The 216,332-nt window shown below is 46.2% G+C and overlaps 30 protein-coding genes and 1 pseudogene across 57 annotated transcripts; 16 read left to right on the top strand and 15 right to left on the bottom strand.

The window, feature by feature from the left end:
* Positions 1-3,676: 3,676 nt before the first annotated feature.
* Positions 3,677-48,122, bottom strand: LOC120452362 (rho GTPase-activating protein 100F). 14 transcript variants are annotated; one of them, XM_039636540.2, is made up of 11 exons: positions 46,722-48,111; positions 32,714-33,034; positions 16,580-17,164; positions 16,247-16,523; positions 15,087-16,186; positions 13,910-15,020; positions 13,765-13,844; positions 13,399-13,708; positions 12,540-12,793; positions 10,310-10,445; positions 3,677-10,244 (listed from the first exon to the last, which is right to left on the bottom strand). In XM_039636540.2, exons 2-11 carry the CDS (start codon positions 32,798-32,800, stop codon positions 8,572-8,574), a joined length of 5,613 nt encoding a protein of 1,870 aa, XP_039492474.1. In that variant the 5' UTR covers positions 32,801-33,034; positions 46,722-48,111; the 3' UTR covers positions 3,677-8,571. The 14 variants fall into 14 exon arrangements, 9 of the variants coding, with proteins under 9 accessions (XP_039492474.1, XP_039492482.1, XP_039492477.1 ...); XM_039636548.2 differs by having other exon boundaries at positions 12,663-12,793; XM_039636543.2 differs by having other exon boundaries at positions 16,256-16,523.
* LOC120452368 lies at positions 40,922-42,647 on the top strand. The gene is made up of 2 exons (XM_039636558.2): positions 40,922-42,412; positions 42,468-42,647. Exons 1-2 carry the CDS (start codon positions 41,204-41,206, stop codon positions 42,477-42,479), a joined length of 1,221 nt encoding a protein of 406 aa, XP_039492492.1. The 5' UTR covers positions 40,922-41,203; the 3' UTR covers positions 42,480-42,647.
* Positions 48,123-48,260: 138 nt separating the features above from the next.
* On the top strand, positions 48,261-50,044 carry LOC120452369 (ferrochelatase, mitochondrial). Its single transcript, XM_039636560.1, has 5 exons — positions 48,261-48,398; positions 48,453-48,831; positions 49,020-49,121; positions 49,176-49,497; positions 49,556-50,044. The coding sequence occupies exons 1-5, from the start codon at positions 48,362-48,364 to the stop codon at positions 49,868-49,870; spliced, it is 1,155 nt and encodes a 384-aa protein (XP_039492494.1). The 5' UTR covers positions 48,261-48,361; the 3' UTR covers positions 49,871-50,044.
* A 241-nt stretch (positions 50,045-50,285) lies between these two features.
* On the top strand, positions 50,286-53,664 carry LOC120452367 (solute carrier family 52, riboflavin transporter, member 3-A). Its single transcript, XM_039636557.1, has 2 exons — positions 50,286-50,828; positions 52,019-53,664. The coding sequence occupies exons 1-2, from the start codon at positions 50,713-50,715 to the stop codon at positions 53,364-53,366; spliced, it is 1,464 nt and encodes a 487-aa protein (XP_039492491.1). The 5' UTR covers positions 50,286-50,712; the 3' UTR covers positions 53,367-53,664.
* A 2-nt stretch (positions 53,665-53,666) lies between these two features.
* On the bottom strand, positions 53,667-54,844 carry LOC120452370. Its single transcript, XM_039636561.2, has 2 exons — positions 54,672-54,844; positions 53,667-54,512 (listed from the first exon to the last, which is right to left on the bottom strand). Exons 1-2 carry the CDS (start codon positions 54,715-54,717, stop codon positions 53,791-53,793), a joined length of 768 nt encoding a protein of 255 aa, XP_039492495.1. The 5' UTR covers positions 54,718-54,844; the 3' UTR covers positions 53,667-53,790.
* A 145-nt stretch (positions 54,845-54,989) lies between these two features.
* LOC120452364 (DDB1- and CUL4-associated factor 5) lies at positions 54,990-60,522 on the top strand. Its single transcript, XM_039636553.2, has 7 exons — positions 54,990-55,594; positions 55,662-55,845; positions 55,999-56,265; positions 56,326-56,600; positions 56,664-56,794; positions 56,848-57,541; positions 59,755-60,522. The coding sequence occupies exons 1-7, from the start codon at positions 55,378-55,380 to the stop codon at positions 60,204-60,206; spliced, it is 2,220 nt and encodes a 739-aa protein (XP_039492487.1). The 5' UTR covers positions 54,990-55,377; the 3' UTR covers positions 60,207-60,522.
* On the bottom strand, positions 57,559-59,698 carry LOC120452366. The gene has a single exon (XM_039636556.1). It carries the CDS (start codon positions 59,619-59,621, stop codon positions 57,603-57,605), a length of 2,019 nt encoding a protein of 672 aa, XP_039492490.1. The 5' UTR covers positions 59,622-59,698; the 3' UTR covers positions 57,559-57,602.
* A 32-nt stretch (positions 60,523-60,554) lies between the features above and the next one.
* Positions 60,555-66,392, bottom strand: LOC120452363 (bromodomain adjacent to zinc finger domain protein 1A). The gene is made up of 6 exons (XM_039636552.1): positions 65,907-66,392; positions 64,136-65,375; positions 61,721-64,077; positions 61,486-61,661; positions 60,991-61,423; positions 60,555-60,925 (listed from the first exon to the last, which is right to left on the bottom strand). The coding sequence occupies exons 1-6, from the start codon at positions 66,026-66,028 to the stop codon at positions 60,826-60,828; spliced, it is 4,428 nt and encodes a 1,475-aa protein (XP_039492486.1). The 5' UTR covers positions 66,029-66,392; the 3' UTR covers positions 60,555-60,825.
* Positions 66,393-66,524: 132 nt separating this feature from the next.
* Positions 66,525-69,436, top strand: LOC120452365 (methylcrotonoyl-CoA carboxylase subunit alpha, mitochondrial). Of its 2 annotated transcripts, XM_039636555.2 has the most exons (8): positions 66,525-66,665; positions 66,765-66,810; positions 66,917-67,682; positions 67,738-68,244; positions 68,299-68,590; positions 68,647-68,834; positions 68,892-69,063; positions 69,124-69,436. In XM_039636555.2, the coding sequence occupies exons 2-8, from the start codon at positions 66,770-66,772 to the stop codon at positions 69,252-69,254; spliced, it is 2,097 nt and encodes a 698-aa protein (XP_039492489.1). In that variant the 5' UTR covers positions 66,525-66,665; positions 66,765-66,769; the 3' UTR covers positions 69,255-69,436. The 2 variants fall into 2 exon arrangements, with proteins under 2 accessions (XP_039492489.1, XP_039492488.1); XM_039636554.1 differs by lacking the exon at positions 66,525-66,665 and having other exon boundaries at positions 66,672-66,810.
* Positions 69,437-70,719: 1,283 nt separating this feature from the next.
* On the bottom strand, positions 70,720-83,582 carry LOC120452361 (probable ubiquitin carboxyl-terminal hydrolase FAF). Of its 4 annotated transcripts, none has more exons than XM_039636538.2 (19): positions 83,430-83,582; positions 81,820-82,430; positions 80,926-81,074; positions 79,658-80,871; positions 77,637-79,550; positions 76,175-77,540; positions 75,693-76,116; positions 75,310-75,625; positions 75,093-75,246; positions 74,880-75,030; positions 74,510-74,818; positions 74,336-74,447; positions 74,170-74,279; positions 73,759-74,110; positions 73,441-73,700; positions 72,732-73,323; positions 72,271-72,666; positions 71,673-71,808; positions 70,720-70,947 (listed from the first exon to the last, which is right to left on the bottom strand). In XM_039636538.2, the coding sequence occupies exons 2-19, from the start codon at positions 82,098-82,100 to the stop codon at positions 70,907-70,909; spliced, it is 8,277 nt and encodes a 2,758-aa protein (XP_039492472.1). In that variant the 5' UTR covers positions 82,101-82,430; positions 83,430-83,582; the 3' UTR covers positions 70,720-70,906. The 4 variants fall into 4 exon arrangements, with proteins under 4 accessions (XP_039492472.1, XP_039492470.1, XP_039492471.1 ...); XM_039636539.1 differs by having other exon boundaries at positions 70,813-70,947; positions 71,624-71,808; XM_039636536.2 differs by lacking the exon at positions 71,673-71,808.
* A 470-nt stretch (positions 83,583-84,052) lies between these two features.
* LOC120451293 (JNK1/MAPK8-associated membrane protein) lies at positions 84,053-86,103 on the top strand. Its single transcript, XM_039634846.2, has 6 exons — positions 84,053-84,244; positions 84,307-84,440; positions 84,499-84,711; positions 84,775-84,947; positions 85,002-85,136; positions 85,193-86,103. The coding sequence occupies exons 1-6, from the start codon at positions 84,137-84,139 to the stop codon at positions 85,342-85,344; spliced, it is 915 nt and encodes a 304-aa protein (XP_039490780.1). The 5' UTR covers positions 84,053-84,136; the 3' UTR covers positions 85,345-86,103.
* Positions 85,621-88,669, bottom strand: LOC120451291 (E3 ubiquitin-protein ligase HRD1). Of its 4 annotated transcripts, none has more exons than XM_039634842.1 (7): positions 88,525-88,669; positions 88,102-88,459; positions 87,983-88,039; positions 87,738-87,926; positions 86,836-87,682; positions 86,563-86,777; positions 85,621-86,502 (listed from the first exon to the last, which is right to left on the bottom strand). In XM_039634842.1, the coding sequence occupies exons 2-7, from the start codon at positions 88,225-88,227 to the stop codon at positions 86,059-86,061; spliced, it is 1,878 nt and encodes a 625-aa protein (XP_039490776.1). In that variant the 5' UTR covers positions 88,228-88,459; positions 88,525-88,669; the 3' UTR covers positions 85,621-86,058. The 4 variants fall into 4 exon arrangements, with proteins under 4 accessions (XP_039490776.1, XP_039490779.1, XP_039490778.1 ...); XM_039634845.1 differs by having other exon boundaries at positions 88,515-88,575; XM_039634844.1 differs by having other exon boundaries at positions 88,102-88,478; positions 88,525-88,542.
* Positions 88,670-88,886: 217 nt separating this feature from the next.
* Positions 88,887-91,352, top strand: LOC120451290 (beta-glucuronidase). Its single transcript, XM_039634841.2, has 5 exons — positions 88,887-90,145; positions 90,203-90,519; positions 90,570-90,831; positions 90,886-91,024; positions 91,084-91,352. Exons 1-5 carry the CDS (start codon positions 88,982-88,984, stop codon positions 91,257-91,259), a joined length of 2,058 nt encoding a protein of 685 aa, XP_039490775.1. The 5' UTR covers positions 88,887-88,981; the 3' UTR covers positions 91,260-91,352.
* A 4,716-nt stretch (positions 91,353-96,068) lies between these two features.
* LOC120452413 (acanthoscurrin-1) lies at positions 96,069-97,416 on the top strand. The gene is made up of 2 exons (XM_039636632.1): positions 96,069-96,167; positions 96,424-97,416. The coding sequence occupies exons 1-2, from the start codon at positions 96,150-96,152 to the stop codon at positions 96,964-96,966; spliced, it is 561 nt and encodes a 186-aa protein (XP_039492566.1). The 5' UTR covers positions 96,069-96,149; the 3' UTR covers positions 96,967-97,416.
* Positions 97,417-99,211: 1,795 nt separating this feature from the next.
* LOC120452127 (sodium-coupled monocarboxylate transporter 2) lies at positions 99,212-101,381 on the top strand. Its single transcript, XM_039636210.2, has 4 exons — positions 99,212-99,707; positions 99,769-99,886; positions 99,947-100,791; positions 100,849-101,381. Exons 1-4 carry the CDS (start codon positions 99,315-99,317, stop codon positions 101,266-101,268), a joined length of 1,776 nt encoding a protein of 591 aa, XP_039492144.1. The 5' UTR covers positions 99,212-99,314; the 3' UTR covers positions 101,269-101,381.
* An 812-nt stretch (positions 101,382-102,193) lies between these two features.
* On the top strand, positions 102,194-105,372 carry LOC120452126 (sodium-coupled monocarboxylate transporter 2). 2 transcript variants are annotated; one of them, XM_039636209.1, is made up of 8 exons: positions 102,194-102,477; positions 103,286-103,445; positions 103,506-103,623; positions 103,680-103,899; positions 103,953-104,093; positions 104,149-104,257; positions 104,328-104,860; positions 104,923-105,372. In XM_039636209.1, the coding sequence occupies exons 2-8, from the start codon at positions 103,308-103,310 to the stop codon at positions 105,278-105,280; spliced, it is 1,617 nt and encodes a 538-aa protein (XP_039492143.1). In that variant the 5' UTR covers positions 102,194-102,477; positions 103,286-103,307; the 3' UTR covers positions 105,281-105,372. The 2 variants fall into 2 exon arrangements, with proteins under 2 accessions (XP_039492143.1, XP_039492142.1); XM_039636208.1 differs by lacking the exon at positions 102,194-102,477 and adding an exon at positions 102,501-102,988.
* A 546-nt stretch (positions 105,373-105,918) lies between these two features.
* LOC120452731 (sodium-coupled monocarboxylate transporter 2) lies at positions 105,919-108,828 on the top strand. Its single transcript, XM_039637100.2, has 7 exons — positions 105,919-106,241; positions 106,636-106,795; positions 106,936-107,053; positions 107,122-107,341; positions 107,406-107,655; positions 107,714-108,246; positions 108,314-108,828. Exons 1-7 carry the CDS (start codon positions 106,006-106,008, stop codon positions 108,660-108,662), a joined length of 1,866 nt encoding a protein of 621 aa, XP_039493034.1. The 5' UTR covers positions 105,919-106,005; the 3' UTR covers positions 108,663-108,828.
* Positions 108,829-108,987: 159 nt separating this feature from the next.
* On the bottom strand, positions 108,988-113,021 carry LOC120452732 (neurofilament heavy polypeptide). Its single transcript, XM_039637101.2, has 4 exons — positions 112,572-113,021; positions 111,185-111,487; positions 110,125-111,127; positions 108,988-110,066 (listed from the first exon to the last, which is right to left on the bottom strand). The coding sequence occupies exons 1-4, from the start codon at positions 112,650-112,652 to the stop codon at positions 109,999-110,001; spliced, it is 1,455 nt and encodes a 484-aa protein (XP_039493035.1). The 5' UTR covers positions 112,653-113,021; the 3' UTR covers positions 108,988-109,998.
* Positions 113,022-113,134: 113 nt separating this feature from the next.
* Positions 113,135-114,699, top strand: LOC120452734 (deoxyhypusine hydroxylase). 4 transcript variants are annotated; one of them, XM_039637104.1, is made up of 2 exons: positions 113,135-114,123; positions 114,561-114,699. In XM_039637104.1, exons 1-2 carry the CDS (start codon positions 113,219-113,221, stop codon positions 114,592-114,594), a joined length of 939 nt encoding a protein of 312 aa, XP_039493038.1. In that variant the 5' UTR covers positions 113,135-113,218; the 3' UTR covers positions 114,595-114,699. The 4 variants fall into 4 exon arrangements, with proteins under 4 accessions (XP_039493038.1, XP_039493039.1, XP_039493040.1 ...); XM_039637105.1 differs by having other exon boundaries at positions 114,567-114,659; XM_039637106.2 differs by lacking the exon at positions 114,561-114,699 and adding an exon at positions 114,225-114,380.
* LOC120452737 (nucleoside diphosphate kinase) lies at positions 114,656-115,453 on the top strand. Its single transcript, XM_039637109.2, has 2 exons — positions 114,656-114,844; positions 115,038-115,453. Exons 1-2 carry the CDS (start codon positions 114,659-114,661, stop codon positions 115,368-115,370), a joined length of 519 nt encoding a protein of 172 aa, XP_039493043.1. The 5' UTR covers positions 114,656-114,658; the 3' UTR covers positions 115,371-115,453.
* On the bottom strand, positions 115,326-116,371 carry LOC120452736. Its single transcript, XM_039637107.2, has 2 exons — positions 115,709-116,371; positions 115,326-115,652 (listed from the first exon to the last, which is right to left on the bottom strand). The coding sequence occupies exons 1-2, from the start codon at positions 116,326-116,328 to the stop codon at positions 115,535-115,537; spliced, it is 738 nt and encodes a 245-aa protein (XP_039493041.1). The 5' UTR covers positions 116,329-116,371; the 3' UTR covers positions 115,326-115,534.
* A 90-nt stretch (positions 116,372-116,461) lies between these two features.
* On the bottom strand, positions 116,462-117,190 carry LOC120452738 (tubulin-specific chaperone A). Its single transcript, XM_039637110.2, has 2 exons — positions 116,829-117,190; positions 116,462-116,765 (listed from the first exon to the last, which is right to left on the bottom strand). Exons 1-2 carry the CDS (start codon positions 117,035-117,037, stop codon positions 116,642-116,644), a joined length of 333 nt encoding a protein of 110 aa, XP_039493044.1. The 5' UTR covers positions 117,038-117,190; the 3' UTR covers positions 116,462-116,641.
* Positions 117,191-117,350: 160 nt separating this feature from the next.
* LOC120452733 (elongation factor 1-alpha 2) lies at positions 117,351-122,251 on the bottom strand. Its single transcript, XM_039637102.2, has 5 exons — positions 122,167-122,251; positions 120,804-120,891; positions 119,507-120,356; positions 118,813-119,018; positions 117,351-118,750 (listed from the first exon to the last, which is right to left on the bottom strand). The coding sequence occupies exons 3-5, from the start codon at positions 120,327-120,329 to the stop codon at positions 118,391-118,393; spliced, it is 1,389 nt and encodes a 462-aa protein (XP_039493036.1). The 5' UTR covers positions 120,330-120,356; positions 120,804-120,891; positions 122,167-122,251; the 3' UTR covers positions 117,351-118,390.
* A 353-nt stretch (positions 122,252-122,604) lies between these two features.
* On the bottom strand, positions 122,605-123,575 carry LOC120454426 (nucleolar protein 16). Its single transcript, XM_039639715.1, has 3 exons — positions 123,366-123,575; positions 123,003-123,287; positions 122,605-122,944 (listed from the first exon to the last, which is right to left on the bottom strand). Exons 1-3 carry the CDS (start codon positions 123,461-123,463, stop codon positions 122,704-122,706), a joined length of 624 nt encoding a protein of 207 aa, XP_039495649.1. The 5' UTR covers positions 123,464-123,575; the 3' UTR covers positions 122,605-122,703.
* A 64-nt stretch (positions 123,576-123,639) lies between these two features.
* Positions 123,640-125,103, top strand: LOC120454425 (cleavage stimulation factor subunit 1). The gene is made up of 2 exons (XM_039639714.2): positions 123,640-124,662; positions 124,717-125,103. Exons 1-2 carry the CDS (start codon positions 123,727-123,729, stop codon positions 125,053-125,055), a joined length of 1,275 nt encoding a protein of 424 aa, XP_039495648.1. The 5' UTR covers positions 123,640-123,726; the 3' UTR covers positions 125,056-125,103.
* A 67-nt stretch (positions 125,104-125,170) lies between these two features.
* LOC120454424 (protein tramtrack, beta isoform) lies at positions 125,171-147,516 on the bottom strand. Of its 4 annotated transcripts, XM_039639709.2 has the most exons (6): positions 147,336-147,516; positions 146,949-147,236; positions 133,274-133,598; positions 132,461-133,093; positions 132,281-132,368; positions 125,171-127,696 (listed from the first exon to the last, which is right to left on the bottom strand). In XM_039639709.2, the coding sequence occupies exons 3-6, from the start codon at positions 133,415-133,417 to the stop codon at positions 126,120-126,122; spliced, it is 2,442 nt and encodes an 813-aa protein (XP_039495643.1). In that variant the 5' UTR covers positions 133,418-133,598; positions 146,949-147,236; positions 147,336-147,516; the 3' UTR covers positions 125,171-126,119. The 4 variants fall into 4 exon arrangements, with proteins under 4 accessions (XP_039495643.1, XP_039495644.1, XP_039495646.1 ...); XM_039639710.2 differs by lacking the exons at positions 146,949-147,236; positions 147,336-147,516 and adding an exon at positions 135,559-135,883; XM_039639712.2 differs by lacking the exons at positions 146,949-147,236; positions 147,336-147,516 and adding an exon at positions 134,995-135,498.
* Positions 147,517-153,434: 5,918 nt separating this feature from the next.
* Positions 153,435-153,977, top strand: LOC120452615. Its single transcript, XM_039636917.1, has 2 exons — positions 153,435-153,551; positions 153,615-153,977. Exons 1-2 carry the CDS (start codon positions 153,504-153,506, stop codon positions 153,960-153,962), a joined length of 396 nt encoding a protein of 131 aa, XP_039492851.1. The 5' UTR covers positions 153,435-153,503; the 3' UTR covers positions 153,963-153,977.
* Positions 153,978-177,862: 23,885 nt separating this feature from the next.
* Positions 177,863-179,717, top strand: LOC120451160 (alpha-tocopherol transfer protein-like). Its single transcript, XM_039634594.2, has 5 exons — positions 177,863-178,282; positions 178,371-178,478; positions 178,940-179,084; positions 179,138-179,354; positions 179,409-179,717. Exons 1-5 carry the CDS (start codon positions 178,008-178,010, stop codon positions 179,561-179,563), a joined length of 900 nt encoding a protein of 299 aa, XP_039490528.1. The 5' UTR covers positions 177,863-178,007; the 3' UTR covers positions 179,564-179,717.
* A 483-nt stretch (positions 179,718-180,200) lies between these two features.
* Positions 180,201-188,484, bottom strand: LOC120451159 (protein kinase C-binding protein 1). The gene is made up of 9 exons (XM_039634593.2): positions 188,283-188,484; positions 188,007-188,134; positions 186,183-187,214; positions 185,878-186,044; positions 185,733-185,814; positions 184,120-184,300; positions 181,582-184,040; positions 180,628-181,494; positions 180,201-180,559 (listed from the first exon to the last, which is right to left on the bottom strand). Exons 3-9 carry the CDS (start codon positions 187,197-187,199, stop codon positions 180,341-180,343), a joined length of 4,992 nt encoding a protein of 1,663 aa, XP_039490527.1. The 5' UTR covers positions 187,200-187,214; positions 188,007-188,134; positions 188,283-188,484; the 3' UTR covers positions 180,201-180,340.
* Positions 188,485-193,440: 4,956 nt separating this feature from the next.
* On the bottom strand, positions 193,441-199,227 carry LOC120454617. The gene is made up of 2 exons (XM_039640080.1): positions 199,099-199,227; positions 193,441-198,934 (listed from the first exon to the last, which is right to left on the bottom strand). The coding sequence occupies exons 1-2, from the start codon at positions 199,148-199,150 to the stop codon at positions 196,473-196,475; spliced, it is 2,514 nt and encodes an 837-aa protein (XP_039496014.1). The 5' UTR covers positions 199,151-199,227; the 3' UTR covers positions 193,441-196,472.
* Positions 199,228-202,829: 3,602 nt separating this feature from the next.
* LOC120454326 lies at positions 202,830-203,441 on the bottom strand (annotated as a pseudogene).
* Between the last annotated feature and the right edge of the window lie 12,891 nt (positions 203,442-216,332).

The following is a 216,332-nucleotide window of genomic DNA, read 5'->3' as shown; positions in this document are numbered from 1 at the left end:
AATGTAACTTACATGATATGGATTTAGTTCGTAAGCATGAGTAGAAGTGATCGTAATTTAAAATTAAAACAAACACAAAGGAAACAAGTAAATTACAATACAAAATTAACAAGAATGGAAAAATGAAATGAGTATATTTAAACGAAAACGTGTACGAAAAGCAACAGTAAAATATTGTATAATGTAAAATTTAATTTAACACTACATTTACAGTTATTAAACAAACGCGCAGGCAATACAGAAATATGACCGAAGTGGGCAAACGGATCACGTCTGAAAAACTTTGTTTGAATCAGCTCACAAGAAAAAGTTGACAATGACTACCTACATTTTTCATATAACACAGAACGCTTAGCAAACAATTTAAAGCCAACTCTAGCGTTTCATATGCATACTGCAACTAGCTATCCAAATAATCTTAACCTTTAACCTATTTATCTTACTTATATATGATCTATGTCTATCTCAACTATATTTATATATAAACAATTTACACGTTTTGTTGGCGCATCGAAGCAAGATGAAGCGAAATGATATAAATCTATATCAGACCCACGACTGCTAGAATTTCATACGAGAACTCTTGACAAATCAAAAATTCATAAAAGTATTTAGCGAACTTACTTCTACAACTGCATACAGCCGAAGCTACCCAGAATACGTTATACAATTCCAATTGGACCCTTTCACAACAAACACTTCTACTAAACAATCAGCACGGTTAAGGACGGGAATCAGATCGGTGTCCTTACTGACCGTTGGTATGCAGCGTTCAAAGAGTAATCAAATATTTAGCCCAACGATAATATAGATACAAAGGCGCTACTGCGTGTAAATGTTGATAGTAAACACGACACCGAGCAGCATACGAATTAATATAACTAATAGAGCATATAATAAATCAAATACCTATCATGAATATACATTGAATCCAGATACAGTAATGAAATGCGAAGGCGAAGGCGAGGCGAGAAGTCAGATGCGCAAAGTAGGCAATGCTAATTGACAAACAGTACACTAAAAGTATTACTTTACCATGTAGAGAAACGACTAACAATTAATTTACACTTAAATTGAAGTCCCGCATTGAAGAACCGATTATAAAATCAGATAAGAATCAAATAGATCGCAACCAAATGCATTGGCCGAAGTCAAAGTGTCGAAACCAATGTGATCTTGATCAGCCTAATCGCAGGAAGTAACATAATTCAAGAATTGGAAAGTTTAGTGATGGGGTCTTAGAAAAGCCAACAGTTTTATGTTGTACATTAATAGTTGCAAGAAGAAATTTTACCGTAATTCATAGTGAAACAAAAAGCGAAGACTAATCGAAAGTTACATATATACAAAAGGAGCACATGTTCGAATGTTGTGAGCCGTGTGTGCCATGTGTGTGTGGCATAACACACGCAGGCTTATCTATGTGCTACTTTAACAGTTAGATGAAAACAGATATATATGTGTATGTACTATATGTAATTGTAGGTATAACTATACATTAAAGTGTCGATGAGAACGCAGCACATTATTAGAGATATACCGATTGACTCAACATGGAATGCCAGAGTTAAAACTAATCACAAACTACAATCAAGTCAACGTAAAGATGGGAGATAAACAGTTTTGAGTTATGGGACTACATGCACAACATATTTGACATGAACAGAAACATATCAGCATTCTTTGACACATAAATAGTTTATTTAGACCCCCCAACTTTTTGTTGTAGTTCCCTTTGTTTATGTAATTTCCGCCTTGCTTGAGGCCGCTATTTTTCAGTATAGTCCAAATACACAAACAGGGTTGATAGAGTAAATTCAAGAGGGCAGCATTATAAAAGACGTGCTTGCTACAAATTGTTAGTTCGGCAAAAGTAAAAAAAAAATATTTATTTAAGAAGTAAGAAAACGCGGAAGTCATAGATGGAAGCATAGGGAAATTTTTCTGAATATTGGATGAGACAGACGATAATACAACATTAAGCAGAGATGTTTATATTAATTTGTACAGAAAACCAGTTTGTGTTGATTGTTTTCTTATACGGAGTAATTATGTTTTTGTCGCTCAGATTCAGTTGAGATATCCTTTGAAAGTGGAAAACATATGTGGTTTATGGCGAAATCAAATGACGCAAATCAAAAACGTTGTTACGTTTATGAGTTTATTTTTTTGGTTCGTAAAATAAGATCAACTTATTAAACGAATAAACTACACATTACCTTTACTTATAGTTAGCTAAATCTGTATGTGCTTCACATGATGCTTTTATCCTAATTGTTTTCCACAGAATTTTTTAGACCACTTAGTAAATCATAAAAGTTCACAACAGGCAGAAGTTCCTACTTTATAGTAAAAAGGTAAACGTTTAAAACATAACTAACAAAGCAAACTAGCATCAGTGAATTTAATACGGATACACATAAATCAATTACAGTTTTAATTTGATTTTCTTACCAACTGAAATTTTCCCCTTTCCCTTGCTTTTATTAAGGGTTTGATTTCCTTGGTCTGTCTAATGCGGTTTTTCATAGGTCAGGCATTACTGAAAAAATTATATAGGGGCCAAGTATAAAATATTAACAATTAAACAATTATCGATTGAATGACTAAAGTAAAGAATAGTGCCGGTAAAGACCAGCGAAATATTTGTTTTATTGGTACCCCAGTCTTGAAAAGAAATTTAAAAAAATGGCTATGCCAGTCACCGCACACTTTCACTACCAGGCATCAGCTTCCCAGAAAGTCTGGCAAGCAACCTCAACTCTTAACTGCTTAACTAACTCAACTGCGAACAGACACACGCGAAACAATCAAACATTTCTAAAATCAAACTTTTAGTATACACCAAGCAAGAACACCTTGAAACTTTTGCGCTCTCTAATTGTACAACTTAATGGTAATACGACAAAATAATCATTTTATGCTCTAAATGATAAAGTAAAACTAACGGCGATGTTTACGTAATGCAAGATTTTTCTCACCAAATTTTACTACAAATCTCTTATGTGTATTGTATATAAAAAAATCAAAAACTAAAGTGTATGGATATATTTAAAAGTTTGGTGATTGCGAAGAAAAGCAACACTAAAACCAAACCAGCGCATGAATCGTCAAAACGAATTAACATGACTCTTAAATAATTTTTTAAGTCCTAAGGTACATTTTCATATTGCAATTGAATTTGAAGGCACAAAGTGAAATGCAAGATAAAACTGTACGTAGGAATCGGTGCAGTAAGCTTAATAAGCTGAAGGTACTTAGAAGTAAAGAGCAAACTGAAGACACGTGGCAGTAACTAAGTGGAGGGGAGAGCGAATTTGCAGCCTGCGGCGATGTCACCGAAATATTCTATTACGCGCAGCATTGAGATTGCAATAATACGAGAAGAATATTTGTTATGTTACAAGCATTAATTAATTAATTATTATAATATTAATTATTATTGAAAATATTTGAGAAATAAAGATAAAATAAAAATGATTCGAATCATTAATGAAGAGTCTTTTCTTAGAGCTGACATCTATCAGTTTGACTGGAAAAACTGTTGCATCGCCCCAGGCGAACATTTGTAGGTATCGCCTCAGTGAAGTAGGTGGCTGTGGCCTTCGCAGGTTTCGAGCTTAAAAAAGCCCCCCGCAAATTAAGTTTAAATGATTCAACAAGTATTTTATTTATATGTATATATATTTTCATTAAATAATTTAACATCGCTTTATTCGTACGCAGGGAACGATTTATGTATTAGTTTGCATTTCGTTTTGCTTTCCGTAGTTATGCATAATTATTATTGTTATTTGTTTGTAATAAATTATAATGTTAAGTTTACTTGCTTTCTAGGCAATCACATACGCGCAGACGCTGCATGCCAGTCCGCCTTTGCGTTATGCAATGAACTTCCGCCATGGCTTTGTCAAATAAGATACTTTTTTTATTCCATTACGCAATAGCAAAGTATCTATATAATGTACCGGGTGTTTTATATCTATTTTAACGTTACAATTTACTTGTTTGCTTCTTTGTGGCAGTGGTAAATCAGAGTATTATCCGTTCTAACGAATCCTCGCTGTTTGCGATCCTGTCAGTTGGCTGGATCAGGTTTTGCTCCGACGTGGCTTAACTTCTTCGTGCGTCTGCGTTCAAGGTATGGAGATCCGCAATAAGATATTGAGATATATACATATTTTTGTTATTACGCTTAATTGTTTGTGTTTTGTTCATATGCCATATTAATAGGAGGTCCAAATAAGGAAGAAAGATTCGAAAAAATGAATTGGATGTCGATTTTGTAACATTGTTCGTTTATGCTTCCTTTAATGGTGGGTTTTTAAAAACGGTTTGATGTATTAAATATAATTAGTTATAATTTTGCACAACGACCTGGGAGAAGTGTGATATTTTTGCTATAGATCTATCCGGCATCGTTTATTTTTCTACATGAAAACTTTTCTCATTTCGTAAAGTTTTGAACTATTTGTTAGACTATTTCTTATTACATTTTTATATTAAACTTGCGTATTAAGTAGGTAGCAAACTGCTGGTGGTAATATTTGTATTGTTTTTGCTAATATTTTACTATTACTTTAATATTTGTTAAGTTACTTCGATAAAGTTCAATGACGGGCTGGAAAAGGAATACACCAAAACATTTCAATTGACCGCATAAACAAGGAAAACTCTGAGACTTTTTATACTGGGGATCTTCTTCAAAATACTAGTGTATGAATATTTTTGGTTTGGTGTCGATCTCTATGCAAAGGGAGTTGTATGTTCTTGGTTCACTTTTGTTTTGTCTTTCTTTTGTTTTATATGGTTTTCAGTCTTTTCAACAAATTGATTGCGTGAATTTTGTAAATTTGTTTGTTGGATTGTTCTTGTTGTGGCTGCTGTTGCTATTGTTAAGTTGCACCTGCAGCTAATGCTGGTGATGACAGATCTAAAGATTCAACTAAAATGTATCGCCTTAACGTTTGATGGAGTATGCTCATGATGTGTTGCACTTAGTTTTTAGGTGGGTCTCCCCTTGATTTCTTTGTTTTTTTTTTTGTATATTACGCCTACTATAACTTGCTAAAGCCCTGAGCATTTGGTCTCCATTTACTTATTAAGTTCGACAGAAGAAATCTTTTCCATAATTGCATTCCTTACAAACCTCAAAAAACCATAATAAAAATCCCCGTAAAGCGTCAAAGGGTTCTCAAAGTGGGTGAAAAAAAATATCAAAGGGTGCGGGCGGAAGGGTCTTTTTGGCATTAAATTAAAGGAAAGTATAGGCACATTTAATGCATACATAAACACACATATTTTTTACATATAATTAGGCGTATGCACTATCCAAATCATCGCAGTAGAACAGATCTTCCATCTCGCTACCCGAAAGTACCGCCGTGGAATCGGCCGATTTCACTTGGAGATTAGGTTTTGAACATTATCTGAATCTGAATCTGCATCCTGCATCCTGCCACCTTTGCCTATGTGTCCGATTCTATTCGTATGCATATTACCTGTAGTAGGCTTAGTTACTTTCTCTAATACGTTTAAGTGTTCGATATTGTGCAATACATTTTAATAAATTAGTTCGTTTCTGTTAATTCACTGATAACTAATTTAATGTCTAATGTGTTAGCATATTTATCAATTCATTTGCCATTTTCGTTTGCCAAAAGTTGGTTTGGTTTTCAGTATCAGATAATTAGTGTTTAGTTAGTTGTAGCTATTCTAGATTAAATGCATGTACAATTTGTAGTACTTGGTTTCGCGCCAATCGAGTTCTGGTTTAGTTTGGTATTTATCTATTTATATTATGTAGTTTCTGCTCGACTGCTATTAATTTAGGTTGTATACATACTTCGATACATGTTTGCGTTAACAATTTTCTCTCTTCCGCTACTTCGTTCAGCTCCAATCTGTTTTCGTTATTTGCTTTAAATGTACGATATGACACAGTGATATATATTCCATAGTGTATGCTTACGAGTTCTAAGTACAAGTACAAATAGATATCGAACAAGATCGGGCCCAGAAAAGCAGCTCCAAGCGGCAAACCACAAACCACAAACCACTAACCGACGCCACTGCAGTCGTTGCCCCCACTTCCTTCTTCCACCACCAACTGACAACGCTTGAATCTCCGCCAGGTTTTACATCTAGTGCTAACTAACTACGCCTATGAAGCCACAACAACTCGCAAATAAACCGAAGTGTGTCATGATATCTTCCACCAACTCCTACTATTTTATGGTATATAAGGAATATTTATAGAATTTGTAACCGTGTAATTCTGGTCGTTCAACGATTAAAGCTTTCGGGATAAACCAATTAAAAACCGGATTGCAGAGCTAATAGGGGTACTAGGGTCTTACTTGTGTTTAAAACGAAGGCGACAGCTTTAGTAACATTGATGTTTCTTGGTTATGTATGAAGTTAAAATCCTAAAATCAATAAAGTTGGGCAGCGATGGCGGCAAGCAAGTCGCGACCACCTTAAAATAACTCATCCGCCAGAACTTCTGATTCCTTTTTGCTTTTGTTAAAAATTCTACGTGCTATATGCAATAATTAACAATTCACTATATAAAAATCAATTTGCTCAACTATATGGTTGCCTATATTGTGGTTTTAAACTCTTTGGTTTGGTAATCATGTTTAACACTTTAAATGCTATCCATTCTTATAAAATAAATCTGGCAACAATTAACCGAATAATTTACTATTTAAAATCTTATTGTGTTTTGGGGCTCCCAATCGATCTCTATAAGCCGTACTAATTGTTAAAATCAAATAGTCCACAATATTGATTATAGTTTTGGGTTATATAATTTCGATTAGTTATGGAAACGAATGAATGAATTGTAATGTAATAAGTGAGGCTCTTTACTTTTATTGATTTTATTGAGTCGCTGAAGAAAGTTGTACTTGCATGAAGACGAATGATTATTCATTTTTGTTAGCTAACATAAATCTCTCTGAACCTCAGGGCTTTATTTGTTATTTTAGTTTCATCCTATTTTGTCTACCTTTATTTAAATAATAAGAGGTGTAGGCTGTTTGCCAAAGCCTATGACTATAACCAGCTTCATTTACTGAATAGTTGACTACGAGATTGGTAAATTCCTCTTTGGGTATTTACAGTTCCGCAACGTATGTATTCGAAAGTATTATGAATTTTAAGTTTTTATAAAATTGAGATCGTTATAGGGTCATTTAAATGTAATTTCCTATACAATTGGGGTTAAGCACAGTTGGTCATTAATACACTTTAAAAAGCTTTGAAAACATACCTGCTGTAAACTTCTTAATCGCAAAGCGTTCTTAACTTGCTATTTAGTAATATATATTAACATTACATATTTTTCTCATCGCTTGTATAATTATGATTAAATGTTTAGAAATATTATACTGTACCGTTGTATATTAGTGTATATATCAGACTTTGTTTCATACAAAAACTAAGCACATTGATTCGTTAATAAATTCATGTATTTGTAATTTGCATGTCAGTTTGCGAGTGGTGTCTGCTATGTGAAATCCTAATCGGGAGTTCGATCGTTACTTGATCACACATGCACATTTAAGATTTATAAAAGAGGCATTGGGAAACATTGCAGGAAAATATGTTGCTCAAAAAGTTGTCGAATAGTTAATTAGACAGGTTGTTATAGTCGTGTACATTGCTTTTGCAGATAAGAGAGTTGGTCACATCGAAACGCTCACAAAGGAGATAATGTGGGTAGATTATAAGAGCTTTTCTTATATACAGTATATACTGCGAAGGGGGAGTATGCAAAAATATATCAGTAACGAATCTTGTGTCTAGTAGAGGGGTGTAAGTTGATATAGGATTATTTTGAAAAATTAAATGCGCGTTCAACCTTTTGGGTAAGTCCTTCTATTTGTATTTTTTAAATGTAATTTATTGTATACGCTGTTGACTTTAATTTATGTTTTATTTTTTAGTTCATTTAGTTTTAGTTCATTAAAAAATACTGTTCGTAAATGTTATTGAATTCGGATTTATGTTAGCTAAACGGCAAGCCACTGTCAAGCGCTTCAAAACTTGTAACGCTACCAGGGATAAGCTTTCACAAGTATCTATAAACACATACACAGAGCTCGGCGACTATTTAATTTATGTATGTAGATTATGCTTGCTTTAGGCTCTAAAGTTTAGGGGGTTCTCATTGGGGCCTTTGTATGCAACTGTCGTTCGTACTTTGTAAATTTGTAAACTGTAAATACTTCAAAAGAACACTTTCAGCATTGTGTGGCATTAGTTTTGTTACGTAACTACGATTACACGCGCAATGCAATGGCGAATGAATGTATTGATGCTTGCCGATCAAACTCGTATGAGTTTAAAGTTTAAACCAGAGCATTAGATTGTATATCGTTGCCCAAAAGTATTTGGTATATGCAAACTATTTTTGCAGCTCGCAAAGGTGCAAGAAGGGAGCACGAAGGGTTAAACCAGGAAGACTAGCTTTTAGATTTCTTTACTTTCACCATTTGTACGCGTATAATCGTAGTTGTATCTGTATTCCTTTCTTCTAACCGCATCTATAGCCTTTTGCCTGCCTCACTTGATGTCATCGTACTCATCGCTACCGTTTTTCGAGTCTCCTGACGACTGAAAGGCCATTACGGCCGCCCTGTGGTGGCCCTTGTCCGCGCCTAGCTTCTCCTCCCCGTGGCTATTACCCCCGTTGCTGCCCGGCTTTTCGTCGAAGGCGTCCAGGAAGGGATTAGTGGCGGCGTACTGAGCCCTATAGGTTCCCAGAGTGTGGTAGTTGTTGCCTCCGTTGGCAAAGGGGCGCGAACTGCTCACACTGGAGCTTGTGCTCGTATAGAAGTCGTAGCTATTTGTGGAGCCCGTCATAGAGCTGACCCCACTACTGCTGGCGGTTCCGGCTCCACTGCCACTCGCCGAGGAGTGGTACGAGGAGCTGTTGGCCGAGCCGCCGAACAGAGCTGCCCCCGTGGAGGTTCCGTTTTTGGGCAAGGTGCCATACAGATGCATGGTGTTGTGGTTGCCGTTGCCGTTGGTGGTGGTGAAGGGACTTGGACTGGCGTTAGAGTGATTGTGGCTGCTGCCATTGCCGTTGCCTAAGCCACTGCTGCCGAATAGCGTACTGCCGAAGCTTCGATGCTCGGAGCCTGCTCCCGAAACCGCTCCCAACCCAGCTCCAGACCCCCCTCCTATTCCCGACTTACTGCTACTGGTGCCGGAGTTCTTGGTGTCGTTGGTGTAGGTGGTGGTGGTAACGACCCCACTGGCCGCAGTGGTGCCGCCTATGTAGGTCTTGGTCTCCGTTTCCGAGGACGATGAAGAGGCGAGGCTGTCGAACAAACGCCGACCTGTGGAAACCAAAGAGGTCGCGGCTGTCGTACTGCTGGCCGTTCCAGTCCTGCTATGGCTATCCTTGCTGTTGGACAATCGCGAGGGCGATGACAACTTCTGGCTGTTCGCACTTGTAGATGAATCCACTGAGCCGGTGGTGTACTTGCTTATAGCTCCAGTTGTGGCGCCCGGTTTGCTCGACGGTCCCGAGATAGGCGTAACCAGTTGGTAAGTACCCTTGGGCAGACCATCGCCGCTACCCGGTGGCGAGGGCGATTCCGGTGACTTCATTGGCGTAAACTGTACTCGTGGCTCCCGCTTGAGATACTTGGACATCAGCTGACTGGTGGTCATGGCTTGCGATTGGGCCAGCAAGGCATTTGTGGACGCCGATGACTTGTAGGAGACCAGATCATCCGAATCGTCTGAAGAAGTGGTCGGGGCTGACGTGGCCGTAGAACCAGCACTCAAAACGGTGGCCTGCGATGAACTGGAGCTGGAAGTAGCGCTCGACTTGTTACGCATCGCTTTGTAGTCCTCGCCGGCGGAAAGGCCACTGGCATTCGCCTTGCTGGGCGTGTAGGTACTGTTGCCAAGGCTGATCTTCTTAGTTTCCAAGGCGCTGTACTTGGAGCTGTAGCTGGGTTCCTCGTTCACAAAACTCTTGGCCTGCGCTCTATGCGTATCATAAAAGTCCACATTCCCCCTTCGAGACGATGTTCCATTGCTTTCTTTGCTTCCCAGGGTCGACTCTGCATCCGCCTGCGTGGTGGGTGTGGTGATTTCCACGGGCGCATCTTTTTGCAGCGGCGGCTTCTTCATCACAATGGAGTATGGACTGGATGGCTGGTCGACGATCTTGACTTGCTTAACGGATACAGGCGAAGCACCGCGCTTGATGGTATCCGTGCCTGCAGAGCAAATTACAAGAGCATTAGCCACGTAATCCCTTCTCAAGAGCAATTTAGCTACTTACTTTTACCCGATCCGGAGCCCGAGCCCGAGCCCGAACCCGTCGACGCTGAGCTACTGCCGGGGGAGGGTGTGCCTGGAAGTGGCAGTGGCGATGGGTCGGGAATTGCTGAGCCCACTGAGGCCCCCAATTGATAGGGCTGCAAGAGAGGAACGAGCAGAAAGGAGAGCAGGGAAAATCCCGCAGAGTTTGTTAAATGTTGGTTGAAAGTCAGTTAAGGCTGAAGTAGCTTCAAGGGAGACAATACGTGCTAATTCTTGGTTTTGGGTGGTGCAGAAAGAATTTGAAATTTTGAATCGGTTTGGGGCTTTGTGTTAAAGTGTTGATGGTTGTTTTCAAGTGGGTAATTGAGTGACACATACACGAGCACATTTATATTTATAGACAAAAGACAATTTCACAGCGTGCGCGGTGCGATTCTCATACAGGTGACGGCCAATTCGTTAACCAATTGCATGTTATTATTGGGATTCTGGTGAGTGGGCATTGAAAAAGTGATTGGCGTGTGTTAAGGCGTGAGTTGTATTTCATGCAAGCAGAGAAACATCTTTAAATAAATGGCAATGTTAACTAAAAATAAACAAGTGTATCTTTCAAAGGTCTTCAGTGGCCTTTATGTCAAACGTTGTGCGGTGAGTAAGAGCGGTTTTACTGGGCTGTGGGTTTAAGGTGATAGATTAATAAAACCAACTTAAGGAGTGTGAAAAGGATTCAACTGAACTTCAGAGAAAAATCAAATGCTTAGAAGTGTTTCCCCTCCGACTTTGAGATGTTCTACTCTATATAAGCTGTGCTTTCTGGAAAATTCTGGGTGAATCAATGCGACAAGGTGTCGGGGATTCGGGTTGTGGGCTGGAACCAACAAGAGGAGCTGATCTATTCCTGGGACGGGTGTGTAAGCAATTCCAATGAAACACAAGTTGGGTATGATTGATGAAGTTTTTACAATGGCAGTGGCACTGGAGGCTAATGAAGCTTTCATAAGATGTGTCTTTCATTTGGTATGTGTGGGCATACAAAGCTGTATGATTTACATATTGAATGGGAGTGGAATACATATGTAGGGGAGAAACTGTCATTACGAGTATGTTTATTTGTTACCAGTAGTGGGCCAATCATGCTTTGCACGCCGTTTACACCATCAACATCATTACCATCATTATTTCATACTGATGTATAGATTATGAATGTACGTATACATTTATGTATCACAATTACAACGTCTATCGATCAAGGATCACAGCAAATTATTGTTGACTTTACTATCATAATATATATATACTTTTATATATTATTTACGTAAAAAGCAAAAAATAAACTTATTACAGATAATGCTTCAGTATTGAATAGTTAATTAGACAGATATTTTTAAAATTATCATCTTTTGCAGAACGGTCAACAGGAAAAGAAGGAAGAAAATGTTTCAGAGTACGTGTGCCTGTGATCGTGTTGTTAAGGTTAGTGTTGAATGAATGATAAATATGGAAATGCCATTGTTACCCATCCTCTGGAAAAAAGTTCTGTTCTGTAAAGTTACTTCCTCAAAAGTATCTTCTATTTTTTTTCGATTTTTTTATAAAAAAATTATGCGTTTTTTTTCGATAGCAGTAAAAATAGTTAGACATAGTTAGCTATGTTTATTAGCAGCCCAAAACAGTCTTTATATTAGCTGTGCGGCCATTTTTGACCAAGTTATGGCGAAAACGCCGATTGAAAATATCAGATATTTTACCATTTTTTTTTCGATTTTTTTATAAAAAAAAAAAATGCGTTTCTTTTTTATAGCAGTAAAAATAGTTGTCCAAAAGTGGAATGCCATACCTCGTTGAACTCGTAAAAAAATTCCCTATCGATCCATGTACATACATTGAAATGCTAATTTGTTGCTATTTTTCGCAAATTTTGATGATGGTACCCCTTATCAAAAACGCAAAAATTGTCAAATTTTTTTTTACGAAAACCGAAAAAGTAGGGACAGACATAGTTAGCTATGTTTGTTAGCAGCCCAAAGTTATGGCGAAAACGACGATTGAAAATACATTCATAATTAAAATCCTTCAATCTTTTGCCCCATCACAGTGAAATATGGATGTTAGGAGTGCGGTGTGGGTTAATGGTGAATGATATGTTTGTATGCAAGTTTTTTTTTGTTATTGTCTCGTGTTGTTATCGATGTTCGCACCTTCGGCTGCTTTGTTGTGGTTGCTGTGTTGTGTGGATTCTGTTTGTTTACCTGTTGCACCGCTTGTTGCAAGGCTCGATGCGATTGAGCTAACTGACCCACTACTGATTGATACAGATGATTGTTGGCTGTGGCTGAGAGCTGAGGATGGCCTTGGGAGAGTATGTTGGTTACCGAAGTGGACGAGCGCAGAAGATTGCCCGCCGCCATGAGCTGCGCCTGCTGCTGCAGTAGAAGTTGCTGTCTGTCCGCTGGCAACGCACTGACTTTGCTTCCACGCTGCCCTGTTGACTCGCCGCGCCGACCTGTCTACATAGGACTCTGTATTAATCAATATTAATGTGGACGCGCTTGGAGGTGTTTTCAGTGGCTGAGGGGGTGAGGTGAGAGAGGCCTGCGGTTGCCACTTGATTGCTTCCACATCTTTGAAATCGTATTTTGTTTCAGATTCAGTCAAATCAATCAAAAACTAAAGGTTCTTCCACTTACAAAAAAGTGTGCACTGCACCGACTTTATTGGCATTAAGAATCAGAATCAATACTGTAACTGGCTTAAATATATGATTCAAAACCTAATTGAGCTGAATATAGCACTGGAAGTGGCAACCGCGGTGTTTGGGTGATTGGGACAGTGTGTACTTGTGTCTGTGAGTGGGTTGCATAACAGCTAAGAGAAAGAACGTTTTGTGACGCACTTTAAATTGAAAGGCGAGCAGGTGGCACAGTTTTGGACTTGGAACTGCTGCTGATGCAGTGATGCATCCAAAGCAGGAACGAATGGAGGAATCAAACTTGCAAGTGTGGTGGCAAAAATCGGTGGGAGTGTTGTTATGTGTTGGGACTTGGGGCCTGAGGCTTTGGTCTTTCTGGTAGCTCTGGGGTGGGGAATCGGACGCTGGGAGTACGTTACCTGAAGCAACACCGGCCATATTGCTCATGCTCCCGGCGGTGACCAAGCCGCCCATCATCGCCCCCGCAGCGCCGCCCATGTGCTGCGCCATCTGCTGATGCTGCGCCTGCGGCTGCGGCCAGATCTGCAGCAGATACTTAAGCACCGCGATCGGCTGAGCGTGATCGATATCAGCACCCGGCTGCGCACTCGCCGAATGCAGCATCAGCGGTGGGCCCATCACGGTGGCCAACGCCTGGGCGGACATCTTATTCCGCTCCGAGTTTGAAACGACCAGCGAGAGGTGATCAAGGAGGAATACCAGGGTGGCCTGCAAATACAAATTATATTTAAAGTGGTTTTAAATTAAGAAACGGCCGATCTTACCCTGTTTGCCCGCGGCAGGCAGTCGAGAATGCTAAGCATCAGTTTCGCATTGCCCTCCGGGTCATCTGGTAGGCAGACAGCTGATAGTGGATAAAAACATAACAATTGCTATTTGAAAAAGCGCGTTAGGAGGAAAGGTGCTTACCTAAGGCATCCACCGTCATCTGGAAAAGACAGCGCGTGAACAGCGGCTCGGGCAGTTCCCTGAGGTAATCCTTGAGGACGCCGGTGATGACGTTGATGTCAGGAACATGTTCCGGGGTCAATTCCACTGCACGGCTATTGCGCTCGAAGGCCTCGCGTAGCAATCGCTTCTTGGTAGCCGAGCCGCACAGTCGGTACAACCCGATTATATCCAGACCACGGCGCTCCACCTCCTCCACACAGCGCCTCAATACGATGGGAACGGGTGCACTTCCGGGAGCATTCTTAGACTCCCGATTGACCACCGTTTCCAGATCAGCGCCGAAGAGCGTGGGGTAACCTGCCCTCAGGCTTGGAAGTCCCCTCCTCTTGTAAAGAGCCAGTGGATCCGTGTGCCGCATGCGAATGTATATCGTCCCCCTTGGCTCAACCTTCAAGGCCAGTTGATGCAGTGGCGACTGACGGAGGATTGACGACAGCGAAATGGCGCCTCGGTAGCACAGCTTGTGTCTGTGCTGCGGATCCCATGAGTAGACTAGTACATCCAACTGCTTGTTGCCCACCAAGTCAAGCTCAAACGACTCGTCCCAGTCGAACTGCAGGTCACCCGATCGCACCACCGTCCGTGCCTTATGTACGCGATCGCACTCGATTACGCAGTACAGATCTCTGGTTTGGCCCTGTGGCGCCGCCCCTGCTGCTCCCTCTGGAGCGGTTCTAAGGCCGCGACCTGCCAGCAAGTGAATCCATAACATGCCGGAGATCCCTCCAATATCAACGATGGGCTTATCCAGCTTGTACTTGGCGAACTCCGCCGGGTTAATGTCGATCTGGCGGTGTGGGCGTGGCAAGGTGGCACTTGGTGTTGGTGCCGGACTCTGGTGACCACCGGTGCTCAGAATGCTGCCGCTCGGGCTGGCGGGACCTGCGGAGAGCTCCAGTAACTGCCGCATGCGCCGTATGCTCGGCGAACGAATGGAGCCCGCTCCTCCAATGTGCTGCGAGGACATGGAGCGCACGGGTAGCGCAGAAATTGGTCGGGTGAGACCCATGTTCCGATCCAGGGTGCCCGTGCCAAGGATATGGGTTCTACTGGAGTAGATGCTTTCCGTCTAAGAGAAATAAGAATGACATTATCAAAATAGCTTAAGGCTTTCATTGGCATTAAGTATACTCACATTTCGCAGTGCATCGTGGATGTTCTCAGCGCTACATGAGAATCTTTGGGCCCGTGGCTGGGCAAACATGTCCCGTGTCATTCGCATTTGCTCCGCAATTGCTGAACTGCTAGGTGCCCTTCTGAGCCAGGCGCGGTACTCATCCGCCGTGAATATCGACGGACTGGCGGTAATTCGCTGACGCAAATCCCTTCCCCTCCGTGCATCGAACTCGGGTGCCGAGGTATTACCGTCATTCTCGTCCACCAATCGATCTCCCATTCTGGAGCGAATGCCCTGCAATCTCGTGCCGGGGCGCTCTCGGGGCAATGAGTTGAATTTATTGAGATCCGCAGCTCCGGCCAGCAAGGCTGCCGTTGAAGCTGCGCCAACTCCGCCTGCTCCACCTGATCCCCTTGACATGCTGCCGATGGCAGGTCTGTTGTAGTAGTAGTAACTTGGCCTGGGCCCAATTGTGGCTTCCGTATCGCTGGAATAGTCCAAATTTGGTCTGGAACGACGGGTCAGCGATTGAGCTCCGCCAGATGGAGGGCCGTACTTGGATACACCGGCTCTCTGTTGATCATAGCGCCCGTACCGGCCAAGAGTGCCTCCCACTCCCACCTGCATGGGAGCTCCACCGGCCGTTCCAGGTTTTAAGCTTGATCGTAGAAGGGAATGGCGTCCCAGGGAATTGGAATAGTCCGCATATTCTACGCGAGGTAAATGCTGATCTGAGCCAGACCGCGGAAATCTGGCATGTTGCTGAGCGAGGCCAACGTTCCCAGTGCCCGTGGACATTCTTCTCGAGGGACCCACGGGCGGAGCACCAGGCTGTCCAGGATAGAATGCATGTACCTTCTCCGCCAGGCTTTCAAGAGTGCCCGCATTTTGGTAGTAGGCATGCGACGGCGCAAAAGCATGTGCCTTTGTGGGTTGCTCCGTAATCACGGATGACGGTGGCGGTGGTGGCTTATAGCCCCAGTTGGGCGGCTCGCCCATGGGTCCACCACCTCCGCCGCGGGTATTGTAGTACATGTCCAGCTGCTCGGACTGCGGACTGTAGTTGTTGAGGCCCAGACCTAGCCGAGATCGAGATTCCGTCATCTCGCGACCGTCTCCTGGAAGAAATAGAAGAGAAGCAAGCGATTAGACAGGTGAACATGGCGCCCATTTCAAACTACCTGTACGTCTGTCACGTGATGAGCGCGGCCTCGGCATCCGGTCCGTCTCGTCCAGATCCTCGTCCCGCAAATCTCGCTTGATGACCACAACCGGTGGGGGCTTCTGTTCTGGTCGGGAGAGCGTCGGCGGTCCAGGAGATCCTGTGCCTCTGTTGCCTCGCCGCTGACGTATCGCCAGCACCAAGCGGCGCGGAATTGACATAATAATGACGACATCGTCCAGGGACATGTGGGTCACGTCCACCAGATTCACCGCAAGGATTTCATCGCCCACCTAAAAGTATATGGCATTAGTTTGATGTCTTCCTATGAGTTTTTGAATTTACTCACCCGCAAGCAGCCGCTGTTGTAGACAGCCGACTCCAGGGCAATCCGCGAGATGAACACGCCATCGGTGCGGTCGGCCCCATTTCCCTCGCGGATGTACAAGCCCAGCGTCTGACCCGGCCGCTTGACAATCTCCACCAGCTGCACGGTGTGCCGTGCGTCCGCCTTGTTCATCAGCTTGTGGGCTGCGTCCACCGCCTGTTTGCTGCCCATGCAACGTGGCTCCAGGACGCGCACGATCATCTCACCGCGTCGCTCCACCGCCTCCAAGGCCGCGGCCGTGTTCGGGTCGTGGTCATTCTCGACGGCCTCTATCTGCCGGAAGATCTCCGAGCTGATGCCGCTGACTTTCCGGAAATCGCCCTGGAGCATCACCGGGTCCTTGACCCCGGCGGCGTTCGACAGACTTCCGCTCTGACCTCGATGGTTGCCGTGCTGATTGCCATGGTGTTGCTGCTGGTTTCCATGATGTTGCTGGTTGCCATGGTGCTGCTGGTTGCCCATCGAAGGCAGCTGGTTGGCGGGCAGCGGTCCGGGCGGGGCCCGACCCGGGCTTGCGGTGACATCAGGAACTGATCTTCCATTCTCCTGCAGAAAATAATGGTAAATGTATTTGTCATAGTCATCCTCGCCAAATGCAAATATCAAGTGCTTCGCGCTGCTGCATAATTTAAGCTAATTGTTGGACCAGCTGCAGCAGCTCCTGCAATTCCGGCTGCTTCTGCTTCTGCCTCTGCACTTTTGCTTTGCTAAAAGATTTAGCTTTGCATAAATTAGGCTAATTTGGCGCAGTTCAGCTTTGTAAACGGTTCCTTGGCATAAAGCTGCATAAAGTACTAAACTTTTCGCACTTAGTATTTAAAATATCGTCTGAGTTTTTAATTAGGAAATTGTTGTTTTAAAAACCAAATGCCATGCATTACATAAGTATGGCCATGCTCCCAGTTACCAACGAAATTTGTTACAACATTGTAATGCTGACGTAATTCTAACGACCTCTATGTGCTGCCAATCTCTAGGACCTCCATTCCCACGCTCGCCCCAGAAAGTATGCAATAATGAATTTGCCATTCTCTTTGTCATTTCAGTCATCGCCTTTTCAATCGGCTGCAGCGTCATGCAAAACTCCAGGACATAAAGATTCCAAGTCCTTTACGGGACTACCAAGACCGTAGCCCGCACGTGACGTTGACGTTTGCCGATGATGTCACTCGGTCAGCAGTTGATGAGAAAAATGGCCCTGCCCTCCACTTCCTCTTCCGGCGGAGAAGCCCAGAGGCTAGAGCAACAATGTAAATAGTGGGTCGTGTGGGGGTCGGCCATGAAATTGCTTTAAAATGAAGTGCCTGCCGCAAGCTAAGGGAAGTTATTAATGGATTACTACGAAGGAAAGGAAAGTGCGGGTGCGGGTGCACAAAGAGCGGTCAGCAGCAATGTTGCACTTGCCTCGCAACGGCAACATCTTAAGTGGCACTGTGCCCGACTCTGTGGTTGCTGGAAATCATCTTCGCAGCGGACAAAAACATTGCGAATGAAGAATCTTTGAAATTGCGAAACTTTGACATGTGTCGGTGACTGTCTGTCCCCAGTTTCCTCACTCCGATCCCAGCCTGATTCCGGATTCTTGTTGCTGCCGGATAACTTCGCCCAACTTGCAACACGAGCAGATGTCGTTAGGGAAAAGTTTGGCCCCTCGAATCTGCTCCGTCCATTTGCTGTTAGTCAAATGGGCATTATTATGTTCGTCAAAAATAGGAATTTCGCCATCTCGTGCCAAACTTTAGCCTATTTGGCTGCATCTCCGCCTAAATCGAGTGCCTTTTGGGCATTTGCTGGCCCACTGGCATTAAACTATTAAAGTGTGTTTACTATAATGGAATTTTAGTGTTTGTTTGTAGTTCACCAGCCGCAAATGCACGAGCAAATAAATAATTCAGGGGAAATAGCGAGCCACCATTAACGCTCAACCGCGAGGCACACAAATTCAATTTGTGAACTCCTCTTCTTTGAAAATGACCGCTTGTGCGCAGCCTTTTGAGTGTGGAAGAAGTGGGCGTGGTCTTGGCCGAACAACAGTATTCAATAAAGAGGACTTGCCAGGCGTCACAAAGCACAAGTAGGCGGCGCATTGTTGATGGCTCCACCGCGTTGGAGCTGCTCGCTAACGAGAAAGGCCCCACCGACTGCTGCACTAAAAACCATAAATATAGATGGTGTGCATCGCGTGCAGGTCTGCCTGGGCCAGAGGAGCTGGCAAGGAGAGCGGGCTCTAAATGGACACATGCAGTGCCAAGTGGCAAAGCAACGAAACACCCTCCGTCCGAGGATGTCAGCGGGGAATAAGTGCCCCCAACACAAGTAATATTGAAATGAAGTTCACAGAATTCAGTTGGCTCCATGCGTAACATTCATTCTCCTGGTGGTGGTCATTCCTAGTAGCTACCTCGTTGATTGATCTTCACTTCGGTAACTTATTAAAGCTGTGGCATGTGAGACATGTGTCGTTTCCTTCTCCTATACCACTTGGCTGTATAGCTGGAGGCGCTTTTCACTCTGTTTGCGGTCATAAGTTATTTACATCGAGGCGCGCACTTAATTAGTAAGTGCATACCTTATTAACCTGCCGGCAAATCCAATAAGTTAGGGGGAAGTGGGGAAATTGGCCTCCAAAGCCGAGGAGTGCTGCTGCGGCAAATGCAAATTACCAGGGCGGGTTTACATTAAGCGTCTTTGGTGAACGTCTGGCGCACATGTGACTCATGGCAGAACGAAGGCTGAACCCTCCGGGGCTGCCGGTTTAAACTCATTTCACCTTCATTATGTAGTTGCTGTAGCTGGCTGACTAAGCAGAGAGCCTACGGAAACCACCCTGCCACCCACCATCCACCACCCACAACCCACTTCTTTCATTCGGCTTCCCGCCGGGTGACGACAACTAATTGAAAATCCTCAAGACATCACATATTGAGAACTCAGAACTGACTTTGGCAGGCTTTTTTAATTATGGATGAATCTCCAGGCTGGCAGTTTCTGTTGGGGGGAAAACTAATTTGGACTGGACCTGCGGCAGAGGAGCGAGCGAGAGGCAGGAGCCATTAGAGGAAGTTGCGTGACAACACAAATCAATAAAACCATTTTAGTGCCTCTACAGCCAAATAAAAAATAAACACCCGCAAACGGAAACTGACTAAAATTGTAATTATGCCAGCGCAGACGCCATTAACTGTCGGAACCTATCCCTCTGATAGAAACGCTATAGAGATGGTGAACTGGAAACATTTATAAAACAAGGTAACAAGTTTTTCCTCAGTGTACGCGATGGGGCTAGGACTAATCACTCCGGAGGGTTCTGCTCCACCGAAAGCGGGGCAGTGCGTCATTTCCCGGCCAGGTTAATAATTGACTAGCCATAATTGTAATGACTGAGCCTCAGTGCGATTCCGGCAAGAACAGAATTTTCCCCCGAAGTTTTCCGGGCTCGTATTCTTGTGTCTGCCATCTGTTTGACCCCCGCCCTCCATCTGCCATCGGGTGATGGATTGGCCGACGCATTGATTGATTGACAGAGCGTGTGATTTGGCTTGATGTGCTCGCCTCGATCCCTTTGTCAATTCATGCAGACGATGCCCAGATTGCCCGAGCCAAAAGGAGAATTATTGCCTTGGCCATATTTGAATTAATGAAATTGATTTTGTTTTGCCAACGCCGAGTAATTAATAACTCGATGCGAAATAGCAAGTCATGTTATTTGTCTTATGGTGCTCAAACTGATCGAATTACGTGCCCAGCAGGGGGTAAGCCAAAATAAGGCCACCACCCTCGGAAAATTGGTTTCACCCAAACGATTTAGCCGACCTTTTCGTGCATCCAACTTCACCACTAAGTTTCCACACAACATCATTGTTAAATTCACGAGAAATCATTTTCAGAAAATTCACCACGAAGCACAGAAGTACTTCTGTAAACTGTTCGTGGCATAAATTGGTCTCGTAAACAAATTGTGTTCCGGCCAGCAAGTGAAGGAAGGATTTCTGCTCCGTTAGCTCGAACTTACATTCGTAACATACATTTGTTGGGCATTCGCATTCATAACGTTCTTTACACAAAGCCATTTCCCTGGACTAAACTATTCCGGGAAATTACATTTGGAAGCAGAGTGAAGCAAACCGAACGAATACCGAAACCGAAACCGTAACCAAATTCCACCTGAGCCGAAAACAAAGACCGAATAATTATAAATTTAAATCCACACTAAATTGCCCGGCAGCGCCTCCACGCCAATTACCAGTCACCCGGCTATCGTCCGGAATTCAGGAACTCTGGAATTCACCGAACCCACTGACAACAATTACAATTAAATGCCAAATGCACAGCGTTCCGCTCCCATGTTAATAATAGTTGTCAGTTGCAGCTGCGCTAATGTCAAAATATGTGGCACAAGAACAGAGAGTGGGGCACATTCACATTCCCCCAGTGGCAGAGGGGCAGCGGGGCAGGAGCTGTGGCTTGACTCCAATCAGATTGGATTGCTTTGGATTTGGCTGGTGCAGGGGCGCCAGTCGAGATAACCGCAAATTAAGGCAAACAACAAGGCAACAACCACGAGGACAACACAAGTGACACAAGCCGCATTGTGGCGGTGACTCCGACAGCCCAGGAGACGGCTGAGGGTCATGGTGCGGGAACGAGAATGGGAATGGGAATGAGAGTGCACACCCGGCGTATACGTGATTTATTGATTAAATTTAAATGTGCAAGCTCGCAAACAATGGAGCATATTAAGATGGCGGCGAAGGCGTTCCCAGCACCGCATTATGCAATTATATCCAGGACGCTCACCCACACGCGCACACTTGCAGCTAAGGCGAGTGCCAGGATATCGGGATATCATGCCATCGAGGTCCTTAGGCTTCCTAACATTCAGAAGTGTCGCTGCAGGATGAAGCGTGTGGAATTCCAGCCCGAAAAGCTGAGTGACAAGGAGTGCAGCACGAACCTTTCACTGGCTTCTTGCGCTCCCATCATCCAGAGGCACCAGGACACCAGGATGTAAGTGGGAAAAGAGTGCGAGATGAAGGAGGGCCGATTGAAACTTGCGAGAGAGAAAAGTCTACATATGCTTTTTACTCCTTGATCCTTCCTTATACATTCTCCATCTATACCTTGTGTTATTAACTTAGGAAGGATTAAACAAGAGTAAGCGAATTTGAAAAATAGTGTACGCCCTGAGAGCTTCTTTGGTATACATATGTACATACTGTCTACGATTGCAGGAGTTCCCACTCTTTTGCTTTAAGTTCCCCAAAAAATTTAATTACCCAGCCGAGTGGTAGAGTGGCGCAAACAGTTTCGTGCCCGCCATTATCTATGCAAATATTTTTAGCACCCGCTCCAAGGACCGCACACTTGATAGCATTTTATTTCAATATTTCAAGCACCCTTCGCCGTCGGCCAAAGTAGTTGAAAGTTGCAATCTGTGGCTGCCCGAATGTACGCGTGTGTAAATAAACAAAAAGCGATTATGACTTCAAGTGGGTTCCCATGGGCTGGCGGATTGCCCAGGGGCAACGGCCGGGTTGCGCCGACCTATCAACATCAACACAAGTTCAAAGTTGGTTTATTTATCCGTGGTTTTTGTTTCTTCGTAGCGTCGCTTGAACTAACCGATTCGAGAGGTTCGTTGGCCTCTGCTGCAAGCATCCATTAAATATGGAATATTATAAGCTTAACGCGTATTTATTTATTCATCCATCCGCATAAATGTACGCACACAAGAAAAAATGCTTTTCGGCAAAAAATAAATATTAAAATAAGAGTGAGTGGAATTGTTAATGAGAAACTAAGAGAAACTGAACAGGTCAATCAATAAGCCACCCACAACATTCAAAGGACACGGGACACACTCACCTTGCGATGGCTGCTTCTGGTCAGGAAACATCCCGTGGTTGCGCTATCACACATTAATTTTGTTGCAGCCACCTTGCTTGTTTCGCTCCCAATGAGGGATGTGGATATGGCTTTGGAATCGTTGGTCCAATTTGCGTGGACAATCGAGAGGATATGCTGATATGTTGGTTCCTTAATCGATAGTTGGGTTCGACTGGGTTCGATTCGAGTTGTGCTCTCTGTAAACCTAGTTCGCTGTATGCGTTATCCTTGCTCGTGGTTCGGTGGTTTCGTAACTGCTACTTAGGCTATAATTTGATACGTATTTTGTTGCTCCCTCACACGTACTAAGGCTTTGTTCCGTTTGTATCATGAATTCGTTCGTTTTGCTTCCCTCGCTTATGGCCTTATCCGCTTTCCATTTTCTAAGCACACAAGAGCCATGATAACTATATCTATAAGAGGGCCCTCTGACCCCTGACCCCTGACCCTCGTGCCAGTGTGTGCGTGTGTGTGTGTGTGGTGCCGTTTAGGCAGCTTTTTGTTGCCAAGCGAAATATTTATGCTTGCCTTTCACGCTGCTCCTCCAATGGCAAATTTCGAAGCACGCCACTCCATCTTCACCCTTCGCTGCCAAAACAGTTTTAAAATTTCTACTCGATTGATTTAAATGTATCTTTAAGTGCGGTTTCCACACCCACTACTAAATTCCATCGGGCAGAATGCCAGCCAAAAAAGGATGCGGTGCAATCGGACATCGCGTATTTCACTTTACGCCTCGAGCAAGGGAAGAATAATTTCGTCGGGCCGTGCAAAAATTTCATTAATTTCAGACATACTAAATTAAAACGATACACAGGCAGGAGACCAACAGCTCCAAGCAAAAGCTCCGCCTCTAACTTGCAGACAACACGGCAAGAATGTGGCCACGACAAGTGTTTCTTCTTTGAATTTAAGTTATTGCTTTGCTAACTCCTAATAAAGATTTTAGTCATAAGACGGAATATCCAAGAAGGATTTAAAATCGGGAAAAGCTAGTTATTAAAAAGATTTGTACAGTCTAACAAAATAAAAAGAGACCTTAGCTAAGTAAAAACTGAGATAAGAAATTTTATTTGGAATTTTAGTGGCACGAAGAGATTTAAAACATGATCCAATTTATAGAGGAATTCTATCCCATTCATATGTAAAAGGGTTTTTCAAGTGGGAGTTTCTCTCAGTGTAGATAAAGGCAATGCCACCAGCTCCAGTTTCATTTCCCGCGCGGCTGCTTTGGCCACATAAACCGGGCAAGGCGTGGTGTGTGGGTGTAGTACTGGTGGCGATGGCGATGGCGATGGGCTTACTCTGCAGACGTGCTAAGACCAAGGGCGGCAAGTAAATGCCAAAAATTACATTCTGCCACTTTTGCAGACAAAAGATGAAAGCTCCAAAAATCCCGAGAGTTTGGCAACTGGCAGCAGGCAACGCGGCGTATACGCAACGCGGGCCAAGCTACGTGGGTTAGCGTTGTCGAACATAATGGCTGCTTCATCCCTGCTCCCAGCTCCCTGCTCCCCGCTCCCCGCCTCTGTCTTCCCGCTCCGTTATCCTTGGCAGGCAATCGTCGGGCTGTTGAACCTTAAGTGTGTGCGTCTGCTCCAGAGCCAGGCCATGTGCCCATTTGTCTCTATGCGCGGGAGAGGTGGTGGGGTGGTGGGGATGTATCTGCCTTTCTGTGTGTGTGAGGGGGCGTGAGCGAACGCATTTGGCAACAAAAATGTTGTCTGTATATGGGACAGTGAACGGAAAAAACGAAAGAAACGGCAGTGAAGGCACACATAAATGAATGAGTCGTTGAAGAAATTGCGTTGTGTATACGCAGCGTTGTCTGGGCTTAATAAATTACTATTCGCTTGACAAACACACATTCCACACAGGGACACTGGGACACAGGGACACGTGCACTGGGCTCTGCCACACTTGATGGTGCTTGTTTACCCAGTGTAGATTTGCTTTCGCCTTGAAAAATAATATGTGTGTATTCCATAAGAGCGCTTTAATTGACTGACGTTTCTCTGTGACTTTCTCGTTCTTGCCTTTTTGGTATTGATCGGGCGAACGAGGCAATTTACCGCGACATTTAACTTTTATCGCCGCGCTTCGTTTCCTTTTGTGCAATACTTTTCAGAGTCCGCCCGCGGCGATGGCGAAAATGCCGTTCGACTCGCTTTCGAGGACCTCTGTTAAGCGCGCGTTTTTCCACCGCCGTTGGCCGCGTGCGTGAAATAGTATTGAATAAGTTGCTGTTTAATGAGTTTTACTACACGCCACGAACTCTGCGTCTGTGTGTGTGTGTGTATGTGGTCGGTTACTACTACGCACGCACGACGCTGCTGCTGTAACGGTGTCTCGACGAACGGACCACGACCACGAGTCAAACGTCCGGCGCGCTCAACTGAACCTTGCGTATTGAACACGCTGACCCGGCGAGCGCACTCCGAAGTCGGGAAACGGGAAAACGCGAGCCGAAGTTGCGGCGAAATTGGAGCAAAATACATTCACAGGCAGGAAAAGCAGCACACACACACAACACACACACAACACACGCACTCCCACCCACACTCTCTCCCGCAGTTGGAAAACTTTCTTGTGTAACGGGAGCGAAAGCTCGTTCTCGTGCTCCTGCTCGGAAAACTTCGGAAAACTTGGACACTGGTGTGCGTTTGCGCTCTGTGTGTGTATGTATTTGAATTATTCAACACGGAAAAATCGGCAGTCGGGATTTCGGGATTTCGGGCATTGAGTTTGCTACGCGCCAGGATGACGGGCTGCCAGTAACTCCTGCTTGCAACCGGACGGACGGCAGAACCCCTCTTGAACTTGTCCAGAATGCCCAGGACTTGGGTCTTGCATAATGGATTCTAATACGTCGAACATGACTGCAATTTTTCCAAATTACTAATATTTTTGGTGTTTATTTGGGCGATGATAAGATTTCTGGTCTAGTTAAAAAAAAGAATGTGGGGAATATTCACCAGATCTTGTACTCCCGATTTCCTTACCCAGGACTCTAGTCAAATCACAACGATTTGCAAAGCTTGTTTGGTATCGATTCACAAGCTTTGATAACTGAGCATCATCCTGTTGAGGGTCTTTCGGGGAGAAGGCTAAGTGAATCCCACTCAAATCCTTTCCACTCCACCACTTAAGCCTTCGATTGACTACCATGCACACTTGTACGAAAGTGCCCCTAATCCCGGCGTAGATAACAATTACAGGCACAGGACTATTTAAGGAAAGCGAGTGCCAGGCGAAAGGCCATGCCAACAAAGTGCCAATCATAGGAAATCGGTGGGCAGTGAACCCAACTCAAAGGCGCTGCGGGACCTGCTGCATGACAGTCAAACATTATGAATGATAAAGGTCCAACACAATGGCTGTTGTCTAAATGTTTGCATATCAAGCCGTTCGAATCAACGCAACGAAACAAAGCCAATTGGTTGGGAGGCGGGACGGGACGGGGCGGGGCGGGTCGGCATTATGAATATGTTTAATAGGCCCGTGCCGATGACACAAGCAGATAAGATGTTGCCATTAAAAACGCATTACAATTGATAGGGGAACGAGTGCAGAGATTGGGGCTAGCGTGTGTGAGTGTGAGTGTGTGTGTGAGTGTGGTGGCCACATCATTCACAAAAGCTGCTTCGCTCCCACACTCTCGCACACACAATCGACACCACCACTCTAATGTGGGTCAGTTTGGTCCGCCAATCCGACAGCCCACCGCTGACAGGCAATCAACTGTCAGGCCGGGCGGACATGCAAAGTGACTGCACTACGAAAAGTGTTTTCCAAGGCGCAGGCGACCCCGGGCATTCGCAGATGGGCAAACACACACGAGGAGGATATTTCCCCGAAATACAACACGTTACGTATACGCACCGTAGACGCCTGCGCGGATAAGATGCGCAAACAGTGGGCTCCACTCGGCACTTCGCTAGCCACTGTGCTGGGTCATTGAATCTATCCAGCGACTCTGGCAGCCGGATGCGAACGGCTAATAACAAACTTCCGGAGAGGAAAAATTCTTTGTCATTGAGATTTGTCGAGCGCTGCTTCTCGCCGCTTAAAACGAAATCGAATTCAAAAATATCTATAGCCATCCATGTAACAAATGCACTGCAAGAATTCAACAAACTAAGAACATATATCTAAATAGTATGTGATTAGCGCTCACCACATTGACCATACTTTGTCCTTAACCATAACTTATGAAATGAATATCCTATAATATGCGCAGGCAACACTAGAGTCTTAGAGTCTGCCTCCTTCACCCATCCTTTAACCTCTTAGCAAGTCCATGGGCAACACACACATTGATCCTCCACTTCTTGCATTTTTTCAGAGCTCCAAAGTTGGAGTAAGCCTTCTCAGAAGTTAGAGTGGTCAGGGAAGGACGAAAAAGGTGGGCTGAGAGTCCAAGTTTGATGCGGCTTTGATGCTGTTGCCCTCCAGTGATTTATGCAAAGTTTTTGCGCCGCCCTTTCGTGAGGCATAATCCGCTTAGAGACTGCGATTCGGGTTCAAAGGTAAGTTCCAGTTACGCGGTCGAAAGCGGGGAGTGGAGCGGCGGTGGAGGCCCACGCTAAATTGCCCTTTAAGTGCCTTCATTGGCAATTAATGCCGCCGGCGTTTGCCGTTTGCCTTGGCACTAGACTAATTGCAGTCGGCGTTAACAACTAATCGCAATTGGCGTAAAAATGCCACATCAACTATGCAAACGTTTCATGCCCTATCGAGTCCGCTTCTACCACTCCTTATCAATCACATTCGAAACACAACTGCCTGCAGAGCCTTGGCACAATTCTGGCCATCGCCTGGTCTTCGCCTGAATCCGCCAGTTACATGTCATGGCCCAAGGTCCGGCTTTGTTCTCGCCTGGCTAATTGATGTCGTTTGCTGTCTCTGGTTCGGTGTTGGACCTCCGCATAACTACTTAGCTTTGAAATGTCCGCACTGGAATATCATCTTCAGATTTGAATACTAAATATCAAGGAGCACAATCACTGTCATCCACAAGCATTTGGTAATCTAATGCTGCTATTGCAAGAAACTTGTAAGCCCTTTTATTTATTTACAAGATGAAGCTTTTGACGTGGTATGGATATTTATTTGGAATTATGTAGGTAAAGTCCTTTGACAGAAGAGCAATCTTAAGACTTTCTTAATAGGCCCCAAAAAACATTATATTTTAATGTATCCAAATGTATTTCGATCTTCACATTAAGGGCTTAATCTGTGCTTTTTATTTACCCCTTAAAGTCATTGCATACTTAATGTCGAACTACACGTGAAAAACTCGCCAATCTGAAAAATGTTCCACAAACTTTCCTTTACTCTGGCCACTCTGAGGAAGCTCAGCCGCAAGACCCACGGAATCTATCAGAAAAAGAAAATAAAACAGGGGGAATAAACAACAACGAAATGGTTCTTATTTCTCTACTACAAAAGCTCTGCGTTCGCCAGAGAGAAATTCGGCGAAAGAGAACTGGGATAGAAGAGCGAACGGAGAGAAAGGAGAAATGGCAAAGCCCACCCGCCAACCTTAACCCACCAACCCCTCTTCGGATCTGTGCCAACAAATGCAAAATACGAATACGTTTAAGGTACGAAAAGTAAAAGGGGGGGAATTCCGCCGAAACGTAGCGAAATCCACAGCAAAGCAAACAGAAAATTTGAGCAGCGCGGGGGAAGGTGGGGAAAGTGGGGAAAGTGGGGCGGTTGGGCGGCTGGGTGGTTGAGTTACTTGGAACACGCAAAGCCACGACCTATCCACACAACAATCGTGTGTGGGTGTTGAATCCAAACAGCCAAACACTTGGCAGGCAACTGGGTTTACATGTGAGTGGCATAAACCGCTTTTAGTGCGCACACAGATATCCACGCACACTAGCGCACCGGCGTCGAGATGTGAATGTGTGTGTGCGTGGATGCTGCCTTTTGTGGGACTGCAGGTCGTGGGTTAATTTCGTTTTAGCACTGCCATTTCTGCACCTGTCACGATTCGATCTCAGACTATGAAAATATTCAAATCTATTGAATTTTGGCATATCAAGTTGTATCCTTTGTTCAGCTCGACTTCAGAATAAGTACCTTTTGCATACCAACAAATTAAACCAAATGTTAGTTTACCTTAAATATTCCAGCTCAGCTGCACTGGGAGTGAGTTAACATATTTTCAGTTTTGGGCATCCAAATGTTTTCTTAGTGCATCCATCACTCTTTGGCAACTGTGTTTACTTGCAAAAAAGTGCCCTCAATACCTTTCACTACCCCGCACACACAGAGGACCGTAGTTCGGCGAGAAGCTGATGTTTTCATGGTGCAAAAATAAATTGTGTCATACGCAGTGTTGCCAGTTAAAAGCCAGAAAGTCAGCCAGCCAGGCCAAGAGCAGACAACACAAAAAGCAGAGCGGAGCTCAGCTCAGCTCAGCTCAACTCGGCTCAGCCGACGGGCAGCCCATTATCATTAGCTCCTGCAGGAGGCTGGGCTAATTCCCGCTCATCATTTTAATGGGCCGCCCGGCTGACGGAAATAATTAAAAATTAGTTAAGAGCCAAGCGAAGGTATGACCCCCGGGTCCTTGGTCCTTGCTCCTTCGATCCCGGCCATAAGTCAACTGTCAAGAGGAGGGAACACCGCTCGGCCAGCTGCAAAACATAAACACGTTCGACAGTCCCCCGAAGGGAAAGAGCGACCAGTGACAGGCAAATATTTTACGTGCACGCAACAAAGTCGAGCAAAGTCGACTCTTCGATGAAGACGGCAACATTTCAATACGTCGCCCGTCGACACTCACTACTGACGACTGTCTCCCGCAGTTGCGTAAGACTTTTGCAATTAGTTGCGCAAATGGAGGGCACGTAGCTGAAGTGAGTCGAGCAGAAGAAGGACGAACTGGATTTCGAGGCACGTAAGCATCCCTAACAAGGTAAGTAAAGTGCCGCCATGCGAACCCAGGAACAGGAACCCGTCCTTGATCCAGTTGGCAGGCGTTGTGCAGCGGGTCAAAAGCGGAAGAAAACTTAGCTCGTTCTCCCTTGAACGCGGCTGCAGCTCAGCTCACTGATTAATCAATTAGTTAATTGATTGTTGGTAAATACCATTTGCCTCTGTAAGCTGCTATGATCGTGTGGCACCAGAGAAAGGAGCCGAGCTCCCGAGCCATTTTACTCTATCAGAGCTCTTTCCAAGTCAATGCACCCAAAATTAAGATTATTAGCTCCGAGAGAGGAAAACTTTTTGCGCTGCGTTGGCAGCAATTAGAAAACCGCTACACCTGCGTTGCCAATTAATAGTTTCAGCTTGTTCTTTTTTCAAAATCATCCAACAACAAAAACAATAGAAAGCAATGAGGGATTCCAGGAGGTGCAGCAGGGCTGAAACGATTTTTCTGGTCGCAGTAGTCGAGCAAGCCAACAGCAGCGAAAAAGCAAAAGAAATCGCAGAAATATCGGGAGCAGTTGGCCGGAAGACAATGGGGAGAGAAATGCTGTGGCAGTGTTTGTCTTGGGCAAAACTTTCTACCTCTGAGAAGTATCTGTGTATCTGTGTATCTGTGCATCTGTGTATCTGTGACGATGGCGGCACTGTGAGAGCAAGGAACAGATTTCACTTCAGAACCCAAAGTAGTTTCTGAAAACTCCTTACAATTATTGAAAAAACAAAACCATTCAGTTGGACACTTTTCGCAGTGTGTGTGTGTATAGAACCAGCAACACCATCTCCATCTGCAATTCCAGCTGAGGCAATAGTCTTATCTGCATTGAGGCAAAACTCTGTGTTAGTCGTCGCTCCCAGTTTCCTGGCTGCGTCTTCCAATTGTTGTTGCCAACTCGGAAGGAACTCAAACAGCCGAAGAAAGACTCCAGACTGCGGCTGCCTAAATGCCCGCCATTTATTTGTGAATGGCACTCCACAAACTCCAGGCCTTCGAAGACAGGAGGCCCAGTTGCCAGGAGGGAACGCCATCGTTCTGCGCCATTTCAAAGCTCCAAACGTGCTGCTGCATGGCAAACCAGTTGGAGAAGTTTTCCACAAAGCCTCCAGCAGGCTCCTTATACATTAAGGGGCGCCGGCCACAGCCGCAACTATTTTCATAAACTCTCATTCAGCAGGCATCTAATCACTCAAACTCACTTAAAGGCCCTAGAGCAAGTTAAAGCATGCTTTGCCTAGTTAATATAAACTATGATATTACGATTATAATTATACGAAATAAGCCCCAGTAGCAAACGTATTTTGTTGCAAACGGATTGGGTAGCGAAATAATCAATCGCCATGTCGGCGTTTGTCAGTCAGATTTTCAATTAGGTTTCAAATGCAGCCAATGCACATTTACGGCTGCCACTTCACATCACTCATGCGTCGTTGCGAATAAATCAAAATAATTTACTGCCTCGTTGGCAGCGGAATTCGTTGAAATTCCGCCAAAAAGTGCTGCACTTCCAACTGGATGCTGCTCCATTTCAGAGGGCAAAACAATCCCATTGACTGGTTTCGATCCTAGCCGGGCTCGCCTTCCAATTTGTAATGCAATATGCTGATTTCTCCCCCCTCGACACGCCTCCAATCCCTGCAATCCCTGGTTGCCTGTTTGGCTGCCAGTCAACACTCGTGTGCCAATAGAAATGCCAATGCGTCTCACTTGACCAACTTTGCAGCTGTTTGCCGCTCCTCAAGTGCCAGGCAAACGGAAGCCGAGCAGTATTGGCATACAAGTTTGACATTCCGCCCGGCAGCGTCTTATTTCAATTAAAAATTGTTTAACAAATCAATTTACTGCGCCTGGCGCAAAACTGATTAAAGCAACGGCAGCCATAGAAGCCAAGAAATGCAATTTAAAAGTGGCGCCAGGCCGCACCGCGCCCGGAATACCCTTTCTGGCCCTCGTCAGTTCGCAGATCACAGATTTCTCGGCCCAGATGCACATTTCTGAACGGGATAAGGGCTCCCACTGCAAATTGAATTCCTCGCCAGCCCCGCGGGACGATTAAGAAGGCGGCTTCGGCGCGAGTGCAGAGGGTAAATTAATTTATTTGTTAAACTTTGCGATGTCAGGGAGCCAAAGTCAAAGTTTGCAGCGCGGCGAAAAGAAAAATAATCAACTATAACTAAAACAAACAGCCGGCAGAGTGAATGCAGGGCGTGGCTGCGTTCCAAATGCGTCGGCAACCGCATCTTCAAGGACTTATCCGCAAGGACTTTATCATAAAGTTTCTCCTGGTGGCTGGCAAAGTTCCTAGAAGGCGACCAGTGATGGCAACCTTGCTACGAAAAGAACCCTAAAATATTAGCTGTTCAGGTTGACGAGACGATTTATAAGGATTAGAGTGAACATAGCCAAGAAACCTGTATGAATTCACAAGTTCGAATTATTGATTAAAACTAATGCAAAAGTAGCACCCTTTCAGGTTGCTAGACATTTCAATTTCTTTGCCACTTTCTCCCGCTTCTCCATGCAAGTCAAACTGGAGCGGAGCACCTTGCTCAGTTAGGTGCCTAATGTACGGGCAAGCCGCAGGAGGATGAGGTGGTGCCGGGCTTGAGCAGGTGGGAGCAGTCGAGTAAACACTCTTATCCATTCCACTAAGCACGAATCGCAATCAAATTAAGTGCTGTCGGCCAGCAGATTAAACCCCTTTGTTCAGCCCAATTACTCGGCATTCAATCGGGAGTTCATTTCAAAAATTGCATTAAACAGTGCGGTAACTTTGATTAAAGTCCGATAGACGGCACACGTGTGGCTTGTAATTGAATTTGTCGCCATCTGTGTATCTGTGTATCGCTTGCATTAAGGAGGGAGAGAAACATGTTCGCACTTTGTGTGCAAACACCACCCTGAAAGGTGAACAGCCCCCCAAAAGTGGCATGCAACCATCCACATGTCCTCGCATCGTCTGCGGCGCCGCCAGCAGCATATAAATCAGATTTTGCAATTAAGTCTTCATTGAAATTCAGGCGTAAACTGAAAATTTATTATGGCAGCCACGATGATAATAAGTGAACCGTGGTCTACCCCTCAGTTGACTGGCAGGTTGTGCCACTTTCCCCACTTATCGCGCTTCAAAGGACGAATATGTGTAGCTGTGCTCTGTCGCAATCTAGGAACTTCTAAAGCACTTTTTATAATTATTCATGTTACTAGTGAAATACCCATATATAGTTCATAGTTAATGGCATTAAAAAGAAGCTCATTTGACTCACCTTTCTGCGTCCACAACAAAGCATTCTTCGCACACGCGAATTTCCAGTAGCTGCTTTCAATCGAGTAAACTTCTTCTTCCACTGCATTTATTAGTGGGGATCCGATTGGGAATATCGTCCTTCGTTCCTGTCCTTCCTCTTCCTTCGCCTTGGGTGGGGTTTCGTTTGAAGGCAACTTCTGTTAATTGCCGTATTTGCTTGCTCGTCCAACTAGAGCTGCTAGCGATGGCATTTGGTCAATGCTGAACACGTTCCTCTTGGTTCCTTACAAAAATGCGATATAAAAATGCCAGTTCCGGTTTCGTTGCGAGTGGAGTGTTCCTGCAATCGGAAAGCGGAGGCAGTAATGAGTTAAAGAACGAGCTCAGAGCCGCAAACAAGTATTTACTGTCATATGACTGTCAACAAGCTGGCACATCTACTCGCCACTAGGACGCCTGATGGCTCGAGGTACAGTGGGTCCCGACATTTATAGATTAACTGGTGCAACTCAAAATTTCTTAAAAGACAATCGGACAATCCTTCGTTATAAAATAGGAATAAGAATACTTAGTTACTGGAGAAGTCAACAAAAGTATATTATTGCATCGTTCTCTAACAAGCGTTACACTGTGCACCGCTTTGTGTGTTTGACAGTGTATCTCGTAATGCCTAACTTAATGAAGCTTCACACTTCGCGGGTCTGAAGCCACGAGCCTGACATGTGTCATATGCATTTGCTTGAAAGGCATTCGAGCACTTGGAGAGCTCTCCTCCCGCCTGCTCCACCGTATTATGCATATATCGGGCAGCTGTCTGTCCCTGATTTTATAGCGCTGATATTGCAATCCTTGGCTTTCGTCCTCCATAAATAATAAATAAAACTGTTCGCTAAGCAGTGGGACTAAGGATAATGGTACAAAGGGAAAGAGAGCAGCGGGGTCACTGTCCGCATGGCATGCTAAAGCTTTAAACATCAATTACATCTAACCACACACACACATTTTTGTAATATTTGATGATGATTTTTGAATATTGGCTGAAAATCGTTTTCCTGTTTTTTGCGACTATAAATATCAGTATTTTGATCATAACATTCGAAATATTGGTCCGAATATTGAATGGCATACCTCGCTGAGTTCGTAATTAAATTTCCAATCAAACTGTGTTTAAAAAAAAAAATACATTTTTTTTCACATTTTTTGTTATTTTTGATGATGATTTTTGAATATGGGCTGAAAATCGTTTTCCTGTTTTTTGCGACTATAAATATCAGTATTTTGATCATAACATTCGAAATATTGGTCCGAATATTGAATGCCATACCTCGTTGAGTTCGTAATTAAATTTCCAATTAAACTGTGTTTTCAAAAAAAAATTTATTTTTTTTCCAATTTGTTGTAATTTTTGATGATGTTACAAAAAAGCGAAAATTTGGCCAAAAATTTTTTTTAACATAGTCGTTCAAAAAGTGATTTGGTTGGTTAGTATTGGTAATTAGGAGTACAAAAATGTAATTCTTTGATCTTTCTGACCATTTTTAGTCAAGTTATACCAAAAATATCAATCGTAAATATTGCATTTTTGCTAAAAATCGTTTTCCCTTTTTAAATCTGCCGCGATAAGTGAGAGGTTTGGTTATATTAATTAAACGTTTAATTGCAATGTTATGATACTAGTACTGCATGAACGGATTCGTCGCTTTAATAAAACTAAATAAAGAAAAAAATGCTTATGCTAAAGCTTAAAACATCAATTAAATCTAACCAAGGACACATTTCTCGCATTGAGGATATTTTAACGAATGTGGGCCACTTCTGGTGCTGGTACATCCTTGGCAACTTGACAAAATGCGCGCTCGTTCGCATAGCTGTATATTTATGGTAATGAAGCGGACCAGCCTGGCCTTTGGGCTAATTGTGTTGGCCCAGTTTTCGTTAGGAAGCTGAACTTGCTTTTTGCTAGGCTCTTGCGAGGAACATTTCCATTCGGATCCTTAACAGCACTGGAAAAGCTTTTATACGTCAACATTATATTGCGATAAAGGCATAGTAAAAATGAAAGTTATGTTTTTTCTTTCAAGAGTAATGTAACTCTTATCTGAACATTTATTTCAATTCACTCTTTCATTAACGATCAATACCCAAGGACTTAACATTGAGAATACCATTTTCAGATAGATTAATCATCGTCATCATCAGGATGATCATTGTCATCGACATTAAAGTGAGACGTAAGGGAAAACCACCAGTAAAGCCTTGGCTGGCACATTGCCACCACTCTAGATTTTGTTCCATAAAGCAGCTTGCCTCCTGCGAACTCCTTCCTTGCACCCGCCGTAATTGCAATGAAAGATGTAACAGTCGTGCACAGGACATTCCAATGTACAAAGAAGAATGTGGAGCTATGTCCTCAGGAACATGTCGGGGGTCCAGCTGCGTCACTGACAACTGATTTCCTTGCCAGTTTTCAACGCTGGTTGCAGTGATGTCAAAGAACTTACGCAGAGTATACAGCTTTTAAGGTCAAGAAATTGTATTCCGAAATTTCGAAAAATCTCATATATATGAATGGTGTTTCACTTCTTATCCACATTCTACGTATTTATTTTTAAATACAATATAAAACATATTGAACGAGCAATTCTGGCAGGAACCAGATATTTAGCTAACAAAGCCTTAACGGCATCTCTGCCGGGAGTACTAGGTACGGAACGGAAAAAGTCTATTCATAATTCCTTTCGAGGCGGGTGCACTGCATCCGTGCGGGGGAGCTGCATGAGCTGAAACATGCAGATACAAGATACTTTGTGTCACACTGGCAGCAGCGACAGAGTACAGCAGTCAGACAGGAGAGATGTTGCCCGGGTGTTCACCAGCAGCAGCTACACCCATTACCACATCGAGAACAACTTTACCAGTCACCAGTCAGCAGTCGCCAGTCGCCGGGAATGTTGTCTAGGCACGCATAAAATGTATTATAATGACATCATAAATTGCGCTCGCTATGTGTGTGCATAAATGAGTGACATAGCATGCCCGTACTCCGCTCCAGCGGCAGAAATGGCAAATCATTTATCAAATAACAAAAAACGTAGAATTCTTGCAGCAAACTGTACAAAGCACAAGTACAAAAACGGATTGGCAATGCTAAGGAAAACTGTTGGGTTTTAGCTTCCCTGCAAAAAGCCAAATTTATAACGAAATGGTCATAAATAATAAAAACTTCATCTAAAAAGATATCTAGTAGAAATTTAAAAATAATACGATATTTTACACTTTACGAGTACTTTTGCTTAAGGCAGTGCCACAATGACGAAAGACAGATTTATCGATTTCCCGTTTTGGGCTCAGTTTTAACCCTATCATGGCAATATTTGGTATTGTTATTGCTGCGTTCAAGTTTATCCACAACGCCCTCCCCCATCAGTCCCCTGTCCACACATTGACTGGTTAGTAGCACCCGACAAAGGAACATACAGCGAAACAGCGACCCACCACTGGGGACCGTCGCACCCTCACCTTACCCCCATATCCACACACCCACCATCACACCCACTGGGCTTTGCCGCACGCTCATGCGACTGCACACCCACTGAGGCAAAAAAAGGATACTTCCCTCTAGAAATTATCATAATTTTTATCGGTTCATTGTATCGGTATGATTGTTAGATGGAGAAGCCAATAACTGAATCGCAGCCTTTGACAATTCATATTATGATCACTTACTTTTCCGATCGGTCATCATTAATATGAAAAAGCATTATTTGCAGTGCAGTCGCGTCGCGCCATGTGGTCCTCTCCGCCGGTGCTCAGCTGCCTCGCCAGGCGACCGTGCAACATGCCACCAGCAACCCGCAACCCGCAACTGGAACTCGCAACTCCGAATTTGGAGCTCACAGCTCGCCACTTGGACGACAGATACAAAGACATTATAATAACAAGATGCGTAACGGCCATACATTGGTTTTGCACTATGCAGCCACTTTTTTGGTGACGGCCGAAATTGCTCTCTTTTCGCTCGCCAAAAATTGAGAGCGTAAAAATCTAAAAATAGAATTGACTTGCTTGTGTGAGTAAAAACAATAAAGGAGATAGTGTGTATGTGTGCGTGCTTGTGCTAGAAGACGATTTTCGGGCCGAAATCAATTTTGATCTAAGAAACAAATTTGATTAATGTTTTGGTCAATTTCGATTCGTAACTATTATGGTTTGAAAGAATTTTTTTTAATATTCGTTTGATAAAAGCGCCGCTCGAATTAGCTACCGTTCACATATTTATATTTATATTGTTAATTAATAATATGTAATATATCTTATAATCGGTACCCAGGGAACACCACGGGGAGGCCATTACAATTGTAATGGGGTCTTATATTATATTTACATATATGACCTTCGAGTCGACTTGAAATGTTTAAATGTTCAACATTAAAACATTTCCATGTTCCCCAACTAAGCTAGTTTTCTAACTATTGCTTTTTATTATATATCGCCTCTTTTTTTAATTATATAATTTAATTTTTAAAGTCGTCAATTATTTGAATGTTTATATTTTTTTCACTTATGAGATAAAATGGTGAGTTTAGCTTGACTTTTTTGTCTATTAGCAATAACAGTCCACTTGCAATGCTTAAAAAGCAAAACTTTTATAAGTTTTTTTAAAAGATCTATTTTATGCTCATAACATTCATTTTCTACATGAAACCATAATGAGAAATCACTACTCTCATTTGTGCACTTAATGCATTGGTCTACAATAAATTTTTGTATACACATTTGTTTTTTATTATTTTTAAAAATATTTTCAAAAACTTTAATGTGTATTTTACAAATATTAAAAAATAGATCAGATGGTGCCTTTAGTTTTCCAAAGTCCGATTCTGTCGAGTAGTTTTTCTCATGTATAAAAAGCTCTGATGGAGCTGTTAAATGCTCGGTTTCTTTTAAAATTACCGATCTGCATTTATCGCAACTGGATCCCTTTGCAATATATCCAACAAAATATCTACTCGAAGTTAATTCAATGGGTATATCATTGCACAAAAAATTATCTATATTTTGGTCAAAGTACCTCTCATTGCCTTCTACAATTTCAGAAAATGATACAGAGTATTCTTGCTGCTGTATTTCTTTTTTTTCAATGCAAGGCTGATATATAATCGAATCGAACTCTATTGGCAACATTACATCATCATCTGATTCGCAATTAGAGTTTTGGGAAAATTTAAAAATGTGTAGGGATATAAGCTTGGCAATTATTACATTAAATTCATTAACTGAAGGATTTCTGCAGTTACCACCTTTTGCTCGAACGCACGCAAATATATTTTCAAGGGGATCCTGGTTAACTCTACTTGTTAAAAAGAAAAAGTGGTCCGTGTGGTCCTTAAATATATCTTTGACGAGTCCAAATATAGCTTCAGTAGTTTGGATCAAGCCATCAAGACAATATATATTATTACCGTGATATTTCACGCTCCTTAGGTATTCCTGCATTTCCTTCAGTTTATGCCAAACAGTATTGTTTACTTGAAGTGCGCATTTCATGGGGTTTTTGTCAGTTAATACTCTGCTATTCAGGCAATCAAAGTAATCATTAACTTTTTGGACAAATGCAGCAGTAGAAGCTGCAACTTCGGGACTATTTCGATTAAATTGCTTGTTTTGGTTACAAGCTTTAATTGCCGCTGCAACTGTGTGACTAAGTGTCTGAGTTGCCAAACATACCCGCATTAGCTCAAATCTAGTTGGATTAACGTGACTCCTTGTTAATTTAGTCATTCTCGTTACTGATCCCTGATCTAATTCATAAACCTCTCGGATGACATCAAAGTCAACTCGTCCGTCAGGGGTTTCAAAATTAGCTTTTAGAAAATTATTTCTAATAGATTTGAAAAGATGCGGAATGTCATAAAACATATAATATTTCTTACTATTTAAGGTAAAGTAAGGTTTCTCATTGGTGACTTCAAGTAATGAGGTACATTTTCTGTTGTTACCTCCTTGATCATAAACAACACCCCTTACTTTGAACCCAATATTTTCAGCAATATTAATGTTTTTATAAATAAGCTTTTTTAAGCAATCGCCTTTTATATTTGTTTCCGGCACGAAATAGTTCAATATAAATTTCCATTTCTTTAAAATACCCCGAATCACAAATACGCAAATGTGGCTTCCCATTTTATTAGAGCGATCAATTAAATGCTCTAGTCCATCTATTATATCAACTGATACATTATATGTTAAGTTTTTTTTTATTGCTACTTCATCACAAGTTAATATGCATTCTTTATCCGATTCATTCATTTCCTTAATGGTTTCTCTAAGGGCTGAGTACAAACATTCGTTGTCTCCCGGCTGTAATTTTTTAATGCACATATATTTCCGTACTTTAGCAATGCAACCAAACAACTTTAATTGATTGTAAACACAATTTTAAAGCGAAATTTAAAAAAAATCGAGGAGCTCTACGTATAGTCAGCTTTAAGCAAACGTATTAAGAGAAAAAGAAAACGTATTAAAAGGAAAAACAAAAAAATTGGCGCGCTTTTCTTCCCACCCATAATTGCGCGCTTTTTTAAAAACATCAAAACAAAATAAAAAAAAATAATTTATCTGAATCTTATTTTCATTTTAAATATTGAAAATTGGTAATTTTTATACTAGTAATTTGACTAAATAACTATAATAAATAATAAAAACATATACAAAGTAAATTTTAAAAACTACTGTAATTTAAAACAAAGAATTTAAAAGAAAGAAAAAAAAAGAAATTACATATAAAATATAAATATTTCATAAAAATAATTCATAAAGTAAAATATTATTTATAAAATAAATAAAAATATGGAATCTGTTTATTGCAAAATTGATTTCTTGAAGCACGAAGTGCGGACATAAGCACCGAAGAATCATTGTCTTCTTATATTTTTCACACGTCGCACGCTGAATACTCTAATGACAATTATTCTAATATAAAGTCATCTTTTAAAATTATTATGCATTTTTTTGTACATAGATTGTGCTATTATTATTTCTGTGTTAAATTTGAATAATTGTTATGTTAAGGCAATGGAAGACTAGAGTTTTTAAGTGGTGTCAATTTATAAAAAATAATATAGATTTAAAGTCTAAGAACTTCTAAGATGAAGGGCATATTTTGTCGTTTTTACAATGCATGTGCATACGTGTGCACCAATACAGTGGTCAGCTGTCGCTGTATGCGTACAAGAGAGCTGGTGGCTCTAGAGCTCTCCGCTCTCTGGCTTTTGAATACAATTTCGAGAGAGCGAAAAGCCACTTGAAAAGCCACCACGAAAAAATCGTGTGCAAAAAAATCGTATGGCGTTACGCATCTTGTTATTCTAATGTCTTTGACAGATAGAAGTCGCGTTAAAATGCCAAAAATATGCTCGAAACCATAGAAACTAGCAAAGTTGCGGGGAAACCCTGGGTTTTATCTAATTAGTGAGTGCAGAATCAAAAGGACGGAATTATGGCTGCTCAGCATGGGAGCCACTATCCCCACATTACATTAGAACTCGGCTTTATGCCACATAAGCGGACCACTCGAAATAGTATGAAATTTCGAGGGTAAACTTAATCTTTAAAGATTTTCTACAACTGAACTATACTGCATTAAAATTAACGTCCTTTTTCAAAGAGAAAATAAATCAAGCGAGGTAAATTGAATAAAACAAAAAGGGCAAAGCAATTTTAATGGTCTCTAGAAAAAGTGCATTTTTGGCTAACGTAGAAATCTTGCTAGCATTATTCTTATACAAGGGGTTTTTAAAGTTCTGACATAAAATTAAGATAGTTGTGTGGCTCGGCTTGAATTCGTTTTTTAAAATTATGTTTATGGAATGGGGCTCCACACAAAGTTCTCTGTTTGCTGGTAAATTGGACCAAAGCTTTTAACTGGGGGGTAGTTTGCTGGACTGAAGGGGCAATTCGGGGGGTGGGAGAAATGGTGGCTTTGAGCATAAAAAAGCGGACAAAAAAGATTTTTGATTGTTAATGTCGCGGTAAATGTTTTGCTTTCTGTATCCTCAATCCGCGTCGTATATACCTTGGAGTTTTTTCTTTTTGTATTTTAATATTTGTTGTACTTTTTTTATGTTTTTCCCTCTGTTGTGATATTAAAGTGCTATATACCTTGGAGTTTTTTCTTTTTGTACTTTTAATATTTGTTGTACTTTTTTTTATGTTTTGTAGTAGGCTGCTCCTTCTACCCTCTTCCGTTACTCTTAGTCATACATACCTAATTATACATAGCCAATCTAGTCATAAGCTTATACACTCATACACCCATCCTTAACATACCAATATTATCGAGAAACTTATCGACTAATCGACTCGCCACTCTGCAGAGAGCACGGCAGTCAGTCGCTGTTGAACCAAGCTAAAGGACAGATCAAAATAAAAGAGTCACGTGAAATTGTATTAGAATATTAACTTCTGTAAACGGCGGCTAAAATCTCAGAAGTGGGATTAATAATCCAAAATGGACGATAAAATCATCCTGAACGACTTTTCGCTGACAACCCTAAAAGATTGGCTACGTATTCTGGGCCAAAATACGGAGGGCACAAAAACCGAATTAATCGCGAGGCTGCAAGACATCCCAACGGCAGTTCGGGGCGATTGTCCACCGGAGCACCCCCAGAAAAACGCTCCACCAGGAAACGACATTTTTTCTTCACTGGATTTTCAGAATTGTGAAATTAACACCGATCACGTAAGTGTGAATGCAATGAACAGAAAAGAATCAACCGAAACTGGCAGTGAGAGGGAGACAAACATGTTCGAGCTACAGCAACTACGCGCAGAGCTAGCAGAAGCGAAGGCAATGCTTAACGGAACACGATCGAGCTCGCAGTTCCAAGAACAACAACAACCAGAGCAAAGCAAGGCTACAGTTAGTTCCGTTATCCAGACGGCGCAGTTTACGCAGGCTGGCGCCACAAAAGAGAACACAACATTTCACTCGCCGCAGCGATCCAACGAGAGAGCGGAGAGCCAGCGTTTTCCAGTTGATGCTCTCGCTCTCGCCAAAGAGACGATAACCGATTACGATGGGAAAACTTGCGCGCGTGCCTGGATAACAGTGGTCAAAAATATCGCACGCACTTTCAACATCGATGACAACCATTTACGCATCTTACTCATCACTAAACTTAAAGGAAACGCGCAAGTCTGGTTACATGCGCACCCTGCTCGATTGATCGAACCAATTGACAATTTGCTTGATCAACTGTCATTGACTTTTGGCGAGCAATCATCCAAGGCTGAGATCCGGCGAAAATTCGAGAGTCGCAAGTGGAAAACCGAGGAGAATTTCTGCAGTTATTACGACGAGAAGATGGCTCTCTCAAACGGGATAAACATCGACGACGACGAACTACTGGACCAGATGATAGAGGGCATACCGCTGCAAAATTTCCGTACCCAAGCACGGATTCAATGCTTCTCTACTCCGTCGGAGATGCTACGCGCATTTTCGAACATCCGTTTGCCAGCTCGGAGGGAGCCACCTGTACAGCCAACCGACTACAAAGATGCCATACGATGCGCAAACTGTAATTCAAGAGGACACAAAGCTGACATCTGCAAGAAGCCCAAACGTGAACCAGGTTCGTGCTACTCCTGTGGACAACTTGGACACCTGGTGGCACAATGTCCCACAAGGAAGAGCGTTTCAACTAATAATTATGTAAGATGGTTTAAAATTAATTTTTTTGAAAATGCTTATAAGCCTATAATTTCAGAATGCCTCATAGACTCTGGCAGTCCTATATCTATCATTAAAAAGTCACTTATTAACGAGACAATGAAGTTAGCCCTAGTTAATACTTGCTATTTTGGTTTAAACAACTGTATTCTCAAAACACATGGACAAACCACATGTTATGTATTGAAAGGATCAATAAAAATATATTTTCGTTTAATCATTGTTTGCGACCAGTCTATGAGGTATAATGTTATTCTCGGCAGAGATTTTTTAACTGCATGCAATTTAAATTTAGACCCCTACACCTTGGGAATGATTGCGTTGAGAAAACCCATGGAAATAAACAAAAGATCAATGTTTACTGAAAATGAAATTGTTAGTTCACAATCGTTAGAAAATGAAATTGTTAGTTCACAATCGTTAGAAAATGAAATTGTTAGTCCAAAATCGTCTAAAAATGCAATTATTAGTCCGAAATCGTTAGAAAATAAAATCGTTAATCAACAGCATAAAGAAACTGGTCCAATATCGTTAAGAGATGAAATAGATAATCAACAAAAGAATGTCAGTAAATCAAAATTATCAGAAGATGAAATTGTTAACACTTCAAAAGAAATCGTTAGTTTTAAATTGCCAAAAGATAAAAACGTTTACGAACAATTAAATCACAACTTTGATAAGGAAGTACTAAGAATATGTCATGTAACTGAAAGTGAGTTAGAATACAAAATAGGAGAAAATGTTAGCAATAGGTTACAACTAGAATTCGATAGGTTGTTTAGAAATTTTTATATAAATGCAAAAAGGCCGAATGAACCGACAGTTAGAAGTGAAATACAATTGTGTTTGAAAAACCCGAAACCGTTTAGCTGTTCTCCTAGGAGGCTTTCATACACAGAAAAAGACAAGTTACAAAAACTATTAGACGAATATTTGGAAAACGGATTTATACGACCAAGCGACTCGGAATATGCATCGCCTATTGTTTTAGTGAAAAAGAAAACTGGAGACTTACGTATGTGCGTCGACTTTAGAAAACTTAATAAAATGACAATGAAAGACAACTATCCTCTACCTCTTATAGATGACTTGTTAGATAGAATGAATGAGAAAACTGTTTTCACCAAACTCGATCTTAAAAACGGTTTTTTCCACGTGCATGTTAAAAAGAATCAATAAAATACACCTCTTTCGTTACACCATTAGGCCAATACGAGTGGCTGCGAATGCCATTTGGCCTCAAAAACGCCCCGTCTGTGTTCCAAAGATTTGTTAACAAAATTTTTGCTGATATGATTAGAGAAAACAAAGTAGTAATATATATGGACGACATTCTATTGGCAACCGAAAATATAAACGAACACTTAGAAACGTTGAAAGAAATTTTTAAAAGATTAGTTGAAAATAAACTTGAATTAAGAATAGACAAATGTGAGTTTATGCAATCGAGTATAAAATATCTTGGGTTCATAATAAATAAAGACGGCATAATGCCCAATGACAAAGGAATCGAGGCAATAAAAAATTTCCCAATACCTAACAATGTTCATACAGTACAAAGTTTTTTGGGATTATGCTCATATTTTCGACGGTTCATAAAAGATTTTTCTAGACTAGCTAAACCATTGCATGACATTCTAAAAAAAGATAAACCGTTCAAATTTGGTAGTGAAGAAATGTCTTGTTTTAATATGTTAAAAGATAAATTAATACAATCACCGGTCTTAGCTATATACAACCACAAACACGAAACAGAATTGCATTGTGATGCAAGTTCTTCTGGATTCGGTGCTGTACTTATGCAAAAGAAGGAGGACCAGAAATGGCACCCAGTTTCATTCTTTTCAAAACGGACAACAGATATTGAATCAAAATACCACAGTTTCGAGTTAGAAACTTTAGCCATTGTTTATTCGTTACGTAGATTTAGAGTTTATCTTCATTGGAGGACATTTAAAATAGTCACCGACTGCAACTCATTAATTTTGACCCTAAGCAAAAAAGAGCTAAACCCTAGGATAGCCAGGTGGGCTTTAGAATTCCAAGGTTATGATTTTGAAATTGTGCATAGGGCAGGTAGCCGCATGCAACATGTTGACGCACTGAGTAGGTGTACAAATATTATGGTAATACAAACAAACAGTTTCGAAGATAATCTAGTTATATGTCAAGGGAAAGATACAAAATTAAAAGAAATCAGGCAATTGTTAGAAAACACAGAAAATAAATTGTATGAGATGAGAAATGGTATAGTTTACAAAAAGACAAATGAAAATAGATTGCTGTTCTACGTTCCGATAGAAATGGAAGAACAAGTGTTATACAAATATCACAACGAACTTGGACACGTAGGAAGAGACAAAATGATAGAAGCTATAATGAAGAACTATTGGTTTCCAAATTTAAAACAGAAGTGTAGCACACATATCAGCAACTGTTTAAAATGTATTTCATTCAGTCCCAAAACAGGAAAAACAGAAGGATTTCTACACAACATACCTAAGGGAAACAAACCTTTTGAAATAATCCATATTGACCATTATGGTCCAGTAGACTTGGCTAGACCGAAGAAACATATTCTAGTGATAGTAGATGCATTCACAAAGTTTGTCAGACTATACGCAACAAAAACTACGAACACAAAAGAAGTCATACAATCGTTAAACGACTACTTCAGAGCATACAGTAGGCCTAAGTGTATCATATCAGATAGAGGAGCATGTTTCACGTCTGGCGATTTTGACTCATTTTTGAAAGAATGCAATGTTAAACACATAAAAATTGCAACAGGATCACCACAGGCCAACGGTCAAGTTGAACGTATAAACCGAAGTCTTGGTCCAATGATTAGCAAGTTAATTGAACCTGATCAAGGTCTACACTGGGACTTAGTCTTAGAAAAGGTCGAATATACCCTGAACAATACACAACACCGCAGCATTAAACAGTATCCTAGCATAATGTTATTTGGGTTACAACAAAAAGGACAAATTATGGATGAGTTAAAAGAAAAAATTGAGGAAATTGGAGAAACGATTGAAGAAAGAGATTTAGAAAGTATTAGAAATAAAGGCGAGGCAAGTCAGAAAATAGCACAAGCATACAATAAAGAATATGTTGACAAAAAACGAAAACGATCAGGAGTGTTCACAAAAGGCGACTACGTCATGGTTAAAAATTTTGACTCAACAACAGGCATAGCTAAGAAGTTAATTCCAAAGCATAAAGGACCCTATGTCATAAGCAAAGTTCTCAAAAATGATCGCTTCCTTCTGGAAGATGTTGATGGATTTCAAATTTCTCGCAATCCTTACCGGGGTGTATGGAGCATACAGAATATAAAACACTGGCAAAGAAAAATTAAGAGTCTACAAAATAGAAAGTATAATTTAAGAAACTCTGTACGAAATCGAATGTATAATTTAAGAAGCAATTGTAAAACAAAGAAAACAAACAAGAAGAAAAGAAAACCAAAAAAATGTTTAAGACCGTTCAAAAGTATCTCCACTGAGAAGAATAAAATAAGAAACAGGACCCTTAGCTTTAAGAAACGTTAATTGTTATAAAATCCTACGATCGGGAGATCTAGTTGTCAGGACGGCCGAGTTGTAGTAGGCTGCTCCTTCTACCCTCTTCCGTTACTCTTAGTCATACATACCTAATTATACATAGCCAATCTAGTCATAAGCTTATACACTCATACACCCATCCTTAACATACCAATATTATCGAGAAACTTATCGACTAATCGACTCGCCACTCTGCAGAGAGCACGGCAGTCAGTCGCTGTTGAACCAAGCTAAAGGACAGATCAAAATAAAAGAGTCACGTGAAATTGTATTAGAATATTAACTTCTGTAAACGGCGGCTAAAGTTTTTCCCTCTGTTGTGATATTAAAGTGCTTAAAATAATAGCCTCCGCTGGAAATCACACTTCTCATTTGATTGTATGGTTTTGACGAAATGCCACTTTCCAATGATTGGATTTATTATTCATTCCATAATAAATGCAAACTAGGTTAGTCCAAGCATTAGAAGTTCAAAACGCTAAAAAGAAGTTGGAGCTCGCTGAAGCTTAGTCAGAAAACAGGACATTTGCCAGAAGTAATCACTTATTCGAGTTGTGGCAGCATTATTCAGACAGCGACAAGGTCATTTCCATTGATGGACTTGTCCCTTATCAATTAGGTTTTTAATTAACTGAGAGCTGTCGACTTCATCGCCGCCCGTCAGTGCACGTTGCACGCCCGTTGAATGGTTGTCCGGATAGGCCCCCTTTTGGCACACTCACCTGCACTTTGGATCTGGGTACACCTCCTCACGTCCTGATGCTTGACGTTTTCCGTCTAATCCGTGCCAACGGCTGCTGCCCAAGTTATGAAAACATGAGATCACAAATTGCAAGGGACAACTGGGGCCGGGGTGAAGGGGGGCGGAGGTGTGGGAGTGGGCTAGTTGCAGTCACCGGTCGTGAATGTGTGCCGCGTTGTGAAAAGGATGCACTTGCTCTCTCTGGTAGCTCTCTCTTTCTCTTTATCTCTCTTCCTCTCTATCTATTTCTATCTCGTTCGCTCGCTAGCTCTGGCTTTTATTTCGGCTTCGATTTGTTTTAATTTCCGCTGAAGCTGCTTTTACTTCCGGGGGCAGTGAGAATGCAAAATGCAAACTGCGAAATGCAATTGGCTAGGTGCTGGTTTTGGATATCAGAGACGTATCGCTGGTTCGGTGGTCAATATCTTGCGATTCCGAGAAGCAGTACATCCTTGCAGCCTCTCTTAGCTCCTTTCTCCGCCGTTATTCGTTGCCTTTCGTTTCGTTTCACAGTTTCGTCGCTTTCACGTCTTTCACGGCTTTCCATGCAACTTTTTTGCTGCGGCATTTTTTGCGCAACTTGTGAGATAATTTCAACATGTTTTTGGTTCCCGGAAAAAGTGCAATTTACTTTTTTGCCTTTTCATTGATCTGTGCGCGAGGGTGCTTGCGGGCGCGTGTGTGTGGGTTCGCGGCGGGCGGGTGTGAGAGTGTGTGGGTGTGCGGGGAGCCCGTAGCGGAATGCGTCCGTGTGGCAGCGCGAAGCTTTCGCAACTATGCGAATTTGCTGCGTACGAATTTCAGTATAATAAAATATCCTGTTCCTCTTCTAAGTCGAGAAAGAGAGCAAGAGAGCGCGAGTTATCCTGCGCGTGCGCCACGAATTGGAGCAGTTTAATGCTGCTGGCGATAACACGGACGTGGACACAGCACCAATACTCGCGCACGTACACCCACCACCGCGATGGCGCTCCTTCCCTCTCACTCCCACTCACTCCAGAACTCCCTACTTTTTTTTTCACTTTGCTGCGGCGCTTGTCCTTTTGCTAATCACCGATGCTAAACGACACTTTCCGGTGTTTTTGGAGCTTTTTTAACTTTTGGGACCCTTGGTCGCTAGTTTTTTTGTGTTTTTGCGCAGCAATTGAGCCTGCATTCGGTGGAAAAACTACAAAATATTCTTTGATCGGAGGAAACGAAACACTCGCAGCAAGCGACGAGAGCGAAATGCAGCGTGCGTGAGCGAGACTGCACGACAGTTAGCTTTACCGTTGCACACAGCGTTGATGACGAGCGAAAGGAACAAGGACGCAGGCGCGAGAAATTCCAGTTGTGCCGTTTAAAAACAGTATATACTAAACATCGGTTTTGGTTTCAATAAGTACAATTAAATCAGAAAGTGTGTAAGGAAAGAAAATATTTAAAAAGTAATCACTACGACACAATGATAATACTTGTATTACTGCTGAGTAATAGCGGTTATCTTTTCTACATAGATGGCGTGACCGTTATTTCTTTACAGAGCTCTGTTACGTGCTCTGTTGGTATAAATAATATATTACCAACTGGTAACACTGTTCGTCACCGGTGCAATCAATTTGGGTCATTTTAAAAGAAACTATGTTTTTGCATAACACAAAGCTGTGCCGACTGGCAAGTGAGTATATGAGTGGATACTGTTTATACACCCAATCTACATATTCCCGCACAGGTGGTCTGGCAGGGGGCGTGCGCCACCTCAGCGGCCAGAAACCGAAGACCGCGATCCTAATGCTGAACATGGGCGGCCCAACGCACACGGACCAGGTGCATGACTACCTACTTCGTATCATGACCGACCGGGACATGATCCAGCTGCCGGTGCAGAGCCGTCTGGGTCCGTGGATCGCCCAGCGCAGGACCCCCGAGGTGCAGAAGAAGTACAAGGAGATCGGCGGTGGCTCCCCGATCCTTAAGTGGACCGAGCTGCAGGGCCAGCTCATGTGCGAGCAGCTGGACAGCATCTCGCCGGAGACAGCACCTCACAAGCACTACGTCGGTTTCCGCTACGTGAATCCCCTCACCGAGAACACGCTGGCCGAGATCGAAAAGTGAGTGGGGTCGGGAAGTAGAATAAGAGTGATGTAAATATCCCGGGGGTCTTGATATTGGACTTTAACATATGTTCGTTGTAGTAAATAAGTTTGTGTAGACTATAGCTGGAAACTAGTGACTATTTGGGCTCCTTGAAGAATACAACTTTTTGATATTTATATTGAAACTTTTAACTTAATTACAGCGACAAGCCAGAGCGCGTAGTTCTCTTCTCACAGTATCCACAGTACAGCTGCGCCACCTCAGGATCCAGCTTTAACTCCATATTCACCCACTACCGGAACAAGTGAGTTAGGAATGCACAAGTACAGCTGTATATTTGATCCCTTCTTTACTTTAGTAATCTGCCCTCGGATATCAAATGGAGCATTATCGACAGGTGGGGCACCCATCCACTTCTAATCAAAACGTTTGCCCAGCGAATTCGTGACGAACTGGCCAAGTTTGTGGAAACGAAACGTAACGACGTAGTCATACTTTTCACTGCCCACTCCCTTCCCCTTAAAGCTGTGAACCGGGGCGACGCGTATCCCTCGGAGATTGGTGCTAGCGTGCACATGGTGATGCAGGAACTCGGCCAGACGAATCCCTACAGCCTGGCTTGGCAATCCAAGGTGGGCCCGCTACCCTGGCTGGCGCCCGCTACCGATGATGCCATTAAGGTGTGACTTCAATACGGGATTTCAATGTCCCTCCACTAAATCAAGCCCATCTTTGCAGGGCTATGTTAAGCAAGGCCTGAAGAACTTCATCCTTGTGCCCATTGCCTTCGTGAACGAGCACATCGAGACGCTGCACGAGCTCGACATCGAGTACTGCGACGAATTGGCCAAGGAGGTCGGCGTGGAGGAAATCCGTCGAGCTGCAGCCCCCAACGATCACCCGCTGTTCATCGACGCTCTGACAAACGTTGTGGCCGACCATCTGAAGTCCCAGCAGTCGGTCAACCCCAAGTTCCTCATGCGTTGTCCTATGTGCTCCAATCCAAAGTGCAGGGAGAGCAAAAGCTGGTACCGGCAGCTCTGCTCAAACTAAGCCACCAAGGCAACTTGCCGGACTGGGAAGCACTGCGTGACAAGCGTTTCAAGTGCTGCAGCTGGAAGAGAACATTTATTCATTCATTTGGGTTTCTGGGGGATTGGTTTTCACGTACTGGTGTTCATTACTTTCCGCTTTAATTAAAGACACTGTTGAACAGTAAAAACATAACGCAGTTGGCTTTGGAGCATTAGCTGAGTTAAATACATCTGGAATGTTAAAATGTATCTTTTAGATGGCGAATGCCAAACGAGCCCGCAACCAATACACCCTTCTAGGAACTCAGTTTATGAGAAACCCATAACTAAACAGTTACGCTATATAAAGAGAGCAGTATTTTCAAATGTTCTCTTATCTTAGTAACGCTCTCTTTGTCGCACGTGCGATGGCTGCGGTATTTTTTCGCCGGACGAACAGCTGTTCGACTGTCAGTTTTATTCTAGCCTCCCGACCCGATGTTTATTAAATCAAATTCGACTTTTGAGTGCTCAAATGGCTGACAAAATTGGCGAAAGCTGGTCGTGCTCACCTCCAGTCGACTCCTGCTCCTGGACACTCTTGCATTTCACGTCCTGTCGCGCCGTCAATGGAACTTCCCGGAATATTGCATAATTGAGACTTCCCGGGCCTTCAAATTGGAACTTCGACTTTCAATTAATTGACGGCTCGCACGAAAATTAACCTGCCAATTGCCTTCGATATTCCGCATTACGCCAATTGAGCCGTTGATTTTTAATAACTAACCAAGGCGCTTTTGACCACAGTGGCCCGGATCGGGAAATCTAATCGTCGTCGCAGGGACCATAAAACCATTCGCAGAGCACACTCCGACTCCGAATATGAGCAGGTACCAACGGAACCGTGGAGCTGGCAGCCCCACGAATACAGCGGGGCCAGTCTACGGCGTGATCTCGACGTTGGACGACGCATCTCCGAGTCCCGCGGATTTCGCCAGGTAAGCGACTAATCGGGTTTTGTTTACGTCTCTTTCGCCTGAAGGGCAAAAACCAGTTTGGAATCGGGCTAAAATGCTGCGGGCGGGCTTTCATTCCATCTCTCTCTCCAATTTGGCTGGCATTATGTTCTACGACCGCATCGTGACACAGCAAGTTTAACTTTGAAAAACTGTGGTTACTCCAATTTCAAATTTTTCGTTCTTATTTCATTATTGTTGTTATCGCTTTCACTAGCAAGCACTGTAAATGTAAGTAAATTGAAACTTGGAGTTTTCAAATTGTATGAACTTGTAAACAAAACGATCTGTAGCGAAAACAACTTGTTGGGATCCACTAAAAGTGTTCAATTCATTTGTTTTGATATACTCCTTCTAAACTTGAGAAATCTGGTTAAAGATGAAATTAATGCCAGCTGAGTTTCGATTGTGATTCTTATCGTCTTCAGCCAGATACGTGCAGACATCGGCACTCCACTCGAATGGTCACAAATTAATTGAATTAGCAGATTAGATGGGGATCGTATGTGACCGACGGCACACAATTAATATCACCTGGAAGTAAGATTAGCGCAGAGATATATCCATTTTGGTAGATCCAAAACAAATCAAAGTATAACTTGGCACATTTAAATTTTGTTCACCTTTGGTCCATTTTGTGCACAGAATAAGATGAACCTTGTAGATGCAATGCATGTATTGATGGATGTACAATATGAGCTTATTCTAACTTTTAAAATGCTGGCGCTTTCGGATGATCTTATACACTGTGTGGTTTAAAATGTTTATATACACATATGTACATTCAGTCGTGTGGAACGTAACGTAAAGCCACTGAACCAGTGTAATCGCATTCACTTGGTTATGTCCAAAAGACAAACATAATGAACTGTAGATACCATATGCTTGATAATGACTTTTTAAGGCTTATCTGAACCATTGAGCAAAATAAACCCGTAATTCAGACTTGGGTGCCATAAACCTAGCAAATAGCAGCGTACAATGTAGCGTGTTATAAGATTTATTTATTAATTATTCTTAAGAACATTGAGTGTTTGATTACATTTAGGCATTCCAAATAATCTTATCAGAAAATGAAAGGTAACTGATTTTTGAATTATTGCTAGAAGTTTATCGCCAGATTTAGGTCTCAGATGTATACTATAGTATCTAATCTCCCATTCTTTTTACAGATGCTCCTCTCCCGAGGCCAAGAAAAGTGAGCTGAGCTTGTTCCTTAACTGGGGAGGCCCCCACAAAAATATGGAGATAAACCCCAAGCCAAGAAACCGCAGCTGGATCGTCGACGTGCTGGCCATCTTCTTCGGCATAGGCACCTGGCTGGGCGTCAATGGCACCTTCATTCAGCTGCCCCTGCTGGTGGACGAGGCACCGGAGGGCTGGAGTCTGCCCTCCTACCTTAGCGTTATGGTCCAGATCGGCAACTTGGGCCCACTGCTCTACACGGCCATCCAGAAGTACTCGCCGAAGAAACTAAACGATGGTTGGACCATTCACGGAGTGCTCCTGGTGGGAGCCATATCCTGCTTGCTGACGGCGTTCTTCTACAACAAAACCGCTTCGGTGGCTGGCACGGATCACAGCTTAGCACTCTTTTTGCTAACCTGCTTCACGGCGCTGAATGCCTGCACGAGCTCGGTGCTTTTTATGCCCTACATGGGACGCTTCAAGGAGCAGTACATGGTCACCTACTTCATTGGCGAGGGCCTGAGTGGTCTGCTGCCCAGCGTGACAGCTTTGATCCAGGGCATCGGCGAGAGTGGCGACTGTGTACTGGTCAACGTAACCGAGAGCGGAGAGGGGGTCTACGAGCTGCAGAAGACACCTCCGAGGTTCGATACCCGAGTCTTCTTCCTCATCCTTTTCGCGCTCATGGTGCTAGCCTATGTGGGGTATACACTTCTGAACTCTCTCCCCTTGGCCAGGAAGGAGTACGCCCAGGTGACCGTCAGTGAGGGCAACAAGTACGTTTACGGAGAGGCGGATAACCAGCCAAAAGCGGAGAAGCTGAGTAAAGGACAGTACACCTACCTGCTCCTGCTAATCGGTGCAATTTCGCTGTTCAGCAACGGAATGTTCGGCAGCATACAGTCCTACTCCAGTGCCCCGTACGGGAGCCAAGCGTACCACCTGTCAGCCACCCTCAGTGTGATAGCCAATCCGGTGGCCTGCTTCATGGCCATGTTCCTGCATTTCACCTCCCTGCGGATTATCACGGTGCTCTCTATCCTTGCGGGTCTGCTGACCAGCTATGTTTTTACCACGGCGGCCCTGAGTCCCCTACCTCCTCTTCACGATCAGACCGTGGGTGCCGTACTCGTGGTCACCGCCTGGACTTTGCTGGTCGGGATTGTGAGCTACACGAAACTGGGAATCACCACGGTCATGCGGGCGCAGGGTGGTCAATCGCTGGTCTGGGTCGGCGCCATCACGCAGCTGGGATCCGCTATTGGAGCAGTGGCCATCTTCTTTGCTATCAACTACTCGGACCTTTTCCAGGCCGCGCAGTCGAACTGCTAACCTCGCCGGAAACTCGACGGAGCCAGAATATCCAGGGATATCGTGATTTTATAAATGTTAGTTTAGTGTGATATTTTAATGTGTACGTGCACCTCCAGTCACAATGAAGACAATACCTAATTACCTGAACTCGCGCTTATTTTGTACAACCATTTGAGGTTGACTTGCAACAGTTCGTAGTTTTAAGCACAAAGTGGATGCCAACACAATGTATAAAACGAGAAGAAGACGAATGGTGGAACTAAGCTAGCTTTGGGAAGCTAAAGTTTTAATGAATTAAAGCATTTTAAACAGAATACGTGTGGATCTAATTTCATCTTTTCTTTTAATATAAAAATTCATCATACTCATGAGCATCAAAAGAAAATTCAAGTCGTTTGCACTTCTTGTTTTTTCAACTTTCTTTTTACCAGTACTTTTTTTATTAATCCACCTTCATATCCACTTCCACCTGCTCCACCTCGCTGTCTATGTCCCCCTCGTAGCCCGAATTGGTTTTCGAGGCAACAGGGAGCGGCTTGTGCCCGCTGGACTCGAAGGACTCCTCCAGACTGCAGCAGCTACAGAAGCACTCTTTGAAATGACGGCAGGTGTCCCCCAGCCTCTCGGGGGCGTCCTCCAGGACCTTGTTGAAGGCCTCGATCTTCTCGCGCAGGCTGCGGCTGGCACTGGGACACCCAAAGAGCTGACTTCCTGGTGGAGACGACCGTGGGGACTCGTTGCCAATCTTCTCTAGGGCGCCGAGAACCTTCTCCAGAGACTCTCGGGCACGTTTGAAGTTCACGAGGCTCTCCCGCAGAACTTGGCTCTCGTTGAGGTGCTCGAACTCCCCCAACAGACCATGAATCTCAGTCATGTCCGAAGGCAAACCTATGCCCGCCACGGCGGAGGTCTGCGGGGCGTTCACCGCATTAACCGTCTCGAAGCCCACGATCAGGCGCTGTATCTTGGTGGCCTGTTCCGGGTGGCCACATACGACGAGCTGCACCATGTTGTTCACATCGCCCACCTCCTTGAGCAGCTGCACCGACGACTGTAGAACCTTCTGGTGCTCCTGAATGCCCAGTCGCAAGCGGTCCTGCAGGTTGCGAAGGTACAGGCCGAGTTGACGCACCTGCTCCTTTTCATCGGCATTATGCAGAAGGACTGCGAGGAAATCAAAATGGAGTAAATCTACCTTTAAGAATACTCTTATATTGCAAGTACATGTTAAGTAGCTTCAATTTAATAATATTTAAATTCTAATAGGCAAACCTTGGGGGTTGATTTTTTATCAGAAACCACATTCTGAGTCAAAGACCTTACCAGGTATTATATTTTCGGTCTCTGGTGCTGAATTATTGTCGGCCATTGCAAAACGCTCAAGTCACCTAGGGTATTTCAAAAATTACTATAAATTTTGAAAAATTCTTACAAAACTTGATCTGAAACTTTAGTATTTCGAGTGACTTTAGTTCATTCCTATACCTAAGTAAATCTCTAAGGTGAAATGATTTGGAGATGTGAATCGTCTTGAGCCGCCGGTGCGCTTTTGCACCCGTTTTCGAGCGCCTTGGTCCCACTGTGGCTGACTGGGCGAACAGCTGTTCGGTGGTTTCTCGGTTTGTATACTTTCTGCCTTAGTTTTGATTAGGGAGCGATGCGAAGTGATGATAAACCCGTCAAAACGAGTAGTCGCAGCTCTCCATAAAATACATTTATGTGTTCGCTTTTCTGGCTGAATTTTACAAACTGCAACTAAATGGTTTTAACGTGCTTCTCTGGTCTTTAAAAGTGCGCAATTGAGGGATTGTTTCGCTGTGAAATAGCGCACTGCGGTTCCAGTTCGAAGCCCCATTTTTTACCAAAGAAAAAAGAACGACACCACCGCAGCGAGAGCGATATGCGTGGACCTAGACCGCTGCCCCGCTGGAGACCACATCAGAACCTGAATCCCAGTCCCAGCCACTGTGAGTGCGAGTGCAGCCTCTCGACCTCCGTGTGAAGAAGCCCAGTTGGCAGAGCCTGTAATATGAGCCTGTGGCGGAACCTGCGCTCCCTGGAGACCCGAAATCTGGACCTGGCCCTCAGCCAGCGGGAAAACCAATTGGTGGCTGGCCACCTGCCCTCGGCCATTTTCCGCGAGCGCCTGAGTGCGGCGCAGAATCTCTACCAGCGCAACCTAACCGGTCACTACGGATGTGTGAATGCCCTGGAGTTCAGCTCGGGTGGTCAGTTCCTGGCTTCAGGTGAGTGGTGAAACCTGTTGATAGCCTCCGGCCCTGCAAGCTAATCAGTGCCTTCCTCGACCACCAGGAGGCGACGACAAGAGGGTTCTGCTGTGGAATATTGACCGCGAGGTTGTGTCCAAGCTCGGGAAACCCCGCTCTATGAACGAGAAGCATGCCAGCAACATCTTCTGCCTGGGATTTGACACCCAAAACTCCTACATCTTCTCCGGGGGAAACGATGACTTGGTCATCCAGCATGACCTAGAAACGTGAGTTCCATAAATTCCAAACATTTTTGTACCCGTTACTCGTATAGTAATAGGGTATACTAGATTCGTTGAAAATAATCATATGCACCCCGCACCCCGCATGAATAATTTATGCTGTTCCTGGCTAACTGGTTATATCCTTTCTTTGTATAGAGGGAAAATCCTCAACCACTTTTCGCACGATGGACCTGTTTATGGTCTGAGTGTGGACAGGATCAGTGGCCACCTCCTAAGCGTGGCCACGGAGCACGGCGAGATCCTAGTGTACGACCTAAGGGCAGGGAAGTCCGAACCGCTGGCCCTCGCCAAATTCAAGACGCCCTTCAACGCCGTGGAGTTTCACCCACTGAATGGCCATTTTCTGGCCACCGCCAACGCGAAAAGGGGAGCCATGCTCTGGGATCTAAGACACCACCAGCAGTGAGTTTATCGTAATATATCATATCTTATTACCGTATTCACTATCTCCCTGTGAACCAGGCCGCTGTGTCAGTACAACTACATCCCGGAATCACCGAGCTGCATGAGCGTGCGCTTCAATTGCAACGGCACCCTTCTGCTCACCTTGCACCGCCGGCTACCGCCGATCCTGTACAGTCCGGGATCCCCGGAGCCGGTGGCCACTTTCTACCACGACGAATACTTCAACTCCTGCACCATGAAGAGCTGCACGTTTGCGGGGCCGCAGGACGAGCTGGTGGTCTCGGGCTCGGACAACTTCAACATGTTTATCTGGCGACTGGAAGGAGTGGACTGTGAGTTAGCTAGGCGATTCAGCTTGCACATTGCCCTCCTAAGTTTATTTTTTAATTTAACAGTGGATGAAAAGAACCAGTGGATGGAGACAACGCCCATAATCCTCGCTGGTCACCGCTCCATCGTAAACCAGGTGCGATACAATCGCGAGCGCTGCTTACTCGCCTCCTCTGGCGTGGAGAAGATCATTAAGGTAGGTTGGCTACGCCTGTATAACTCTTAATAATATTATAATCGAAAACATAGTTGTGGAGTCCTTTTGCCCAGCAGGGCTGGGAAGGATCCCTCACCCAAGCCGAAGCACTGCCCTACTGCACGCGCGCACTGCATCGCGAGTCATCGGATCATGTGTCCCAGGACTTCAGTGCCCGCAACACCGACGAGGACCAGGTGATGCTGGCCTTCTTCGACACTTTGGTGCAGCACGAGCTTGAGTCGTGGAGCACTATGGACAATCAGAACAGCTCCAAAAGCAGCACAGACACATCCACGTGTAGCGAGGTCAGCTCGCCAACTGAGGAGCAACCCAGCGACGAGGAGCGCGACTGGGATCAGGACCCTCAGACTGACCGGGACCAAAACGAGGAAAATGTGCAAGACCAGGACCTCGACACGCCCAACGTCAGCGAACTGAGCTGGCAGACTTATCCGAACCGAATCTTCTACCTAATCGCCAAGAAGCGCCGCGCCTTACTTCAGCTAGCGGTTAGGGGCACCACTCGACATCCGCGCAACGTGGACCAGTTGCTCCAGAGGCTCCTTGGCGAACAAAAGCAGGCTGCCACGCAGGCGCGGATCAGCGACTGGCTTGAGGAGACGCACCGTCTCTTTGGCGACGACGAGCTACCCACCACATCAGCGGAGGCCGCAGCCCGGGAGCAGCGACGACGAGATGGCGTTCTGCTCTGTCGAAACCGCAGGACACAAGAACTTAAAATAGGTGAGTCCGGGAGCGGGTTACTATGAGTAGACTGTAATAGAATTATTTTTATTTAATGGGGTTATTTAATCTTGTTTAATGCTGTTCGTTTGCGTCCCAACAAAATCTCCGACATGCAAACAACAGCTGAGAGTAGACATCCAATAGAGAGGGCGTAAAAGGCCAGCTGGACGTCGGACAGAGTGAGCACCTTCCACCGGCCTACGTCCAGCTCGGCCAAGTATTCGGGGAAGCGCTGGATGCTCCACTTGGCGCGCTCCTTCGCCTCCCCCGTCCATAAATTAACGATGCCGCCGGCAACGAGGCGCAGCACGATCCGGTTGACCTCCTCCAAATAAGGCGAGGGACGCGGCAGGACATAGGCAATGTGATAGTTCTTGGGGCACTCGGGGATTTTGTGCACTTTCTTAGTCATCATGTATCGAATGTCACTCAGCTGCAAGCTGGCGGATCGGGTGACGCCCGCGAATCCTCCCCTCTTGGACACCATCTCAATGAGGCGCTCCTCGCCCTCAGCCACCAGCTTCATCTTGGCATCCAATCGGCGATAGACCTGGGAGTCGTGACCATAGAAGAGATCATCCTTGAAGGCGGGATGTTTTATGTAAATGGGCTGGCCGGACTCGTCCAATTCCCTCAAAGTATTAGCATCTCGGTAGTAAAGAGGTCTTATGTAAACTGTGGCCAAGCTGGACTCAAGCAGGGCTCCGAAAATCACGCTCACCAGGCAAAGAGAAGCCACAAAGATGCGTTCCGAGTGAAAGGGGGGAAAACGACCCACATTCACCCGCACCCAAACGACCCATGTGTCGATGAAAATGCGTAGCGCTGCTCCGAAGTAACTGATCCCCGTAGTCCGTGAACCATCCGGTATGCGTTCAATGCATAGAACTAGATTTACAGCTCTCAGGATAAGCCAGACGAGGGTTCCCAGCAAGCCCACCAGCAGAAAGCATAGCCACACGTCCGTATGGACAGCGAAGAGGGGCAGAATGGATTGCGGAATTCTCTGGGCTTTTTTCACGTACAAGCAGAGGTCATCCATGTAGACGGCCGCACTGAACTGTATGTGTGTAGTGAGATAGTCCTTGATGAAGAATCCGGCGAAGATGATGTCCACCTCTCCGCGGTGAGCGCGGCCTACGCCGCCACTGTATTCTCCATTTGGCAGGCGCCCTCCAAAAAACTCGTCATCCGGCCACAGAAAATCAGCTGTGAAGTTCAGTTGCCTGGCCACTGTTTTGGCCAATTTCGCATCCGCTCCTGTTACACTTAGAACCTTGTTATTTTCGCCGTCTCCAATCACACTCGAATAAACTGAATCGAAAATGTATATTCTCAAAGGGTACCCCTCCAGATCCTTGTAGATTCTGGCATAGGTTTTGGAATCTCGAACCACCACTAAACTCTGCGTAAATGGATTATAGAGCAGTACGCTTTCCTTGCTTATTTGAACGTAGTAAATCCGACTATGTCCATGCTGAAGCCAAACATCGGCCCCGAAATCCTTTAGAGTTACATGATCCTCAGCTGAGTTCTTCTCTAAAGCCAATATGTAGAAGCCATCTGTGTTGACCAGGCTGGTCAGGATTTCCTGCATTTGATGTACGTCTTCAAAAATGAAAAAATTATGCCTCATCATCTCGGCTCCTGTCGGTATTTCCTCTTGTTCTACACTTATTTGAAGAGAGCTCTTTTCCTGCACCATCAAAAACTGAACAAGATCGTTGCCTCCGTCTTCGGAACTCCTTAGATGCAGTTTAAGGCCGCCCTTAAGCTCTTCCACAATTGAGGTCAGGAGCAGCTTGTAGTCCGTGTCATTGGCTTGAACGAGGGTTCCACCCACTAGAGCCAGCATAATTAGCTGCAAAGTCGTCGCCATGTCGGGAGTTACTGAACCGTCGACTGAGATTGTGGAGTACAATAGCATAGGTTCGGGATACAAGGGTGCAGGTCGACTGACATCCTGTTGGACAAGTGTTTGCATAGTGTCAGCGCCATTGACACCTGTGGGCGGACTGCTACCCACAATTATTGGCAAGTTCATGGGGTTTGTTGACACAACTTGACTTGGCCCCATGACTTGTCCATTTATGTGTGGACAATGAAATTCTCCTCTGCTACTGCAACCTCTCGGGATGTATTGATATGTAAATTATTCGGGTAAACCCTTTGAACATTTGAAATAAGAAAAAAATATTTCCCTTTTTTAGTTGAAACACCAAAATCCAGAATCGGTCAAAGAAAGCGAAAGCGAAAATCAAAGAGGCAGCCTTTTCAAGCCTCAAAACTTAGGAGAGCGACTGGTCGACCACGCACCACCGAGATGGACGAGAGCAGCGCTTCCAATGACACCGAGCTCAACTACGACTCCGATGAAGAGGAGCCCTCGTCAGGGGACAATAACAATAACAATGCCAATGAAAGGGAACGGGAAAACCTCCGAACCGACGATGATGGAGACAATTCCTCCACCACTTCGCTAACCTCAATGGAGGCCCAGTTTTCTGAGGCTCCCAGCACCGCCAGTTCTTTTCTTTTTCACCAACTGGAGACCAACAACAACAGCCAGCTGACGTCCAACCAAAATCACAAGGCAGTGAATGGACTAATTCCGGATATTTGTAATACTGAGTCAACAGCATCCACTTCATCGTCCATGTAGGTTGGCCCATATTGAAGCGAAGATTCCTGTTTTAAACATCTTACTAAGCTTAAATATGTTTTTATAAGAGAAAACACTATTCACTCTTACTTTTAATGTCCACTGAAACACGTACTAATGTGTAGCTTAGCTTTCATAGAAAGTAATAATCACAATGCAGCATCCACCACTTTGTTACTTGATTTAGAGAGAAAATAAGGTTTTTATAAAGCAATCGAATCATCTGTTTTAAAATCTGGATAAGTCCATTAAACCATTTTTTCTGCGCTTATAAGAAGCTCAACTATTCTGAAACTTGGAGTTCTTAAATGGTTTTCACCCAACATTGATTTATTAAATAAAATTTAATTTACTTATTTAAGATCGCTCACTTCATTTATTGATTGTGGAATTTGCGTAATGGCTACAATAATTTATAAATACATAATGTCTCATAAACCAACAGATAAGGATTTTTGCATATGCGTGTGCTGAACTTAGAACTGGCATGCACGGAAACAAAAGATGTTTAAATAGACTTAATATTTGTGCTTAAATATAGATTGTTTCCAAATACGGCTTAGAGGCTTAGAGTAGGCTAACTAATTTACACGATAGCTGGTGGAGATCAGCGTCCGGCTCAGCAAGCTTCGACTTCCCCGTTCATATCGCTAGGCCTAAACGGCAGCTGCATGTTCTTACATCGATCGATCACGAATCGCTCAAGTTGACAACCAGCGCTGGAATGGATTAAAGAAATAAGGGTTAAGGCCAGACCACTTACGTATTATCCTGATTTACTCACTCGTATATTTCGTTGCCTTCCACGTTGTACAAATCGCAGTTTCTAAACACCAGCTGAATATCGCTGAGCAGCTCCTCGTTCAGCTGGTAGGCGCCCATGTTCAGCTTGGACTTGATCTTAGCTAGATCCATGGGCGTCTTGATGATCTGATGGTAGTCGGGAACCTCCGACGTCAGCACTGGTCGCAGAAACGGCCAAGCGGCTTTGTGCTTCATGATCTGCTCTAGCAGATCGTACAAGGCGGCACTGTTCAACGGCAGGTTCTCGTTCGTCCGACGCCCGCTTCTGCGATGGTTGTTGTTATTGACGCTGCTGTTGTTATTGTTGTTGTTGCCGTTGCTCGCGCGGGCGGACTTGTCGATGGATAGGCGCAAAGAGTTACGGGGTCGCTTGGCTTTTGGCTCCTCCTCATCGCGGTCATCATCACCATTCACTTGGGGGATAGAAATCGCACTATAAGTGAGCTAGTCATTAAGCATATTTTTGTGGACTCACTGTTGCTGTGCCGGCGCCTGGGTCGTTGTGGCATCGGCTTGCATGTCTTGCAAACGTAATCTGTGCGCGGCGGCCGCTTCAGGTGGACGCATTCCAGGTGGAAGAATAGACGGCATTGCACGCATTTGATCTCACCGCCGTCGTAGAAACACTTCTGACACACCTTCTCCTCATCGCTGTGGATTTGCAATAGATTCATTACCTAATTTAAATTATATAGCCAGTTTGAACTTACGACTCGTCTTCGACCGTATCTTCATCGGCAGTTAAGGAAGCGTCATCGCTGACTCCCCCGCTTTCAACGTCTTCCTGAACCTGTTCTTCAATCTCTTTCGATGTAAGTCTCCTGCCTGCTGGCCGTGTGCGGGATCGCCGTAAAGTTCGACCATTGGCTTTAGCAGATGAGGGGGTAGAAGCCACACTTTCGTCCTCCTCAACGTCCTCATCGTTCTCCTGCTCCGCATCCTCATCCGTCATATTGCCATCCTCGTTTTCCTCCTCTTCTTCGTCTGTAGCTTCATTTTCCTCCTCCTCTTCCACAATAAACCGGCGTTTCTTCTTTGCCGTCTGCTTTTTATCCTTTTCGTTTTGACCATTGTTGAGACCTAGACTCTTCACGCAATCATTGCAATACCAGTTGCCCTGGGGTACTGACCTCAGTTTAGGCTTCAGGCAGAACATGTGCGTGCCAGCGTTGCATTCGTCGCAGAGCAGCATCTTCTCCGGATCGCTGCCACGCCGGCAGACCTTGCATAATGACTTATTGGTAGAACGCCTCCACTGAATGCAGTCGTGCAAGATGTTTAGGTGCAGAAAGACTTGAGCAAAGCTTGTACTTTCCATTAGCGAGACTTCCCACTGATGCAAACGCGAGTCGCAGGCAAGCTTTAAAGCCTCCTGCTTGGGGTCCCACTTCTTCATTCCATAGGGTTCCTTTAGGAACCGCTTCCCAATAGCCTGCTCCACTTGCAGAAGGGCCGAGGCCATGTTATGCACGGCGATGGGAATCGAGACGGCATTTGTAGGCTGACCTTCCTCATCCCCGCTTTCTGGTAGGGATTCCGTGTCTGCAGGAGCTGCCAAATACCACTCAGGATCGCGATACGGTTTCCTGGCATATTGACCTAGCAGAGCACCATCATCCTCCTCGTGACTTTCATGGGATTCGTTGTCAGAACCCGTCTCATCTTCCATTTTGCCGCCCGGACCCCACTGCAACTTGCACTGAGCCTCGTAATTGCCTCCAAGCAAGTCATCTCGCCACTTTTCCATATCCTTGACTTTTAGGCGTCCGAGATCACCAGTGTAAATGTCATTTTCGAATTGAATAATGCGATCCACCAAATGCAAGCGCATCACTTCGTTTAAATCGGTACCATTTGGTAGCCCAAAGTTGGCTTCTCCGTATTTACGGTGAGTTTCGGATTCCATCGTCGCGATAAACTTCTTGCGCATTGCTTCGTTTTCCAGGCTAAGCAAGTCTACTGGGCAGGTCTTAACATGCTGTTCGATTAAGGAACGCAGAACAGAAAGCTCTTGAAGGAGTTCAAATTCACGAAGACCATTGGGATTGAGAGTCTTAATTAATTCATCGATCTCCTCGGGTTTGTAAATATATGTCCAACGCTGCCTTTGCCCATTTCTTGAATCATGCACAATACAAGTTCGTTTGTCACCACTGCACATCAAAAGCTCGAAGTGAGTGGGAGCCTCTGGAGGATCAGACTCGACATCCATGGGTTCTGCACTGCCGTTAAGCCGATGCTCCTGGTTCTCCTTGTTCTCCAGAGAGTGCTTGGCCTTTTTCTTGGTCTTCTTATCGTCGTCTCCATAGAGTTTGAGTAGATACACCCTTAAGTCCTTGCGATTCTTTGGCAATGCAGCCTGCTGACGAATTTCCATTTGGGACTTGTTCGTTGGTGGTTGCTCCAAACAAGTGTCAAGGCTGTCCGGCGAGTGCTCGACAAAGATTCCAGGCATGGACTCCAAAACATAATATTTTCTGTAGCACCTATCCATGCCCAAGTAAACCAAGAAGTTGAACAGTTGCGAATGCAACTTCAGCATCTGCAACTCGTGCTTGCGATGTTGCTGATCGGACTGGGCGTGCAGCTCGGCGATACTCTTGTTCAATTTCTCGACTAACGCCTCCCTCTTCTCAGGCTCAACGCCATTCAGCTCGAGGTGGTGCGTGTGGGTTAGTTTCTTCCTGTTTATCTCTACGGCGGCTAAGCGCTTATTCTCTCCGACAACTAGAGCTCGCAGATCTTGCTTGGCCTTTGCTGTTTGCTCCATGCGCTCCTCAATCAAGTTAATCGTGCCCGAGTAGGTCAGAATTTGGGACATTAGGCAGCGAATCAGGATCATTATATCCTTAAACTTTAGCTGGTATACGGAATGCTTTTTAAGAATGCGCAGGATGTGCGAGTGTTGCAGACGTAGTTCCAGACCAGGATCTTCTTTTGACGAGTAGCCATTCCGGTACATGACCCTCCAGCGCTCCGCCTTTTCATTTACAATAGCTCCGGATCCAAGTAGATGCAGACGTAGCACTTCACTCAGGGTCAGTGCATCTAGTGGTAGTTGATTTACCTATTGGGAGAGTACAATTATTTCAAATTACACACGTTTGTGCAAACAAAGAACTAACCTTGAATGAAAAGTGCCTCTTGGCGTATTGGTGACTTTTGGCGGCCTGCGCCATACTCAAAAAGGGCTCATGTGTTTGGGCAACCCGGGCGAGGTAGGACACTGCACATTCCTCCTCCTCTTCCTTTTGCAGATCGAAAACAGTGCCAAGTAGCACGAGGAAGATGTCCGATAGTGGACCCGCAATCTCACGGGCAGTCAGCGCTCGTGTCATCTCGTAGAAGCTAAGGTTCTGACGGAACACCTCGATGCCGGACAGCAATCCTGTGTACGTGTGCATAAACTCGCGCATCATGAAGGCATCACCCAGGAGGTGCTCGGGCAGAAGAGTGACGATCTGTTTGTAGCGGGGCAGGACTTTCTGGTCGGTTCGTTCTAGATCGTCCGTCTTTTGAAGCAGCAAATTACATTCGTTTTCAACGCGTTCCATCAACTGTGCCTTCTTCTCCGCCTTTTGCTTCTCCAGCTCAACAAGCTTGGCCTCTTTTTCTCGCTTAACTCGCTCCATTTCCTCGGCCAGAGCTTTGGCATCAGACTTGGCCTTCGCCTTGGACTTGGCAGCCGTGGCTTCATCGGCGACAATATACTTGTTTAGAGTGGATTGCTTCTTCGCGTCTTTGGCATCCGGCTTTTTAATCTTAGCGGGTGAGTAGCGCGGCATTTTGCCAATGAAAATGGTGGAGAAGCTTACGCCAGGATCCGTCACGTACTGCTTGTATGCCTCTGGCTTGGGCCGCAGAAGTCCATCCACCCGCGATACATTGCTTTTGATGAACATATTCAGGTTTTCCAGGTTGAACTCAAGGCGCGAGCGGCGCAACTGCTTAAAAGGCAGCTCCAGCTCCGCACTGGGATCGCCCTTGTTCGGTCGAAGTCTGTAGAGCAGGTTGTCCGTGTCCTCGTAGATACCGTTGCCTGGTTCCGGCATATTTTTGTCCAACTTGACACCCACCACCGTGTAGGTGGCGTTCTTCTTCGCCTGCACCGACACCTCCTCGCCGATGAAGTAGCGCTTGCGCAGGAATTTTGCCACTATCATGTTCAAGGTGTTGAGCGCCGACTGGTGGGCGTGCTCCACAACCAGGAGGACGGGTGCCCGAAGGCTCTGTTTGAACTGCTCCATCTTCTTGCGGGCCGCCAGCTCACTTTTGACGGCCTCCTCGAAGGTGAGGTTCTCCTTGCCGGTGGCCTCGCACTGCCACACCGTCGAGTTGATCACCATTACGTGCCGGAAGTAGTTCCTGGATAAATAAAATTAGTCGATCAGTGTGATTGATAAGTGTTTTTATTTTTTGTTTATTTTGAAAAAAAAGCTTATGAAGCTTAGAAGACGGAATTCAACAAATTAAAACTTATGAAGCATGTTGGTTTTAGTTCTATTTTATAATAGAATCGAGTTACCCAGCGCCTTTAAAAACTTTTGATCTTAACAAGGTCTAAAAGGATTGCATGGATCGAATTGGGTCAACAAATTTTAAATTCGAGAGGGCGCGCTTTTTTTTGGCACCAGGTGGCAACTCCGCGGCGAGCAGCTGTGCGGCGGCAGCTGTAATTTCTTCCCGCCACCAAACAGCGTTTTTTGCCTTTGGCCCACGAGACTCGCACACTAATGCACCCCTGCGGACACACACACACGCTGAATGCTGATGTACGGTACATCACGTGCAAATGCTTTTGCAGCGTCGCTTTTGTTGTATACTTTAGCGCAGCGTCCCCCGAAAGGCAGGAAGAGGGGAGGGGAAGTTGCAGGAATGGTAGCAGGATGCACTTACTCATAGTCGCGAAAAATGCGCTTAGTAATGTAGCAGCAGAAGACCTGGTCGTTGTCGTGGAATGTTTCGTTCTTGCCCTCCTTTTGATTCAGGTCGAATCCTTCCCGCTTGCAAATGGGCATGTTTGCTGATTTTTTGCTGTTGAATGTCCCAAATTTTTAATGACAGTCCTTGGAAGCACACGCTTAACACTTCACAACAAAAAATAACCGCGGCGCGACTGATAAATTTTACAACGCCAAGCGACAAGCGCAAAAGGCGCCCAAATTTTCACGCCTTTCTCGAGGGGCTTTTGATGCAAACAGTTTTCCGGCGACACCCGCGTTGAGTTCCGACGCAATTTTACAAACTGTCGGCGAACAACACTACTCCGGCAATATCCACTATGTTTGTGACTGGCTTCCTCAACATCGACTCTTTAAATCCGTTTATTTTCCAGCGCACAAACTATTTTCACGCGCATATTTTGGGGCCTATCGCTCTTCGACACTAAACTATCGGCTATCGAGTTTTTGCGAACGATGTTACCGCACTTGACGAGCGCAAAAAACCGTAAGGACGCGGTCGTATGGATGCCGATAGTTCGATAATTAGTGGAAAATAAAATAACGGTAATATTTCAAAGGGTTAGGACTTTTTACCAGAAGCACACTCGAAATAATTTAAATTTTATACAAATTTATGATGAAATGAAGACAAATAAATAAAATTTTATTGGCCGGCAATGCTGTGAATCGCCCATCTCAATTGCGCGCTTGTGTGAGTGTGTTTGCGTGTGTTTCCAGCTGTGATAAGCGACGATCGGCCACTTGCTCTAAATAAACTATATTTTTTATTTACTCTTGCATTTAAATATAGTAAAAATGTACGCGAGACTGCTGCGAAACTTGGGCGCTAATGCCAGGTGAGGGAAATGATCGACAGTGGTTGTTAATGTCGCTAGATCAATAGACTTGTTTTCGTACCCGACGATTACATAAACCTTGCTAATTTGTTTTGGCTTGACGCAGGTGCTTCGCAACAGAAGCCAGTCCAAAAGTTCGGCCAATCAGCAAGATCCTCATTTCAAATCGTGGTGAGATCGCATGCAGGGTGATTCGAACCGCACGCAAGCTGGGAGTTCGTACCGTGGCCGTGTTCTCGGATCCGGACGAGGAGAGCCTGCACACGCAGCTGGCGGACGAGGCGTATCGCGTGGGAGAAGCTCCCTCCTCCGCTTCTTATCTTCGCGGTGAACGAATCCTGGACATAGCCAAGCGGTCGGGAGCCCAGGCCATCCATCCGGGCTATGGCTTCCTCTCTGAGTCCGTCGAGTTCGCCGAGTTGTGCCAGCGTGAGGGCATCATCTTCATGGGACCGCCCAGTTCCGCCATTCGGGACATGGGCATTAAGAGCACCAGCAAGGCCATAATGGCTGCTGCAGGAGTACCGATCATCAATGGATACCATGGCGAGGATCAGTCAGATGAGTGCTTGCAGCGAGAAGCCGACATAATTGGATTTCCCTTGATGATTAAGGCCGTCCGCGGTGGCGGAGGCAAGGGCATGAGAATCGCAGAAAAGCGGGACGACTTCCTCACCGCTCTCAACTCAGCTCGCACCGAGTCCGAGAAGTCGTTTGGCGACAGCTCCGTGCTACTTGAGCGGTACGTCCGATCTCCACGCCACGTGGAGGTTCAAGTATTTGCGGATCAGTATGGCGATGCTGTATATCTGTGGGAGAGAGACTGCTCCGTGCAAAGACGTCATCAAAAGATTATTGAAGAGGCGCCAGCTGTAAGTGCGCTATAGCTTCGGCTAGATTATAAAGTAATGCTTATGTATCCAACAGCCAGGTTTGTCGGAAGATTTGCGTCGTGAGCTGGGCGAGGCTGCTGTTCGTGCAGCGAAAGCTGTGGGTTACGTTGGAGCCGGCACTGTGGAGTTCATTCTAGACAAAGAGGACCTCTCGTTTCACTTCATGGAAATGAATACCCGCCTGCAGGTGGAGCATCCCATTACTGAAATGATCACGGGCACCGATTTGGTTGAATGGCAGATTCGCATTGCCGCGGGTGAGCCGTTACCGCTGACGCAATCTGAAATCACACGGCGTGGCCACGCATTTGAAGCTCGAATCTATGCGGAAAATCCTCGCGGAGGCTTCCTTCCCGGAGCCGGACCGCTTCGTTACTTGTCTACTCCTCAACCATCAGACAACGTTCGCGTGGAGACAGGTGTTCGGGAAGGTGATGAGGTGTCTGTGCACTACGACCCCATGATTGCCAAGCTAGTTGTTTGGGGGGAAAACCGCACGCAAGCGCTAAACTCCTTGGTTGCCCGCCTGGGTGAATATCATGTGAGTACATAGTGAAATTTCAAAAACATTTCTCTAAAGTTAAACCAATTTTAGATATCTGGTCTGGACACCAACATCAAATTCCTCATCGACCTTGCATCGCACCCTGAGTTCCAGCTGGCCAATGTGCACACTGGCTTTATCGATGAGCAGTTTGATACGCTATTTCCGCCAATTGTCATCAGTCCGCAGCAAGTCAGCCAAGCTGCATTGGCGCTGGTCTTCAACGAGTTGCAGGCAGCCTTCAGAAATGGAAACAAAGATCAGGATCCATTTGTCGCCACCCCTAACGCTCGTCTTAATTACTCTTTGGTTCGCAGATATCAGTTGAAAGCCAATGAGAAGGGTAAAAACATATTTACAAACTTAAAATCAAATTTGTGAGATGATCCAATCTTTCAGTCTATTCTGTGGCTGTTAAGTTCGATGGCGAAGATATACAAATCCAGGTGGATAATGGCGACTGGCAGGTGGTAAAGGCCGAAAGAGTGCAGGATGAAAGTCGCCTAAAAATTCGTGCCAATATCAATAGCAACATCACCACATACAATGCCAGTATTGATGGCACTGGTGTCTGTTTGTTTTTGGAAGTATGAATCGACGTTTCAATTAAAAGTATTTTGTATTTGATAAATTCCCTTTTACAGACTGGCAAGGTCGACTTTGAGCTGGCACAGCCGAAATTCTTAAGTGCACAGGCCGATCAACTTGGTGCAGCTGGTTCCCGCGTAGTGGCGCCCATGCCCGGGATTTTAGAGAAGGTGCTGGTGAAGCCCGGTGACCAGGTCAAGAAAGGAGAAAATTTGGCAGTGCTTATTGGTGAGAAAATATAGCTTGAGATTATACTTTTTCTTTTTGTTTAATTTTGTTTCATTTTAGCCATGAAAATGGAACACATTCTTAAAGCTCCCAGGGACGCCACTATCAAGTCTATCGGTGGAGCCGAGGGCGACAACGTGGCTAAGGGAGCGGCCGTGATTACATTCGTCGACGAGAGTGTTGCCGAGTAAAAGGATTTGATTCGAAACGTACCAGAGAGTTGTTGCATTTATAAACAAGATTATATTCTAAATATTGAAGAGCCTGCTTTTGCTTCAGGGATCACGAAGTGCATTTATTATCGTTAAGTAAAAAGTGTCCATCTAATGGAATTTCGTTATCTTTGACCCATTAAACGTCTTAAAACTGTTAACCAAGAATTCTTTTTACAGGCGAGTGAGATAGCCAAGGGTAATGGTTTTAAAAAGTGATTTATTTGTTTCATTTTCGCTGAATTTTAATGGATGTATACGGATTATTCAGTTTCTCAAACATTCATTTCCCAAATGTGATAAATCATTATGAATACATAATTTAAAATTGAGTTCCGTACAAAATCTTGCGACATATAAGTTTGACTTTGAGTTGGTTGCTGTCGGTGAACGGAAACGAAAACAGAAACTGAGAGAAGGCATGAATGACATTGCGTACTTTGCTTACACTTCGCATTTATTTCGCAACTTAGAACATAATAATTTAATAAATGTTTAACAAATTTCACTTAATACAAAACACTAATCATTTAAAATATATGTACTTATAACCATAATCAAGTTTTCTTTATGCTCGTGTTGCTTTAGTCCATTCTGCTCTTGAGTTTATACTGTTTTGTTTTGTTTTGATTTAGCATGCCATTAACTTGGTTTATGCTGTTGAAATATGATTATGGAAACAGTTTCAGAGGCGAGTACTGAGTACTAAAGATGCAATTTGGTTTCTTGCCCTAATTCTTACAATCAGCCGATTCGTTTCGATTAGTTTTTCCTAGTATCGTATCTATGCTTCCATCATTTTGATTTTTTTTCGGTTAGTATAGTAAGTGTTGCTCGGCTTCAATACGTAATACATCATTTATATACTATATAAATACAATTATATGGTACTGTAAACGTGCAACTTAACGCTTCTTATAGATTATGAGTGTGTTTCTTTGTCTGCGTCCGTTTCTGTGTAGTGTTGTGGGGAGTTTGTTTAAGGTGTCCTTTTTATTTTATTTTAGATTTCGACATTAAAAGGGATACGTTTACAATGAGGAGAATTAAACATATCACTTTTAATGATTAACAAAACAGAAAACAAAACAAAAAACTGGTGTATTTGTTTATTATTTAAGGTAATTATAAAGTTCGATAGCTACTAAACACCTCTGCTGGTTATGCCCTCATTATCTGCCATACAGACATTCGTTCTTTGACTCGCATCGCTCCAACCAAGTATCATTTGTTAATATCTACGGATTCTGCTCTACTTCGCATATTTACCCATTAAGTCTCGTTTTCGACGGCGGGAACCCCACTAGTAAACACCTGTCCACACCGTTCTCATTGTCAGGATGCTTTGGTTACTTTTACAATATGGATACTCATCATCAGCTGTCACTCGTGTTAGGTTGCGAATACATTTTATTGCAAAGAACTTTTCGTTTGTGGATTTTTCTCGGCTTTATATTAAGTTTTTCTCTGTCATCGTCGGGAGCTCACTCGTTCCGGATTCCGATCCTGTTCCCGTTGCTATAACTGCTGTTGTGGCAGGTGTTGAAGTTGCTGCCATTACGGCAGTCGCTGGCGATGTTGTGACCTCTGTGGTGGCCGCCGTGGTAGCAGTAGTCGCGTCTTCTTCGTCCTTACTTTCCACTAGCTTTCTTATTATCACCCTGCGGCACTTCTGCGAATGGTCAACAAAAAGATATCTGTTAGTGGAGGTTGACAATCGATGGACCAGTGCTACGGGTGCCAGCTAAGCAGTAATGCAATCTTGCTTCGAGTGTTTTCGGGTTTATTCACGCCTAAAAATGCCCTCATATCTTGTTATCTCAGACTTTCATTACAATTTTTAAAGATCCTTTATCCGGGACATCTTAAATTAAATACATATACTGACTTTTTCATTGTATATTTTCTTTGAAATAATTCGATGACCAATAACAGCAGTATTATGCCTTTGTAACTTTTCAATAAACATCCACTAAAACAATGATTTTTAAGTTGCATTACATTAGAAATCACTCTTAGTTTTTATTTTAAAAAACTTTTAATATACAAGTCCGAATTAAGAAGCTGAGCGATAGCATTTTAACTAGCTTTTGATTATTTCATTGGCATTCAAAGTTCAAATTCAAATTTGTTGGACCCCTGTGATCTTGTGTGTGTAGATTGATTGTGGCGTGCGTGGTTTGGCATGGGTGAGTAGAGGAAACTTGCAGAAAAAGAAAATGAAAAGCCAAAGGGTAGACAGATCCGGGGATGGCAAGTGCATCTCATTTGTGCCGGGACCGTGAAAACAACAAACACAAAGTAAGGCGGGCGTTTTGAGCTCAAACGAAACAACAACTCTAACTAACTTGGCGGCAAATCAAATTAAGCGGCTTGAGGAAATCTTGCTTATATCACCACGTAGTTGCTGCTGCTGCTGCTGTTGCTGCTGCTGTTGTTGCTGCTTCAGCTTAAGTTGTTGCTCGGACGGCAACTGGTGATGGTGAAACAGCACCGGCGGGAGCTTGCCTCCTTTGGAGCGACTTCGCACACCCTTTATGGTTACGATTTGCATACGACAAAGGATTAAACACCGAAACGCAGCAAGTGTAACCGAGGGTGTTGGTGTAGCAGGGTAGAAATATTAAAGTAGAGTTAAATAAAGAGGAGAGGTGGTCGATCTTCGAAAACCGAAGGGCGCATAGTCCTTGCGGACTTATAGATTTTTTTTAGTCACCGTTCTCGTTAAGGGCATAGTTAATTTCCATTTCCGTAAACATAAAGATAAATGGTTAGGAACGGTCGGGAGGACATGTTTTGTTCGACTATATATCTAGTAACCACGTGTTAAAGGAGACAGATAGAAAGATACAGATTGGAGTTCCAGTGTAAAATGTGTTTATTGTGTGTACTAGTTTTCTGGGACTGTTTTTAAGGCGTCTCGAAGACTTCCTTTGCGGCAACGGACACACTTTATAAAGGGACTATTGTCCTAGACATCGTTCGCCCCAGTTACCTTTTTGGCCGTTATCTCCATTTGGTCCAGGCTGTTTGTCAGACCGTTAATGGTCGTCTCGCCAGTTGTCTCCTGGGCGCTGCTTTCTGTTTCGCTGTTAGCCCCACTACCCGCCGTTGTCGCCAAGGCGGAAGTGGGCGCGGTAGTTCCACTAGTGGAGCCACTGCCAGTTGACGTGTAAGCCCCAAAGAGCTGACGCGAAAGCCGTGGAATGGCGTTGCTGTCCACGCGCACTGGCCAGGCGGCGGTAGACGGACTGCTTGTGGTAGGCGTCTTGTTTTCGGCCAACTGCTCCGTGCCGCCGGTAGATCCCTCATGCACGGCTCCCGGCTGAGCCACCGGTTCAGATTTGTTTTCATCCAGGTTCGCCTCCAAATCCGACTCATTGTTTTCATCCTATTCAAGTAAGAACGTTCATTAGAATAATGTATTCCTAAATATAATTGTTGAGTTTTAGGTACCGTTTTTTCGCTGACCTCATCTGGACAAAGCTCAAAAGCCATGGTCCACGTGTTCTTGGCAGACTGCGATCGCTCTAGCATGTAGCCATTGGTGTTGTCGTTGCTCTGCGCCGGAGGCGACCACGAGTATGAATTGTACTGGCAACCGATGCCCCGCTGCCGTTCCAGTTCGTCTTGCAGCCACTCGACTGCAATGCTCCAGTGCCGGGTTATGTTCGGGTTTGTGTGGAGCATCTGCAGCGCAATTGGCGACTTGTGGAACAGCTGCGTCAGGCACTTGATTATTTGGTACGCCCTCTTCTGGTAGTGCGTCTTCGCCCGCTGTATCGTCTCTAGCAGACCCTCGCGCTCCTCAGCCACTCCGTTGAGAGCATTGTGTATGCGATGGTGCTGCCATGAGTCGTCGATCAGCAGGATGTTCAGGAGCAGGTCAGTGTGGTGCCGCATGTCGTGGCAATAAGCAAAACCACACTGCCACAACAATTCAGTTAGTACTGCGCGTGAGAAATGTGGATTCTCCCAGCTGCAGTATTGCAACAGCTTCAGACCCTCGTCACCCACGTTTGTGTCTTCGATCACCTTCTTGATGTAGCTTTAAACATAAAAAAGACGATACCATAAGCAATCACTGGAAGTTTCTTTCATAAAAAACTGGCATGAAATTGTCTCTAAACGGATAACAATTATCAGTAAAATGCCTACACCTTACCCAGTGCGGTTAAAGAGCAAGTCCATGCACTCCGTAGACAGGGGCGTCAGCTCCTCGTGCGCTACGGTCGGATCTTTGAACGGATTCGGCAGTGGACGGGCGTTCTGGTTGGAGCTCTGGCATTTTTCGCTTACATCGCTGCAGCGTATTAGGTGCGAAACCACTTGGTGTAGCTTGCTGAACTCCGGGTACTGGTATTTTATTGCCGGACCGGGGCCATCGTCCAACGCCACCTGAATAAACTGCAGCGGCACATTGAGCTGCAAACGAACAAAATCGTTTATAATGGTAAGCAATATTATTGTAAATGGATCTCACCCTAAGCAGTTGCTGCTTTTCCCGTGTTCCCAGTCCCACGTACATACTGAAAAGGCTAAAATAGTGGGGCAGGTGTTTGCCATAGTCGGCTGCCTCGGATTTCAAGAGGCGCAGCACGCTGATGAGAACCTGCTCGCAAAGATTAGCTCCGTCGTAGCCAGTCAGAGGCTCATCGTTGATGGCGAAATGGCAGAAGAAAACCACCAACTTGACAAAGACGGTACGCACCTCCGGAGACGGAGCCATCAGAATGTACTCGCCCAAGCGCGATGGCGGCGAGAGGAGCGCATGATTGGCGAACCACTTGCGAACTAGTGCCGAGGAACGTATGTGGTGTGAGAGCGCGTCATACCTATCAATCAGAAAACGTATCCGGGTCATATTCGGGTCAATACCTCTTAAGCTACTCACCATTCAATGACGGGGCCACGCAGAGACTTTTTCGTGCGGAAGCCGGTGTGGAAAAGAAACTGCGATGCTAATTGCACGCCCAGCAGTGAAAGCTCCTCAGCAGCAGGAGTCTATTACAAAATACGTTAGAAAACCGTGAAATAAAATCACCTAAATACGAACTTACGATCTTATCGCTCCGTGCAGAGGGTATATTGCAGCTGACCAACTTTTTGATGAAGTTGAAGAACTCCACGGAGAAAGTGCTTCGAGAGTGTAGAAACCGAATGTTCTGGTGGCTGTAATCGGACAAAATAATTATAAAGCACCGGTAGAGAGTTCAATCAATATTTCGACTCACCGCACGCTGCGCTCAATGGGCTTTGGCAAGGGTAAAACCATGTTTCGACTTTCTGTGAGCGACAACTGCTCCACGCTGGGCTCATACTGCACGGGAGTTTGATCACAGCGGGTGTAGAACAACATGTAGGCATTCCACCAGCGCTTCTGCCGACGGTACTGCATGCGCTTAAGATTGTTGTCGTAGATTTCGCCCATGTAGTCGCCGCCGAAGCACTGCGCCTTCATTTCCTCATCCTCGTGCATTTTGCACTCGGTGACTTCACCGTCGTCAAATTTATACCACTGACACTTGCCGTTCGCTGGGTTTCTGAAGGAGAAATTATATTGAATTAGTCTACAGGAAGTCGCAATATTCTTATGGAACTCACTTGGAGAGTATGTAACTGAAGTAGTGACCGCCGGAGGCCTGTCCGCTGTGCACCACAATGCCGGTCAGTTCGTACTTTGTCATCTCAACGTTTGTTTGACAATTATCACCCACTTCCACCACCTCGCCCTCTAGCTTAGCTAGGCCAGACACTGAACATAGAGAAGAAGACACAATTAGGAAATATATAGGTATGGAATACGGTTGAACTCACCTGTGTATGGTTCCATATCCAAGATACGTGGAAATTCAAAATAATCATTAAATTTAATCGCACAGACGCGTTCGTAGTCGTATTCGAAGCGCTTTAGTTGAATGGCTAACACGGGTGGCAGCTTCTTAACGCACAGTCGCTTAACGGTAACTACCTGTTGGACACAAAAAATTTTATTAATAAAAACTTAAGTATACATTACATTACAATACATTACTTTTTTATCACATTTATCACAATGGTATGCATCGGCTCCCTCGAGCAGCTCTCCCTTGACATACTGCTCCAGAGATTCGGTTAATGAGCTATGATTCCTAATATCGACACTAAATACACTAAATGGTTCCTCTTTGGAGTAGCGATGGGGACACTCTTGGCAGATTTTCTGATCGCTGAACGAGCCACCCAGAGTGGCATTCATAAGCTGTGGCTGGCCAAGCGCTTTGAGTCCCTCATCGAGACTTTCAAACAAGGACATAAAGAACTCCACGGCATCTTGTTGCTCCCGAAGATTTACGGGCTCTCCCTGCAGTCTAGCAAAAAAAAAAAATCATAATAAATTAATATGATTGAGAACTACCAAAAAAAAGTTGTACTCACTTGAAATGCGTCCAGAGGCCACGGGGAACGTAAAACTGCAATGCACTGTGGCCCAGGTGGGCGAATATGGCCTGCACGTGCTTCAGGATCACAACGTGATAGTTCTTTCGCACATCTTGCGATCCGTCTTCGACAGTTGCCGACGACGAGGAGAGGGTGACTAGGGCAGAAGCGGGACCCGAAAATAGGGCCGGTCCAAGACCGCCTCCCGTCAAATCGGAATCGCCACTGAAATCCTCGCCATCGGTGGTTGCAGCGCCATGGGCTCGCAGGATACCCACGCGGACCGCTGGCACCATGTAAAGCTGTTGCAACACCGAATTCATGTAGCAAGTGGCACCGGCGTTCTTTAGTCCGCAGAAACCTTTGGTTGGCCTGGCGCCCACCGGCGGCAGGTAATCCCATTCGCGCAACGGATCAGTATCTGCCAAAAATTGAGGGAACATTAAATTAGGCGAGGATTAAGCGAGTTGAGTCCTTACCCGTGCAGACGAAGTCTATGAGTGTATTGGTGAGTAGCTTCATATTAGGAACACAGAGCTGGCACAAGGCAATGAGGAGATCGCAAGCAGCGGCGATTGTGTGCGGACTGCGACAAACTGGCGGCGGGACGGTGTCCTGCCGTAGACTGCCGTGACGCCGTAAATGCAGAAATTCGCGAGAGGCCGTGAAGAGGAAGTCGTCGATCAGTTCGTGGATGAGCTCGTTAAGCTGCGCCTTTGAATCGGCGGCAAGGAAAAACATTAGCTCTTTGGCTAGGCAGAGGTGGCCCTCAAGGAGCTCCTCATGCACTTGTGTGTCGCCGGTGGCATGGACGTTTTCCCGAATGCGTTGCAGCCACTTTATCTCATCGCCTAACAATCCCTCGCTAATCTGCAGCGGCCAGTTGTAGATGCATCCATAAGAAAGAGTCCGACACAGCACCGAAAAGAACTCAGCGCAAGTAGCCTCGTACTGGGGAACCAGCGTCTTCAAAGCGCCAACCAGCAAGTTAACCATGTAGACGAACGGTCGCCGATCACCGGCGCAGTAGGTAGAAGCCAGAAACAACTGCTCAGAGGCCACCTGCCGCACGTGGCGAAGAGGGTTCTTCAGAACAATGGAGGTGATGAACTTTGGCCAGTTTGGATCGCTGGTCAACGCCTCGTTGGCACTCGGATTGAGAATAAACGAAATGGTGAGAACCTCTAGCGCCTCCTTGCACATGCTAAAGTCTTGCCCGTCCGGCACGATCACCTCGTCCTCAAAGTCGCCGCTACTGCTGCCTAGAGCCTGAAGATTACCGCAAGACGAGGCCCAGGCCAATTGCACCACCGCCTTAATGGTTGAAATGTCGGGACATGACCACTGCAGTGTGGAGCTAAATAGCGTTCGGCACCGATCACCTTCTTGGCTGGCTGAAAGCATCTCGCGGGCAAGCATCACAGCCAGTTTCGCGGAGATCGCCCGCAATGTTCCCTGCGAGCTATTCGGCATCGTCGAAAAGTTCTGCTTCAGGATATCAACCTGGGAGCGGGATCCGTTGTCAAGGTCGCAGATCATGGGCTCATCGCCTACACGAGACAATACACTGCCAACTATGTACAGGAACAGCTTTGCCAACCTCAACACGCACTGGAAGGACGCACGCTTTGTGTGCATATCGGCGCTGGGCAGAAAATTGTTTTTGGTCAACAGTTCCAGCACGAAATGAGCGCAGCCTGAATGCATCCATGCAGACTGCACTAGTAGGGCACTTTCTCCTAGTGGATCCAGCGCGGGAATCAGCAGTCCGTGCAGCACACTAAGGTTGTACAGCACTTGAGCAGGTGTGGGGTGCAAAAACATCTGCTCCGGCGTGCAGTGCTCCTAAAAGAAAGAGTCAATATGAAATTAATGTAGGCGGTGCACATGACAAAATGCAAGTTTAAATTTCCAGAATGAATGTTTCGACTGTAATCTTACCTCTTCAGTTTCAGTACCCGTCTGCTCAGTGGGGTTAGGTTTCTCCTCCTCATCCTTGGCGATCTTCTCGCCAGCCACAGCCACCGTTAAGGCAGCCTTCGGCACCTTGCACATCATCTGCAGCTGGCGCATCGTCTGGCGGTCGCAGGGGAGCAAGTGCAGTAACACTTTTGCACTGTCTCGAAGGCGACCGTGCTCGAGATCACTGCCCAGCTGGTACAGTTTTAAAAAGAACTCTGTGTACTGGTAGTTTTGCGAGATGATCACGCCAGGCAGTGTGCTCTCTGACTCCACGCGCTGCATGTCAGGGCAGGGACGGGGAGGAGATCCTGTGCTCGAGTCGCTCGAGGAGTCGGGACTGCTGGCTAGACCTGTGCCCACGGGCGTGAGTTTTGCTGTAAGAATCATCTTATCCCGGATTGTGTACTGATAGAGTGGGTTAATTTCATCGGATACTTCGATCATCTCGCCATTAGTGTAGAAGAGATCAACCTTAATGTTGGTCGTCGAAGTGCCCTTGATTCGCTTAAGTAGACTTCTCTTAAAAGCGGCCATCGTCTCGTTGCTGTGTGTGACGATCTCCATGTCGTCGATGGGTCTGCCGGGGTTCTGGAAGCGGATATACAAGCTGGTGTTTTTGCCCCGTGTAACCCGGCTGAGTGGCAGGTGAACACGATCGCCGCTGAAGGATCGATCGCACTCCTTCACATATTCTTGCAGCACCTTTAAAATTCGGCACATCTTCTCCGCCTCGATGAAACGCATTTTTGAGTCTTTCGATTCGTCGTTGGCATTATCCGACTGATCGGGTGCATCCAACTCCTCCTGCAACTGCGTCTTGCCCAAAATAACGATGTTTCCATAGTGTGTGCGCAGGCGGGAGCAGCACTCACCAATGAACATCTCGTGAAACTCAGCGATATTCTCCTGCAGACGTGGACCCAATGCCGTGGACACTTCCTTAAACAGATCAATGGCCTTGCTGGCGATTTCCTCGCCTCCCGTTGTGATGACTCGCCACAAGTAGTCCTTGCCTATAAGATCCTCGTTGTCCAGTATGTAACCTCTATGTATCGCCTTCAGCTTGTCCTCTTTGGAGTTGACCGCCTTGAAGAAGCGCTCAAAGCACTTGATTCCACTTTCGGTAAGCAGATGCGGATCAAGTTGCAGAATGTTGTTTTCAAAGAAGTCTTTGTTGATGCCAGGATCCAAGTCAGGCTCCTCACCCATTAACTTGCCAAACCATCTAAAGCACTCCTCACGATCTGCCGGAAAGACGGCATTTACCGCCAGGCAATGCCAAATCTGCTTCGCTTGATCTGCGCACAGCCATAGCTGTCCGTCTTTCAGCAGGAACTTAAGAAACTCCAGCCGCTCTGCTATTTGCGCGTGGTGCGGAAATCTTCCGTCTATTAGGATTTTCGTTGCTTCCAAGCCCGGTGAATCGGTTACCATTTGGCGCACCCTTTCCATGTATGCAGTCAAACTATTGGTGACCAGAATGACCAGTGAATAATCATTCTGTAGTCGTTCAATCACCTGCTGACGATTCGTACCCGTTTGAGTGCGCGGGGCATGATTCGGCGTGGTATCATATAGGCAACAGATATCCCGGATTAGACGCAAGGCGGGCAGAACCCATCCATCACCTGACTTGAGTTCGCCAACGCACTTATCCAACCAAATGGTCTTTTGGGCATCCCGCTCCTGCGAGCAGCTGTAGTCCAAGATTTTAACGTGTGCGCCCAGCGCCTGATCGAGCACCTCTGGCGGCACCTCCTGACTGTGGGCCAGCGTCCAAAACAGCTTGAGCACCTTTTGGGCCATCACACCATTCTTGTCATCCTCAGCCAAGCGGCGTATCAGCTCAAGAAGTCTTTCCCGTTGCCGCTTATTGGCCGTGGTCATGCTGGCCTGAAATTACAATGAAAATGGTATGGGTATGGTCGGTTCATAGAAAATGTAAGAATCAAAATTGAAAACTATATGTACTTTATACATTTTAATAGCAGAAAACTCACCTGGAACGCCTCGAAGAGGTGGTCCAGTTGCTCGGGGGTAAAGTCCCACGCAAGTTTGGCCAGTAGGTCGTGCACGTTCTTCACGATGGCCTCGTGCTTGCCGGCCTGCGCTCTCCAAACTGCATCCAAATCATCCAACGTTAGTGCCTGCTCCTTTATGAGAAAGCGGATGATCTTCTCCAATTTTTCCACATACTGCGGTTGGTGAAGCGAGTCCTTGAGTACGATGCCCAAGACATCTGACGACTTTATCCATTGCGCCATGCGCTCCGCCGTCAGCCAGTCCATTTCGTCCTCGGGCATACAGTGGGGCAAGGGTTGGGATCGATGGGAGTAATATGCCACCGAGGAGAGCACCTTGTTGATCTCATTGAGGGCGTTCATCTTGCCGTTGAAACTGGACACTTGCAGCAGACGCAATATCATCTTCAGGCGAAACATCTCAAGATCCCGGATCAGCTCCTCCTGGCCAGACAATCGACTGGCCAGAAAGCGGGCTGACTTCACAATCCCATTGATGTAGTCATTGCGTCCCTCGGGTTTCACTTCTCGCTTCAACTCTTCGTCTGTGAAGCTGTCCAGAAGGTCTAGCACAACGTTCCAGGTGGGCATAAAGTACTTGGCGATAGTGGCGGGCGTTAGGAGCTCATAGCATTGACCAAATGGACGCAAGAGGCTGTGAATGAGGGCAAGGGTGAGGCGATTATCCTGAGCCCCATTTTCAACACTACCCTCGACACCAACATTCTTGCCAGTGCACTTGTTTTGGTTGCGCTTCAGCAGTTCCAGTCCGCTGTTAAACCGTTCCAGTAGATTGTCAAAGCCTCCCAACTGTCCGAAGCGGTTAATGAGATCCACAAGCCAGCCGCGCGCATTCTTGGGCTCCGCCGGCGGACGGGCGTACATTTTGTTGCTGTCCAACTGACCCCAGATGCAATCCGGTGCTGCAAAGCACTCCGGCTGACGGGCTGCGTTGAATGTGTTGAACTTGTTCTCCGGATCAAAAACAATAGCCAGCAAGTCAAGCAGGTAGGGATTGTCTCGCTGCATGTGGATGGCGATTAGATGCAGAAGCTTGCCGCAAGACACAAGGATACAGTGGTGGATGTTATTCTTCCACGAATTCACCGCCTCGTCGGTTAAAATCTTGGCAAATGAAGTGCTCAGTCCATTGCGATAAAACTCCACACATGGCTCGCAGTCGTGATCCACACCTGCAAATGGATTGGCTTTAGATGGTATCAAAATAAACACTTGGACACACTTACCAGCCTGGGTCAGCTCAATGGCTGCATTCAAAAGAACCTCCAATTCCTGCTCAGGCAGCACGGGCACCACCCAACGTGGATTGGATATCTTTTGGGTCAGTGATCTCAGTTTCGTTGTGGGAAACGAGGATATAAGCTTCTCTGGAGGCCTGCCGGATAAAATTAAAAATTAATTAATTTTAATCAATATCATGAATTAGGAAAAGTTAAGACCGTTTCTATATCAATTTAAAGGTACATTTTACAAGCCATAAATAAAACGTTTTTAAGGGATGCACATCCTTTAGCATAAAACAAATCATTATTAAATTAATTAATTAAACTAGTAATTTCTAAGAAAATAAATGCCAAAAACCATAGATAATTTTATTTTCGGAGCATTTTCAGTGTCAGCTAATCTTGATGGACAACCGATAAGATAAGGCGTGGACGGGCAATCCAAATGAGATAATAATAGCCTGGTAAGGTAACATTAACAAAGCTTGGTAAGTTCATTGGTTAAAGTGGAAAGCAACCAAGTGCACCTATCGAAGAAGATGAAAGATAACATTTATTGCCGCATTGTTGGCAGATATAACGTTTCTACACATACGTAAAACGCTTAATTCAGCTTTTTGGCTGCAATAGAACTGAGTAATACTAGTTTTCTTAAGCTGTGGTGAATACATTAGAATTCGTTCGAAATAGCTTGGCCAAAATCAGCTGAAACACAGTTGAATGAATTACGGCTATTGTGCAGGCCCAACCCTAGACAAACAAAGAATGCAGGTGGAGGAATTACTGCGCAAAAGTAAACACACGAACATCCGAGGTTGGGGATCTTTAGGGGTGGCGGTCTACTGGAGCTACGCACAAAACCCGGCTAATTGGGCGGAGTCATGCAAGTCCACTTACACTATTGTGATGGTGCTGTCCACGCTATTCGCTGACAAGGAAGCGGCTACGTCATCAGAGCTCTGACTGCCTGTCGCCGGCTGTTGCTCCTGGTTGCCGTCCAAGCTACCTGACCCTCCTCCTGGCAGACTCGAGGTGGAGACTGTTCCTGTTCCCGATCCTGATCCGGCACTCTGCGCCGGACTCGTTGTGGTGGTTGCTGTGCTGGTGGTGCTGCTGCTTGAGCTGGTCGCTGTGCTTCCCGGCTGTCCGGTGGTGTGCCTACGCGTGTCGAACGTCATGGTGGCGGGGTATCCTCTCCAGCCAACTCGTTCTGCGGAGCACCGGAAGCGGATGTTAATGCACGAGCTCTAGTGCCTGGCTAATCCTAATGCAGTCTGCACTGGGCGGCGTTTTTGGCTGGTGTCTTATGGCAGTTGTGAGGTATCCGGGTTTCCGCTTGTCCAGTTTGGGAGTTTCCCCGTTGATTTGCTGTTTCTTGAGGCACAGTTGGTCGGTTGGACTTCTTGCTCTGGGCTCTCTCTTATTGTCCTTTTTCCCAATAAGAACTGACTCCTTCGTTGCGTTTACATATTCCTGGTCAGCGGCCACAATTTGCAAAAATCTATAAACTGCAACGAAGCGAAAGAGGCAAGGAGAGGCGGATAAATACAGTGCAAAAAGAGAGACCGAAACGGAACACACACGGATGAACAAGAGCTTGGGTGTGTGAGTGGTCCTGCGTGTGTGTAAGAGAGCGCTGGGTTGGAATATGAAAAATCAATATTATTTAATAGACGGGGCAGCAAGCGCCAAATAATGCTCCAAAAGCACACAAATTACGCTCTCACCCACCCACACACACTCGCACGCTCACCCACAGAACGCTCTCTTTTCATGTGTGCGTTTGAATTTAATTTAAATTTGTTTTTGTTTTACGCCTCGCTCTTTATTCTTATTTATTTATTGTTATTTTTTGGGCAAACAAAGAACATTTTGCTGCCGAAAATTACATCACGTCCCCGTCTACGGATTTTCCACTCGCTCTCTACTCCTCTCCGCCCGGCTTCATCCTTAAGCGGAATGTCGGTCGGTGGGTGGGAGCAACTTGAGGAAAAAGGGGCGGGGAAAGGGTGTGAGCGAAGGGTGGTGAAAATAACTACGCATAAAGTCTTAAAAAGATGCCGAAATTAGCGGTTCAAAGGGTGTGTCGGGGGCGGTATATCTCTCACTTTCTTTCTATCACTTTGAGAGTTGTGAGAGATTAACGGAAGTCACCCAAGGACGGCAGCCAGTGCGGCTTTTTATTATTTTTCACTTTTTCACTGGCCCCTGACTCACACACACACGCACACACACTTCCTCACGCGCACGTACATTTATTTTTCGCAAATGGAATTGAACGAACTAACGACCGAGTCCCAACTTTTCGCAGACCCCAAAACTGGTGATTGCTCTTCCTTTCGCTTCTGCTCTGGACAACGGGGAGCCCTTAGTTGGCTGCGCACTCTAAACTAGTCGCGGTAACTATTTCGCGAATATTGAGCTTACAAATCAGCCGGCCAATAGACAAAATGGCGTCTGCCGTTGCTGTTGTTCTGCGGTCAACTCCAATTCCGATTGGTTTTTACCTGCCTGCCCGACGGCAAAGAACTGCGTATCCTGCGAGGGCGGCGGTTGCGACTGCCACAGCGTTTTTTTTTACCCGCTCGCTGTCCAATTCGCGTTAAATAAATTATATTTAAGCTATTTCTTTTGCTAGGGTTGTGCAGTTCGGGCGAACTAGTTTTGAACTGAACCGGTTCGCGCGGTTCATCTGGTGCTTTTTGCCAGAGTTACCAGGCCATGGAAAAATCTGGCCTATCGAACTGGTTCAGGGAGCCGTTCAGAGTAGAGTTTAATTTAAATTTTTTGTACTTGTGGATTTTAAATTAAATTATACTATTAAAATTTACTGTACAAAAAAAATTTCAATGTGCAGTTAATGTTTAATTGTAATTATAAAAATCTAAAAAAAAAAGTAGATTTGCTTATTAAATTGATGGAATAAGGAAGCACTCTTGAGGGCCACTCAAATATTTAGATAAGTTTTATTTTTATTATAAATAATGTGATGATTTTTTAAATTCTTCTGATTTCTTATCATTTTATAAATTATAATTCAAATTTGTATTACAAATAACGTGGTAAGTTTAGGAAGTACTTCTGATTTATTAGCATTTTCGATTTCGTATTCGATTTCAATGGTCTTACTGATAACGATAGGACCGATAACGATAGGAGACTTGTTTTCATTTGTTTAATGTAATATACAATACAAAGTAATTGTTTTGATTGCATGAGAATGTACGACGCGTTGGAACGCTGCCCAGGAGCCTACTGCGGACGATCACCGCTTGGAAATAACAGCTGGAGCAGCTGCGGGGTCTGTCCCCGGGGATCACGGGTTGGTGCTCCAGCATCCTTTAAAACGGCTTCTGGAATATAGTTTATTTGTATATTGTTCAGGTGAACCAAAGCTTCGCCTGCTCTCCATGCCGCGACGAGTTAACCACATACTCCTGGCTATACCTGGGATTCATGACCATGCTGCCGCTGATGATGCACTGCTTTTTTATAGACATGGACGCCAAGGATCGCAAGTGAGCAGAAATAAACTAAACCAACTAGAAGGAGAACTTACTTGGTGATTCCACATAGGTTTTCCCGCAAGCAACTGATCCTGACGGCCAGCGCTTTCGTTGAGGTGGCCATATCTGCTATCCTAGCCACTTTGTTGATGGAGCCCATGTGGGAGCTGCGACTCTACGCCTGTGATGTTCGGAAACTTACTGACTGGTACACATTGTTCTACAATCCCAGCCCAAATTATGAGGCACGAGTCTACTGCACCCAGGAGGCTGTTTACCCATTGTAAGACCCTCCCGTCCAAGCTTTCAGTTCTTTGTAGAACTAATTTTATTGTTGGTTTCCTAGGCAAACCATTGTGCTGGTTTTCTACTTTTTGTGTCTGGTAAACATGTTTCTTATACGACCGCTGGTCAGCAAAGTTATGGATGTGGGGGGCAGAAGCAAGGCGCCTATTTACTCGGCTCTTTACTTCCTGCCCCTGCTCACCTTTATCCATGCGTTGGGATGTGGGTTGATCTGTGAGTACTTAATAACTTGTTAATATAGTGGTGTTGACATGTATTCCTTTTCAGATTACTCATTTCCCTACCTTAGCGTGGCCATATCCATGGTAGCCAATGCCATCCACTATTCCCTCAAGCTGGATCAAACCCTGAAGGCATTGGTTCACTCCTCGGTGTGGGAGTTGAAAAACGTGGTCATTATAGGTAAGAAAAGTCCATATTCACCATACATAAACTATACCAGCAGCTTACTTTCCCAGCTGTGCACTGGATGTTGCTGGCCTACGGCCTCACCTCCCTGAATTACCACTATGCCTTTATGTGCTTGGTGCCCTTTCCCACACTGTTCTACATTTTGACCGTACGTTTCACGGATCCGGCGGAGTTCCGGGAGTTGGAGTCGAGAATTTGATGCGGCGACTTGCAGATGCAAATTTTCCACGCCCGGGAAACTCGTCGATCGACTGTTGTTATCTATGTGTAGTGTACGCGTCTTTTAATTTATTTACATTTAGTGCGTAGCTCAGACTCGGACCTGTTCCGAATATAAGGCATCTATCAGTGCAGCTCTGTAAAACACTTCAATTGATAATTCGAACCATAACAATGCAATCAAAAATCTTTTCAAAGATAAGTCAGGAGCAGGTCCTCTTAAGTGTATCGTCGCATAATCTTAATCCATTCATCGTTCTTTTTGTTTTAATTATATTTCATATTAATTATACACATATAGTAATATTAAATACAAATCATCAGTTTCCCATCTCTAAAATAGTTTTTACACAATACATATTGCTACATATTGGATTTTGATGCCGCATTTCGCGTTTCACGTTCAGATCCTTCGTTCCACATGCCGATTTTTCGCGGTCGTGTTTCAGTGTGTGAAGTCGGGGGCATCGTAGTCGTCATTGTCGTCTTCGTCGTAATATTCCCATATCGCAAGTCGTAGAAAAAACAGAAGTCAGGATGCAGCGGATGAACGTCGGAGTATAAATAAAATCAATACTAGCCAAGAGAATTAAAAATGTGATAAACGCAAGCACGTCCTGTTTATGTTTTTTTTTTGTGGGATGTGAGTTGTCGCTGCCGTTTCTGGGAGTGTTGACTTCAGTTTTTAAGGCGCCTATTCCGCTGACGTGCGCTCATTAGCGGCAACAGGCTTGTTCCGCTCCTCAAGGAACTTCAAACGGCGTTTCCTTAGTTCACCCAGCTCCGAGGAGTTCTCTTCGAAGTCAGCATCGGAGTTGGGAATGCTCACTGCCTCCGTGGCTGTCGATGGTATATCATCCTCGTCAGCGTCCGCTCCCAAATCCTCAATGGTTACCTTTTCTATAGGCATCGTTGGAGACGGTGCGCTTGTGGCTGCTGTGGGAGTAACCTGGTGAGCCTCCATCTGAGCCATGGCCGTGGCCGAGGTACTGGGCATGTCGTATACGCTAGAACCAGCAGATCCATTTGCCGCGGATGCTGGCGTCGCTGCAGTGAGCTGCAAGCGTGCTGCTAAACTTTGGTACTGGGACATCATTATCCCCGCGGAATCCAGCATAAGGTTTATGTTTTGCAGCAACTGAAAGGAGATGGATATTTGAATGAAAAATGTACAATAAGGAGATAGTCTATAACGCACCTTTAGACGCTGCACAATATGATCACGTTGATGACCCTCCATGGCCCGCAGTTCTTCGTCGGTAAAATTGGTCAGGTCCTGTGGCATCGGCGGCGGCGGCAGGGGCGTGAGGTAGCCAAAGTGGGGAGGCATCATAAAAGGCGAGAGCATGGGCATAACTGGCGGCGGAGGAATCTGCAAACCAGCCAGGTTAGGCAATCCATTGGGCAAACCGGCTAAAAGTGAAAGGCGACGATTATGATAGTGTCTTAAGGTATAAACTTCGAAACTCACTGGCATCGCCGAATAGATCCGCAAAGTTTGGAGGCAAGGCTTGACCTCCGGCTAGATTGCCATTGGCCCGTGCCTGGTTGCCGTCTACGGCCACTGGGGCTGGAGGAGGCACGCCACCAGCAGGTTGGGCACCTGCTGCAGCCGGAATGGGATTCCCAGCAGCTGCGGCCGCAGCCTCATCGGCTTGACGTGGCATCGCTGTGGAGTTGACGGTTGGAGTTCGAAGGATGTTCAGACGGCAGGTTGGACAGGTCTGCTGGCGCTGGAACCACGAGCGCAGGCATGTAGTGTGGAAGATGTGGCCGCAGGGCAGTTTCTTTGAGTGATTAACCATGTCCTCGCGACAGATGATGCATATGTTGTCTGACTGCCGCAACTCCTCAGGCGTGGCGTCGGGATACAGAGTATTCATGTTGCGTATGGCCCGCCGGGACATAATCACGTCATTCAGGGCCTTACGGAAGTTGCGTAAGGTAAAGAACATAGGCCTGAATACGAACATGGGCAGCGCGTATATCTTAGCCATTATCACCACAAACAGGAGATACAGCACCACCTTAATAAGTCCAATAACCAGCTCAGTGTAGAGCAGGAACACTGCCTTGTTCTCCCAGGGCGTGTCCGTGCGCATTTCCGCGGCGTGAAGAACGTACTTGATGGCCGTGCTGGCGATTACGGTCAGAAGGATGGCGTACTCGAAGCCGAAGACCATCTGCACGGTAGGTCCACGCACTAAGGTTGAGTTGTAGGCATGGATTAGGAGAACGTAATCTAGGATGCCCAGCACTGTGAGCAAGCTGCCCACGCGAATGTGAAAGAGCCAGCCGAGCACAGGGGAACGCTCCATCTACGGTAGATTAAGGATTACAAGAAATTGGCTATTTTCGTGAGGCTTAACTTACAAAGTCCACCCGCTCCTCAGCCAGCCAATGGAATGATTTGAGAAATAGAAGAACTGTAAACAAGGCCACAAAGCGCGGATTAAAGTCATCCCGGAACACGGTAAACGCCAAGCAGGTCTCCGTAAGGGCGTACCAAAAGCGCTCCAGCAGATGCTCAAACTCTGCGGCACGTAGCGTGCCCAGGAAGATCTGAGGGAATAACATTGTTAGTGCGGGTTTGCAAGGGAGTCTTATTGGTATGTCACCTTGCTTATCAGCTTGCCGAACATGAAGACAATCACAAAAAACTGTATGTAGATGACCTGGAAGCAAATGAAAGGTAAGTTTGGGCTTGGGACTGGATTGTTTGATAGGATTTACTCACCCCCATGGAGGCGTTCGACTTGGTGATGTAGACCACCGCAGGATAGAACTGCTGTTTTTGGTAGTAGGCAAATCCAATCACCGCGCTGGTCAGCGCCATGCAAACGGACGATAGCAGCAGCTGCATGATGCCGCTCGAGGTCGCCAGGGCCGCCAGCTGGCTGATGGACTCCAGGAATATGTTAATTTTGGCCGGGATCTCTGCCTGCCCCCACTCTACATATAAGGCTGTAGCTCTCGGAATCGGTATCACTTGGGGAGAAACCGAAAATATCGTCTATGCTCTCGTTGACGTTGGAATTTAGTCGGGTTTTGTTAGCCGAACGAAGTTGTTTGCATTGCCATCGAGATTTCCAACTCTGAAATTGGGGGTTGTCGCTATTAAGGCGTATTAATATTTTTATTTTTAACTACCGATAATTACACGTATGAACTTAGTCGTGCTACCAGATGGTGAAATATCTTATCGATATTATATGACAGCACCGATTTCTTTCTCGAAACAATCGATTGCTTTCACGGATTTCAATGTCACAAAAAATATTAGGCTTGGTATATACAAAGCTATCTGCTAATTATTACAACCTCTTAAGCAGATCGGTTAAACGAAGTTTTAGAAATATGATGTTTTATGGAAACACATTTTTTTTATTAAGAACGGAAGGCTAAACCTTACTATAAACTCTTCGATTACAATTTCAAGTTTGTGTAAACAATTTCATATATAAAAATTAACGGGTATGGCTTTAAGTTTATTTTCTTTGCGCTGGTCACACTTCAGCCGCTCTTATCAAAAGCCGGGCGAAAAAGAAGAAGACGGTTCTCAAATGTTTATGTAGTAGTTGTTATATTGTAATTGGACCGAAATATTCCGATTTGCGATGGGGAGGCTTTGGATCCCCGTCATCTTTTTACTGCTTAGCAGTCTCCAGCTTCTTTTGGGTGCCACCGAAGACGAATTCTTCGTAATCGACCATCCCGAAGAACCAACTGATTCCCTGTTTGAGTATGGTGATGTCAGAAAACCCACACCAACCAAGGGTTTATTGTATCCCAGGGAATCGGAGACCCGTGAAGTGCGGAGTTTGGATGGAATGTGGCAGCTAGTGAGGAGTGACCCATCTGACCCCTTGCAGGGAATCAGGGACAAGTGGTTTATGGATGCCCTCAGGAAGACCGGAAGGGAGATTATTTCGATGCCTGTGCCTGCCTCCTATAACGACATTACCACGGATAGCTTACGGGATCACGTTGGTACCGTGTGGTATGAGCGTACTTTTTTCGCACCACGCTCCTGGAAGACTACGCAACGCACTTGGCTGCGATTCAGCAGCGTTCACTATTCGGCCGTAGTTTGGATCAACGGAAAGAACGCCACAAGTCACTCCATTGGCCACCTACCCTTTGAGTCGGAGATCTCGGGACTGCTAACTTTCGGCGGTAATAACAGGATCACGGTGATGTGTGACAATCGCTTGAGCAACCGCACCATTCCTCAGGGTTCCGTTTACAACGCGGCTACGGACAACGGCTATGTGCCTGTCCAGAGTTACACCTTCGATTTTTTTAACTACGCGGGAATTCACAGGAGTGTTCACTTGTACACGACCCCTCTGCTCCACATCATTGACTTGGAGGTCAGCACCCAACTAACTAACGAAGGATTGGGCCGCATAGACTACCGTGTGTGGTTAGATGGGAGCAAGGAGGGCCTCCACATCCAGCCCAGCCATCTACTGGTGCAACTAAAAGACAAAGATGGTCATGTGGCCGCTCAGCAGATCAACAAAGCGGTCTACCATGGTACTCTGCTGGTGCCCAATGCAAATCCCTGGTGGCCCTACCTAATGCATTCCGATCCCGGCTACCTATATAATCTCCAATTTGAGCTATTTGTGGCCAGCAACGAGGAGGAGTCGGGAGCTCTGCAGGATACCTACCGCCTCCCAGTGGGCATACGCAGTTTAAGTTGGAGCAACGACAGCCTGCTTCTGAATGGCAAACTCCTCTATCTGCGGGGATTTGGACGGCACGAGGACTCCGATGTACGCTTGATTGCTAGGAAAATCAGGTCATTTACTCAGTCAAAATCCTTATTTTAGATCCGTGGAAAAGGATTGGATAATGCGCTTCTTGCTCGAGACTTCAATCTGCTGAAGTGGATTGGAGCCAATGCGTATCGCACCTCTCACTATCCATATTCCGAAGAGTCGATGCAGTTTGCCGATCAGCATGGGATCATGATCATTGACGAGTGCCCTGCTGTTAATATAGACATCTTCGAGCCGCAGCTACTGGAGCACCACATGTCCTCGTTGGAGCAACTGATCCACCGGGACAGGAACCATCCAAGTGTTATTGCATGGTCGGTAGCCAATGAACCGAGATCGAACAAGCAGGGAGCGCTTAAATACTTTCAGTCAGTAGAACGTAAAACTCATAAAACAAAATTAACGCAGGTCCTCTTAGATCCCTGGTAAACTATACAAGAGGCATTGCACACGGACGCCCTCTAACCGCGGCTATAAATGCCAACTCTTCCACTTGCCATTTGGCGCAGTTTCTGGACATCGTGGGCTTCAATCGCTATAACTCTTGGTATCAGAACGCGGGCCGTACTGACATGATAATCAACTTGTTGACGACAGAGGCCCAGAGTTGGCGGGATAAGTTTGGAAAGCCTGTCATCCAATTTGAGTACGGCGGCGACACTATGGAGGGCATGCATTCAGTAGGGTACCCCGTCCGGGTTTTTAATGGATGCTAATTCGATCTTTCCTTGCAGCTTCCCGCCTTCATTTGGTCGGAGGAATACCAGGTTGAGCTCTTTTCCCGCCACTTCCAGGCTTTCGACGAGCTACGTGGGAGAGGATGGTTTATTGGAGAGTTTGTTTGGAACTTCGCCGATTTTCGGACCGCGCAGAGTATGTATTTCGAAAGTTTTTGCACAAACGTTACAACTAATTAAAATAATTTACTGCAGCCATTACACGCGTGGGCGGTAACAAAAAGGGAGTCTTTACAAGGAACCGGCAACCCAAAGAAGTGGCTTACATTCTTAGGCAGCGGTACTTCGCTCTAGCCAACGAGTTGGATATGTCTGAGTTGCCTGAGGATCTCACTGTTTACATTTCCAAGCATATCCATAACGAGCTTTAAAGATATTGTTCGTACAGCCAGTATCGCACAAAGTGTTCTCATGAAGATCATGTTTGTATGATTTAAATGTATGATGATTTGTGCAACAAGTTATCAAAATTAGTATTTATCTATTCCTATTAAATCGCGATTTCTTATCAATTTTTACAACTCCATAAGTGATATTTTCCACAATATAAATATCTACTTTATATTTTCATTGCAATGGTGAAATATGACTACTCTCTTTTAAACACGGAGTCTTAGCTAATGATGAATAAAATGATTGCCAAAATAACTCAAAACCTTTAAGGTTGCACGGTTCATGTAGTACAAAATGTATCCATCCACCTACATATTACCCCATCTCTGATATCTTCATTGGCTTTGCCATGGCCAACTCGTGTTGGTTAAGACCTCTCGACGGCAAACCTAATTAACTCATTTAGACCCCCTCGTAAAACCATTTATGTTTCATACCTTGCCACTTCTCGCGTTTTGGCCAGAGAAACACAAAATAGCAAAATGAGGCGCGCAATGGGGCACCTCCATGGCCAAAAAGCAGATGAGTTGGCTGAACGAATTTGTGCCATAATTAAGAAGGCTAAATGAGCTAGGCGATCTTCGATCTGTGATTGCCATTCCTCTCCCGTTGGCTACGCAGTTTGACTTTTACTTTTACTCCGCCTCGAGAATGATGCACCTAGATGACCACATGGCGGGTGGATCAACCGGTCAGACTCTCCAGTGTCTGGGGTGTTGCACAAGGCACATCATCGCGAACTGGCTGAGGATGTGGAGTTTTGCATAAGCCAGCCGAGTGGTTAGCACCCAAAGGCTAAAGTTGGCTGCAGAATGCCAGCATGAATGTGTCTTTTTATGCGGAAAACAAACGTGGCGCTGAGACATGGACACCAGACCACCGCCGACTCAGACCGGTCACAGATCCCATCCCATCCCATCCCAGCGGACCAAGGCAAAAACGTGTCGCAGCAATTTCCCATTCAGCGGCCGCTTTTCCATGCACACCGTGCCATCTTTTCCCGGTTTCTGGAAAAACATTACGACTTTTCTTCCCAAAAATGAGTTCTCTGTGTTTCTGACTGTTAATGAGTGGATACTGGCATTGGTTTATTATAGCTCACCAATAAGTTACCATTAAATATCTGGTACGGTTAAAAGTACTTAATATTTTCTTTGAGTGTCTCCTGTTGCTGCTGCCCGTTTTGCCTTTTCGCATTGCACAGACACTGCATTTGCTCCACCACCTCCCACCTCCACCTCCACCTAGTCTGCGCATCTGCCCGCCAGCCGGCTCCATGCTCCGCGCTCCAAGTTCCCTGCTCCGTGCCCATGCTCCAACTCCATGACTGCGTCGTTGGTCGCCGCGCTTGACTTACATAAAGCGGGGAGCACCTCGCATGCCAAATCCAAAACCCGTTTCGGCCCGCGACGAGGAAACGACAGAAGCGTCACTTGGCCCAGGTGAAGTGGAGATGCGATGGAGTGGAGGAGGAGGTGGAGGTGGAGGAGGAGCGGAGACCACTCACCTCCAAGAGCTGCATGTTTGGCCATAGTGCGGCTACACAGTTATTGAAGTCCAATCCTAATGCCTAGAGAACATATTTTTACATTTTGAATACTTGGTGTTACGATACTAAATCTAGATTTAAACGAATTCTTTATTTTTTCGATACTTTATAACTATTTAAAATGTATTGCCATTTGAGTAAGACAACTTAAACTTAAATTCTTTAACTGTACGGCGTGCGGCAACAATAATTCAAAATCTCTACAGTTAACAATCTGCGCAGCTTTTATCAAATAAATTACTTCAATGCAATCGCATTGGGATAATCTTAGATCTTTTGGAGCTGCACACTTGAGGATATGTGAGCATATCAGTATATTTTTCCTGTGTAACAAACTGCTGCCGCTGCTGGGGGCTCGCTGGCTTATGTAACCTGTGCAGCCTGTCCAGGGGTTCATCGGCTTGGAGGGACCTGCAGAGACAGAGAATGAGCCACCAAAGACCGTCGGATGGGCAAACAATTCGCGGACTCATCTTCATCAGCATCGCGGTTACAACTTTGTCGCACGGCCATTCTCCCCCTGTCATCAATAGGCCGGAATAGTTGGTTTTTTGTCGCTCATCAGCCTCGTCTGCGACTGTGACAAATGACCCCTCCTATAGTCAATTAATTAGGCGGTTTTTGTCCACCTGTCCGTCGATTAGCGTTTTCCAAGCCGAAATGATGCACCTGAGTTGATCAGCGAAAACCAGAACGGTGCTGGTTGCGAGGTTGCGCATACGCCATGATGGCTCTTAAGTAGGAACATGGACGGCTATTTGCCAAGAGCAATTGTATCTATTTCTAGAATATAAATCTTGGATAACATTAAAGATAATAAGTTACACTAAAATGGCTTTAACTTGGAAATGGATGAGTGATGAGGGGGCGATGTCCCTCTGCAAAAGACGAATAGCAACCGAAATCTGGAAAGCAAACGAGGCGAATTCGTTTTGATAATTTAGGCGCGTCTGTCAGTTGGCAGCCTTTGCATTTGAGGGGATTTTGTTTGTGTTTCGGCTTTGTTTTGCTATTGCTGGCCCAATTATAGTGTCATAACAATTACGCACGCTCACACGGAGGCATAATCAGTTTTGGTTCGGGCCTGGCTAAGCCGACTGAGAAAAAGACTGGGACACGGAGCGAGCGGCGAAAACCAAGAGCCAAGAGCCAAGAGCCAAAGCCATCGCCATCGCCATCACTGTCCAAAGCTGACCTAGTGGAAGACGTGTTAATAATGGATATGTTCAGATAGGCCACGACGTATAAAAAGCGTTCATTAAAGTTGCAAAAAACCGAGGCAAAAACTAAAACAAGCGAAGCCAAAACAAAGGCAATACTAATGGAAAAGAAGTTATTTTTAAACTCCCACAACCATCTCAATAATGACCAAATGCTATTTAAAGGACCATCGCTTTGGAGATGATGATCCGCAGATAGAAATAATAGATTACACATTTAATAAGCAAGAGCTTAGTGCTTTGGCATTTTTCTGGCAAAGCAGCTGCGGCATGTGACCTTTTCCCGGTGCTCCAATTACTCGGCCGAAAGCGAAGTCCCACAAAGATGGAATTACGCCATCGATGGGTAAGAGACCTTCGCCGGAATCTCTCGACCACAATAAACCGAATTAACGACAGTGGTGGCAGACACAGCAGATCTAAACAGTTCCGAGCCACGAAAATGATTTAGCGCACTGTCATTGGGTCCGCTGCCTCCGCTGCCGCTGCTGCCTCCGCCATCGAGTGTGAAGTGTTGACTTTCATCTCATTGTTGCCCCCGAACCCAATCCCATGCCCAAGTCGAACCCGATCCCCATCCAAAGCGCCAGCCACCAATTGCAGATCGTGCCCCAACGCAGGGCGACACGCAACGCAGAGAGTCCTTCACTTTGGAGCGTGAAGGTTTCAGAAGAGCCCTCGGTACACTCAGAGAAAAGCTGACTCTGATGATTCAAACATAATAGTGAAGAAACGAAAGCACTACTGCATTATATCAAATCAAACACTCCTACGATCGCAGAATAATGCAATGTAGATAGCTCCTTACTTTTCTTAAGACTTTTGAAGTACATGAAGTTGTTGGGGGAAATGATTTCTCTGTATGGAGCAGAGCCAAAGTCATTGCCGGTTTTCGGCGTTTGCGAAAGTGAGTGTCGAGATGTAAATAAACCTCATTTAGTCCAATTTACGGCCAGGTTCACTTCCAGTTGTCCGATCCAATGCAGGCGTCTTCCCTTTCATTGTGTTTTTTACTGCACCTTCTGGTTGCCATCTGCGACTCCACTCCACAGGTGTTCATCCAACGACATGACATAATGGGCACATTGGGGACTTCTTTCACTTCTGGCAGAACGAGCGCAGATATGTGGTTTTCGGTCTCATTTCGAGGTCACTTGACAAGTGTTGCCAGCAACGTTTAACTCAACTCCATATAGTGTAAGTTATTGGGAGTTTCCCTAGTTTCTCTCGTTTTAAGACATAACTTCATACATTTCAAAGCGTAAAGTGCATATTTTCGGGCTCTGGCTATTGCAGCACCCATCTGTAAATGCACATATAATTTGGCTCCTTGGGAAACATTAATTATACGCCCCGTGGTGCCAGGGCCCTACTGCTCCACATCGAGAGCGTACGAATTCGCATTTCCCAGCCCATTTCGTAATCTTCGTGCCCATGTGACGCTGATGCTGATGGATGACGGGCCCAGGTTGCGACTTACCCACAATTGAAATGCAACTGCAGTTGGGCAACGGGAAATGCGAATTGCAGTTTCGTCAGTGCAGTGGAGCCATCCCTCATGGCCAAGAGAAATATGCTTTGGATGCCTTTGGTTGCCTTTGGTTGCCATGATCCTCGTGGGCTGTCAAAAAATCTCAGTGGCTGCGGCTGGGTTACTTACCTTTGGCGGATTCGATCGCGGTGGTGGGAAAAATCACTTCCTGGTCCGCGCGAATCGAAGGAAAGTGCCAAAGAAAATTTCAAATACCAAAATCGTTAGCGACATTTTATTTTTTTCGGCCTTTTCTTTTCTTTTTCTTCTGTCTCTCCGTTGTTTTCCAATTGGAAATTTTGTTTTATTGTGAGAAGCGCCCAGCAGCAACAGCAACAGCACAGCAACAAAAACAAGTTGCAGACGAAGTTTGGCGATAATGACGTTGCCGAGTGGACGAGTTGGCCCGAAAGCCAAAGAGCTGAGCACCAGCGGGTATAAAGAGTGGCTCTGCTGGCGGTGGAGATGCATTCAGTCGCTGGTTCCCCACTCGGAAGCAACCAAATTCACTCCACTCTACTCTACTCAACTCTTCCCCCCAACAAACACACTCACCCGAATCGTCGCTATGAACTCCTTCTCAGTGGTAAGTACCATACGATCCCGACGATCAGCCAGCTGACCAAATTGGGACTCAAACGGATTACGGATTTTAAAGGAATTTAGAAAGAGTTAATCTTTCGGACTCCAATCGCTGCAATTGGATTTGAAATTAACTGAAAAGGTTCAAAGACTCTCCTTGTGCCTTCAAAGATGCAGTACCAGTTCTTTATTCAATTGACAAGATCACCAGTTTGGTGGCCCATATGGAATGTGCACTAACCTCCACTTTCTCCTTTCAGTTCTTAGTGTTCGCGCTGGCCGCTCTGGCTGCAGCAGAGCCACCATCCGGATATAACTATCCTCGCGGCGGAGGCGGTGGTGGCGGCGGCGGCTTTGGAGGTGGCTTCGGCGGCGGATTCGGAGGTGGCGGCGGTGGCGGTGGCGGCGGCGGCTACCAGGCTGTGAGCGGTGGCTTCCAGACCTCCGAGGGCCAGAACGTGGATCCCCAGCTTCTGGAGCAGGTCCGTCAGATCCTGCTGAACGAGGAGAGCAAGCAGGGCGGCGGTGGCGGAGGAGGCGGCGGCGGCGGCGGCGGTGGCTATCCTAGTGGCCCATCCTCCAGCTACGGTCCACCTTCCACCAGCTACGGAGCCCCCGGAATCGGAGGCGGCGGCCGTGTCGTGGGCATCGATCTGGAAGGCGTCCGCCAGGCCATCCAGGTGGCCCAGTTCGCCCAGCAGAGCTCTCAGCAGGGAGGTGGCGGTGGATACCCCAGTGCCCCATCCGGATCCTATGGCGCCCCTTCAAGGCCTCCCAGCGGCAGCTATGGAGTGCCCTTCTAGATCGTTGAACAGGTCTCACATCCGAAAGACACACCTCTGCCAAAAATGAATACCGACGGACACGAAACCGACAAAGACGACACCAACACTTTACCAATTTGGGCAACCTGGACCTAAAAAAAAGGAACTACCGATCCGCTCTGATCCCGAGAGAACTGGTGATCGCTTCCCCTTCTCAAGACCTCTTCCCAAACTCAGCGACTGTACCCCAAAACTCTCTAAGGCCCGTTCCCCAGAAACCCCCAACCAATTCGGGACTTCGTTTTGGGCTTTTTTGTAACCCTTGTAAATAGTTTCTCACACTACACGAATACAAGAAAACCCGCAAACGAAAGCCACACAACAACACCCACAACACCCGAAACACCCAAAACACCAAGATGGAGAACACCCCAGACAGTGTTATAACGCATTACTAGCTCGTAAGTGTTTTTATTTTATATGAAACAAACAAAGAAACAACAAAAAAATATGAAAACAATAAAAAAAATAGTAAATTTTGTCACCGTTAAACGATCACATTGTTTTAATTTCACTACAACGGGGAGTTTACGCCGCAATTGCTATCTTGCCAAACATCATCACCTCTGATGACTACAACAAACTGACCTCGTTTCGCATTGCCTCCTCGCTTACCTCCAAAACACTCGATGATCTCGTAATGACACTCCGACAATCCATTCACATAGACCCATTCCAATTGATCGAGTTGTCACTGGCCCATGTGAGTTTTTAAATACCAAGCCAAACATCGCCAGCAATCCTTTCACTATTACGCTCGGTAATAAGGTAGCTGTGACCCCTGCCCTATCTCCTCCTACACTGAGCCAAATCAAATGACAAACCTATATTTATATAAATGATTCAAGTGATAAGCTGTTATGAATGATCTGTGAAATAACTTTCTACTTGGTAAAATACCTGCCAGAATCATATACTTATGATTCATGTCTTTAACTGCTCATTCAAAGCAGAGTGCTATCCCCTTTTTTGCTGTGTACGAGGTACTCTCAGCTACGATGGCTGTCGTGCAAGTGCTTAAAATGGAAGATGTGGATTGGATGAAGATGGGGATGTGGATGTGGATGGCTGGTGGCAGAGGGTGACGGAGGGGCGCTCATTACGCGAATATTGCGACATATGCAGCCGAGACTCTGCGCCAACTGCAGCAGGTGGCGGGAGAGGGAGTGGGGGGATGATGAGTCGATGGACATCAACAATTACCACCGAACCGAAGTTGGAGTTGTGGCCCAGAGCCATAAATGAAGTGGACGCTGAATTCGAAGCTGCAGCCACTTAACCAACAACATTCGGCGTCATTAGATTTCCCAATTGAATGCGTGGCGAGGTGGCCGTCCTCAAATGAACACATACACATCTACTTATATGCAAGTGCACCCAAAAAGCTGCACTGGCAGATGAGGCGCCAAATGTGGCACCAGTGGAAGCTGTGGTGGCAGTGGAATCCCGATTACGACATCGCAGCCGCCCCAAGATGAAACTGCAGATGCCATCATGCAAGCGTCCTAGCAAATGAACATGTAGCCATATTACGTATACTCCAAGCCTTCTAGCAAAAGATTCATTTGATGTTCTGGTAGAAATTGACCTCATTAGGTTTGAGTTGATATGGCTTTCAAAAGCTTAGGCAGCTGTAAAAGTGTACACATAGTACAAGAAAGCTGATTACAATAGTTAAACAAGGCCTTATGTTATGTTAATGATCTTGAGTAAATCGCTTGATAAGAATTAGCAGCAATCAAAGTTATCTCTGTTACTTTTGAAAACTCACTAAGGGCCCATAAAACTCTATCCCCAGGCTCTCGATAAGCGTCAACAATTGGAGTGGCCTTGTCTGGGGCCGAATGCGGAGTACGATCTCCGAGAGAGATCACCATCTGCGAAGAAGATCTCCTAGGGTGACTGGCAAGCCGCGAATGACTGGAGGTTCTCAGCAGGATTATAGTGCAGATTTAGGGGTAAACATTCAACACGGGATGTATGACAGCGGACACAATGAATGGATGGGTGCCGGATTACGTAATCTCGGTCAGCTCCGAAGCTCTTATCGGACACACACTGTGGGTGAGGCAGGCCGGGCGGGGAATTGACTGAGGGGATCTCAGATCCTAGTGGATAATAGCACCATCTAGATAAGATCGTACGCGAGAGCGCCGTCGATAGATAATATTTAGAGCAGGCTGGGCACGGTACCACGGCATATATAAAGACGAGGCGGCCGCCGTGATGCGTTTAATCGTGATTCTCCGTAATCGGAGCCGGGAAGTGATTAGTGATTAGTGCTCCAGTGAGTCGAGACTGTGCATTCTCGAGCGAATCCTTCCGAAATGTCGTCCCTTTCGAACGCTACCGTCCTGGCAACCGCTGCCACCGTGGTTCCCGACTCACAGTTCGTTTTCAACGGCACGGATTACGGCGTGTTCGCCCTGGTGCTGAGCATCTCTGCCGCCATTGGAGTTTACTTCGGATTCTTTGCCAAGGGGGAGGACACCACCGAGGAGTACCTGATGGGTGGCAAGCGGATGAAAACGATTCCCATCGCCATTTCGCTGGTGGCCAGTCAGCTGTCCGCGATCTCCATAATGACCATTCCGGCGGAGATGTACGCGTACGGCATCAACTGGTTCTTCAACGTGGTGTGCATGGTGGTTGTGGTGCCACTGCTCAATTACGTGGTGATCCCGGTTTTCTACAACAACAACATCACCAACTGCTATGAGGTGACTGACTAAGAGTGCGATTTTCCAAAGGAACATTGTGTTTCATATTGCATATTCGCAGTACTTGGAGATGCGCTTCAGTAGGAAGGTGCGAGTGCTGCAGACCTTCATCTTCATTATGACGATGTTCTTCATGCTCCCGATCTTCATCTTCCTGCCCTCCCTGGCCTTTGCACAGGGTAAGTAACTTACTTGAGTTAACTAGCTTGTTGCTAATGCTAATTCTCCTCAACTGCTAGTGACTGGCTTCAATGTGCACCTGATCAACAGTGTGGTGTGCGGCATCTGCGTCTTCTACACCATGTTCGGAGGTATCAAGGCTGTGGTCTGGACCGATGTTATCCAGGCAGCCATCATGGTTGCCTCCGTGGTCCTAGTGGGCGTGATGGGCGTCCAACGGGTGGGGGGCTTCTTCGAAGTGCTGCGCATCGCCGGGGAAGGTGGACGCCTGGATATCAACTACACCTTTGACCTGACCACGCGCTCCACCATCTGGAACACGTTCATATCGGCGACAATGATGTGGTCGGGATACGTGGGCCTGAACCAGAGCTGCGTGCAGCGAATCGTGTCCCTGCCTTCACTAGCTCACGCCAGAAGATCCCTGGTGCTCTTTGGCTTCGGGTTCATCCTGATCATGTTCTTCAACTGCTTCACTGGCATTGTGATGTACTCCCGCTTCCACGACTGCGATCCCCTCGAATCGGGACACGTCTCCAAGGTGGACAAGATGGTTCCGTATTTTGTGCAGGACACCGTGGGCAATCTGTGGGGCATGCCAGGCGTCTTCATCTCCTGCGTGTTCAGTGCCGCCCTCAGCACACTCTCCGCCAGCATTAACTCCTTGGGAGGAGTTGTCTACTTCGACTACATCAAGCCCTATATTCGCCACACGGAGCACCGGGCCAACGTGATAATGAAATCATTCGTTTTCTTCTCCGGAATCTACTGCATCTTGGGAGGATTGGTCGTGGAGAACTTCAACTCCATTCTGCAGGTGATCTATTCCATTGGAGGCATAAGCTACGGCTCGACGTGTGGCGTTTTTATGCTGGGAATGCTTGTTCCAAAAGCCCATGGCAAGGTAAGTTTTAAGGATTTCCGAATGTTGCATGTTGTCCTAACCATTCTCTTCACTCAGGCTGCCCTAATTGGAGTTCTTGGCAGCATTGCCTGCATGGCCACCATTGTCACTTTGAGCTGGCGCCGAAATCACTATGACCCTCTGCCCATGAGCACATCCGCTTGTCCAGCTTCCCTGAACGTCACCACAACGGACTTCAGCACAGCTTCACCTCTGATCCTTGGCTCCACCACAGAAGCCCCTGTGGTGGACAAGGGATTCAGCCTCCTGGACCTCTCCTTTAACTGGTACACGGTCGCGGGCTTCGTCATCACCTGGATTTTGGGTATTGCGATGAGTTTCATCCTGAAGGCTGGGACCGATTACAAACTGGACCCCAAGTTCCTGTCCCCGGTGGTGCAGCCTTTCGTCCACTACAAACTGACGCCGTCTGAGGAACCCGAGCAGTTCAAGCTGGAGAAACCCGAAAAGGTCTGAGATTCGAATGGGAACTTAGGAATAATATATGCTTTATAAGCATAGATGTGTTATACAGTAGGAATATGAATATATCAAGATATGTTATAAAGCTCTGTGTTTCTAAAATGTTATTTTGACTGTCTTCTCTGTCGTACAGTTCGCGATCGTCGTGTTCAAAGGTAATTGAGTGTGAGATTATTTAGAGAAGATTACATATGTCTATATGTCTTTCCATTTCGTTGTAAAAGAGCTCAGTTTAGCGATCCGGATTGGTTTGAATCCTCCTGCAGACTGCGATGTCACTATAGCCACACGATCTAAATATAGCCGGAAGATAAACCCGAACTTCTCCGTGCAGTCGTGCGAGTCCAAAGAAGCCGCGATGCGAATGATGTGCCGTATTAAAAAGTGCAAAATCTCCCAGTCAGAGTCGTAATTCTTATCGCTGGCACTGGCAAATATTTGGGCCGTAATCGGTGGGCCAACGGTGTTAAGCCGTACACACTCCGGCGAAGGGTCGTATACCAGGGGCCACGCCCCCTGCAGCCCCACCGCGACTATTTACCACTGTCAAAAAAATAGAATTATGCAAAGACAAACAGCGAACATGGAAAGTTTCAAACGACGTGAGAAGAGTAAACAGACCAATTCCGAAGAAAGCCATCCATGTGATGGATGGGATGATTTGACTTCTGTGCGCGATTGCAGGGTATCGGCAATGGCTTGAACGGCCACGGATGCACTTTGGCCTTTATGATTCATATTTATCTAAGGCTTGCTCCTATTTAAGCCCTGTTAAGTACAGAAATCCATGTGGATAATATATATATAACATTCAGCTTAACCAAATCCACAAATCCACTTTATAGGACATTATAAAACCCTAAATTTGGTTATACTGACCCCCGCAATAAAATACTAAAACTCTGCCACAGCTGAGCAGTTACAGAGTATTGGAAGCCAGGGAGAGCAATTAACAAATCTATTTATAGTTATAGCAGTGAAACAACAGGTGGATTTAACATTATAGCATCACCCCCAAGTGAACGAAATCGATGCAAAAGCAATACCAGTCATCTATACTATCTATTCAAAGCACCTTCAGCAAACTTCGAGAGCAAACAGATCCCAGCACAAACGCATTGCCAAGATGCTGCCCCTGTCCTATGCTCATGTTTGAGTTCTACGTCCAAGTGTAGGCCGGGATTCCACGTGCCCCGCCACCTGGTAAGTGAAGAAGATGGCCTCGGCGGCCAGGCGCAACAATAGAACAATATAAGAGCGGCATGCCGGACAGATAAGTGGAGCACTAAGCCCCGGTTGATTTACGGGGCAACGTCAAGTTCAGATAAGGAGACGCCCCGGACGGGAGCTATATTTAAGTACAATCCAGGCCAGGGCCCGCAAGTTTGCCACCAGCATCCGTGAAATGTGAACCGGTTGGATCGGTCGAAAGTCGAAGCACCCACAAAGCGCATAACAGTCGATACTGCAAGATCCCCGTCCTTACGGACAAGATGTCCACTACCTCCACCATGGCCAGTGCTGTGTCCGGCGCTTCGCGGGACCTGCGATTCGGACTCACGGACTACCTCGTCTTTGTCATAATGCTGGGAGCGTCAGCGGGCATTGGGGTGTACTTCGGATTCTTCTCCAAGTCCAAGAACACCACGGAGGAGTATCTGCGCGGCGGGAAGAAGATGCAGACCCTGCCCATAGCGATATCCCTGGTGGCGAGGTGAGAGTGTAGAAGTGTCCGGCAGTTTCAGCCGGATTGCTCCCGATTCCGTCATAAGTTATCTTCGTTTTATGACGGCCGTAAAAAGTAGCTGCGTCAATTTCTCTACGTGTTTTAAGAAGTTCTCCGGATTTGCCTCATTAACTTGCCGCCCATTAAAACGATTGTGTAACCCACACGGAACTGGGGAATCTGTTTGGGCGTTAGTCGTAAATCGTAATTCTACCGAGTACCTTTCACTAAGAAGGGTATACTCGGCTTTGAATCCAATCAATAACTAACATGCACCCATTTCAGCCAGTTGTCCGGCATTGCCATCATGTCCATTCCGGCGGAGAGTTATACCTATGGATTCAACTATATATTCGTGGTCCTAGCCATGGTGGTTGTGATTCCAATTTTAATATACGTAATTGTTCCTGTCTTTTATGAAAACAATGTCTCTAATTGTTATGAGGTGAGCTGAACGATGAGAACAAGAATAATTTTGGAATAATAATACTTTCTCTCACCTCAGTACCTCGAGATGAGATTCAATAAGCGGACGCGGCAGTTGGTCACCTTTTTCTTCGTGACCAACTCGTTCCTGATGTTACCCGTCTATATGTTTATCCCATCGCTCGCTTTTGCCCAGGGTAAGTAGTATAGCTAACTCGGTCGACATCCGTCTAAACCAAGTCCCTTCTTTCAGTCACCGGCATGAACATCCACTTGATCAACGTGATGGTGTCCTCCATCTGCATCTTCTACACGATGCTGGGTGGGATCAAGGCGGTGGTCTGGACCGATGTGGTCCAGGGTGGCATCATGCTACTCTCTGTGGTTGCCGTCGGAGTTTTGGGCACAATGCGATCGGGAGGCGTTGCCACCGTTATTGAACGCGCCTCTGAAGGCGGAAGATTCAACTTTGAGTGAGCTATTTGATCTGTTCCGTATGTCAGGTGTTAATACCTCAATCAATTAGCTTTGGATTGGATCCTCGCGTACGGATGACTTTCTGGGGTGCCACCATGGGAGGCATCTTCATGTGGACAGGTCACATAGGCCTTAACCAGAGCTGCGTGCAGCGCATCGTCTCCCTGCCCTCGTACTCCCATGCTAAGAAGTAAGGCATAATTCACTAGAAAAACATTTACTATATTTTAATATGCTAATTTCAGATCACTGATTGTTTCTGGTCTAGGGTTCCTTATCATAAGTTTCTTCAACACCGTCTCCGGAATCATTATGTTCGCCCGCTACTATGGATGCGATCCAATGCTAGCTGGTGTAAGTTCGATCTTAGTATAGAAAATATTATTACTAAATTATTAAATATACCCTTTTGTTGCTTCCTCAGCTGGTGAGCAAGCCGGACAAGATGATGCCGTTCTTCGTGCAGGACATCATGGGACATCTGGCCGGAATGCCCGGCGTATTCATCTCCTGTGTGTTCAGTGCCGCCCTCAGCTCGCTCTCTGCCACACTGAACTCGCTGGCCGGAGTGGTTTACTTCGACTACATAAAGCCCCATATTCGGCACACGGAGGCCAGGGCCAACTGGGCCATGAAGCTGATCGTGGTGGTAATGGGGGGCTACTGCATCCTGGGCGGCTTCATGGTGCAGAACTTCAACTCGATCCTGCAGACGGTGGTCACCATCACGGGCATAAATACGGGCGCAGTGGTGGGCGTGTTTCTCCTGGGAATGTTTGTGCCCCGCTGCAATGCCAAAACGGCGGTCACAAGTATTATTGTCAGTGTGGTCGCCATGGTGTGGATCATCGTCAATGGCCAGATGAACTTCAAGTCCGGACTGATTAAGTACGAGGTGCTGCCCAACTCACTGGATCAGTGCGAGGCCAGAGGCCTTCACATGATTGCGGACGTGATGTAAGTAGACTATTGGGATGTTTATCCGAGGTGTGGCTCACTTGGTAGATGCTCCATTCCAGCAACAAGACCGACTTCACCCCTGTCACGATGAAACCTCCTTCCGGCGCACCTGTGACCACCGCCTTCCACAGCGATCGGGACTTTTCCCTGTACGACATCTCGTTCTATTGGTACAAGGTGTTGGGTGCCCTTCTGGTCTTTCTATGTGCGATCCCGATGAGCTACGTCTGGCCACCAGACAAGGACGAGAAACAGAATCCAAAGCTGTTCTCGCCCTTCGTGAGGAAGTTCCTCTCTCTGCCTGATGCGGATCAGGAACTGGAGGAGGTGCCTCTGCGAGGAGCAAAAGTCGGCGAAATTCCCGAACTCCGCATAGATGCTACCGATAAGGAAAAACAGGCAGGCGCTGAACACTAATTCCTTTTAAAAGTTTAGTTTATTCATAGGCTACGAGGAATATGAGGAAGACGATTTAGAATGCTAAATAAAAATAATATGGAAAGAAATAATAAATTGTTTTTTAATTTAGAGAAATCTAGTAATCAAGTATCTCAAGCTATAATTGCAGCCCACGCGATCTGAGAAAGATCATTGTATAAGTTAAAGCAACCCCATCAGATTTTTTAAAAAATTATATGAAATACATATATCAACGAATATACTTTTTTAGGGTCCATTGACCCAGAGGGCACTTCAAGGTCCCCACTTCCCTCGCAAATGTGTAAAGACTTAAATACCGTCGTCTGGTGAATCCAGTTCAGAGACAGATTCCCCATTATCAAAGTCAAGGATGACGACCAAGGCTCTTGGATTCTGCAACTGGTGATAGGGAAAATCTGCATTAAGGGATGATAGACAAGTTGGAACTCTAAGGAGGGAATATGTCTCAGGAATTCCAGATGCGAACCGGTAACATCGGGCGGCTCTTAGTTAGCCAGATAAGAAGCGCTCCTGATTTACGATTTGCTCCGATTACGACTCACATGAATAGATACCGTGGCGAGATAAGGGTGGTCGTCCAGCTCGAGGAGCTACTTAAGAAGGGCGTCCAAGATCCAATCTCCACGAGTGTGCTGGCAGCATCCAGAACTTAAGCACCGAGGAGTTTTCGGTTCGGTCTACCCCATTTCGCGATTCCAAGGATGACTAGCAGTGCTAGCGAATTGGCCAGCACAGTGGCCACTGCCACGGCTGCTGTCATGGAGGACCTCCGCTTCAGCTTGACGGATTACATAGTCTTCGTCCTGATGCTGAGCGCCTCGGCAGGAATTGGAGTTTACTTCGGATTCTTCTCGAAGGCCAAGAACACCACCGAGGAGTACCTGCAGGGCGGAAAGAAGATGCCAACGCTCCCTGTAGCCATTTCCCTTGTCTCGAGGTGAGTGTCCCGCACGCTTTTTCCCATAAATTTCCATGTCGTCACGCGTCATAGTACCAGTGAAGGCACACCAGACACACCACGGGCCATAAAGATAGCATCCCTGTATCGGGCCTCCATCCTCTAAGCCATTTATTCAATTCTCGTACGTATATCCGTATATCTTATCCAAATGCGCATGCCAGTTATTACGGACATAAAGCTTAGATGAATTGCACTATTACCGCGAATCTTGTGAAATAGATCCACTTAGGTTCGAGCCCCCTTTTTCCGGGAGCCGTTACCAGTGGGCTCTAGATTAATTTTAGAATGGTAGAATGGATTGCTATTTGAAGTGACCTTAGGAAGGGATATATCTACTTATATCTACCACTAATTTCTCGATCCTTTTCAGTCAGCTGTCTGGAGTTGCCATGATGTCGGTTCCGGCGGAGACATACTCCTTCGGATTCAATATGATCTTCGTGGTCTGGGCCATGGTCTTGGCGGTGCCCACCCTTATATATATCATTGTGCCCGTTTTCTACGATAACAATGTCTCCAACTGCTACGAGGTAGGTGAAGATACTCAAACCTTTTGAAAAACGAGGTAACACCAGACCTTAAAGTTTGTGCTTTTCAAGTCCTTCTTGTTGTTTTGATTACAATTCATTACATATTTCATAAACAATCTCGATTTGATTTTCTTCCACAGTATTTAGAGATGCGATTCAGCAAGCGTACACGACAACTGGTGACGGTTACCTTCGTCCTCAACCAATTCCTAATGCTACCCGTGTACATGTTTGTGCCCTCGCTGGCCTTTTCCCAAGGTATAATGGAAATAGATTTTAATCGGCGGCGCGTCAGTGGTTGAATTAAAATTCATTTTCATTTGCAGTCACCGGATACAACATTCATCTGATCAACACTGTGGTCTCATCCGTCTGCGTTTTCTACACGATGCTCGGCGGGATCAAAGCGGTGGTCTGGACAGATGTGGTTCAGGGAGGCGTCATGTTGCTCTCGGTTATTCTGGTGGCCATTTTGGGTACCTCGAACTCAGGAGGCTTGGCCAGTGTTTTGGAAAGCGCCACTGAGGGTGGCCGTTTTAACTATGAGTAAGTAAATGGGTGGCCTAACATTTCATTAGGAATTGCTTAATTTCGTGTGGGATTTCTTTAGTTTTGGCATCGATCCCCGCCTGCGCGCCACCTTCTTTAGTGGAATGGCCAGCGGACTTCTGATGTGGACAAGCAAGCTAGGCATGGACCAGAGCTGCGTGCAGAGGATTGTGTCGATGCCCTCTTATGCCCATGCCAAGAGGTGCCTTCTTATGGCTGGTTTTGGCTTCATACTCATCATGTCCTTCACCTGCTTCATCGGCATCATCATGTTTGCCTACTACTACGGATGCGATCCCATTCAGGCTGGGGTGAGATTTCTGATCCGTTGCTGTACATGAATTCCCACTTAATATTCTCTTCGTTCAGCTGGTCAGCAAACCCGACAAGTTGATGCCGTTCTTCATCCAGGACATAATGGGGCACATAATGGGCATGCCTGGCATCTTCATCTCCTGCGTTTTCAGTGCCTCGCTGAGTTCCCTTTCCGCCAGTCTCAATTCCTTTGCCGGAGTGGTTTACTTCGACTACATCAAGCCGCGCATCAATCACACTGAAGCCAAAGCCAATGCAACCATGAAAGTGGTGATCATGTTCATGGGAGCGTACTGCATCGTGGGCGGCTTCGTCGTGCAGAACTTCAACTCCATTATCCAGACAATGTGGACGATAACCGGCATCAATATGGGCGCTGTCGTGGGAGTGTTTTGCCTGGGCATGTTTGTGCCGCGTTGCAATGCCAAGGTGGCGGTGAGTGGGATCGCCTTTAGCTGTGTGGTGATGCTGTGGATCATCATCAATGGCCAGATGAACTTCAAGGCTGGACTGATTAGGTACGATACCTTGCCCAATGGCCTGGACAAGTGTGAGGCCCACGGTTTCGAGGTGATCTTGAATGCTATGTAAGTAGTGTAGTGTAAATCTGTAGTGTGAATCTGAATATTAACTTTGTGTAACCATATTCACCAGAAACAATAATGCTACCAGCGTAGTCACTACTGCGATTCCCTCGCTGGAAGCTCCCAAGGAGCTTACAACCGCATTCGGCAGCAATCGCGACTTTTCCATCTACGACATATCCTTTTACTGGTACAAGGTGATGGGTGCTCTTCTAGTCTTCGCTTGGGCCATTCCCATGAGCTATGTGTGGCCCTTGGACAAGGACGAAAAGCAGAACCCCAAGCTGTACTCACCAATCGTCCGCAACTTGTTGAACAAGCTAAGTCCGGTTTTGGAGCTGGAAGAGTTGCCTCTGAAGACGCCACTTTCCGAGGAGCAAATCAAGGAAAAGGAAAACGGCAGCATAGCAGAAGCTTAGTATTACCACATCTGTACATTTGCATTAGAATTTTTAAGGATGAATAAGAATTGGTGTAATACACGATCATATCAGTGGATCACTTAAGCAAAGGCCTACAGCTCTAATGAGATTGCCTTCATATTTAGCTAACGAATATTTCCGAAATAAAATGACATGTTATTTACATATTCTGTGAAACCATTTGTGGGCTGGAATTAAACTGTAACTAATCAAAAAAGATATTTAAGAAGAACTAAACTTCTCCAAAAGCAAAACAAATATATTTGCATACGACAAGATGATATCAATTCCATTTTGAGAACGGGCAAACAAGTTTCATTTCTCTTGTATATATTTAAGATTTATTTACAAAAGAATATTCAAATGAAGAATGCCTTATACAGAAGATATGCTACATACAAAAACGGTCTGACTGATCATTTCAGTTGCAACGGCTTCCAAAACTAATTTACGCTCTTGCTGTGTTTATATATTATTTATCATTAGTATTACTATTAGAATTTGTGTTTATCTTTTTTCATTGAAAAAGTTTTCTCTTTACTCTAGCCTGTATTTACGAATTAGGTTAGGAGAGATCGCCCAAGGATGCGATCTTTACCTAACACAACAGTTTCCAATGAGCTCATCGTAGTCACCGATTGCAAGTCGGCTCTTTTAAAAAACGTAAATGCTTCATATGAAACGGGCTTGAAATACTTAAAAAAAAATTCCAAAAAGGGTGAAAGTATGCATAGACGTATTTTAAAGCCGCAGTCTATTTGTATTGCGTTACAATAGTAAAAATATGTCCGCGATCCGTTTGCTTATTTGTTGAGTGTTGTCCAATTGGTTTTATAATTAAGGATATTAATGTCTTACAATTTAAAAACATCTATTTTACATACATTTCCGTTAATGTATAATTTGTTTGATTCCAATTTGATTAATTATCCACATACATATTATATTAAGATGCATTTTACAATCTGTCTGTGCAATTCCGGGAAGTGGGTGGGAGGGTTTTGGGGACTGGTACTACTGCCTAATTGTTTTTGTTGTCTGTCCAGCTGACGCACACACTGCAGCATTGAAAGTCCAGCATCGATTGCAGCCTATGGCGTCCCTCGCGTCAACCAAATACTGGAGGACGCGAAACTATCATGAAAGTGAAGGGATTTCTGAGTACGAAATCAAGTGATCAATTGAAAAAGAAAATCGTAGCTGTGTTTGGGGAAACTCTTAAATGATTGCATGTAGTTGGCGACATCAGACCCACTCGGCGGGCGAGCTGAAGATGCTTTTCTACACATCCGCAACGCACTAAAGTTGTTGATTGTCCATCGGTGGGATTTGTCTAGTTACACACTTTTGGCGCAGCATTCTCGGCCACCTCGGCGGAACTGTTGACGATCTTGGGCTCACCTTGGAATGAAACTTGTCATTAGTTGGGTCCATGATTTAAAAGACTTTTCTAACTCACCATTAACATTAATTTCGGCCTTCTTGACCTCGCTGATCTCCAGTGGTTCCTTTGCAGGACTGTCGACAGTCTTGACCACGGTTGCATCGGCTTCCGAGGGCTTGCTGACATCATTGGAGGCGGGGGCGGCAGAAACCTCAACAGAAACAGGCGCGGCACTCTCGTCCGTATTGCTCACGGCCTCCTTGGCTTCCGCAGAGTCCACAGCCTTGATGGGCTCTTCGCTGTCGGCGGTTTCCTTGGGCTCTGTCACCACTGTGGTGCTGGTTTCCGTAACCTCTTCCGCAGACTCCACAGTGCTTTCTGCTTCCTTGGGCTCGGCAACAGGCACTTCTGGAACTGTTTCTTTGACCTCTGTGGCCTCTTCCACCACATCACTGCTAGACTCTGTTGCCTTTGCGTCTGCTTCTGTTTCTGGAGCGGCGGAAACTTTCTCGGTGGCTGGTGTGTCTACTTGTGCGGTGTCGGAACTACCCTTCGAACTCGCGTCCACTTCCATTGGTTCTGGTGTGGGTTCCTTGGCTGGCTCACTTTGCTCCTTGGACTCCACAACTTCTGCTGCACTTTCCTCTGACTTCTGTTCAGGTTCTTTTTCTTCGGCTGATACCTTTTCTTTATCTGCGGAAGGTGTGCTTTCGACGGCCGTCTCATCTTCGTCCACATCCATAACAGAAGCAGGTTCTTCAGGTGCAGCGGCAGTGTCTGTAGCGGCTCCATTCTCCGAGGTTTTCCCGCTTGACTTCAATGGCTCTTCGACTTTTGGCACCTCTTCGGTTGAATTCTTGGGGTCTTCTGATGCTGGTTTGACTTCATCAACATGGTTCGGCTTCTCCTCCGCCACTGCAGGCAGATTCTCCACTCCATCCGCTTGGTCCTCGACCTCGGCTGGACTGCCGTCTTTCTCTTTAGGCTCAACTACATCTTCCTTCGCCTCCTCCGGCGCCTCTTCCTCGGTTGCCTTCTCCGGCTTTTTGACCTCTTTCTTGTCCTTCTTGGCAGCTCCCTAAAAGAAGCTTATTCGTTAGCTTGCAATGATAATAAGACCAGATAATTTGCTTACCTTTCCTTTGACCGGTGTTTGTACCTTCTCCAGCTCTTGCTCGGGCTCATCACCGCCAACGTCTAGCTTACGTGCTCCGCGTCCCTTTGCCGCGCTGGCCTTGGTGGCCGAGGCCGGAGATGTGCGCGCCTTTTTGCTGGGAGGCGGCGTCACTGTCTCGGAGGCTCGCGTCGGCGTTCCTCGAGTGCTAGACCGCGTCCGCCGCCCGCCCGCCAGCTCCAGGCTGCCTCCCATCGTTCGCACAAGCTCCTCGCTTTCCTGCTGCGCCCGCTCAATGAACGAGCGGCGTTTGGGAGTGCGTTTCTGCAATAGAGAAAAGATCGGTTTCGGTTATATTTTAGTATAGTATATATTTTTTGATTTCCCGCCAAAACTAAAAACTTGATGGAATACAGATGCCATTTCACGCCTAGTCTGTATAATATACCATAATCCATAATTCTGTAGTTATTATATTTCAGTCAAAAGTGCAATGCATAAAAACCAAAACATGTACAAAACGGCTTCTGTTTATGCGAATGCACGATGCTTTGCTAGTGACTCCAAAATGCAATTATGAGGAAAGGGTATCGTTCAGTTCACGTATTTAAACTCTTATCGGCAGTATCTTAATATTTTAATCCCAGTGCGCACTGTACTATTGTTGACATGGCCAAGTGACCGCAACAGTTGCACCCGCACAGTCCCGCTTGCAGCTGAGTTCACAGTACAGACCCCAAACTAACCCCACCACACTAATAGCTGTCGATCGGGGGAGTTGAGCTAGGCATCGATATGTACATATGTTCGTTGAATATCTATTAGTATAGTCGCCGCTAAAAAATGGAACCGAATCTAGAGCGCTACGTTGCGCATACATACACATACACAACACCGCGGAGCGGATGCAAGTGTTCGTGCCGCTGTGTATGACAAAGTACAGCAAACAACAAAAAGTCGAAAAGGGAACAAGCAAAAATAAAAACAAACGAGACGCGGCGGCAGCGGCAAAACGTGAGCCTGAAAGGGAATCGCCGATTGCCTCTGCTTCTCTCGTCATCTCATCGTCTCTTCTTCTTCGGCGAGTAGCTACACACGTATACACACACGCACACATGCTGCTGGCTTCAATAGCAGGGGAGGGGGAGTTGGAAAGTGGACAGGAAAAAGCGAAAAGCGCGCGCACACGAGGGTAGACGTTGAAAAAAGAAACGTAAATAGAAAACGAACACATCGCACAAAGGGAAATGGTGAAAATGCACCACATCCGAGTGCCCATATACACACACAGTTATTTTGGAAAAATACCGCAGATAATTCGGGCAAAGCAAAGCAGAACCCATGCTGGTGTGCGTTATCGCCGTGCTATGTTAATTGTCGCTAAATATGTGTATGTGCGGCTACTTACGGGAGTCTTCTTCTCGTCACCCGTTGCCGCCTCCACAACTTCCACCGCCTCCGGCTTTTGGGCCACAGTTGCCTCCGACATGGTTCAGGTTCAGATTAAAAGCTTAGCGGTACTGATGGTTTCGCAATTCCTATATGTTTCCAAAACTTTGAAACGGTGGCGAGGTTTACTCCACTTCCACTCTCGCAGGCGCACACAATTACAGGTAACTCAACTCGACACACACGCCACGCTTCGCATACCGTGAACGCGCAACTTTCAGAAATGCCGATTTTGCGGGAACTTTACACCGTGAAGATCCGTTTTTTTGGTAACCGATGCTGCGCAAGGACTGAGTCAGTACATTCGTATATTTTCTGTGCATAAAACGTTCGCTTTTCCACTTTTTACTGACTTTTAGTATCGCGCTCGCACGGAGTAAACGTAACTAAACTGCTTCTTGCTAGTGATGCACTATTTGTAATTGATGGGAGTTGGCAGCGCCGTTCTATCGATTTTTAATTAATCGATTACACTGACATATCGATTACCTGGCGATAGTCGGAATATTGTTTTGGTATTTTTAAGTACTGAGTATATGGGCACACTGTTACACCACACGCGGCCTTTCGTAGATATTTTTATTTATAAATCCACACCGCATCAAAATGGTTTCGCAGCAGCAAATCGAGGCCATTGGAGGCGTCCTGAACAACAAGGACCGCCCGCTTAAGGAGCGCTTTCGAGCTCTCTTCACGCTGAAGAACATCGGCGGAGGCACGGCCATCGAGGCGATCAGCAAAGCCTTCGACGATGATTCCGCCCTACTCAAACATGAGCTGGCCTACTGCTTGGGTCAGATGCAGGACGCCCAGGCGCTGGACATCCTCACCAAGGTGCTGAAGGACACTGCCCAGGAGCCGATGGTGCGCCACGAGGCTGCGGAGGCCATGGGAGCCATCGGGCACCCAGATGTGCTGCCAATTCTGGAGGAGTACAAACAAGATCCAGTGGTGGAGGTGGCCGAAACATGTGCCATTGCTCTGGACCGCGTCCGCTGGCTGCAGAGTGGTCAAAAGGTCGATGACAGCAACCCCTACGCCTCCGTTGATCCCTCACCACCAACTGCGGGCGACAAGAGCGTCACCGAGCTGAAGACCATTTATCTGGACCCCCAGCAGACCCTGTTCGATCGTTATAGGGCCATGTTCAGCCTGCGCAACCTGCGCACCGAAGAGAGCGTTTTGGCCATTGCCGAGGGACTGAAGGACTCCTCCGCCCTCTTCCGCCACGAGGTGGCCTTCGTCCTGGGCCAGCTGCAGGAACCCTGTAGCATTCCCTTCCTTCAAGAGAATCTGGAGGATCGCCTGGAAAACGAAATGGTGCGCCACGAGTGCGCCGAGGCCCTCGGCGCCATCGCCACGGAGGATTGCATTCAGATCTTGAACCGCTACGCCGAGGACGACAAGCGCGTGGTCAAGGAGAGCTGCGTCATCGCCCTGGACATGTGCGAGTACGAGAACAGTCCGGAGTTCCAGTACGCCGACGGCCTGGCCAAACTAGACGCCACCAAGTGAGTTGCGCCCGACATTTGCATCTACCAGCTGTATATATTATTTGTAAACTTGTATTGTTTTATCACTACTGTGATTACATGGACCTAATCTTATCGAGTCGTTAAACGAAACTTAAACGTGACTTCCCTGTTGTTTTCGATTAACCTGCTGGAGGGATGATTCAACTGATGGGAATGGTGATGCTGATGGGTGGCTAGTATTCCAAGGATTTCATCATCTATAATAAAAAACTTGTCAGTCTTTTGTTTTTAAATGTTTCTGGCAATTTGAAGTTAAACTACCTATTTTATCATTAATTGAGTTTATAATATTGTAGCCTTAAAATATTTACACAAGTAGACAGTCCCACTATAACAGCTATAAATATAAAATATATAAATTAAAAATTTAGTTGATCTAAAATTGATTCTAAAAATCCCCCGAAAAATGAAAGCTTTAGAACGCGGCTGCCCAGTGTGACCACCTGACGATTGCCCGCAAATTCACTTGGCCGGCATTTCGTATTCGGGATTTTTTTGCAACGGCGAACACATGAAGCTCCTGATGCTCGGCACGATTTTGGCATTCTTTTCTGTAATCTCGGCGACAATGGCGGCTAACAAGGAGAGGACTTTCATCATGGTCAAGCCCGATGGCGTCCAGCGCGGACTCGTCGGCAAGATCATCGAGCGCTTCGAACAGAAGGGCTTCAAGCTGGTCGCCCTGAAGTTCACCTGGGTAAGCGGCTAATTCAATTAGAAAGCAATCAATAGATATATGCACGTACATACGTGGGAAGGGAAAGGGTTGCCCCACGCGGGGTTGCCATCGGACCTAACCTCAAAGGCTGGGTGCAGGCGTCATCATCGCAATGACATGTGTCTAGAGGTCAGAACTGCAATTAACTGATAACGAACCGTTTTGTAACCAGGCCCCCAAGGAGCTGCTGGAGAAGCACTACGCCGATCTGTCTGCCCGTCCCTTCTTCCCCGGACTCGTCAACTACATGAACTCCGGCCCCGTGGTGCCCATGGTGTGGGAGGGTCTGAATGTGGTCAAGACCGGTCGCCAGATGCTCGGCGCCACCAACCCCGCCGACTCCCTGCCCGGCACCATCCGCGGTGACTTCTGCATCCAGGTCGGACGCAACATCATCCACGGCTCCGATGCCGTCGAGTCTGCCGAGAAGGAGATCGCCCTGTGGTTCAACGAGAAGGAGCTGGTCACCTGGACCCCGGCCGCCAAGGACTGGATCTACGAATAGGCGGCTGCTGCAATTGCTTGCCCTTATCTAAGCTGAATACAGATTGATTCTTCTAAAGAAATAAAATTCCACGATAATTAGTAGATAATCTTGCTTTTTTATGTGGGATGTGGGGTTTGGTATGCTTTTCACGGTCTCCATAAGGTAGTAAAAGTCAAAGTGTTCTAAGTGGTACATCGGTAGGCCGCCCACTGAGCTGTGGGCTTTGTTGACGGCAGCACCCATCCTCTGGGTATACAGGAGCCCCTGCCGCAGTAGCTTATGTAAGAATCCCATGTGGAGCTGCAAGAATCGAATAAGTAAAGAGATGCTCCTGGATAATGTTTTCCTAGTCCTACCGAATTTCAAGAAATTTCCCCTTATTCACTTTAGTCGCTGGCATAGATGGGCCGAAGAACACAGCCTTCCATTGAGATTCGAGTGAAGCCACTTTCTTGGACTCCTTGACATTGCCAGCTTGAGTCTCCTCTTGGACTCTTCGCCAAACACGACGCATGTGGGTTAGTTTTTGGCTAAGGGCAGCTTTGTCTCCCCCACGAGATTCGCATAGTTTCTCCAGAAGGTCGAAGGTCTCCAAAATGGAGGCGGCATCCCGTTGCTTGCGCAGGGATATGTGCTCCGCCTGTTTCAGTGCGGGATTCCGGGGCGGTTCTATTGAGTACTTCTGTTCTGTGGGCTCTGATTTGATGGATGCAAGTTTCACCCGCCGTTTGCTTCGTCTGTCTAAGCGTCGCCGGCGTTTTCTTTGTTTTTGTTCGTCGACTACTTGTTGGGCCGGCACTTGATCAAGTTCATCCAGCAGGGTTGCCGTGCACCGCTGCAGTTCCTCCGCCCGGTGCACATCGAAAGCGCGCCCTGACCCGCTGCTCTGTTGCTCCAGTTGCCCCAAACTCGATATAATCTGCTGAATATTGGCTTTAATTTCACTCAATCTATGCTTTTTATGCGGCGGTTTCATTTTATTTTGGTTTTTTGTTGCTGTGTTGGTAAACGTCTGAAAGCGCAGATTGGGGGTGGTTTTGAAATATCTGAATATAAATTATCTTTATTTAGTGAAACTCGACATTTTCAGGTAATTAAAAGAAGGCTGGTGGCGCTTGTAATAAATATACAAAAAATATAATGTTATTTATTTTAAATCAAAACCAGAGAGGGGAGTATTAGCTTAATAATAATAATAGGGATCCGAGCCGCACTGCAGCTCAGAACTTAATAATGGAATTGCCTTCACGAATTTGCAATAATGCTGACATTAAGGTGTTGGGGTAGTCTTAGGCCTCCAGCTCAGCTTTGGCTGCTTTGAGGATCTCCGCTGCCTTCGTATACGCCTCTGTCTCCTGAAGGTCCTGCTCATCGGCGAGGTACTTCTCCAGAACCTCATACTCCTTTTGCAGTCTGTGAAAGGAACATCCCATTAGACTTTCGAAGAGAGAAATTGAAATACGCATTTGTACATACCTTCTCTTGGAGTCAGGCACCATCATGATGCACTCCTGGATGACCTCCTCCTGCTTGCGCAGTACGTGGTCGTCGGCTCCGTCGCCCCTGAGCTTCTCCATCCTGGCCTGCTCGGTCACCACTTCCTTGGCGTAGCAGTACTTCTCCCTGGTCAACCGCCTGACCACTCCGGACTTAATTACCAGCTGCCGGATGCGAGGGTCTGTCATCTTTGTGCGGTCTCCGCTGCGTTCTACTACGAACTGAAGTTAGTGGAGCTCGACGAGGAGTTCCTGGCCTGAATCGCAGTTAATTCGACTAAACTTCGAACAGCCGGCTGAGATTCGGTGTGGTTAGCAACGCTTTCTTTGTTGTTTTTGTACGGAACGCGTAGTGAGTCAGAGCTAGGGTTGTCACCCCTGCTTCATCGGCGGAACCAGTTAAATGAACCACTCCGAACCGCCAAATTTGAATTTCATCTTAAGCTTAATTCACTTTATCAAGAAATTATTATTTTAGCTTTTAAATTAAAAGATGTGCGTGTGTGGTATTTACGGTTAAGCTTCCTTTATTTTTCTCATCATTTAAAAGATCTTGTATCAAGCAACATGTTCTGTATCCAAGAATTGTTCTGGTGTCGGTTACAATTGTTTTCGATTTGTATAAATTCAGAGTGTGAGATTAACGTGTATAATATGCAGGTTATTATGGGCAATGAAATGACATGTGGTTAACGTATATTATGTAGTATGCAAATGCAAATGCAAATGAGGCTCGATAAAACATTTAGAATGTTTTCAAAACCGCATGATTATGTGTGTAATGTTGATTTCTTTTTTGTAATACTTCTTAAGCATTTGTCTTTTGGTTTCAAGAGAAAATTTTGAATTCATTGCGAATGTAGTCTTTTTGGTTCAGGGGATCTTTGGGAGCGTGGTTTTTGGAAGTGGTTTACAACTAAATTCGGAAATTACATATTTTAATAGATTTTAAATCGAATGCCTCCGACTTGACTTATCAAAAGTATAAAAAGTGTTTAAAATCCATTCGAAACAGGTGGATGCGACCGGATGTATGGCTGCTAATCAAATGTAAGGTTAGTTGTAGAGATGAGTATATATCGAAGGGGCAGGCTACAGCAGTGCTCCGAAGGTCCCAATCCACTCTACGGAGTGGTCAGTGGTTGGTTTCCTGCGAAAGGACTTGCGGTGACGATACATGTTCAGATAGCTGCAGTAGACCACCACCACGGCGGAGGCGACCAAAACAGATCCGGCCAGCTGGAAGGACTCCTCCTTCGCATCCTCGCTGCAGCTGATGCCTCTCTCCTCGCTAATCGTACGTGTGGTTATTATATAGGGTATAATCTGCTCGATTTCGGTTAATATCTGCCTCTGCCTGCAGCTAGTAATAGTAGTAATTGGTGTCTCGGTTTCCATGGAGCTAAGGTGTGATTTTGATCGTCGAGTGGGTATTATAATTTTGAGATGTGTATTGTTGTTGTGTGTTGTTGCTGTTGCTCTAGCCGTCTGTTCTTGTTGTTGTTGGGTTCGAGTGATGACGTTGTTCTGCTGGCACCCTAGTTATTTCTTCTTCTGTGCCTTCTCAGCGGCTTTTGTCACCTTGCCCGAGGTCGTCTCTTTAAAGTTGACCGACTTGATGACGCCCACGGCCACGGTCTGCCTCATATCGCGCACAGCGAACCGTCCCAGCGGTGGGAACTCCTGGAAGCTCTCTACGCACAGCGGCTTGCTGGGCACCAGCACAATGATGGCCGCATCCCCGGACTTGATAGCCTTCGGCTCCGTCTCGGTGGTCTTGCCCGTACGACGGTCGCACTTCTCCTTGATCTCGGAAAACTTGCAGGCAATGTGCGCCGTGTGGCAATCCAAAACGGGAGTGTAGCCATTGGCAATCTGACCCGGATGGTTGAGCACAATCACCTATGGAAAAGCAAGCAGAGATGAGCCCACCTATTAGAGATTTTGAATGTTCTTTACTCTACCTGAGCGGTAAAATCGGCTGCTCCCCTAGGAGGATTGTTCTTGGAATCGCCGGCCACGTAGCCACGACGGAGCTCCTTCACGGACACGTTCTTCACGTTGAAGCCGACGTTGTCGCCGGGCATCGCCTCGGTGAGAGCCTCGTGGTGCATCTCCACCGACTTTACTTCGGTGACCAGGTTGACCGGCGCAAAGTTGACGACCATGCCTGAAACGAAACCGGAAACGAAGCGACCGAGTTGAGTTACATATCCGTACGTTATGCATGGACTTTTGGTTGGGGGTGGGTGCATACAGCATACACAGAGAGAAACGTGAATCGAGGGTATCAGGGTATTTAACATATATTATTATAATCTTGTCACCATAAAACTAGAACCAAAAGTTTAAATGTTTAAGGTTCTTTTATGTTAATCGCTTTTCACTTTCATATAGAAAATGTCATTTCTTCGGAGGGGGATCCAATATTTCCCCAAGTGCAGGAGGTGGAGGGTCTCGCTCTCGACGAAGACGTTCGCTCAATAATGCATACATGCGCAAGACTTCGTCGCGAGCTTCGCTTGGAGGCGGTGGGAGTTGGAGTCGCAGCCCACTGTCGACCCAAATTCCACAGAATACATGTGTGAATTACCCGAAGAGAAAGGAGTGCCTACACCCCCCATTATCAACCCGAAAGACAAGGAAGTTGAGCTTTACCTGGCTTGAGGAGACCAGTCTCCACACGACCCACTGGTACGGTTCCGATGCCTCCGATCTTGTAGACATCCTGGAGGGGCAGACGCAGCGGCTTGTCGGTGGGACGCTGGGGTGGCAGGATCGCGTCCAGCGCGTCGATCAAGCACTTGCCTTCTGCCTTGCCTTCCTTGCGCTCCACGGACCATCCCTTGAACCAGGGCATCTTCTCGGAGGGCTCCAGCATATTGTCGCCGTGCCATCCGGAGATGGGGACGAAGGCCACGGAGGCCGGATTGTAGCCAATCTTCTTGATGTACGAGGACACCTCCTTCTTGATCTCCTCGTAGCGGGCCTCGCTGTACGGGGGCTCAGTGGAGTCCATCTTGTTGACGCCCACAATGAGCTGCTTCACGCCCAGCGTGAAGGCCAAAAGGGCGTGCTCGCGGGTCTGCCCGTTCTTGGAGATCCCGGCCTCGAACTCACCAGTTCCGGCGGCGACTATAAGCACCGCACAATCGGCCTGAGAGGTACCGGTAATCATGTTCTTGATGAAATCCCTATGACCAGGGGCATCGATAATGGTCACATAGTACTTGGACGTCTCGAACTTCCACAGGGCAATGTCGATGGTGATGCCGCGCTCGCGCTCCGCCTTCAGCTTGTCCAGCACCCAAGCGTACTTGAAGGAGCCCTTTCCCATTTCCTGGGCCTCCTTCTCGAACTTCTCGATCGTACGCTTGTCGATGCCGCCGCATTTGTAGATCAGGTGGCCGGTGGTCGTCGACTTGCCGGAGTCCACATGGCCAATGACCACAATGTTAATATGGATCTTCTCCTTGCCCATCCTTTCAGATTAAGCTATCGTTTAGAGCTGCCGGGAAAAAGAAGGGATGCAGAAAGAAAATGGATGAGCAAAGTGGGTGGTTTCCGGTCGCAGGGAGGCAGCATGCCAATGTGGGTCTGAACTTAATGGGTGGTGCAGACGAGTGACGTCTGTATGCTGTGGGTCGTGTCATCGTGGTGTAGACACCAAAAGCACAGTTCACACAGACATGCACAAATGTACACCAGGGGAAAAATATATAACTTTTCTTCGAAAATGCGAATTTTAAAACATTTCAAAAAAAAAGTCAGAGAATCAATTTACAAATTAAATTAAATTGAATAATGCGAAAATTTATGTATTTTTTGTACATTTTTTTAAAGTGTGCAAAAAAGGAAAAACCTTTTTTTTTGCGTTTAAGAATTACACTCATTTCCCAGCTTTTGAGCCCACAAATGTCTGCAGCATTTCCGGCAAGCCTTTAGAAAAACTCACCTGTTTTCACGGGACTTTCTTGAGCTGCTTATTACTGGGCAACGCTGTGCTATCAAAAACTGACCACAAATCCACTGGACGCAATATCCTGGAATAAGAAGGAAAACGATGAGATGATAAAGACAGTTTATGACTTCAATACGGAGTTTCCGTACTCTGCAGCCGGACCACGACCAATCCAAGTGTCTGTTGGTTAAAGACTGCCGTGTATATCCCTCTGCCGAAGTGCACCGGGCGAAAAATCGATACCGAGCCCCAGACAGAAACGAACTTCGAGCCGAAGTGTGCGTACTGGGGAAATGCACTCTCCTCGGCTGGAGAGGATTAGGCCGAAGAGAAGACCTCGCCAGAAAGCCGGGAAGTGCGACAAACATTGCGGCAGTCCAAGACGAAAATGTGCCGGCCGGCTTCTTGAGTGGGAAAACCAACGGAAATCACACACAAACCGATTTCATTCAAGCCAAATGTCGATATGGCGAAATTTGGCAGCTTTCGCAGTAAGGTGAAATAGAAATTCAACGGGAAATGGCCAAAAGCATCGGCATTCGGCGGCGGTCGTGCGGCGAAAATTGCGCGATTCCAAAGGGTGAAAAACTGCAGACGGAGACGGAGAGAGAGTGGGAGCGAAAGGGACGGCGAACGGGCGCAGTGCACTTGCTGCTCAGGCGGAGAGGGGAGGGAAAGAGACGGCGAGAACTGCAGGGCGTTGTGATTTATTTTCTACCCTAGTGACAGTTTCACTTGCCGATTTTCCTGCATGTTATTTTTAAATCTCTGTATTTGCATCGAAGTGCAAATTGCAAGAAAGCAAAGGGGACAGAAGGGAGGAATATGCAAAAATACTTCGACAGAGATGCAGGGCAGGGAAATAATCTGCCCACCATGTGTCATGCCGCAGATTTCGTTTTCTGCATGCGAATTCCAATAGAAACTCGGGAATAAACGACGTGGGAACGGGAATCCGAAACATGAACAATCCAGGCGAAATCGAACGCGCACACACATGCAGCCGGCCGCCATGTTGGAATTCGAAAGTCTACGCGACTTTATTAATTTACTTGCATTTTGAGGTCGCTGGAAACCCAATTTCCAATTCGAATCGATTTACGCAGCCCGGACACCGTTATTCCCAAGCGGCTATTATGCAAAAAGACTGAGGAAACCGGCCGGCAGCGCAGATCACTTACACTCTCTCTCTCACTTTTCGGAAAACTTTCTTTTGGGCCGAAAAATCGAGTAAAAATCCGGGCAGTTACGAAGGGTGGGGAATTCGGGGGATTACCCATTTCACTTTTGCACAACCAATCAATGCCTATTAATATTGCCAATTTTCGAATTTTTACGGAGCTCTGCGTGCACTTACCTCGAAATCACAAAACGGAAAGACCGAAAAAGCGAACGATGCTGAGCTAAACGGAACTGAACTGATTCCGACCTAGAGATGGCACAGGATTCACTGTGTGGAAAGGGCTTTGGTGAGTTCTATTGCATTATAAGGATTATTGGACGCACTGGCGGCGTTGCATTACTCTTAGCTCTCTTAAACGGAGAGCCTATTGCAGATAACTTGCAATTTTTTTTAACTTTTGTACTTACAAGGGCTGCCAGTAAAATTATGCACTCACCTCTAATTGCAATGGACGTTTTGCGCACTATTCGCATGTGCGTTGAAATGAGACCGCAAGGTCTTTCCTCTCACCCTGTCGTACGACAGAGTTAAGTTCGACAGCAATGAATTCGAAAAATACCGTTACTTTGACTATTTAGCTTTCTCAAGAGAAAGAAAAAATCACACAATGCGTTCGTCTTTACTTGCCTATTTTATTGTATTTAAAGAATTATAGTAAGTCTAAACATTACAAGTAATAGCATTAGAACCCCAAAACTATTATAATGTGCATTATTTCCATTCACTGTCCGACTCGTATTCCTCCCAGTCCGGTTTCACGCCCACGGGCAACTTCTTCTGCTCCAGGTAAACGTTGAACTGCTCTGGAATCGACATAAACCTGCGAATCTTCAAGCGAAACTGCCGCCACGTCAATTGGCCAAAGTTTTTCCGGTCCGCAACCATCGCCTTGTAGTTAAACTTATGCTTGTTAAGGAAGTAGGACAGTTCCTTGACCACGCCCTTGGGCAATCTATACAAATACAAAACCTGTAATTTGACGGTTGGCTATTGCAGAAGCATTCGCTTACCTGAATTCTGGGTCGGCACGCTCGCTAGCAAGTTGTTCTAGTTCCTGGACCACGTATCCTCGTTTTGGACCCTCCTCCACGACTGGTTTCTTGAGACCAAGTGCACGGCGCTCATCCTCGTCCAGCTCCTCCTCCAGAAACCCATTCACAACTCGAGCCGCCAGGAGACGATCCTTCTTGTAGCTGGGAATCGCTATGGCCTTGTTGACGTCCTGGGCCAATCCCATTTCACTGAAGTTCGTGCCCACACGCTGGTCCTCCATCCACATCTTCTTCATTCTGGGGCTAATGAGATCATAATAAGGAAGTTAGTAAACTTATTATTGACTTAATTGTTCGTAAGCACATAAAGGTCCAACTTACTCCTTAATTTTTCCGGTGGAACTCCGGGTTTTATTCATCGTCTTGCGGTTTACGTTGTAGCGGTAACGCTTGCGAGCATGATTCTTGCGGATCTTCATTGTTGTGAGGTTTAGTTAATGATTTCCAACGATGTTTTATTTAAGTGAAGGGACCAAAACAATTTTAAAACCGCACGTGTTGCAGCTGTTAGGAGTGACCGTAGTACGCAAAATACCAAAACCCCAATTCCAGTATTTCACTACAGCAGAGCTAGAGATGGCATACCGGCAAGATAAATTGTTTCGATAACGATTGCCACGACGTTATCTACAATTGTAGATTTTGTTTATATCCGCGGAAAACAATATATAATTTTACTACCATGCGCGATGAGATTTTGGACCCCAATAACCTGGTGAAGAACCGGGAGATACTCTACCGCCTGATGATCAGCCAGCTAATGTACGACGGGCTGGAGAAGTTCGCCATGGAGCTGTCCATGCTGGTGAAGGCGGACCAGTGCGCTCCGAGTGAACGCCTGCTGCACGTAATGATTGCAGGGATGCAGACGCTGAGCGACAAGGACAAGACGCCCTCGGATGATGTGTTGCCCGGCATAGACTTGGAGTTCGAGCCGGAGGCTTCGGCTTTGGCCCCGGAACCACATTCCTACGAAACTGCGTACGTGACCTCGCACAAACAGGCATGTCGCGCCGGCGCCTTCAGCTGCGATGGTTCGCTGGTGGCCACCGGGAGTGTAGATGCCAGCATCAAGATTCTGGACGTGGAGCGGATGCTGGCCAAGTCTGCGCCCGAAGACATCGAGCCGGGCAGGGAGCAACAAGGCCATCCAGTGATTCGCACGCTCTATGACCACACTGATGAAGTGTCCTACCTGGAGTTCCACCCCAAGGAGCACATCCTGGCCTCCGCCTCCCGCGATGGCACTGTCAAATTGTTTGACATTGCCAAGCCCTCGGTAAAGAAGGCCCACAAGGTGTTCACCGACTGCGAGCCGGTGCTGTGCCTGTCTTTTCACCCTACTGGTGACTACGTAGCCATCGGAACGGAACACAACGTCTTACGGGTCTACGATGTGGCCACCACCCAATGCTTTGTGAGTGCCATTCCCTCGCAGCAGCACAAGGCTGGAGTCACTTGCGTGAAATATTCGCCTACGGGAAAACTCTACGCCACCGGCAGTTATGATGGTGACATAAAAATATGGGATGGGATCAGCGGGCGCTGCATCAACACGATTGCCGAGGCGCATGGCGGAGCGGCAATTTGCTCACTGGAGTTTACCAGAAACGGGAAGGTAAGGAATGATTATGGGTAGTGGCTGTGCAAGATTTTCACCTATTCTTTTTAGTACCTCTTATCTTCCGGTATGGATTCCCTGGTTTATCTGTGGGAGTTGTGCACCAGTCGTCCCATTCAGACGTACACGGGTGCTGGAACCACCGGCAAGCAGGAGCACCAGACGGAGGCTGTTTTCAACCACACGGAGGACTACGTGCTGTTTCCCGATGAGGCCACCACCTCGCTTTGCTCGTGGAACTCACGTAACGGATGTCGTCTGACCCTCAACTCTCTTGGACACAACGGACCTGTGCGCTACATCACGCACTCGCCCAACGCTCCTGCTTTCCTCACCTGCTCCGACGACTTTCGCGCACGTTTCTGGTACCGAAGGGCCAATAATCAGTAAACGGATAAAGCTTCATAAGTCGAATAAACTTTTAAGGAATTAATTATATTTTCAGTATTCATTATTGCGATTGTCTTTCGGGGTTTCATCAGAATTGAATATGTTTGAAACACTTTCAGAAGTCACTTGTCAGCAAAATGTTCTTTATTGAAAACTCGTTTATGGTTTCTGCATGAAAAGTTATCCTAAAATCGCAACTATAATTTCTAGTGATTGAGCGCACAAGTTTAAGTCGTATTTGTTGCGTTAAGTAAACTGTAAGAATCATAATACATAATACCAGATTGGGATTCCGTATAAATATCAGTTAATTTCTTCACTGGAAGTCCGTTTTGTTGTACGTTGGAACATTGATCCAATGCCTTATGACTACGCCTAGATCCTAGTTAAGTGGCCTTAGCAGTTAATTAAGTTTACAACATTTCGTGGGGCCGCAGAACCGCGCTGTCGGGTTCCTCAGTGGCCACCAACTCGTTTTGAAGATTGCACAATTAGCCAATACATTTGATTCCAACTTGTTGCCAAGGAAATGAACAAAATTATACTACGGACTTTGAGTATTAAACAAAATATAGCTATGTACAACAAAAAATAAAAAAACAAAGGTCTATATAAAAAGGTTCAACAAAATCACAAAGAGAAATGAAAAGTTCTAAAGTTGCTTGCCTTACGGATCGCATGCGGATCCAGTAAGCGGCCAGTCGAATTGTTTATAACTAAAGCCGAAAGTCATTAAAGTTCACTGAACTGTGTGCGTTGCTTGATTGGGCAAAACTTATGTCCTAGCCTAGGTAAAATTACACACTAGTTTTGTTTAAAAAAGAGGCGTTCTGGACGGAGCAAGTGTTAGAAATAATATTGCTTACGGGTTTACATTAACTAGACTACAGCATTTAACTAAAAATCGTTTTGAGTCTGGAGTTGTGTTTGAGTGCCACGATTGCTATGTTGCTTATGTTGCTATGAAGTATTCTACAGTTCAGAGTTCAGAGCTCGCTGCTTAAGGTAAAACGTTGTTGTGCGTTCGTAGTCCTTCCGCAACTCTTCAAAGTCCTTCAAAGTCTTTACGTTGCAGTTTGTGCGGTGGAGGCCAAAGCCAAGGACTTGCCCTCTGCCACAGCGCAGGAGGCGGGCGGTGTGGGCGAGGGCGACGGCGAGATTTGTATCTCATCCTTGATGATTACATCGTGTTGGAGGCTCAGCATGGCGGCTGCAGCTGCTGCCGGGTTGGAGGCATCGTAGCCACCATCGCTCAGTTCCGCCTCCTGATCCGCATCCTGGTCTTCCGCATGCTCCATCTTCACGTCAGGCAGGATAAGCGAACTGTCCCGGCTGTCAAAGGAGGCGTTTTGCTGCTCCAGTTGCTCGGCCAACTGCCGATGGTAATGATCTTGCTGCTGCTGATAGATCGTGGCGTGCATGTCCCCAGCAGCCGCTGCACTGATCAAGTACTTTAGGGGGCTGAAGGCTCCGATGTCCTTCGGCGGCGTAAAGTTCTCGTGGGTCATCTTGAGGTGGTTCTTCATTTTGTCTGGTCGCGAGAACTCTTTGGAGCACACGGGGCAGGGGAACACCTTGCGATGCTTGCCCTCGTGGTAGAGAAAGGCGTGTCGCTGGAAGCTGTACTTGTTCTTGAATGTCTTCTGCATGTTCTCCTTGGCGCACTCGGTGCAGCGGTAGACGCCCTCCACGACACTCGCATACCGGAAGAGGTCCAGTCCCCGCACGGACATCTCCGTCAGGTGTTCCGCTTGGTCATCCAGCGTCGACTGCGCCTTGCGCCGAACTCTCCGCCGCTGAATGGGTCGCTTGGCGCCCTTCTTTCCACTTCTGGGTGTGGGTGGTGGCGCCGTTGGTGTCTCCGGGGCAGGCGAACCTTCCTGCTTAGGTGTGGCTTCCGCTTCGTGTCCCTGATAGCCAGGCAAACCAGCGTTCTCATCAGCCAGGGTTACCATTTCATGATCGGGCTCATCGCTTTTGATCTGTTGCTCATTCAGGGACAGCAGGTCCATATCGTCATCCATAAACTGGCCAGCACTCGAGGGAGATTCCTGCTGCTGCTGCTGGTAGTAGTCGGTGGTGTTCAGCATGGAGTTGTTTGCCGCCATGTGGAGCAGTAGCTGGTGGTGCAGGTTCCCGCTGCTGGCCACCTGAGCGGCCTGCTGCTCGGCGGCATTGGCCAGCGAGTGCAGACCAAGGCAGGCGTTCACCTCGTCCTGGTTCTTCTTCGGGATCTCCGCGGACTGATCCTCGACATTTAGGATGGCATTGGGGGCCACTGCCACCGTGAGCCTGGGGCCGGCGGGCACCTCGGGATCCTTGGCTCCACCTCGCAGCTGCTGCTTGAGCAGCGAGTTGCTGTTCATGCCTCCCGTCACCTGCTTCATCTTCGGCTTGGACTTCGAGGGCGTCTGAGGAGATCCCTGCTGCGTGGGCGTTGTGGTGTTAACGGCGCGTATCTTCAGGCCCAAAATAGTGGGCAGGTGAACCGGAGCGGAGTCACGCTCGTCGCTGATCTCCAGCAGGGAAATGGGTTCCGAAAGGGAAGTTCCACCGCCGCCTGAAGCCGCTGCTGAAATGGTCGTCGAAGAGGAGCCGAAGAGCCGCTGGGAGAGCTCTGGAGTGGCCTTGGTTGGAGTAACTGCAATTAAGATGTTACATGTATATTAGTTATTTTGTTATATTATTTAGTCCAGACCCAATAAAAACAATTTATTCATTCATATGTGTTAAATTGAATTGTTCATTCCCAGATCCCAAAAATTGAATTAAAACAATCAATTTTGTGTTTCAGAACTGATTTTGTTTCGAGTGTTTTTTGCATTGTGTATTTTATTTTTCTTCTGTTGGTCAGTTTTAAACGATAATATAAATGATCTGCTTGATTAATATTGCGTGTGATTCACTATTTCACTATTTAGTAATTATGTTTAACGTATCGTATCGTATGATATATCGTAAAGTGTGTGTTTCGTAATTAGCTAATTTAAACGGAAACCATGTTTACCAACAATTTCCAGACAATTTTCTCATTTTCACATGGAAGTTTTGCCTTGCATTACGATTCTCTCATTCTCATTCTCATTCTTATCTTTCATTTTCTTTGGGCATCAAAGCATGACTCTATATATGTAGCTATATTCCTCGTTCAGGTTTCGAGTTTGGACATTTTTGTTTGAAAGCGAGAAAATTGCTGAAGGTTTATAGTTGTTGAATGCAAAAATATATGTAAATATATATTCATATAAAAAAGTAGACTAAAAATAAAGTAAAATATAGTACAAACAATACACATACAAATAAATATGCATGACCTGTTTGATTGATTGTTTAAAATTAACGCCAAAAGAGAAGTTTGGAAGATTGGATCGTTTTGGGTGGAAATATATTTGCGATATTTGCGATATTTGATGTTAGTCTGTGTTTGGGAGACGGCGGCTTACTAACTAAATTGCACTAGCTACCACTAAATAAAGAATTAAAAACAAAATTATTTAATAAGTTAGCGTACGCAGCTTGTTTATTATTTGATTGCGCTTAATTTTGTTTCAATTTGTTTTCTTTTTCTGTTTCTGTTCCTGTCAGTTGCTTGCAGTTAATATTATAATAATTTTTTGAATGTTTCTCATGTCTCTTAGTTCTCGAATTGCAACAAATTTGAACGTTTTACTTGACTGAGGAATTACGTGTTGTCTACTTTTCAAGTTCTTTATTTTGTTTGGAGATCGTTTCGCATTAACAACAATATCTTGCAATTTTACACTCTGTTTTCTGTGGTCTGCTGCGACTGCTCTGTGTTGTTACTGTTGGAATTCAACTGCTTTTTGTTTTGTTTTGTTTTTGATTTTCATTTTCTTTGGCGATAATTTAAGCCTCCGATATACAACATAAATCGTTTGATAGATAAATTAGGTTTACTTTATGCTCATTAATATTAGCGTTATCATTACAACTATGGTTGCTGTTACTATCTGTAGTTACACTTTATCGACGACCCCGGCGAAACATTTTCAATCTTTCGCCGGGTTTCGGATGTTACGGGGGGGGTAACGGTGTGGGTGAGGGTGTGTACGGGTGCTGGGGGCCCAACGACCTTGACCCAGACCCGGGATTAACTTTTAACTAGCTTCATTTGAAGGCAACAAGGTAGATCTGCGCTCCCTCTCGCATGATTAACATTACATTGATTCTCCTGCTTCTGTTTCCGTTTCTCAGATTTCGGCTTGTAATAATTGTATAGCATTAACATTAGCATATCGAACATAGTGATATTGATAAATTAATTAATAGAACTACAGCTAGACATACCATTCAATGTTTATATATATTATTTATATAATTATGTATAACATATCCGTGTGTGTATATATAGTTTAATTATCTAAAAGTGCAGGTTTAGTTTCGGTTTTTAGTGTAACTCTTGCCCGGATACACTCATATAAGGCCGCTCTGGTGTCCAATAAAAAGGCAACCCCTAATGGATGGGTTTGAAAAGTGTTAGCCTTTGACTACGCGCTAATAAAAAACGATCGACAAGTGGTCGGCGATCGGGGATAAATAATAATCGTAAATCTTAAGGGTAGTTGGTAGGATTAAATTAGCATTGTGTTCTCATCGGGTCTTTGAAAAGGGCTTTAGAAAATAAGTGTAATTGTAATTGTAACTGAAAAGGTAAATTGCACAACATAAAAACGTCTGCTGGCTTGGAGATTTCTGCAGCTCCATCGAAGCCAAGTAAAAAACTAAAAACAAAATCAACAAAAATCTACTTTAACTTCCCTCCCCCCAACAACAACAAAATCCCGAAAAAATCCGAGCGCCTGGCGCTGCAACATGCTTCATCCAATCGTTAGCGGGTGCCTCAACCTTCACTATTTCTTTGAGTGTGTGCTTTTTTGGGCTTGGTGTGAGGTGTCTAGAGATTACTGCGCCGCAGCTGCTGGTGCTGGCGGTGCTGAGGAGGCCGTCATCGGACCCAGGGATCCGCTGGACGAGGACGTCGACGAGGAGGAGGAGGTGGATAGCGCATTGCTGGTGGCTGGCAGCGACTGATTTGAGTTCTGACCACTCAGATCCGGCGGCGGAGGCGTCGAGGCACCCGAAATTCCCAGTGGCTGGCCTGCTAAATTCGCTGCCGCCACTGTGGCCAACGCCGTCGAGGGATTCTCGATTTTGTGGATGATCTTCACGTGCGCCGTCATGTTGTCCTTGCGCGTAAACTCCTTAAAGCAGAAGGGACACGGGTACACTTTCACATTTCGCTTGTGGGAGGTAACATAGTGCCGGCAGAAGTTGCTGATGTGCGTGTAGACGCGGGAGCAGACTTTGCAGCGGTACGTATGCTCGCCCTCTTTGGTGCAGTAGTCCCTCACTGAGCCCTCCGCCTCGCCCTCGCCCACATTGCTGCTCAGATTCAGCTTGGTCTTCACGGAGGGAGTTCCCAGTCCAGCACTCAGGTTCGGCGTGCTTCCGCTCAAACCAGCGGCCTTTAACTTGAATCCGTCGTTGCTGTTGTAAATGTCGAGGTATTCCTGGCTGGAGAACACAGCCGGCTTTACATCGCCGTTCTGTTTGGCCAGTTTTGGCCGTTTTTGGACGCGCGGCTTGACCGAGGCCGTGGAAAATGAGCCGGCAGGCGAGACCAGTGGCGTGGAGGCGGCGTTGACCTTGCCAATGGGCGTCAGTTTGGGTATGCTGACCATGCTTTTAACCTGCGCCCCACCAGCCGCCATTCCGATAATATTAAGCTTGAGTCCGCCGCCCGCCGCCGCCGCTGCTGCTGTATCCGCCTGGTGCTTCCGTTGGGCAGCGATGAGGAAGGCTTGTTGGCGCGCCTGCTCGTTGAGGTGGCTGCCATCCGTTTGGTCCTGCGTGGGTGAGCTGTTGTCGGTGAGCGGGTTGTACTTGAACTCTACGGGCTCGTCATATTCGTCCAGCATAAGTTGGGGTTCCATATATGATGTGTCCAGACCTTCGCCGTCGCTGTCGTTTCCGTCTAAAAATTGTAAATAAATAGGTTAACTCTGTGCTTTCACTGGCCAATACTACTTTTATACGCCACAATCATCTGCAATTTTTTTTGGAATTGAAATTTAAAGTTTAGCAAAAGCAACTTCTCAAAATGAGTTTTTGATAGTTATTAATATTATTATTTAAAGGTAATATTTGGATTATAGATATAGACTTGCATCAATCTATTTGAAATTCATAAAAGCTTAGGCTTTAGTTTACAAATATTTGGCGTATAAGTATAGTATAGTATGATGTGATATGGGTGTAGATTTGAGTGTGCAGGATGTATGCGAGAGAAAGGCAAAACACATGACGCGAGCGAGTGAGAGAAAGAGTTTCAAATCGGATCGGAAAAGCTATAGGGATTTCAAGCCATTTTCAACGCGTTGCGAGTTCGAAAGTTTTTCTTTTGCTGCTTTCATTGACAGTTTTCAGTTGATCAACTGATTTTCCTGTTGTTGTTTTTTTGTTAATTTTTGCATTGTTTCGAGGAGATGATCGGAAATGGACAACAGAGATCAGCATTTCGTTGTGAGTGATGGTCATGAGAGGTGGCGAATTTGTTTCAGTTTCTGGAGTTATCTTGCTACTTTTGACTTTTTGAGGCGCGGTAAATTTGGACAAAGTTTTTTAGCTACTTGTATGTATTTCTTGATCATTCTTATCACGTCGGCCATGAATCCCTGTGAGCTCAACCCGATTCTCAACTTCACAATAATCTCTTCGTCAGCTGGTGGATTTGCATTTCTTGGGCATCAACTGCATTAGCTGGTTGTTTGGGACACTCACCTGCCGACGGACGGAAGATGCCTCGAACGTTGCTTATTCAAATTCACTTAACAATTTTCGAATTATTTTCTCACATTTTCTTTTATATTTTGAACATTTTCTTTTTCATTTTTCACTGAGCGGGGGAGAGGAGAAACCGACGCGAGTTATTGCTATTAGATTTCTACTACTTGAAATGCGTAAAATCCCTTTTAGCTTTTCCGATATTCGCAGATGAGATTGGTCGAATGTGGTTATGTGACTTCAGCCTGGCTCTGTATTGGATTGAGTTGGATTTCGGTATATGTCTTTGCAGGGTGCACATGAGAGTCGGCTTAATAATGGTTGATGGTGCATTGTCTTAGGGCTAGGCAAATGATCTTACGACTATGAAGGTAATGCATAGCTCTATCTATGCGGGAATGTATTGGTAAAGAGGACTCACCGGAAGTGCTGTTGTCTTCATGCTGGCTCACTACGCGGTGATCCTTGGAGTTCTTTGATCGTTTCGAGGGCAGAGAATCGCGACTTTCCTGTGGATGGAAATAAACGAAAATGAATTAGTTACAAGGAATATTATTGTTTTAAATGAAGTTGCAGTGAAGAAAGGGATTAGCACACTTACATTTAGATCATCCGTGTGTCCTGCAGTCGGCTGATTGTCGTCGGATCCATCGTCATTGCCAGAGTAGGACTCGTTGCCCAGTTTACCATTGCCCAGATCGGAGGAGTCGTTCATCATGTTCTCGCGATCGAAGTCGTCGTAGTCGTTCCCCGTGCCGTTCGAGCTGCCAGATAGCTTCCGTGGTCTGCCCCTCTTTCGCTTGGGCATCAGGGCCGAGCTGAGTAGCGATGGCTGCACCGGCAGGGTGGGCGTGTTTCCGGCGTTGGCGGCACTGGCCAGCAGACCGCCGGCCTGCGAGCGATTCCGCTGGGGCACCAAATACGGCTGGATGCGCTGCAGCTGGGGAGGAGTGGGTGTGCTCTCAGAGCCCGCCGCGCCCGCTCCTGTAGCTGCTGCTGCCGGCGAGGGCTTATCGTCGTTGACCTCGGTGAGGCCCTTGATGCGCAGGCTCTCGGCCACGCGCAGGAATGCAGTGAGTCGCTCCTGGTCCACTGAGACCTCGCCCCTGTACATGAAGTCTAGCAACGACTTCATGTCCGAGTAGGGCACATCCTTAAGTATGACAATCGGGTGCTTTTCCGGGTGATTTACAAAGAGCGCATTGAAGTAGGGACTGCAGGCGGATAGCACCATCTGTGGAGAATCAATTAGCTTAGTTAAAGTCATGGAATGTAAACTAAAAATGTTCTTATCCTCAAAACATTACGTTGCTTTATGAAAATTAAAGAACAAATGAATTTAAATTGAAAAGTCAAAATTAACGGTCTTTTTCTGATTTTGATGACTATAAATTACACATTCTTAACCACCCACCTTGTGTGCCTTCAGGTATTGCCCCTCGACGGCCAGCGTCACATCTGTGAAGGTTTCTGCGTGCAACAGCTGGTCGAAGACGGAGAGGAGGTTGCTCTGGTGGTTGTTCCACCGCAGGCAGAAGCGTTGAGATGCCATCTTCATTGGGAGGCTGTGGTTGCGTCACTATGCGATGTGCGAGTGAGTGTGCGATCGCGGTCTATGTCCTCATGCAAGTGGGGCGGTTCGGTTGCCCTGTGTGCATCAAAGGTCCTTTCGTTGTCCTGGGCTGGGATTCTTACTCCTTGGGGCCTGACAGCTGCTATAACATATATTCCAGAGCGTGCTGCAATCAAGAGAAATCTAAAGGTTAGTTCTAGGAATTTAGTAAGTGGGCCTTTAAGCATAAAACAACAATGTGTACAAAACAACAATGTACAACAAAATGTACATATGTTTATGTATATCATCAGTATTTTTCGTGTATTTCTGGGCATTATAAAAAGGTTCTCGTATGTTAACTATTTTGTTGGTATATTCAGTTAGAAAAATTTACTGTTTTATACTTGCAGGAAAAGGTTCCAAAATAAAAGAACTGTGGTTTAAAAACGCGGGAACTAAGCTTCTTATCCAAGTAAATGAAATTCTATCTGTCGTCATTATATTACTATCTACCCAAGCTCCACTGTACATTCGCCTTCTCAAAACCCAAACTGTGTAGAGTCCTGCAGCTGGAAAATGCTCTGCTGGCGCGCTGTCGACTTCCAATTGAGTTTAATTTAAGAGTCGACCCCAAAGGGTCAGAGACGAGCACATTATGCAGGCCCCGATGAGGAAAAGTAAATGAGGAAATTTCAAATGTGTTTCAAATGGGCAGGCAGGCAGGCAAGAGCAACAACAACAAAGCCACGCCACAAGCACTGCAACGGCTGTGTGCGTACATGCGTGTATGCGTGTGGGAAAGAGAGCCCGCGACTGGAAATGACAGCAACAGCGTGAATGACTTGGAATCTTGCCAAAGGGTGTGGAATTAGGAGAGCAACAAATGGAACAGGCTGACTGGAAAACTTTACAGGCCTGCCAACTGGAAACTGGAACGAACACGACACAAACACACACACACGCACTAGCCTTAATTCCATCAGAGGAAAGTCACGAAAATGGAATATTCGTGGCACGTTTTTTCCGAGTCCCCGTTATCTCACTTTCGGCGATCGCAATTCCAACAAAAAAATCCTTGTCTTGAAACCACGCTTCCTCTTGCTTCCTCCACTTGCTAAATATTTGCCGCTGCCGTTCTTATCTTATCGCCGCAGCAGTTTCAGTTGCTTTGTACACTTAATTGAAAATCATTCCCACTCGCCCACGAAATTCCCATGTCGTCTTCCTGGCACACATGCACATGAATGTGGTTTCTTTAGTTTGCTTTATGTTTTCCACGCTTCTATTTTGCTGTCTATGCTTTGCACTCTTCGTTTGTTTGCAATTGTTATTGTTTTTATGCACTTGTTCAAATCAATTGAGAAACCATTCAATGTGGGGAGAGAGCGGGAGAGATCTGCACGCACACAAACACACACTGAAACCGCCAAACAGTTACTAGAAAAGCTTAGCGGGAAAAGCTTTTTTCGCCTGCGCGATCGCACAAATATGTAAGTGTATTTCTTACTAATGGCTGGCTTTCAAATGGAATTATATTGTTTTTCTGCCACAAGTTGCTGAGTTTTTATTATTTCGTTTACCGTTGGTGTGAAGTAAAGTAAGAGCGAGTGCAGCAGAGAGGATCAATTCCAGTTGACACGTCCTCACTCGGGAAAGACTAGCGAGAGACTGAATAAGTCAAAGTCCTCGACGCAGGAAGCCGACTGCGCTGCCGACATTCGCTGCTCACTCACCCCCCTCCCCAGGCGCGCGCACACACACACACACGCACGCACACTGCGCCTGATAAGAGCGGATGTTTTAGGGGTGGGCCGTTGCCTGCGGAGAGGAGATCACTTTACAGGGGACACGCACACATTCGCTCTGCTTTACACCCCCTTTGGATACGTGTACGCCTTCAAAAGGAGACGGAGATACTGAGCGAGCGAGAAAGGGCGGTTTCTTCGGCTGGGGGGATTATATCGCAGATATCGCATGTACAAGGTCCTAAATAGCTATACAGCCTTCCATTTTTGTTCCTCGTCACTGCTTTGTATACGACTACATATGTACATATGTATATGCAAGTTTTCAGATTTCAAGTTTAAATTTTGTTCTTAGAAAAATAACACTATGTATGTATGTTAAAAAAACATTATAAGCACCTTATTAGAAGTTTGAACTTATTCTTTGAATACACTCATAAGTTTCTTCACTTGTTCATCACATTTAAAGGGTTACTAGTGCACTGCCCGCAGTTGTTAAACCGAAATTACTATTCGCTATTTCTTTCGCCTGCTTCCTTTGCACTTTTTTCATTTAATTTTAACTTGTGGAAATTTTCACAACTCGGCGCGAGAGCAAGAAACATATAGAGGGGGCGCGCGTGAGCGGAGCGGAAAAAACTCTCTTTCTGGCAGCGGCGCGTCGTCGGCAATTTTTCGTCCGTCTTGCTTGACACCAATACACTGAGTGAGCGGCGATCCTCTGGCGATCCGATCGGCAACTGGGCTCCAAGTTCCCGAGCGCCAAGGCAGCGCGGTCGGCGTCGCTGCCAGCGCTGCTTCTTCTACTTTGTGCACACACACAACTCGGCAAATCCTCCTCTCTCGAAAGGAACGCTCTTGCTCACACACACACGCGCACAAACAGGCAATAGGGCTGCGGTTGGTTCGTGGAGACTTTTCGCTTGGTCCCCGAGTCTCCAAACATGAGAGAGCACGAACGCTAGAGCGAGAGAGCTGCTCTTGCTCTCTTGTTTGCGCCTTTGACTTTTTGAATTTTTAATTTCCAGCAAAACGGGGTTAAAAAGAAAAACACGCTGGAAAAAAGCTAGGAAACCGCCGACAACAACAACAACAATAAAAGCAGCAGCAACGTTTCGGGTGTGCAACAGTTGATGAGTTGTTGTATTCCCCGCCTTTTCCCGCCGCTGTAGAAGTGCATTGTAGGTTTTGTTGTTGTAAGGGCAACTTTCTGGGCTGGGCACTTTATGGAAGCCATTTGGGGTTGGGCTGCAGCTTTGCTGGGGTTTTCCAGGCCTCCGAAATATCGGAAAGCATGTGGAAAAGCGAGAGCCAGCAAAGAAGGCGTGGTGGACGTACAGTGGATACTCATATAAATTGACGAGCCTCAAACTTTGAATCTTTTTGTTGAAAGCCTTGAACAAAAACATAAAAACATTAAATAATGAAGATTGTTCCAAAAAGTGTGATGAGGATCGCATGAAAAGTTAATTATTCATCAAGATACATTTTTAAGTTTATTCCAGGGCCTACAATCTGTAAGTGACTTTGGAACTACTTATTTCCCAATCCCTTTTCTAGTTAGGGGTGTTCCACTGCATGCCTTTGTGCTGGTTGGCAGGAGCGTTTTGCTGATGTTTTTTTAGGCGAGGGATTACGTAAGCGGGCTGTAAATTCTACAAGTGGATTGACTCAACAGCCATTGGGGATCGGGTCCTAAGCAACGAGCTTTGAGCGCAGTTCCCTCGCTCTTTTATAATTTGTTCGTGTGTTTTTATCCTACACACCTTGGTGGGTATTTTGTTGTTGATGTTGTTGTGTTTGTTGTTGTTGTCTATTATTAACTGGCTGAAGGCGTAACGGCAGCAACAACAACCCAGTACAGCTACATCCCCACCCCTTAGCCCCTTGCAACGGAAACGATCGTTTCGCCTAATAGGCTCTCACACACACACACACAACGATGGAGCTCCCCAGCCCAGGTGAAATAGCAACAAATGCACACTCACACACACACACACCCAGGCTAGACAACTACAACAACAATAAGGTAGTCACTGAATCGTAAATTCCTGTTGCTGTTTCTCAGTCGACGTCGCTGCCGCCGCCGCTGCCGCTGCCGCTGTTGTTGTTTGCCTTGCCCTATTGCGTGTTGTTGGTGGTGTTTTTTATTTCATTTTTTCAGACTGTGTAGTTTTTTCTACTTTTGAGTGGCTTTTGTGGAGCTTTGCCTGGGATTGGAACTCTGACTCTGACTCTGACTCCGACTCTGGGGTCTATGGGTCCATTGTATGGGCATGGCTGCACGGTGAGAAATAGGATCAAAGGCCATTAGGGCGCAGCTTTAGATACTTTTGGAACCTGCATCCCATTAGCTTAGAATATAGAATACATCATCATATCATTTAGGACATTCCCACTTCCTTTAAGCAAATGAAATCATACATATGCATATAGATATGCGATCTGGTTGATCCTCACTCACTCCCTTTTTTCCCTGTGCAGTGGGGCTGTGCCTTTGCCTTTGCCATTGTTGTTGCCGTTCTACTTAGTCGCTGCTCTAGTCTAGTACGTATAAACCGCTCTATCTACGCTCCATGACTTCCTCTCCCCACTCCCCACAGAAAGGGGAGTGGGGTGGGGGGGAGTTGGCTGCGGGGAGTGCTCTCCTGCTTGAATTTTATCAGCTAAAAAGCTACAACAATGAGTTCCATGGGGCGGTAGATGCATGTGTGTATGCGTGTGTGTGTGTGTGAGAGCGGAGGTTGGAAGTATAATCGGTGACAGGGCTCACAAATTAACGATGCTTCCTCTTCTTCTCCCACAGACCACGATGATGATGTTGAAATTTCAAATTCGGCTGGGAGTGAAAACGGAATTTGTACATTGCTCGGAGGAAGACCCGTTTGAAATGTGGCAGTGAGGATGGGCAATGGGCAATTATAACGAATGAGTTTCCCAATGTGGGATTTTCACAGCCAGTGAGGGTTTGAGATCTGGTACCTTGCATATCCCATGACAGCTTGCTTTTTATATAATATTCTTCCCTGGAAGGTCCTTGGATAACCATTTAAAGCCTTTCCTTGACTTTCAAATTATCGCGACTAAGGGTCTTAAGTCCTTGTGATGTGAGAGTTAGGAAGATATAGAGAAGATATCTGGAGAAATTCAAATAATAGAAATGAATATATTTTGACATTCATGCTGAGTCTCTAGCAGCGGCACAAGGTTTTCGATTGTCTATCTTTTAGTGAACCTGTTTATTTATGGGCGTTATAGACCCTTTGGGCCTCGGAGGCTGCCAATTGTTACCCAATATCTTCGGTTCTTCCAAGTGGGTTGTTGGCTCTGGGTCTGTTGTTGTGGTCGAAGTCTCGTCTGGCGGGGGACCTTCTATATATCTATATATCTATATATCCACTACTTAAGCGAGTGTGTGTGTGCGTGACACTTGGCACATGTGGCCCACACACAATCGCAACAGTCGCCCCCGCAGCATATCGAACTATGTGAAAATCCAGCAAACTGAGCCGCCGCCGAGTCAACCGAAAACCACCAGAGCCTGTGATTTCTACATGCGTGTGTGCTCCCCCTCCTCATCCCCCTCACCCTGCCCCACCCTCTGGCAACAAAGTGCGTGAGATCGAGGGGGATGCAAGACCGAAGGGGCCTTTGGTTTTTTTGGTTTCCTCTAGCGCTATTTGTGCCGTGTAAACAGCAAAGCCACCGAGTTGGCCCAGAGAGAGAAAGAGAGCCACATTAGCTCTCCTAACGCCAAGGCGTGTGTGGGTAGTGGTGCCAGCGTATCTGTGTTGATGACTGACTAACTGAGTAACTGCTGCTAGCTGCTAGCTGCTGGCTGCTGGCTATGTGGCCGGATTCTGGTGTTCCGTCGACGCCAACGGCGGAACAGGTATCGCAGGTTGGCACCAAACACATGTGCCGACCGCCTGGTCCCCTTGCCCCCCTCCCAGCCAACCTCCTGCTTTGACGCCTTCCTGCCGCCGATCGCCGCGTCTGGAGCCTAAAACCTCCCAAGTCCCTCCTTCTGCACAGAAAAAAATAGGGTCCTAGGTCTGCATTTCGTCAGAATTTATTAAATGTAATTAAGAAATATCTAATTGTATTTGGTCATTGCGTCCCACTTTTTGACATTTCTTTGCTGTACATAGAAGTTACTCTGATTATTTCCAGTGTATGATTCTTCTAATGCCCCTGCTCACCCCCTCCCCTCACCACTCCTCCTTGGCTTACAAATTGTCGCCGCTGGAAGCTCGGCTTTTTGTACTTTGGTTACATTCATAACTCTCCTGCCCCCCGCTCCCCTGCACCCTTGCTCCCCCACTCTACGCTCTTCGGTCTTCGGTCTTTGCGCACCGTCTTCGCTCTTCCCAGCGATTCTCCCCGCTTCGTTTTCTAGCGACGACGCTTGGCAGTCGCTGTCGCTGTCATAAAGTCCCGTTGTTGTTTTTGTAGCTGCGGCGGTTTCTAGCGCTTTCTGCGCCTTTGTTCGCCAAGTGTAAAATTCCTTTGCACGTAGGCACCCAAAAGAAAAAGCTTGGCTTAAAGCATAACAAAAACAGAAACGGAAAAAATGAAAACGCAAACGCAGACTGGAAAAAGGTTAGCAGCCAAGCACGTAAGCCCCCCAAGAGAAGGGGCTTTCGAGGGGCCGTTGTCAATGCCACACCAACACTCGCACCGTAGGACTCTGGCTTTCGGACCAAGTCTCTCCCCCATGGGTTTCAAAATTGTCATTCAAGTGTAACCGAGGTTTCAACACACACTCACACACCCACACCCACCCACCAACGTACTGGGATGTAAGTAGATGCATACATGTGAATGTACATTGTATGTGTATGATTTCATTCATAGAGAAATTTAATAATAGACACGCCATAGAGGAATCCCCGCGAAGCACCATGGAGATCATTCGAGATTTTTTATCGCAATTTATGACAGCCACAGGAATTGCAATTAATTCACATTTCAGTTTACAGATACTTTTTGTGCGGTTTTAATCGTCGAAATGTATAAATACTATCTAATAATATCTAGAGAATGATGATAAATTCATTATATATCGATCCACTTTCCGTTATCTTCATCCAAGTAGCAGTAGATCGATAGCTACGTAAACTTATTTATTGACACTTCGAAAATACATTTGTTTACTTTAATGTATTTCTTGAAACCTGATTTTGGCCGGCGATTTTGCATTTAATAGGTTGCCTTAAATTAAGGTGATTAAGTAAGGTTCCTCTTTCCAGACTCAGAGAGCTTTTAACAATGGAATACTTTAATATTAAGTCTGTTTAAACAGGAGTAAGTAGTGGTAACAACATATTTTCTAAAGAAAACTACAATTATGGCAGGAAAAATGGAAGCGAAAGTCTGTTTGTCCCATTGTGCGTGTAATAGCAAAAACTACAGCGTGTCCCCAAAGACATAACCACATGTCTGTAACACATCCGATATGTGGACGTGTGTATATCTGTACTGGTTCCAATCATACTCGTATAAGGCAAACATTTGCGGAGGAGTGAACGCCAACGAAAACAACAAAGAACCGCTCTGCTCTTCGGCTAGTCAACTAGTCAACTATGAAATGAAATGAGTTTGGGGACCCGGCTGCCGGAGGGCAGCGGCAGGGAAGGGAGGGGAAGGGAAGGGATGGGGCTGGTTTTGGGGGAGGACGGGGAAAAACTAGTTGCCCTCGGTCGGGTGAGCTCACCCTGTCGATCGGCGGGATCTGGAAGCTGGGAAACGGCGACTTCCACTGACTGATTTGTGGGGATCGTTAGAGGGATATTGATTCATTTCAGAATGTGAAAAAGTTACTGCTTTTTTATCCAAAACTTTATTGTTTATCTACATATGAGTTACTCGATGGCATCAGCTCAGCATGTGGGCTCAGGAATTTTAGTGTTTTATTTTCTCGGCACTCAGTATTTGCTTCTCCGTACATTATTTTTTCTTCTGCAAAAGCCTTAACCACCAATGGATGACTGGTTTTGGGCCGTGGATTACCAAATCGTTTTCGGCTGTCATTTGTCAGGCAAAAATGCAGTTGCTCGCAGCAGCGCCATAGAAGGGCGTCTCTCCTCGACGGTCTTGCAACACTCCCCCTCCCCTGCCTGTGTTACCACTCCCCCCAGAGCCCCTGGCTGTCAGCATTATTGATCTATGCCTGCGTTTTTGTTTCGCTGCGAACGCTTCACGCCTCGACCCACACAGTCATTTGCCCTCGCGTTCGCAGAGCTTTTTATGGCGGTGTCCTTAATTTAGACATTCGAAATGCGGGTCACCGCCGGACGGGGAAAGTTCCGCAGCTCAGCACTCAGCACTCAGCGCTCGCACTGACACACTTGGTTGGCCACTCGACGACGATCCACATGGTCACCACATCACCAAACCACCAGAAACCCTCAAAACTCGCTGATAATTGCGAAATCTTAATAGTGTTGTTCTAAAACAGTACTTCGAATGTTGGTGCTGCGAGGAGGACTCCAGTGTTAGTATGCTTAATTTTAGGAAACTGAGGGATATGCGATAGAGATCCAAGAACAGGCCTGTTCCCGAGTTCCTGCGATTCCCTCCAATTCTGGAGAACGCCAGTTCATCAGCTCGCGTGCTTTCCGTATGTAGCGTATGTTTGTAGTTGTCTCAACCGCGCTGTGCTGATAAGACGGACGAAGGAAGTACCTCCACGATAGCAGTGTGTACACATGCATGTACTTTGTCCGTTGGGACACGCCAGATAAAGGCACCAGCTCCAGAGACCTTGTCCCCCATGATTCACGCCTGATTGACTGCCCTTTTCTAGGAGCTGCCACAATTTCGGCCTCATGGCCGCTGAGAAAGCTTTCTTCGCTCTTCTGCGATAACAGCGGAGAAGCGAAGAGGAGAGAATCGAAACAAGAATGCCGGCATTCTTCGAGAGCAACGAATCATGTGTTTGTTTGGGGCTTTCTCCGCAGAGAAAACTCAAGTGAAATCAAATCAGATGCCTCCTTCGTTCGGTCTGGCATCGAAAACTCAACTTTTTGGCTGATTTACGCCCCAAATGTTCTTCCTGCCGTCGTTGGTAGAAAACTCGCAGCTAGAAAACTCGCTGCGTATATTTATAAACGACCCAGTTGTGGGATCCAGCCAGCGATCCTCTGACGAAACTTTTGAAAAACAGCTGCAGCCGGCCATGCGGCGATATCCCCTCGAAGGCCCCCTTCTTCCCCCCATCGAATCAAAAAGCTAAATGAGCGACTCAAGTGGGGAGCGGAGAGGGAGGCAGGGGCTGGGAGGGGGCGATCCCGAGGATCGTACGTTTGAAATCGCCTTGATCGGCTGGGCAAAAAGCAACAAACAAAGGAAACGATACACAAAGGCCGAAGCAACAGAACACTAAACACGTAAGTGGGGAGTCATCTGGACTATTCCCATTACTGTTAGGATGTGCGGTAACAAAGTTGGTTTTTTATTTATAGTACCGATATAATGAAGTTTTATTTAAAGCCTTACACCATTTTCTAAGGCAACAATCTCTGATAAGTTATTTGATTTATAAAGACTGTGCCCTTGACGTCGCTGGCTAGTGTGCCCATATCCCCCTTCTAGGATGCTGACTAAGGGGTATGCCCAGAAAAAGCACGCAGTGTGCTGCTTTCTCCTCGCGCGTTTCGGGGGCCTCTGCCACAAGGCGCTGTCGCTGTCGCGGTCGGCGTCGTCGTATATTTCACTTTTTAATTTTTTATATTTTTTATAGCGTTCTCCTTGCTCTCCTGCCGTGTGTGCGAGTGTGTGTGTGTGCGTGCGTCGATAGTGTGGTGTGTGTGCGAGTGTCATCCCCATGGTCTCCACTTCCACCTCCTCCTGCGCCTCTTGCGCCTCTTGCGCCTCCGCCCACCTTCCATCACCCATCACCCACCACACCGCTGCGCACTCAATTAAGCTTATCGCGCACTGTCCGCCCGTGTGCGTGAGTATCTGTGTGTGCTTTTTATCTGTGTGTGCCTTGTATCTGCGCCGTTTTGTGGGGATATCTGCGTGCTGCTTGCTGCTTGCTTTTAGAGGTGACTTTCCTCGTCTGCGCTCCTTGGAGGCTACGAGGAAAACATCTCTGCCCGCTTCTCGCTTTCTGTCTTTCCGTTTGCCTGTGCCTCTCCTCCTCCTCATCCTCATCCTCCTACCACCCACACACCCCGCCCCACCCCCATTCCCTCGCCCTGGGAAGCGCGCTGCTGGTGTCGTGTGCAAATGGCCCCAACAGCGGCGGCCGCAATCGAAAAATCCTCTTTGAGAGGATTAAAATATACACACAGCTTTTTTCTTATTGTCATGTGCTCTTTGCTTCCCTGCGAGCGCTACAGTGGGTCACATTCGATGATTATGGGTAAAAAGGATTGTCGACTGACTGCATAACAGTTATAATGCATTTAAGTGCTAAGCTCAACATGGAATTTCAACGGAAGTACTTGAAGGACTGTCAGGGAAATATATATTATAAATTAGGACTATAGAGATTGATTGTTATTACACTTATGAAAACCGAAAGGGTAATGGGGAGTGCAAACACAGCTCCACTGTGCCCCAACCTTTGTCCCCAACCTCCGGCTGTCCCACAAACGGACAAACGGAACCGAACGGAACGGACAACGTCCCCTGGCAAAGCTTAAGGGTAGCAGAGGCGTCGGCAGCGCTGCTTTCAATTACATTTCATTTGCATTTCTGTGTTCGTAGTGTGCTGTCTACTTCTGTGTGTTTATTTCTTTTCGCTGATGTTGCCTTTTTCCGCACAAACACATCGGCGTACTATAAGTTCGCCGCAGCCTTTAGTCGAATGCCTGGCCGGCCATCCGCTCTCCTTTTTGAAATTCGCTTTTGCGCTGGCCGTTCGGTGAAGAATGCAAAATAGGAAACGGCTGGCAGATGAACACATCCACCGCCGATTGTGTGGGTGAGTGATTTTTCAGCTCTTCAGTTATTCAGGCACCACAGGGCGTATACTTGACGCGGACATTGAGCTGCGCCGGCAGCGGCTGCGACAGCGGCAGCGACGTCGACGTCGTTAATTGAATTAAAGTGCATGCGTATGTATGTTTGTGAGGCCTGCAAAAGGCTTAAAACGGTAAAAAAATATTTAATTTCAGCCAGCAGGCGGAAATTGTGAAATGAGCCTAACCACGTGTTTGAGGTCGGAAAATTACCAGAAGTCCTTAAGGATACTCCTTCCACTACTCCTTAGCTGTTCCTTTGCTGATCCTCAATTAAAATAAGATTTTATTTGGTTAATACTCTTGTAAATTTGTAATTTAAATTGCATGTAATTAAAAGTGCATGATCTTTGGACAACGGTAAGTATATCCGGAGTCCAAAGGGTTACCACTGCCTTCTGGTTTCCACCTTTTGCTTAGCTTTTTTTGGCCCATTCTCTTTTCGCGAAGATTTCTGCCTGAGTTACAAAACATATTTTGGTCACTGACCTTTTCTGTTTCTTGTATTTTTCGTTGATTCCTCATTTTTTTGCTGACTTCTGAGCGGTTTTTGTTTGTGTTCCACTTTTGAATTTAGGTTTTTGCAGTAGTCGGAGTTTTTGTGCAGATTGCTAATTAAAAAAGGAGATATATGGGCTACACGCGCGACTTGTGTACTATCAGGATGGGCAATCGGAGCAGCAGATACCCGAAAGCGAAATACCTGGCGTTCTCCGCAAAAGGGGATACAAATCAGAAATGCATTCAACGAAAATTTCATTTAACGCCACAAGCCCCCGAATATGAAAAGGAGTATCGTATGGATCAAAAGATATAAGAACCACATGAATACACACGGTGAACAGACATTTACTTAGCATGGCAGCTGGCACTTGCGAATGAAATAAATAAATATAAAATCATTTTAAATAACAATAATCAAGGAATGTATTGTGCAAATTTGGTTCCGAAGAATTTTTGAATACGAAAAACAGGCAGGAAACTGACGCAAAATGGCAGATACATTTAAGTAGAATTTGTGAAAGAGTCACGCGCACTAAGCCAATGCACCGGAAAAAGTTGGTACATTTCGTCCCATAATTATTATTCGGAACATATGGCGTTGACTACTATGACTTCACTTTAGTAGTGCAAGGCTAATATTTTTCGCCCTGTGTATTTAAGGAAGACTGAGAGAAGAATAGATAGTAGAGCTTACGCTTTTCCGATTCACCCACCGATATTGCGTATACGCCGCTTGGACTTTTCTGGGTTTCAATTTTTTCTGGGTTTCTACCAGCAACAACAACAATGCACATGCTTAGATCGCTTTGGCGCTATTAGTCATTTCATCCTCTTTCTCTTTTCCCTCTTTCATTGCTGCTTTAACCGTTTCGATCGCCGGCTAAACAACAGTTATAATTCGAGCATAATTTCAAGTGAGCGCAAGGTGTTCACCAGTGTGTTTGTGTGTGGGCAAACAAACTGAAGAGCTTTCGCGGAGAGCGGGAAATGTATAGTAAAGAGAGCAATAGCGCTGCTCTTGTCGTTTCATTAACAAAACAACCGCAAAATTTATGTGTGATCAGAGACTGGGCATTCGTTTCCTTTTCGCCCCAATACAAAATAATAATTCATGATTTTTGTTGTTTTTGTTGCTGCCACTGTGTGAAGTGGGTTAGCGAATTAAAAACAACGACAGAAGTAACAAATAAACACAACAAACAAAGCCAAATGCTGATCGGAGATGGAGATTGGGTTTTGGGCTGTGATCTCGATTTGCATAATTGTCTTTGTGGCTTGGAGTCGCGCACAGGTGCAAGTGCAGAGTTGCCCCTTGGCCAGGGTTGTCACGTTTCCGTTCTCCCAAGAATAGTAATCCACGTATAGAGTTCAGGAACATGCAAGCCCACTTTGATCTAACATTTTCTTTTGTTAAAGTGATCAAATAAACCTAAAGCCGAATTACCTAATCCATATACTAAATCCAAATAATTTGTGCAGTGCAAAGATGTTGCGTACATGGATTGCTCATTCACACATTCACTCCATTGGTTCATTCAGAAAATCACTGAGGCCACCGCATGTATTGCAGCCACTGGAAGCCACCAGAAGGCACTGGAACTGGAAGACTGATCAAAAGGGGTGCGCCGGGCGAACGACGACTGGATGTGGAAGTGGGGGATAAAAAAGGAAATGGGCAACTGCAAATGACAGAGATCACTGAAGCACGACCGACAAATAAGCGGCGGACGTATCTATGTATCTAGTATCTGGTATCTAGTGTGGCGGCATTACTCCCCATGTGCCGTATACGGCATGTGTGCAGTTGTATCTGTATCTGTACCACTATCTGTGCAAGTTGGATACAAAAGCGTCTTTCCAATAGGCGTAGACTCTGCGTGTGTTGGTGCATGTACTGAGCGTGTGAGCGGGAGATTGTTAGAAGAAAATGTATCTGCGAGGCTTTTAAGACTCTCCTATAGTAGATTCCCAAGACGACCCTTGTCTAGCTTAGATCGCTTTAGTTTTCGGTTGCCTATTTAGTCATAAATGTTTTCGACTCCTGCGATGACCCATTTAAAGTATTCCAAAACAAGTTCTTTTGAACGAAACAAATTAACTCAGACTTAAGTGAAATCTGAAAATTAATTCTCAGAAGCTAATCACTAGGGACAGCCTAGGAACTTTTTGAATCTGAATCAATAAAATCCTTATCTGAGATTCAAGAGAAGTCTTGAAAAGGGAATAGGAATACTTATACGTGTACTTAATATTTAAGCACTTGATGCTTTGACCTTTTTCGAAGACAATTTCGTGGATAATTTCGCCACTTACCAATTCTACGTAGATTCTTGGTAATCCGTTTTGCGGTTTCTTCGGCGGAAGAAGGCTTGCAACACTCGAGAGCACTTGTTGTTTTTGTTTCTGTTTCTTCTGTTGTTGTTGTTGGTTACACGTAATTGGCAACCGAGGCGAACACGGAGCCGAAAGCGGATTGCGAAAAGGCAAAAGGCAACGAAATCAGCTGAGGAAACGCCGCGCACGAACCTCCAATCAGAACTGAAACGGCAGGGATGTCGACGTCGACGCAGAAGCCATTTTACCGCATTTGTTGTCCCTGAGCTGAGCCCCAAAAACGAGAGAGAGGGAGAGAGTGAGAGGCAGAACGAGCGCCGCAGAGAGCCCCTAAGGTGGATACACAAAGCGGAGCCGAAGCCTTACCGAAAGCTTTGATCACACGACACGAACTGAGCTGGGAGTAGCACGGAATATGGGAATATGGGAATTGGTAGTGGTAGTGGGCGGTATTTGTTGTGCTCCCGTTTCACATTGCTGCTCTCCCGCTCGCAGGGCGCAAAAAACGCAAGTGGATGTGGACGGATGAGCGGACGAAATGGAATGGCAAGAAGCGAACGTTTGAATGGGGCTCCAAATGGTTAAGAGAGCAGCGCAGTCGCCGCCGGCAGCGAGAGCGAGGGAGAGCGCAGCCCCAACTTGACATTTCCATTTCGCCGCTGCGTTGGCGCTCTGCCCTTATGCTCTCTCGTCTCCGACTCTTCTGCTCTTCCGCTCTCCCGCTGATAAGCTGGTGTTGAAATCAAGTCTCCTGCGCTCTCGCTCTCTCTCACCGCCGTGACCTGCTGCTCCACCTCTGCGCCCACCACCGCCCTTCTCTTCTCTGCTGCATCAGCGTATTACGAAATATGACAACAATGCAGTTTGGTCGTCCTCGTTTCCATTCTGCCGACGCAGCGGCTTCTTCGTCTTCTTCTTCTTCAGTCCCATCTTCAGCTCTCTGCCTCTGCCTGCTCAGCATAAATGCCATCTCTCCGCTCTCTTTGCGGCCAGAGTGGGAGTGGGAGAGGGGGAGGGAGAAAGAGAGAGTGGGTGGCTGGTGTTTGTTTGTTATTTTCTCCGCGCTGCACTTGCAAATTGATTGTATTTTAATGAAGTTCTGTTGCCCGCTAAAAATAGTCAACTCTCCATTCAGAGGGGCGGAGGGCGACGGGCGGGGGGCGTGGTGCGGGAATTTCTATCTGGGCGCATTCCAAGTGCAGCAATAGATCGGCAGTAACTAATTCCAAATGCCAGCTATTACGAAAAACTGGTTTGATCGGAAAAGCGTGCCTCGTATGCTCGACTCTCCCATTCGCTCAACCTCCCATCGCCTGCCCCGCCCCCCAGCGCCCCCTTTTCAGAACGCTCGCGCGCACTTCTAACTGAAACCGAAATGATTCGATGTTTTCCCCGCTGCACCGACTTTAAGTTGAATAATTGTTGCTGGGGTTGCCCTGCACTGAGAAAATTGTGTGTATGCAATTGGGAATTCGCTGTTCCTTTGCGGTATGGAAAATTATGTTGCAAATCTTGAATGCCTCCGTACTATAAAATGTCCGAGTAGACCAAGAACTAAATTAGCTTTTTAGGTAGCTTAAACTTTTCTTTCAGTGCACCATGGCACACGTAACCCACTGGTCAACTGCCGGACGGGTCTTGGGAGCGGGTCGCACTTTGGGGTAACCCCCGGGACGGGGCGTTACCAGATCCGATCCCAAAGGGGGCTGGCATCGTTACTAGGGGCCATTTGAAGGATCATTAGGCATGCATGGGAAAGACCGTCAATCAAAGCGTGTTGTTGGGAAAAGGGAACGGTTCCCCGCACCGAAGATTGTATTTCTGGCATGGTGATATGGGAGTTCTTTAACTTTGGCACCGCTGATAACGGAAAAGGATTGAGGGACCAGACTTTGGGCGACAGATAAGAGCTGTCTAGGAAGGCCATTATCGCTCTTTAGGCGCTGATAATGACAGCCTTAATCGCATTCAAGTACAAACGGATGGTGTGTTTTAGTAGAGGTTTGGACTTGAACATTTAACTTCAAAATGTCCTGAGGATAGGATATATCTGTTAAGTATAGATACCCTTCTAGCAGGTTATACGACTGACTGATTGGCTTGCATAACCCTGCATACCCTCTATTGATCTTTCCTTGCACACCTTTTTATTGTTTCGCAAGCTTGGAAACTAATCAGCTCGGAAACTAATTTCAATGGAACCCATAGACAATTACGCTTATTCTCGCCATGAATCACCGCCGCAGTGATTCAGCAGGGCGCTCCAACTGCATCCCCTGACTGCCTAGGGTCCACCCCTTCTCAGCCACCACCCACTGCAGCCAGACAATTTGCATTGCCTCGTGAAACGCGGCCAGGGGACGAGTATCTGTATCTGTGTATCTGTAAATGTATCTGGTATACCCGCTTGGCTAAGCACTCTCGCTGGGGGGAACTGCCCGGAGTTCTGTTCTGGGACCCGCGCGATTCAACAGGTTTGATCTGATCTGGCCGCCTGCCAGGCCATTTACTACTCGGCTTGGATTTTCTCCCGCTATTCAAAGTGCCACACAGCTGAAATAAATTAATTGCTTAATTGTTGCTGCTGCCTTAGCGGCATCTTATTCGAGATGAAATTTGCTTTTAATTAAAGACTCTCCACCAGGCGAGGGCGAGTCTTTCTATCTTTCTATCAGCACTATTGGTATCACGGTAAGAAGCATTGCACTATTAAATAAATGGTAAGTAAACTGCATTTGGATATTGGGTAGTTATAAGTACTTATACTTACAAACCACAAACATTCCCGTTCCCCAAAGCACCAAGTTGTGTGATCTTTTGAAACGGGGTTAGTTCTCAGAGTTTCGCACGGTGTATTCTCTGGGCTTTCCAACCTTCAGAGATGCCTGTGCGTGGGGGTTTTCCTCTGCCCCTGTGTGCGTCTCCATGGACGTGTGTGTTTTGCTTTTATTAGACCAAAGTCGTGCGCTTCGTTAGCCAAAAGCCAAAAGCTGAGTGAGTGAGTGAGTGAGTGAAACGCGTTCTGCGTGGGATTCTCTAATGCGATGATGGTGGTGGCTGCTATTTGGGTTTTGGCCGATTCTAAAACTGGTTTTCCACTTGGCCAACTTGCCCATCAAGGAGTCGCCACGAAACGAAATCGAATGGCAGTTGAATAATACGGACAAAAACAAAAACATAAACCACAATAACAACAATAACAACAAAGAGCTAAATTGCGCATAACATTTGAATAATTAAGCACTGCCTTTCTCGCCTGTTTCTGTTCAGTGTCGTCTTGGTGTGTTGGTGTATATAATTTCAGATTACCCGGGGAGCCAGGGATTCTCCCAAGATTCGCCACAGAAATTCCTAAGCTCGCTTCTTGACCTGAATTCCTCGTCAGTCTTCAAAGGGAAATCTCCGGAGCAATAAAGGAAACCTTTTCCTCCGCCCACTCTTTCGGCTTGGGTTTGGGTTTCATAATCGAAACGAAAGCCGAGCTGGCGATGTTTCGAAATCCATTACTCGGATTTCCAACTTTGCGTCTTCCTAGGGATCCTCACTCCGCAGATACAAATGTATCTGGGCTGGCTTTGCCCTTTTTCCAGCTCTAACGGAACCTCTGTCTCTGTTTAAATTTGAGTATCTGTGCATCTGAAGCTGCCTTGATTTTCTCATTTTCTCACACTCCAGAGCCGCCGAACGAGGAACGCCAGCGGGCTTGGGACCATAAAGAAAAGCTGACTCGGAAAAGGGTGCTCTAAACGAGCAGGAAGGAGGGGGAGTGGGGAGGTGGTGCGGGGCAAAAGCTACGGAAAGAGGAAATGTAGGAAGACAGAGTGTGGTTTCTTCAGCGACTTTTTATACTCGTTACTCGTAGAGTAAAAGGGTATACTAGATTCGTTGAAAAGTATATAACAGGCAGAAGGAAGCGTTTCCGACCATATAAAGTTTATATATATTCTTGATCAGGATCAATAGTCGAGTCGATATGACCATGTCCGTCTGTCCGTCCGTCTGCCCGTCTGTCTGTCTGACTGTCTGACTGTCTGACTGTCTGTTCGTATGAACGTCAAGATCTCAGGAACTATAAAAGCTAGAAAGTTGAGCCTAAGCATGCACACTCCAGTAACATAAACGGAGCGCAAGTTTGTGGATTCATGTTGCCACGCCCACTCTCACGCCCACAAACCGCCAAAAACTGTCAGTGTTGAAAACTCTCTGCCGCACTTCCACTAGCTGAGTAACGGGTATCAGATAGTCGGGGAACTCGACTAAAGCTTTCTCACTTGTTTTGATTTCTATTTTCGGTATATGAACTTGACTGGCTTCTAACGGTCGCTCTGCTGTTGCCCAAATGGAAAGCGCATCTATTTTGAAACACAAAGTAACTTTGAGTATGCTTGATATCGAATTATTGAGTGCAAATACCCTTCGTCTGCCCCTTTGCCACTCTAATCACGGGAAGCGTCGAGAACAGAACTGAGGAAAAGAACCGAAGACACAAGCAGCAGTCATAATTACGAGGTTAACCTTAAGAGTTGACACAAATCCGGGCCAGAGCCAAAAGCGAGGTACGGCGGCCTCTGTCGCTCGTTCCCAGCAATTAACTTCGAATGACACCAAATGCCACCGAGGCACGCCACCACTCAGTCCACCAACTCGCCAAGTCGCCAAGTCGCCATCCACATCCCATCCACCATCTGAAATCTAGAGGAGCCGCTCCACGCCGCCCACCATCGGATCGCAATTGCAAGTGAACGGCAACTTTGATGCCGCCCACCAAGCGACAAAGCTTGCATACCCTCGCCAAAGGGTATCATTATCATTACTGGGCACTGATTATGTGCTTCATTGCCTAGGACGACGTCGTTAAGTATCTTTGTATCTAGTGAGCGCTTTGAGATACAGAGGGCATTTTTTACTCTATAGTAACCTGGTTGGAATTCAGCGTTATGAACATTTAGTATTCAAACTGGAAACTATGTTGCATATATTTAACTTTTTCTTGATCATATCTAGCTTGCAGGGTATGCAAAGTTCCGATTCCAAACTCGGTTTCAGAAGCTAGGCTTCTCTACCCGCTGCTGACGATGTTGATGTTGTTGATGATGCCGTTGATGCCGTTGATGATCTTAGCTGGCTTTGGGCATGGGCAGCTTGCGGTTTATTTGATCGGTGATCGTTGATCGCTGATCGTAGTTCGACTAGCATTCCATCGATTTGTATATAGGATGGCGGAAAGGGAGCGGAAGGAGGAGGAAGTCTTACAATTTTGTAACGATCGAGAGATCTGCTCCCCGACACACAGAGGTTCCCTTGTGAAGTGCAATTGAAACACTGTGTGAATTTTGTAAGCGCCAAGCTCTGTGTTTTGTTTGTTTGCCTATGTATATGTATGTGGCTGCTTGTGTGCGAGTGTGAGAGTGCTTGTGACTTGTAACTCCATCTAATGCAGAGAGAGAAAAGTATCTGCAAGTCGCACACAGCCGTTCTAATGTCTAGTATCTACAGTTTGGCTTTGGCTTGTACTCAGGCTGAATGATATCCCAAAGCTATGATAATTTTGGTGGACTTTTTTCTCCGTGTATGAGCCTTGCTCGGCCACCGCTCCCCACCTCGCCACCTCCCCCTGCGAAGCCCACGATCTGCGTGGCTCATTCAATTCAAATGGCTCGTGATTTCGTAAGCCCGCTTTTGTTGTTGCCCCGCTGGGGGCTGATGGAGCTGCTGGAGCTGTTGGAGCTGCTGGAGCTGCTGGGTTGTTACTGGGTTGTTGCTGCTGCAGCGGATTCGAGATTCGAGGCCATCGAGAGACGACTGCAAGTGCGACTTTGGCTGCAGTTAGACGTCGTCGAGAGATTTGCAGCATTTTTCTCCATCTCCATCTCCATCTCAGTCTCCGTCTGCGTTTCGTTTCTTTTTGTGTGGCGTGATGACCTTGAGCCGCTCATTTTAGCCAAGTGGCTCTGTGCGGTGTGTTGGCCAAGTGGCTGAGTTGAGTTGCCAGCATGTGAGCGAGCTTGGGTCGGTTACCCAGTTCCAGTTACTTTTGGCACCTCTCGTTGGAGCACCTTGTCTTTCTTCGCAGCACTGGCCATTGAAAGTCGAGCCACAAAGTCAATTACAATAAACTAGATAGTATTGCGGCCCGGGGTTGAGCCACTCACACCACTCACACCACCCATACCACCCTTACCACATGTTCCAGCCATTCTAATTCGACTATACTATAACTACACTTATCTGTTGTCTAGGAATGGCAATTGTTTGAAATAAAGCAGCATTAATGATTTTTATAATTGATTGGTTAGCAATGTCTTAGGAAAGGAAAACGCCAAAATATAAATGTTACAGCTTATGTGATAGTTGGCTTGATGCCCCCTAAATCCTAAGAACCGGTTGTTTTGTAATTTGTATTATCTATTGAATAAATATGACTATCTATTAAATAAACAGCACTGTGTTTTATACATTGGCGGACTGAAGAATGCAATGTGAAAACTATACCCTTTCTCTGCTTGTCAAAATTTGTATTGATATTTAGGCCCAATGGAAATACATTTGCTATTACGGTGGATCTTCGGCTGCCTCGTAATTGTAAGTTCTTCCTGCGGACGGATCCCATTCCCGTTACTATTCCATTCCCGTTTGCATATCCAGGTTCAAGGATTGGCTGTTGCTCCAGCGGAGCCCTTGCCCGCTCCCCATCAGGAATCCCTGGCTTCCGAGCCAGATTTGCTGGCGAGTTGGCATGGAGAGCCGCTGGAGCAGCAGAGCATCGTAGTGCGATCCAGGCGGGAATTCGATGACAATGGCGAGGAAATAGTGTTCAAGGGCTCCCTTAGCGACACCAAGGATCAAGATTGCGGTGGTCTCCGTTACGGACCAACAACCCAGGGAGGGCAAGCCCAGTTGACCGCCAGTTGGCTTGTTGGCATCCCGATCAGCCTGATTCTTAGCCGCCTTGTAGGAGTTGTGAATGAGATATATCAGCTAAAAACTTACTAGTTTTCCTCCTTTCGGCCACATAAGTGAGCCATTTCCTCGGGGGAAAGGGTGGGAGAAAGTGCATAGTGCGGGGAAGTACATTCTCTTCGCATCGTCATTTTCATGGAAGTTTTCTGCTGTCGCAGTTCGTTTCTTATGCGTTTCGCGAAATTGTCACAACCACAAGCGATGACCTAATTACCTGGGGGCTCTTGGGCCCCAAGTATCCAAGATACGGGGGTATTCTTGGGGGCCTGTTCTTGGCAGTTCTTGGCAGTTCTGGGCTGTTCTTGGCTTCGCCGTTCACGTTTACTGAGTTAGCAAGAAATGCTTCGAATGTTGCAACTACAGCGCTTCGGGCACTCATGAGACATACATTTGGCCATCCAAAATCGAGCGAAGCGAATTTCGCAAATAATTGGAGCAGTTTGCCAACGCTCACGTTTTGGGCAAGGTAACACATTTGGCCAAGGTAAAGACAGCTCGGATAGTGGCATATGTGGAAAAAACGCAGTGCCACGCCACGCCAGAGCGAAGGGAAGGAAACTCTGGGATCGATACCCATGTGGACTCTTATCGCCGCAGAGGGAGGGAGGATGGGGATGAGTCCTGTTGCCGATTAGCCGCTGCCCTGCCACATCGATAAGGCAAATCAACACTCGATAAGCGTCCTGGGACGAGGCCCATTGCCGTCCTTATCACCGCCAGGAGTTATGGGAGTTGTGGGCTATCAAAGTGCTGGTATCTGCACTGAGAAGTTTTCGATCTCTATCTTAATGTAATTCATTACACAGAAAGGTAAGCGACTTCTTGCCAAACTGTTACACTTGATTGTCTTCAAGTTGAATCCTAACTATGTTTTAGATTGGTTTTTGATGAATTTGTATCGTTTAATCTGTATATTCACATAAGCAGCTGACAATAACCATTTCTCGCCTCTTCGAATCTCTTCCATCTTCCCATAAACCATTCCACGCTATTGTTTTCAGTGTGTCTGCCCAAAAATGTGTCTTCTGGCACCACACATCCTGGCATGACTCGATGCGCTGATACGACGCGATAAAATCACACAAAAATCAATATTTAGGTCCTAAAAGGAACGACCGCACATCGCCCACTATCAGTGGGCTCTTCTGGGGGCGTTGACCAGGCGCGCGGTGCCGAGGTCGCTTATCAGCGGCGCTGGGGAGGAAGACGGAGAGCCGCAAGTCTGGGACATTGTCCGGCGATGACTTTAAAATCCTCCCGGACGCTCGAGGGGCGGAAGACCCGCAGAGGCTTATCACAAGACCGGGCGGTAAATAATACATATGTATGTATGTGGAGGGCAGAAGGAAAAGCGAAGCAGCGAGGAGGCAGAGTTTTTCCTCGGCCGCGGGAAAGCAGGAGAAAAACGTGCGATAGGCCAAGGGGCAAATGAGCTGAGGGAAAGCGCAGAGGAAAAGCAAACCTTTGGCGCTGGCAGAGTACTGGCAAAGTGCATTCGCCCCTCCACGGAATGGAGTCAATGCCAGGAGTAGGGGACACTCGGCGATATTTCAAGAGGGTAATTCCGCAGTGTAAACAAATTAATACTGAGAATCTAACTCGTAACACAGCGCAGTCTGCTTCAGAAAAGCCTGCCAATAAGCAGCTAAATCATATTTCTCCTATAGCCAAGGATCGCACTTTTTCTGCGAGTGTAGAGCGCCATGGGTGTCTAGGACCAGGGGAACTGGGAGCTGCTGAAGTGGACAAGTGATAAAGCAAGGAGGAGGCAGAAGAGCGCCGCGTAGAATCCATTAGCAGTCGCTTGGAACGGCGTGGATGGAAACTCCCGATGGGTGGGGAAGTGGGGAAATAGGAAAATGGAAAAGCAGGCGGCAAAAAGTGCATGTGAATGGGAATGGAAATGGGTGCATGTGGAGTCCGCCAAGTAGCAACCAAGTGCATCCCGACTCCTCTTTCTCTATTCTCCTCGCCACTTCTTCTTTTGGTGGAAAGGGTTCAATGCTCGATTTCTTCTAGCTGCAGTGCTTGGTTGCCATGGGAAAGCCGCGAAAACTCTGAACTGAGAACGGGGAAGGGGGAAAAGTGTAGGGCAAATGCCTTTGGGCAGGATCAACCCCCAATTACGTTCAATTAAAAACTCGAACAAGCTGTTTTGTAATTTGTGAATTCTGCGGGTAAAGGATCGCTCCGAAAAGCAGACTTGATTGCCTTAATTGAGGTCGCCGCACATTCAATTCAAGAAGTTCTGCCACCGAAAAGGGAGGAATCACTGGGTAACACGCGTCCGGCGGCATGTCGGATTCCGGAAATTATGCAGGATCCGCGGATGCTGCCGATCAGGGAGTTGACTTCCCGATGAGGGCAGGATCAATAGTCCTGGGAACGAAGTGAATCGGAGAAGTTACAATTGAAGTCCTTCCCAGCAGGAAGTAGTTTATGTGAAATATTTTAATAGCAATAAAATATATTTAAATCCTAAGCTGATAATGTTTTGCTTAATTGATCTAACTTCTGACATTGGTTTAAATATTTTTTTATTGATGGGTGACCTATTTCCTAATTGCCCTCTGACTTTCGTTCAACCATAGAAACACCCCGAATAACCCGAAAAATCGCTGCTCAATTTGTTCATCTAATTATAAACAGCCATCGAGCTGAGCGGATCCTCGACCGAAGTTCAATGATCCCAGGAAAAACCTGAAGGAAACGTGGAAGAGAGCGAAGAAGAAAGGGCAAAGAATGACTCGGCAGACAAAGGAGAAGAAAATGGAAAAATGCCAGTAGATAGGGAAGGGAAAAGGCAAAAGGGCAGAAAGGCAAAAAGACTGAAAGGCGAAAAGCAAAAAGGCTGAAAGTCAATGAATATGAATAGCCAAGACAATGAGGCTGCAAAGGCATGAAAGGACGTTCGCCACTCACGTGGACCGAATGCTGATCCTCAAGATGTGCGTGCTGCGATACGCGTGTGTTCCAGGAATAGCAAACAGGACACAACCACGCCTACGTCAACGCCCACGCCTTTGTCAAGGAATTGAGAAGGAATTCGATCCCGCAGGAGTCTCAAAACGAGCGCTAGTTGCTGTTGAGTAATTTGTGCGCTGCTGAGATAAAAATCTGTTAAGCGGTTACCAAACATAAACAGAGTCCGGGGTGGAAACGATAATCACTACACTGTCAGAAAGGAATTCGTCATATTAGACAACCTACTCATTTTAGCAGAAGAATTAAGGATAATGGATGAATATATGTGCAATGTGAAAATATAATTAAACAACTATCTAAAAAGTGTATTCGTCAGAATGGCGATGATGCCTATGGCTTAGATGACAGACATTCTATGGGTAGTATAATCCTTTGCTGGAAAACTTTGTTATTTCCAGTGTGGATATAACTTAACCCCGGAGCGCGGGGGTGTGATCCGTGATCGGTAGCTCCTTCTGGTCGGATGCAGGCGGTCTATTTTGGGTCGCAGAATCGGGGCACTTAAGGCTCTATGTGGGTCCTTCCCGGGGGTTGCGATGGCTGGGTGACCTTCCCCTGTTGTGGGGGTAAGTTCGGCGCTACTTCGGCTATTTGTGTGCTCCTGCATTGTCACTCTTCATTACGATTTCCATGAGCAGCCCGCAGATTGCAGTAGCTCCTTCTGCCAGGACAATTGCCGGAGATTGAAACTTCCCACATGGGTAGCAAAGTATCAATTGAACTGAATTGATCCCCGCAGTCACTCAACTTTTAATGAAACGTCGCTGATTAATCGATTGGAAAGCAAAACAAAAAAAACTCAAGGAGGGACCGAAGATTTTCTGCCTTAATTTCAATTAATTTACCATTAGGATGCCAATCACTCGCCCGATCGATGTGGCCCGAAAATAGAAATGAACTTCGATATGTGCCGCCTCTATTTTTATGCTAAACAGTCGGTCAGGTAAGGAGAGTGCTCCTATAAGAGCGAATTCCTGTTCCTTTGTCTATCCACAAATTGCCGGCAGATACACACACACACACGCACACTCACTCACACTCACAGGCAGGCAAATTGCATTTTTATCTATTTTCTATTTTTACTTGGAAAGTGCCAGCATCGCGGCGAATGCAGCTGAGCGCGCGGAGGATTATAAGGCCCATCATCGACGGCGCCGCTTCCTTCCTGCCTTCCAGCCTTCCAGCGTTCCAGCCTTCCTGCCTTCCTGCTGCTGCCGCCGCCCAAATAGCTGTAATAACAAAGTCGGTCCCCAGTCCCCAGTCCCTGTTTTCAGTTCTCTGTAGGATGCGACAAGAAAAGCAGGAAAAACTCCTTGGCCGCTCACACAGATACACAGAAACACAAACACACAGATACACACTGCAGTCACTGCAGGCGCAGTTGTTGTCGTCGTCCTATCCCAAAGAGCGGGGATCGTTCCGCCCAGTCCCCTCCCCCTGTCAGTGTTGTCGGGCTGGAGGTTTTCCCGCCAGATCTGTCCTTTTCCGACTACTGAAAATATACATCTGCAACGTTTTTTAACTAAATTGTTTTATTTCAAATGAAGTTTTATGATATATGGAGTTTTTGTGCTTAAAATTAAAGCGATGTGTGTGAAGTTTAAGACGATTGAAATAGTTTTAGACTTATATATTATATTAGATTTATATTATAAAATAATGTTTCTTTCACATGCTCAATTGACATATAAAATTTCATCTATCCTTGCTTTAGACATAGCAACAACAAGAGATAAAGATATATTTGCTTTTCCCATTACGTTAGTAGATTTCCACCACTCCATCTCGCTTTATCCTGTGGAAAGCAGTTTAAGACGATTGAAATAGTTTTAGACTTAGATATTATATTAGATTTAGATTATAAAATAATGTTTCTTTCACATGCTCAATTGACATATAACATTTCATCTATCCTTGCTGTAGACATAGCAACAACAAGAGATAAAGATATATTTGCTTTTCCCATTACGTTAGTAGATTTCCACCACTCCATCTCGCTTTATCCTGTGGAAAGCAGACGGCTGCCATCTCTGCTGCCTGCTCCTCTATGTGAGGAGTTGCCTGCTGAGTTCAATGAACCCCCGTCACCTCGTGGGGCAGCGCATTGCCTAGTCGCCGCCTCTGCCGCAGTCGGCTGCAGCTGCAACTACAACTACAACTGCAACTGCAACTGCAACGGTGACGGAGGCAGCGCCTCACAATCCTTTTTCTCTGGGCTTTTCTCGGTGCACCCTTCACTTGATCTCTGCTGATCTCTGCCTGCCTCTACGCCCAGCTGGATGCGGAATGTGGTCGTGGTTGCCTCATGTTGCCTCGATGCCGATGCCGATGCCGATGCTGATGCTGCTGATGCCCTGCCCAAAGGAGCCGCGCAGGAGTTCTCAAGGGTTCCAGTGCGATGCGGATCGGTTTTGGCTGGGGGCTTTGGATTTCACTTCGTGTGGGGAAATGTAAACACCGCCGTCATCATAATCGCTGTCAGCCTCTCAAGGCTGCTTGCATTGGTGGTGCTGGTGGTGCTGGTGGTGCTGGTGGTAGTTGTTAGTTGGTGGTGCCACTGGGGGCGGGGGCATGTATCCCTTTCGCTCCTCATTTTTTCGTCGGAATGCCCCGCTTGTTTACTCAAATGTATATTTGATCTTCAGCTGGGGTAATTCTCCGCCTCTGCACCGCTGCCTTCGAAACTGAAGTGCACTTGTGTTTATCTGTAAAGGATTTTCAAGGAATCATCACCCAGGGGCAGCCAGCGTTTTTGCTGATTCCGATTCGATGACATTTCTTGGCGCTGGGGGATCACATTATCCCCACGTACAGTTGCGCTCGAATCAAGTAAGCAAAGGGTTGGGATTTTGTATCTTAAAGGTTCAGTCTTTTCAGATTTATCAGTACAAGTAAAGGGTGTTTGATTATTGCTTAACATAAATTCGTTTGAAGAAATGTGTTACATAACATTGGAATGACTTCAGAATTTAATCTTCACAGGTTCGTCGCTTCAACTTGCGTCCTTTATCTGAATTCCAGAAGATCCATCCTCCAAGGAAACAACAGTCCCAAAGCACCCCAAGTACAGTCACCACAAACAGTGTTTCGAAAGGATCGACCAGGGTCCACAACACACACACACACACGAACGTGAGTCAACTAGTGATGGAAGGAGAATAAACAAATCACCAAGCCAGGGGAAGTGAGGAGCAGGAGGGGCAGTTTGCTGGGGACAGGAGTCCTCCATCCTACACACACGTACACGATTGGCGATTATTCATGACTCTGTGGACGGGGAACAGGACATTAAAATTGCTTTTACGCCAACTCATCGGTCGGCCAGAGGATCAAACTGGTTCTCGGGCGCTTTGTATGCCACTCACAGTCTTCGGATTCAGATTCAGAGTTTGGGATTCAGTCCTCCTCACTGAAAAGTCAACAGTCCTCAGTCCTCAGACCTCAGTCCTCAGCCGCTCCTTGGAAGTTGGAATCTGGTGAAACCAGTTTGCTGCGCTGCGGTCTCGCACTCCTCTACCTGTTGAGCCTCGCGGATCCCACGAAAAAAGGGATACATCGCATCTGAGAGATGTGTTTATCCAGCCGGTGTGCGTATGTGTGCGTAGCAATCGTGTCTGTGTGCTGGCCTTTTGACGCAATCGCAATCCTTTCGTCCTCGCCACCATCGCTTCTTCGTTACTTGTGTCGTCTTGAAATGGGGGTTCCATTTTCGATTCATCGGTCTTTTCGGGTTTCGCTTTGTTTTCCTTGGGATCTTTGTGCTGTGTGTTTGCGGGTTTCGGGTTTGCGTACAGTTTCGAAAGTTACCAGGGAAGAGTGGAAGCCTGGAGGCTCCAAAGTGGCCTAAAATTGGGCCAAGGAATGATGCCAACTAAGCGACTGACTGACGGGGACTTATGGGTTTATTGGGTAACAGAGAATGAAAGGAGCACATATCTTTTACTGTATAATAAACCAGCGGAAATAGCAAAGTGCAACATTTAAGGCTGCTTTCTACAAGGCGTGTTTAAGGAGTGTTTGGATAAGGATTGCCAGAGATCTCCGCTATCTGCATGTGAGTTTACCTTCCTCCTCTTAAGCCAAAGGAATTTGTCAACTCTGTGGATTGCGACTGCGTGCTGTGCATAATAAGTTAAATGAGACTTCTTCACTTTATAATGCGCACAAAAAGTTCCTCTTTTTGTGAAGTGGCTCTGGGCCTGGGAAGGGGTCTTGGCTTCGGTCTGTTACTGGGACTGCGACTGGGAGTGGAACTGGGACTGGGACTGGGACTGGAACGTGGTCCATTCTTGACTGGCCCTCTCAACCCTCAGCCCAAGTGACGACGGAGAAAGGCACTTGAACTGCACTCTTTTTCTTTCAATTCCCATTTTTTGCAGGCCCGAGTCTTCTGTGGCCTTTCCATTGTTACGGGAAAATTGTGCGCATGCGCAAATGCGATCAAGAGCAAGACGTGAGGGGCGGGGAATTTCCCCCCACCGAATCCACCGACCGCAGCAGGAAAAACAGAGCAAAAGGCCGCACAGAAAGGTAGGAAAATATTGTGTGAAAAGTCGGTCCGGTCCGGTCCGGATGGGTGGTTAGATGGTTAGATGGTTAGGTGGATGGATGGAGGATGGCCAGAGAGTTGAATGCCCCACTCGCGTTCCCGAGGAGGTGACGTTTGGTTAATGAAGGGTTTTGCGAGGTCGCCGTTTTCCAGCCTTTACATTTTCCTACTCCTCTGTTTTTGGTAAGTGGGAAGTCTAAGCCAAAGCCAAAGCCAAAACGAAAACCTCACCTGTCGGCGCAGGCCAAGTTCTCAGGACCGCCGCCTGGGAAAGCACTTAAATGGTTATTCATGCCCAGCTTAGCTTTTCCTCTGGCCAAGGAAATTGTCTCTGTCGCTCGATCTGTCCATTGCGGTTTTCCGCGGGCCTCTCAGTTCGGCTCAGTTTGGCTGCAGGAAGATGGAAGATGGAAGCTGGAAGATGGAAGCAACCGCAATCTTGGCCTGGCCCGTATACGTAATTCGCCCGACCAAGAAGGAACTCGCGATCAAACCGCATTTGCGAGTGGGTCTAGGCAATGTCAGGCATCTGTTGCAGTTGCAGTTGCTGTTGCTGTTGCAAATTGCTGAAGGAAACGCACGAGTGCCGCAGGAGAGAGTTGGCAAAAGCACACAGCGAGAAAAGAGGATTCATTGGTGAAATCTGATTTAAAAGCAGAATATAACGCACAAAAATATCTCACAAATGAGATCATTTAGTAAGTACTTTTAAAAACTGTTTACTTTAAATAAGCTTTTAAAGGAAGTCATATACGTTAGTTAACAACTACTTTCTCCATGTGCAGCGACAGTTGCTCTCTTTTGGTTCATTCAACCCGACAGACACGAGAGCCTTCCAGCTGGGGATAGCCATGGCTATGGCTGCATAGACGGATGAATGGCTGAATGGCTGGATGGCTGGATGGGATGTGTGGATGGACGGATGGTTCTGTTTAGCCGCTCGGCTTCTAGCTGCTTGGCTGACTGCAGTGGGCAGCGCTGCTGAAGTTGGAGCTGGAGCTGATGTGCAACTGGGAGGTAGAGTTCGATATGACCACACCACATGCCAGCACCAGCAGCAGCAGTAGCAGAACCAGAGAGGACTTGGATATGCCAGTGGTATACCCTGTTTGGCCTCGAATTGCAAAAGCCGAAAGCATGTTTTACAAATGGATTTCATGTTCAGTGCGTTATGTTTCTCGGAAAGGATTTCTTGTCATGGCCATGTCTGGTCGTCGATCGCCGTCGTGGCTGGCTGCTTGCGAAATTAACTCGCAATGAAATGAAATGCTCAAATGCTCAAATGCTGAAATGCGACAAAGGCCGCAAACATGGGGCATTCAAATGGCCAACGAAAGAGTCGTTGACACGCCGCCTGCAGAAAAGGGCCAGAGATGCGGTCGTTTTTCTGGGGATCGCCACACACTTGGAACTTTGAGATCCTGCCAGTCGGGCGCATCCGCGGTGGTCATTCTGTAATCTGCGCCACATCCAGGTCAAATGCATGTCAAAGCCATTAAAATGAAACGAGGCCGAGTCCGAGTATCTGGGCTCCTGAATCTCGAGGCGAGCGGAAGACAAGGAGTGCGTAATAAAATGCAATCAAAAATGAAGAAACAATCGTTTTATGGCTTTCCCACAAAAAATTCGTCCAGAAAATGTTTTATGTATGAGGAAACTGCGAAGGGTTAATGACTAGGGACCTTTGGCGGAGTGGCTGTTGCTCGAATATTTCAAGGAAAATGTTTTTAGAACCGATCTGAAGATCTGCAGATAAGGGAATATGACGAAGGAGCGAGACCAAGAGTTACCCCCAACAAATATGCCTCTCATTGATTCAAGGAATTCCATTCAAGTTCAATCCAGGCAGCCGTTTCGAAAGCACTGAGGAGCTGTACTCAAGTTGTAACTTTATTATTAAAGTTACAGAAAATATATATATTCGCCACTCGACACAATACGATCCTTTTCGAAACCAGACCCATCTTGGGACCCCTTTTCGCCTTAAGGCAGCGAAACGCACTGTATGCAAATTAAAGAGAGCGGCCATCAGAAATTCAACTCCCGTTCCGAAGGATTGACCGTCGGATGACATATTATTTAGCAAATTGAAAATATTTTTCAGTTGGCAATTCGCACGTTACAATTACCTCTTTCTCCGCGAGTTCTGCCCCCTGCACCCCCTGAGCCCCCTTAGCCCCACAGGCGGAGCGAAAGGGATCGCGTTTATTGTTTTCTTTCATCTCGAGTTGCTTTTTCTGGGCTGGGCCCGCTGCACACACATCGGAATGCAAATCAGAGGGGCATGGTGAGGGCTATAAAAGTATCCTCTGATACACACACTCGCACACTCGCCACTCACACACTCGCCACATACACACTCACACACTTATTCGCGGGGAGAGCAACGCCAGAGAATAAATAACTTCGTTGAGCTCCCCCTTCGCGGCATTCGGCAGTGGATACACACGGCTGACTCTGACAGCGATCCTCGAGGTCTGGACTCCGACTCCTACCTCGACTCCGACTCTGTCCCATCCCATCTCGATCCAAGTACCCTGCACCCTGTGGCGGACCAATTGTGCTAAGGCGGCACGTCCTCGCCTGGGTAGTGTGCTCCCTGCTATCCCTGCCATCCAGACATCCATGCTACCCTGCTTCCCTGCTACCCTGCTCCGAACTCCCTGCTTGGCACTCTTTATTCGCCCTGTGCCCGATCCCTTCCTGCAAGTGCTTGAGATTTCATGTGTGCATGCAATGGCCTTCTGCACTGAGAAAATCACCTACGCTTTTTACGCTTGCTAACATGATTAATCATCTTTGTTGATGCTATATACTCATTATTGCTATTTATATAGTTACAATTTGTAAGCACTTCTATATAATTCTTTATACATTTGAACCGCTTTATTTATCTTTATTGATTTGAACCACTTTATTTCTGGCAGTGCAGCTACCCCACTCCTTGAAGCTCCCCCTATCGCCAAGTGCCCGGCTGAGTGGCTTAAAGTGGCGCAACAGATAATGAAAGTCAACGTCTGCGCAAGGGTACAGGATACGCTGTTTGCTCACCTTCCCCTTCCTCTTCCCCTTCCCTTTCCCCTTCCCCTTCACACCCCCCCTGGTCACTGATGCCTCTTCGAGTTTCTCTTTCTCTGCGATCTGTTTTCTGTGCCGCTGGTAAATACCGAAATACATAGGGGGCCAGAGATAGCAGACAAAGAGCAGGCTTTGTGCTCCGAGTCCCGAGGGGTGGCAGGCAGAGAAGGATGTGGATCTGGATGGGGCACCATCTTCGTGCCTGCCTGTAATTTCCTACAATCTGCACCGCTTTCCCATTCGCCCGTAATTACACCCAAGTCCTTCCACGGTACAGTCGCTCCTCAGTAAACATTACCCCGCCGCTTGACTTGAGTTATTTGCTTGTAATCCTCGCTCCGATGGCCAGGTGTTTGTGTCAACGTCCATGTCTATTTGAAGAGGATCTAGGATCTGCGAGGACGCAACGGCAACCCTCGATACCTCGAGACCTCGAAAAACATCAAATTGTATCTAAATACGTCTGCGATTGATCCTGGCTGCAGGGCAAAGGATCGAATCGGAACGTGGGAAGAATGGAGTAACGAGAAGTGGACCCTTTTAGGGGAATGATTTTATGGTTGCATTCCCAAGGATAACCAAGCGAGAGCCGAAGTCAAGGGCCATTAAGCGGGGAGCCAGCCAAAGAAATCAAAATAAAAATTTAATTTCGAATTTGTTTCCCCCGCGGAACCCTTTTTTCCACCAACTCGAGCCACAGATCATGGGAAATACTTCTCTGCTGGCCAGAAACCAGTTGATTGAGCCCTGTGATTGCTCAGTCCCAAAGTTTCGAGGGAGGGTGAAAGTGGCTCGCTTGAGCGGCCAACTTGTTGGCTGTCCTAGTTTAGGGTCAGGATAATGGCCAGGATCCTGCGCGGCCAACAGCCACAGGTGCAAGGTCCTGCCAGACGCCGTTTGGGGTTGGAGTTGGAGTAGGGGTAGGAGTTGCGGCTATAGAGCGTGTAAATTATGCAACTTTTGTGGGAAGCAGCTCACCAGGGCAACCGAGTCGGCGTTTCACGGCAATTTCACGGATCTCATGGTCCTGGCCACCGGACACTCACGCAACGCACTCGGTTCACATGGGGTCAGCAGTGGCCCAAACTGCGTTGTCACATCCGATCCCAGGGCGAAAGAGATGGAGAGACATTTCCGGATTTGAGGGTCCCAAAAGGGCCAGCTCCACAGTGTCATTAGGCGAGTTGCACTCGAACAAAAACTGTGGTATCTAATGCCATGTAAATATTTTAAAGTGTTAAACTTGTTTAGGATCCAACTTATAAATAGATAACAAACTATTGTGATTAAACCGAATTCCATGTGTAAGTTACACACACACATTTCCCAAAGTTTGCGCCCATTTCTTTCAGTGCCATCGAATGACATTAGAATCTGTGGACGGTCGTCGTTGATTGTGGATTGTGTGCGGAAGTTCCCACCAGTCGCTGATTATGACGCAACACAATTTTTGGGACAGTTGCAGGTGATTGGAGCTGGAAGTCGTTTCGCAGATCTGTTCGTTTTCAAACTTGGGATGACGTTCGCATGGGACGCTAATTAAAAAGGAATTTCTTGGCTTCATGTCTCTGCTTTTTGTGGCTTTCAGCCCGGCGACGGCAATTAGAAAAGGGGCAGGGGGTTAGACAATCAGGAGAGTGCTAATTTAGCAATCACAAGTCAGTCGCCAGCAGAAATAGCAGAGGCAGCAGAGCCAGCCTAGAAAGTATCTTTGGGAACCGGTTGGCAAAGGGGTCCTCAGAGGAGATAAGCTCAGCCCGGATCTATGGATCTATGTGCCACGCCCTTTTGCTTCCCTCTCTAACGGTGCAAAGGTGTGAAATTGTTGTTGCTCTTGATTGGATACCTGTGTTGGATCAGGTGGCACTGTGGCCATCGCAGCTTGACGTCGTGAGATCACAATTGATCCTCCCCAAGCCAGCTGGGAAGAAATCAGCGGTCCCAGTCGATAATTTAGAAATCTTTTGTCCGCCGTCTGTGCTGGCTGGATTTTCCTGGGGAAAAGCTATACATATCCCTTGTAACCAGTCATCATCAGGTGGTGGTGGTGGTGGCTTAGTTTTCTTCGTTATTCAGACGCTCTTTTGTGTTTGCTTTTCTTGTGTGTGAAAAGTCATTTTTCCTGTACATCAATTAATGAGGGAAAACATTGTATGCTTGCGAGATGGGTTCCTTGGGGATCTTATCTTTGTGATCGTGGGTATGGAGGGCATCAGTGGTTGGATTATTAAATAAATTGCTGCGATACGTCAATTCTTGGGCTCAAAGGTACAACAGTTTCGAAAATGCCTTTTGAAAAGCTTTCTACTATTTTATCTGCAGCATATTTCGTCCAGGTGTGAAGAACTAACATTCCTTTACTCCTTTTCATACAAAAGGTGCTGTATGTTTAGTGAGGAGTTTCTTTGGATTATCGATGTGTCGCAGGGATAATCCATCTTTTCCAAGATGGATCCCAAACCAGGGACTCTTCAGCGCGGATTGTCCAAACCTCACTTGCTGAAGAGCTGACAAGCGTTGGGCAAGCAAACAAGCATTAATATTCCCCAAAATGGGACGAGGGAATCCTAAACTAATTTACAACACGTGTAATCGCCGGAGGTCGCTGACCGAGCGCGTTCCCATTCTCTGGCCGTTCTCGTTCCTGTTCCAGGCCAAAGGCAAACATCTTTTCTAACCGCCTAGATTGACAATCGAGATTGAATCGCACACATGCACACACTCGAACGCGAAGCCACACAGATACGGAACGTTAATGTATCTGTATCTGTATCTGCGGAGCGAGAAGCAGCGGAGCGTGAAAAGGTAAGGAATCGCTGCCGAAGAGCCGCAGAGAATGAGAGGGAGAAAGGAGCCTACGGACAAATGGACAAATGGACAAATGGAGGCACGAAGCGAAGTAAAACGAAACCCAGGGAATGGAGTTGGAATTGTAAATAGCATTAAGTACAGAAGACCGGGCGAGGGGTGCGCGGGGCCACGGCTAGGGATCCGGATCGGAATAGGGTAGCGTCATAAATAATATTGTTTACACAAATGGTTCACGGCGATGAGAGCGACTCCTGTGCGATGGCCAAAACGAAGACCCATCCCGCCACGTCTTTTGGGCCTTTATTTTGGGTCAACGGATCTCTTTCGATGCGATCCTACGCACCCCAGCTAAAAATAGCCCCGATGAGCTCAAGTCGTCTTGTTTACGAGAAAAGTGGTAAACACGAAAAAGTTCCATGCTCGCCAAGGAGGAGGAACCCGACTTCCAGCTAAGCCTAACGCATGTTCACAGCGAGAAAATGTGTGTTCTTCAGGATAATTACTTTTTAGAGTACTACTTTTCTGCAGTATATTTCTAAGCCCCATTATTAAACAGGAAGTTAACACTTTCCTGGAAAGTAATGCGGTGCTATATGCCTAGTTAGAGTAGCTCCACTGTATTATACTAGCAGGTGGTGAATTAATTTAATCCCAAATACATGTATTTCTAGCATTCTAATGTGTTTTTTTGGCGAGTGTAGGCATGCGGCTAGTGCGTGCCTTAGAGCTGGCTGAGAGGACTGAAGGGGGGCGGAGAGGGGACAGGCGCTGTAAAAGGGGAGCAGGCTTTAAGCCAAAACAACAACAGGTAGAAATCAAATAGAAAACGGAATAGACGAGAGACAAGGCGAACGGAGGAAATAGCGAGGGCAGCGCAGCGACAGAGCAGCGGCAGCATGACGAGCAGCAGGCGCTCACACAGATACCCCCAAACACACACACACACAACCACGAGCCTAGACAGGCGAGCGCACACAGATGCGGAGCCACCAACACATGGGCACACCCGAGCAGTGTGGAGAGGAGCGGAGAGCTCGGTTTGCCTATGTGCCAAGGCACTTCGAGTTTCATTTTATGTTTTGACCCCTTTTAAGTTCAAGAACCCTTTTCCTCACAACATCGCAGCACACATGCGCAGGGCCGCCCTCTCTCTCGCGCTCGTTCTCCAACGCCAACTGAGCGATCGTTGGAGAGTTGGGGCTCCAACCCACCAATACCAGGAAACTCAACAGCCCAGAGAGAGCACGAGAGCCTGAGAGCCAGCTCTCCAAGCGCAAGCAGAAAGCTCAGCTCAGTGGAGACTTGGAGAGCAGGGATTGTTATTGTTTTGAGGTGGGATTTCAAAGTTGTTTTTTTTTTCTTGGGCGCAACAAGTGTATTTCGACTTTTGATTTATGCCTGCGGAGTCCGCTCTCGAAACGAGCGGTTCGCTCTGCACTGAGCGGAATTATTAATTGATTGATGAACGCTAATTATGTTAATTGGTTAATGAAATGCAATGTGTCAAGCGCCGAGCTCGTGGCTCAATTGCGGCGACTGAAGCGGAGCTCTTCCGTCCTTTCCTCGCGAGGAAAAGCTTTTCACTACAGTGGAAAAAAGAATTGTACTTCTACTGGGGGTTTTGTAAGATATTCAACTAATTCAAAGTAACTTCTCTAGTTGAACTCAAAATGAAATCTTTTGTACTACCAGAAATTAATCATCCGCAACGTTATCAGAAAGAGAAATTGACCAGAGGATAATATATTGAACAAATAAAACTATGTATTGGTATAAATCTACTCAAAGTTATCATCCAACAAGCACGTCGTATCTTTCAACGAACAGCGTTCAGTTAAGGGGTTTCACTGTAGCCCCTCGCAGGTACTGCGGTCGGGAATGAGTCACTCAGGAGAAAAAGCTCTTTGGAGCAAGTGCTTTGGGGAAAGCGATGGCAAAGGGCGTTGTCTGCGCCTGGTGATCTCACTGCAACGGGGATAAATGGCTATGTTGGGGCCCAGCCCGGTGAGCCACTGGCGTTGTATCTGTTTCGAATAAACAGTTACATCCTCCGCGCAAAAGCCAAATGATAATAGACACCAACACCGCCAAAAGCTGTCTAAAACCGTTCATGGTCATTGTGCCATAAATGGCAAACGAAACGAAATTGAAATTAAGCAAATGAGTGGGAAACCAGACGCTGAAGCAACCAAGGAGAAGAACACCGAGGCAGCGCCATCAAACTCAAACGCACGGCAGCAGCATCAGCAATCGAAACGTCGCAGTGTCGGAAAACGAGTTGATGGAGTCGAGGTCCAAAAGCCGAATCCGAATCCAAATCCGAATCCACTAGACGAAGGCGGATGCGCACCCAGAAGCCAAATGAGGAACTCTAGCGGATGCTGTGCCTCTTCAGCTGGCCCAAAATACAAGCGACTTCAGCGCAATGCACACTGCGAGATAAACTGTGTCCCAATACATTTCAATACTTCAAAATGAGTGTAAACAACTCTTTGTATCTAGTTATGATTTGTATCTAGTTAGATCAACGTTTTAGCAGATGGCCACAAGGAACTGCACCCTTTATTCTCCCTGTGCATGGGCCACAGCAACCGTGAGCCGTGAGTTAACCGCATTGGGTTGGGGCTTGGAGTTGGCCCACATGTCCCACGCCTCCATTTACATACTCACACAGGCGCACGTATCGAAATCCAGCAGCTAACGGTAACTTTACGCAATCCCAAGACAAGAATGCAGCGGAAAGGAGAGAAATCCGAGAGATACGGCGAAAGAGCGGCGGAGAAAGGGTTTTCTTTCAAATCAACGGGTATCATAAAAATAAATAAAAATACAAATGTGCGACGCTTTCAACATAAAGAGAAAGATACCGAACGAACGAAAGGGGTTTCGAAGGGAGGAGCAAGTGTGAGTGCGAGAGGGGGAAAGGTGGGGGAGCGGGACCAGGCGACGCATGTAAATTGCCGGCCATGTAAAGTTTACTTTCCACTTTTGGACGAAGCGTCAGGTGCGCCGCCTGCCAAACGGACAACGCTTTCGGTGCTTTGGGCGTGTGCCCATTTGTCGGAATCCCCATGCCACCCAACACCCCCCTCACCCCCTTACCACCACCGTTATATGTTGCCTGCAGCAACTGCAACAGGTTCGTAAATAACCATCAAGTTGCGGGCGTAGCTCTGGGCCAAAGTCCTAAACGCGTCTCAGGTTTCAGGGCACCGATCCACAGGCGCACACTCAGAGAAAAGGGGTGCTATAACACACAAGTGCCAGTCAAAATTATTCTGAATAAAATATATACTTTTTCATTATTGTGAGCTAGGTTACTTTGGATTAGCAACTTCTGGAACATTTCGAAATCTTCCTGGTATTCACTAATTTCGTTCAGTGCTTGAACAGGTTACGGCCTTAAAGGCAACAACAACGAGCCGTCAAAACAGCCCAAGAAGAAAGCCCATCGTCCAAGTCGGTCTCAAAAATCCAGACTCGCTGCTCCACCGCCAGTCGTACGCATTTGAAGCGTTTTTACTGTTTACTGTTACGACTCTCGAAAGCGAAGATCGCCGCTCCTCCCCGCACCTCTCCGCCGCTCCGCTCCCAGTTCAACGACCGAAAAACGGACAGACCCCCCGAGCCCCCCTTCACAATCCGGAGACCCCTTCTTCGGAGCGGTTCTTCCTGACTGCCCTGCCTTTTCTTCTGGTTCGCCTGCTGGTTCGTCTAGCTTTCTATTGTCTGATGATCGCCCAAAAAGAAAGACAGACAAAAAGTGCTCGTGGGTTTTAACCCTATGAAATGCTGGGAATGAGTATGGGTATGGGTATGGGTATGGGAATGGAAACGGAGATCGAGATGGAAACGGAGATGGAAGTGGCTAGACCTTCTCTCTCACGCTCGCGCATTCCATACCCGAGGTACACATCAGCGATCTTCGGCCGATGCGCCGCTGAAGCTGCTGAGGATTAATAATGAGCCGATATGTTGCCGAAAATGTCCAGAGAGCGTTGTTCCCCTAGATTCTTCTGGGAGCGAGGGTCCGTCGGTCATTGACTTCGCAGAGTGGCCAAGGGATAGACGCACTGTGCGGGATTCCTATAATATGATTAATGATCTACGTTCGCTCCTAAGCTCTGCGCTGAGTTCCAAAGTCCTCAACGCTCAGGAGATCAATTATAAAATGATCAAGGGAGATCACTCTTACTGGCAGAACAAGCAGTTCGTTCAATGTGTTTTCTATAATTGATAGAAATCTACTCTTATATTATTAATATACCATATACAGGATTCCCTATCGAAAATGATTTTGATACAAATTCACTGAAAATAACTTCGACTCATTAGCATGCAGGCAGTGCAGCCTGCCATTAAAATCATCTACCCGGCCAATAAAATCACTTGACAAATTATGCAACAGGCTCGGAAAGCACAACCACCTGGGTGACGAATCATGGGAAAATGTCAACGGCGGCGGGAGAAATCCCAGGGGGTTGAGTGGTGGGCTTCACTGTAACAGGTTCACGCACAGTGCACCACACAAATCCAGGCGGGTGTCGTAAATAAGCCACCGTAACGCCCTTGCCACGCAGAGCTCATTAAAATTCCATGTGAAAATTGCCATAAAATCTATTTTGATTTTCAGCTCACCTGCGTTACACAGTGGAAAAATATTAGCCACATATCTCATCTTATCTCATAGGATTGCGACTATTTCTAGCACTAACCAGTATCACTGTAAATATGATTATTATATAAACTAGTTCTGTGATTAGCTGTTTTTCCACTCCCGGAAAGCGGTGCTGAAAGCTTTCGCTGCGAGATTTTCCATGGGTCACTAGATCCGCCATAGGGATCTGTGAATGGTAAGTGCTGAATGGTGAGAGCCTCCCCCGACACTGAAAACACATTTGTAATTATTCACCCCTCGCAGTGGCAGTCGCAGTCGCAGTCATGTGAAGGCATTTCCGCTCGCCTTTGTCCCAGTGGCACTTCCGTGTCCCGCACCCAGAAGGCAATTGTCAAACGCTCACCCTCGCCGCCGAGGATCGGACCGCTGACCCTCGCGTCCAAGTGTCCGGAAATGAGATGCAAATATTATGTGGGACTCCGAGTCGGATCGGGTCGGGTCGGTTAGGAGCGGATCCTTGAGAGGCCAGGCCACCCCCCTCACAGTTGAGTGGGCATGTCCAAGGAGGTGCGCCCATGAGGGTTGCTCATCTTGCAACTTCACCCATCGAAGCATTCCGTGTAACATATGTATGTATGCACGAAGATCCCCAGCGGGAGGGTAAGAAAATTGTCTTGGCCTTCTGCACGTGCGTTTTCCACGGCAGCGAAGAGGGAAAACAAGGAAAATAGTGAAACTAATGAAAATAATGAAAATCGCACTGCTTGAGTGCGCTCGAAGCGCGTAATTTGGAACCCTAGATCATGCTTATCGCCTCTTAAGTATCTACGCTGCCATTTAGTGGAAATTATGCAAAGTCGGGATGGTCTAGGTGCAGTCTGCAAGTAGCTACAGGTAAATGGCGTTTCTCATTAACAGGTGCAAGGTCTTCCTTATTCCTGGGAAAGCAGTGTTCTGTTTTATGCATTTTCTTAATGGGAAAATATAAGAAGTTTTGAACGAAAATATAGTTATGATCTTCTCTCTGCAGTCTTTGTGTGAGTTAGAAGCCTACGAAGGAAGTAGGTCATCTGAATCGTAATTGCAAGCATATGTAACTTCAGCTCCCCATTAAATGTCCGGCTGGATGTCTTTCAGCTATGAGATTAAAAGATTTGTGAGCAAAATACCCGAGAAATGAGGGGAGAGCGGCCACAAAATTTATCATCCTCTGCCGGGCAGAGACTGGATGTAACCCCCTGATCCCAGCGAGGCGCAACTCATCAGAAGGCGGGGTCACAGACCCATCGGGAGCAGATTCAATTTCCAATCTCTCGCTATCTGCGCGTCCCTCTATCTCTCGTGTGGGGTACAAAGTCGTCTTTGTCAAGGCGAAAGCGTGGAATGCTGCATGTTGGAGAGTGCTCCAGAGGAGGTTCGGTGAGATGATGTGCGTCCGGTACGAGCAAAGGGGTGGCTACTTTCGCCATCTAGCTGCCTACTTTGCAGATAAACAATTCCCAATTTCAATAATAGCTTCAAGCCCAGTCCAGAAGAACCAGATTCAATCAAAGTCCTAGCACTTCCCTCCATTCCATTCCATTCCAAACGACTTTCTTTAGGGCCCAGTCGCATTCAGAACTTCCTTTCGCGCGCTTTCTCTTCTGATCTCATTTGATCGCCATCCGGCTGACGAGTGCAACTCCCCTTTCATTCCGTAATGTCTGTGGTCCTTAAAGTCAAGTGCTCGTTTCCTTTACTTTACTTTCCTTTCCCTTTGCTGAGTTTTGCTCTCTTAAGTCGCAAGTCTTCAAGTGGAGAAGGTGAAGGTGAAGGTGAAGGAGAAGGTACTGGGGTGCAGCGCTGGCAGGAAATATTGAATTCATAATTATGTAGATAGGAGTTCTTGATATGCGCATATTTTTACGATGCACTGTTGCTTTCGGATGGATCGCTGCCACTAATTAGGGCGCGGCACATCTTCTCAAGCGAGTCCAGCGAGTTGCAGGGTGGAATGTCTCGAAGGAATGTCCAAGTCTACCGACTTCCGAATATCCTAGCAGCATAGCAACTCCAGCCACCCCTGGATGACAACATTTACGTAGTCAAACGATCACTTCACACTAGGCGCACACGAGAAGGAAGAAGACCCAAACGCCGGTCCACTGAGATTCAACCACCATTACTCCGCTGGCTTGCCAGGTCGGATGAATGTAACGTCTGTCTGGCCGAGGGTTGCTAGGCCGTCTAATTATCATTTTTTAACGTTCAGGTGTCGCAGTCAAAGTCATCATCAGGTGTTCGGCCGTTGATGAGTAGTGTAGACGAGAGTTCCTTGTTCGTCTGCTGCGGCTTAAGGATTCTCGAGACGCACGACCGGTCTTCCTTTGTTCGGAGCTCGGTGTGCCAGCTCCTTTTTCGCTTTTTGTTATTCCGGAGGGTACTAATGCATTGTGCTGCCTGTTCCTTTGTGCGATCGCTGAGTGGATGGATGGTTGGTTGGATGGTTGGATGGTTGGAATGGATCGCTGGTGCTGGAGGGACGGGCTTTGTTTGGCATTCACTTGTAACTGACTTTGGTTGGCTTTTCGAGGGCCATTTAGGGCCGAGCACACTGGCAAAAACGCTTGACACAAAATAAAATGATAATAGGAATGAATCATAAACTTTGGGAAACCCATTTTGCTCAGTGCTGGGCTGCAAAGCAACCCCCGGTTATCGGAGTGTTTGTGCCGCATCCTGTTGCTTGCTGTTGCATGAAACAGGATGCCAACGAGCGTGTAATGCCCTGTTGCCCCGATCCTCCACCCCATCGAAGGCCGCACCCTGCACCCCCGCGAATCATTCAACTGTTGCTGCTTGATTTCCAATTCCCATTTTCCAATTTGAATGCTCCGAAGGAAGCGATAATTGGATGGATATTGCTGTTGATTCCTCTTCCTGTTCGGCTGGGAACCACGGCAACTTAATGGCTTTTCAAACAGTCATTTCCCTGGGCGAAGTTGCACTTAACTCAAGGTTGCCAAGCCCCTAACAAAACTTCCCATTGCATATGCGGCTAACACAATTCAAGACAAGGAAAAACAGAAACGCGAAAAAGACCAAACAAATCAAAATCAATTTGTCAAGCGACACTTGCCACCGTAAATAAAAGTGGCCAACAGCAGCACAAAAAGGCAGCAGCGCACCGCCGACCGCAACAGCAACTTGGGGCTAAAAACAAGACATTCGAACGGCAATCAGAAATCAAAACAAAAACCGCTAAAAAAACACAAAAAGAGCCACACCGAATAAAACACAATCGAATCACACAAAAAAGGCGCGCATGCGCAAAACGAGTTTTCGACTCGCAGAACAATTGAAGCTTTTTCAGCCGGCGAGCGACGAAAGCGTGGTGCGATAGGAGTTGCCCCAACCCATCCATCCAATCCCCCATCCAGTGCCCAATGCCCGTTAATTGTTAGAGGAGACATAGGAGCACAAGGTGCCAGGGCAGCCGGCACACTGCAAAAAAAGTAGTAAGCCTTGGAAACTCAAGACCATTTTACGTCGAGTTCCAATTCAATTTTGTCTTGAGTTATGCAAGTTCAACTGTGCATCATTTTAAAAATATTTTATACATGAAATGACAGCACTCTTTTCCCAGTGTAGAAGTGAGTCAGGGCTGCGCGATCGAGCGACAATTGAAATGGACAACCAGAGCTGGACAGGATCCGCTGGCCCCGAAAAGGGGATCTGGGTGGCAGGGGCACATGCACATGCAAATCGCTGTAAGTCGACGCGACAACTTCATTTGTTCAACGGAGCTCTGGTGGCCAACGGAAATGCAACCGTTGGCCTAAAAGGGGGCCGTCGAGTGGACTGGGGAGTGGTTGGTGGTTGGCATGGAAGCGGGATTGGGAGTGGGAATGGGAGTGTGGCCAGTTGATGCACGTCGTCTGCCCAATTGAGGTTAAGTAATGCAGTCAAATGCGTGAAAAATGGCCAAATGGAACCAGCAACAATCGCAGCCGGCAAAAGTGCGAAGCCACTGGTTGGGGGTTTCCAGGAAGGACTGGGCACCGGAGTCCCAGAGAGGTGACCTACACGTAGGACTCGGTGCGTGACGGCAACTTAAAAGGAGCGCACGTCGCCAAACGATGTTGTCACCACCATGCATTCATCATGATCATCATGATCATCGCCGTCTTCGTGGTCTTCAGAAACCCGATCCGCGATTAGCATGCAGGCATTCCTGCGATTGATTTTTGTGGGTCACCATTGCGAAAACTGATGTTCATTTGCCTGTTTGTCAAACTGAAAACTGCAGTTACCCAGTTGCTATACAGATTCAGGATGATTTTCTGACATTCAACTAATAATAATAAATACACATATTCCATTGTAGTAGCCACAATCCAAGAACCAACCGAGTATTCATCGCAAGCTCTGCCCAAGCTAATGACGTTGCCCTTGCCACAGATCATTGGGTGCACCTGACCCCTCCGTGCAAGTCGAGCTGCGATACAAGCTCGCACTTGGGGCTGTATAATTAATTTGGAATTGGCACCTAGTTTGACACTCGAGGCTGACACCACGACACCTGCCCCCAGCAGTTCAAAATGTACAAAACAGAAGTCCGCACCTCCTCCTCCTCCTTTCTTTGATCCCCATCCCCTTTGGGATCCCGCAGCTTCCACTCCTCCGACTCGCAAACTGGTTGCCATTGGCAGCAAACAGCAAACATTTGCTCTTTGCGCGCGGCTTCTAATCCGTTTGGAATTTCAGACACGCCAAAGTGGCGCACCGGCTGTTTTAACTGAGCGAAGCATGCCACAGCCACACTGTGAGAAAAGCGAAACACTTTCAAAGATCGCCCTCTAAAACTCTGGTAATAAATAAGTCGGGCTTATGGGAATATATGTTTCTGCTGATTTTACATACATATAGCAAACAGTAGTGATCGTTTTTTCCAGTGCACGGATCAGGCTGCAGGCACAGGCTGCCTAGCCAGTTTGGATTTCTGGCCGGCTGAGTGGATGCCTGGTGTCTGCTGTTGGCAAAATGTCAAGTGTCTGCCGCGGAAATGAGGCCGTTGTGGCAGCTAGACTCCGCGGATAAAGTCCACGACGAAGTTGCCACACGTACTTGCAATGCAACTCGAGGAACTCGCATGAGTTGACATCTTATTTGGCGAAGGATTCTTTAAACAAACAATTTATTGTGCAACTAGATTAGATAACCCCATTTTGATTTAGAAACTAGGTTAAGTTCCAGTTAACTAAGCTGGTGTTTCAAAGTTTAATTGGCCCTTAAAGTCTTTTCATTTGACAAGCGGTTCGATTCCCCAATATTACGTATGCGCCATGAACACAACTACATAACCACATCATTCTCCAATCTTTAATCTTCACTTAGCCTCACACATACTTGTACGCAAAAATCATTTTCTTTCGCCAGTCAAGCGGCGCTTTGATGAAGGAGCTGAAATCTCCCGATCTTCCCAGCACACGCCATGCGAAATAATAACAGACCCCTCGTCATGGATCGGCCCAATCACTTGATCACATGTTATGCAATCCCGAGAGAGAGAAAAATATATAATAATAACCGAACGGCGCGGCAGGCGAGTAAAAATGCATTTTCACGCAGCCTGATGGCAGCGGAGTGAAATGAACCGAAGACACATACACTGGAAGGAATTATGATATTGTAAATATAGTCGTTACTACAAATTATGGCTTTTAGTTCACCGAATGGTGAGAAGTGTAGCTTTCATGGACTCAATCTAGAGTTTTTTTCCGTGTGCCCAGCGAATGCCACTGCCAGTTTTTCCTGAACACATGCTCCCAGCTCCAACTCCCCTCCCAAAAAGCCCCCATTCCCATTCCCAGTCCCGATCCCATCCCGAACACACGGAATTGCATGCCGAATTCGCGAAGCCAACCAGTTTCACTTGCGAAAGCAACCAGCTTCCATTTCCATTTCATTCGAGAGTTGACCGCGCTCAATCGCGTTTCGGGCCAATTAGCGCAACAATCAAAAGTAAATCCCACTAGATCCCAAAGCAGCCCACAGGATGAAGGAGGCCAACCTGGAGGATCAGTATGCCAGTTTTCCGGAGATCAAGCGGCCGGAGGTGCTGAAGTTTCTGGACTGGATCCACGCGCAGCCGCACATCTCGGACAGATTTTCCGAGGGCGAGGCCCTGCACTTCTTCCACGCCTGCCGCTGCAGCATGGAGGTGGCCAAGCAGGTCCTGGACACCAATCTCACGGCCCGCACCCACCTGGAGGAGTTCTTCGTGAACCTCGATTGCGAGCGGCCCGAGATCAGGCGCGCCATGCGAACAGTGTGGGTTGTGTTCCGACTGAACTTGACTCGGAATTCTCTCAGTGCCGTTTGTGCCTAATAACCATATAATTTCTTTATGTGTGGACAGCTCCATTGTTCCCCTGCCAGGCGCCACTCCCGAAGGATACCGGGTGATTCTCGCCAAGCTCGATGACTTGAACACCTCAAACTATAATTTCGCAGATGTAATGAAGCTGTGAGTACCAAAAGACCAGAGACCAAACTGAGATAATCCTGATAAAACCCTTAAGTGAAATATGGACAATTCGCAAACATTTGCTCAATTCAACTTTATTGCTAATGGCTGACAGTGATTGTTGTACTGAGACAGAGCGTGATTTGCACGTCATTTGTGGCGTGATTATGACAAGCATGCGGAGCATGAAAAGATTAAAGGTCCGAGCTGAACTCTCAAACTAAATGCACCCAAAAGCACCTAAGTACACACTGGGTTAGGGTTACTCGGTTATTTCGCCTTAATGTACAGCTCACTAACTTCGCAAATAACGATCATTATAACCTGCTGCATAATGGTAGGCAATTAAGAGCCAACAATTAAGCAGGCTTGACAGACGAGGGTGCAGATCAGGGGTTGTATCAGTGGATACACTTCGAAAGTTCGGGTTGGATTTTGAAAACCTTTCCCCTCACTTCCAGGTATTGCATGGTGTTCGACTTTTGGATGTATGAAGATGGCATTCAGCCGGGTCACGTCATAGTAATCGATCTGAAGAACACTTCCCTGGGCCACGTAGCCCGCATTGGTCTTTTGCAAATGAAGAAGTTCCTCTATTACCTACAGGTAACTAATCTTAAACCCTTCGTTACGTATGGTAAAAAGGATGATATTTTCAGGAAGCGGCTGCCATCCGCTTGATAGGCTTTCACTTCATCAACATTGTGCCCTTCATGGACAAGATTCTCGCGCTGATGACCCCGTTTATGAAAAAGGAACTGACCTCTGTGCTCCACATGCACAGTGACTTGAAGGAGTTCTACAAGTTCGTGCCCAAGGAAATGCTCCCCAAGGAGTACGGCGGTCATCAACTGGAGGAGACGAACTTGGGAAAAGGTCGGTCATAAATAGTACTCCAAATATTCCAAAATTATTTAAACAATTTTTTAGAGATTTACTATAAAAAGTTGCTGAACAATCGAAAGGAAATGCTCGAGTTTGAGACTCGCCACCAGGTGAACGAGAAACTGCGACCCGGCAAAGCCAAAAATGCTTCCGACTTGTTCGGGATTGAGGGAAACTTCAAGAAGCTGGATATTGATTAGGTCAATGACCCACATTAATTTAGAAAAATTGTTTTTGTTTTCCTCGGTGATTGATGAAATAATTAAAGCGAAAAGTTCTCTTTTAAATCCGGAGAAGAATCTTGCAATTTTACTCATGGTTACCTTACGTTTCTATTTTACACAGCATGCTTTTGGGCTGTAACTGCCTTCAGATTTTATTTACGACCTCTAAGATTGAGGTTTTTAAGGTTCATTCTCGGAGTGGTATGGAATTTTAAATGAATTAATTATTTTATTTCAAACTTTACGTCATTACCCAAAAAATTAATTGTCCTTTATTTACTTTGCAGCTTAGCTTTAAATATACATACAAGGTATGTAAAACAAATGAGAAAAACAATTTACAGCACGATTAAAATGAAAAATGGGATGCCCTTACAGACTACTAGTTGCTATGATTAGGCAAAGTCCATCTGATGGCTTCGCAATGAGTCTTACTTACTAGGCGGTTAGGTTACAGTAAAACCAGCAATACTAGAATAGAGTTTATCGAGTCTTACAAGTAATTATTGAACGGTAATATTATTTTACACTTTCGTCTCTAAGCCTAATCTAAAAGAAAACCATCGCCAATAGCTGCGCTCGGGTAAATTTGAAGAATTAAAGCCCAAATACATGCGATGACCATTTGTGTAATGGGCCAAGTAAATCGATGTTTTAACGAGTTCCTCCGGAATATCAAGAAAATTATTATCTGAATTGCAAGCAGTCTTTCCAGGTGAAAATCTATCGTAAAGTTTGCTAGTCGTCTACGATTTATGGCTGGAATACCTGTTGATTCATCTGATTTTGGCGGATAGCCTGCGGATTGTTATTGCTGCGCATAACTTGCGGGTTGCTGTTGTTGATATTGTTGCTGTAGGTTTGGCGCATTCGATTATTGTTTTTTGCTGAGCGACCAGTAGCTTTTGGTACTTGCTTCTGATGCTGCTCTGCCATCATGAAGGGTGCGTTCGCATTTACGGTGATGGGCAACTAAAACACGTTTCAAAAAATAAGTAAGCCTCAGGAAATGGCTGCTAATCAGGATGCTATTAACTTACAGGAATATTAAAACGCTGCACAGGCATCGCTTGATTGGTGTGCTTGGCATTGTAGTTGGGAGGATTCCGCTGTGCGGACATTATAGTGGCCATATTATTTCCTGGCGGTGGTGTGGGTGCCATTATAACGTTCATGCTGTTGTTATTCGCTGGTGGCGGGGCGGTCACAGGAGCTGTCATCGTCGTGCTGACCACTGGCCGAAGGTATGTAGTGGCGGGCAGCTTGAGCATGGCCTCCTGATTGGGTTGGTTCATCAACGACATCATAGGTGGCCACTTTTTGGAACTTGCTGCGCTGGAAATTTGTGGTGCGGATGGACAGGGCGCTACTGTTCGCATTATCTGCGAACTGGGACTTGGGCTTGTAATCGATGGAGTCGGCGTTGGCGGGGCCACTTTAGATTTGGAACGGCCAGGTTCTATAACCGGAGCCGGAACTGTAGGTGGAACTGTGATTGCCGATGGCACAGACTGACCACAAGAGGCAGAGTGTCTAGGCCAGTGCAACTGCTGGCAGGGATAGTCACAGTAAGAGGTATTCCAACAGCAGTACAACTGTGCCTCACGCATGCAATTCGCACACCACTGCTGCCTCTTGGCCTCCTCGACCGCCCGCATCTGCTCGATGGCGTTCTGCTGTCGCAGATCGCAGATCACGCGTTTGTGCTCTTGCTCTAACGTCTTTCGCATCTCGGCAATCATCAGCTCGCTTGTGCGATGCAAGTCGTTTATTTGGCGGTCGTAGTGCTGCTTCAGACGCTCGTTCTCCAGCGACAGACCGGCAATCCGGGCCTGCAGGACACTTTGGTCTCCAGTAGCCATGTCGCTGAGCGTATCCTCGATGACGGATATAAAATAGTCGGTAATCTGCGAAATTTGGGATAAGGTAAGACAGCTTTAGTGAAGTACCATATACACAAAGATCAACAAACTCAATTTAAGAAGCATACGTACCTTGTGTGCGTTCTCCTTCAGTTTTTGCGAGACCGGTCCGGCTTGCGAGGGATAGATTTGGGATCCATCCGATCGGAGAGGCCCGCGTGGGCGAGCTACCAGCTTTGGCGCACCGGAGTGCAGGAGCATTTCACTTAATGCCGTGGCCAAGCCCGGAGTTATGGGATCATTAGGAATGGAGTCACTGGGCAAGGTGTCGTTGGCCGTTCCGTTTAAGGCGCTGGCCAGTAGACACCCGGGTTGTCCACTGTTGGGAATTGAGTCTTCCTGTGATGTGGACGTGGCCATTGGAGGAATAGTCAAACCGGCTAGTGGTGGGGGCATAGATACTGAGCTGGGAACGCAAGAGGAAGTTGGTAGCGTTGAGGTATTCTGCAGCGTGTTCTTTGAAACGGCCCTCAATGGTGGAACCGGGAAAGTCATAGGACTGTGTGAAGTGCAGCTGCCGCCCTGCTCCACTGGAATCACTACCATGTTGGATCTGAGCAAAGAAGACGTGGTGGTGGCTGGTGGAGCAGTCCCCGGCGGGGAGGTTGGGATACGATCGTTTTTCGCCCGAAACTGAAGGTGTGTCGGAGACTTTCCTTTGGGTGGTGGCGGCGTTGGCTTGTTAACAGCATGAGTGCTAGTGGGCTTTGGTGATGCCGCAGGTGAAGGTGCAGTTGACTGGACAGGCGAGTGACTTGGAGAGGGTGCCTGGGGTGTACCTGTTATGGGAACCTGCTGAATCCCTTTACGTTTTCCTGCCGAGTCCGTGGACTTGACTCCCTGTTTCTGGCCTACCCTTTGGATTGTGGTGTCGCCCACAAATCGAACCAGGTCATTCGTTGCGGGTGTCTCCTCTCGTGGCGGTAAGGGAGGAGGCGGGGGCATAGGCAATGGCATCGGTGGCACAGACTTAAACCTCTGACTCACATTAGACTGCTCTGTTTCCATTTCTTCTTCGCTGAGAATCTCTTCTTTGATTCTGACTTCTTCACAAGGTACAACTTCCACTGGCTTGGGTTGGGGAGCCGGCACTGCAACTGGCGTTTGAGATTCCGGCTGTGCTGTGATTGCCTCCTGTTGCAAGGGAACTTCAGTAGTTGGAGTTTGATTAACCTCAATTGATCTTTCCTCAATTTCTTCGTCTTCTGGCTCCGACATCACCTCTGTTTTAATTTCTATAAACGGAATAACTTTTTTGATGAGCTGTTCTTGTTGTCTCTCGACATCGGATTGTTTTGGGTTCGCTGCTTCATTCCCTTTTGGGGTGTTTTGTTTGGGAGGCGGCGCTGTTGGAGGAGGAATGGGAGCAACCGCTGAGTCCTCTGCTGTCTGCTGCTGCTCGCGTGGTATCTTTGTGATGGTCACTCCCTGGCGTCGTCTGACCAATTCCACTACAGAAACAACAGACGCAGATACCGGGGATGCAGTGGAAGTTTCATTGGCAGCATTTTCCATGACAGTCTCTGCATTTTGTAGTTTTTCAACCTGTGGCGCGATTTTAGGAGATCTTGAAGGATCTTCGCCAGTTTTTTCTAGCCCTTCAATTTGATTGTCCTGTTCCTGTTGTTTCCTAGCATGCTTTGACTTGCGTTTGTGCTCGCTGCATTCGCTGGTGTAACTGGCATCACTCAGAGAATGTTTGCGTTTTGATCCCACCGCTTCTGAAGTTTCCGCGGATTCTGAAACTATTTTGGCAGCAAGAGATTTCCTTTTGAGCAACACCTTGCAACGAGAGTCGGTCAACGATTCACCAGATCTGGATATAACCTCATAGTTGTTGCTCTTCACCTTTGAGTGATCGCTGCATCCGGCCCCAGTTACAGGAAGAATATCCACCTCCGAAAGCTTTTTCGTAGGACTTGGCGATTGATCCGATTCGTTTCCTGATTCTGTCGCCTTCGTCTTCTTGACTATGGACAGCTTATCGTCCGCGGTCTTGCGTATAAGAAACTGCAGCGGTGTCTTATTAGCCGGCTCCAGTTCCCTGTCGATAGCCGCATACACGCCAGGCATCATCTGCTCCAGTTGTTGTTGCTCCTCCAGAGGATCGTAGGGGGTGCGATAGGGAGCATAATTAAACGCGCCAATCTTTCGCTTGATTTGGTCGATGTGAACCTCAACCTCCCTGATGCATTCCGCCAAATCCCTTGCTGATCTCCGGCTGGTCTGCGTGTTTGGATTCTGAGCCGAATAAAGAAAGCAGTCCTTAACGGGCACGAAAGCTCGGTCGTGTTTGCCGAAGAAGCGCACATTTACTAGCGTAGTGTTCGATGAGCCCATGGCTTTCGCGGGCCAATAGGGGAATCCCTTTAGTTTCGCCCAGAGCAGGAGATGCGGATGCCGACACACCTTCACGAACCACTCGTCGCTGGAATTGGCATTCAGATAGCATTCGGGGCAGGTGTCGATTTCGTTGGCCTCCTGTCGACACACCTTCACCAAAGCCTTTGCGGCCTGTTCCACTTTGGCATCTACAAGAAAAAGTTCATTCAAAGCCATTAACAAATGACAAAATGACATGCTTATTCGACTAAATCGAAATCCACTCACCGCCGGCATCCAGGATAAGAGCGTTGTGCTGTATCCACTTCACTTCGCCGAGAAACTCCTCAGTGCTTTGGTAGGCCCCATTGCGGATGCACTGCGCCAGGATCTCGAAGCTCACCGGGTTCACAAAGTACTTCTTGTAAGTCAGCGGAAAGACCTCTTGCGGCGACCGGAGCTTATGGGCCTGCAGATTGAGATGGATGTGGAAAGGGTGCATAAGTGGCGGATCTGAATTCGTCGCGCGGCGAAGAGATCGTTCGTTCAACGAGCTTTTGTCGTTTGAGAACAAGTTTTCGCTTCTACCCAGATACGCCGATTAAGTGTGTGTGTATATGTGTATCCATGTCAGGAGGGTGATGGCTACAGGGGTCTGGCGGTAAAGGAGGGAACGGTGAGCTGAGCAAATATGAGTTGCTGCTATCTGTTGTTCCTTGCAAGTCTTCTGGAGTATATATGTAATATATATGTACACGCGACCAAGGTATTAAATGGAGGCCAAAGATAGACTACTGTGTACAGAGAAAAGCCACAGATGGACTTAGAGTAATAGCAAATTAGTGCTACCGAAGAATGACCAAACACAATAATAATATAGAAGGGCACGCTTCACGTTGATGAAAAACATCCGGAAGTCAGTCAGAAAAATTCTATTACCTTCCATGGCACTGTTGGTATACATAAATTGTTATACTAGTATATGTTTATCCATACTGCTTGTACTTTTGTATAATGTTATTCAAGTTAAACTCCGCCTTCTTTCTCGTAATATTACAGTTCTTCATAGTGGAAAACAAAATGTTTCCTTTGGTTCCCCAGTCTCCCCTTCGGCTCAGTTGTTGGGCCTGGCGAAGTAAGATGGAATTGAACAGTCTATTTGCGTAGCTCAGACCATTAAACCGCATTATCATGTACATGAGGCCCTCACGAACACAATAACAGCCAACCATTAGCCACACCAGCAGGCCTTTGGCCATTGAAATCGACTGGCAGATAAGTAAGCGCAGAAAAGTAACCACGTGAGTCGTTAAACAGCCCCGACTAATGCCCACATCTGCTGTTGGAATTGGTGTTTGAGCGGGGAGCCATGCCGGATGTGCATATGTGGGGCTTTAGCCTCAAGGGTCAAGGGAGCGCAAAATACTTGTTGCCCAAGAACCCAATACCCCGGCAGACCAGCGAGACTTTTCAGGTGTCTATCTGCTCGTCCATTGAAACAAGAGAGAAACTGGGTCTACAGTGGAAGCGAGTGGAGGCGGCAAAGAGCGAAAAAATCACAGATTTATAGCCCATATTATTAGCAGCTGCGGGCACAGTAATATTTCAATCAATGCCACCCCTAAAATGCTATATCGCAGAATGTCTTCAACTTGATTGGAAGTCTTGTTCTTGATTTTAAGGGTTAAACATACAATTTACCTATGAGTTATCAGCAAGTATGGATGCTGAAAACCACACATTCCATATATATGTACATGTTTACGTGTCTCTGGTGAGGCACATTATTTTAATAGACACGGCGAACGGCGGTGAATGATAATGAAATCTCGTCAAGGAACAAATTACATTACATACAGAGCCGATGGAATATGAATTGCGAATTCAGCATAGTCACTCACCCCGCGCACATGCTTCATACGGTCCAGGGCGAAGGAAAGCAGCTGGCTTAGTAGATCCACTGAAACTCCATTGCGCCGCAGTCTGGAAACGCAAATTATGAATATACACATAGGTTTCTCTTATAGGGAAATGCTAGATAGTCACCTCTTGGGAACTGCCTCGATCACCTGACACTCGGGGCACTTCCAGGCGGAGTCGAACTTGGTGGTGGCGGGTCGGACGCAATGAGTGTGAAAGGAGCGCAGGCACTTGGAGCAAGGCATCAGCTTGCCGCACCCTCGGCACTTCCAGCAGAACGGGTCCCAGCCGGGCTGCAGGAGAGGATTGCAAGAAATTATTATGGGCCCATTATTTGTTTAACTTTTCAAGCGTAGCAATTTTTAAGTTGTAATACACGGCAAGGTACCACTAATTCAAAGTAATTTCTACCAACTTTTGTCACCACTCACCGTTGGTGGCTCCTCATAAATGAGAACCAGCCGCTCGGCCGCCTCCTCCTCTTGGGTTTTGGCCGTGGTCGTCTTTGTGTCACTGACATCCGAGAAGAGCGAGTTATCGCCTTCGCCGGATGTGTTCAACACCAGTTCCGATTCCGGGTCATCATGGATTACGCGATCGAGAAAAGCACTGTGTTTTTTCGCGAATTCCTCGTTCTCGCTGCGTAGATTGCTGCGTCGTGGGCCCTTGTCATCATTGCTCCAGCTGTTGCTCAAGGATAGAGTTTTGCTTCGGGACCGGCAGCGGGTGGCCATTGCGTATGCGGGCTCGATGTTGCTGTCCTCCACATTTAGATCGGCCAGCCTCTCGCCATCTTCGAAGGCCATCGATCGTCCTCTCGGCCTGCAGATCTTAATGCTCCTGTCGATGTCCTCGTCCTGCCAGTCGTCATCGGAGTCGAGGATGGGAGCAGGAATGCTTTTGCTCCGCTTAAGGGCAACCTTTAGAGATTTTTTTTCGTTTTTGGAGGAGGCATTTAAGCTGCGGGTCAGCTCTCCACCTGCTGCTTGCGTGGCGAGATTCCCGGGCACATTGCGCGACTTTCGGCGTTTCAGCTTGGACACCCCGGTCACAAAGTTGCTGAGCACCTCGGATTCGATGTGTGAGCGCTGCAGAGCAAGCATTTCCTTGGCTACTTTGGCTTTGTTGTTTGGCGTGGAGGTCTTGGCTTGATGCTGCTGTGGCTGCACCTTCGTCAACTTCATGGTAAGCGAGGAGCCCACGTTGATGTTCGAGGGACTCGAGCTGGACGAGTTGCTGCTGCAGTTGGCCGACCCAGGCAGCGCACTGACCATATACTTTTGACGCTTGCTGGGCATGATGACCGGCTCCATCTCGATGTGGCCATCAAGCGAGGAGCTCTGCAACTGCGGCTGTGGGCTGCCGATGGCGGAGAGGGCCTCGAAGTCCGGCCGGGGAATGGACTTTAAACTATCCCCACTGCTGTCGCTGCTGTCCGTGCTTTCCATGCTCTGTGAGAAAGACTGAAAAGGGTATAATTAATGGAAAAATCTGGCAATTGAACATGTTAAAAAAAATAGTTTTTTTTTGGCCCATTAACCTATTTTTAGATTTTTTCGGTCAAAATTCGTGAGGTTAACTACAGCTATTTTAATGCTAATGCTGCTTTAGTGGTATAAATACATTTTATGAAGACTGAATGTGCAGTATCCTTGTGTACACTTTTGGGTTTCTAAAAATACAAGCAAACAGCATATCTTAAAGGCCATATTAACTAGAAAAATTACGAATCTGCCTTATATTCTTCAATTAAAGCATGTAATTTTGAGTAATAAGCAAGAGGCGAAACTATAGTAGAGTGTAGTAACTAATCTATACTTAGATACAAGATACATGTAGGCTAGTGATCCTGATCAGGAATACAAGAATGGGTTGGAAACGCTTTCTTCTACAAGATGCACAATTTTAAACGGATGAAGTGTTTTTTTTAACGGTGTGAGTTATAAGAATAGCAGCGTATGGAGTGTGGCCTGCAATCTCGTTAGCAAGTACACATTTTAGCCATAAAATCGGAGAGACTTCGAAACAGCAAACACGATATGCTAAACCATATCAGCCCGACTCGCCGAAGTGTGCCGAATGTGACGAATTCGACAAATGGCAATGAACAAATGCAAAGTGTCACGGAATCGTGCGTGTTTCGTTTGCCGTTCTTTTTGCGTCACCCGCGCAACTTCAGCGAGTGATTGCGGCGTGTTCTCCGCACTTCCTGCTTACATATTTGCATCTGGGGTCGCTTTGCGAATGTTACGCACCTGCGAGGTTCGTGCTAGGAGGCCTCACTGTGGCCACTCTTCCGCTGGCGATTTGCAAGCCGCAACCATAACTGTGCGATTTATTTCGGGCCGAGCGGTTTCTGGGGGAGATTCCTCTGCCGCGGCATCTGCAAGAAATGTGCGCACGATGAATTAAGTGTTTTCAGTGTGTTGTGCTCTGCATGGCCAGGTTTACTGCTGCGGATGCTAGCTGGGGAGGGGAGGGGTGGGGGAAGAGTGATAGGCGGAGAGCATTTCCTTGTGCCTGGCTCTTACCAATTTCTCAGGGCTGTGGGAGAAAATCGGCGCTTTAACTTAACGCCTTCACTTCCGCCGTCTCCAGACGCCGGTTCTCGAGTCTTACACGTACAGCGATTAGTCGATGATCGGCTTCCTTAATTGATGTAACGCAGCGCCTTCCTAGTTTAATTAATGGTTTTGTTGTAGTTTATTTTTTCCCGAAGTAACAGTGCTGCCAGATGACAACAGTCCGCGGTCTATCGATCTATCGGTGTAGGGATAGTCAATTATGCTATCGATGGTAAGCTAATTCGATACTTTGGTTAATGCTGCCTCAGTACGACCAAATTCAGCAATTCGAAATTGGCGCGCATATAAAAGGTTTAAGTCATTAACAACAAACTAAAATAATCCATTTGGATCTGCATTACTTGACAGACTAAACTATCATAATAGAAAACTGAGTAAGGACTGTCTATTTCAAAAATAATCAGAAGCAGTTGGCAACGCTGGCTGGGTCGTTTACTAGCTAAGCAAACCAGTTGGCAATACTGGTTGAGGGGAACTTTGCTTTTGAAAAGTAACGCGGGATATTTATCCATAAAACATTCAATTTGTGAAGAATCTTTATTATACCATCAGTTTGCGGGGTGTATTCGTTTTATTACGTATTTGAAATTTATGAGTAACACACGTCTAATGGTGTAGGTTTTACATATAGGCCTATTAATCCAGAACATTAATCATGAATTAATCAATACAAAATTAAACGAGTTTAAATAAAGGATTACACAAAACATGCGACCAGGAAGAGCTGCAAAATTTACTACTAGCCAGGGATTAGATTGGAAAACACTAGGCCATAAAAGTAAATCAGCCACATGGTGGGAATAGGTCATGCATCATAATTTCAGGTAATTAAGTTCGGTTTTATGCGATGATCTGCTCTAATTTGGCTTTGCACAATAATGAGCCAAATAATGACCAAAAATGCAAAAGCATTTACATGAATTTATAATGGAGCGCATAACCTTGAAAGTACCATAAATCATTGGGCAGCTTCACGGAAAATCTTCTACGGCAATTCGAGGAGTTTAATTAAAATTAAAAGGCTGCGCCAACGAGACCAGCTCTCTGGACCCTGGCCATTCTCCGGCAGCACTTCCCGACTGGATAGGATATAGCCCTGCTGGCAGGTAAACAAGTTATGAATCCCATTACATAAACCATTTCCCAGGCTGACAATACCCAGCGATGTGGCTGGCTTGGGTGTGGGTGTGGGTATGGGCCATAGCCCAAGGACCCCATAGCGGTTGAACTTCTACAAACGGTTTTCATATATTCATGGCAAATTATAATGCTGCGAGAGTATAAAATGCGACGAAGAAAGACAAAAGTTGCCCCATTCATAAGGGTCACACTCGGGCAGACACTGCCTCAAACCGCCTACCACCCACTAAGCCACCTACCTCCTTCCAGCTACCATCCACCACCACCCACCTGTAATGTGGAAGCCCATTCCCTCCGATGGCTTCCGAAATAGCGACAATGTCGAGCTGCTGCTGGCCACGTGTAAACATGCATCTCCATATATCAATAAATTGAGATTACTTACATAATTTGTATTCCAAAATCCAAAAACTGTTAAAAAAGTTGCCTTGGCCCCTTTTTCATACGATTGGCTGTGTGTGTGTGTGTGGTGTGTGAGCGAGCGCGTGTGTGTGGGGGTGTGTGTGTGCAGTACACGAGTACATTGTGGAAAAAGTTTTTCTTTTTCGAGCGAGAGTGGCTGGGGTGTTTTCCTCGGGGAGCAATTCGGTTAATATTCCGAACATAAATTTGCAAAGGAACCACTTTAATCAATGGCCAGGTAGGGGCACCCGTTCAACGGATAGGTGAGGTATACGAGTATGGTATGGTATGGGGTAGGTATATGGATATGGATAGGGCGCAGGGATCAAAGGACGAGTCCAACCCCGCCCCCTTGGCGCCTCTCCGAGGTGCAATGTACCATTAAGCGGCGGTATTGATTTGCCTGAGAAGATCAGAACAATGGGCGTGTGGCTGCGATTTTTCCGGCTCATTCGCAACTGATTTGGCAGCCGGAGATGCAAATATCTGGTTCGTTTCACCCGGAAGTTTTAAAAGGGCTCACTTTTTGATATTTCGCTGGAATATTTAATAATGCTAACTTTAAGCATTAATTGCAATAGGCAACAAAAAAGGTCTCAAGCATTTGGCGAATCGTGGGTACCTTGCTATTTCTTTTATTCCTGTTTATTAAATAATAGAAATTCGCTAACCGTCGCCGGCGGCAGGCATAAATTGCAGAGTACTCCGGCTAGCCATGGGGGTTCGGATCCGGGACTCCATTCCGGACATTGTTTGTTTTTCTGGCGGAAAGAAGATGGAAAAGTAAGTGGGACAGAGGCAGGGGTCCGGGAAACCGGCGATGCGTCCCATTCATAACCCATATTCAATTTCGTTTTGCAGCTCCAGCGCCGCAGGCGGCAGTTCTCGGATTCCACTGCCATCCGCCATCCAGTGCATCCTCATGGTCGACGGCTTAGCCAACTTGCATAATCACTGGCATGGACTGTGAATTTATAGAAAGCTTTGCGGGCACCTGAGTCACGAGCCCGTGGCCGGCGGCCCTCTACTCCCCACCACGCCCACTGGAATGCCCACTCGAACGCCCACTTGAACGCCCACTCCCACTTGATCGCCCCCTCCCACTTGATCGCCCCCTCCCAATCTACTGACCAATTATTGAGCCGTTGCCAAATGCAAGGCATAAAATGAGCGCACATATTGCCGGCACGGCGGGCAGCGTGGGGAATCGAATGGCAAGGAGCCGGAACGGAACGGAACGGATCGTATCCGAAAGTAAAGGAAAGGTGGGGGGCGGGGCGATGTGGGAGTTGGCATTAGTTTTGGAGGAGGACCAGGACCAGGAGTAGGAGGAGGTGGCTTGTGGCAGCGGCGCAGAAACAAGAGCAATAACTGTTTGGCAAACAGATTTATTTTTGTTCCTAAGTCCGCAGGAGCGGAGTTTGTGTTTGAGGATTTCCATGTTCAGCAGCCAAATATCCTTTGATATCCTTATTCAGATGTTTTTGGTTTATTTACTAAATATATTCCTAAGCAAAGTATTTTAAAGAAAATTCCAGTTGGAAGATTAACAATCAATCTGTTTGGTTCACCAACTGTAGTTGCTACACCTCCTCTCCCGAGCAATCTAATTCCTAAATGCCCAAAGATTCATATGAGCCAAACTCAATTATCCATTTAGGGGCAGGACAAACAAGGACCGCTCCTGGCCTTCCCTTTTGGGCCCGCACAAATATTGGTTTCCAACTTTCATTGCCACTGCGGTGTGGCGTCTGCGAAGCCGAAGCCCGGTCCAAAGCAGAAAAGGCCTCTCCCTCCGGGCTACAGCCTGTTTGCTCCTGGCTTCTGGCTCCTGGTTCGTGGCTCGTGGCTCGTGGCTCGTGGCTCCTGCTGGTGCTACATTAAGTGCATGTTTTGACTGCGCCGCATCCTCGCATCCTCGCAACCCGACTCGATTCTGACCACAGACAGCCAGGCCCACACACTTCACCCGGCCAACCGACCATCGCAAGGGGGAAAGGAGCGTGGGCGGACGTGGGCCGCGTGGGTGCAGTGCATCATTTTTGCATTAGAAAAGTGCAGGGCCATGAAAACTGTAAATAACGTGGAGCACATAAGACTGAGGGTCGGGCCAAAATCCCAATGGCTGCGCTGCTGGGCCAGCCGCAAATTATGCTTGTCAAAAATGAATGTTGCATACGTAACGGAAGGCAAGGAGAGCTGCACTGCGAGCCTTGACTGCTGTGCGCTTAACTGCTCCAAAAGGTGAGTTTACTTAGTAGATGTGTTTTCTCTCAGTGCAGCTAACGAGTGGGTGGGCTGCCTGCCAGGAAAAGCCACAAAGTGCGACTAAGTGGGAGGCAAAGGGGTTGAAGGCGTGGCAGCGAGGTCGCTGCTAGAAATCGCAGCAGTTTGCGGTTGTCGTCATCGGCGTACGTGCTCGATGCGTGGCAATCGGATTCCCCCGAGGGTCCGCACATGGCCCACGTATCCCTGTATCCACGTATCCGCATGAGGACTCGCACACGGAGTGCGGACCACGGCCAAACCAAAGCCAAGCCAAGCCAAGCCGAAGTCTGTGCCAACGGCTCTCGAATCGCTCCTTGGTCTCGGTCTCGGTCTCGGTCTGATTCTGGGTTCTGGGCTCTGAGTTCTGGCTTCTGGGTCGTGGGTCGTGGTGGTTTTGGCCAAAATCGGCTGTGCTGCCACATAAGGAGCTCCGTTGGGCTGCAGATGAAGATGGCGATGATGACGCTGGTGACGCTGACGCGGCTGCTGACGCAGATGCAAGGGCAACTTTTGACTAAATGGGCTCCAGGTGCATTAGGACGGAAATGTTATTACGGCGAGACACTGAGGAAAACATTATGATCTTTTCATCACCTTTATGATTGTTAAATAAAGATAACCTGTTTAACAATATAAATGTATTTCCACCATTCATCCATGCGCAAATTCCCTTTGATTGACATTAAATGTTAATTTCCCAGTGGCACGTCGACTTTAATTTTCCGGATGAACGCTGCACGGCGCTTCGGGCGTCGGGCGACAAAGCAGCCCCGTTTCCCGCAGTGTACTTCCCTCGCACTTCGCAGTCATTATTGAAGCATTTGGCAAGGTGGCTGTGGCACTGGGAAGCGGAGATTAGGCGCGGAAATGCTCCGAATGTTCGTTTGGTTATCGCCAGCAAACATTTCAGAATGGCTATGGCAAAAGTCGGAAATTTGATATGCCAAAAACCGTTTACGATCAACAAGTGATAGGAACGGGGCTCATGGCAAATTATGCAGATTGCCTGAGAAGAGAGGAGAGGGGTGTTCTAGGGGAAGGACCTAGGATATTGAGGAAGTTGGCTGCAGTGTTTGGCGAGAACTTTCCATCAAGTGCGCAGGAAGAGACATTGATTTGACTGCAGCGAAGTTTTCCATTATGGAAATGTCATCAAATCGATTTTCCCCCTTCGTTCGCCGTTTGGCCTTGTTTTTCCCCTTGTGCGGCTGTAATGACGGTATGCTAAATGGTAGAAAAACGAGCATAAATGCATATGGCACGTATGTACATACATACAAATGTAAAGGCTTTGTTTTTGGTTTTATTAAATTTATTCATATTTCTCTTTGTGTTCTCTGTTACTCGTATTATTACAGTAATAATAATAATTATTATTATTCCATCTATGTTAATATAGTGTGTAATAAAGCTTGACAATCTATTAATGCTATTACAATGTATTCTCGGTTATATTGTTTGTTCAATGCTCGCTTTTTCCGGTCTGTCCGTCTTCTTTGTCCGTATCCATGTCCATGTCCGTATCCATGTCCATGTCCGTATGCGTGTGTCCTGTCGGCAAGTGCGTTCGTGTCCTGTCGGGATGTTTTGTATTTATAAATGCGTATACGAGTTCGTGATGGATTCTGATTCAGATTCTGTGCGGCTCGTAGGATTTGGCTAATTTCAGCTTTCGAATGGAATTCAAGTTAAAATGCAATGTGCAATGCAATGTTTTTATGGTATTGTACAAAATTTGTTACTACTACTCATCATTCGAATTTCATTTAGTTCGCCAGCACTTGGCAGCGCTCATAAAAAGTTAATTTGGCCGCTCTTTATACCCCTCAATAGATGCCACATGCAGCGCCACCAGATGCAGATACCCAGAAACCAAGTCACACGGATAGGCAGATACGCGGATACACGGATTCAGATACGTTTCGAATCTAGGTATCTGGTTCTGTGGGCGCCTTCCATTTGCACTCAAGCTGAGTAATTAAAATCATAGTAACATTTCCATCTCCGTTCGGAAAAACGCGTGGCGCTCGTGGAAGTGGGTGGTGGAAATTGGGAAATGGTGAATGGTAAATAGGAGACGTAGTTAAAAGCATAGTTTAAATTTTCTCTAGTCGGGCCTTGCTATTCTCATTACCCATTACTCTATTTGCGTGTTTACACTTGTCTTTTGCTCTCGCTCAGTTGGCGGTTTCCATTTGGTTTTAATTAGTTAAAACGATTTAAAATGAATAAAATATTGGCTCTGTCTGCGCGAGTATGATGTAATTAAAATGGCCTATGTACACAGGGTCTGTTTCAGTTTCATTTTCAGTTTCAGATTTAGTTCCGTCCATTAGAGCGGGCGAAAATGCTTTTGATTGAATCATATCATTCACTCTGCGCTGTCAAAAATGAGGTACGCAGGGAAGAGGGATTCAGTTAAATTATATTTAGATTCAGATTCAGATTCAGATACATTTACTGATTAAACTAGAATGTTCTGTTTGCCGTGTTTTTTGTGTGCCGTGCAAATTTGCTCTGGTTCAGTTCATAATACCAAAATACAAAAATCGCTTCGCCTGAAACTCGGCACACATTAAACAACAACGGCGATAAAACAAATAATGGATAGCTACGGGGTGAAGGGGTTAAAAATCTCATGGAAGTTGTGCAAATATTTGCCTGCATACTTTCCCATAATTATTATAGTAATTCATTGCATTCATGTGTTTAATTATTCCGCACACACACACACTCAGATACACACACTCGCACACACATGCATTCACACATTTATCATGCGAGGGGGGCGGTGAGTGGGCGTGGTCATGTAAGTGGAATTTATCGTGTACTTATATTGACTTCTATAGCTTACTTTTACATTACCAAGCTCGAATTTGAAACTTTCTACAGACACAAAAATCCATTTAATCCATGTGCTCTCTCCTCTACAAACACGGATCTCGATAAATGTTTACATTGCATATGTACTATATGAACTATATGTACTTTATACTATATATAAGATATACACATCGATATAGCCTCGCTTGGGTCGTATTTGTTTTCCATTTTGCATTTCTTTCTACATTCAGATTACACACAAGTACAAACATATGCAGATGTTTATATATATATATATATAGATATATGTTGCGTAAATGTTAATGTCGTACCTTATTCAGATATAGTTTTTGATCTACTTGCAGGACTTCGAGTGGGAAAACGGAGAGGAACCGAACGTGTTCTATTCTGTATGCTAGGCTAGTGGGAGTGACTAAATCATAGTTAATAGGTACTAAGTGTTCAGCAAGTACTACGGTTAAGTAATCGAAACTGGCTCTAAGACGTCTAAACAATCGCATGAGGCTAACAGGTTAAAAACAGACTTTAAAAACATTTGGCACGACTCTGTGATATATGCGATACTTTCGGGTAGTGAGCATAAAATTATTTTGATTTAAAAGTCCTTAAGCAATAGGAATACATTTACATATGTACAAGAAGGAACTATTTTACGGGGCAGAGGGGCTAGAAACTAGATAAAGTATTTATATATCCATTGCACATCCAGGATTATAGGGGCGATTATATGGGGCGTAATAGATCTGGCTAACGTTTCATATATATATGCATATCTAGAGATACCATCCTATTCGAATCTAATCCTATTCAGTGTCTGATCTCTAAAACTCTAGCACCCCGGAAGCAATGTGTCTAAGACTCGACCAGCTACGGGTCCAATCCATATGCGATTAATCGTACTATACACCTTATGAAGATCAGTTTGGTCGCTATACCTTATAGAATACACCGCAGTCGTCCTCTGGGAAGGTACCGACTTCGAGGGACTACTACCAAATGCTAGCTGGGATGGGGACTCTAATGGAGTATGAACTGGAACTGTATATTCTTGAGCGATATCTAGTTTGAGAGTGCAATCCGAATGGAAAATAATAATTTTGATTGGGATGTGATGACAGTCTCATAAGGGTTTTCATTTATATGGTTTGGTCGACCAATTTACAATTTAATTAACAACAATGGTGTTTGTTCTACGTTTAATGACCTTCTATAGTTCAATCCCCAAAAATGAAAACCCAATCAATCCTGTCCGCCTTTCTTTCTCATGAACTGGATTTCTCGTTGGATTTGTGTTCTTCAAAATTATGCGATGCAGTCAATAGATTGTGTGGGTTGCTACATATACGTATGTTCATTTAGAGCACTCGTTCCTCAAACTGATATGAACCAAACGATTGCCAAGGGTTTCCCGGGGACTCTGGGGACTCTGGGGACTCTGGGGACACGAATCTATTGACCTATTTACACCTGGGTACCGTAATACTAGAGCGACACGAACTCGCCAGGACCGCCGCCCTTGTCCTGGCCCTGGGTCACCTCCTGCGGCTGGTGAAGATCCTGCGACTGCTCGGGCATTCCCTTGGTCTGGCTCTCCGCCTGGCCAAAGAGCGTCTCGTTTTCGTACCGCTCCTCGTCGTGCAGTGAGAGAGTGGAGCCACCGAGTCCTCCGCTCGCGGTGATCCGCCGACCCATGTTGTCGTACTTGGGGTAGGCGGAGCTGTCCAGCGGCCTCATGGGCGTGACCTCGACGGGCGGCGATTGGCAGGCGGAGGGCGGTGGCGGCGCATTGTTGATGCAGCTGGCGCAGTTGCTGGGACTCGGGTGGTGGCACTGCACCACCGCTGTGACGGCGGGCGGCGGCGGAGGAGGCGGCAGCTCCATGGCATTGCTGTGGTACGCCGACTGGTGGGGGTCATAGCCACTGGCCTCCAGGTTGTAGGTCACGATTTCATCATGTGTGTAGAGTCCGGATGGCTGGTGTTGCTGTTGTAGCTGCTGGTGCTGCTGCTGAATCTGCTGTTGCTGCTGCTGCTGTTGCTGATGCTGATGTTGATGTTGCTGCTGCTGATGCTGCTGCAAGGATGTGTCCTTCTTGAGAATACCTCTGCGGGCTGTGTGTCTCGGTAGAGTGGCAAACTGACCCTCGGGCACGGCCACTGCACCAGCTCCGGCACCACTCTCCTGCACGTCCTGCATCCTTTTCGGAATGTTCAGCAGATCTGGATACATGTTCAGGTCCGCACCGTCCAGCATGTCCTGGGTGACGGATACCCGGATGAAGATGTTGCCCCCGAAGGCTGGATTTGGGACTATGTTGGAGCAGAACTCGGGGGGCGGTGGAAAGACGCCCACGTTCAGCGGGAACTCCTCGGAGATCTGGGCAGGATGCGAGTGGGCATGGCCTGCCATCGAGGTGGGCACACTCATCATGCCGCAGGTGGGATCTTTCACCTGCATCAACTGTTGCCGCATGCCACCACCGCCTGCAACCTGTTGCTGTTGCGGCTGCTGCTGCACCAACATGCTCCCATGCCGATGGCTCTCCACCGCATGGATCTCAATCTGGTTGAAGCCCATTCCGGCCGAGTCGCCCTTGTTCATGCCAATGGAGGTGGGCTGGTTGTCGATGCCATAGCTGTCCCCGCGGTCATTGGTGGTCGTGGTGACGCTCGAGTCCAGCAGTTTCTTCTCCTGATCATTGAAGCTGACACTCGACTTCACGCCCGCCTTGTTGGCATGTCGGTGCTGGCGGGTGGTGCGTTTGCACAGACAGACCACGAACGAGATGGAGATCAGCAGGAAGACGGTGCCGAAGATGCCCATGATGAGGCCGAAGTACCAGAAGGTCTCGGGCGTCTTCTCCAGCACATGCTGAACGATCTCGCTGAGGTAGATGCTGATGTTCTGGGTCATACTGCCGATGGAGTTCGAGCCCGTACAGGCGTAGGTTCCGGCATCCAAGCTGGTCACGTTGAAGACGGTGAGATTGCTCCACAGCTTGTCCGAGGAGATGCTCTCCGAGTCGAAGAGCACGTTGTCGTTGTCCAGTATCTTGCCATTCAGCTCCCAGGCCACCTCCGGCAGGGGATCTCCGTACACCAGGCAGCTGAAGGTGGTATTACTGCCGATGTCGATGTTCTGCACCTCTTCGTTGTTGAAGATCTCCACCCGCGGCGGACAGCCGAAGAGCTCGTCGTCCACGCTGTCCCAGGTGCGATCCTTCTGCGCCGGAGGCCCCTTGCACACCAGACTCACGGAGCTCAGGCGGCTGTTCACGTACCAGCCGCGGAACTTGCGCAGCTTGCAGTTGCACTGCCAGGGATTTTCCTCCAGCGAGAGCGTCTTCAGATTGGCCATGTGCTGGAACACGTACTCGCTGAGGCTCTCGAGCAGATTGTTCTTCAGGTTGAGGAACTCCAGCAGGTTCAGATTGGCCAGGGACATGGGATCTATGTAGGAGATCAGGCAGTCGTGCATGTCCAGGGTGCGCAGGTGGGGCAGAATGGGAAACTGATACGCCGCCAGGCGCTTGAGGGGATTCCCATTCAGATAGAGTATCCTCAGACGATCGTTCCCCATGAAGGTGTCCTTGTCGAGCATCTCCAGCTTGTTGTCCGACAGGTCAATCTCCACCAGGATCTTGAGGTTGCGGAACGACTCCTTGTGTATGTACTGCACCTCGGACTTCTTGAGGTAAATGCGCTGCAGGTTGAGCAGCCCCAGAGTGGAGAACTCCTCCCGGTTGAGGTACGGGATGTGGTTGTCGTTGAGCACCAGCACCTGCAGCTCTGTGCTCAGGGTGTTCGGAATGGTGGTCAGCTGCAGGGAGCTGCAGATGGCCGACTTCTTGCCGTTGGTCCACTTGCAGGTGCAATTGGAGGCGCAACTGAGCGACCAGTCATCTGCCACGGTCCAGGCCACCAGGCACAGCAGAATCCAGCAGACTGGGGAGGACACAACCAAAAAACCAATTCAAATGTATTACTTGCAAATCACAGAGTGTGACTAAGAAAGCATATATATGTACGTAACTAATCTACAGTGGATACTTTTGTATTGGCCATCTATTTCGGCGCGTGGCACCTGCTGCCTGGGCATGACAACTCACCTGGCAGAGCCCTCGGGTTGGTGCTCCTCCTGCGCTCCATGCTGCGGTGCATATGGCTTCGTTGCTGGGGCTCCTGCTGGCGATTTTCCACTTTTCCACTACCCTGGCAATAGATGACCCTAAATGGCTTTGGCTGATGCTGATTCGATTGCCATGTTTCACATCATGTTGCCGCCGCCAGCAAAAAGGTCTCCATTACTCCACATTACTCAGCACTTTGGCCACACTTCTTCGGCACTAGCACTATTGATTTTGCCGTTTCCTGCCCACCGCCTCCAGTTTGGCAGAGTTCTTTTCTTTTAACTTGCTTCGAGTGGAAAGTTGGTCCTTCTGGACGCTGCTGCTCCTCCTGCTCCTGCTCCTACTCCAGCTCCTGCTAGTATCCTTTTAAGAATTCTTAAATCTGCAAAATGTAAAAGAGAATCCGGTATTAGCGTGAGCGGCCAACAATGCCCATTGTAGTCGTGTAGTTGTGTAGTTCTAGTTGTTCCTGCTGCACCCACACTTGGCCCATTTGTAATCTCTGTTTACCGAGCTCGGTTTTGGCCTCCGTCTGAATGGAGTGGGTGGGTGGTGCCAAGTGGCCGGGGCTTTAAAATGGCCTTTCAACAACATTTTGTAATTTGTTGTACGTCCAGCTGGACGGCACAACAAAGCGGCAACCAAAACCCGCAGGGCTCAGGCTCAAACTCAGGGAATTCCTCCAACACCCTTGGCCATCCCCTTACCCATCCATACCCATTCCTATACTCATTCCCATGGCCAGCTCCATTCTCATTCTCATTTTCATTGGCATCGCATCGACTTTGGCATCGGCATCGGCATCGGCATCTTTACAAAATCAGCATCAATAGCCTGTCGAATGCTTTTTACTTTTGTGCCCACGGGTTTTGTTTGTACTTCTTTTGACTGAAAAGGAGCGGGTCTGAACTGGAAAAAAGCCAACTCAAACCATTTCCATGGTGGGAGAGCATGTTCATCGCTCACTGCGGAAAATAAATAAAACTGCTATGATTGTAACTGGGAGTACATTTGTACATTAATTATAAACGCATTACTCGGGCCACTTGAAGTGCTGACACCTCATTCAATAATATTGGAGACGAAACTGCTTTACTCTTCGGATGACATCAACTTGAACTCATTTCGAGGCACTCGAATGAACTTACTGCCTGTGTAGCGCTCCTTTCTGGCATAAAAGTAATTTAGCTCTGCGGAAAATACCTAATTTAACTTACTGTTGCCAACCGAAGTCGGGCCACATTCGCTTTGCCCCAGGTTTCCTGGATAACTCTAACCCACCATCTCCAGCTCCAGCTCCATCTCCAGCTCCATCTCTATATCCAGCTGCCCCCAAAAGGCCACCCACCCAGCGCATAAGGATGAATCCGCTCCGCTGGCGAACTGAGAGATACAGACAGACAATGAAAACGTAAAAAGCTCAAAAGGTTCATTTGTCAATTTGCCATTTGAATTTGTATTTGAGAATTCACTTGGCCGCTTTTGCGCTTTGTCCTGACGGCACTCAACCCCCCACCACCCTCCTCCATCCTCACCAGGACCCCTCGTCGAAAAGGACGACCCACAAAGCCAGGCCAAAACCTTGGCAGCCTCAATTTCTGCTCATCGCTCGTTGCTGGCAATGCGGATAATATTTCCTGTGTCAGTGCAGCAGCAGCAGCAGTTGGCAGTTGCAATTGCTGGCTTTTCCTCAGCCTCAGACCGCTTTCCCGCTTTCCCTCCAATCGTCGACAGTTTTATTTTTGCTGCTTATGAGCACACAGATAGAAAATGGTGTATCATTTTATGGACTTTGATTCCCAACTGCGAAGTGGAAAGATAAATAATGCTATTCGATCGCTTTGAGAACCAGATCGAACTACTTTAAAGCTTGAAGAACAAAAATGATGTTTGAAGTGTGTATTATTTAAGATTGTTATATAATTTCAAGCTATATCTCTTGTAAAGACACCACACAATATAAAGAATAGAATTTAGTTCTCCAGAGATTTTTCCCAGTGAAAAGAAAAGTGGGAATGGAGGCACCAAGGGGACACTCTGGCTGGAACCGCATCGCACTCACAGGTTCGTTGATATTCATAAATGTGGCACAGTGGACCAAAAAAGCAAAGCTAATTTGATGGCCAATTGCCAAAAGGAGGCCAGCCACAGTACCAGCGCGGAACAATATTAAAAAAATATTATGGAGCAGTGCCTCCACTGGAGGAATATGTTGCAAGAGCACTGACTGCAGCCGCAAGTCGTAAAGCAAATCAATTAACTGATGCCACACAGACACGGGGTTCTAGCATACGAGAATGGGAGATGGCCCAGAAAGATATTCCCTCTGCCAAACTCAGACATATAAACGACTCGGAGATCCCTGGTATCTGCTAAATGGTAAATGGTAACTGGTAACTGGTAACTGGTAGCTGATATGTGGTTTTTGGTATCTGGCTAATCTGCCGGAATGGACGGTAATTGTTAACCTGTACTTGGCAATTGCCAATTTGATTTCGAATCCAATTCGAGATAATCTGCGGCAGTTTAGCTGCAAATTGATTTCGGGTTTCAAATCCAAACAGGTGCAACAGTGCGTATGAGCAATTATACAGCGCCAAACTAAGTGGACCTGGAACTCGGTGAATTTAGCCCAGTCGAATCAGAATGGAAACCTACATGTGCTTAATAGCGCATTCTTAACTAAAGATGCAAATAATTGTAAGTAAGTAAGTCGGAAATCCCGACAGGATATGATGCAAAGTCCATGTGAAATTGAGCGACAGAATTTAAAACATTCCGCCAACACACTTGTGCACATATTTGTCACACAATGTTGACTGAAACGCAGCTATGCAGAAATGAAAAGAATTGATTGTAACCGAATCAAAAGCCTTACCATTCCAGTGCACCCGAATTAATAATGCATTATAAATATAACTACTGGACTTTAAAATGCACATTTCCACCTTAATCCATTAAATCCCACATCGCTTTCTGTCCGCCGAATGAATTGCCATTCTAGTTTTTTTCACGTTTTTTTTTGTGGCGCAATTGCTACTCCTCGTTGGCCATATACAATTCCATTTGACAATTGGAATTCAATTTCAATTTTAGCTGGCCGAAAGTTAACTAAATGTCCGCCCCGCAGCGCGACCACGCCTCGCTCATTTGTAAAACTTCATCAAATGTAATTGTCGGAAAACAGGCAAAAAGTCCTTGTCCAGGACCAACAATTGGAGGCCATGCTCCGTGCTGCATTACCAAATTAAAAACAAAAACTAAACTTTTCCGCTTTTTCTTTCATTCCGATTTTTTGCCCAACTTCCCATCTTCCGCCTTCCTGGTGCGTAGCCAGGGGCGTAGGTCAGGGGTCACGACAGGGGTTATTTCGGCTATTTTTTTAGATTATGCAAATGCGACGCGGTTATCTATTTGCTCATGCAACCAATCTGCTATAGGTTTTTGGGGTCGCGCTGTTTTGATTAGCGCTACACGTGAGATAAAGGCACTTTTACATAAAACGTCAATCGAACTTTGTGCCAGCAACCCAGCAACCCTCGAATATTAACATATTGTGCATGAATTACCAGTACCAGTCCATATTTTTAGATAAGCAGGGCCTATACAAGTGTTCCAGATCACTTTAAATAATTTAAAAAGCTACAAAGTACCTATTGCATATCAAATTGTATTTCTTTTACTATAAAAACCCATGGCAATTGAAGACTTTAAGCAGTAAAGATCATGACTTTCACCCCCATTTGGTTCGTCCTCCCAAAGGACTCTTCGCTGGAATCCCCTTAGGTCTAAGCCCCTGTGCGTATGCAAATGGTTTCTTTGCCGCCTGGCTGAGCACTTTCTCCGCCCACCCACTCCCACTCCCCCCCGCTCCTGGCACGCCCACCTGCCGCCCACATTGCTTTCGCCAATTGTTTTGCTGTTGCATAAGCACGTGCGAATGTCGTGCAAATGCAAATGGCGATGGAAAACTTTTTAAATTGAGCAAACATTAACAAAAAGGCAAATCCAGAAGTGGGCGCAACTTTTCCGGGCAGCGGCAAGTGGCAGCGGATGGGGGCGTGGCACTTGCATGGCAAAAACAAATACAAATACAAAAACAAATGCAAACTAAACAAAAAAATAGAACAAAACACGAGTAGGTGGCTCTTATCGCCTGTCATCGGGTGGCCTATTTGTTTTTCCTTGTTAAGACCAGGACTCGCCAATCTTTCAAGGACAGCCGTCTCCAAAGTGTAAATTGCAAACTTTTCCTTGGGCTCCAAAGTGGAAGGGAGTGGGGCGGGGGGAAGGGGCGTCCGTCGTGCCACAAATCCGCACATAATCGGAAAATGTCACAGCGAAAAAAACAAGCAAAATTAATGGCACTCGAAGCGCCGCCGGGCCAAGATTAGATGCCGCTGACGTTGACCGTGTTGAGTTTTATTGCCGCCCGGAAATGGTTTTCATAAATACACAAAACTCCGCACAGAGCGAGGACGAAGGACGAAGGACAAGATGGCAGGATTGCAGGATTGCAGGATGGCCTGATGGCAGCAGCAGACACTTATGGACGGGGGCAATGCAATTATCTGGGGGCAGAGTGGCAGAGTGCAAGTGCAGCACAATGTACGTGCGAAAACGAGAAACAGGACATTCGCCTTAGCCAAGCAGCCACGGGGCTTCCACTACAAGGATTCTGGGGCAGGAGCTGTACGGCGGAGAAGGACATAAACATGTGCCTTGCTCCTGCGTCGACGGAGTGCCAGCGACGGAGTGCAATTGTTATTGTTCGCCGTGGCCTTCGCATGCGGAGCATTGTAAATTTATCATGAGCTGTGCCAGGAGTACACCGAAAGAAACTAATGGTCTTCGGTAAGGATAAAGCTTGGTAGCTCATCATTTGCACGACTAAGTGGAAGTAGTTTTATTAAAATACCCTAAAGTTATATAAAGGCCAGATTAAGATTGTTCCTTATGCTTGATAGGCATTTGCAGTGTGCTCACTCGCAGTTATCTTGGCCATTATTGAAGCCAAAACAATAGATTGGTCCCAGGGGAATCAATAAAATCGGTCCGTAATCAGCCACCTGCAAGGCATCCGGCAATGAGGGGCTCCAAGTTTCCTGCGTAACGCATTCAGCTGGAGCTACGTCCATTGTGGGCCGCATAAATAATACCCTGAAACTATTGTCTTGGCGAGCGGGCTTCTAATTTATCTGGCAACTTCTAATCAATTCGAGCCTGCAATTGAAATGAGCCCTAATTGCCGTCCGCATCGGCAACAGCAGGCTTTCAATCTCAGCTACCCATTTTCCCATTCATTATTCTTTCATTTCGCTTCAGTTTCGAATAAACTCGAATGCAACAGTGCGTGCAAACAGTTATTCAACATTAAGCCAACAATAACGAGTAGCCGCCCTGTTGGCTTCGCAGGAAATTTACCATTTACCATTTACAATTTACCATTCAGCATTCAGCACTCACCATTCAGCATTTGTGTGTTAATAGGAAAGGCGGTGCTGATTGAGTTGGCTCATTGGCAGCTTATAAATAGCAATGTTTTCCAGCCCTCCCCCGGAGTTTGTCCTCTACTTGCTTTAATTGGAAAATTACAATTTTCTGTGAAAACAGGGCCAATAAGTTGCCAGTGAAGATTGCCGCTGAAATTATATGCTCTTCAAAGAGATGCAATTGGAGATGCAATTAACGTTTCCATTTCAACAAGTTGTAATGACGAACCCCACTCAAATAGCTTTTCAAGGAATCAATATGGATACAATATAACGAGTGGCGTTGTGTCAACAACTAATAATGGATTGGTAATCCGGAATATTCCGGAATCCGGCATCCGGAATTCGCATCATGTAGGCCGTAATATGAGCTGTGTCAATTTGATTGACGGACTTAATTGATTGGGGCCCACTTAAAACCATAATGCACACACCCCCCCGCCGACCAACAAAAATCCCCATTATTATTTGCCCTTTTGCGAGTAGAGAGTATCTCAATTTCGGCCTAGACCGCAGATCAACATTTCGCAAATGTCGTGTTGCTGGTCGCATTGTTGTTATTGTTGTAATTGTTGTTGCCACTGTTGTTTGGCTGTCAGAGCTTACAATTGTTTGCCATCCTTGTCATCGTCGTCCTGGTGGTTTTGCTGCAATTCCGTTTTGGGCACCAGCTGTACCTATAACTCGAGCTGCTGCTGCTGCGTGCTGCATACTGCATGCTGCTGTTGCGTTTGCTGTTGCTGCTGCTGCTGCTGCAGCTGCGCATGCTGGTCTGCTGTTGGCAGCTTTACAACTGCGAGACCATTCGAGTTGATGCCGCCCAGTGAGGAGAGTGAGTGGGGGGAGTGTGGAGCACGGCCAGACATTATAGTCGTCAGATGCTGCCCCATTGTTGCATTGTTGTTGCCGCTGCTGCAACTGGCGACGCCAGCGACATGACCTCAGCACACAGTTTTCGGGGCAAGGCGGTGGTCAGGGGGGAGAGGGGGGAAAGGGGGAGAGGGGGGAGAGGGGGGAGAGGGTGAGGGTATTCCCCGGATTTGTGTGCGTATGCCATGTCCTGTATGTTGTGCACACTGAGCACTCTGCGAGCCATCAGTATATTTGTGTAGAACCACAGAGGCACATACAAACGAGCCGAAGGATGCCGTCCAGGATGCCGGGATGCATGGATGCCTGAATGCCTGAATGCCAGGATGCCTGGATGCCAGAATGATGATGATGGTGACGAGCGGCGGCGGTGCTCATATTTTGTCCAGGACCACAATCAGGAGCACGACCACCAGGAGCAGCGCCAGGCACAATTGCAATGCAAACAATACGGAAGCGGCAAGGAGCAACTGCAGCGCCGGAAATGGGCTGAAGAAATTGGGAAGATGCCACAGCAAACTGCAAACTGTAAACTGCAAACAGCAACAGCAGTGGTGTCTGCTTTTGATAATGCAACTCAGATTTAGCAGGAAGGCAATAGAATAAAAATCCAATTTACTTTGTCATTAAATAAAAAGGAATTCTTTTGGCCGAAATACCCATTAAAATACGGTATTTTGAGTGTAACTCGAGAAATATCTGTCCTACAGCTGAAAAACTGGACTTTTTGGACAGCTGCAAGGATTAGCTAACGATCTATACCACATTCAGGCAGATACGAGACAGTTAACTTTTTTGGAAAGGGGTTTTATAAGGGGTTACATCACAATTTTCGGAAAAAAAATTTTGAAATTTTTTGATTTGCAGATTAGTATGCCAATCGATTGAAAATGCTTTTAAAAACAAAAACAGATATTCCAATCCAGGGATCAAAACCCTTTTTCCCCAAGTTATGGAGAAAACGTTCATTTTGAGGGGATATAGAGGCAAATCATGAGGTTTTTTGCATATACATAACTCGGAAATTCTGTGACCTACAGCGGAAAGAATGGCATTTTTGGAGAACTATTGACACCAGCTAAAGATCGGTGCCACTCTTGGTCTGATCAAAAAAAAATCAATTTTTCGTTAATTTTTAATATTTTGATAAGGGGGTTACATCACAATTTTTTGAAAAAAATTTCAAAAAAATTGTAAGTTTCAGATTGGTATGCCAATCGATTATAAATGCTAAAAAAAGCATAACAAGGTATTCCAATCCATTTTTTAACCTTTTTCCGCAAAGTTATGGAGAAAACGTTGATTTTGGGGGGATATCAAGGCAAAAGCTGAGGTTTTTTGCATATAACTCGGGAATATTGTGACCTACAGCGAAAAGAATGACCTTTTCGGATAGCTATTGACACCAGCTAACGATCGGTATCACTTTTGGTCGGATCGAAGAAAATACATTTTTTCGCCAATTTTTGATTTTTTGATAAGAGGTTACATCACATTTTTTTGCAAAAATTTCCAAAAATACTAATTTTTACATTGAAACGCCAATTTGTTGTAAACACTTTAACAAACTTTTCAAGGTGTGCCAATCCATTTTTGGACCATTTTTGACGTGGTTATCGGTAAGTCAATGTCTGATTTTCTGCAAATTTTCAAGGAACTAGTGGAAACCGAAGATTAAGGTAGACTTTACACGAAAGAAAGGCAATCAATCACGGGCAGGCATATTGCGCAGAAGCTTGCTTACAAATATTCGCCAGGACTTAAAAAGCTGGTGTCCTGGCAGCACTGAGACAGCAGGAAGAATAATCAAAAGACGGGCGGGGCAGCGAAGGTGGGCGACAAATGTTGTGTCCCGGCAGATAAGAAAGGACGAGGCCGGCGATCTATTACCACAGCTGCAGCCATTGCACAGCAGCCACATCCTGCTGAGTCCATTGAGCGAAGTGTGCTAAGCAAACAAAATGCTCCTGTGAGCCCAGCTCCTGCTGCTGCTCCTGCTCCTGAATATGCTGCTCCTGCTGCTGAATATGCTGCCCCTGCATCTGCAACAACAATGCCTTGAATAACCAAAAGGGATGTTGACTTGCCGTTTGCTAAAAGGAACTGCAGCTATTCCGTTCGCATATACTCATATATTCATTTACTTGCATGCCGCCAGATGCTGCCGTCGTTCAGTGGGATGCGAATGTGGGTCCTGTGTCCTGGATGCCCTGCTTGTCCTGACCCACCCCGTAAATTAGTTGCACCCATCAGCCCGCTCCAACTATTTTACTCGCAGCCCGTCTGAAACTCGTGCTCTCCGCAACCGCAGCCTCTGAATGCGGCCAAAGCAATGCGGAAGAATATTAAGCGGTTTTTAAGCGCCTGCATATTAAAAAGGATACGGAAAGGATACTCCGAGACAGAGACGCCAGCTGGACCAGTGATGTTAATTTGGCCTTTGCCAGGACGTCTGTGCCTAATGGCAGAACGAGGCTCATTTAAAAATTCATATGCCCTCCTGGTATTCAATTGAACCAATTCGTTTGGGAAAAACATCAAGTAATGAATGTTTTAGTAAAAAAAAAAAAGTTTAAAAATATACTCCCGGAAATTGGGTGTCTTTTCTAAATATATCTATTATTTTTCCAAGATAGCAGGCGCATCTCTGAACAGAATAGCAGAAACAGAGGCAAAGCAAAGGACATTCGGCGGCAGCTTTCGGATTCCTTGGATCATTTGGCGATTTGCAAATTACCAACAAATGCTCTTGGAGCGAAGGACGAGTGGGTGGTGGGCAGTGGGCAGTGGACAGTGGGCAGTGGGAGGGGGGCGGAACGAATCGGACGGCGATTGTGAGAAAAGTTCCTCTCCGACATTTTTATTCAACTTTTATTTCTCTTTTTATTCCGCTGGCCGACTGGTCTAATACGTGCATTGGGTTCTCGACTGGCCACTTGGTCTGGATTCTTGGACTGGATTGGGGATGAGGAATGGGGATGAGGATGAGGATTGGCATCGGCATCCACTTGAAGTCCACTTTGGCAACCGAACCCTTTTCCATTCAATCGACCGTTAGCTTTGTTTTCAGCATGTCCTTTCTGTTTGTCCTGTGTAGTTGGGTGTGTATATGTGTGTGTGTGTGTGTGTACGTTGTGTAATTAACTCACATTTGCCACGCCCACAATGGGCGACATTGCCGGCTTTAATGAGTCACAAAACGGTTTTATGTGTCAAACGTTTGAAAAGCCATTCGTCGATTGAGAGTGCAAATGAAAATGAGAATGAAAATGAAAGAAATCGGAGTGGAAATCGAAGGGGAAATCTGGCCCAACCGATGATGATGATGATGATGATGATGATGACGATGATGATACTCGATGATGACGGCCAGCAGGGTCGTTCAAAGGGTTCATTTAACAGCTAATTAAATGTTTAATCGGATATCTCTGCTATGGCGAATAAAGGCACATTGCCGCCCTCCGCCCCTCAAAAATCCAGCGCGGCAATCTATTGGCGAAATCTGCTTTTCACTGGGAAGGATAATAAAAGTGAATACAATACAGCTGGGAAGGCTGAATTCACCAAATGAATTTGTTATTAAGAGATACATTTTTAGCTGTTTGATATATTTGCCAGTTGCTAAGCTAATGGAACATTTTCGGCACGCCTGTTCGCCGCACTAGTTTGCGATATTTAAAGTGGAATATTTCACGTAACCTCAGCGTGTTTTAATTGCAAAATGGCTAGCAAACACGCCACTGAAATGCAGCAAATGCAGCAAACTGCTCTACCGCAATTTGATGGTCAGTGGGGCATCCATCTGTGATATATGCATATGCATATGAACCCCATTCGTATTTGCTCGACTGGTCGTTAGGCAATCATAATCACCGCAGCAGAAAACAACGGCCAGTCAGTCCAAAGCCCAAAGCCCAAAGGCCTTTTAATTACTCGATGTCCAATTTCAATGATTCCGCTTCTTTTTGGCTTCTTTAAGCATCCAGCATCGACAACTTGTGTTAATTACTTGCCGGCAAAGTGCAAACCAACTAACCCAATTAGGATTGGAAAAGGCCAGACACTGACACACAGCGAGATTGAGTGGGGAAATGTGGGCACTGAGCAAGAGCGGGAAATGGGAAATGGGAAAATGGGGTGGGGCAGAAAGCAATAAACATCAACTTTGAGCTTTGATGAAATCCGCGAAGAGGCCAACCACCCGGCGAAAGCAGGATGATACAGGAGCAGCAGCAGCAGCAGGAGCAGGAGCAGTAAGCAAATTACTGGAGCGGAGCTGCAAAATGTCCTGGCTAGTGGACTTTACTTCTTCGGCTTCTTCATTTGGCATTCAGTTCTGCTATCGCTGGATTTATTTCCAGCCAGCGAGGAAGCCAGCTTTATGAGTTGCCAACTCCGATCCATTCAAATCCTGCCCACCTGGGCCTCCACCCTTGCACATTGCACACATTTCCCGGGGCCTTGTGAGCCGAACAATTAGACTCCGGGTTACATTCACCAATTTGAATGGCCCCCGAAAGTTTGCTGAGCTTGAACATCTGGGAGGGCGAAAGGGAAAGGGATTTGTAAGACGCTTGGAAATTAGCTTATAAATACGCAATCTCAGCCGGGCAGGGCAGTCTTGCTCCTGGTCTTGGTCTTGGTTTTGGTCTCTTGGTCTCTTGGTCTCTGGAAATGCAAAAGTGTGAGAATCTGAAAAGGAAACCCGGCTGATGGCGGAGGACATCACAACGACACTGACGCAGTTGCTGCATTTTTCATGGGCTGTGCAAAATAAATTAGTGAAAGCTGTAAATATGATGAACTGCTGCTGATGCTTCAGCGTCAGGATGCCTTTCCGCCCCCTCCACCCCCTCCCACCCAATCCTTTGCAAGTCATCCATGTCCTGGACCCAGTTTCGCTCGAGCGACAAACTTGCAAAAGTTTTGTTGGTCGCCAGCGGCGCGCATTTTCAACAGCTGAAGCTGCAGCTGAAAAGCTGAAGTGGAAAGCTGCACTGGGAAAAACCATATGGCCATTTGAAGATTTCATCAAACTCTCTTGATTTTCCATGATATTAATGCTCTAATATTCGCACATATTTTGGCAATCAATGTTCTATAACAGTGTTGTCTGTTCTTTGGTTAGCTTAGAAGTAAAACCATTGTCTAAACAAACTCGCCTAATTGAATATTGCCCAAACGATTTTTCCCTGTGTGATGGAGATGGAGATTGGTGGTGGCACCTTTCTGGCGGAGGAGCATCCTCCACAGCTCCCGCATTTGTAGCCGCTTTAGTTTAGTTTGATTCAGTTAGTAGTTTTAAGAGTTAAGTAGTTTTCAAAAGTTTTATGAATTATTAAGAGGATTTTCGAGTTTTACGCTAGCCTTTCATTTTCGCTTTCAGCTTCCTGCCAGCTCGCTCCCCTATATTACCGAAAAACCCGGCGGAAAGCCCCGGAAACCCCCAGAAACCCCCGGAAAAGTCCGCTTTTAGGCGCTCGTCAGCCGTTTCCGCTGCTGTCCGTCGTTTGCCATTTTGGCGTCGAATGGCAGCCGAAAAGCTGTCGAAATATTTTGCAGATTTTTTAATTTTTCATGCCGCACTCTGGTGCTGTTGGTGGCTTGATTGTTGTTCCTGCCACCGAAGTTGATGATGATGCTGATGCTGATGATGCTGATGATGATGTTGATGAGGACGTCGGCAGAGCGAGCAAACATTGACTTGAATGGCGGCACAGCCCTTTTCCTCCATTGCCCCCGAAAATTAAATACATTTTACTGTCAATAAAATTATAAATGCAAATTATAATTTTCTACTGCCATTTCGGACACTGGACGTGGACGTGGACGTGGACGTGGACGCACAACAATTAGCCAGCCCCACACCAAGTGCCCAAATTGCTGTGCGAGTGGAGCAGTGGAGATAATACTCCCCAAATTCCCTGCCATGGCAGAGCACTGATTGTGACGTCAATGGCCAAATTAAAACTTTAACGTGTCGCACAGCGAGTGGTTAGTGGGCATCCCAGATGGCGGCGATGGAGATACGGACCAGTGCTGTCAGTTCATCATTGTTTCCCGTCAGCAGGACTCTCATTGGGCGCCCTTTTCCTGAACACCTCCTGAATGCTCCTGCAGGAGGCATTACAAAGTCAGATAAACGCAATGTACATAGATTTGCAGCAGTGCCTTCAAGTTTTCATATAGCACGGATTGTAGCCGAATGTTTCACATAGAAATGTGTATATTAAACTCAAGTTTCTAATATTCAAGTTGGCTTTTTTTGGGAGTAACTCACAGTGAAAATGCGCAACACTACGTTGGGTTTGGGTTAGTTGGGTGTTTGTTCGGTTAGTTGGCTGACGCCTGGCGGCTAAGGATGTTGGCATGTTAATTCAGTTTGCAAATTGTTGCGATGCCGATGCCTGGCTGGCGGTAGACATACATATACAAATACGTATGTATATAGTATATTTTCCCCTTTTTTTTTTTTTTTTATTTATTGGTTCTACGTGAGCGCGGTGAAGCGCTAATTTGCTTTGGCTAGGCGGTGTAAGCGATGTGGGTGCAAACTTCGTTGACTTGCTAAGTGAAACTTCGATTAGGGGGACAGCTCTTAGTGGGTTCATTTGCTCCATTTTGGTGGGCCCTCGCCGCAGTTTTCACAGTGTTCGCAATTTTCGGCGCTCGATTTCCCATTTTGCTCGACTGGCGGAATAGCCAGAGGAGTATAAACTTTCGCCACGTAACATTTGTTATGCTCTATTTCTTTGCAAAGCAATTACCGACCCACATATCCAGACAAATAAACAGAAACCAACAACGCGCAGCAAAAACGGCCGGGCAAACATGCCTCCCGTGGAACGGCCTATGCACAGTGGGTGGCAAGTGGGCGGAAAAGCGGGCGGAAAAGCGGGTGGAAAAGTGGGCGGCGTAGACGTGCATAAATGGATTCGGGCGCACAAAAGGGGGCGGGTCGGGGTTAAAGCTGTGGAAAGCGAGTGTGCTTCTAAATGAATCGCACTTATCACGTAGTGGCGTCGGCCTCAAGTACAGTGAGGCCTGGCACGGGGCGATAATGAATGCAAGTTACGGCGAAATAGAATTAACTTTAGTTGCCAATTAATTAGTGAGGTCAAAGGCTGCGAGGCGAACGAGCCAACGAAACCGCCAGCGATGAGTTAACGCAAAATGGGCTTTTTCAAACGGGATGCGGAAGTTGTCACATGAAAACTGCGTAATGTAGTCGAAAGCCAGCGGAGCCAAGTGAAAGGTGAAAGGTGGTGAAAGTGGCAGGTGAGTCGTTGAAAACTCTGAAGAGAGTACTCCGCATGGAATGGAAGCTGTGCATGTGGAATTAACTTGTGTGGAAGATAAGTACACGAGCTGGCTTAAACGTAGATGTTTCAGGCTTCAGGATCAAACAAATTAGTAAGCATTTCTGTAATCTTTAGTGGCAATCCATTTGCAGTTGTGGCGAATGCAACTCACTAGAAATTATATTCAGAACTTCAGAACGTATAAAGTACTACGATTTATTTACCACATTAAGCCTTGCAATTTACCAAAGTAACCAATAGCCATTGCGAACTGGCAGGCTTCCAAATTGGTGCTATGATGCCAAAATAATAAAGTCAGTTCAAGGACCCACTAACTTTTAGAGTTAACACTGTACAAAGGACACTATCTGATGCTAACGGCCAGGCTCCCAAAAATTATTACCACGTGAATGTGAGCAACTTTTGTTGCATTTGTTGCGTTTCTGAATAAATAATCGATAGCTTTTGCGCAACAGCGCCAAAACAAGCCACCGAAAGGGGATTGAGCACAATGAGGACCCCAAATGGGGTCTAAAATGGGGTCCGAAATGGGTGATTCAGATGCAGACAGAGGGGGGGCAGAGGGGGCGATGGGGGGCAGTGGCTGATGGTGATTTGCACAGGCGGAGGCCAAGTAAATTTGCAGAGCGAAAACAAATTTATAAGCGCATTAAACGGGCGCGTGTAGTTCTCGTGATTTGTGTTCCGAAACGGGGAACCACCGAAAAGCGGGGTTCATGAGGGGGAGCTGGTGGAAGGGGGAAGGGGGAAGGGAAACGGCGTTCCAAGGCAGGGAACACGACGAACAAGGGAGGTCAGAGTGCAAAGTGCTTACCAAGCGCTTAGCGATTAATCAGTTTGCTAACAACGAAAGCCAGTCGAAAGGCGATAGTGCACTCAGAAAAACACTTGCCACATGCTCATGCTCATTGGAAGTATAGTTTCATTTAAACTATGTTAATCAAAAGATAAAGTGTTTGCAAACTTGAGATGAACGAGCAGTAGAAGACTACATATAATGATCTTTATATTAAACACAGCTTTTAAAAGAATTCATTTCCATTTCATTTCTTTACAATTACATTTATAGCCTCTATTTAGAGACTTTGCATGTTGAAAATGGAGAGGAAGGCCCACTTTCTTCAAGTGTGAAACCTTCAGCGGAGGTTGGACTCGTGTGCTGTGGCAGTGCAGCGGCACTCGGAACTTTGGAGTCCTTGAGCCCTGAGCCCAGAGCCCTGAGCCCTGAGCCTTGCGCCTGCAACCTCCAAGGAGCATCGACCACACGAGCGGCGAACTGTACCTCACGGTTTCTGCTGCAGCTGCACTAACGCCGTTTTGGTGGCTAATTAAGTCAATTATGCACTTAGAGCGCCAAGTGGCGTGCGGCACCAATGGAGGCCGTGCCCCACAGACATCGCTGCATCGCACCACCGCAGCCGTTGCAGTCGTTTAAACATCAAAGCGCGTCACGCTCAAGTCCCTGCCACGCCCCCTCCCTTCCCACCGCCCACCGCCTGAGCGCGCTTCCTGGCTGCCACAGCCGCTTCAGTCGCCTCAGTCGCCTCAGCCGCCTTTTTTAATAATATGAACGGGCCTCGGCTGTGGAAATAACTCATACGCACCGTATGCCGCGCTCGCCATACATCAGCTGGTGTGTTGGTGTTGGTTTTGGTGTTGGTGTTGGTGTTGGTGTTGGTGTTGGTGTTGGTTTTGGTGTTGGTTTTGGTGTAGGCATTCGCGTTGGTCTTGGAGCCTTCGCCATTGTTGTTGTCGGCATAAGGACGTGTTACTCACACTTTGCCTTATGTACTTTGGGCGCTGATACATACGCGTATGTAAATGCAATGTGTAACAAGCTGTATATACTTACACACCCAGTACATGTACTATGAGTACAGAGCTGTGGGCTTATGTGCTGGTGCGGCTGGCACGAGAAACGATTTATCTCAATTTACATACTAAATGACAGGCAGAGCGGCTCATGCATTCCTTTTCGTGACTGTCGAAGGATCCCCGACATCCCGACATCCCAACAACCCAACATCCCGACATCTCCACATCGCCACATCGCCACATCCAACATCCCAACATCCGACTGCCACGTCCTTGTGCTTCCAGGACTCTCCATTCCCCTCAGCTGCTCCTTGGACGCACAATGGGCAGAAGATTGGTAAATGAGGCATAAACATTGATTTTCAGTTTAAGTAAACACTTAATTGAGTATAAGTTGAGTGGATATATACTCCGGGCGACGCGGCGAAGGCGCAAAAATCGCTTAATTATTCAGGGCAAACAAAGTGACTGGCCGCTGGAATCATTCATTTTTTAATCAATCGAATCGATACGATATCCCCGCGCTCCGCGCTGAAAGGCGGCATTAAAAACCTCTGCCATCGAGCACTCGGTTAATCATTGATTCGCTAAAGTATTTAATATGCCTGCCCATCGCAGATGTTCAAAAGTAACATCTCCCTATCGATCTTGGTTTTCCAGCTATGTCTTACAGCTTAAATGGAATGCAACAGTAAAAACGCTTTAATTGAATCGACAGAGCAGCGAAATCAATTCCCCTATGCTCAGCTATTTAATCTTTAAATTGAAATCAACAATGTTTATTATTTCATTAGCGCTGTATTAATATAATTGATTACCAGTTGTTGATAAACATGTAGTCATTTCTATGCTGCTCTCTACCACAGGCCATATAATTCGATTAATACATTTATTGGCCCACCGCCAATCGCTCCGATTTGCCCCACTGTGCAGCACCAACGCTCGATTCCGCATCACTTGTCAGTCCTATGTAATGTAATGAAGGCGTTCGATGAAACAAATGCAAAATTTCAAAGACGTAAAAACGAAATTACGGGATGAGACAGACGGGCTGCGAAAGTAGGAGACACTGGAGTTGGTGGGCTGCCTGTCGACAGCTGTTTTTGGGGGTCCTGTCGAGAAAGGAGACCTGAAAGCAATTACTTTATACCACAACCACACACAGATACACACACTGGCTGGGCACTAGGGTGGTGTTTTTGTGCAAATTTAGATAAATCACTTCAAACTCCATTTTTTGTTGTTGTTCGTTAAATATGCGTGATGAATAAGTTCCCAAGCCACAACACTCTCGCATTTAATTCCATTTCCTTAAATCAGCCACATATTTTCATAGATTGTGTGGAATATGCACTTTATGCATGTTCTTGACGTTACATTGGCCCATAAAATAAATTCCGAAAGGCAACACGTCGTATGAGTAATAAACTTCACAGCCAACGCACAAATGCATCACTCATACGCAGTGTGACATTCAATTGCTTCACTGTTTTCACAGCGAAACGTTATTTTTTCGGGGCGCTTTCCCATGAATGTTGAACAGATGAGGTCCACCCCAAAGGACGCCACACACACGCCCACTCAGAGTCACAGATTGAGCCCCAATCCCAAACCCAATCCCAATCCCAGCTAAGCGGTTTCGGCTCGTTCATTTGTCGCCACCAGGGGGAAATGGGAAAGTGGGGAAATATTGTAATTCCCCGGCGATGCAGCG

This window comes from Drosophila santomea, chromosome 3R (genome assembly GCF_016746245.2).
Source record: "Drosophila santomea strain STO CAGO 1482 chromosome 3R, Prin_Dsan_1.1, whole genome shotgun sequence".
Taxonomy (NCBI): Eukaryota; Metazoa; Arthropoda; class Insecta; order Diptera; family Drosophilidae; genus Drosophila; species Drosophila santomea.
Note: the sequence above shows the minus strand (reverse complement) of the source record. Positions and strands in the feature narration are given on the sequence as shown.

What these genes read in the sequence shown, in the direction of transcription:
- LOC120452362 (XM_039636540.2), bottom strand. Translation starts at nt 32,800, where the DNA reads ATGCAGTGGAAGAAGAAGTTTACTCGATTGAAAGCAGCTACTGGAAAT. An exon ending in ACAACAGCGGCTGCTTGCGG is followed by an intron (nt 16,524 to 16,579) that starts GTGAGTAAATTC and finishes ATATACTTTTAG; the next exon opens with GTGGGCGATGAAATCCTTGC. An exon ending in GATGACGGTGGATGCCTTAG is followed by an intron (nt 13,845 to 13,909) that starts GTAAGCACCTTT and finishes ATCCACTATCAG; the next exon opens with CTGTCTGCCTACCAGATGAC.
- LOC120452368 (XM_039636558.2), top strand. Translation starts at nt 41,204, where the DNA reads ATGGACGATAAAATCATCCTGAACGACTTTTCGCTGACAACCCTAAAA.
- LOC120452369 (XM_039636560.1), top strand. Translation starts at nt 48,362, where the DNA reads ATGTTTTTGCATAACACAAAGCTGTGCCGACTGGCAA. An exon ending in AAAGCTGTGCCGACTGGCAA is followed by an intron (nt 48,399 to 48,452) that starts GTGAGTATATGA and finishes ATTCCCGCACAG; the next exon opens with GTGGTCTGGCAGGGGGCGTG. An exon ending in CTACCGATGATGCCATTAAG is followed by an intron (nt 49,498 to 49,555) that starts GTGTGACTTCAA and finishes CCATCTTTGCAG; the next exon opens with GGCTATGTTAAGCAAGGCCT.
- LOC120452367 (XM_039636557.1), top strand. Translation starts at nt 50,713, where the DNA reads ATGAGCAGGTACCAACGGAACCGTGGAGCTGGCAGCCCCACGAATACA. An exon ending in AGTCCCGCGGATTTCGCCAG is followed by an intron (nt 50,829 to 52,018) that starts GTAAGCGACTAA and finishes TTCTTTTTACAG; the next exon opens with ATGCTCCTCTCCCGAGGCCA.
- LOC120452370 (XM_039636561.2), bottom strand. Translation starts at nt 54,717, where the DNA reads ATGGCCGACAATAATTCAGCACCAGAGACCGAAAATATAATACCTG. An exon ending in GACCGAAAATATAATACCTG is followed by an intron (nt 54,513 to 54,671) that starts GTAAGGTCTTTG and finishes ATTTCCTCGCAG; the next exon opens with TCCTTCTGCATAATGCCGAT.
- LOC120452364 (XM_039636553.2), top strand. Translation starts at nt 55,378, where the DNA reads ATGAGCCTGTGGCGGAACCTGCGCTCCCTGGAGACCCGAAATCTGGAC. An exon ending in TGGTCAGTTCCTGGCTTCAG is followed by an intron (nt 55,595 to 55,661) that starts GTGAGTGGTGAA and finishes CTCGACCACCAG; the next exon opens with GAGGCGACGACAAGAGGGTT. An exon ending in ATCCAGCATGACCTAGAAAC is followed by an intron (nt 55,846 to 55,998) that starts GTGAGTTCCATA and finishes TTCTTTGTATAG; the next exon opens with AGGGAAAATCCTCAACCACT.
- LOC120452366 (XM_039636556.1), bottom strand. Translation starts at nt 59,621, where the DNA reads ATGGGGCCAAGTCAAGTTGTGTCAACAAACCCCATGAACTTGCCAATA.
- LOC120452363 (XM_039636552.1), bottom strand. Translation starts at nt 66,028, where the DNA reads ATGCCCATTTGCAAGCGGGAAGGATTCGACCTGAATCAAAAGGAGGGC. An exon ending in CGCATTTTTCGCGACTATGA is followed by an intron (nt 65,376 to 65,906) that starts GTAAGTGCATCC and finishes TTATTTATCCAG; the next exon opens with GAACTACTTCCGGCACGTAA. An exon ending in AGAGGCACTTTTCATTCAAG is followed by an intron (nt 64,078 to 64,135) that starts GTTAGTTCTTTG and finishes CTCTCCCAATAG; the next exon opens with GTAAATCAACTACCACTAGA.
- LOC120452365 (XM_039636555.2), top strand. Translation starts at nt 66,770, where the DNA reads ATGTACGCGAGACTGCTGCGAAACTTGGGCGCTAATGCCAG. An exon ending in GTTGAAAGCCAATGAGAAGG is followed by an intron (nt 68,591 to 68,646) that starts GTAAAAACATAT and finishes CCAATCTTTCAG; the next exon opens with TCTATTCTGTGGCTGTTAAG. An exon ending in GTGTCTGTTTGTTTTTGGAA is followed by an intron (nt 68,835 to 68,891) that starts GTATGAATCGAC and finishes TCCCTTTTACAG; the next exon opens with ACTGGCAAGGTCGACTTTGA.
- LOC120452361 (XM_039636536.2), bottom strand. Translation starts at nt 82,100, where the DNA reads ATGACGTTCGACACGCGTAGGCACACCACCGGACAGCCGGGAAGCACA. An exon ending in CCCATTGAGCGCAGCGTGCG is followed by an intron (nt 74,448 to 74,509) that starts GTGAGTCGAAAT and finishes GTCCGATTACAG; the next exon opens with CCACCAGAACATTCGGTTTC. An exon ending in TGGAGATAACGGCCAAAAAG is followed by an intron (nt 70,948 to 72,270) that starts GTAACTGGGGCG and finishes GACCATTCGCAG; the next exon opens with AAGTGCCGCAGGGTGATAAT.
- LOC120451293 (XM_039634846.2), top strand. Translation starts at nt 84,137, where the DNA reads ATGAGAATGTACGACGCGTTGGAACGCTGCCCAGGAGCCTACTGCGGA. An exon ending in TCTGTCCCCGGGGATCACGG is followed by an intron (nt 84,245 to 84,306) that starts GTTGGTGCTCCA and finishes TATATTGTTCAG; the next exon opens with GTGAACCAAAGCTTCGCCTG. An exon ending in GAAAAACGTGGTCATTATAG is followed by an intron (nt 85,137 to 85,192) that starts GTAAGAAAAGTC and finishes TTACTTTCCCAG; the next exon opens with CTGTGCACTGGATGTTGCTG.
- LOC120451291 (XM_039634842.1), bottom strand. Translation starts at nt 88,227, where the DNA reads ATGCAGCTGCTGCTATCGTCCGTTTGCATGGCGCTGACCAGCGCGGTG. An exon ending in TCGGCAAGCTGATAAGCAAG is followed by an intron (nt 87,927 to 87,982) that starts GTGACATACCAA and finishes TTATTCCCTCAG; the next exon opens with ATCTTCCTGGGCACGCTACG. An exon ending in GGATCTATTCGGCGATGCCA is followed by an intron (nt 86,778 to 86,835) that starts GTGAGTTTCGAA and finishes TTTCACTTTTAG; the next exon opens with CCGGTTTGCCCAATGGATTG.
- LOC120451290 (XM_039634841.2), top strand. Translation starts at nt 88,982, where the DNA reads ATGGGGAGGCTTTGGATCCCCGTCATCTTTTTACTGCTTAGCAGTCTC. An exon ending in CTATGGAGGGCATGCATTCA is followed by an intron (nt 90,832 to 90,885) that starts GTAGGGTACCCC and finishes CTTTCCTTGCAG; the next exon opens with CTTCCCGCCTTCATTTGGTC. An exon ending in CGATTTTCGGACCGCGCAGA is followed by an intron (nt 91,025 to 91,083) that starts GTATGTATTTCG and finishes AATTTACTGCAG; the next exon opens with CCATTACACGCGTGGGCGGT.
- LOC120452127 (XM_039636210.2), top strand. Translation starts at nt 99,315, where the DNA reads ATGTCGTCCCTTTCGAACGCTACCGTCCTGGCAACCGCTGCCACCGTG. An exon ending in ACATCACCAACTGCTATGAG is followed by an intron (nt 99,708 to 99,768) that starts GTGACTGACTAA and finishes GCATATTCGCAG; the next exon opens with TACTTGGAGATGCGCTTCAG. An exon ending in CTCCCTGGCCTTTGCACAGG is followed by an intron (nt 99,887 to 99,946) that starts GTAAGTAACTTA and finishes CTCAACTGCTAG; the next exon opens with TGACTGGCTTCAATGTGCAC.
- LOC120452126 (XM_039636208.1), top strand. Translation starts at nt 102,768, where the DNA reads ATGTCCACTACCTCCACCATGGCCAGTGCTGTGTCCGGCGCTTCGCGG. An exon ending in GGCGGAAGATTCAACTTTGA is followed by an intron (nt 103,900 to 103,952) that starts GTGAGCTATTTG and finishes TCAATCAATTAG; the next exon opens with CTTTGGATTGGATCCTCGCG. An exon ending in GCGATCCAATGCTAGCTGGT is followed by an intron (nt 104,258 to 104,327) that starts GTAAGTTCGATC and finishes TTGCTTCCTCAG; the next exon opens with CTGGTGAGCAAGCCGGACAA.
- LOC120452731 (XM_039637100.2), top strand. Translation starts at nt 106,006, where the DNA reads ATGACTAGCAGTGCTAGCGAATTGGCCAGCACAGTGGCCACTGCCACG. An exon ending in CTCGCTGGCCTTTTCCCAAG is followed by an intron (nt 107,054 to 107,121) that starts GTATAATGGAAA and finishes TTTCATTTGCAG; the next exon opens with TCACCGGATACAACATTCAT. An exon ending in GAGGTGATCTTGAATGCTAT is followed by an intron (nt 108,247 to 108,313) that starts GTAAGTAGTGTA and finishes CATATTCACCAG; the next exon opens with AAACAATAATGCTACCAGCG.
- LOC120452732 (XM_039637101.2), bottom strand. Translation starts at nt 112,652, where the DNA reads ATGTCGGAGGCAACTGTGGCCCAAAAGCCGGAGGCGGTGGAAGTTGTG. An exon ending in AAACACCGGTCAAAGGAAAG is followed by an intron (nt 111,128 to 111,184) that starts GTAAGCAAATTA and finishes AGCTTCTTTTAG; the next exon opens with GGAGCTGCCAAGAAGGACAA. An exon ending in GGCCGAAATTAATGTTAATG is followed by an intron (nt 110,067 to 110,124) that starts GTGAGTTAGAAA and finishes TTTCATTCCAAG; the next exon opens with GTGAGCCCAAGATCGTCAAC.
- LOC120452734 (XM_039637104.1), top strand. Translation starts at nt 113,219, where the DNA reads ATGGTTTCGCAGCAGCAAATCGAGGCCATTGGAGGCGTCCTGAACAAC. An exon ending in GCCAAACTAGACGCCACCAA is followed by an intron (nt 114,124 to 114,560) that starts GTGAGTTGCGCC and finishes GAAAAATGAAAG; the next exon opens with CTTTAGAACGCGGCTGCCCA.
- LOC120452737 (XM_039637109.2), top strand. Translation starts at nt 114,659, where the DNA reads ATGAAGCTCCTGATGCTCGGCACGATTTTGGCATTCTTTTCTGTAATC. An exon ending in TCGCCCTGAAGTTCACCTGG is followed by an intron (nt 114,845 to 115,037) that starts GTAAGCGGCTAA and finishes TTTTGTAACCAG; the next exon opens with GCCCCCAAGGAGCTGCTGGA.
- LOC120452736 (XM_039637107.2), bottom strand. Translation starts at nt 116,328, where the DNA reads ATGAAACCGCCGCATAAAAAGCATAGATTGAGTGAAATTAAAGCCAAT. An exon ending in GGGAAATTTCTTGAAATTCG is followed by an intron (nt 115,653 to 115,708) that starts GTAGGACTAGGA and finishes CGATTCTTGCAG; the next exon opens with CTCCACATGGGATTCTTACA.
- LOC120452738 (XM_039637110.2), bottom strand. Translation starts at nt 117,037, where the DNA reads ATGACAGACCCTCGCATCCGGCAGCTGGTAATTAAGTCCGGAGTGGTC. An exon ending in GTGCCTGACTCCAAGAGAAG is followed by an intron (nt 116,766 to 116,828) that starts GTATGTACAAAT and finishes TTCCTTTCACAG; the next exon opens with ACTGCAAAAGGAGTATGAGG.
- LOC120452733 (XM_039637102.2), bottom strand. Translation starts at nt 120,329, where the DNA reads ATGGGCAAGGAGAAGATCCATATTAACATTGTGGTCATTGGCCATGTG. An exon ending in GACTGGTCTCCTCAAGCCAG is followed by an intron (nt 119,019 to 119,506) that starts GTAAAGCTCAAC and finishes GTTTCGTTTCAG; the next exon opens with GCATGGTCGTCAACTTTGCG. An exon ending in CAGCCGATTTTACCGCTCAG is followed by an intron (nt 118,751 to 118,812) that starts GTAGAGTAAAGA and finishes GCTTTTCCATAG; the next exon opens with GTGATTGTGCTCAACCATCC.
- LOC120454426 (XM_039639715.1), bottom strand. Translation starts at nt 123,463, where the DNA reads ATGAAGATCCGCAAGAATCATGCTCGCAAGCGTTACCGCTACAACGTA. An exon ending in TCCACCGGAAAAATTAAGGA is followed by an intron (nt 123,288 to 123,365) that starts GTAAGTTGGACC and finishes TGATCTCATTAG; the next exon opens with CCCCAGAATGAAGAAGATGT. An exon ending in CGTGCCGACCCAGAATTCAG is followed by an intron (nt 122,945 to 123,002) that starts GTAAGCGAATGC and finishes GTATTTGTATAG; the next exon opens with ATTGCCCAAGGGCGTGGTCA.
- LOC120454425 (XM_039639714.2), top strand. Translation starts at nt 123,727, where the DNA reads ATGCGCGATGAGATTTTGGACCCCAATAACCTGGTGAAGAACCGGGAG. An exon ending in AGTTTACCAGAAACGGGAAG is followed by an intron (nt 124,663 to 124,716) that starts GTAAGGAATGAT and finishes TATTCTTTTTAG; the next exon opens with TACCTCTTATCTTCCGGTAT.
- LOC120454424 (XM_039639709.2), bottom strand. Translation starts at nt 133,417, where the DNA reads ATGAAGATGGCATCTCAACGCTTCTGCCTGCGGTGGAACAACCACCAG. An exon ending in AATACCTGAAGGCACACAAG is followed by an intron (nt 133,094 to 133,273) that starts GTGGGTGGTTAA and finishes GATTCTCCACAG; the next exon opens with ATGGTGCTATCCGCCTGCAG. An exon ending in TGAAGACAACAGCACTTCCG is followed by an intron (nt 127,697 to 132,280) that starts GTGAGTCCTCTT and finishes TCTTAATTGCAG; the next exon opens with TTACTCCAACCAAGGCCACT.
- LOC120452615 (XM_039636917.1), top strand. Translation starts at nt 153,504, where the DNA reads ATGGAAATACATTTGCTATTACGGTGGATCTTCGGCTGCCTCGTAATT. An exon ending in TCTTCGGCTGCCTCGTAATT is followed by an intron (nt 153,552 to 153,614) that starts GTAAGTTCTTCC and finishes TTGCATATCCAG; the next exon opens with GTTCAAGGATTGGCTGTTGC.
- LOC120451160 (XM_039634594.2), top strand. Translation starts at nt 178,008, where the DNA reads ATGAAGGAGGCCAACCTGGAGGATCAGTATGCCAGTTTTCCGGAGATC. An exon ending in TTCGCAGATGTAATGAAGCT is followed by an intron (nt 178,479 to 178,939) that starts GTGAGTACCAAA and finishes CCTCACTTCCAG; the next exon opens with GTATTGCATGGTGTTCGACT. An exon ending in GGAGACGAACTTGGGAAAAG is followed by an intron (nt 179,355 to 179,408) that starts GTCGGTCATAAA and finishes ACAATTTTTTAG; the next exon opens with AGATTTACTATAAAAAGTTG.
- LOC120451159 (XM_039634593.2), bottom strand. Translation starts at nt 187,199, where the DNA reads ATGGAAAGCACGGACAGCAGCGACAGCAGTGGGGATAGTTTAAAGTCC. An exon ending in TCTTATCCTGGATGCCGGCG is followed by an intron (nt 184,041 to 184,119) that starts GTGAGTGGATTT and finishes TTTTTCTTGTAG; the next exon opens with ATGCCAAAGTGGAACAGGCC. An exon ending in TGAAGGAGAACGCACACAAG is followed by an intron (nt 181,495 to 181,581) that starts GTACGTATGCTT and finishes CAAATTTCGCAG; the next exon opens with ATTACCGACTATTTTATATC.
- LOC120454617 (XM_039640080.1), bottom strand. Translation starts at nt 199,150, where the DNA reads ATGCACCGCAGCATGGAGCGCAGGAGGAGCACCAACCCGAGGGCTCTG. An exon ending in CAACCCGAGGGCTCTGCCAG is followed by an intron (nt 198,935 to 199,098) that starts GTGAGTTGTCAT and finishes TGTCCTCCCCAG; the next exon opens with TCTGCTGGATTCTGCTGTGC.